Below are 265,159 nucleotides of genomic sequence, written 5' to 3'. Positions count from 1 at the left end.
TATTTTATCTCGGGAGTGTGAAACCTAAACATTTCCAACCTCTTAACGAAATATGTATGTTTCACATATGTGTGTTTAACTATTAACTTTCTTTTCAGTAGACATACCCAGAAATATGTGTTATATCTGAGTATGTGTTTATGTGATGTTGAATGCCACCTTATTATAGGAATAGTTGAAAGAAAATTGCAAAGTAAGGTTCATTTTCAAGCTCACAAAATATTCGCATTAATTACCCATAAATCGTTTGTCTCATATGATGCACTTTCGAAATGTAACGAAAATAACGTCATGGCTTTCAGCGACATGTGGCTTGTCCTATTAAGACGTATTACATTTATTTTCATTTGCAAGATATAATACTCAAAGAAGCATGAACAATTTCGGCATTGAAGTACAGGTTGTTATGAGATGACAATCCCGTCTTTCAGCTGTATGTTGTATTCAGTAAAATCAGCCTCCTGAAGTTTGGAAGTCACAGGCATACCACTGAGACAATATAAACGCAAACAATAAGAGAAAGTTGGGAATTATATATAAATACACGTATCAGTTTATTACATCATGTGTGGAGATCGTCTATACTTACAATCAGAATGTTGTACAAGTAGCCGGTTAGTTTCTCATCTGAGGCTTTATTATCACCATTCATAAGAGCCGTGTATGCTTCAGTCCAATCATTATCATATAGCTGGGAGTATTTCTCTCCCAGTTTTGTAGGTCTGTTTGGATCACTGAGATCTGCTATGGATGGATTTTCATGGACTAACATGGCCCCAGCTAATTGGCTCAGTCTAAGAATAAGAAGATAGTTTTGATACAAGGATAGATGTCAGGATCGATACGGAAATAATGTCAATTTGTGTATCAGTGGTCGAATGTCGTAATACTTTCAATGATTCATGCAAAATTATATTATTAGCTGTTAGGTGCGAAATTTTTGAAGTAAATTATTTCATAATTATTCTTTAATTTTATCAACTGTATATACTGAAAAGTACTAGCTGAATATTTTTATGTTAACGTTTTCTTGTCACTGATGTTTACCAACACACGACAAGGTATTTACGCATAGTCGACGAAAATAGTAAGCAACATTTTAAAGTTAACATAACATTAAGTGTAGTTAGACTATTTCTGATGATATTCAGGAGTTTTAGAATTTTGTTTTACTTCAGTCCATCACGGCGAAAGTAGTAGTCTTAGCAACAGTAGTGTTTGATTTCTCACAATTACCTAGTCAAAAAGCAGGAATTGTTTTGTTTTTAAATTTCTTAATCTTTTTATGTGTTGAACACTTAAATATATATCTGATCTTGATTAACACCTGATTGAAACTTTTAACATTTAATTTCTTCTATAATGTATACGCATTTTCCCCAGATGCATACCCATCAAATTCAAAGTAATTCAAAAATATCAGCCTTATAACATTCACAATATATTCAATATTATTCAATGCATCGACACTAAATGTAAGTTTTATATTTTCCATTTCTGATAAGAATTATCCTAACCGTTCACAAGCAAATGTTACTCATATTTATCCGCACTGTTGATATGGGAATTAATATTAAATCACATACTAGTTTTTATTCATATATTTGTTTTGTTCACAAGGGAAATACATATCCGGTAATGTGCCTAACAACCTTATGTTACATTCCTATTATTCCTTTATACTAGTGCAGTTATGACTTTGTCTTTTTTAGCAAGCAGGCCACATGCTTTAATATCAACGCCGTCAGAGATCCAGGAACTTCCTTACCAGGATTCACTTGTAACTATCGTGGCCATGTTAATGGTAGGCGTTTATAAGCAAGGCCATGTCGATAATATGCAGCATCAACGCCATTTACTTGTGTTTCACCATACTTTGGTTGGTTGTTAGAATCAAGTCGTATATCCAGCCCACAGTAATTGTATTGAAGTAAATTATTTTCATCAGTATATTAACTCTATGTTACTAGTAGTTTTACTAATTCAACCGAAATATCACATCTGACTTTTTCAAACCAATTAATGTGAACTTCTTTGATGCGTATCGAACACAAGTTCCAGTAATAAATCGTAGCTCGTGCATTATGTGTTCGAACTCGAGTTCGTTTTGCAGAACATCTTTTTGTGCGACATCGTATAATTGTACGGTATAGTTTATTATTCAATGGCATCACGAAAAAGAAAATTCACACTACATGTTCAGCTATTTGAGAACACCGTAAGGTTTCGAGAATTCAACCTCATTTTGCATTCCCCTATATCATCCAATATTCTGTTCGATCTGAAGATTAATATTGCTCATGGTATGGTTTGCTTTCCGGTGCATTCATTCTTAATATATTTTCTTCAAATTCATAATAAAACAACACATAAATTCTACCTGCAATCAATTCAAACCCTGAGAAAACGTTTTTATCCATACATCTCTAAATACGATTAATTCGTCTCCCAATTCAAACACGCATATTTCCAAAAAACGTCACACAAGCTGAGATGTCCGTAATATTATTTGTATCTAACAACACATCGGATTTTTCACTATAACAACACACAAACATAACCACGGTTTCGTCTCTATTTGTCACGCGCGTTTGGGCTTTATCAGATACAAACGGAGATGAAGTTGTTGCAATGAGTAACATTATAATTGTTATATATAAGTTTCATCGGTATATTGAGATCGTTTGACATGCGTATACAGAAACATGTTTAATGTGATATAAATATCGAATATATCATAATACCTTGTGCGCAGTGAATCAGCTTCTTTCTTCAGTGCACTGTTCTCTTCTTCTAAGAGTTGTAACTTATCTTGTCCTTTTTGTTTAGTCTCTGTTTTGATATCAGCTTTCAAACTGCAAAATATTAAATTAGTGACAACAAAATTAAAGAGTGTTGCCGTTTATAGTGAAGTCTACCACCGGGCATCAATCTTCAGACATGCAGCATTATCTCCCACCCAGTCACATTATCCTGATACCAGGCCTACTCGTCCTTGCACTAACCTCTTAATCTCTTAATGCTGAGTGCCAAGCAAGGCAGCTGTTAGTAGTAATTTGTAAAGTGTTTGGCTTGATTCGGCCGGAGTTCGAACACGAGACCTTCTTCATCCGTGGCGGAAGCTCTAACCACTAGGCAACCGGTGATATCCTGATTAATTTACATATTCGTCTGAATATATGTACGCGTGTACGATTTAAAAGTTAAAAATATTTCCTTTCAATTGTGGTACTAAATGCACTAGTAAATTTGAAACCATTGATGATTAAATAAATAATTAATTAATTTGTATTCGTATCAGATTCATATGCCAAATATTGTGTGAGAGCAGATAGATAGATAGTATATACGCTGTATCATTAATATAGAGGAAAATATATACATTTTTCATTAGAGGAAACGAGACTTGCCGAGTTTCTTTTCAATTTAAAATTTGTACAATCGGTGGTATATGAATAATACAGCATACATACTATACCTATATCTATTTACATCACATACAAATACACATACTAACTTTTCCAACGGAGCTAAAATTCATTACAGTCAACTGTGTATTGACGGAGTGAACTAACTCTTTGTCGGCTATGCACAATCTACTTTGCAAATTGGTTCCTATTTGAGCTGACATTTTTATACATATTGACTAAGTAAATATAGGACACACCTATGATTTAAATATTAAAGATGGTTACAGTTAAGAAACTAGAGCACTACAAATACTTACCGGCTAGTAGATTGAAATGAATGTGAAATATAAAATGAGCTAAATGATGAACCAATAAGCAGTAATTCAAACATTTAAATATATTTGCAGCTGATATAACTCGATATTGTTCTTTAATTTAAGTTGAAACATGCTAGTTGGCTTTATCTTCCGTCTAAATCTTTCCCTTTCCATTTGTCAATTTGATTGCATATTTAGCACCATTCATAGATCCAGAGACATCGTCGCATGACAAAAGCAAAACACCACTACGTTTGCTTTTTTATGTAATTTCGCCCATCTTTTGCTGCAATGGTTGAGACAGTGAAAGATACAGAGAAACAGGGGGAGAGAGGTGGTGGTAAATTCGCTACAAGCTCACATTTCATTGTCCATCCTTATGATCCTATGTTGGATGATCAGTCAACCATCTGACGAACAATCACGGTGAGTACACCAGTCAGACAAAGAGGTAAAACGGCCTTCTGACATTTTAATAGCTTAAAATAATCTGTTTTCAGAACTGTATTATAAGTTTTTACAGTATGTACATATAGGCTCGACAAGACATTGTAACTTTATTGATATTGCTAACTCTGTAAGTAAAGCCCACGGAGAATGTACACATACCATTTTATCTATCTATCTATCTATCTATCTACCTATATATATATATATATATATATATATATATATATATATATATATATATATATATATATATATTAAAGTAAGAAAACTGTCACGAATCAAGATGACTATATGAAATAATGTTTGATTTCATTGTTTTCAAGTATACTGACAAATGGTGTTTATCGCAATTTAATTTTTAAAACCCAAACAGGGGTCCCGAGTGGCCGAGTGGTCTAAAGCGCTCTCCGTTACGGATCACTGCCATCTCAAATCTGTCTTCTTGGGTCTGAGTCTCGGATTCGGCTAATGTGGGTATGTGAGAAAGCTTGCCAGTAGCTTCTCGTGGGTTTCGCGGGTTCTTTCTCCACCATTAATACTGGCCGCCATGTATAGCCTATCGTGTGCTGAAATATGGCGTGAAACTCTACAACAACAACAACAATAAAACCCAAACACAGAAATAGCAGAAACACTGTTTTCTTACTTTTGTATGGTTTAACAAAGACGTACTAATAATTTATGATTGTATACTCGTTTCATTAATTTACAGAAAGTATTACTCCTTCAACTCTTGATAGGAAGAACAAATGTTTCAACCGGTATGCTATACAATTTCATTTCACACTAAACAGATTTAACAATAACTGTGGCAGAGAAAGTAATGAAGTGTAAGTTGATATTTGTATCCTTTTAGAATATTGATTTGTTCATAAGACAACATTCCATCATGCTGGGATAATAATAGGAACATTGAGAGTGACGTTAACGTGCAAAATAAATATGTAATTAGACCGCACTCATCTAATCCTGGAATTAGTATGCAGTTTAGCTTCAGACTGCATTGATGAGACATTAAATTATCTATGGTTTGAGAATGGTGTAGTTACCACAGCTGTAAGTTTTTTTATATATGCTTCCGCTCGAAATTTGATGGTATATGTAATAATGTAGGATAAAAGAGTCCGGATCATACTTCTCTGAGAAAAATATACGTTTTATTTTTTCAAACTCAGAAGAGATGAGATCAAATTAATTCTGAAATAGAAAGTGCATCAAAAAACCAAAGTTTGCAAAAGCAGCGCTGATAACAGACAGTCGATACAATTATTAAACATAACAGCCTAATGCACGGGAAAACCAGGTCACGATGTAGGTCATACGCTTGGGATACTTCCCTGGATACGAAACGATGAAAACATTTATTTGTCATACAGTTGATCAAAAGGATAATCAGTATACGTCAACAGGTCACCTTCACTGTACTTTTGCTCTTTTGATCACTTCTGTGAAGAGCACACTGCAAGCTAGTTTGCTTCATTTTATAAGTACATTTATCAAATTTATTTTCCTAAAAAGACAGTATATAGAATGTGCATTATCCTTCCTGGATGTATGAGAAGCGCTTTTGGCGCCATTAGCAGAAACTGATGAGTATGTCGACGTCCTACACTACATATGAACGCTACTTGACTTGCCTACACACTTTTGCGATAGCATAATGCCAATGCATTGTGTATTTCTCTTCAAAAAAGTATGACTCTTTACAAAAAGAGTTTCACTATTCGTCATACTCGTGTTCGTCGTACGTTTGAAGCAAGGTTTCATTTGTCATTTATGCCTTGTTTCATTTTTGCGATTTACTTGGCTCTCTTTTATGAGACCTGGATATTCTCTACAGGATTAATCAGCGCATAGAAAACATTTTTTCATTCATTTTTGTCAGCAGATCGATTTGACTTTGTTATGCAACCAAAGTGTACTTTTCGGTGTAGAGTCACTTGCAAATTAGTACAATATTAGTACTCATCCGTTCCTTCGTCGGCGAAGCTATAATTTGATCATATTTCTAACAGTCGATCAGTCGGGTGTGATTTACATGTGTTTTTCTTTTCAATACATGCTTTCATGTTCGTAACAATGCATGTGTTCTGTTTAAATAGCCTTAGTTCATTCTAGCTAAAACCTAAATATAGGATCTTACCACAAATGACTCTAAGTATCCTCTAAACCATTGAAGCATAATATCTTAAAGACTACCCCGTCATTCTGAATACAGTACCTGATTAGAAATTCAGTTTAATATATACGCTAATCGTTTGTAAGAAAATACACAAACTGATTGATAACTTGAACTGTAACTTCACTGCTCCATTAACAAACACATGATCACTTTGTAGGCTAGACCTATCCGAATATCAGTTTTGCAAGTAAGAATTACGGTTGCGCGATCATGATCAAATAACAATCCAAGATTAAGGTTATTTATATATGCCAGATGTTTACTCGCCCTTCTCACATGAAGTACAGAATGATACTCACCCTCCTCACACACATATATATATATATATAAATACCCAGCCATAATCATTTAATCCTATAACACAAAATACCACCTATGATGTTATACGTATACTTCTTCCTGCCCATTTATGATACATTTTATATGAAACCTCTGTAAGTTCTGTGTGTGCCAGTTTTTTAACGTAGCTTTAAAACAGTTTTAGTCCTATCGCTACGAAGTCTTCAGCGTGACAGACTGTAGCAATGGCTAACACTGGGGCCTCATGCCCCAGACATGTAACACCATGTCCCACCCAGTCACATCATCCGGGCAACAGACCGACCAGCAGTAAGTAACATTTTTATTAGTGTTCGGTATGACTCGGCCGGAGTTCGAACCAGCTACCTCCCACATCCGAGGCGGGCACTTGAACCACTAAGCCACCGACGGTGTTCTCTGTAAGTTGAAATTTGCTACATGAGAACCAAAAATATATCTCTGCCTGCTGTAATCAGTTTCACTGTTGTTAGCCTCTATTATGATGATTCAATTTCATTACAGATAGCAAATAGGTAGCCTTACAAATAATAATAATAATAATAATAATAAGGGATATTTATATTTTTATTTCATATTTTCAAGCAAGGAGGGACTGTAGAAAGTATTTAGAGGCAAGCAGAGAGGCCAAGGGGACTGTATCACGTTTCAGACTTACCAGAACTAGTGGAAGAGGCACAGCATACTATCACTTTTCATCTAGAACGACTCAGAACCAACGCAGCACATCAAATGGCGTATCAAATTGTTCCACGGAAAAGCTCATAAATGCTCAGGAAACTTTTTGTAATACGCCATATCCCTTTCCCATGATCGTGTGGTATTTTCTCTCTTCCCCAAGATAAACAACAGTTAATGATGGAAAAGATCCCAATGCAGCAGTGATTTCTTCTTCTAGTACTTACGATGAAGTTGACATTGTATCAGAGACCGGAAAAAAGTACATGCATGGCTTGACATGATATCGGTTCTGTATTTCTTGTTCACCCAGACAATTGCCAAATTCACGTGCTTCTTGGCATCGAAAATACTATTTTGATTAATTTATATGACATGGTTTGTAGATCCACTTGTCACTTAGTTGACGAATATTAGTAAAGAAATTGCATGGATGTCCGTAAGTAGATTCAAGTGTGGTTCAGTGCCACACATTCTGGATGATATTCTGCTACTATAAATGATAATAGAAGAATGTAAACTTTCACTAGGCCGCTTTGTCTGGATATGTCACATGATGCGGCGAATCGATTCACTTAAGTTCGAAAGCATTGTTAATTTGAGGTTGCAATACACATATCTTCATTAAGGGTTTGGTTTGTAACTCGAGACGATACATACTCTATACAACTTGTCTGTAATTTTAAATGGCCATGAATATTTACTAATCATGTATCGCTTTGCTCTTACGTAAATCCATGTATGTCGTGTCGTGGATTGTGTTGTGATACGTGTGGGTCAATGAGTCACCTTTATGGGATGTACCTATGACCTAAGAAATAACTTTCTTTCCAGATAGAGTCATCTGATTTGTGGTAATGCCTTTGATTCCATCTTGATGAGACAGGTCTTCCGCCTGATAATCTGCAATACTTTTGACGCACTTTCAACACAATTTGTGTCTTTGTGACCGCTGGAACAACGCTATCAGAAATTGTGCCTCTATTGAGCTAATGATCCTGCCTTCTTGAGAAGATGGAAACATTGAATTATTGGCATTAATAATCCTTATATTTATCTTGAAATGAAACTGGCCTTACTCATTTAGATTTGCTTGAGTACCTCAGCTTGTACCACGGAAACAGTTCAGACTACCCGAACTTTCCTGCCAGGACAATAATAGTAGTTATTACCAGTTAATTGCTATCAATCAACATTTTGCGGACATCACTATCTCTTTTTGAGTGCAATACTGGCACCAACTCATACTGACACGTGCAAGCAGACGTGCATGTACAGCCTTTGATGCCTCCATTTGACAACCGCTTTGAAATCATATTTCCCTCCATGTGTGGTATGCTGCTTTTTGTGTTTGTTTCTCACTTGTTTCAGATTCAGTATTTGGCAAAAACAATATATAGATAAGTATCTGCCGTTTCATGCATTCGAAAGATAGCACTTATCCAAATCAGTCATCCGGTTTCTAAAAGACGAAACGAATGAGTCATTTAATAGATGACTATTATAATTTGTGTGCTAGATTCACTCATATATGGTATTCCTTTTGCAATCCTGTATAGGTACTACTCTTTCATATCATGTTCAGCTTACCGTTTGCTTTTAATGCATTTTGATAGAATATGTGAAGTACTTGGTGGTGATTCGATAAAGCTATTTCAGTTTACAACATAAATGATCTCTCACTGCGAATAGTTATAGTTAATGAAATAGCATATATATGCATTTTTAATTGCAAATTAAATGACTTGAAATATGAAATTTAAATGCTTTCATTAAATGCTTTGACCTTTGATACTTTAGTAGCTTTGCCATGTCCAGTTGCATCTACTTCGATATAGTTACAATACCATTTTATGACTTTGAATCGTTTGTGTTGATGATGGTTCACTTCAATTGGAATTGACTGTACGTGCGTTGCTAATCCACAGTATTAACCGTATGACCACATTGCATATGTAACTCTCAATGGTACTGCGCCCGCTTATTATTTTCGAAGGATTGTTTGAACGTGGAGGTACATTCTGCGTATTGTGGTATCAAGACCGGGGCATCTGCTTTCTGTTGCTGACCTTGTGTATATAAGTATATTGCATGGTCTAGGTTCCTTATCATATTTCAGTCCCACGTTATTCTGTCCAATCTATTTTTAAGATTAAACGTTGTTTTCATTCCTGACCATCTTTCAGTTCTGTGATTCACTGAGCAGTTTAATGTGTTTGGAAAATGGACTTAAATGGTGTGCAATATGTTTGTAATGTCAAAAAAACATTTGTGCGTTTTCTGTCAAAGGCTACACATTTGCTTTACGATTTTGCATTTGTTTCATAATCGATATGAACAGCACGGGACAGTACACTGTCGAGATTGGTGATCTTGTCCACTGGCATGCGGGGTTGTCCAATTACTGAGGGCTCAGTGTATGGCTATATCATCATTTATGATTGTTACCTTTATTGGCAAAAAGCATTTGGTGTTGTAATCATTTTCCGACCATAAATCAAACGTATTTGTCATTACACTGCTGTGGAGTATGGGGGGTTAAATGGTATGCTTCCTAATCCGATTAATAATTATATAGCCTACAACAGTTTCATAATGTTTGATGGCTGGCGATATTTTATAACACTAAATACTCACACCTACACACACACACACACACACACATATATATATATATCTTAAGCAAGCAACGACCAGTTTATAAAGCATCGTACTTTAGATGGTATAGTTTTACCTTACTCAATATACAAGGCCTATTAATGAATCTTACGCTCAACGTTTCTCTAAAAATCCCTTTTATCTGACAAATACCTATCGCTTGTTGCGTTAATGTTCTTCTGTCCATCCTTTTGATGTTTTACATTCAATTCTTCTTCTTCCACTCTTGGCAATCTTAAATTCAAACGAAAACCAAAAATAACATCAAAGCCAGCAACACGTACCTTTTTAAATGGATTCATTTGACAAATGCCTGCATAGAAAATTAAACAGCTTAACGTAACCTAAGTCTTTACAAGCACTGACACCAATATGAATTCAGTGTACAAGTGAGATTTAACTGTCGCTCAAGTTTGTAAACAATATTATGTTATGAAGGATAATTGTAGTTATATATAATCAATAATAAAAAACAGTGATCCTGTCAATTACCAGTTAATTTTTTGGCCAATATCCTAAGGAAGCAAGATATGTATTATATTTGTAGCTATATAAAATAGCTTTTCATTCCATCAATACTTTTTCACCTTCACTATTTCATGTGACATTTTGATATAAGGGCATATTATTGACATTACCAGCAAGGTGTATTATGTCAATTAAAGTTGCAAAACTACTTATCTTGCTTTTGTTGACTATATACATATTTTGATAATAGAGAACACTATATATAAATCACCCCACATCAATCACTGAAAGTAGTGAAATAACATGCTTTGACACCGTCTGACCATAACTATTTTGCTGTTAGAAGATTGTAATCTGTTATATACAATGCTATTAGAAGCCATATAATTTTCTACATATGGTATTGTGAAAGAATTCACGTCTGTGGCCCTAGGTGCGTTTCTAATGTTCTTCTGTATCATACCGATTCATTAATGTGGCCAAACGGTGCTGTATAATATTGCCAAGGAAGTATCTTGAGCTTCTTGATAAATTAACCAGGTTAGGGATCATGTTGGAGAAAGCAAACATGGCGAAGAATGCAACAAAAATCCAGAAAGTCGGTGTGACCATTGACACTCTTAAAGACAGCGACACACCAAGCGAAGGGAGCGAACGATTCAACGAAGACAACGAAGACTGCGGAGACGACGTAGAAGGCGAAGACAGCGAAGATCTTCATGATCACCGACAACAACAAATTAAATAGAGATATTCACTGAGGATATAATATATGGAAACATCAGAGGCACCTACATGAGAGCATAATAAATAAGTACAAACTGCAGAAACCAAGCGGGCAAACACAGTGCCAGGAGTTTTATAAAGATTCACATAAAAAGACATATATATTATGGAGCCAATATACAAGCCGTGCAAGACTTTTTGAAATGTTACAACGAATCATTTACGAGCTCGTATAATACTATGTACTCGCAAAATACCTATTTGCGCCATTAGATTTAGTTCGTACATTTTGGTAAATGAATGTAATTCTGTACATAATTGTAACTAATGTGTTTACGAGAGACTTTTCAAACTTTTGAAAAGGTCGTATTCAGCAAAATAGTACAAAAGCAACCTGAACCAATTGATTGTAAACCCGGTGTTCTAGTTTCTGACGTTATTTGACGGTGGACACATTGCCATCTACAGTATAATAAATATAACCTAATTCTACCATAACCAATATATGCTACAATGACTCAATCTATGTTACAACGACTCAATCAGGCCGCGACAATGACACCTAAAGGATTCTGTACACATATGATGACTGTTCTTAATACATAGTTTCACCAATAATCTCTACGGGGAAACGGACATCGCCCGTAAAGAAATTTGACATTTGCAAGTACCCTAAAAGCCATACACCTTTAGCAATGATACAAGAAAGTCGAGGTGAAAATCAAGGACCAATACGCGGGTAAGCCTATTGACTATTACGTGGGACTCACACCTAAAACATACCGATTTTGGTAGGAACGGCTAAAAATATTAAGAAGGTCAAATCTGCACCCCGGGTTGGAATGTCAAAATATCTCAAGAACAACTTGTATGCAGAATGTCTTCCGCTGCGACGTACAATTCCCTATGCAGCATATATTACTTGGTCAATTAAACATCGCATGGGTGTATAATTTTGCACCAAGGTAAATTTATTCGCTCTGGATATCAGGAGATGGATTTCCCAGATGGATTTAAACCAATTGTAACATCGGTCTGAGACCCTAAATGTGCTTCGGGTTGCAATATCAATTCTTGCTTAAACCGAGGCCAGAATAATCAATCCGCAGGTGTTGAATCGTTCCACGATAGCGGGATAGCGATATACGCCGTCAGTAGTGAAGTGGGGCACCCTAGCGTCAATGGAAATTAGCATTACAGAGACCCCTGGGCAACTCTAGCGTCAAGGGAAATTTAACATGGAGAAAAATCGTGGGCAACTCTAGCGTCAAGGGGAATTGAACATGGGGGAATAAAGTGTGGGTCTGTCTAGGGACAAGGGGAATTGAACATGGGATTTTTTTTTTTTTAATTTTTTTTTTTAAAAAAAGGGGTAGGCAATTGAAAGTCATTCTCTTTTCGAGAAATATGGGTGGCCCTGAAAAGGGCCTTTCGCTTTCTTCTGCTTCTTCTTCTATTTCCTCCATTTCCTCATCCAGCCCCTAATCTTTCCCCAAATTCCTTTGTTCTTCCTCTTTTCTTTTTCAGGTAACCAGTCTGGGTGACCCATAGCCCTGAACTTTTCTTGTATCTTGATCCAATTTTGATTGACTTTGTCAAAGGCCTCTTTCTTCTTTATTGTTTCCTTATCCTGTTTTTCTTGACTCCATTTTTCTTTTATCTTTTTCACCTCTTCAGTCATCACTTGTTTCATTATTTCTTCTCCTTTTTTCAACCTGTTCAGTCCCCTCTTCATATATGACAACTCCGTCCAATACACTATATGTTCTAGGAAGCACCGGAGTTGGATGACATAATCCAGTGCTTCCTTCAAACTCCCCACTCTGACATAAGGTGGGTCAATAAATCCTCTTGATTTGTTGACTTCATCTTCTATCATTCCTTCTATTATATGTCTGGCGGTTTTTATACGTTCGACTTGACTGGTTACCAAGTGTTCTTTATCTTCATACTCCCATTCCTTTTGTATCCTTTCTATAGCATATTCTGCATCTTTTATCCAGAAATAGATATGCCTCAATTGATTAAATAAATCAGTCACTTGCGTCATCTTGTCTAGATTATTCTTTGTAGAATGGTTTGAACGACGAATAATGTGGGTTCTTATACGAAAAGCGCGGACGTGAAGGAAAACATCCCCCTAAAACATAAAATTGATCTTACCTAGATCATGACCAAACAACGCGCGAACGTGAAGGAAAACATCCCCCACTTTTCTCATTTCATATAATAAAACCCAAACTATACTCTCCACATACGCTAAGAAACAATAAAGAAACCCATAATCTACTATTCACACAAACTTACGTGAGCAGTTACAAACACAAACACAAACACATACACTCGCACTATTAAAATAAGAGTTAGTGTTTATATTCACACTACTCTACCTACACACATTGGCAAATTGATGGTTATTTCTTTTCTTGAGTATTGGGTAGCCCTGAAAAAGGCTGGGTTTTTTGGAACTTCATGGACACCTGGTTAATGGTGGCACCTTCCAGGCCTGGCGTCACATACACATCTTGTTCCCCAGTTGCTTTTTACTTTTTTTGGGGAGAGAGCAGAGGCAGGATAAATAGCTTAAGAATCCCAATTTTCGGTCTCTGGGATTCTGAAATTTCTTCTTCTTCTCTCCTTTTCCTCCTCTTCTTTGTTTCTTCTCTCCTCCTCTTCTTTGTATCTTCTCTCCGCCTCTTCTTTGTATCCTCTCTCCTCCTCTTCTTTGTTTCTTCTCTCCTCCTCCTCTCTCATCCTTCCCTCTTCGACAATGGCCTCCGCGGCCAGTTCGTTCAACAGGCGCCTGGCATATTCCAGATGCACATGAAGTTCCAACAGTTTCGCTAGTCTGGTGTTCATTCTGGTGTTGATCAATCAACAAGGGTAGCTGGACTGCCGAACGAGTTTCAATTTATACTAAAAGTGCGGACGTGAAGGAAAACATCCGCCTAAAAACATAAAATTGATCTTTCCTAGATCATGACCAAAAACAACGCGCGGACCTAAAAGAAACACTCACTCACTCTTTTTTTTATACTTCCCATTCCTATTCTAAAAAATTTTTCAATAATCACTTCAATAGACTATTCACATACGCAAAGCAATCCAATCGAACCCCAAATCTACTCTCCCCACACCTCAAACACCAGAAAAACATGATCTTAATCTGCTATCCATACCAAAGTACGTGAGCACTTGCAAACACACAATCTTATACAAAAACACATACACTCGCACTATTAAAAAAAAGAGTTAGTGTTTATATTCACACTACTCTACCTACACATTGGCAAATTGATGGTTATTTCTTTTCTTGAGTATTGGGTAGCCCTGAAAAGGGCTGTTGTTTTTTTGTTTGCTATGGCAATCTTTTAGTTTCTAAGAATGCGATGTCCTCTGAGGATAGACTTTCTGGCGATAGGTCTGCTTCTTCGGAAAGAGAAGAAGAACTCTTTGGTGTCGATACGACAATCGACAAAGCCTCTGTCAGGTTCAGGTTGCTGCTGCTGCTGCTGCTGATGTTGTTGTTGTTGCTGTTGCTGCTGTCTCTGAACTCTGTACTTCTCTGTCCATTCTTCTTTCTCCCTGTTCACTTCTTCTCTGAAGAGCTCTTCTATCAGGTCTTCAGTGACTTTTAACATTCTCACATTCTCTATCTCTTCTGGCTTCGGTATCAGACTGTGTCTGACCCTATGCAAATTCACGTAGGCTTCGTTTAGCTTAGCTAGTTTGGAGCACATCTTCGTAGGAGGATGAGTCGACAATGGATGGTTAGACTGGAAACAACCCGGTTCTTAAAGTCAATGCGCGGACGTGAAGGAAAACATCCCGAGTCGCAACGTTCAATGAGTGTCATGAGAGGGATAGAGAGAAGTCAAAGAGCATGAATCAAACATTCTTATAGCCAAACAAACCACAAAGGCATTTTTTTTTCAAAACACAACATTTTTTATTCAAAAATCACTTAACACTAAACAACAACAACTCTAACATTTTTTTTAACAATAATCCAACCATATAACATCAAACATTTTTTTCAAATCACAAACATTTTTTTTCAATTTACAGTCTACTTTAAACAGGGCTGACAACGTTGTGAATGAAATTGTGATTTCCACTGTTGGAAGTCATTAGGCCATTGATGGACACTACGTTTCCTAGCTTGAGACAAAAGATAAGCATAATGGTCACAAAACCATCGATCTACTTTCACATCGTTTCTAGAAGAAGAACGAGGATCAAAATGAGTCACTAAATGTTCTAAGGGATAGCCCAGGCTGCGATGATGCAAAAAATACACACAATATTGTCCACACACCAAGGAATCTGTGCCTTGTAATTTCACATTATTGAATCGGGTGGTCTGAGCATTTCTTCTCATAAAGTCGATGATATCGTCTTCCAAAGGGGGCAATCCGTACGAATCGAAATATTCCACACATCCTTCTTGAGGAAAGTAAACGGCTACCCAGTGGGTTCCTGGGAGATGACTGTCGTCCGTGTTGATCACGTAAGCTAGATGGTCTTGAGGTTTGCGATGAGGGAGTTCATCTTTAGCACAGACGACGGGATTCCAAGAAGCCGTGTACGAACTGTGGTTCAAAAGGTAATAAAGTTCCCAGGTATCCATTGATTTGTGTGCGTTTTTTTTTTTTCTTCTTCACAGGTAATAGTAAGTCATCAATTCGATCCTGACTTTTTGCTTGAAAATGTCTGACAAATAACCGTTTCTTCGTTTCGTCTCCTCACTCTGATTCAGGAGAGCTTCGATACGATCGATCTCTTGAGTGGTTAATGGTGGACAAGAATGTTCACGCAAGTCTTTATACCACTGGTGTAACACGTCTTCGTCCGAGATGAGACTCCAAGCTTCGTCCAGATACTCGTCCAATTTTTCTTCTTAACTCAGCATCAGGCATTTATCGTGTTGAATTTGACTGGGATGATCGTTTTGACATCCATAGCAATCTTTCTTGATCAATTCCGTCATTTTTTCGACCAAGTGTTTGGCAAAACAGGAGATTAAATGGGCTTCTTGTTCTGGCCATCTCGACTTCATCATGACAACTTCTTCGTCTTTGTCTTGGGATTCTCCTTCCACGGTCTCCTCACATTCCATGTCTAAAGTTTCTCCACTAGGTAAAGAGGGATAACAGTCTTCCATGGCTTCTAATAATCTAGAATGACTTCTCTCAAACTGTTGATTTCTATGGTATTATCAAATTCAGCATACAGGATGACGTTCACTGTCTCTTTCACTTCTTCTTTAAACTGAAGTTCCACACGAATCTGGCCAGATTTTATAGGGTGGAAATGTCCCTCGTCGCTGCCTTGATCTGGAGAGAAATCAAAAGCCCACAAAGCGTAGCCTCCGTCATAATCGTCGTACGTAATACCGTGACTGGTGTTGGTCCCTAACTGACCAGTGGCTTCGTACAGGGACAAGTACGATCTCAAGTAATTCTTCTTCTCAAAGTTGGGTTCGAAAGGTCGGGTACACAAGGTTTTGCCATCGCGACTGACTTCGATTTTCTTCACGTTGAAGTGTTGAAAGTTAAAAGGATTTTTTTTGAAGGCTCCGTTAAAGGCTTCATTCTCGACCATACCAAGGATTAAACGTTTGGGTAACTGTCCTTGAAACAGATGATCTTCGATCATGGAATGATGTTGAGCGGGAATGGTGAACGTTTTCACTTCCACGCGTCGTATGGGATACTTGGTGGTCGTTCTGCTCAACGTCTGACTGATGTCGTTTCCCACTTTAGGTAACACTTCCACGCGTCGTACGTAGAGTTTGGCCTCCTCGATTTTGCTTTTAGGATTGCCACCAGTAGTAGCATCATCATCAGCCAACAAATGGAAAGCGGCACTGCTGCGATTCAGTCTCAAGCGGACATTGACACCGTTCAGCAAATATTTCTCTTGCAACCACATGTCCAAATGCAAACGATCCATCAGTTCTAAACTCTGTCTATCTTTGATTTTGTTTCTTCGTTCTACAAATTCCTCATTGGTGTCTGCTTTTTTGGGGGGTCTTCACTAATACCTGTTTTATCAAAATCGTCCGCTTCGTCAGGTTCCCATAGCATGCAAGCATTGAGATGGGTGTTCTTGGTATCTATTCCATACGTCAAGAGATTTTCCAGGTAGGCACGGTAAGGGTAAGTATCCATGCTGCTACTGACCAGTTTGTTATTCAAGTACAAGTCCACTGAGCTGAACAAGGAATGCATGAAATTGTTGACGGGAGTTACTTTCTCTTCGCAGCTTATAGAATCTCCTCCCTTATCTAGAACCTTGACTTTCAAGTACAAGTAACTACTATTCAGATCGATGTAATCTTCGGGCTGTCCCTTGATTTCAAACTCGATGGGAGCGGAATCCGTCAATGAGGAGACGGGATGAAATTCCACCCACTGGGATTCTTGCATCGTCATCATGGTGGGGGGCATGGCAAACAGATCCAGTTCCGACTTGGAACAGGCGCAAGACTCTCGGTGCAGCATTTTTTTTTTTTGTTGCTGTGTCTCAATAATCGAAAACGTCTAAGTCTCGAACGGTTCTTCTTTTCTTGATCTTTCTCGCTTTAGACGTGTGAAGTCTGGTGAAAGGATGTTTTCTTCGTCGTCTCTTTCTGCCTTGTCCTTGCTGAATGCCTGACTCGGTAGCGTGCAGGGCATTTATAGGTGTGTCTCGTCGGCCCAAAAGGTCTTTACCCGTTTGCAGCAAGACATTTTTGCCTGCCCTCATGAAGGCTTCTTTGGGGTTTTGTTTGTCGATGATGACATTTTGGAGAAATTCTTTGCCTTGTGTCAGTGCCGCATCTTTCAAGGCGTGCAATCCGCGTGTCACCATCGGTTTCAACACCGGAGCCACGGAACGAAAGGCGGATTTTAACATATCTCCTAAACCGTGTCCTCGCTGTCGAGCAACCCCTCGGTACACTGGATACATGACTTACGAGTCGTGAGAGAACCGTTTTCGAAAATGGAGTTTCACCGTGACTTTTCCTTTGGTGAATGGAATATTTTGTCCCAGATCTCCTTTTATAGCAATGTTGACCGTGTCCAAATACGACTTGCTGACAGGCAAATAGTGAGGATGTACAAGTTCGCGGTGAACGTGATAAGTGTTTCCACCTTCCTCGTCAGTGACCGTGGCAGAATTTACTTTGAAAGGAATGACACGTAGTAACGGCACAGAGGTGTGTCCCACCACGTTGTACTCCACCACATCGGAGTACACGAAGATCAAATTCAGTCTCTGGTTCAGTTCTACCGGGAAACGAAAATACCTTGCAAAATGCCCGTTGTTGTCAATCTCTGCGATGTGAATCTTTTTGGTCTGCTTATCCGTGACCAAACTGAGGTCTCCACCCAAAATGTCATACAATTCTGGGCAAAATTTAATACGTATACTTTTTTCCTCACTTTCAAATTTGATGAGTAGACGGTGAGACTGTTTGTTGTACTCCATGGTGACACGTTTATTTAGTTTGGTCAGAACTTTGTCAAATGTTGCATAGAATTTGTCAGCGATGGCCTCCACCAGATGTTAACCACTAAAATAATGTCCTGAGTTAATTTTAAAGTGATAAACGTAAAAAGGAGGAGAAGGGTCACCGCTGCTGCGGGGTATTGGGTCCTTCGCAAGAAATGATCTATGTAGAGGACTGCTCGTCATGTTTTGCTGCACTGTTGGGTCCAGAATATCGACGTCAAAAGTGTTTTGAGTTTCAGTGATGTTTTTGATTTGTGTTGGGTGAATCATTTCTACCAAAGCCACTTCCCAATAGGCTTCGTGATCTAAGGTCATGGCCTGAGGTAATTTGGCCGTGTAACAGCACAACGTGTTCTTGGGAAACACCTCCATGGAACTGTCACTGGGTAAGGTGAAGTAGGTTAAGTAAAATTGGTTTTGATGACTCATAATTCCAGAGTTCTGTGGCTGTCCGAGGGGTTACTGGACGTCAGAGGCGTGTCTCCGCCCAAAATGGGGTTGTTGTTGTGGTTGTTGTTGTTGGAGTGGTGACTGGCACTGGCACTGGACACAAGGTTCCCGTGGTTCCCGTTCGAGGAGAATTTCAGGGAGGGATTGGGAAGCAGGTAACCGATGCAACTGCTCAATAAAATGGTCCACAATTGCTTGTCTCCTTGTTGCAAACTCAAATTGGCAATGGCTGCCCCGATGACACAATACACCACGAAGATTTGGCAGAAAAAGCGATTTGCGTTTTAGGCACACGTTCTCCACACCACACCCACAAGGGTTGTTTTTGTAAATCTTGCACAGAAGAACTAGGTGAAGGAGGAGTGGTTGACGTAGCTGCGTCTGTGTGAAAGGGCATGATGGTCACTTCTTTTTATAGTCGATGACATGCGAAGCGTCGATCCAAGAATCAAAACTGGTGGATATCCATTCCAACGTACTTTGACTTCTCTGACACGTCCTTTGCCCACTTTACGGGTTCTGCGTTCGAGAATGCTTTCGATGTCGTACACGTCGTCTTCTTTTTTGGTGACACGTTGTAACTCAGGCAAATAAAACGTTCCTTTGAGCACTTCTCCGTTCATGTCTTCCAATTTATAGACGGCAGGATGACGGCCATGCACTCGTCCAGTGACGCGAAACAATTCGGTCGTTCAGTTAGGTAAGTAACCTTTGTCGAAAGTGCGTTTGGTTTTGCCGATGCGCACCAAAATCTCCTACGGCCAATTTTCCACTTTTCTTAGGGACAGCCCTCGTCGGGGACGTACCAAACAGGCGCTCAAACACCAACACTTCGTTGTCGGGAGTCACGTCTTGCGGGATGCTTCGATGGTAAGATTGGTTGTACGCTTGCACCAGGTGCGGTAAGATGTCGATGTACTTCAGAGTGTGGTGATGCGTAAAATATTTCCACATGCGTTCTTTCAAAGTGCGTTGAAAACGTTCCACGATGCTGGCTTTGGTTTCGGGATTCTCGGTGGTAAAAAAATGAATGTCACGTTTCTTTAATTCTTTTTGGAAAGCTTGGTTCAGAAATTCGGTACCTTTGTCCGTTTGCCATCGAAGAGGATGACGACCGCTTTGTTTCAACACCCGTTGCAGGGCTCGCACTAACTCGCTGCTCGATTTGGAAGTCAAGGGCACGACCCAGGCAAATTTGGAAAAGACGTCGATGACACAAAACAAATATTTGTAGCCACGATTGTAGCTGGCCAAATGAGAGACATCGGCTAAATCGGCTTGCCATTGATGATCGATGCCTTCCACTCGGGTGCGACTTCTGGCAAACTTGCGTCGAATGGGTTTGTGTAAAGTGTAGGTAGCTTGTTCTTGTAACCATAGTTGCACTTGAGGAAAACGAAGACTTTTCAGTCGAGTTTTGGCAGCACGATACAATTTTTGAACTCCTGCGTAACCTGCAGGATGCGAGGGATCGTAGTAAATGCTGGCTAAGACTTTTTCCATTTTTTATTTTTTGTGTTGCTTGGTGTGTTAATAAGGCACCCACTCTTGCAAGATACTACTCTTTTTCTCTTGGGGTATTTTCTTGGATTGTAATGCTTTGCGTGTGCGACCGGCAATAGGTGTTGAAGAGGAGGATGTCTGAGCGGGGGATATCAGTTCTTGTTTCACTTCTGTCTTCACTTCTGTCTTCACTTTCTTTTTCTCTTCTGATGAAGAAGGGGTTGCCATCATCTTTTTAATCCATCCAATTCTGGAGGTAGGTGCTGTTGTTAACTTGCGTACTTTTTCTGGTGGAGTTTGAAAAACTTCTTCTTCTTCTTCTTCTTTTCCTTTTCCTGTCTTGGTCACTGGTACTGGTACTGGTACTGGTGATGGTGCTGGACTTTTCATCAAGGTCTTAAAATCTTTCAGAGTGGGTAGAGTTGTTTCGTCTAAAGCTTTCTGGTGAAAGAGTTGCAGTCGTTGCAAAAGTTGACCGTACTTTTGCGATTTTTCTGTTTCGGACAAATCTTGGCGATCCATCAAGGACTGCAATTCGTGTTGTAACTGGGACATCTCGCTCAAATTGGGATTGGGAGGTAAATGCGGGGTGCGTTGTTCTTGCCACCGATGGTATTCCATCCATCGTTTGTAAGGTACTAAAGCTAGTTTTCGTCCTTCCATTGGGTTGTCAGGGGTCGATTCTGAGATCTTGGGACTTCCGAAGGCCTTTTTATCTTGCTCCCACCAATCCTCCAAACATGATTCCCAAGACTCCTTTCAGTAAGGGGCCTAACAAGAGAGGCAAAATGCCTCCACGTTGGACCAACATCTTCTTCTTTTGACGAATGGGAATTTTCTTTTGAACCATTTGGCGAAGAACGTGACGATGTTTGCTTAAGCATTGTTTCTGGTGTTTGGACAAAGGGATCGTGCCTTTCAAGACGTTCAAACAACATTCGCACACGGTATCGATGACCTCTTTGGAGGCCGATTGAATGAGTTTTTTTCGTAGAGGTGGAGAAGCTTTGGACAGGACAGATAACATGTCCCCATGTTTGACTAAACGTGGTGGTAGTCCTTTTCTTTTCTTTCCTTGGGGTTTTCTGGAGGGTGACATCTTTGAGTCTTCAGGAGCACCAAAAAGCACTGATACCCCCGACTTGGTCACAGGTCTTTTTTATACTGGAACGCGTCGCCACTGATTGTCTTTACGTCGTATCAACTTCAGGACAGGCGTGATACGTCGTGGAGGGGTACGCAACGGACTAAATCGAGCCAGTTCTTGCTTGGACAAATCCAGTAAACTTTGTAACATGCCCGATCTTTCTTGGACTTTGATTTTGGGAGAAGGTACTTTGTGAGCAGCAGGTCGTGGTTTGCGAGTGTAAAGTTGCGTCCTGGCCGAAGTGCCTCTCTTGCAACTAGATTTCTTCTGTGGGCTTTTCTTTTTCTGGGGACTTTTTCTCTGTTTCTTTTTCCGGGGTGGTGTCTGGTCAGAGGAGGGTCCAGCCACTGGAGAAGTTCTTCTTCTTGGGGACCTGGTCTTTTTCTTTTTCTTCTTGGGGCTTCGTTGGACTTTTTTCTTGGGGATAACTTTGGGGGCATTAGGATCCCATCTTAAGAGAGAGCGAATGATGACCCCTCCTAGAGTACCGCTCCCTCCAGGTTTCAAAATGATTTGTTTTTTGGTTTGAGTGTCGATGCGGGGATCGGCCAGTTGGACCAAAGCGACTTTGTTTCGATCAAAAAGCGTTTGGTTTGATGAGGAATCTGAATGATTCCTTGGAGTATTTGACGTGCCGTCACCGTGAACCATCGTAAGACTTCTTTGAGACTAGCTTCTAAGACACGAGCTCGTATTTGTGGATTTTTTTCTCGACTGATGCCATACAAGGCACGAATCAATTTGACGGGAAGATGCGACTGAAGGGACGTTATGTTCACACTGTGTGAGACAGACTAAAAGGGTCTGAGGTTTTTATAGATTTTTTTTATGTGGAGTGAAATTAAGTCGAGGACGGAGACGTGTACAGGACAGGCCCTCCGTCTTGGCACCAGTGGTGAAACAAGTGGGTACGAAATCGCAAATCCTCGGGGGTTGTAGGTTTCAAATCGAAGAGTAAATAGGCATGTGGCGTTTGAGTGGCATCGTCGTACGCCTGAGTCAGCCAAGGTGTTCCTAACTGTTTGGCTAAGACTTGCACTTGCGATTTATCTCGAGGGCTTTTAAACAAGACCACGTAATGCGCATTGAGACTGATGGTGCGATGGGCTTTACTTTGTTGAAACAAATTTTAGGTGATGTAAACGACACTGGCATTACGGTGATGCCCTTTGCGCGTGAACCACAGTTTAATTTCTTCTTCGTCTTCTCCTAACATGTCGTCAAAAATGACCAAATGGGTTTGACGGGAGTCAGAGACGATGCCGTCGTCTTCTTTAGGAATGCCTTCCACAAACACGATGGAATCACCTTGACTTTCTCGCAAGAGGCTGTACGCCGATTGCCACTCTTTCTAACAAAACACGATCCGTTGAGGTGCCCGATCGATCAAATGATGCTTATGTTCGATCAAACGTTTGACGAATTCGGTTTTGCCTGAACCGCTAGGTCCAGCAATGAGCATGTTAAAGGGATGGCGAAGATACAAAGCCTCCCAACTGGCACGATCTAAGTGTTCGTCGATGACTTTGACAGTAGAGGAAGAGGGAGCAGAGACAGCAGAGGTAGCCATAGTGTGAGAAATGTCACTTGTGACACGAAAACAAACAAGACAAGAGTTTATATACTTTTTCAGAACACGTTTATTGAATGTTTCAAACATGAATACGAAAGACAAAAATACATAAAAGCCAAAGGCTTAAGTACAAGAATAAAAGGCACATGATAACCATTAACGTGGAATAAAAACAAGTGTCTGTACAACAACATGTTTTGGGTAATGTTCTAACCAGTTCTATAGTAGGGGGTAAGGTCACACAAGTGTCCTCCCGAAAGGGTCTTTCAGGCCTGTCCACGACAGTCCTGTTCTGGGTGACGGGTTCTTCTGGCACCGTCACTAACACGGGTTGAAAAGTAACTTTTTTCCTTGAACAACTCTCGAGGATACTGGACCACTTCTTGGGTCCAAGCCTCAAAATCCCATTCTTTCCAGGCACGGACATCTGTCCAATGGGGATGTAAGTCACAAGCTACACACACACATCGTCATGCACGTCTTGGGTAGCTAAAATCGAATCTTTTTTTCCCGTAGAGGTCGAGAAGTATCCAGATGAAAACGCAAGGCTTTGAGCAAAAGGAGTTTTTCATGACCATTTAAGGCCATGGGGGTATGGTAAGTACTGATCGTAAAGAGTCCACAAAGAATCGGCTGGTAAACGAAATCCCAGAAAACAAGTCACTAAGACACACACCACTTGTCGACCCCAATTGAATGGATACAGTTCTTGTAATAATCGATGGTAATGATCCACGGTTTGAATATGGTCATTGAGTTCCTTCCACGGAATCTGTTCAATCACTTGTGACATAAGCCGTGGCATGGATTCCTGTTTTTGTACTCTCTTTTTTTCGGAAGCAATACACGTACATTCTACCCAGACATCTTCGTTCTCCAGAAGGAAATCTAGAATACTGTAACCTACAGTTCAAACTTCGATTAGAAGTTTTCTCTTCCACTAGGTAGATTCCATGTAACATATGTTGCTAATCCTTTAACTCGTCTTCCTCAATGCGTTGCTCTAGGTGAATCTCGAAGTAACCAAAATGATGAACATTTCGTTAATTCACTAACTCACTAACAAGGTCTGACCACTGAAACAATTTCTGACGAATCAGTTCTTTTATACCATTCAGGTACCAGTGGTTAAAAATCTGGTGACGTAACGGATGCAACTGTTCTTTACGTTTGACTTGTATTTTGACCAGCTCTCGGTAAATGCGTTCTCTCAACTCCTCAGGCAAGCCCAAAATGTTCTCTTGTAAAGTATCCATAAGTATATACACTGTTTTTGGAATCCTTGGGTGGTGGCCAATAGCCTCGTTTACCTTTGTGCCTGATGTAATATCCACTCATAATCAGTCTTCTTATACTTTGGAACAGAGCATAATTTAAAAAAGGTTGAATAACTTTACGTTTGCGTTTCACTTGTATTTTGATCAGTTCTCGGTAAATGCGTTCTCTCAACTCCACAGGCAAGGCACGAATGTTCTCTAGCAAAGTATCCATGAATAGGTCATACTAAATCCTCTTTGGTCTGACACAAGAAATGTACTGTTTGCACAGACATGGTTTTAATTCATTGTCGAATCTAAATCGTTTCATCACTAATCTACACATTAAAATTCGTTCAGAAGTTTCCTCTTTCACTAAGTTGACATTGCGTAAAAGATGTTGGTAATTCGTTAACTCTTCCTCTGCAATTGAATACAGTACGTTTACAATGTAGTAAATAGAATCATCCATACCAAACCAATTCTTTTTATAACCAGGAGGTCGTTGATCAATGTCTGTCCAATGGAACAGTTTCAACTGAATCAGTCCTTGTATAGCATTCAGGTACCAGTCGTTCAAACACCGGTGACGTAACGGATGCAATTGTTCTTTACGTTTCACTTGTATTTTGACCAGCTCTCGGTAAATGCATTCTCTCAACTCCACAGGCAAAGCACGAATGTTCTCGTGTAAAGTATCCATGAACAGATTATGGTAAGTTACTTCAATGTCTCGGTCCCACTAAGGGTAAGTAATGACAATTCGGTGACCATCGAGCATGTTCTACGTAGGCTGAATCTTGCGGTTCCCAGTAATGAAGTGACACACCGCAACTGAAGCACTTGACTTTATCTCCTTCGCCCAAGTAGAAAAATACGGTTCTGGCTAATTCTTCGGGGGTCGGTCCTCCCAGATACTTAGGCCATTTTCCTTTGAACGATTGAAGACGATTTTCAAAGTCGCAGTATTCCGACAAATGCACAGGAAACGAATATTCGTCTTTCACAGGTTCGTTTCGATGAGGGTTGGGTGACATGAACAGGAGTTTGCTCAGGGCTGGATGACATCCGTAGGGGGGTAGACGTGCAGGTGAACATTCCGCTTTAAAACGAAACCCAGTAAAATGTCCAAGAGGACGAGCGGCATCACTTTCGCATCCCTCAGGTTTGACACGCATAGCATCCCTTTCCATAATAGGGGTAGTGACACTAAAGTTCCCATGACGCTTTACGGAATCGCTAAGGTCACAACGTACAGCATCGTACCCATCGCAAGGCTCACAATCGCATTCCACTTCAGAAGCCTCACACTTGAATTGTGCCTTTCTAAACAACTTTTTTTGTGTTTCTCTGAAAGTATTCATCTTGTTCGCTTGGTCTTGGTAGTCCCAAGGAACGATCGATCTTGCCTAGGGTTCCTTTTTATATACAGATCAATACCGACGTGTCCATATGGTAAGGTGAAATGATTGGGAAGTCGAACTCGCTTCTGGTACACGATTTGATAGACTTTTTCCAAGGGCCGACTGACGATGTGATGAGTGGGTAAACGTACAATCTTGTTCGGTTGATAGGTGGTCATTTTAAAGTTTCCATCCTCTCCGGATTGCAAGGCTTCTTTCAATACCCCAAAGTTGACCACACGACTGGTACGATAATTCAGAGTCAGTCCTTTCACTTTGCACGTCGTGTCCACTTCTCCTTGTTTGTCCCGGTATTCGTAGCCGTAATTTTTGGGACCGCCACTGACGAAACTTAGAATCTTGTCGTCGGGATGCTCGTCTGTCCAGGCTCCTAAACGGTCTCCTTCGATGTCAGGGTGCTGTTGACTCGGGTGATGGATGTAAATGCAACTGTCCGTGTCAAAGTACAGGACGCGTTCCCCTAACAGTTCTAAAGCTTCGTACAATTTTAAACGAGCATGAGCTGTCACGTAAACCGCAATGATGACATTTCCAAAAGGGTCATCTTGTACAAAGTCCAGATCTTCTTCGTAATTGACCAAGATCAAATCCTCGCGAACGACGTCCACGTGTTTCATGTATTTGGTTTTGTCGTGAATCATCTGGAAGTAGCGGGAAGGTTCTGTCAAATATTCCGTCTTGGGTAAACACGGTCATTGTGCCATTTTATCCCACAAGCAATTTAACATCACTTTGGCAAACGATCGCCTGCCTTCGTTTTTCTCGATGTGGTCTAAAGAGATGCCTTCTTGTTCATAGTATTTCTCTTTGAATTGTATTTGGTCTTCGGGAGTGTGACACCAGGAAGGATAGCCGCTGGCTTCTTGTTTCAGTTTCAAAAAGGCATCCACGTAGTCGGCGAAAATGCCTTTCTGACTGGGATCACCCTTGTGGTATTGTTGTGTCTTGGGAAAGTGGCAAATTTCGTACACTTCTAACAGTTGGAATCCCATGTCAAGAGCTTTGAACAATTCTACGCTGACCCAGGTTCCCGTCAAGGCACGTTCTTCCTGCGTGTGCTGGCAAGGCTGGTTTGGTTGCACGTTTCGGCACAGGTACGGCACAATGGAAGCATCAGTTTGCCTTCACAATGGTGAGGTAAGACGGGATGGTACAAGTCCTTGGGAGGCAAAACTTTACACTTGATCAAGCCTTCGTATTGTCGAATGTTTTTCAGGTCGATATGTTCCGTTAACAATTGCGGGTGCCCTACAGGAAAGCGACAATATTTGCACACGTAGGGATACAACGAACACACGTCCAAGTATTTGATTTCTTCTCCTTTTTCTTCGTCGGCTTGGTACAGCAAACAGGTGGCATTGGTCCTTCCTCCGTACAAGCTATCCCTCGGGTTCAGCGGGTCCATGAACTGGTAACTTTCCACGAGGCGTTTAAACTCGGGATCAGTTTTCATACGGTGATCGTACTCGTGTTCCCACATTTCCACCACTTGGTATCCTTCCTGTTCTAACTTTAGGCGCCGCTGACAAGTGTCCTGGTACAAGTGTTCCATGGTTCGTTGTAAAAACTGATTTTTAGTGCTACGATCAGGGTAACAGACGGGACATCCGTGAAATAAGCAACCGTTAAACTCGTACACGATCTTGGGGTTTTCTAAGTCCCAGCCATCGACCGAATACGTTCCGATGGTCTTTTCGCCCCATCCGTTGCGGGCATGCTGAATCCACTTGTCTTCCTTGTCGCACAAGTAATGTAACCAACGTAGGGCTTTGACCGAGTATTGACGTTTGACAAAGTTGGTCGTTTGAGGACTAATGACAGCCACGGTGTTTTCAGGCATGAATCGTTGTCGATACACTAAGGAACACGCTTTGGCAATGGTGCAAGCTTCTTTCAAAGGATCGACCCCTCCGTGTTCCATGAACAGTTCTCGAAATTTTCCACAGCAACGCCGTAAAATGTCCACGTCGGAACGACAATACTTTAGCATTTCTTCCTGAAAGTCGAAAGGGTCCGAGGCGTGAGCCTGGTACCAAGCGTAGAAAGCTTCTCATTGTTCGGTACGCATGTTGTCGGGGTCGTAATAGTGAGCCTCGGATAAATGGGGTAGAACGGTGTGTTGATTGGCTTCCGTATTGAAAAAGTGTGGAAAGTACCCTTTAGCCATTTCTGTCATTCCAAACGTTTTAGGCATTCGACTCAAAGGCATGGCCAAGTAGCTCATCGAATCTTTAAACTGTACTTGTCCCACTTGCATGAAAATGATTTTGGCTCCGTTCAAAGTCACTTTAGGACGCTCGGTGCCTTGTTCCGTATAGTATCTGAGAAGAAACTGTCCATCGTATCCGGAGAAATTGTGAGCCATCACTGTGGCATGACGATGACAATCTCCGTAACGTTCGATGTCCTCTTGGCTCCACGTCTTGTCGATGGGGTCTAAGACCCATTGGGCAAAATCGGCTAATGTGTTCGGTCCCCGAAAGATTTTTTCACGCCCTCCGGGAATCTTGCTGCAATGAGGACAATGACTGTAGATAGGTTCTTGAATGCACTTCTCGCACGCTCGATGAGCCACGCAGAAATTAGGAATGTGAATGCCAGTCTCTTGCATGCATTCGAAATCGAAAAAGATGAAATTGCCTTTCTTCTTGTGACCGTCCTCTTTCTCTGGTGGGGGTTGGTATTTTTGCACGTAGCATTGGTGTTCCAAGTCCACGATGTGGTGACGAATGTGACATTTTTTCTTTCCTCGACATACGTGTGCCTTGGCATTGTTGGTAAGTATGCCTTGTCCACAGGTAGGGCACAATCTCAGCAGTTGACAAGCACATTTCTTCTGTGAACCTTGTGTTTTCAAATGTTGTTGGTAACAGGTAGGGCTGACAAACGTGCGCAGACAAGTTGAACAAGGCACTGGTCCTTCGCTCAGACAGGGTGGAGAGGCCAAACATCCTGGGCATTTCGATCCACAATGCTTGTGTTGCTCTCGATTATTATGGCCATAGTCACATTTCTCACAGTAATAACTGTATCCCAGGAATCCAGTGATACTGGTAATGGTATCGAAATGGTCATCGTAATAATAGACATGAATGTATTTTCCGTCCTTAAAATCTTGGCCTCGAAACAACAGAGGCCCGCGCATTTCTTGAGGGTGCACTTTCAAGGTGTATCGTGGAGCTAGGGCATCTTGCAATTTTTGCATTTCAGGAATGCCACAGGGTGTGTCTTTGGACAGGCCAGCTTGTTGTAACAGGAGTTCTGCTTCGTTTCGTTGTTTGGCTCGGTCCGATTGTTGAATAGTTTTCCAGGCTCTTTTCCATTCTGCCGTGTCGTTCTTGTTGGCATAGGTTCGTCCCACCACGATGGCTCGGGCTAAAAACATCTGGTCATGAGGGTTGTTAATTCGGACGAGACTTGTTTTGGTGTTGCGAAGATCGTCCACCAATAAGACCTTTTTGCGTCCAGTCCCTTGAGGAGGAGAGACGTGGGTCATGTCCAGTGTGGCTTTTCCATCGGTGATGTCAAACTGGTCATTAGATTGTTGCACGTGTTGAATCTTGTCCATGACTTTAGAAGCAGTCAATTATGCAAGGGTGCTGAACTCGATCCAAACAGGGGATTTCAAGCTGTCGTGTTGTATGGAAAGTCTCAAGCGATCGTCTTCTTTGGGTTGACATTGTCGCTTGAGTGCGGTGAGCAAAGAATCCCACACTCCAGTGATGAACCCTTCTGCTTTCTCTAACGGTACTTCAGCCTTGAAATCTTTAAACTTCAGCGTGTATTTGTAAGCCGTGGTTCTAAATTTTCTAGAGGAGCGCTTTTCGGTCTCTCGAATGGAATAGTATTTTTCAGGGTTGACTAAGGGTGACGAACTTGGTTTAGAGGGTTCGAATTCTGGTTCACTCATGTCCTCTTCAAAATCACTGGCATGAATTTGTGCCAAGACTTCAGCCCTGGTACGAGGCGATAGATCACGTTTCTGCCTCTTACTTTCTTCTTCTTTCTTCTCGAATGAATGGGATCGTTTCATCTTGAGTGCAAAACGTACAATGACTCAAGTTTAAACACCATAGGCTAATTTATAGTCATGGCAGACCAACGTATATTAAAGGGTGTGTGTCTTGTCCTTTCACTATTCATTTCACTCTCTAACCGAGCACAACGATGGAAGACACTAGTCAAATCGAACGTTTCGTCAGAGCTTTGCGAGGGGTCATTAGAAAATTCTCTTCAGACCAGCCCACGGACTACTCTCCTTCCTTTCGAGATAAAAGTCAAGATACTTGCTATATCTGTCAGAAGAAAAGGCATTGGTCTTCAGAGTGTCCAGACCGTCAAAAAAGAAAAAAAGGGCTAAAAAAGACAAAAGTCAAGATACCTGTTATTATTGTCAAGAAAAAGGACATTGGTCTCCAGATTGCCCAAAAAAGAAACAAGAGGAGTCAGAAGAAAAGAGGAATTCTTCAAAAGAAGAGAGGGATTCTTCAGAGGAAGAGAGGGATTCTTCAGAGGAAGAAGAGGAAGAAAGAAGACAATTCTATTTACAAGAGACAAAGAAACAGAAGAAGAAAAGAAGAAGGGAAGAAAATGAGGAGAAAGAAGAGGAAAAGACGGTGAAGAAATTCAAAAAACAGAGAGACTAAACAAGGAGAAAGAAGAAGTAAATGAACTTTTTTTTTTAAGTGTTCTGTTGTGAATTGTGAATTGGATTGTAACAATGGATAAAAGAATAAATTAATTATATAAGGTAAGTGTCTTTGAGTTATGATCTTAAAATAAGAACGTACACTCACGCACTCATACAAAGACACGTACTATAGGGGTAAAATGGGGGTTTTTTTTGAGTTATTGGCAAATTGAAAGGCTATCTCTTTTCGAGAAATGTGGGTGGCCCTGAAAAGGGCCTTTATTTGGTGTAGGGGTGAGTTTAAGCAATCAACTTTAGCTGGCTTAAGCCTTTGCCACGGCCAAGGCGTACTTCTGGACTGCGTACTGTTGATGATGATGACGATTTGGTTGAAATCACTAAGGGTGGTACGACAGGCTTAGTCACAGGGTTGACGTGTTTAGCTCGGGAAGGTCGTATTCTCTTCGGTCGTAATAAAGAAGTCTGATACATTTGTTTCAGACTTCTTAACTCCGCTAAAATGTCCAACAGTACCGTGGCCGTTTGATTTTCACCCTCTTGTTTCTTTGCTGCTACTTCTTGTTGTTGTTGTTTTTTTCTTACCTCTTCTTCTTGCTGCTGTTGCTGTAGGAGAAAAGCTTGTTCCGCTTCCTTTTGTCGTTGTATAAATTTCTCCAATTCTTCTTTCTGTCTCTGTCTAAAATTCTCCACTTGCGGTAATGAAAAAGGTAACGAAGGTTCCGGAACAAATTCTTGCGAGGTAAGAAAATCCACAAAAGCCCAATTTAGCTCTTCTGAAAGTAAGTCCAGGTTCCCTTGGGTGGTCTCCACATCTGGTGCACCCCAATGAATCGTTTTCTGAGTTTCCGTCATGTTGAATCACTGTGGCATAGATTGACTGCACACAGGCGCTAGCGAATCTATATAGACCACGTGACGTCACAAACTGCTCTCTTCGGATTGGATGCGGGCTGACTGAATTTTGTAACGCGTGTTCGGATTGGTGAATGAACTCAATCCGTTTCAATCCTTCCTTTACCTATAAATAAGCGCAGTTCACTGCATTGATTCACCTGTTATCGTCGCTTCAAGATGTGGACCACAGTCGAATCATCCACCCTTGTATCTTCAATGATGTTTAGGACGGACATGCTCATGTATGTCCGGTCCAAGTGGACCGTTGTCGACAAGTCAGACACCAGTCTGTGGATACGAATAGTGTACGTAGAAAGACAAGGTTGCCTCAAGAAGACACTGATTTATGGCCCTCGAGTAAGACGCAGCTTGAGGACAAGAAGATGCCGTAGATGCCCTTTATGTTAATGGATACATTAACATAAACCCAAAGGCCCTTTTCAGGGCCACCCATATTTCTCAATTTCAATTGCCTACCCCTTTTTTTTAAAAAAAAAATTTAAAAAAAAAACAATCCCATGTTCAATTCCCCTTGTCCTTAGATAGACCCACACTTTATTCCCCTATGTTCAATTCCCCTTGACGCTAGAGTGGCCCACAATTTTTTCTCCATGTTAAATTCCCCTTGACGCTAGAGTTGTCCACGATTTTTCTCCATGTTAAATTTCCCTTGACGCTAGAGTTGCCCAGGGGTCTCTGTAATGCTAATTTCCATTGACGCTAGGGTGCCCCACTTCACTACTGCCGTCATGTCCGAGACTCTCCAGAACGTTTTGGTCATCAAGAGTACTAAAGCTCCAAAACATTACTTGGCTGAAGCCAAAGCCATGCTAGCGGTACACGTTTGAATCTGTATGGGACATTTGTTGATTCTTTGGATATCATCGGCTCCACTTCATTATATCTGCTGCCAAAATTTAGTAGGGATAGTGCATATGTGTAAATAAACACGCGTGCTCGATGACGCGGAAAAAACAAACGGCAGCCGTATGAACCTCTTAAGGGGTCGTCACATCAAACCACCCACATAAAATGTGTTAATTGCTTAAGAAAATAAATCTTCTACAGTGTTTTACTGGTAGGGCACGTTTGAGTGACCCCGTGGGTAACTTCGCCTGTCCACTGCTCACGCTAAATATTTCTTATATATGTTTACACAGACAGTTTCTCATAACAAGATTCCCGGTGAAGTACCCAATCCAAAATTACTTAAATTACCTCATGTTCACTCAAACATTGCATAAGGATATGAGCCTCAGACACATCATAAGTGAATGGCACGGATATTTATTCTGCAATGATATCATTTACGTGATGTTCTCCACGAACTGTTCGCATTCGCGCCAAATGTTGTTCCTACCCTGACCAAGGCCTCACACATTTTACCAATTGTTAAACACGTTGCAATGCAAGTCGTATAGAGCATCAAAATGCGCCTCTTATAACCAGTTAAAGACCATATAGCACAGGTGTTTTAATCAGATCGAGATTGACTACGATGATTAGTCAAGTGGGCGACACCAAAGGCATTTGCGTTCCCGTCCGAGACAATAATACCAGTTCCAGTCAAAATCGTTTGGCCGAGTCGATGCCAGCATCGATTCATAGATTGCAGATTTAAAGTGAGTTACTGCTACGGACAGGTTATAAAGCTTATAGAACGAAACGATTACGATATAAAGTTTTACCGAGGCGTAGTTCAAAGATGTATCCGATCCCGCGTTTGATACTGACACGCCTATGATGGTAGATCAAGCCTCTGAAATTTTCAATAGCATTCGGAGAGTACAAGGTTTCCCTCAAAGATCGCCTATTGGATCTACGACATCGTGCTTGGGGATGATATCAATGGAAGCTCGCATAGATAAGCAAAAACTCGTAATCCTTGGTCGCATGTGTAGAACATCAGCAAATTTAACGGCTAAAAAGGTTTTCCTCTGGGCTGTTGGAAATTTTATTTTTGACACCCAACATAGCTGCAACTCTTTTGTATATGATGTAAATACTGTACTAAAAAAGTATGATTTAGAAGACTATCTCAACGACTTTATTTTCACTGGAAAATTTCCAGACAAAATAACATGGAAAAACTTAATTGGGACAAGAATACAGATATTAGAGGAGAGAAAACATGAAATGAGTATCAGAAATCCATCAGAGGGATTTGGTAGATTTTTAAAAATTAATCCAGGATTAAAAATGCATCATCTAAGGAAAATAGCTTACACTGACTCAAGCAGAAAAATGGAATATGGGACATTAATTCGTATTGGAGGAATGCAAGCAAGACCTGGAGTGTGTCCCCTATGTGGCAAAATGAGTCATGGCCGTATTTTGCACATTTCGATGAATTGTGCCTTAACCTCAGACGACAGAAACCACTTGATGGAAAGTCTATTTTCGTATATGCTTCCAGTGATTTACCGTGATTTCTGTGATCAGATCGATGATGTTATACTGATTATACTACTTGGTGGTTTAAATGATATATCAGAACGTTTAGAATTTGAGGCATGGATAAATATGATCAGACTATCTACCAAGTATTTCATTAAGATAAAGGATATTATATATTCGATTCAATAGAGAACTCACTCAAAATATAAGGAAAGAAATACTTGTACTGGATTGCAAACTATTTTTGTTGTGAGGATACATTTTCAAATGTTTTATCGTATATATATCTCTATCTAGATTAGTAATGATTTTAATTTATTTATTCGTTTGCTATTGGAAATAATTCAATAAGTAACGAATCTACTATTTTTGTGATTCTATGTATTTAAATGCATTTCTTTTTTGTCTTAAAATCTTCAGAAAATGGAGGAATAAAAGAATATCATCATCATCATCATCATCATCATCATCTCTCTCTCTCTCTCTCTCTCTCTCTCTCTCTCTCTCTCTCTCTCTCTCTCTCTCTCTCTCTCTCTCTCTTGTAACATAAAAGAAATATTTAAATGAGCCCTATATCTGTTTATTTATATGGTACACTAGCATATTCAACTGAAATTTACAATTTTGATGTCAATATGTGAAGCTTTAAAGGAGTTGTATTAAGAATATTTAAAACAGATGGATCCACTAACATAGATGAACAAACTGAATAATAATAATAATAATAATAAGAAGAAGAAGAAGAAGAAGAAGAAGAAGAAGAAGAATAATTAAGGATTCAGCATGCCTTTGTTATTATTTACCTTAAATTGGTATTCGGTAGGTCATTAGTTGTTTCCTGAAAACCATCAGTGTCATTGAATAAAAGTGAATAAATAAGCTTAATAATAGTAATAAATCGTTGAAATTACAATTAAATGAACATAGTTTTATATAAGGCTGAAAGGGAAGTCGTGGTAGGGTATTTGATAGAGTGTAATCCAAAGGATGCAGATTCGATACCTGCCTAAGCAAGCCCCAGTATACTGGAACGGTTTATTCTTGGGACAGAACTTAACTCTCATTTTCTAAGCAAGAGACAGGAACATTGTGTTGAAAATGGGGTTCACACCAAATAGAAGATATTAGGCTAAAGAAGCAAAATCATTTATATTTCTTTGCTTTCATGTAAACGATGAAATAAGCTACACCGTATTCAGAGCATTATTAACCATTTAACAAGTAAGGATAGAGAAGACACACAGAAAACAAAAATGATCACAATTACTGTGCGGTCTTGCACGTCAATAACATTGATAATACTGGAATAGTTAAATATTCATCTGATATATCTCCATTTCTTATTTATGATTATATATATATTTCTTATTTAATGCGCGTTGGTACTCATTTTAATCTACCAGCATTACTAACATAGAAGAAACATGTTTGGTATCATTGTTTTGCTTCTACTGGCAAACTAGTTTTATTAATAATGTTAGACGAAATATATTCTGAGTAATCAAGATAACATTTGTAATTCCAGTGCAGGCGAAGTTTTGTACAAACCAGTGCAATACTGGAAAACATGAATACAGGAGATTATAGTATCAACAAATTGTTTACAGAAGAAAAGGATGGATATTTCGATAATTCTGGTAAACTAGAATTATTACAAATGTGTGCAAATTAATGTTCTCGAACATGATATATAATATTATTATTTTTACTAGCTTTTAGTAACACTAATGCAAGTAACTAACGAACACTCAAATAACAGCAGTTTTTTTCACAAATCCGTGCAATATTACAGTGTCTGCTCTTTTGCATTTAGAGCAAAGGCGAAGCGGCCTTCCCTTGCAACAAATCTATTATACACTGACATTCGTCCACCTTAGAAATTTTATATATGAATGTCCTACCAGTTTTAGTTCTGAGGAAATTATTAAACTCTAGACATGAACAGTTTTGATTACACAAAATGTCATGACTTGTGAAAATGGTATCCGTCTTTGCCTTATAAGTTCCATATTTAACAGTTGCACTGTTCATGCAATACTTTCGATTTCTGGTCGTGTCTATAACAAAATGTTAAATAGAATGGGCATTAGACCGATCATGATAATCAATAACAGCTTGTTGTAGTTAGAAATAGATAATGAGATCACGTGCTCTACATTTTGTTTTGTTAACCCTTGGGTTCAGTATGGTTGGGCAATTTGCGGTTGCAAAATATCAAGTCCCTATAATAATACTCTAGTCTAAATATTTACATTATATTTGCATCTTTCTTCCTTGCTAAATTCTTAAAACTGTGTCATGCAATTGCTTGGATTGACCTTACTGCGACCTGTATAGTTTCAAGGCAAAACAATATCGATAAAACAGCAAAACCTTGCTTACATCTGTTTATCCAAGACATCCGATGCAGTTTCGAAGCGCTTTCTTAGTTGCAAGAAATGTCTTGAAGCCTGCTTTTCAGCTGCGTGCTTTAACCTGTTCTCATTTGAGGCTTGGTTTTGCTTGCAATCGTCGCTTGACGCAAAGATATCAGGCTCAGTTAGGATATATTTATTGTCAGACTCATTATCATTCATTTTATATTTGTTCAGCTCATCGAGTAGCAGAGCTGCATACATTGCTTCCCTATAAAAAAAATTACTGTGTAATCTCCACTATCTTATATTTTAACTAAACATTGCAGAATTGTTATATATATATATATTGCAGAATTGTTATATATATATAAATATATATATATATATATATATATATATATATATATATATATATATATATATATATATATATATATATATATGGTACTTGCGAAAAAGCGCCGTAACTTAAGTTGAATAATCCAACAAGAAATAAGAAAAGATAATCAGGCATAAATCACTTCAAGTCAGTAATATTATTTAATTTTATAATTGGATATTTGATTTCTCGTCCAAGCTATACAAATTTAATCTATCAGAGATAGCATTGGCATCATAACCCATTACTGAAAAAGACATTCTTTCTCGGTTTATGTTCCATTCTTATTGTAGCATCTGCGACCATTACCATCGTCGTCCTTCACATCATCATCTGAGGAGATTGAAATAATAAAAGCGAATAGCAATGATTGATATTGGGCAGATACATAAGGAACGAATAAAAATACTACTGCTTCTACTACTAATACTACTACTACTACTACTACTACTACTAATACTACTACTAATGACAATAATAATAACAATACTAATAATAATAATAATTGTGTCATTAATTCAAAGCATGTAAATTCTTGTATTAGCACAAATATTTCAAACTGAAAGCATGATATACCTTTTTAATTCAGTTTGAAGATCGTAAATTCTCTTGGCCTGTTCCAGTTTCTGATATATCGACTTTTCCTTTTCTTTGTCAATGGCTGTTTTTCTTTGATCCAATGCAGATTGGGTTCCCTCACTTGCCTTGTCCTCAATCAGATCTTGAACATCCTCATTTAAATCATCCAGTATACATTCTAGGATGTGTATCTGCTTGCTCTGATTTCGGACATTTCTAATGAAAGACATGAATATGCTATTCGAGTATAAGTTTCTTGGAAAGACTTTTGTGGTGTTACATATTTGCAGGGATAGAAGTTATTGTTTGTTACGGCTTTAAAGTGTTCTTATGAAGTTATTAAGATTCTAGCCAAATTAATAACTTTGCTTTGATTTTTCTCGTTTTGAGTTTCTCAGCTATGCATACTCGTTGATGCAAATGCCACCTTCTTATGCACATCATTATATGAAATTAACATGTATAAATTTTGCGTAAAATTGTAATACAAAGAAGATATATTTATCTTTATTACAGTCCACCAACATTTATTGCATAATCAGAGCCTACTTACTGAAATGTATTTCAAACATTATACCCCGTCTTTAGAAGATCAAAATTTTGTCTCTGAGACCAAAGAAAGAGAAGCTTACGTTTACGTTTACGTTTTCGTTTACGTTTTCCTTTCCCATAGCAAACCGATCTCTACATAATAATGTCACATTAAAGTATAATACTAAATACGTTAAAAATGAATGTCTTAGCGTTCATTCGGGTGGCACCTTCTTCTGAAAGAAAATGCGTCAGTCAATTGTTTTGTACCCATCTTTTTGGTTTTCCTACAAGATATTGTATATAGTCTCTGAGTCAATAGAAGAAAAATTGACATCTATTATTTTTTAATGGCTTAGCATTCACAATAATTGTTTTTCATTACTAAACCTTTGCTCCGAGGTTATAAATATTCTTGTGCTAATAACTGTTTGCATGGTTTCTCAAAGACATCTTTACATTAAAGGTATTAAAATACTCGAGATACATACTTGTAACTGTGCAGGAAGACACGTCTACCGTGGGAACAAACTGAGTCACTATTTATTGACTAGAGATCAAATGATTGGCTACTACATTAACGTGGAATTTATTTATTTATTTCTCCTATACAAATATCTGTTATTCCAACTTCAGTATAGTTTCTGTCTATACAATTTCAAAACTTTTCTTCGGCCTAGAAATAATGCACCCCGTGTTCATTATTTAGAAAGTTTGCACACACTTTAGTCTTGAAACCCATGCAGGATGTATCACACAATAAAGTATGCATTGCTTACAATATTTCAAACAGGGAGAGTATAGCATTAGGTTGATAAGTTTTAAGTTAATCATGCACATGTATTTATTTTTTTGTGCTTTGGTCAAGTTTCAAACTTGCTGTAAAGTAAATGGTATTTTCAAACTAAAAACATTCTCTACCAAGCATTTTTGTTCAATATCAAATGCGATCTTGAGGCATGCTTAAAATATTTCTCAACATTTTGCTCCACTTCTGATATAAAAAGTATAGACAGGGATAGAATCAGATTTTTTTTTTTTTTTGGGGGGGGGTATTGTCAGCAACCTGGCAGTGATGTGTCTGGTGATCACCTGCATATGTACATTTCAGATTGAGACCTTGCACTAATAACAGTTCGTTTTAATTAATAATTGATAAATTCATCCGACTTTAGGTCGAACATGGTGAAATACGTTCATTACATCTGAACATTGAACGGTAACCATGTAAAGACTTTGTAAAACCTGATACCCTTTCGAGATCGACCATGTACTGAAAATAATCATCCGTTACTTGCATGTAAATATATATGTCCCTCAATGCGATGGCCATCAAGATCCTCTAGTTCTGTGGTGTAAATTGACTTCATTAGTATAGCCACAAAATGTATTGTGGCATTGTCTTGATTTACCTTACTTTGAAGAATACAGCTGGAGGACGTGAGTAAATATTTATATCTGTATGATACAAAATCCTTACTTACATCTGTTTCTTCAACACACTCAACGCCGTATCAAAACATTTCTTTTTCTGCATAAAATGTCTTGATGGTTCATTTCTTCCACCCTCGTTGTTATTCTGATTATTTTTCTTCCCTTTCACTATTTGGTTTTCATTCCCTACATCTTTTGGTGTAGGAGATCCAGGATTTGACAGGACATTTGTATCCACCTCTGAATTATCATTGGGTATACAATTGTCCAGCTCCTCGAGTAACTGAGCTGCATAATCTGCCTCCCTGTGGAACGAACATATATTTCTGTAGCATACACTGTTATTGTGTTCATTTTAAGTAAATATAACAAAATGTCGTTCATATACATGGTTAGCTTGATGGATATGTCCTGCTTTGAATATCTTAACCACCTCTATAAAATGTTCGTGTACGAATGCTAAAGGTGTCATTGGACCCAGTTACGTTCTGTTTGTTGTAAATTTGTTTCAATATGAAACTAAGTTTGTCTTTACCTTGCAATTATTAGCTGTAAATACATGGAATTTATTCATATAGCCAAGTGCTTTAAATTGCTACCTGACAAATGTCCTCTTGATCATTGACCTTTTTTATCTTAGTTTTAGTGTAGGAGAGGCGGAGACAGACATATCTGGGTAAACGTGTAGCCTAGTTGCCAGGTTGGACATTGTGCTGTTACAAAGTATCTAAATGATATTTCTGATTGTGTGGGTGTCATTCATTGTAGCTACCTAACTATAATTTTGGAATCTTATATACAATATAGAATTCAAGCATCAGCTGTCATGAATACGCTCGACGATGAGACAGAGACAGAGAAATCAGGAGTTGTAAACATGCAAAATTGAAGTATTCTCAGCCTTTTCAGTAAGCAAAATGTGGATGTGTCGCAGAGTCCATTAAAAATATGGTATTTAAGTATCCAGATCACAATATTTACTTAAACAGAATATATTCAATTTAAATGTTATATAACCCACAACGTTAAGAAAATCCGTAGTTGCGCAAGAATCATGTGCTGTTTTCGTTTTATGTGTAGTTTCTAGATGGGAAACATTAATCAATATCAGAAGTCCGATTATGGTTCTGGCCTGACAAAAATACCAAGGCTGCTCCAATTGTCTGTATTTAATAGCAAAAATGAACATTATTTACTCATATTACAAAAGATACAAAAATGTAACTGACAAGAGCGGGTAAAAGTTAAAGGATGAACATTCATTTACATGAAGAAATAGTTTAAAGGCGCAAATACCCGCATACTTTTTTAGCTCAAATTGAAGTTCATAAATTTTCTTCGCTTGTATCAACCTCTGGAATTTTGAACTGTCTTTGCCTCTGTCAATGGATGCTGTTCTTTGATGCAAGGCAGATTGCGTCTCTATTTGTATCTTGCCCTCTACCAGATCTTGTACATCTTTGCTTAGATCATCCATTGTGGACTCAACGAATTGCTTTTGTTCGAACTGACTTCGAACATCCCTAATTAAAAATAAAAATATATATTTAATAGGAACATCAAAAGAGTTCAGTAGTGTTCCACATTGACTAGTGTGCCCCAGTTCTAAAGTGCTTTAACAGAGTTTAAGGGTTTCAGTTAATTTGATACCCTTATATATTATCGTAACATAGTTTATCTTCTGCTCATGATGCTTTTCAAGAAACCTCTTGGTGTAGAGGATCTATTGTTATGTATATGTTTATATGACATGTGCATGTATAATTGTAAATGTGAATATAATACAATATTGTGATAGCAAGAGAGGTTCATTCTTTATTAAATTATATCAACGTTTTTGGATAATTCCTTGCTTATTACTGGGCTTTTCCTTTCAAATAATCTGCACATATTGTTTAAAATTTAAGATCATGTTTTAAAAACAAAGATGTTCCTTGTATTTACATATTCGCACAGAAACAACAAAGTCACGTTAATACGAAGAAAATAAAAATGCTACGCTCTGAAATGATCGCTCATTGGCTAATGCGCCTTGAAAGACATACGTGCTGCCTGAACATTCCCGAACAATAGTACTTTTTCAGTACCCTTTATTTTTCTTCTAAACCGTCTTTTCGCATGGTGTCGAAGTAATCAAAAAATAGATAGAAATCAATTTTTGTTGACATAGATGCACTTTTGTTGACTTCATTGACGTTTATGAATTAATAAAATTTATCTTCAGATGTAGTGGATGAAAATATTTTTAAAGTTACAAATTTTATAGAACACTCGATCTCTGTCCACTTAGATTTAGTAGAAAATGATGCCTGGTTTATAGTTGAAGGGTTATTTGATGACATGCTTTATGATCGGACCATTAGTATAACGTTAACGTGGGATTTTAATTTTCAGAAACTTTGGCATACTTTTTACATTTTCATAAATTCAACTGACTTTGGTTTCTTTTTTTTTTTTTTTTCTCTTGTTATTTTGTTCTGCAGCGACACAGCAATATATAATGTGTTCTCACCCAATATGATCATCCTTTTTAGGACAACTTTTCAATTATTTCGCTTTGATCGGAAAATTCTTAATAAAACAAAACATATTTCTATTCTTCACAAAGTGTATGCATTTAATTCAGTCGGTAGCCAGGATGTTTTGATTAAAATTGTTTATCAAGCATGAATATTCTCCTCGGACTTCACTTGGTGTAAGTCTGCGTCATCGCCAGAAACGAAATTATAGATGTTTCACCAGACATCATGCAAAGTGTCAAACGTGCGTTTATGGACACGGGTGGATTCATTGATTGCATCCAAGGTTTGAATTTAGATGTCTCAATTTTAGCAGATTTGAATTATCCCGCAAACTTGAGTCATTGGCTTTACTCTTACAGTTTAACACGACTGTGTGTTTGGACCCGAAAAATACTTTACCAAGACTCTACAAATATGTGTGAAAGTATAATCGAGCAAGAATATTCTCCGTGCGTACTTAGATGTGTAAATCGGTTGTAGAATTTTGGACTGTCTCCAGTTACAGTACTTCATTTAAGGTTTAGTTGATATGATCAGGATGTTCGAGCGTGTCTTTATGAACATCATCAATGGGTCAGCTAACTATGCGCAATTGTCTCTCTAACGGTTGAGTACCAGAAGTATTGTATCATCCATCGATGACGCTGTCAAGAATTACTTTGATTACCTTTCCACTGAAGACACCATGTGTGTTGTTGAACAACATTATGACGTTTTTGACGCCGTCAATCGTGTCTTTGGCACGTTCGTTGTATTGTACTTTTATAAAATCTTTCCTTGGACTTCCAGTAATGCTTCACATGGAAGAAAATATAAAGATGTGTCATAAACCTGACATTCTACTGGTCCTTTCTTGTTTGGATCCCTAGCCTTGTCGCATAATGTTGATAATTTTGCTTGTTTCGATCTCGCAGCACAGATGCATCCATATCAAACGTGGGATCTGATACATTTTCACATGAGTCATTTTGTATACATGATATATTTGTTTTATACCTTTTACGAGACAACCGTAATCTTCTTCCTCTAGCCAGGTTTGCAATCACCGAATTTGACAGCAGTTCTTCAGCGGCTTGATTAATAATTTTACTAACCGGACCTGACATCATTGCTGATAATGGTTATGTAACTGGAACCGTCTTTGGTTGTCGAGTCACTAATCGCCGTCATCAATCTCGAATCTATTTTTCAACGACAACATTTGTGATGATATTGACGACTCGCCAAGCAAATTGTTTATCAACTGGTACAATTTGTTGCCCTGTGAACATACCTTGGGTATTATCACCAAGGCCATCTCCACCATATGTCGCGTAAATAGGTTTCCTCGTGCTAACAACGCGCATCGAGTTTATACGTCAACGCACAATTTTCATTATATTGTAATATCAGGTTGATATTCAAGGTACGATTGCATAGTCAATGTTTCAGCACTCAAGTCTAATAGAGGTCAAACTTGGTGAACAAAAGTAAAATGAAAGTTTTTCAACCATGGATTGTTACACGAAATATACACGGGCGTGAGAGTATTCGATATTATATCAGATGGGGACACAGTAGAGGCGAACTCAAACAATATATAACTGTTGAAGAGTCGTAACTATCACTAATGGGGTCACAGGTCAGATTAACCTTAGTTGTAGCAGTAATCATGACACTATTGTAATTGGTGCCTTTGGGTCCTGCATTCAGATATCCTTGGTTATAATAATATCTTCAGGAAAACCGAGAATTGTTCTCAACGATGATTGCGCAATATCAACCGCGTACGTTGGAGATTCGATTGTATGGTGATCCACGAGTATGCTAATTGTACAATCGCGATTGGTCACCAATAGTATTCTTCATCGGACCTCTTCATTACTTGTATCAATTTTATATGCTCCAGTGGAACGTCCAGGTTATGCCACTGTCTGATCAAACACGAACGAATTTTTTGCGGGCAATCCCCTAAACGGCAGCGATCGAATAGTATACCAACTCCAATAAATGCGCAATGACGTCATTGCATTTCCGGTATTAGCGACTTTTCAGTAATAACAGGTGAGTAGAAAGTCATAAAAGTCGGCTTAATAGACGAGATCTAATCAATGAGATAACGATATGAATTGTGTTTCCATCAATGCAGCCATTGTAGCATTAATATCACGCAACCCATTAAGTTTCTCAGAATTCATCATCAGTTTTGTAATATACGTCACTGATGCCTTAAGCACTCTCCTACATTAATGTGATATGTTATTTGGTCCATGATATCGTTGGTGAGCACTTGCTGAAATTCGACGTGGTTTCATAAATGCCTTCTGTTGCGTCCTTGCCCATACCAATTGACCCACTCAGTTTTACCAGTCGATTCACAAATGAATCCACTGGAACACTTTTGAACTCTTTGGCTGTTATGACATTATTGGCAGTTTTTAGTAGTTTTTGGTTGTTTCACGTTTACTTCTGAGCTTGCCTTCACGACCAATGAGACTGTATCAATGTTTATGTGGTTTCTCTTCTAATTGGAAAAATAATCTTCTTCTGAATAAAGTATTGCTCGTCGTTGTTCTCATTCAGACCCATAGATTCTTTGAAATAATGATCTGTATGTTTTACTAAAAGTATCCCAATAAGCGTTGTCGCCTCGCTCGCCATACTCTGCTATGGTGTCTGACATTTGATATGATTAATATGATTATTACATTGTCGTGACAAATCAATAGTGAGAAAAATATATGGGTTTTTGGTGTCCTTCGCAAACACATCCCACGAGTACCTGTAAGCACATCAAGACCATTTCATGCATGAGACCATGCGCATCAATGCCACCAATCGAACATTTTGAGAACATTATGATGTGGTTGATCATCAGCCGAAGGTGCAAACATATACAACCGATTCCATATCAGCTTTCCTGAAATCATATTCAGCAACAGTTAAGGTTTTCCTGGTCCAGCAAACAATTAGCAAGCGAACTGACTTAGAAAAACAGGAATTGATCCCGTCACCATCCTCGACTGGTATGGGCTTTGCTTGTGACGAGAAATCAATCAGGTCAACATTCTTTGGTAGAACTAAAGGTTCCGGTTTTTAAAAAACAAAATAGTCGACCACGGTGATGTCCCTGCTGAATTAACAAAATTACCAGGAATACCACTTATTAAATATCGGGGGGGGGGGGGGGGGTAAAACGTATAACTGGATACAATTGATGTGGGCTCGAGAAACGGCTTGATATACAACCAACCAAAGCCTGTTGATGACCTGTTAATCGTCTTGATGATGTATGTTACCGACATGTACGTCAGCCTGCTGACGTGGATCTCATCAAAACATTCAGCAAGTGTGGCTGCTGCACTTGAACGCATTTATGCACGTTCACTATTAACATAGCCACGAACATTATAAGTTAATTCTGGAAACGAATTTCTTGGATGGGTTGCTTCCCTGATTGTGAAACATATGTTCAAGATACCTGGGAGCAATTAAATCGCAGACTTGCAGAACATTTATTCGGGCATCAATGCACGCAGGAATTATTAATGATCTCTGATATGAGATACTAGCCCCTCGAATGCTGGCACTTGGATTGCATACAAATATCGGATCTCAAAGCGATTTCACGAATGAGTAACGCGACGTCCATTAGTCATACAAGCACTAAAAACGAAATCACGAATTAAGTCAATGCGATTCGACAAAAGATTATTAAGGTTAACCAGAAAATCACCACCGTTAGAACCACTCGGAAACAATTTAAAGCACCGGGAGAGTTAGACGTCAGCAACCTTCGTGCTACTAGCCCAGTATGTTCCAACGATATGTTTACTAGTTCGGAACGGATTGATACTTCAAGACAACCAACACATTACCGTTTGGTTCTTGAACACCTCTCAGAAGTTTAACCATGGAAGGCATAGACTACTAGCCGGGCATTTGTGGGAGAGGAATTACATGCCGTTCCAAAGAACATGGAACTGTCAACAAGATCTATTTTAAAGTACTATCAGAAGTTCTTGGACGTCAATCAATCATAAGTTGATCCACACTAGCATGATGCCTCAAAATGTCTTGGCTCTGCTAAACAAAATATGTTCTTTCAAATATTTGCTGTTGTCAAATTCGTTCGTGAGTACGCTTCGATATCTGAATCAACGTCATTTTTGCTGATATGCATCAGCAGCGAGTCTCTGTATCTGACATGACCCTGGAGAAATGATTTGATCTTGTTATAATAGAACCAGATATGAGCCACTTCGACAAGTCCAACACGAACGAATCAGGATTAATTGATTTTGTCATCTTCTGCTTCACTTTTGTATTATGCACAGTAACAAGTCCACCATCAAATATCTTCCAGGACTCAAATGCTTGGTTCGCGAAAAGCCATCGAAGTTTGTCTTGCCCCATATCACGAAGAAGGTCGACTCGAACTCGTTTTCGTATATTTTCCATTGTTTACCCGAGTACAGAATTGTTCATTAATTTAAAGAAATCTTTTTCAAAGTCATTCCTGGAGGCTGTTGGCGAATCCGTATACATTCTATGTACGGTGCCATCCATGCGCGCTGTCGAAATCCAAACACTCGAAGGACTTTACTTACACGCAATTACAATCGCTGGTACAACTAAAGATTTTGCACAATAAATATAGAATTGCGATTGATCCGGAGACGTGGGACATGCTTAGTACATTCAGTAAATTTACGACCGTATTCATTCATGATTGCACACGGATAACGTGATAGCCGCCCACCGGGCACGAACAAGGCTTCTTGTGCCTGTTAATAATGGTTATGAGTATGGTGTAGTTGTTCAGGACATTGTGAATCAACTTTCAAAGAAGTATCAGTGGTCATCATTGCTGTTGTAATTGCGTACATATTCTGTATGTCAGCATCTCTGTGGTCAATCCACTGAAATTCATCGACAGGTAACGGCTCCATCATTCCCCAGCCATAAAGGTTATTGATGTAATTTACATTATTTTACTGATTGAGAAAGATGGGTCATACTCGTTTATGATTAGGTTGTTTACGCACCCATATCGATGACTTGCCATTGATATTCCGCCACTAAGGGCGCGCTCAATAAATAAGTTTTGGACAACATCGGTCAGCATTTCAATTTCGATTTTAGTTTATCACAGTAATGTATCCGAAGCTATTCCAGGTGATGAAAAAGTAATGTGCAGGTTCGAGGTTATATACGTGCATGGCAGTGTCACGAAATTTTTCAGCTCATAAGAAAACAACAATACATCGATACGCAGATACAGATAATGATATTCACCGATGATTTGGCATTCAAATACCGACCAAATTGTTTTGCGCGAGCGTTGGCGTTTGCGAATATACCTTCACGTGACATCAACAACAAAAAATCTGCAATCGGTGGCGATTGAATTTTATAATATGTTCCGTAATTGCTTATGTACTCACATGGGAACGCACCTGTTTTAGATAAGTAGTGAGTTTGATTTTCTCCACCGGTAAGTTACTTATTAACATGTCGAGGAACGAATTCGGAGACTGTAACGAATTGATGAACTCTCATTGACCCAAAGGGAACCTGGAGCATTTTCCACGTTGCTTCGAATAACCCTTCTTGGTGCTATTGACGCTGATCCTACTGCTTCCATTATTAGATGACCATTATATCCACACAGGTTATGAAGCACTACATGGATGGGGCAGATTCGTAAGTATAAATTGCATGCACATTGCGAAGCTCCTCTATGCGCGCCAGTGATGTCAAACTGATCACGAACTTTGAAGCAGCTTCCATCCATTGAATTAAAAACTCTTTCACAGATCCACCATTAAATTGCTTTTGAAAAGCTCACTAGTTATAAACATGTCTTACGGTGAGTAGAACTGTGACCGGATCCATTTCGCCTTAAGTTCAAGCGATTGAAGAAAAACCTCAACTGAGTGCCGGCCACGATACAACATTGGTGACTCATTTTTTCCATTACACCTACCTAATGTATAACAAACCTCGCAAGGAATATTGGTCAGCAACTTGTGTTGTATTTGTTCTATCGCTATTGGGTGCGAACAAATCTTCCACTGGAACGTTGAGACATTCAGATTTTCGGACACTTTCATCTTCCTTGCACAACTGTAAACTTCAAAACCTTTTGTATGGTGCTAGCACTATTGTCTGCTGTGGTTTTCACTTATCCCACAGCAAAAAGAGTATGGTTAGTGAACAAATTGTTCGGTGACAAATATATGTATGCAACGACTTCATGAATATTTCTTACTGTCGTGCTTGTTGTGTCGGTATAGAAACCTGCCAAACCTTTTTTTCTATACATAATAAAATAGCAATTCTGAGCCAATCATATCACTCAGGAATAATGAATCAGTATTGGTTCGTTCGCTTTGTATATGTGGGGACAGTGTAAGCGGGTTGGTCTTAATCCAAAGTAAACACATTAACAGCGATACCTCGCTTAAAGGTTTCAAATTTGTTCAGTTTACCCTTAGTAACCTGTACGGGGATTTCTATATTGCTAAAACTAAGTTGACTAAGGTGATGTTAGTATTTCAAGGTTCGTCTTCATTATAGAAGGATTGTACACGAACAAAATCGCCCATTCGAAACATCGATAGTCAACTTTCTTAACATATATCACTGACCGTGAGAGAATACTAGTTGGCTTTGGAAAATAAAGCGATCCACAAAACAGCTGATATCGAGAAATACGTCCTTTGGCTCGTGTTTGTCTCGAAGGTTCATCCTGATCAAGAGTTGGTGTATGTTTCCAAAATCTCCATAACTGCAGTTACAATGACAGTTTTGTTCATTTCAATGATTGTTTTCTTCATCTCAAATGCACCTAATAACATAAGCATATCAGCTTCTCATTCGTCTCTTTGTATTCATACATTATGCTCAAGTGCAAATTGTGTTAGTTTTTATACTGCTGATGTTACATAAGGATCCATTGCTATATTAGCATCGAGCGGAATGAGTTGGTTCAGTGCATCTCTTGGTCCCAATAATTCAAGTATGTCGGATTGTGCATATTCGGTATTCGTATTCCAAGTTCTTGTGAAATCAATTCTGCCTGACACACAGTCGGCATGCTTATTTAGTAAAGCTTTATCTAACTGAAAAGTCCGAAAATTATTTGTTGAAAAGCATTTGTAATCTACCAAGATCACATACTTCAATGAATTAAACCTATATATAATCTTTTTTATTTATATCACTGGGTTCGAGTCTCGGATTCAGCCAATGTGGGTATGTGAGAAAGCTTGCCAGTAGCTCAGTAGCTTCTCGTGGTCAGTGGTTCTATCTGGGTTTTTTTTGGGTTCTTCCTCCACCATTAATACTGGCCGCCATGTATAGCCTATCGTGTGCTAAAAAATGGCGTTAAACCCTACAACAACAACATTTATATCACTGTTTCGGGCGTTTGTTCTGTCACAGGTCTTGGTGCATATGTCTCAGGTGTTTGTTCTTTTGTAATAACTTGTTCAACCTATTTCTAATCTTGGCCGAAGCGCACGACAATCTTCATGAGCAGATTTACAGATCCAACAAAGTTGATTACGTGATTTGACTTCAACGCCACATTTAAGGCATCCTAGAGCAACTGTGCCAACAAAATATGCGGGAAAATGTGATTTACGGTATTTCTAACGGCATGTTCCGCCACGCATAGTTCTTATTTTTTCATGAATACATATTTACAGTTATTGCGTGGCAAAGCTATGGACCTACTATATTTGTAGAATTTTAAGTCTATAATTGCATCGATCTCTTGTTTCTTTATTATTATATATTTGATAGGTTGTTGTACGGAAGTAAACGTTTCAAAGTCTAAAGGATAGTACAGATAACTGATGTATAACAATAAACTATACGACACTTTTTCATTCATACATTGTACATACTATACATATATTTTAAATTTATCACATACACATACACATATTTGCACTTTAAATGGAGTTACGATATGATCCGGGAAACTGTGTATTGACCGAGTGAATGGAATCCTCACATCCCTCTAAGTGTGTCCGCTACAAAATGTTGTTCTACGATTTTTCTTGTTCACATATGCAAAATGACAAGTTGATTGTTTTCTTTTTTAGTTTCCTTTTTTTAATTCACATTTTTTAAATCAAAGACACACTAAGATTTAAACATAAACAATGGTTGTTATGCACTACTAACACGGTTAGCTTCTTATGCAGTGAACCGAAACTGTCAGACATTCACGTACTGACGTATGGAAATTGGCGTGGAAAAAGGGCAAAGCGAAATGACGAACCAACAAGAGGTAATTAAAAGCGTTTTAATATATTGCCAGTGCATCTAAGTCATTATTCTGCTTTAATTAACATTTCCAAAGACTCTAGAATTCTCTCTCTCTCTCTCTCTCTCTCTCTCTCTCTCTCTCTCTCTCTCTCTCTCCCCTTTGGACGGTTTGATTAAACTTTTCATCAATCATAGGTCCAGAGACATCGTCGTATGACAGAAGCAAACAGGAACTATTAATACTTTGTATCCTTATGTTCATATGTCCATCTATCATCTATAATTAATGAACAAGTAAAAATTAATCATTGATTTATAGGCCTGCAGTTGCAAGAATATTTATAGCTTATACGAATAGTATTTGCTTTATAACAACACTTTAAATGACAAGCTATATTAATGCATATGGTATAAATAAATAAAAAGATTAAAAATTATCTCTCTCTCTCTCTCTCTCTCTCTCTCTATATATATATATATATATATATATATATATATATATATATATATATATATATATATATATATATATATATATATATATATATATATTATAAAATATCATCAGCCCGTATAAAAATATATCTGCCATAGTATATGGTAAAAAAAACATGGTTTCTTTATCATTCAGGAAAATATTGTATAGTTTCAGTCAATAATAGAGGCCTGACTGAAAACTTTACCATGCAGATCATTATCATAATAAAATTCGTGTCTACCGTAGTTGTCTCATAGACGCTTTTGCAGGCTACTGGTCGCTTTTTACACAGACCACTGCAACTATCTGATGTAACTCCGGCCACTATTTGGCAACTTGTTTGGCCACTCAACTTTCATTGATTATTAATCTACGGTTTGCACATAGTATGTGGGTTTTATGTAAGAATGAGCAAACATTCATAGCGATAGACCACTGTGACCTAAGTAAAACTAAAAGAATAAAAGCAGTCATTATTATTCTAATACATATTTTAAGACGTAGAGTTGTAACAGAATGTAATTTACAGATGCGTGATGAACATTTACTATTTTATCGCTTTTGTTACATACTAATCCTTGTTTCTTGATAACTATGCCCTGGATATTTCCCATGCCACTTTGTATGTTATTATGTTTGCCTTACCGAGGGGACGGGTCATCTTTTTGGAATTCGTGCGACAAAATATAGCTGTCTGATTAATGCTCAATCAGATACCACGGTTCTTTCATGTAAATTTATTGCGCCAGAATTGCCCCGAAATCTGTCTTGTCCTTAGATCTTAAAGTAGTTTTGTATCTTTGTGATATAAAATGCTTACTTACGTATGTTTATGCAAAATACTCGTCGCAGTTTCAAAATGCTTTTGTATTTTCGTAGCATATCTTGATTGCTGGTTTCTTTCAGGAGCGTTGTTACTCTGATTCTTCGTCTTTCCTTTCGCTGGTTGGATTTCCTTCCCTTCGTTGATTGATACAGGAGTATCGGGTTTAGTCAGGATATTTGAACCCTCTACGGATTTGTCATTCTGGATGAATTTGTTTAGATCCTCGAGTAGCTGAGCTGCATAATCTGCTTCTCTGTGTAAAAATGTATTTCTGGACAATTTGTGTTTTCATCTTACGTAAAAATGGACAAATTTCTTTCATATCCATTATTTCCATTGCATATTATCTCGATCAATCATCCAGTTTACTTTCATACAATCATGCATCTTTATACCTTTATTGTATCTTGAAACCAAGCATAAACGCTCTAACCTCTGTTTGTGTATTAGATTAGTTGCAATACAAAATTATTTACTTGCATTTTTTATACGGAAATCCAGTAAATTTATGCATTATGCTGCGTTTGAAGTTCAGCGTACCTAGGGGGTGAGCTTTTGTCCACTTTCCAAATATGCTAAAGATCTTATTTAATCTTTATTTCAGGGTGGGAGAGCCTGAGAAATAGAAGAGTGCTTCAAAATGATAACCAAGCGATATTTCCGATTTTATAGGTGCAAATCTACTTAAATTTAAGAATTCGACCTTACATATATTGTAAAATTCAGGTTTATGAGCTTACCTCTGCGTTTGGAATTTAGGTAACTATACAAGGAATGTATTGACTAAAAAAGAAATAGAAGGTTGTGTACGTATATAAGATTGGAGCATCCCTAGCCTTTTCCGTGACAATTCGTTTGAAGTATCCCGGTGACATTCATTTTGAATGCTATATATGCAACCATTCCGGTGGACTAGTGGTTAGAGCGTCTGCCTCGGATGCGGGAGGTCGTGGGTTCGATCCCCGGCCGAGTCATACCAAAGACTTACAAAAATGGTATTAAAAGCTGCCTCGCTTGGCGCTCAGCATTAAGATGTTAGTGTTAGGACTGGTCGGCCTGGTGTCAGGATAATGTGACTAGGTGGGACATCATGCTACATGTCTGCGGCATGATGCTCCAGTCCTAGACATCACTATAAACTGCCACACTGCAGACATCGTAGCGATATGACTGAAAAATTGTTAAAGCTACATTAAAAATCCAAATCAAACACACACACACACAGAGACACTCACTCTCTCTCTCTCTCTCTCTTTAAATATATATATATATATATATATATATATATATATATATATATATATATATATATATATATATATACGTTACGTTACGTTAGAAATCACATCACAACACATCTATGCTAATTGACCTAACGCGTAGCAAACTACTATTTCAATATATCACAAAAGCAAACCACTGATTCATCAAAAGGGTCAAATGCTATATTCGATTCAACTCTATATTCCCGAGCTCAAATATGTTTAATTGACCAATTAGATTTATATATACAGAGGGAGAGAGAGAGAGAGAGAGAGAGAGAGAGAGAGAGACTGCGCATAACTTTGCAGAGGAAGCATTTTGTGCTGTTTCTCTACGGAAGATGGAGCTTAGCAAGATTTTTTTATCTTTTGTTTTTAGTTTTGTTTTTGCTTTCTTTTTTTCCTTACGTTTAGGGAAATCAATCTGCCCTATAAACCAAAACGTGTATTACTTTCCTGTTAGAAGAGGCTGAGGTCCCTCCCATTGCCTATTGTTTGCATCTAGCTACGTGTTGATTTTCGCTTTGAGAGTCAATGACCTTTCCAACAATTACAGCAATTCGAAATTGCTTCAATTTGTTGCATTCTCCTAGACGAATGGAGAGAAGGATTTGGATCGATGACCCATTTTTTATGGGCGGTAATGCATGATGTCTATGCGACAGTTTTCGAACCATAAGCAACGAATTAGATTCCTTCTTACAACCAATTTACATAATATGATGTGTTTGATTGTATTGGTTAACATTATATGCCTCAATATGACAAGATGAACAACATAAATATGTTAACATTTAACTCTTGGTATTTATTTGCTAACAGCGTGGTATAGATGCCAAATATGAATATTTGTTGTAACAAGTATACAATTTGATGTTTGCAATATACTTTAATAACTTTGCAGAACATTACTTTATCTTACCTGCTGCAGTGGACAGTGAATACGTTGCACATGAAGTTTGTGATGAAAACCAGCTTTTCACAACGTATTAAGGGGACGACAAAATAATTTCTTTAAAAAAATATTGTTGGCAGCCTGGAAATTTGCTCTGAAGTCGTTTGTGAATTAGTTAAAATAAATTTTAAAAAATCAATTTAAAGCAGGGGTCTGAACTATGCAGTCCGCCAAGCGGTATCCTGTGGCCGCAAAATGATTGTCGTCATAAGATGTCAATATAGATATTTAATGTAGCATGGCCCTTGGACCAATGAAAATGACCACATATGGCCCTCAGGGTGGTTTGAGTTTGAGACCCTGGTCTAAAGCCATTTTCAGAAAAAGATGAAAGCCTGTAAGTGCATAAATTGAACCATTTATATCATACATATGTTAAATATGAATGAAAAATGAAACTAAATACTCAGAATGAAGGAAAATCTCGGGCTGTCACATCACAACACAATTTTGTGAAAAACACAATTATCACTTTTATTAAAACTATGAGCGATTTGTTGCAACTTAAGAAAAGGAAATAGAACTGTCTGGCAAGAAATTATGTTATACACTACTATCATTCATGATACACAATGTATGTAGTTAATGCTTTACATTGTGACATATATAGACCAATCTACACCTAAGTCTTTGTTCACAGATGGTACAGTGCTATATACAAAACGTAGATTTACTGCGGGCTACCACACAACAATGTCCAAATTTGTAAATATGCCAGATAGATCACAGGAATGTGCCATGATTTTCTTCCTCACAACCTTCTAGGTATGCACTGGATTCATTTGTTTCATGTTGTGACACGCCTCGCCAATGCCGGAACAGTTCCAAATATTAGTACAACTGCACTTTGCGTTCAAACAGTTGGACCCTACCTTTTTGCATCTTGTTTAGGTGTCTGCTCATTTCACCAAGATGGGTACAGACTTTGGTACTGGTATTTGGCTGGTCATTACCAACACCTACTCTTCCCATCAAATTTTCAGCCATAGTTTTGTGTTGACGGGATAGCAGAGTTTGATGACGTGGCATTGTTTAATATAATGGTTGTGAGCCGGCAGAATTACTTAAATTAACCCATCATCTTGTGTAGGTGGTAGCCTTTCCGATTGTGCGATTCATTGTGAAGTGTCAACACCTCATATTCTCTATCTTTATGATCTGAGTTTAAAGTATGTACCCTTCACGGATGAACTGGTCAATAGCAGCAAATGTAGGCAAAATATGTGTCCTAGCTTGCAGTTGCAGTCATTTGGCCATCACTGACATACTGGAAATCGATCAAGAAAGATAGTTTTCCCTTTCCGGGAAATGTCTTTAAAAACTTACGGTATAAATGATTGCATGGACTCCGGGCAAGGCGACTGCCTTGTTATGTATAATTGCTTCTTACAGTGCAAATACGTCGGTATCTAATGAGTGATTTCTGTAGTATCAGCGGAGCGCAGCAGGAGCTTGCTATCGGCTTCTTTTTATCACTTTGTCGATAGCTCATATCCATTTGAGTTGCGCTGTACTAAGTGCCCCATGCCATCACGATGTGCTTCTCATTTACGTATGCATCTACCAGCATCTTTTCAGCCTTTAGCAAGTTAGTTCCATCTTTCGTCTTCATACCTAATACGAATCGGTACAAGGGTACGTTTGCTATGATTGTTGTATTCCTTATCTTTTATGATATTACTGAACCTCTTTCTTCCCTGGTATCAGGCGTGGCCGTCTTCAGTGACATAGGCACATGGTAGGTGTCTAATATGAAGCGCATTTTATACACAAATCTGTATCTCTCTAGTATATGGTTGGTGAATAATCAACTTGTTGGCTACATTTCTTGACACTGTCTTACTTATTAAGTGACTGGACTACTTCTACTGAATTCACAAGTACCACTTTCACTTCAGTAGGCATTGGTGTTTTGGACTTGTTCTTGTTGTGTCTGGTACATGTTTCCATTTTGGGCAGCTTCTCATGTATGGATATCCAATTACTATTCATTTGGTAGTGTAGAATTGCTCCATCAGCTGCAAACATCGATAGCTCATGCGTCCCTACAGTTTCTTCTCAGTTGATTTCTTGCCTTGAAATAACACCAGCAGCATGAGAGAAAAAAGGTTTCTGTCTTCGTTTTGGTCAACAATTGTGTTTTCAGTGTACACTCTTATTTGCGTCCGTGTGTTTCTCCAGTTCTGTAGTTGACGTTTGTTCACTTAGGGTCCATATGTTGGTCGTCTATGATTTGATGCAGTTCAAGGCTTATACAGCTGCTAGCAGTTGTAGCGATTCAGGTGATGATATCAGGATCTGTGATTTCTTGTTTCTGACTTGCTGCCAGAACAGCAAAAATGTCCTGCAATTTGTGTTATGTTCATGGCATCCTTGTTCACTTGTGAAGACTTCGTGCAGTATATCGTGTTATGCTAGATCCCCGAAGGACCCACTGTTTGACTCTGTAACATCTGTACGTGAACAAACAAAAATCTCCATTTTGTAACTTTTCTGATTGCTTTTCTCAGCATTGAAGCCGCATTGTTCATAGCTTCCATGTCCAGATTGCTCTATTTAACCAACTTAATATCGGCATCGCTTGTGCTCTTTCGGTACGCTTTACTTCATATACATGTTTTGGCTTGTAGAGTTCTCCATATGGTATTTATGTTGGTACGATCAGTTTCACTCTTCTGCGACTGCATTGAGGCTAAAGTGCATTGTTATTGAATGATGCACGGTTTTCACAAAGAGCATGTATCTCTTTTGTTAGGGATGACTTTCACCTATTGAAGGTTAAGGAAAGGTTCCACTATTGGGCGAGTGACTGGAAGATGATTCTCGACCGGTACCCTTGAAAGCTGTTAGCATTGCATATCATTATTTTGCTATATGGCACTTCACCGTATGGAATGTGTCTTGATAGCACTATCATAGTGTGTATCTATTCACCAGGGCGCCTGCCTATCTCAGAATAATCTTCATCACCATAGTGAGCACGATACTTGAAGTTCAATTATACGGTATACATACTAGTAAAAGATAAATACATTGAGAAACTATGCATGCTGCAAACATAATGTTTGTTTAAGCAGAAGCATCCGCAACACCACACAAATACTTCGTATGTGAAGATCATGTTTATACTGTTCTATACTTCTCACGCTGTTGGTGTTAATTATAGATGTGCTCTCATCACGAACATGCAATATTCATGAGTTACAATACATAATTTACATAGATGTAGAGCTAACGCATCAATTCATTGAGTTAAGCGGGCATACAATACCAGGCAAAATGCACAAATCAGATGTTTCTTGCACTGACTCGCCATAACCAGATCCGATTCCCAGACTGCAAACAACCTTTTTATTGTTCGTTGGGGTTTACGTAAGAAATCTAGACTAGTAGCTTGCTTACATAGCAAATTTCCGATTTAAACAAATCCGAAAACGATAACTAAATAAGAGTTTAAAACACAAAATATGACCTTAATCTCCTGAATAGAGAGCAAACAAAACAATTAAGCAGTAAGTCCAATAAAAATATGTATTTTTTCTCTATCATAGTATATATATATATATATATATATATATATATATATATATATATATATATATATATATATATATATATATATATACATTGTCTACTAACATTTCTCTATTTGCATGCTTCAGCTAATGTTGTTTAAAACACCTCTGTCGTCATAATCAAAACTTGAAGAGACAATTATATTTTGAGACTTGCCTCCTCACACCTCGGTGCAAAATAAGTAAGTAATTTGTGCAGCTGATATCATTATCTGCAACATGATAATGGTAATTATCTTCGGAATAGGAACAATATTGCAATAATTAATGACAAAAACTAAACACAAACTTCAAAATATAGCTAAAAGTCAAACAATAAAACATCTTTTATTTAAAGACGTGTTAAATAGCAGATACTTCTATACCTTTTCATTTCGATTTGACGTTTGTAAATTGTATTGGCCTGTTCGAGCCTCTGATATGTCGAGCTTTCTTTCTCTCTGTCAATAGATGTTTTTCTTTGATCCAAAGCAGACTGCGTCGTAACCTCTGTCTTGCCCTCTACCAGACCTTGTACATCCTTACTTAGATCATCCATTATAGATTCTAACAGGCGTTTTTGTTCGAGTTGACTTTGAGCATCCCTATTAAAAATAGAAAACAATTATGGAAATTAAAGGTAAAATTCAAATCGTAGGTTTCGCATTTGTTGGTGTTGAGGACTGATTTGTGCGTCACTGTACTAAATTTGCAAATGATTGTGTGTGTTTTTTTATTTTATTCTAATTTCAGAGACATTTTCCGGTGATTTCAACTTCGGTATAGGTTTTCTCAATATTAACGAATTCGATTTGTATGAGTTTGGCAAAGATATACTATGCTACGCGATGCATGAATGTATATTACGATAATTTTAACCGGTACAAACAAATATAAAAACCTTGCTACAAGGAACAATATTTTGATTCTAAGAGAAAAAAATGGTGTTTTGCATACAAGGCCATGTAGTGCACAACATCTATTTTTGCAGATGTTGATAATGATGTTGACGGTAATGAAGTAACTCTTTCAAAATAGTTTATTATGTGGAATACAAATAGTATGCCCTATTTTTCGCATTATTCATATTATTATTAGTAGTAGTAGTAGTAGTAGTAGTATTACATACATGTTTTGCTGTATACTTCACTACGTTCAGAAAACTCGTGTTTTTGTAATGAATCAAGTAGTGTATAATATAATTGTATTTTCTTCAAAGTTCACATTACTGTTTACTCAAATGAATTAGTGTTGTAAACCATAAACTAATTTGTTGCGAAACATATTATTTTTCATTTGTATTAAATCCGGGAATGTTTTCTATATTTGTTCAACCTTGATGGCTCATAATAAGTATACTTTGCCAGTATTTACGTTCATAATGAAAACCTATTTTGGAGTATACGAATTTATGTTAAACATTCCGATATTATTTACCTTTGATTTGAAAATGTAATAACTAATAAAGACAACCTGATTTTCTAGAAATGATACAGTCATTTTGCATTCAGTGGTAGAAATGAGGCAGACATGATTATTTATCAGCTGGAAACGTCGACGATAAAAGGTTAATTTAATTTTGTTTTGTAAATGAGTGTCACGTCTGTATCCAAGTGTGTATTAAGACTCATTTGATTTAATGCCAACCATTATCATAAAAAAGGGCAATGAATAAAAAATATATCGCGGAAAATGAAATAATTAGTACATCATAAATTTTATATAAGATGTTACAAAAAGGGTATTTTGTTGAGTATATTTCAGCTGCATTGTTTGAATGCTTTATAAAAAAAAATTATTTCATTATATACTATCAAAAGTATAATATTGTATTTTTTTATTTGACCATATCCAAAATGAAGTTTACTTTCTATATGATCTGAATAATTGATTTTGATTTCGAAAACAACGTGTTTATCTCAACCTGAGTATATAACATCGGGACTTCTCCATGAATTGCCAGATCTACCTGCTGTTTGCTATATTTTATCTTTTATTTTAGTAATAGACTTATTATAGCTATCATTTTATTTTGTAAACATTTTTAACTTTCCAGAAGGAAACGTTCCATTAGGTAATTGTGTTTATTAGAAAATGTAAATTGAGACCTGAGTTCAGGTAATGAACTACATAATCTTTAAGATCTTAGCAGAATCAGTTGTATATTGTTCTGACCAGAAATTTATTATGGCTGGAATTTTCTTTTCATTTAATGTAAGTGATTCTTCTCGGGAAATACAGAGTACTCATTAAAACTAACATTTTGGGAAATAGAGATGTGAATTTATAGTGAAATTTCAAATAAGGATTTAAATATTAGATTGTATTATTGTGATCCAACAAACTACTGTTGGCACATCAGCATTATACGGGTCACCACAGGTACATCAACACTTCCGGCGTTGGCTTTTATTTGGATTTCCACTTAGTTTATTCAAAACTTTAATTATTAGGACTTGTGTCTGCAGTTCTAGGATTATTTCGGATTTCATTCGCAATACCGTAAGTTCCTTTTCTTACATTATCGCTTTGTACTCTATGGATATAAATTATTTGTTAAATTTTACAAAACGTTTCCCCGCTCACTCTTTTTTATCACTTGTTTCAAGACCATAAAGTCATTCTAATATACTGAAAACAATAAGTAGCTAAAAAGTGGCAAAAGCAGTGATACCACTATGAATTTAGTGAATTGTGATAGATTTCATTAAAGCGCATTACTTGATAATTGCAACAAATACAAATCAATGTATCAACAGTATATGCTTTACTGTATTGGTTTTTCTTTAGCTTTTAATTCCGACTGAATCTGGCAAAACTCTTTGTCAAGCTTCTTTGTTTGATCAAGGATAGGCGGCGTCATGGAAGGGTTTTTATCCTGCTTATTTCGTCCTTTCGCCTGTTCATTTTGAACATTCTTTGTTGGTCCAGGTTCCTGTTTCCCTTGTCCTTTTACTGCAGACAAAAGTTCAGACATCCTCCCGCATGCAAAGTTTAAATCTCTGGAAAAAAATATAAACATTTTTTATCTTGCTTTGATAATTCTTAGCAACCGTTAATACATTTTTCTAAAAAGACAGGTAGATCAGCACGACGTAAATATAACAAATAAGTATAAATACAACTTGAACAAAACATTTGATATTTGCTTTTTAAAATGTTGGAAAAACAACGAAATATAAGCCCTGTAAATTGTATTAATCAAAGGAGAACAGCTCAAACCAAATTAATGAAGGCAAACATATTTAAGTATCGAACGATAGAAAGAGAAACAATTAGGGACTAAGATGTACACTATTTAGGTCTCTTTTGCTCTAGTAGACATTTATATGGAGACTATTTTATTATAATGCACACAAAAAACAAACGCTAGAAATATTTCAGATCTTCGAAAAGTAGATTCAAAGAAATACCTAAGAACAAGAAAATATTTACAAAGGTTTTTAAGGTTGTACAATTTCTTTAATATATCTTACTCCTGGAATTCGTTATTTATAAGGATGTATTTGAAGCTAATCGTGGTATCAATTGCTACAAAAACTCTGGGACACACCTACATAATAATAGATCTGAATTTCATTATTATTCATTATCTAAAACTATTAACCTCCTATCATGCGTTTGCGAATCAAGGAGCAGAAAATCAACACCTTTACAGAAAGTCCACATCTTAGACGATGAGAATACTGAAATACTATGCATAAATTGTATCCATTATACAAAATATATTTCCTAACTTTAGTATATTTCGAAGTTAAACACAAATAGAAATGATGCTGTGATTTTGTCAACTTAAACTACATCAGCCAACAAAACCGGTAAGAAATTGTACAAACTTCTGACTAAACTAATATAAAACAAGGTATATTTTAGCACCTTTGGCGGCTTGCCTGAAGTGGTTATTTTCCAAATGTATGTATTCAGCTTCTTTTGCTTGCACACAGTATGTGCTATTGAGAATAAATTGAAAGAGTTACAAAGCAAATGATCTAAGGTAGGTGCAGCCAGAAATTAATATATTTGTAAATGTTACATTACAAATTATTTTCTTTATGACGTGTTATTCCGGGATTACGTTTCCATTCTGAATTAATGGTATTAACTTTGATAGTTTACAGTCATTTAACGTTAGAAATGAAGAAAACAAAAAAAAAACTGATGAATGGAATAATTATCTGCGAAACAAAGATGCAACTATTAAAACAGTGTAATGATATGGTTTCAGCTAGATCAAGGTGAGATACCTAAACATGTTGAGCACTGAAGATTATAAAATAGGTCAAATAGCTAAAAAGTGTCTAAAATAGCAATTGACTTTAATGTTTGTGGTATCTCAAGTTGATTCGATCATCTACAATAAACATACATTTTTATTAGTGTAACATGATCCATTTCCAAGGATGCATTATCATTAAATTAGTTATATAGCATATTATGAAGAGCGAAATAAATACTCCATATGTGACTAACTGCGATATTGTTTCCCTCTTCATGAAATGCATAAATGTAAAATAATATATCTATTCAAGAAAATAATTATAAACAATTTTGCATGTTGCTCTTTCTTACAGTAGAATGTGTTTTTATATTCCTTTTTTGGCTGTTGTCATGGTAATTATTTTACATCTCTGCATGATTATATTTTGTCCCCTTTTACACGTGTATCTAATTTGTATTCCTATGTTTTTTTAATATAATTTTAATATTGGTTACTTTTATAAATTAAATCAAAATTGATGTTGAACTAGAAGATTCATACAAACTGTATAGAAATGGATGGATATATATCGCTATTATCATGTAGACATGTATGACGTTATTAACCGGACCAACGCTGAAAACCAGAAGAATACCATTATCTGAAGGGATATATATAATCCTTGTGCAAAAACAATGCTGTACTACAGCGGTATGATATCGTTTAAGAACTTAAGCAAATATTGTTAATAATTAAAAAACAACTATGTGTCTTCTTTCGACTTTTCTTTCATATTGTTCAATCATTTTTATTACACATTCTGAAGAGAAAACTATTTTACATCTTTGGGCACTTTTAATATTTTCCTAACAAAGTCTAAGATTCAATAATGTCGAAATTATGTAATAAAATGCAGCGAAGATACTGAACCTTAACATTCAGCTCAAGAGTCATTGTTAAGTTGTTTCCGGAAGCATTTTGGAACATTTGCTATTACTGGATAAAAGATAATAACAGCCTACTGTGAGCTTCAGAGTCAATTTGATTTTCATTTATGGTTGCAATGTAAAATGCAGAACAAAACAAGATTAGGAAAAAACAACTTTAAGTAAACTTACACGGACATCTACTGACGTAATGACTTTGTTTGCTAAAACATTATCTGATTCTCTTTCAAAACGTTCCTCAAAGATAGTTAACAGATATCACATTGTAATATTGGCTAGAATTTAATATTTTAAAAAGTAACATTTTAACGAGTTTGTTTATGTTTTTATTATAAGCAATGCCAAATATCCACTTTGATTAAATACACTATTTAACTCTAATATATGTAATGGACAAACATTTCAGTTATCAAAAGACATGTATTTTTGAGGAATTTAGAAATTGTAATCATCAAACGTGCGTGAATAGATAAGTCGATAAATGGTACATAAATTCATTGATAGAGAGACAACTTTCATACCCATTTAGCTCCTGAAATTTCTTTGATATCTCTGCAGCATTCTCGTATATTGCGACAATTTCTGGTAATTTTTCCACGCTTTTTGGTAGTTTAAAAGCATTTTCATCAACGTCGGTTGCATTTTCATTACTGACTATAACTTTACTGGATAGTGTCCTCAAAACGTTTTCCAAATGCTCCTTTTCATTTTTCATTCGTCTGATCTCCCTTAAAAATAAAACATTATGTTTCAGATAGCATGACCAATAAAGGCATAAAGTTTCAACGGGGAAATAAAAAACCAATAAACTATCACGTATGTTGAATGCAATACATATATTTAAAACAGAGGAACGGAAAATCAAATAGAAATTATATAGAAATTTTGCATTTTAAAACCCGTTTTAGTTCCCCATCTCCTTGGACATAAACTTCAGAATCCCGCAGTTACACTGATTGGCCTGATTCAATCTGATATCTCTCACCTGGCTCAATATATCTGAAATGCCAAAGTAACGGTGCTCTGATCATATAGATGTGATATATGATTCCTACCAAGTGTTAACGTACAATTATCGATGAAGGAGTTATCAAGAAAACGCGTAGTATTTTTTTTTTAGTGTAGTGATGTTGACCATATGTAATGAACATTATGTTCCCGATTGCAAAGTTACTGATCTGATGCTTGATAGCTGTCCTCAGTTTTGTTTAAAGTGGCCCCTTGAATTTTATATAAAAGGAGTCCCTGTAGATGTATCGCTGTTTGTATATGCAGTAGCTATGCTGGTAATCTGTTTGGCATCATTTGTACCATCCCTGACAAAATTATGCTTTTTTTATCTGTCAGAGAGAAAGAGCGTTATTTAAAAGAAATGTTGACGATTGCTTTTTATTTTATTGTTTTGCTATTTTAATTTGTTATGATTTTTAGCACATGTAGCAATATTTTGATGGCATATCAGCATTGTTTGTAATGTCTAAACACGTTTGAAAGATAGAAGCCTCTTTATTAAATTAAATTCAAGAAGTTTTGGAAAAATTAGTTATACGACAACAAATTATGTAGTACAAATGTTTTACCATACCATAATTCCAATAGGTCTTAATACCAAGTGTTATTATGAAGCAAACAAACCTTCGAAACAGAATTTTCGAAGGCATTTATGAGTATAATCGTCTCTTAAATGCAGATCAAATAAATATATCAGATAATAGATTATGGTCTGTGTCTGCTCTTCAGATAAATTCAAAATAAACATAGAAAACGTGGAGATTCCGGAAAAGCCTGTTTCTAATTGAATTATCACCAATTAAAGCAATTTTAAAATCTAAATATAAGATAAATAACTCCATAAAAAAAATCATTTCATTAATGGTTTTCGCACATGTAACCATATTTGCAGTTTGCAGTTCAACAAATACAAATACGGATTCAAGAATTTTTAGAAAGAAAAGATATGATGTATGTAGAAATACTTAATGGGATGTTTCATGCATTTAATTTGGTTTATCATCTCATTTTGTACGATGCAAACCCAATTTTAGAATATAAACTAAATGTCAAGAATATATCTTGTAACAATAGGCCTCATATCATATCGAGGGTTATTAAATATGTATCGGCATTTATGTTTAATTTTTGCACATATATTAGTCATACACTATTCCGTTTGATACTAACCCATATCAGCATATTTACGTACCATTTTAGAGCACATGCATGACGCAAGCAAGCAGCCATTCATCACTAGCCATTAGTCCCAACTAAATTGTACTTTTTGTACCTTCTACAATGTAATCCTCGTCAGACAATATTGCCCATTTATACTCCCTTCAACATGCCGAAACATTTTTGCGTGACCAACACTAAACATTTTCGACTTCTATTCACATGTCTTGCTTACTACGGAACATGCTTTCTTAAATACAATTCTACACTGCAGTTTTCAATCATGCCATTGCATTGGCAGGATTTGCTCTCAACGTACGTTAATAGACCAATTACTTTACCTATATATCCTTCTTGTGTTGCTGTGCCTTAAACTGCAAATTAAACCAATCAATTACCCCATGAAGAAATATGTATGTATTTTATACGCAAGTTTAATACTGTTCCCTGTAATAACTTCATGACCCAATAGCGTACATACTTATCAGACTCTCTGTTCCGACAGAAATTTTTCAACATTTTCGATAAAAAAGAACTAAAATCGCACATTATATATCACTTAATAAGACGCCGACGTCATTTATTGATAAGATAATTTCGGTTCGGCATAGGTTAAATATTAAACGCTATAGTTTATTTTAATCGCTCTGATTTAGAACTCGTTGTTTGTACACGTGACAAACCGCTATAGCTTTAAGACATATATACGTAGGATTCAATTTCCTAAGGTCATGCTATTTATTTTATACCTACTAAAAGAGAGTTAATGACGCGTAAAATTGCAATATTTTTATCACTTAAGATTATCTTGATAATTTTATGAAAGGTATTGTAGTCCATAGTAATCTAAAGGATCTCGACTTTAAGAGCAAATTGCGCAATTGTTTCGATTGATACAAGTATATAGATTATGACCATACACAATCAGTGATGTTTCCGACAGATATGACATTAAAGTACAAATTTTAAATTAAGAAAGAAATAATCGCTTATATCAGTATTACCAAATGTTCTACGCAGAACTCTGGAATACGAACCATCGGCGACACATATATTCACGCTTGCAGTGTTTGAAGACTCTCAACATCAGACAATACCTTCGCTCTTACAAATTATATTTTTGGAAGTAATCAGTTGCAAGTCTATATATTCTCTGGAACAAAATAAAGTAAAAGCTAATGTTGTATGACTCTAACATTTATGAAGTTAGATATCAAAACGTTGTGTGTCATCCACTTACTCTCCCACTCCAACTAACGTCTCGTGTCCATTTTTCACCTTTTGGTTTAATTGTTTATCTTTAGGCAACTGAAACATGTCTTTCAATGCACCCCCTTTATCCTTTTTAAATATTTCCAGGAGACAAGTTAGGTTCTGTTCAAAAAACATTATCTCGTTGGTCATGTCCTGATCTCTGAAAAAGTAATAGAGCACTCATGACTGTCATATATAGATATATATATATATATATATATATATATATATATATATATATAGAGAGAGAGAGAGAGACAGAGAGAGACAGAGAGAGACAGAGACAGAGACAGATATATATATATATATATATATATATATATATATATATATATAGGGAGAGACAGAGACAGATAGACAAAGACAGATACAGACAGACAGAGACAAAAATACAGAGAGATAGCTAGATAGAGACAAAATTTGACAAAGATGCAAGTACGAGAGTTTCACTACGTTTCTATGAATTAAAGCTCAACATCAGCGGAAGAAATATCCACAAAACAATCACTTAACACAAAAGTCAAGATACGTTCTTGAATCCTACATGCAGAAATATATAGACAAGAGGTAAAGAATAGAAGAAGGAATGAAGAGACCAAAATATTAAAAGACAGCTAACTACGCATTCTGTATCTGATAAAGCTGGAACTGATGGCAATGTAGCCCTAATGCATCCTTGATGTTATTTTTAAGCACATCATGTAGAGTCCACGCTAATTGTTCGAAGAAGTTGGTTACGTTGTCAACAGCGTCAATTCATAGCAAGACAAATAAGCATTAGACCTCCTTCTAATATCAATTAATTGCACGAAATGTATTATTCGGCATCATTTCGTTCTGAACTTTGATTTTTAAAATGGGTATAATTTTGATATGCTTTATTCAAAATCATATGCACTTAAAAATATCTTTATTGTAAAATTGTTATTCATGAATTAAATGGATAGTCATTTTTTCTGTTAGAATTGTTTGCACAACGTCTAACGTGCATGAGGAAGCAAATAATTATGTCTTGTTTAATTTGTCGACTCGCACTCCCTTTGTTAATTAAAGGAAGTGAATATAGTGAGCATATGAATTTAATCACGATACTTGAAAGACGAAAACCATAGAGTAAACAATAGTCTGTCCAACTAAGCTGCCTTGTTATATACAAAATAAAGCCCGCCTCTCAGAATTAATGGTCAAATCATTGAAATGAATATCCACCCCATCCGTTTCCACCCACTCGCAATTTTATGGCAAAGTATGGAAAGCCCTAGTCTTAAGAACTGCAGGTTAATTTGCATAGAATTACATACGTATGTTCCACTATTCCGACTCTAACAAAGTGATCTCAGTATTGAAAGTGTATAGTATATATTACCTGTTACCGGTCTCTTGAGTTTGAACCATAGCATTTCCGCTTATGCTCAGATCCGTATCTGACTGTGATGAGCTCGGCCTGTAACAGGTATCGATATTTGGATATGCTATTCATTTTATAATACTCAATGTCTCCAAAAGAAGTCAGACAATCTTACAGAATGGCCAAAGCTGATTTCATTATCAACTCAAGTAACCTCTGCTTTACCGCACATTTTACCTCACCTGTATTTTAACGATGTTACATATACAATTCTGTCAAACACATTCTTAGATATGCATTACTGATAATACCGGCATTTCGCGAGTCTGTTCACATATTACTATTCAGTTAGGGAATATTTTATTATTAGAACTAAATAGTTCATATATGTTCTCTACCCCTTATAATCTTTACTTATGTAGTGAATACTCAGTCACATTTCACAGTAAATTTAGCTCTTTGGTGTATTTCTGTCAGATGATAATAATAATAATAATAATAATAATACCATTATCATACTCTTCGGTACTAGTATTAGTTGTTCCTTTTGTTGTGATTTGGTTTGATACTGTTGTATTAAATCTGTCCGAGTCACGAGCGACATTTTTCTTGAGCTTTAAAGTTGAAAAGGGCTACTTCACTGCACATCTTACCTTACCGGTGTTGTCGCAACTAAAACAAAATTCTATTGAACTTCTGTTTTGGTGGCAAAACAAAAGTAAGTTTACATTTGTGTCTCACATTAATCCCCCAATTCATAGTTTCAAGTCACTTGGAAGAATAAATCAATTTTTCTGGCATAAGGTAAAATTTTGATTCATCGACGCATAAATCTCTCTCATATTGAAAGCTTTAAAAACAGATTTTCCGATAATGAAATTACGTGTTATTCGTCTAGCTTCTAAGTATCAATTATCCCACAAGCAGCTCAGATTCAAATTAAGAGTTATTGATAACACAAATACTTACTGTTTAGACTGTGGTTTCCCGTTTCCATGATCTTGTCTGAAAATTGGAGAATACAATCATTTACAAACGTGAAACATCCTTGAAACCGAAGAGGCCAGTAAATGTGGAGAACGCCAAGTGTATATATATATATATATATATATATATATATATATATATATATATATATATATATATATATATATATATATATATTATCCTTAGTTTCTTTCGGCCACATTTAGTTGATCACATGCCACAAGATTTGCTTATATATTACATTATAAATAGGTCTGTTTGTTGTATATATGTCATGTTTCCTCATCCTTGAAAACTTAAAAGGCCTATTATGTTAAAGTCTTCTTCTGTTGTTCCAGTACTAGTTAGTACAGCATTGAACTCGTTACCCAAGGTTTGCATGTTCGATAGCTAACCAGGCCAGCCCTTCTAGACTGGCTGGATTTTTTGGGGGGAAAAGCACTCATTTTCCATTTACTCGGTATAGCCATTTCCTTGATATAGCTAATAATAGCATCCTCCATATATATGTAGTTCATATGTACAACTGTTAAATTAAGTTCCTGACTGACATTTTGTTAGTCAGTCAGACACTTGCATGCATGCATGCATGCATGCATACATACATACATACATACATACATACATACATACACGCAAACACGCACGCATTCACGCACACACAAACATACATCACTACATACATATATGCATACATACATGTATTTATGTGTAAAGTGAGAAATAATTATTTTGTGAACGTAAAATGACGGACACAAAGACATATACATAAATAGTTTGAGGAATGGAAGTATCTATATAAATCTATGTGTTGTCGATGAAATGAAACACTTACTTTTTGGGATTATATTTTCCTTTCTCTGTCGCTCCCGTATCTTTGCCTTTGCTAACATCCTTCAAGCACCCGAAGAGCAAGTGTTATTTTTGACGGTTATAGAGCAATGAACATAGCGTTTTTATTTTTTCCAAGCATAACATTTTAACGAACTGAGCTAGAAATAAGAAGTTAATCACATTGAAAATTTCATCGAAGTTAAATACCACCATTGCCATGCAATGTTTGTGTTGCAATAATTTCTTTTAAACAAAGATGCTGAATTTGCGATATCTATGAATCTCTGATAACTCTAAAGCATTGCTAGCTCATAGACCATGTTTTGAGAGTTTCTGATTGATATTGGTTTGTTGGTTAGGTGAGCCAAATTTCGCTTTTATATACCATCATATTTACAGATTTAATGTTATCTAGATGATAAAGGCAAACAAATGTTGACTCCTCATAGCTGATAATCTCATGAAAGTAAAGAACGTATGAAATTATAACTTTAACATTGTGTAGCATGTTATTTCAAAAGGTTTATATTGGTTGCTTTCTAATATTATTTCTTCATTATATGTGGCAAAAATAAAATATAAACAAAATAGATTAACAATTAAACAATATTTCAGACAAAATCATGTCAAGAATATAAAAAGAGAGTTTTCGGTTATAAACTTGTGAAAATAATTTACACAATACCCAAAAACCACGGATATTCTTCTCACATGCCATAATTGCCGCACTGAATTCCTTTTTATCCTTTAGGGCCTTTACAGTCAAGTCTAGCTCAGTAAGTATAGTTCTGGCATCTTTCTTCTGGAAAGTGATATAAACATATTTAGACTTCAAGCAATGTGTGTATTTCTGATGTGAAATCATGGATGACTTGTAACAAGCTGCAGATGAATGATGATAAAACTGAGGCCATTCTGATCACAACATAAAGACTTTCTCATTCACATCCTTTACCTAAAACAATAAAAATCAGCAACGCCAACATTAAATTCACACAATCAGTACGAAACCTAGGTGTTACTCTGGACAGTACTCTCACATTGCACCAACATGTCATGAACATATGCAAGGCTGCATATCTTGAGCTGAGACGCATCAGCTCAATTCGCAAATATCTTTCAGTTGGTGCCACTAAAACACTTGTATGTTCATTAGTACTTTCAAGACTGGACTATTGTAACTTAATTCTGTCTGGTTCGTCTCAATATATACTCCAGAAACTTGAAAAAGTTCAAAACACAGCTGCTCGGATCGTACTTAGAGTACCACGATTAGAGCACACCTCCCCGTTGCTCTGTACCGTACACTGTCTATCCATTCGATCCAGAATCAAACACAAAATTTGTTCTCTGTGCTACATTTCACTGTCGGACTCTAGTCCAACATACCTATCTGACCTCGCTCATGTGTACACACCAGCAAGATACTTACGCTCCTCTTCTGACAATCGTATATTATTCCAAGAATGAAAACAAATTCTTATGGACAGCGTTCTTTTGCATACCAAGGCCCAGCAACGTGGAATGAATTGCCCACTGAACTTAGACACAAAGACACAGTCATCACATTCAAGAGGGCTCTCAAAACTCACTTATTTCGACAGCAAGAACAAACTTAAACACCTGATAATGTTTCCTACCAGAAATATCCTCAGCAAGATTTTTTTATTATAATTTTTTCTAATTTCATGTTGTTTGTTTTTGTAATAATATTATTATATTTCTTATCTTATAGGTGTTGTCTAAAGTTGTAAAGCGCTTACAGCTTCTAAAGATTAGGCGCTATACAAAGTCCTCGTTATTATTATTATTATTAATTATTAGTATTATTATTATATGTGTGTGTGTGTGTGTGTGTGTGTGTGTGTGTGTGTGTGAAAGAGAGTGGGAGAGAGAGATTTACTATGCTGCACCTGATATCATAGGCCTACAGTTGTACCAGGAGAAAGATGACAAAGCAAAAGGTAAGTAAATAAAGCAAAAGGTAAATAAAATAAATAAATAAGTTTGTCAAGAATGATTATCTGCCTTCGACATTATGATGTGTGCATATGTTCTCACTTTTCTTTTTCCCTCTCAAAAACGAAGGCTCTCGCAGATCATTGAAAATAAAGGGATTATGGAAATTCGATAGATCGATGGGTGGCTGGGTCCTATCGAAGAGCATATGATATTATGCTCATTTTTTAAATTAAGAAACTAGATTTTTTAAATGTTCAGAGGACATATTTCGCAATCCGCTGGATTCAACCATAAGCCCCTCGACTGGGGATAAATTGTTACTTTGTAACCTTATCAGCAGTCAGTAGCGGTCTAAGGGGGGGGGGGGGGGCTGACAAGGCACCAAAGCCTCGACCGCCAGAGGACTTGGGGCGCCAATACCCCTTTGGGCCTTCATCTTCACTCCGGGCGCCATTTACCCCTAGTACGTCACTGTCTGCAGTGCATTGTATACATATACAGACAGACATACAGACGGACGGACGGACAGCCATCCAGCCAGCAAGCCAGACAGAATGACAGACAGAAAGACAGAAAGATATACATACAGATAGACAGATAGATAGATAGATAGATAGATAATTTACCTTTTGGATAAGTTTCATGAAAATATCGAGTCGATTTTCGATATCACTATACTTAGACTTTATCTTCTTTTTTACAGCTGTACAAAACTCTTCACCTAATGTCTGAAGACCCTTCGTGTCACCCATAGTACTGTAAATATATGATTGTATAATTATCAGTTGAGCAAATGATTTTATATATTTTTTGCACATAAAGGAGATGACAAATTAAATGCCCGACCTCTTGATGGTACTCACAGCTTACATATAACAAACTATCAGATGCACGAAGGCGGTGGAGACGGGGGGGGGGGGGTCATAAAATTATTCGACTCAAGGTCATTGGTTGTTCATCAAAACTTAAAATAACGTGAGTACTTTCACACTTACCTTAGAAGACCAATACAATCAGTATGACAACTTTCGAACTAGTCCAGGACTGTTTGGTAGTCCGTTTGCACAATACCTTGTACATTAAAGGCTCAGTGAGACAACGAATTGTGAATACAATAAAGTATGTATCTCAGATGTGAAGATCTCAAGCCACAGGACTCAGACAATAATGGCGGTGGACGCGGTAACATGTAAACAAGGAAGTAAATTATGTTGCACCAAGACAACATGTAAGCGGTACTGAACAAAGACTTTTATCACTTTATTTAGATATTCTTTACTTTTGGCGCTTCAAAGTGTTTACTTTGGCGATTTACAAATACCCCCTTGCGATTAACTTTATTACCATTATAGTTGTTGAACCTTTTGAATGTACATAGGCAACTACTTTTCTTTCAGGTTTCACATCTATCACAAATCGATTTCGTTATAGATGTAGTTAAGAATAGGGGAAATAACTCGTGCATTCTAGTTGGAGTGCATGTACTAATGCATCCGCTGCGTCGACGAAGAGGCACCTTTGTCAAATTAATCAGCTGATACCAAATATGTAATGAACTGTATTAATACTTTAAAACGCAACAAACGTACTACTTCAGCACGAGTTGGGTAATTGATCTGCCTTTGGTTCTACTTTTGAAATGCGTTAATTACTATTTTTATGTACTTACTTCTTGTTGTTGTTTTTGTACGATTCCGTTTAGTTTTCAGTCCACAACTCATTCGTCGATATTGCTGTATTGTACCTTTTAAGCCAAATAGTTTAAAGCGGGCTATGGCCAACCAAACTATGTATGTGTTTGTGAGTTTCTGACACCAATAACTAAAAAGCGTTATTCAAGTTTGTGAGTCAAATTGCTAGGTTGTGCATTTAAATACTTTCAAATGTGCCATAAGCACTTCCAAAGCAGAAATTGTGTGTGCATTTCTGATGCACACATACAGTCAGAAAGCAAACTTGTATTGCCTATTAAATTAATAACTAATGTAAACAAATATGGTATTATAAGCCTCCATTTCTAAAAAACCTACACATTTTAAATTTCTCAAAGCTATAAATATATATCGTCACATAATTTATGACTGAATAAAGATATTGAAAAACCCAAGTCAATATCAAATACATCCAATTGAAAACATTGCATTTTGCACTTAATATTCATTGTGCATGTAATTTCTTCATATGAACACGACAGGAAAATGAAATATTATGAAACCGCTTACAACAGATCCAGGAGACCTATACAATTAATTCAAAACGAACTAAACCTTTCACATTAGGTTTTTATGTAAAGGAAATTGTTAAACCAGAAAATCATATGCTTATATGCTTACAATTAATAATTAGCTGCAAAATAATGTTTCGTTGTACCCACTACAAATTTCTTGATCTCTTTCATGTTTTCTAGTAAGTTATTTTAAGCCAGGATATAGCTCATAAAACATGATGCAATGTTTACATACATTATTTGTCATTTTGAAACAATGATATAAGATACCAATTTAGTGATGACTCCCCCTTTTGTACACATTATTTTAAAAAATATATATTTTGTAATTACGTAAATAAACAAGTACTTTACATTAAAGCAGTTCATTGCAAAGAGAGCGGAAGCTGTGATTCTTTTGGGCGTGCATCTATGGTATACCTCTCTCTCTCTCTCTCTCCTCTTAACTTTCTTCAGTATCTTCATTCTAATGCCAAAATCAATAGGTACTCCCAGCGACACGTCAGATGTGCATTAAGGCAGAAGGGTAAAATCTATCATATATTCTGTGTATTATTACTTCTGTGTTGAATTTTTATTTTCGAAACTTTGAACATAATTAAAAGTATCGAGGGGCCCATTGAATATGGTATTCAATAGTCATTAGAAAGCAAGATAAAATATTTGTTCCATTTCAAAATCTCCATTTGTTGAGCGCTATCATTCCAAAATTATGTCATTGATAAATATATTTCCCACCCTTCTTGCCTCAGTTTTAATATAATGTTTATGAATGTGATTTTTAAACTTTAGCTTTATAATAATTTATGTAGTTTATGGCATAACGTGTATTTGTGGTTTGTAGTAGCATTTAATGTTTTAATAAAATAAAGCAACTCTGTCTTCATTTTAAGATCAAACAGGACCGAAGAAGTATTCTTTTTAAACAAATGTTGATATGCCATTGAAACATATACTTTATGATATTATATGCTAGTTAGTAACAATACACTCATCTATCATACAGTGTAGTATTGATATACTATAATGCTTACTGTGGCAGTTAAACATATTGTCGTCTTTTTTGACAATACGTCTAGATACAAAGCATGTTTTGTTTCTATTAAGCAAACATTTCGTATTCAGCGTTTCCCTAATCCAATGTAATGTAATCCAATGCCGTCCGCATTTCACATACCTTCAATTTACGAAGTCTGAACAGGTTCAAGAGATAATACGATGAAGGGACTGGCAGCTAATCTTGCCTGCAAACGACATGAGTGATATGCCTCGATAGTTGACGCATTCAGTTTTGTTCCCTTTGTTTTCGTATAAGGTGACAATTATTGCGTCTTTGAACTTATGTGGCATAGACTGTGCAGTGCCTTAAGTACATTAGGACCAGCTGCTTTGAAGTGTTCAACTGGAATTCCTTGAGCGTCTGGTGCCTTGCCAGAGCTGATAAATGTGATGGCTCGCTCTATTTCTTCCGTGGTAGGGGCAAGTTCAGGTCCGCGACAGTTGGCTTCGGGACAAGTGCGTCTAACTCTGCAGAGTCTACGGTGGAGGGCATGTTCAATGGGTTGGAGAAGTGTTCCTTCCACCTTTCGGTGATACTCACTTTGTCCTTGAGCAGAGTGGTCCCGTCAGAAGAGATTATCGGGGTGCTAAAGGCTTTCGTCGATCCATAGAATATAATCAGAGTAACTGAAACTTAACATTTTAAAACTATAACCAATCCGTGTAAAGAAACACTCGACCAATTTAGAAAACGTTTTGGAAAAGCATCCTAGTGCCAGTGTCTTTACATACTTCTGTAATTATCGTAAATATTGTCGATTTAACACAGTAGAATTTTAATATCAAGTTTGGGACTTTTGAAAAAGGGGCCCATCACCTACCAGACTTTTTTCATAAGTATTCTGGTCTTATACTGCAAAATTGACACTTTCGCTCAGTCTTGCTCCTGATGAGATAACTTAAAATTTAGAGATAAAACTAGAACATTAGTAGCAGATACCGTTCATATACAAGACCATCCGATCTTTACTTCAGCAAAACAATGGACAATAGCAATGGATTCAATTTTAAACTAGACGTCTTCAGCAACGCTGTACGTTCCCAAGTTATAACTGCATGTCACGTTTTACACATATATGCAATAGTGCTGTCATCAGTCAACCTCTGTAAAATGGGATGAATCTAAATTTCAAAACCGATGTTAACCTGAACGGATCACAACTAACCATATCCCATGTAGAAATTTATATCTCAAACGATTTTAGTGGAGATGTACGAAATTAATCACGCATACATGCATGTCTTTCTCTGGAAACCGCTCCTGTGGTCTAGTGGTTAGATCGTGCACCTCGGATGCGGGATGTCGTGGGTTCGATCCCCGTCCGAGTCATACCAAAGACTTATACAAATTGTACTATCCGCTGCCTCGCTTGGGGCGCAGCATTAAGAGGATAGTGTTAGGACTGGTTGGACTGGTGTCAGTATAATGTAACTGGACAGGACATCATGCTACATGTCTACGGCATGATGTCTCAGTGCTAGCCATCACTATAAACTGCCACACTGCAGACATAGTAGCGATATGACTGAAAAATTGTTAAAGCTCTCTTAAAACTCCAAATCAGACACACACACACACACACACACACACACTTCTCTGGAAGGATAATATTATGTCCAACTCTTATCGAAAAGTCTGGGTATAAATACCATTTTTATTTTGAATAATTCTAATCTAAATAAATGTGTGATTTTTTTTAAATTAAAACAAATCTGAATTCAAGAACCTTGTCGTCATTCCTTTGGCATTTATGCATCGAGTGAAAATTGTAATCTAAGTTGTCCACTGTAATTTCTACTTGATTTAATTAACATTTTGCGATCTCAGATTCACTTGAGCTTATTTGTTTAGCTCTTACCTTTGTTCATGCTGTTGTCTTAGGGTGGTATTCCGATTAGTTATTAAATTTCTAAGAACTCAGAAATGTGAAGACAGTCAATCGAAAATGTACTTCTTATGTGTCACTGCACAAACTAAACTAGACTTTCACATTTTTGTTCTCAAAAAATTATTCCTTGGTGAGGTTTTGGCAGATAAAATACATTATACAAAGTCAAATTGGCTGATTATATCCCTGATTAGATGGTACACTTTCTTGTAATCTGACATTTGATCTAAAACTGAGCAAGCACCATGCTGTTTTGCTTTCTTTCTAAAATAGTATTATCAGAGAATGCAACGAAATGGGTAACATATACATTTTATTTGTGGCTTGCTCTTAAAAATGCATTCGATCTTAAACTACAACAACAGTTTCCTCTTAAAAATGCATTCGTTTCTAAACTACAACTACCACATTTGCCATCTGTCGTGATCCACGAGTTCTTGTATGTTCATTCCAGTTTTTCTGCACCGTACAATGTCAAATTAGTGAATTGTTGATGAATCAGGTACTGCATATTTTGGACCCGGTTTGGAGGGTACGTTCGCCTTGGTAAGCCCTTTGTGATATGTTTCATGCATATCTCGCCCACGCCAACTATATAATTTGTAATATAACAGTGATCAGTCTCGACGATTTTGTTGCTCAGAAAATGTGGAGCTTAATATCAAACTTCGTAACAGTCGCATACAGAGCAGTATCTACCCAACATATTATATTTTCATACATTTTTGAATCGTCATTCTCGACCGAAATAATATGCTAAGAATTAAACTTTACTATCAATCCACATATACTTTATGCATTATTTCGTATCTTCCAAAACTGTATTTTACCGCTCCGGTGGCTTAAATTGTTAGAGCGTCCTCCTTGGATGCGGGAGGTCGAGGGTTCTAACCCAGTCAGAGTCATTCCAAACTCTTATAAGAATGATAGCAGCAGCGTGGCGCTCAGCATTAAGAGGTAAGTGTTAGGATATATTCTGCTCAGATGTTACAGCACGAATCAATAATTTTTAGATAAAGAAGATTATATCGTCATCTACTTGTCCTCAGGTCACAATTAGCGTTTTATATAAACAAAAATATATTACCCAGTTAAAAAAAAATAATTCTGGAAGCTTCCAGATGTTTACAAAATAAAGTCATAAATATAATCAGGTCTGTTGCTAAACTTGTTTGTTTCGCTTCTCTCGGATGCTTTATTTACTTCCATAGAGTAATACAATCTAACTGGACAAATCAAAGACATTAATTTCAAGAAATGTATATATGTGTAGAAAATATATCCGATTCAATGAATATTTACAGAACTAATGCTTACTGCAACCCTTGCCGGAACAGCAATAGTAGAATACGGGAAAAGAAATGTTTCAATGGAGAAACAAAGAGTAAAAGTAAGCATTTACGAGAAAACAGCTGAAAGAAGGGCGCCATAATAACGAAACCTTCGGATATATCTGCATTACACGGAACAGAAGTTTACAAGCATTGTGACAAACAGCAGTGAGCACTTTGTTCACCCTAATCTCTATCCTTAAACAAAATTTATTGTAATTTTAATGTCAAATAAGTGCATCAATATTTTATGATTTTCAATACCCTTTACCATATATCATGTGCGTCACTTTGTAGTTTTGTACACCGTGTCTGTTTTTCATTTTGTTATAATTGTAGTTGCATAAGTTGAAAAATGAAGGGGATATTTATTTTGGTCAGCGCATAATCAAGTGATCAGATCCAATTGCGTTTATTTCTGTATAAACTGTACGGAAAATTACTTTATACTAATGTCTATAAATAGTGGCACGTGCAAAGTAATTAACGTAAACTCTGAAGTGGAAGGAAAACACATTCTACGTCTTTCCAACGAAATTACAACGGTGGGTTAATATTTTATTTAGAAAACTTAATACATTGATTTAACAGAATCAGATACAAAATAATTAAAAACTCCAACATTTGAACAAAAAAAGGATCTCTCTTTTAGTTATTTACTAGCGTATGTTAATGTGTTAAGAGCATGTATTCCTTTGTAAGACTTCCAATCATCTTTAAATTGTTAGGAAAGCAGTTGTTGTTTGTTTAAATGTTATTTAGTTTTCTCTAGTCTGCTAATATATGTCCTTTGCAGAGTAAATGTGTTTTATGTATACTGACCCTCTCTGAGAACCATGTTGACCTGATGCTGGTATCCGACTTGAAGTTCCCCAGCCTATAATATAAATACTGTCGTTAGTAAAGCGTGCGCATTTGACACGCTATTTCTTATCAATAAGCTCTCTAATACCAACACCATGTATTTCAAAGGGTGTCATCTATTCTGTAAGCTTAATCATCCTACAGTTTTTACAGATTTGAGATCACAATAAATGCGAGACTAAACATACATATATCACATTCATCTACTTGAAGGAGGAGTGTCAGACATTTTCTGCTGAGTGATTTTATTGTATTTATCTGAAGATTATTAATATTTTTGATAATATAATGGATATAATATGGTGTTAATTTTTTCAAATTGCCCCTCAGAAGCTTAAATTTTTGATATCGATAATTGAGATAGTTGTGGCAAGTATCGGAATATGTTCAGAACAACCGAGGTACATAATTTTGCTTGCTACCCAGCTCTAATAATCTAATAAAAATGGATATATATACACACCCAATAGTTAAAAATGAATTGGTTATTCGCTAGAAGCAGACCATTTTATTTGTTATTTTATGCTGATACGTATTGACTAGCAATATGTATGACAGATTGAGGTAGCACATTTCTTACTGGATCCTGCGCGATGTTAGCGATTTAGCGTTGATGTTCTGTTGTGATTGTGAATATCAGCAGAGAAAATATAATTCTCCTTCCAAATTAAAAATAATATAGCACAGTAAGAAATTAGATTTGTCATCATGTTAGATTTGAACTCGGTTAGATTTAATTGGGAATGGCCATACTTACCACTTAATCCTGAACGCGTCTAAGGATGACATCAAATTTCATAGTCATAATGTTACCAATCTCAAATGACTGGCAGTGAGGAAATTTGATATTATTTCACTCGAGTGAATTATTAACTTTATTTACCTCTTGAAACCAATGTACAATTCCGTGTCGTTAAAGCTAATTTCGAATTCGAGAAAAGGAATAACAGGAAAAGTATATACAGATGGAAACACTTCAAATACCAATAAAGTATGTCATTCAGCGGGATAACATGTATTGATGATGACCTGGTGCTAGTCAGCCTGAAATACAATGAAAAACTTAGCCAGCTTTATAAAACGTATATTCAATAGTTTGCAGCTATCCAGATGGTTGTGTATGAATTTTACTACAAGTACGGTGCTTGTATGATGCAATTAGCTACCGGTACAGTTTCGTTATACGGGCAGGGATTCACGCGGCCAAATAAACGTTTGACTGTACTCAATCTTAACTCCATTCCAAGGGAAATATTTAAATATGTGAACTTGTATGTGATATAAATAAAATATGTGTATAGTTTATGCTGTATCGTTCATCTACCACTCGTTGTACAAATTGTTCATTAAAAGGAAACTCATTTTCGTAGTACATTGTTGATACTGTTACATGCATCTGTGAACAAAGATACAGGCTGTCCATGTGTCACGTCATGTTATAACAAACGAAGGTGGTCTCATTTCATATATTGCTTGATTTTGTTTGCTTATTTGTTGTTGTTGTTGTTGTTGTTGTTTTTGTTTGTTTGCTTGTGTCTTTCTTTTGTAGTTTTTTATTTTTGCTTTGTTTAATTTTTTTATTGAGGTTTTTGTTGAGTCTTTTTTATTTGTTTGCATCATCCAAAAGTGTCTTGTATCTTAATAATCAATACTGTGGATGCACTGCCAGTTTTTGCATGTGGTATTCAACGCCGATGTTATTGGTTTAAGTGGTTCCTACAAAACATGAATGAAATATTGAATCATAAATTGGCTTACGCACAAATTAACTCTCTAATACTATGACATTAAGCAACATTCACGAAAATTAAACATGGCAAAGTATGCAAAATTGATCGAGGAAGGTACGCAATGTTTTCTAGGAATAGGTGTGTGTGTGTGTGTGTGTATGTGTGTGTGTGTGTGTGTGTGATTTAGATTTTTAACGTAGCTTTAACAATGTTTCAGTCATATCGCTATGATGTCTGCAGTGTGGCAGTTTATAGTGATATCTAGCACTGGGGCATTATGACGCAGACATGTAGCATGATATCCCACCCAGTCACATTGTACTGACACCAGGCCGACCAGTCCTAACACTAACCTCTTAATGATGAGCGCCTAGCGAGGCAGCTGTTAATACCATGTTTGTAAGTCTTAGGTATGATTCGGCCGGGGTTTGAACCCACGACCTCCCACTTCCGAGTTTAACGACTTCTTTTTTTTCATCGGTATAACTGCATGTACTAAAAAGGATCATGTATATATTTGTATTTGCATGTGCTCTGTCCACGTTTAAGTCAGAAGACAAATTTTGATTGTTAAAACGCCGTTGCAATGAGGAGAGACTGAATTCCAGCACATTGCATTGTTTCAAATTATATATTATATTCTCGAATACATTTTGTTCAACATAAAATACATAATCCTAATTAACTGACAACACGGAATCGACTCAACAAACCTGAAGTGAGAGAAATAAATAAAAGGGCAGGTGGAATATATTAGCTGCCTATTTTACAAATTCAGGAAAAAAAAAGTATCACTTTTAAAAGGCAGATTTCATTAAATTGCAATGTCTATGAAAGGATCTACGATACAGAAACTTTTTACATTTCAGTATGAATTTTGAATTTTGGTGTGCCCTCATTTTCCTTGTGCAACTTCCTTCATGAGCAACGGACCATTTTCATGAAGTAAACGAGCCGGCCAAACGACGAATGCAATTTTCCCCCGATGATGTGTATCCTTTAAAAAAGTATGTCCCTCTTTAGTTCCCAGGTCTATGCATACTGGTGGGGCTAGGACTTGCATCAGCCAACACAGCCTCACACAATATTCTATGTATCCACCGCACAAATTCATCAACTTTCCATACTTGTTATTCATCTTGTTATTGCTTAAAAAGGCCAAAAGAAAATGATAAAGAATATTATATATGTTCTTTTAATTGTATAGGTCCAAAATGCAATTGTTCTCAAGTAAACTGACATTCATACATTGGAGAATATTTTAGGAATGTAGAGATGCTATGATAATTCTTTAGTCACCATAATATGCAAAATATCGAGCTTTGAATCGAAACCTCAACCATCTGCAATAATTTATCTTTAAACAAAATCTTCCAAGTTTTCCTAAGACTTCAGAATATGGCGTTGATACCTTTAGATTTAAAATTCATTGCAAACGTTAAAGTACCAGACTCGACATTTCCTGAATGTTTGTAACCCCAAATTTGCGAACATTATTAAAAACAGGCGATCTATGGAATTATTGTGAATTCATTCATTTACAATTTAGATTATATCATTGTGATACATCAAGACTGTTAGCACATCAACACTAGCCCAAGCTATAGGTACATCAGTTCATTCAAGATTTGACATTTTTCGGAACACCACAGGAATTCATTGGGTATGCTCTCAACTTCTGGACTTGTATCAGAACTTTTAGACCTATTTGGGATTTAATTCATAATAGTGTATGTTCTTTATAAATATTTACTTTGTATTTACTGGAAATAAATTATTAGTTGAAGTTTACTAAAATCGTTTGTTTTCGCTTATTTCTGTTCTTAGTTTAAGACCATAGAACAGTAACAATATATATATATATATATATATATATATATATATATATATATATATATATATATATATATATATATATATATATGTGTGTGTGTGTGTGTGTGTGTGTGTGTGTGTATGCGGTTTAACATCACTTCAGCAAAAGGTGCTTTATGGTGCCAACTAAAATTAAAGTTCAAAAATGTATTTAACTAATAATTGCACAACCACTTCGGGAAGACATGCCGTTAGAAATATTTGTAAAGCGAGGTTAAATATAAATGGTATAGATGCTAAAATTAGGAAGAAGATAGGTAAAATAAAATACAGATAACGTGTAGAACAAAATTGAGTTCTTTTTAATCAATTATCAAATTAATAATGACAGATCTTCCAATTTCACCATAGTACCAGATCTATCAATTAATTGTTTCAAACGTAATTACACATGATACGGTTTGTTTCAGCATGTATGTGTTCATGTACAGTAATGTTAATGACACGAATATACAAAAATAGTAATATTGTTAAAGTTATATTGTTACTGCTTAGCTCTAATGGTATTTGTGCCAAATTCGCGATCTTCTAAGCAACAAAAATGTATTAACAAATTGCTACATGGGTAATTTGGCTAAATTTTGGTTACCAACGGTTATCGATTTGATATTCCACAAAACCTAATGTTAAGATTATTTAATTCAATTCTTGAATATATAAAAAAAAAATGATACGTGCTTACACTCCAAATTATGTCATTAGCTAGGATATTTTCCATGTCATGTTCACTGTATTTACTATTCTAAACCTGCATTCATCATCCACTAAACAATGACTTAAAGTATCCAATCTATACATTTTACTCTACTATTGTATACTACGCAAAAACGTTAAGGCCCATTTAGAACCTTTGAGTTTATGAGTGTTTATTCTCCTGTTGCCTAGAATTAAAGTATTGCACAAACTGCAAAAGACACTACTGAGGCATTTGGACAATATGTGAGCCATGACTAGCAATCACAATAAGATTTTACAAATTGCAAGGTCTTCATGGCTATCCCACGATTAATGTAATGCTACAGAATGTGTGACCTTGTCCCTAAGGCCAGAAGGTTGAGAAAGAAAATTGCAGAAAGAAGTTTCTTACCTTCATAATGAAAAAATGTTATCAAAGGGTTTAAGAAATATGCGCAGAAACAAAACTTAACCCCAAACATTAATTCAAATTCTCTAAGACTATGAATTTCAGTGCGAGGTCAAAGGAACAAGCTCGCATTATGTCAATTGAGTTGTCTTAGTTTCTAATTATAGATACCATGTGCATGTATAATGAGAATCTATCAAGGACTTTAATAAACATAATGAAGCAAATAGAGAGAAAACTGAAACTTTTGACGAGGCAAATAGCCAAAATGTGGCTGTTATTCCCACTGTTGTTGACCCGACAAACAACACCTTCTGTATTTGCTGACCAAACGGCGCAACACGAGGCCTTTTCTTTCCTGCGTATTAGATATTGTTTGTTTTGAATCTTTCGTGAAACTCACATAGAAATAATTGTTAAAGAATTAAGATATGGACGAACACAAGGGTATGGAGAGCGAATTTAAGCAATTTTCGCATCGCAATAATTGCATAAAATTCGTGAATTAAATCACAAAGAACCTACCCTATATAAATACAGCCAATTTAACGTTTTTAACAAACAAAGCCGTCATTTACGTTGTCATCTTAATTGTTAGCTTAAATTTAACAAAACATAAGTGTCCTTCGTATTTTTATCTTGAAAACTAAATCTATAACCTACTGAATGTGTTGTTTCTTTTCTTCTCAAAGGGAGTTATTCACAAAATATAAATGGTTAGTTTTGAAAAAGATAAAGCTTATGAAACTAAAACCTAGATAATGATTTGTTTTGTTTTTATGTTTACATGTTTCGGCAAAAACTAAGCCATCAGGCACATTAATATTCGAAATTACAGGTATATGCGTTTCTATTTTCAAAAACTTGTGAACCCGAAATCTCGATATAAGAAAAATCTTTCGTTACCAACAATAATACGCGATAAAGCCAGTCAAACTATCCGAAACGCACGCGATTACAGATTATATTTAGCTTTGTATCAATAAATATTTATTTTCCAATTGAACCAACTACATTTTAATCAACGAAAATGTGTAATCGCAATCAAATCCCAAAGCTTCCAAACTAAATCTAAGTCATGTAAAACATGAAGTCCAGTTCCTAAGTGAGCTTGAATCTGAATTTGACTTTACACTTACTTTCACCCAATCAGAAACGAGCTTTCAAGCGTAACGTTATTTGTGATTGGTCTAAACAAAATACCAATGACAACTTCAAGCTCAAAGGTTTTATGATTTCCATGTCAGGAGTTTTCCAGTAAGAGAGAGTTGCTAAAATAATATGTGTCACCAGAAGGCTTCACGGCTATGTTCTTCAAACATTTATCAGCATACGGATGGCATGACTAGATACTTATTTGCACTTAATCAGTTAAACAGAGTGGTGAGTATACTTTATATACTCTGCCAGCTGCATTTTGGATTGGCATACCCATAATTATTATGGTGGGTGATCACAGTTACAACGCTGTAAATTAGGTAGTAAAATTCCATCAGGAGATAACGATACGCTTTGATAATGCATCACACATAATTTAGGTTACAGTTTGTTCTGTAATTTCTCTACAGTTGCTTTAATACAAAGTCGGAAGATTTTGCCAAACACATTGGAGAAAGGAATTCTTTGGAGAACATGGAGTTCTTTGACGGTACGCGCTATATATTGACGACTTTATCCTAAAACAAATTCTTGATCTGATCAATCCTGGAATGCATAAAGATACTGTATAGTCGTGGACCTAACATCGAACGTCAAAAGTCAAGATGTAACAGACGAGTTTAAAACATGGATATACTTGCCAGAGAACATAACTGATTTCAATTTCAGCCTCCTTAATGTAAACCTCACGTAAACATCCAAAACGTCACCAGTAATGTGGGCTGTTAGAACGTGTCATCAAATTAATTCAAGTTCATAATGTTTAAACATTGCAAAGAAATAAAGTCATCTTTGCATTCTACGTGTCCTTCATAATTATAGTTCAAATCTGAATGCCGAATCAATCATGAAATATTATTTGCAACAAACGTGTGCGAAAAGACGTGCTTATGATAACTTACCAGAACCTCTCTCTCTCAGTTTGAAAATAAACTCTATCACGACAGTGTGGATTGATTTTTATTTGAACTTGTTTTCCAGATGATCGGCTGTAATAACATGTGCTCTTTTGAATGCAAAAGAGAAAGAAATAAACTGTTGTCACAAAATTACCACCAATTAATACACGTCCACATGCGAAGTCATATAATTTTATTAGTTGATATCATTTGAGTGAAAAGATGTTGGTACCTAAATTAGAATGGCAGCTGACAATAGTGTAAATCGGAGTTTTTAAATGTCTACTCTGAAAGGTACGGTACCAAATTCAAATGTAACGAAATCTTACTTTCATTTTTCCAGAAAGTGAATTTAAACAAGCTAAAAGAAAACCTTCATTTCAAACAGACATTTGCTTTAAGAGATATTCTTATAAAGCTCTAGTCAAATGAAAAGCTCACAATTCATGGAACGTAAAGTAAGTTAATAGACAAATAAAGTAGATCGGTAGGCTTTCAAATGTGCATGACTTTAAGCTGCACCTACACTGTAAACACGTCACACTTAAACTTGTATATATGTAAACTTAAATTACGTTTTTAAATAGTTTTCTTCAAAGATTCGCATGATAAAATATGCTTGCAAATTTGTGCATGTACGTCTGCATTACTCGAAGTGTAAGCTAGTTATGAAGAAAAAAAAATCTTTATTATTAATATTTGTACTCCTAGAATAACATAATATGTTTCAAGCTTGACCAAAGTGCAGTGTGAAGGTAATTATAAATAGCATCTTATATATCGTTCCAAAACACAAAAATACAATAAATAAGTAACATGAATTCCAAATAATTTATTTTCATTGAATGAATCATAATCTGAAAACTGTCGATCATACATTGAGACATTTGTTGGGGTTTTTTTAAGTTGAACAAGATGATTGTTGTATATGTAGGTAGGTAGATAGATAGGTAGGTAGGTAGGTAGGTAGATAGATATACATGCATGCACGAGGGTTGAAGTTTAGGTTGTTTGGCTAGATTCGTATATCATATAGCTAGACAGTAGAACTCATACTTTTCGGACTGAGTGTATTTGCTAATTCGAGTAGCGGTGTTAATACTGCTCGCAACTCACTGCCCTTCCCATCATATGAGAGAGAATGGTTTTATCTGATTTATATTGCGCATTAATCTATTTTCAGTTTTGATTTCGTTTTGAAATTTAAATTGCTCAAAAGCTACCTGCCTGACTTCAAGAAAGTAATGACGTAGTTTATAGATTTGTATTTGCATCCTATGCCTCAAACTCTAGGCTTTAGAATAGAGCTGCAACCTGTGTATTGGAGAACAAGAGAGAGAGAAAGAGAATATCTAGACAGTTATTCAATGAACTCTTCCTGTCAAAACATATTTTTTACCATAATGAAGTAGCATATTTATATTTTAAATTACACCAAAAAAAGGTTTCTTTCTTACAATATATAATGAATATACTTTAAAGGTATTAAATAATTACAGGCGAGAAATATTTTTTGTAATCATTGATATCATGGAAGTAAATGGGGACCTCCAACTTGTTCATAAAAAGATTCAAATCTGAGTTAACAAGGCTTAAGACATACATACATACATACATACATACATACATACATACATACATACATACATACATATCTTGGAAGTAAATGAGGACCTCCAACTTGTTCATACCAAGATTAAAATCTGAGTTAACAAGACTTAAATTACTCACAGTTATCTCCTTGGCATAAAAGGAATACTTTACACTGACAATATTATGCGATCAAACTCGAAAATTGAGTTAGCAGTTTTATAAAAGCAGAACGAAATAATTCTAATATTAAAGGTAAAATGGGTCATTTTCGTATCAAAATAGATGCTGTCAATGGAAACCTGAATATGCACATGTGTTAAACATCAGTTGTATTGCAAGACTCTAAACCATAACATACTTAAAAATATATAAATATACTTAAAATACAGTAAGCTATATGAAAAGAAACATAGAGATAATACTAGTTTGCTAACAAGAAATACAAGCTGAAGAGTGTATGTTTATAAAAAATAAAGGAAAACATAACTCAAGCGGACAAATTAAAAATGTACGGATCTTGTTTGGAAATTTCTTTCTTTTCGCGATTACAGATATCTTTGCTGCCTAGGGTGAGCGAAAAGACTTAAACACTTTTCTCTCTGTCTCTGAACAACTATTAGCAGTTATCTCAATAGTCGAAGTTCGAAGTTTTGACTTTGCCACATTTCTCTTTTTTTAGTCCTCCAATACTGTATTGAATACAATTATCACTCATGTCATGACCACTATCCATGCAAAACAAAATCTTGGCTTCGTTCCCTGGAAACAGTAATCCTCTCAACTTTTGGACGATATGTTGTTTTGCTTTTCTTTTGGATGTTTTGGAGTACTGTTGCCAAGCTGCTGTTCTATGGTGAGAAGTTCATTCTGAAGTTCTTTGAGGTGTTCATGAATCCTGGGAACAATAACACAAATGCATGTAACGAACACGATTTTGGTGATCTCTGTGTGATATATTTTACCAAGCCATCGCTCAGTTTTTAGCATAATCGATAATAACAAGAACCTGATTTCACATTAATTTTATTTAAATAACTCCTACAAGCGGTGGAATATTTTCTGACCTAAACAAGCTCTTGTGAATCATTTGAGTAACAAAATGTAATATGTACATGGATCAGATACGGGGAAAACTGATAGCACTTTGAATGTGACTGGTGTTTTGTTTTATTTGTAAAATCTATTACACTATGCTAAACGATGTATGAATTCAAGTTGCTTCTGGTTGCGGTTCGAATGACTTCTGTGGATAGCTTATACCATTAAAGTTTGTTACGAGTTGAAAGAAGCAAGGAATGAACGTTACAAAGCAAGACTTATGAAGAGACTTTCCCATAGATAGAAAAATAGTTATGGCACTATCAGCTTGAGTTCAGTGCATAATAACGGCCAGATTGTTTTGTCATCATTGCAAATTCATTTGTAAATGTCATGTTTGCATCCACATTTTTTGAGAATAACACAAGAGAGACTGAGTCCTTTATATTTAAATTCACTATCAACTATAACATCATAATGAAAGAAACAAACACAATTTGTAAACCTCATTTTTAGGATAGACTGAGGATATGAAATTCTAATCGTATAGCCAAAGTTGCAGTGGGCATATTGAGATACCAAATGATATTTGCAGTAGAACAAGTGAAGAAAAGGTGGAAACTCAACACCGCTGTACAGTTGAATCATTAACATCTCTAATATTACAGATGTATGATAGTCGATATAACATTACATTGACCGTAATTATTTGTTAAAACTCTCAGTTCAGATCAACCGTTTGTATCGGCATGAGTATCTACTGACATATCCGATGACTATGTATACAATATATGTAAGATATCGAGTTAGATTTTCTAATATTGTAGAAAACTTCAAAAGGAGCTAGTCAAAAAAGAGACAAAATTCAGGAAATAAAGGTTAGGTAATCTGAACTTAGTTTGCTTATATTGTAATTATTTAATTTTTCCTCCCTCGGTTCGATCAACATTAACGTACATTTCATATTTCAATGAAGATAACCCACCTTCACTCTTGGTAACAAAATAACAAGGAAAGAACAATAAACAAGCAACAATAATGATGTATGTCCTGATAATACTTTTAAAACAGTTTTTTTATATAAAAAAATAGAAGTATTCGGAAATAATAATCTATTTTCATAGCTGCCGACAAGTATTATATATCAATTCAATCAACTGAATAGTACATGACGCGTACCAAGAAGAGATACCAGATATCAAACAGCAAGAGTACAGAAATACACTGATACATGCTTTTGTCTGGCTGGATAAATATTTTTTAAGAGCAGACATGGCCACTTGGGAAATAAGAAAATATGAGACTAACATTAACGAAAGACTGGAAAATATTGAAATGTATGGGCAAACTTGTAGATAAACATTTACTCTCATGCCAGCCACACCAACAGGTTGTAGTTGTATCATTGACGTTATTGGTCGTAAGCGAACACCTGATTTACAAATCGTGCGCTAAAAGAGCGTATACACCAAAACATCTTTTGTTCTCTTTTCTATTCTTTATATCTAAGATTTGCATGATAATCTTTTATATCTGTTTCCGTATAGGCCGTTGTTCGTATAAACAAATATTATTACATTTATGCATGGCCTAGAATTTAAAATATATGCTCTTGCATCTCAGCTTATATGTATTACCTGGCATGTCTGTGGCTGCACAACCGACATAGTATCAAGGCTCTTGTGCCTATTCGATCTACAATGTTTTCCTCTTTACCTTTATGATGCATGTCAAGAATGCATTGTTTCACCTTGTTGCTTTCTCACTTATTATGCTTCTTTGCTCTACCATGTTTCCCATATAATACAGAACATATGTTCTTTGTTTTCTTGTCAATTGAATGCTATTCTTCAGCACATATTATTAATATACGGGTGCCCTGATACGTACAAAGCTACGGATGACCTCTGGTTCTTTTCAATGATTCATAATGTCGACAATCTATGACTTCAGTAACTTTAGTTTCCTTAATGCTCTTACTGTAGCACGACATATTCATTCTGTATACAGATCATATACGTGCATTTATTGTAAGGACACAATCTGTTCAAAAATAAGAACTATATGAAATTTATTCTAACAGATACATTTATTATTTTAATCTTCATCTTCCATTGTTGGGATGATGACGATATAAAAATCATTTATATTTCTTTTCAGAAGAGTAAAAACTTTCGATAAAGACAATAAGTGAGCCTGTTCAAAATATATCTAAACAATGGTCAGTACAAGTGTAATTGTGGATTAATTTTCAAGTTGTGTCTCAATCGAAAGCAATGTACCATGACATATATAATGCATCAATTGGAATAAAAGTTTCACCGAGGACCCAGTGTGTGCCTATAAGGTGTGCAGTGGTGTATTATGTTTAGTTATTGTCTGCACTTTTAATTAATAGTTAGTTAAATCGGATAAGGATATTGTATATTTCGTTTTGTCAAACTACAGTTTATTTTCATAAGTGGGTGACAAATACAATGAGTTTTAAAAGGTGATGCCGCTATGACATAATTTGAGTGTAAGCATATGTTAAAAAGTTCATCCTTATCACCTAACGCTATGCAGAATGTCGTATCATGTAAAGGTGATGAATATAGTTGGTACCTTAGTAAATTAATGGAAGTTGCTATCCTTAAGGTGTTGACACGAAGGAAATCGGTATCGATTTTTTTACACTGCTTTGCCACAAACATTTTTTAGTAAAAATAAAGGTTATGTGTACTGTTCCCTGTTAAATGAAGTCTTCTTCTGTTGTTCCAGTACTAGTTAGCTTAATGTCGAACTCCTTCTCCAAGGTTTGCACGTTCCCTAGCCACCCATGTCAGCCCATGTCGGTTGCCTGGGTTCTGCCTTCGGAAATTCACTAATTATCCATTTTCTCAGTATAACCAATTCCTTGATATAACTATTAATAGCATCTATTATTTTTTCTTTACAACTATTAGATTAGTTTCCTGACTGACCTTATGATTGTAACACTCACACGCACTCATTCATACATACATGCATACATACCTACATACATACTTGCATACATGCCTACATACATACATACATACATACATACATACATACATACATATATAAATACATACATACATACATACATACATACATACATACATACATACATACATACATACATACATACATACATACATACATACATGTATTTGTGTGTTAAGTGTGAAATTTATTAATTTGTGAATGCAATTGGTCGGACAATAGATGGATAAATGGTTTGAGGAATGGACGGATGTATATAAACCGACATATTGTCAATGCAAATGAAACACTTGTTTGGCTCAATTGTCTCGTTATATGCCGTTCCTGTCTTTTGGCCTTTGTTAACGTCCTTCAAGCACTCGAAGAACAAGTATTATTTGGCGGTTAGAGAAACGTATCATCTTTACATGCAAAAGTTTCCAAAGCATAAACTTTAACAAATTTAGCTAGAAGTAACAAGAAACCAATATCAAAATATCATCGAAGTTAAATACTTTCATCGTCATTCAATGTTTGTGTTGCAAAATATTATTTTCAACACTACAGTAGAACTAGTGATGCTTGTGAAACCCTGGTAACTCTAAAGAATTATGATTTAAAGCACGGAGATTATGTTCTGATTGATATTTCTTTCTTGGTTAAGTGAGCCAAAGTGTTAAAATAGTAATCGAATGTGCTAATTCAGAAATATTATAAAATGCTAACAATAATTACTTTGTCCAATTGTCTATTGTTGTAGAATTTCAAATTTACGAATCAAATGTTCCCCAGATGATAAAGAAGGAAACGTGTTGATATATATATAAGTCAGCCATGATTCCTAACTGTTGGACTTTCACTTGCCCTTATGAAATATACCAAGTCATTACCACCACAAGAGGTATATATATATATATATATATATATATATATAGAGAGAGAGAGAGAGAGAGAGAGAGAGAGAGAGAGAGAGAGAACGAACTTGGTTAAATTTGGTTAAATCATTTCTGAATCAGCAGTCGAGATGAAACGATCGCACGGTTTCAGTGAGTGAGAAGAATTAGGTAATGGGCAGCGACTTGAAATATCGCCTCACACACGAAAATAAGTGTTCGCTCGAATCGAAGAAATGAGCGACAATGAACAACATCTTCCACGTTTTTGAGCAAACAAAGAGGGCCTATTACAAACAAAAGTCTACCACCACCACTAAACCCTAAAAAGTACTACGACATTCGAGAGACGGAAAAGCGCTCCTCTAGAAAATTTAGAACGACGGCTACACGTACTCTTTGAAGTTTAAAGATTTCAAATCCGACGTAACGGTGGAGAAAACAGTGGGGTTCATCACCGATGTGTGGGATTCTTTGTTAACCCCGCTGAAACAGCAATGTGAAGCCTAAGAAGACGCTCGCTTGAGACTTTCCATTCATCACGACAGTTTGATGTCCCCCGTTTGGATCGGGTTTAGCAACCCAGCAGAATTGGCACCTTCCAAAGTCATCGACAAGATTCAAAACGTGCAACGACAAGTTTCACATCACCGATGGAAAAGCAACACTGTTCATGACCCATGTTTCTCTATCCCAAAAAGGTATTATTGGTAGACGAACTTCGCAGCACCAAAAAGAGTCTCGTTCAAATTGCCATCACTCAAGACCAAAGACCAGATGTGTTTAGACCGTGCAATCGTGGTGAGTCGAAGGTGTGCCGACAAGAACGAAATGGCAGAATTGAAAAGAGCCTGGGAGAACATTCGACAATCGGTGCGAGCCAAACATTGAGGTGAAGCATGACTCCAGTTACTGCAAGCGGGGCTATCCAATGACACACCTTGTGGCATTCAAGAAATGCAAAAATTACAAGATGTCTTGACTCCACGCTACAACTTGAAAGTGCACACTCAAGAAGTGCGCGGACCTCTGTTGTTTCGAGACAAAGATTTCAAAGACGGAAAATACATTCACGTATATCATCACGATGAACATTTCGATGCCATTACCAGTATCGACCCATTTATGGAACACGGTTATTTTTGTGAGAAATATGACTATGGCTATAATAATAGATAGCAACACAAGCAATGTGGATCGAAATGTGAGGGATGTTTGGCCTCTCAAAATTGTCTGGATAAAGGACAAGAACGAGTGCATTGCACAGCTTGTCAGCGCACTTTTGTCAGTCCAACTTGTTACTAACAACATCTGAGGACGCAAGGTTCACAGCAGAAAAGTGCTTGCCAATTCCTGAGATTGTACCCTACTTGGCAACAATGCATATGTACCAACAGTGCCAAATTAAAGTTTGTCTGGACAAGATACGATGTCACGTTTGTTGCCAAATCGTGGACTTGGAACACATGCAAAAATACTATACTTAACAAGAGGAAGAAGAAGACCACCAGAAGAAAAGGGATTAAATCTTTTTCGATTTCGAATGCATGCAACAGACTGGCATTCACATTCCTAATTTCTGTGTGGCTCATCGAGTGTGAGATAAGTACATCCAAGAGCCTATCTTCAGTCATTACTCTCATTACAGCTTGATTCCTGAAGGACGTGAAAAAATCTTTCGGGGTCCGAACGCGCTAGCTAATTTCTCCCAAGGCATCTTAGACGCCATCAACGAGACGTGGAGCCAAGAGGACATCAAACGTTACGGAGATTGTGATGGCCATGAAACGGTAATGGCTCACAATTTCTCGGAAACGAGACAGTTTCTTTTGAGATACTATACGGAACCAAGTTACGAACGTCCAAAAGTCACTTTGAATGGAGTCAAAATCATTTCTATGCAAGTGCAGTTTACATATTCAATGAGTTACTTGGTCATGCCTTTGAGTCGAATGTCTAAAACGTTTTAAATGACAGAAATAGCCAAAGGCTATTTCCGCACTTTTTCAATACAAAAGTCAATCAACACGCCGTTCTACCGCATTAGCCAGAGGCTCACTACTACGATAAGGACAACATGCACGCCAAGCAACGAGAAGCTTTCTACGCTTGGTACCAGACTTAGGCCTCGGACCCATTCGACATTCAGGAAGAAATGTTAAAGTATTGTCGTTCCAACGTGGAACCTTTGCGGCGTAGCTGTGAAAATTGTCGAGAAATGTTCATTGAATACGCAAGGATCAATCCTTTGGAATAACCCAGCACAATTGCCAAAGAATGTTCCTTAGTGTACCGCAAATGATTCTTGCCCGAAAATACTCTGGCTGTCATAAACCCTCAAATGACGAACTTGTCAATCGTCAATGCCCGGTCAAAACCGTACTCTGACTACATGAATTGTCGACAAGGAACACAAATGGATTCAACAATCCCGAAACAAAGGAGGCGTAAAGTTCATAGAAACGTATTCGGTGGACGGTTGGGACTTAAGAAAGCCCGAGTTCATGTACAAGTTTAACGGATGCTTATTTCACGGATATCTCATTTGCAGCCCTCAGCGTGACCAAATAATACTTGTACGAGGCTACCTGTCAGCCGCGCTTGAAGTTAAACAGCAATGATACCAAGTGATGAAAATGTATGAACACGAGTACGATCTCCGTTTGAAAACCGATCCCGAGTTTAAACGCTCGTGGAAAGTTACAAAATGGTGGACCCACTGAACCAGAAGGACAGTTTGTACGGAAGGCTGACAAATTCCACCTGTTTCCACCAAGCCTACGAGGAGAAAGGAGAAAAAATCAAATACTTGGACGTGTGTTTGCTGCATCCTTACGTGTGCAAATATCGTCACTTTCCAGCAGGGCACCTGCAATTGCTGACGGAACACATCCACTCGGACACCATTTGACAATACGAAGGCTTGATCAAGTGCAAAGTCTTGCCTCCTCCGGCCGTGTACCATCCAATTTTACTTCAAAATTGCCAAGGAAAATTGATGCAACCAATACCGACCGTGTCAGCACACCCAGGAATTGCACACCTTGACATGAACGTGGGTCAGGTTGGAATTGTTTAAAGACCTGCACCTGGGATACCATCAGTTAGAAGTGTACGAAACTTACCATGTACCCATGACAAAACAGTTCTACAAGGGCGACGAGACTCAGAAGGGTATTTTCGCAGACTACGTGGATGATTTATTGAAACTGAAATAAGAAGCCAGCGGCTATCCTTCCTGGTGCCACAATCCCTAAGACCAAAAGAAATTAAAATAAAAATACTGGAAGCAGGAAATCATCACTTTAGAGCACGTTGAGAAAAACGAAGGAAGGCGGTCGTTTGACATAGTGATGTTAAGTTGCTTGTAGAGCATAATGGCACAACGATCGTGTTTACCTAAGACGGAGTACTTGACTGAACCTTGCCGCTACATACAGATGATTCACGACAAAAGCAAATTCATGAAACAGGTTGACGTCGTTCTTGGGGACTTGATCTTAGTCAGTTACGAAGAAGAACTGGATTTGTAGAAGTCGACAAATTTGGAAATGTCATCATTGCGGCTTACGTGACAGCTTATGCTAGCTTCAAATTATATGAAGCTTTAGAAGTGTTAGGAGATCGCGTCCTGAACTTGGACACATACAGTTGCATCTATATCAATCGCCTGGGTAAACGTCGCCCTCAAATCGAAGGAGGCTGTTTAGGAGACTGGACGGACGAGCACTCCGACGACAAGATTCTAAGATTTGCTAGTGGTGGTCCTACAAATTACGGCTACGAATACCGGGACCCACAAGGAAAAGTGCACACGTAGAGTAAACTAGAAAAATTTACCCTCAATTATCGCAACAGTCGGCTGGTGAACTTTGGCGCATTGAATGAAGCCTTGCAGTCTGAACAGGATGAAAACTTTAAAGTGACCACCCGTGAACAGGACAAGATTGTACATTTACGCACACACCAAATCGTATGTCGACCCTTGGAAAATTCTATCCAAATGGGTACCAGAAGAGACTTCGTGTTCCCAACCAATTAACTTTACTGTGTGGTCATGTAGATATTGGTCACCATATAAAAAGTGACTATCAATCGAGAAAGATAAATCCTTTCAAACATCAAGTTTCGAGTATATAACTCAAGTCCAACGAGAAACGCAGATGTGATCCTATGCTTCACAATCACATAACCTTATGCAGTACCACATATTCATTGTTTATGTACTAACGCCATGACTAACTACGTGCAACCAGTGCAACTTCGAGACCACAAGACTTTACCTTATGGACATGCTGATTTCACCCAGTATAAAAGGACAACATATAAAAAACGTTTATATATTGTTCTTACTTCACTGCATTGACAAGCGACGAGAAAGATCGATCACTCTACGCAGATGAAGAAAGAGAAGGAACAAACAACGTTAACCTCTCTAACCACTATGCAGTCACAGCAATGTGCGTCCATGAAGGGACATAATTCAGTAGACCTAAAGGAGATTTTTAGCATCCAAATGACTCAGCGACTTCGAAAAAATTTAGGACGACACGGTCATTTTCAAAGGCTTCGCCTCTGACATTCCACCCGAGAAATCTGCAAGTTTCATTACGGACCTACTTGACTCACTGTCAGAGGAACTCAAACGTCAATACCAAATCAAAGATCGACATAGTTTGAGCCTATCTACACATTGATTTCGCCTGTATGTCTCGGGTCTAGCGTTCCTGCCCAATTAACTTCTTCCAAACTTTTGAGGGCTTGTGAAGACATGCAGTAGATGAGAGAAAAGTTTGAGATCACCGATGGAAAAGTGACCATTTATATGGCATATGTTGTACCTCCATTGGAAGAAGACGATGATTGCACTTGATCTGCTTACCGATAAGTGTACCTAGCAAGATGGACATAACGGCAGATTTAAAAATGAAAGCAAGTGCGTGATGTGAAACATCAACGCTAAGACACAATTGGCTGCTGACCAGATTTTAAGAAAAGTGTGCGACGGATATAGTGAGAAACATGAACTTTGCACTATTTGATTGTTCTTTACTTGTTTTGTTGTAGCTTTTTCTTATAAAGGAACATTTAATGTAAATACGTTGTCAATGAAGTGATTTTTAGGAAGACGTGAATTTTAATCTAAAAAGCAGTTTACTAGAACCACGAACTAAATAACTCGTAAATATTTTTGTTTTATATCCAAATGTTTATGTATTAAATGGATACTGCTTAGACCAAAGCTCAGGCCAGAGAGTCCATGTATATACTTGAATGCATATTTTGTACTCATATAATAGAGTTTTATTTTTCGAGTCTCTATTCTATATGTGCGTCTTTCTTTAGGACATTTCTGTCCTCTTTTCTGTATGTTTCCATCTTCGTTGTTTGAATATGTATTTTTTTGTTTCTCCATGTCTATGTTTGTCACTATCAACCTTTGTTCCTTTAAATGCATTTCACCCTATAAATAGTTTTGACCCTATAAACACCGTGATGTCACCAATGTTCAATTCACCAGGTGCCATTCTCATGTTAAATTCCAATTGTGCCTATACATACCCACCCTTGTTAAATTCCCATTGTCCTCATGGTCCCGGGACACCTTTTTAACTGGGACTTCCATTGACCCTATACAACCCCAATGTTTTGCCCCATGTTAAATTTCCCATTGATGCTAAATAGTCCCACGACCTTTCTGACTGCGATTTCCAATAGACCCTATAGTATCCCTTATAACTACTTACGTTTGATGGTTTTGTATATTTTCAGCACATGGGTCATATAAGTGACAGATTAAATGTCCGTTTTATTGGATGTCGTTCAAAGCTTACATATAACAGACTATAAGATGCACGAAACCGGTTGAGACTGGGAGGTGGTGGAGTAATAATATTCGACTCGAAACCGTTGGTTGTTCATAAAAACTTAAATAACAGGTACACTTTCAGACCGCCGTAGAAGATCAATGCGATAGGCAATGACAACTTCTAACTAGTCCAGGACAATTTGTCAGTTCCTGTACACAATACCTTGTTCAACAACGACACGGTAATACAACGAATTGTGAATACAATAAATTATGTATGCCAATTCATAAGATCTCACGCAGCCGAACTCAGTCAATAATGACAGTAAACGTGGTAACATGTAAACATGTAAACGAGGAAGTAAATTGTGTTGCACCAGAACAACATGTACGCGGTTCTTAACAAAGGCTTTTATCACTTTATGTTGATTTAGTGACGTACCTGCCACATAGCTAAAGTATGCAAATCATAGGGTCCCTCGAATTATTTTTTGCACTATATATTAGGCAATGGCCGACCAGTAAGGTTTGGATAAGGGCCCAGATAAAGGCCCAAAAGTCCTAGCTGCGCCACTGTTTAGATTGTGTTCAAAGTGGCAGTTCAAAAATACCTCCTTTCCATTAACTTTGATATGATTAAACTTGCTGAGACTTTTGAACGTAAATAGGCAACCAGTGCATTCTTATTAGAGTGACATTGCGCGTACATGCACTGTGTCAACGATGTGTGTGTGTGTGTGTGTGTGTGTGTGTGTGTGAGTGTGTGTCTGTGTGTGTGTGTGTGTGTGTGTGTGTGTGTGTGTGTGTGTGTGTGATGTCTAGCACTGGGGCATCATGCCGCAGACATGTAGCATGACTGCCGACCCAGTCACATTATCCTGACACCAGACCGACCAGTCCTAACACTAACCTCTTAATGCTGAGCACCAAGCGAGGCAGCTGTTAGCACCATTTCTGTAAGTTTTTGGTATGACTTGGCCGGGGATCGAACCCACGACCTCCTGCATCCAAGGCGGACGCTCTAACCGCTAGGCCACCGGAGCGGTCACGATTAAAAGAAACACTACTCTTTTATTCATATTACTATATACCACTTTTTCAACCAAATACTTTCAAGCGAGTTCATTCAGCCAAGCCATATATTTGTTTGTACATTTCTGACACCAGTAAGTAGAAGACAGTATTCTATTTCTGATTACAAACTGCACAGTCTTGTAAACTGGCAGTTTTTATTAAACAAACTGAGCAAGCACAATACCGCTATTTTTATAAATTATGATTAAGGGAGCGTGAAATGTCATTTTAGGCATAGTTTGTCTCGTAAACGTGCATGCGATTTTAAATTACACTGAATGCAATTATTCATTTCCACTTTTCCCTCGGTCATAATGCACGATTTCTTTTAATGTTCATTCCAGCTTTTAGGTGCAGTTTACAATGCTAAACCAGGACAAATGTTGGTGAATTACGTATTGCCATTTGCGGGGGGGGGGGGGTACGGGGGGTAAGTTTCTCATTATGTGTTTCATGCATATTCATCTTCTTCGCGTACTGTATGCGCCATTTTTCCCAGTTGACCTGTAGCGTTTGTAATAAAATATGTAAAAAGTCTCTTCACAGCACAATTTGAGTCCTAATATCAAAGTTATTAACAGTTTTATGCAGAACAACATCTATCTAATAATATAAACGTTATCCAGAATTTTAGAATCATTTTTCTGTCTTCCATTTTATGGTCATATTTATACTATAATATTAATTCCAATATAATTTATACATTATTCCGAGAAAAGGAAAATTCTCAAATTCACGATAAAGATTTATATCGTTTTAAAATTTATAATGATATTCCTGCAAGTGAATTATATTGTACCACCCATAACAAAGAGAAATCGACCTGCTTTGCTAACCTTTTCTTAACTTAGTCTGTTTAACTCAGAACTGTCGTTTCAGTCATGGTGTCCACGCACTACATCTTAAAAGAAACCGTTAATGTATTCTGCTGTGCCTGTCGGCGTTATTATAATATCCAACAACAACAACAAATAAAACGAAACTCATGCATAAAGCAACTTAAGGTCTCTCAAACTTTGATAACACCCTGCACAGGCAATACACATCAGTAGCCACACAAAACCAACCCCTCTCAAATGCTTATGCAAAAGCCGGCAAAAACCAGAAATGTGTTATGTCAAGCTGGTTTCTTCTAACTTTGTTGAACACCGACAATCCACCCCTGCTGAGCCTCGTAGAGACACACATGTAACCCCCTGACTGGGATTTTCTTGTCTCGGTCCAAACCCAAACACAGATTATATCATTACCTGATGGTAATCTTTACATTGACCCTTAGTCATTACCTGTAATAAACTAGTCATGCATGGTAAAATGGATCATGCCATTATATTGTAATAAAAGATTTGTCCAAATTGATATCACAACAAATAAACTTTAATGACATACAGATATATATCTGCAAAAATACTTGATATATCCTTTATTAAAAGGTGTAACAAAAATGTTTACGTTACAGTGCATCCGAATCAATAGATCTAATACCTGAGGAGGAATGAGTTGTGAAGCAAATTATGAATGAAGATTGGACTCAGTTTGGACAGTTAAAATATACATTGCAATTCTTATATGCAGTCGGTCGAGTGGTTATTGTATTTGGACTTTGTTTCTAATGATCCTTTGGATTATAAATATGACGAGCATTTGTTTATTTGTATGAAGTTCATGGCATTGGTATATGATTATCTTATATGACATTGTCGTATACCATGTGTGTTATCATTCTCAATCACTTTGCAAAACACCTGAAAGCATCCAGTTACTCTGTAACGGCTGGTCTGAATTGGCATGAGTTACATACAAACTCTTGACTGAATGTGCAAAAATATTGTTTGTATTGTACAGTTGTGCTGATGTTGCTGGGGATTCAGCATTTTGGCAATAGATGTTTGATGCATAACACTGTTATAGTGTTGTTGTATGCAGGACAGTCACTTTGTAGGCAGCACGATTGACAATCACAAGAATCAAAACATGGAGCTTTAAACAGATACTGATAAATTTTTAAATATGCAATTAATGTGGTCATTAGATATATTTCAACCACTGAGACTTGAACATACCTGTTCATCAATGAGCTGACAAAACAAAATTGAAGAAACGATGCAGATATTACACCGAATAAAAACGGGAACTATATTTCATTTAGCAAGGAGTTTGTATTTGATTGTACATAAAAGCTGGTAAGAAAGTTCATAAGGAAAGAAATATTAGATCTGCATACAGCTATCGGTTCTTGGTCCGATTTCTCGGGCAGTTGTCACGAATTCAAACGATGGCATATTCGTTGAGACAATAAAGCTTCCTAGTTGCGTAACTATGTAACTGAGGAAAGATATATATCCATCTGAGTTTTCCCATGGTTTCAACAGATACCACATATAGAAAAATTATGTTCATGTCTGAGTGACTCAAATATATACCTAACTATAACTAGTATGTGCATGATGTAAATGTCATATTTAAAACTTCAAACATGGTTTGGATATCAACACGACACTTACGTGAAATATATATTTTAATGATATGAGAGATTATGGAGGTAATTCGTAATGAAACATTACAAAATTAACCCAACACAATTACAGTTCATCCGGTTCACAAATACCTGGAGTAGAATTAGAACTTTCGACAGATTATAGTATGTTGTAATTATAAAAAGTATGATATTACAAAGATAAAAACAAAATCTGCTAAAACTTCCCGATGATAGTGATACTGGCTACACAGTAGATATATACATAGAGACCATTTCTAGCACTACCCGCTAGCACTTTAATTGTGTACCAAAACAAAAGCATTTATTTGCATTGCAAAAGAATTGGAAAATAGTATAATACAGGCACAAAATTAATTGTACTACACTATTGTGCAGATTGACAAGAGAAATATGTCATTCGCTACAGAAATTGAAAGCTTCAATGTAGTTGGGTTTTAACTGAAATTGATAACCAGAGGTACTTTCTGTGAACAACAGTCTAAGCTGATCATCGAATTAAGTGCCGGTTTGAGACAGAAAGTTAGCAATGATTTTGTTTTTAAAAAATCTTCAAACTGAAGTACAATCTAGCTTTTTTAACGGAAATTGTAAATTTGATAAAAATAACAGCAGTAAAAATATGTACTGATTAGAAAATTAAAATGGCAATAAAATATGTCATTAAATGGGACAGAATTATCAACAATTACTTTGCGCTAGTCAGTTTAATCAATAAAAAATCATATTAACGAAACATAATCAGTTGTGGATTGATTACTTAGGAACTTTTCAGATAGTTGATTATGAATTTTGCTACAATAAGCTGAAATATAAAAAAATGGTGATTGAAGTAGGCCATTGACAACAGATACATATTTTTTATGCATTTCTAAACAGAAATGTTTATAACGACATAAAAATGATATGAGCTCTACGACACCAATAATTATTCCAAGAGCAATGTGTTTATCAGACCAGTTGCAAACAAAATAGTTCATGAACGTTTCAAACATGAGATTTTAAATTTGGAATGTAACGAATTTTCTTTAAGAAATTAAAGACAATTATCTAGCATTGAATTTACCCAGGTCATAAAACTGGAAGATGTATTGCATCAAAATGAATAAAGTAGTACTGAGCTCTTGCGATCACACGAAGGAGTTGACAACGTAAATACAGTAACAAGAAAAAAAGTGAAGACAACTAGCTTTGTAAAATTTAACAAATAATTTATTTCCAAAGAATAACAAGATAAAAATGAGGAAAAGATCTAACGGATTTTAGAATCAAATAAAATAAAATCCAGGAATTATCCAAGATTTAAAAATTAGAAGTCCTAGTTATAAAATGTTCTAATGAATTTGAGTTCGAGTCCCGATGAAAATCCGAAATGGAAGGCGATGACATATACTGTAACCAGTATAGTATTGACGTGTCAACAGTTCTTTGTTTAACCACATATAATAACATTCCGGTGTTTGAATTCCGAAATTTGTTTTCAATAAATGTCTTTGTCCTAGAATTCTGTATGAACACTTAAATATTCTTAGGGGAAAAAATTAATAATTCCATAAAATAAAATTTCAACTCAAACTTGTCACAACAAAATAACTTTCAGTGTCAAAAGTAGAAAGCCCAACTGGCTGATTCATTTCAAGAAAGCGATTATACAGTCTAAGTAAGACGCAAAATAGATTCCCGTATGAACATCACGTGATCACTTTCTAGAAGCTATTTACATGTCTAAGGTCACGTACTCCAGTACAGCCTCGATTTCACTCTATAAAAAAATAAATTTTAACAAAATGTACTCCAACTCTTACTAATTTTGTATCAAGGTCAGGAACTATGTCAGCAATAAGATACAAAGTTCTAATATTAGGTGTTTACGAAAAACAGTCAGGTCAAACTAATTTCTGGAAAATGTCTCATTCCAGAAAACAAAAATTACATAACTATAAAATGAAATGGATTTTAAAAAAATAAAAATAATAAACAAACAATTAAATTAAATCAAATATAAATTAAATCAAATATACATCTTAGTAGGTTGAATACTTTGTGAATAAGCTGTATCGTTTGACCAAACGACCAAATCTCCAAAATAGCTGCAAAAATTCCTATTGAAAATGCACTTAAAGTTTCTTATATTTCCTGAACGAAGTATGATTTGCCCGAGTCTACATTCAACATTTTGTGAACTCCTTTGCAATGTTTTTCACATCATGGCTATTGCTATTACTTGTTCATTCTTTAATCGTTTGACATTTGCTTTTTTACATTTTCAGGTTCAATGCCATAACTAGATTATTTTGCGGTTTGTCATGTTCACATTTCATCTATTTGTCAAGGAAATTGTAAAACTAGAAGATCATAACTCTGAATCTCAGAAAATATTAGTTGTACCACATTTCGTAATCTTACAAGCAGTTAAAACAATTAGAAATCTAACTGGATAAATTAAAGATATGGACTTCAAGGCATGATCTGTGTGTCGAGAAGTTAAAAACAAACTTTACAGAACTGGTGCGCACTGCAAACCGTGCCGAACCAATAAAAGAAACATATAGAAAAGAAAATGTTGCAATCAAACTAGAGATTGTTACAAAGAGTGCACGGGAAATGCACAAGCCAAAGGTGGCACAATAATGAACTCTTCCGACCAATTTGCATTACATGAAGCAGACGTTTACACGTAATGAGGCAAACGTATGTGAGTATTTGTTTCAATCGCATCTCTATTTTAGAACGATATCTGAAATAATTTTCAATGTTTCAATGATTGGACAAACGTCGATGTAAATTCTCTCCTGTTTAAAACTTTGTAGTCTTGTACACCACACTTGCTATTGAAATGTTTGTTTTTAAATGTGATTATAAACAACTTCATGTTTTTCAACCTTGTCTCTTCTCATCTGTCATATGTTATATATTTTATTACACAGCTAAGATGCTGTGAATATTGTTGTGACGTTTTCAGATGTTTATTTATGTTGCTGAAATGCATTGTCTCTGGAAGTATTTTCTTATTTAACACACTTTGTGTCGTCAACACTAAATCGCATCATATAAATGTTTTATCTCCTTGATACTCCAGTATATGATTTGTGCTTCCCACGTTATTTATTGTCAAAGAATAGTGTTTTCAGTTGATTACTAACTCTTAAACTACTTTTACTAAACTCTCCAATTCACAAATACGAAAGTTTTACATTTAATACCTGTCTTTTCAATCTTTTCAAAATCGTATACGCCAGCTTGTTTTTTCGTATAGTCATTACCCTGGCTTGTGACATATTCTTTTTATAACCTCAGTCTTCAGCAGGGTTAGAAAGGTAGACTCTTGTAAAACAATGCTTTTGCATTTTAAAATACATACTCTTTGACATTTTTTGCATTCCAATCAAACGTATTGTCAACTAAATGAATAACAGCTGTAGTTATTTCTATTGTTGTGTGACGACGGTTTTTTTATCCATAAATAGTGTTAATTAAACATTCAACGCATTTTCGAGTTTCATTTTGAATTATTTATGTCCACAGCCTAGTCTTTAGAGTATTTAGAGTAGCGCTAAACATTTCCACTACAGATGCTTTATTGTGTGTAGGTTGAAACATTCGAAATGTTTGCCGTTCCCAATGAATCTTGCATTTTTCTACTCTTTTCTTTCAACAATTTGTGTCTTTACAGTCATGTGCTTTTTGAAGATATCCCTGAAAGCTTCTTTATCGAACTCTTATTCTTAAATTTTACTTTGCAAATTATCAGCGCAAGGATATTTTGAGAAAACTTATTTCACTCATAAGATGCATTTCTATTCACCGATGTATGTTTATGTTTGAATGACAATAATGTTGCTCCTCACTGATCATCCATGTGACCGTTGAATAAAATTATGTTAGATTATCCTGTATAATATATAAGCAGATTTTTGACCGTTGTTTCAAGTCGGCAGAAATTGGTATTTGTACTTTTTTATTTATTTCTCCTGTTCTTTGTAGTGCTCTGCAATGTCTGCGATATTAGTCATTTAAAGCAGAACAGAAACTCCAGAAAAAATTATCTTTATACGTTATCAAAAGCGAAATTAAAGACTCCAAACAGTAATGCAACAAAATTGGTGGAAAAAAGAAACAAATAAATCAAACATTGTGTTCACTGGACATTGGAAATGTATGGTATTATTCAAAAACTGTCAATGTAATTGCAGTATTTATATATTTATGTATCAGTGGTCAAAACCTATTCTTCACAGATGGCTGTCATAAACAATTGAGGAACATAGTTTATTGCAAACGAACAAACGGACAGAGGGTATCGTGGGGACAATAAGCACTCTGTTATGCTTTGCTGATGGCGAAAGGAGTTGTGAGGTGATCGTAATCAGAATAATCAGAGAATGCAAGGACATTAGATCGGTGATATATTGAAGGATAGGAAAATGAAATAATCCGTGTTATAAATAGAGTACGATGAACTAAATAATTCTTTGATCGACTGTTAATTATTGCCTTATACTATTTTTGAATATTATTTTATAACTTTTTGCTTTATTGAGTCTGTAAATACATTTCATCTCCATCTAAGGCAAAATAAAGGTCTGAAACTTATATGTGGCTTAACGTGCAGAACGCCAGAGTCTTGCAGATGACAGTGACAAAAAATGTTGAAGAAACATATGCTCTCCTACTGTAGAGGAAACAGCATACTGCATAATCCGGGACTCAGAGTACTAACAGATTGACATTAAGGCCAACTTGGACTAAGTCTAAGGATCTAATTCTTCGTCAAATCCTACAATTATGATGTGGTTTCATCGTTCTGAAGACGATTGATTATAAACAGACTCAGGAAAACATCGCTATTAGTTAAATATGAATGGAGTGCCAGAGACGTTAGAATGAGATTTTAAAACAGGGGGTGAATCAAGATTTATGCTTTTAAAGCGTCTGAAGAGAAATTACTTAAATAGAATTTGGATCAGAGAAAACCAGCAGAGACCGACAATAGCTTGATAATTTGATTTTATATTCATTTTGTCCATGCAAAAGACAGTGTTGTCAGGTTTATATTCCTTGTTTTGGTGGTAGAAATGGCAATCTTTCTCCCAAGGAAAATGCTTGCTACAAATTTTCAAACTTATCCATCTACTCCAAAATAAAACACAGTCGCATACATACACCGTCTTTACTGACATCCTGAAGGAGCACATAATCGAAACATTTCCACATCCTCATAACGGCCCTGATTTAGCTATAAGTTAGTAAAGGCTTAATCCCGTTACCTAGCGCCATTACCAAAGACTGGCTGAGGGATAAACGGTCTGAACCACCATGCGGTTAGAAAATGTTATGTATAAACATATAAACGAGTGAATACAAAATTGATAAGAGGTGCATGAACATTCTTTGACGAGATTCACATACGCACTGTTCACTAATAAATAATGTTGTTATACAACGCAATAATATTCAGAACATTTTATATACCCCTCGTACATGAATCCAAATCAATATTTTGCAAAGGCACACAACCACAGCCACAAATAAAGGCAAGGCGAAACAGGCAAAGCAATTTAGTCACTGTTTTATTCTGAATATACGAAACAAAATACGGTTATACGACGATGTATTTGATCTACAAATGCTTTGACCATCAGTCAAAAATCTAACATGCAGACTTTGTGTATGAAAAACATTAGAGAGATTTGAGACCAGTACGATCTCCGATAATTCCATTATATAGGTGAGGGAAAAACGGGCTTATTAAAGTATTTCTTTGAAACAAAAACGTTTTCTAAACAATATATATTATCTTAATTTTCATTGTTTTTGTGATAGTTCCAAGAAACTAAAAGTCTAAGAGTGATCTTGCATTGCACTTAAAACGAAAAGCGGAACTCTATGAATTCCAGCACCAAGCAGTACAAGATATATATGTTCATTAAAATATCAAGGTAGTAACGTAGAAAAGAAACGATCCTGGGTCTATTGCAGTGGTAACTCCATATATAAAAGTGATGCAATGAACACATAATACATGCTTAAGCTGACATTCTTTTTAAACAATATTGATACGTATGTTGCATGTTAGGTAGAGCTAGTGCAGAATGCAACGTCTTCCTAACACTTTTTGTCTTTATTTGCCTTGGGCGACTCCTTTTGCAAGCAGAGGACCACCATCAAAAAGACGAAGAGGTGGCCAAACAATAAAATCAATCTTTGTGCCTTTCTTTGTGTACTCCAAGAATTTATTCTTGTCAAACTGGTCACCAGGTTTAAATGATAAGTCGATACAGACTGGAGGGGTCTGAACTTGCATTAGCCAACACATTTGTACGCATTTTTGAGCATAGAGGGCATCCTTGTCATTGTCTTTTCGGAGCATCTTTTTCGTCTCTTTTCTCTCCATGAACACCTTTGTCAATAAACGTATGTAACAATGAAAATGATTTGAGATTTTGAAAATCCTTTATTGAGTATTTAATTCATTGTTTGTTATGAGTTTCCTACTTAGATTTGCTTCATACCCTTAAGTAACGAGAGCTCTGGAGACTTGTATAAGTATATGGCAAAGCCAAGAGCAACTCATATGGTGCAAAATACCAATTCCTTATTCTTTCACTTGAAAATAGTTTGTTCATATTAATCATCCATTTGACATACAAAGTAGGTTGATTTTGAACATTCACTATTTTAATATCAGATCACGCTATGAGTGTCGATCATAGCCACTAGAAGATATCACAAAATCTGACAAAACACAATAATTCTTATTCATCTTGGCTGCAAATGAAATTTATGTAATATCATTGACGCATATATAATTTTGATTTATTATTTTATTGGTGCGGGTTGGCTTCACCGGGATTTGTTAATCTTACAACGTTTTAAAATAACCTTTCTATAAACGATGTGTACAGTTATTATATTCAGGCAAATCAATCAGCCTGTATATTGAAAACAACGATGCCACATGTGACGTCAGTTTCTAAAGCAATCTATTGTTTTCATGTCGGTTTCAAATTATCTAGGGTAACACATGCTTATCTTGCTTATTACATTCAAAGCAGAATATAAGCATACCATTTGTTATCAAGTGTTAAAAGCACTTATATGAAACAATATCCTTACAAAATTACTTTACGTTGACACGTCTCTACTGAATGAAGAGTTCAACAAACAATTAGATTAACATATATTTGACATAATCATAACTTCTAAAATGGTGAAAACATCACCTTTTTCTGTGTCTAAGACTAAATGCATATTCATTAAGGTCCGTAAAATCAAATTACTTCAAATCTTATGAATTAAGATAAAAAAGCAATCTCTCCAGGAAAAACATAATGTTGCCTGGTAGTGATACTCTAAACAAATAATTATAAGACAGAAAACAGCCCGAAGCAGGAAATGGCAGCATGGACGGTGTTAAGTATGTATCTCATTTATGTTCTACAGTTAATGGTATACAGATAGTAATACGGTTTGAACTGTATTTGCAACGTACCTGAAAATTACAAACTATGCTTAAAAAAACTCATGACATCGAATTTTCAAAGGGTTTTTAAATATAAAAATAATAGCTTGCGTCCAATATCAATGAGTAATGTTGGTGAATGCACTCAACCTGCTCTGCTGTCAAATATTTGAGAACAAAACTTGATTTCAGTGAATCAAATACATGACTGGCTTTTGAAATAGGCAAAGAAAGACACAAAGAATGTTAGTCTGGACGACATGATACAACAAAACGTAACCTATCATAGTTTTGCACTGAGATCAAATCTGATCATTACGATTTTACATTAAAACTATTTTAAACAAAAACTTACTTTAAACGAAAATGAAAAACTCGAGGGAAATGTGAATATTAAAAACAACCAACATACCTCCTTATGTGCGGACTTAATTAGTTATGGGCAAGAGCAACATTAAAACACAGTCACAAAAAAAACACAATAAATACCTGAAAAATATACATTTTCCTTTTTACTGGTGTTCATTGTTTTCCGACAGATACGAGACAATTCAACACGTGTTAAGTATGACCGGGGTGTATTTGCAGATATTAGAAACCAGTTACAAAATCGTTTTTATAAGATGAGCAATAATGCCGGTGAAAATGCACTTATGTGTTTGTGTACGTGAGCGTGAACGCAGTTCGTGATACGAAGATTTAAATTGTCTTTCAGTAAGTACCTTCTAGACTTTGTTTATACGAAGAACAAGTGAAATGATAGTACAAGATTTGCTATTTCTAGTCTTATGTATATTTTTTAACTAAATACGACGAAATTCATTCAGGATTCATAAAGTGATACTTCGAGCAAAACATAACCGTTCCGATACTTGATACACCCTTGAAATAATTACCCTGTCTCTGATATTTCTATAATTCTGCCTTGATATTTGACACTGTCTACCTCTTATCTCTACCAGTGAAACACTTATGCAATGATCACTAGTTTTGAATATTTTCCAATAAAATCCAATATCAAGCCCTTAGACTATATAATATGACAATGCTCAAGGCCACCAATCCCAAGGGAAAGTAGACTAATATAGCGCTTACCTATGGTCAAACGTACCACTCATATATTCCTTCTAAATAAAGATGAAGAACGTAACAATTGAGCGAAAGTAGATGTCACTGATATGTATGCACGGTGCATCAACATGCATCTAGTTTACTTATCTGTAATTGTGATTACGGTTCAGACTAGATGGTGATTATAATAGTGACAATGTAGGAAATATATCTGAATATGAATATTAGTGCAAACGTTGACTAATATTAGAATGTATTCAGTCCTATCCACTTGTTAGATTGTCAGATTAATGGTTTCTCAATGTTTATTGTCCATTCCATGCCGCTTTTCCCTCTGTAAAAAAGAACCCATTCAGATGTCTGATAATACATGGCAGGACGGATATTAGCTATTATAATGTAACAAAATCGAAGGTTTCATTTTCTAAAGAATTTTGTAGAATACAACATTAATTTCCAAAATATTACCTTTGCAATATGTTTTCCTGTCATTTCACCACATAGCTTAACCGCATCAGTTAAGTGTCTTGCAAATACTTCGTTCATTGTGTCGCTTTCCGCCTCTACCTAGACGTATCAAAACATTCTACTAATACCATTATTATCTCAAAAAAATTTAGACTCTCTTTAAAATATGTGCATACTTGTTGTATCTATGCTAGCTAAATCAGTAACATGTTTGCGCATCTTAAATTGGCGATATACAAAGCATGCTACCGGTACTGACTTCGGAAGGTACAACTTCATTTAACTTCATTTTAGCAGGAAACGTTGCACCACACTTACATTTAGCCACAATACCTGCTTGCGAAATAAGACTAGAAATTGAACTTAAATAACATGCTCTCCATCACATACGATTTTTAGGAATTTGTTTACATTTAAATCTACTGTCATGCAAGCGAAATGTAAAATAAGAAAATTAGGTAGTGCATGTATATTTCTTTATGCATACTTAGACATTTGTTTAGAATGAGATATTTACCTGGAATTGTGCCTCTTTATCTCTCGCGGGAAAGAAAAGTATTTCGCGAAGACCCTCATGTTGGATATCCTTGATACTTTTGCAGTATTTGAATCCTTCCTGAAAAATGTGAAAATGACAATACGGATGCTTACATTCAAACAAAATGGGAAATTAAAGGTGTGATGTCAATTTTCATAATTTGTACTTCTAATAGGATAACATTCTGCGACAGATATTTGCATATGTGCCTAAGTGTCCAAATACAACGGAACCAACGTTGTCCATAACAAAATTATAGTTCATATTGGTAATGAAAACATAAATCAAAAGAATCTTGAAAAAGCCTATTTGTTTGCAATATTCGAGATTTCCTTCTCAGAACTAATTTGAAACATCCTCGAGGTTGAAATTATCTTCCAAAATTCGAAAATATTTTAAGAGTAACTGTTAAAACAAAAACTACAGCTACTTCATGCCTAATGTGACCAAAGCTAAGCATATAAGTAATAGTATTTATTTCAGTGTGTATGTAACATAACTTTATAAGTTTACATCTTTTCTTGTTGCATACAAAACAAAGTAGTAACGTTTCGCCCTTGTAAGCTAAAGAAACATGTCAGATATTCAAGATTTCTTGTCTTCCGAACATATGACTACCGCATTATATCACTCCGACATTCATAAAATAGTCATCATGAGCGAACACTAAAGAATGACACTTTCTGTCTGAGGAATAGATAAGATTAATAAATACGTGTTAAGAATGTTCTATAAGTTCCATGAAACATCCAAATATACTTATATTTGTATCATTACTGACGTGCAATGGAAGAGTGACATGTACATTCTCATGATAGCTTGACGATATTACTACAGAAATATTACACTTAAAATGGTGACCAAAACATAGAACTAAATATCTACTTACAAGTAGGATATCCAGCAAATATTTGATAACCTTTTCTTCAGAAAATGTGGATTTACTTTCAGACCGTTGCTGAAAAATATCTGTCCACTCGTTGCTATACAGCTCGGAGTACTGTTCTGCCAGTTTCGTTGGGCGGTTTGGGTCACTGAGATCAGTGACGTCTGGATTAGCTATGGAGAATTTTGCTCCTGCCAGCTCACTCAATCTAAATACGATATTTACTTCAGAATCCATGGCATCAATTGATCAGGCACTTGTATTCTTGATGTATTATAATTATAATTGTATTTATGTGCTTCAGTTCTGATAATTAATGAAAACAAACAACTCTAAACTGAGGCACAAATTTTACGTCTTTAAATCAAACTTTACCTTTATCTATTTTGGTCCTAAAAGTATATTTTCAAGAATGGCACTAGATGCAATTAATATAATATAGAAATTATTACTTCGTCCGATCTATTTAATCATGTGAGTCGATTTCAACTTAAACTGTATAAAACATGGCAAACATATTTGTACCATGCAGTATTATGTTATCATTCGTATGCGTTCTGAAAAATATTTGTGAAAAGAAAATTTAAATAAAAGCTTCGGAATAGCCTCTAGAATTAAAATGGAAGCAAATGTAAGAGTCATTCAAACACGAACACAACATATTCTAACAGCAAAATTGTAACGTTTAAATTACGAAAAGTGAATTTCCAATCAATTTAATCATTATTTACATATCCATCAAAGAAGGTCACAAATATTAAAAGGAATGACCTCGTCAGAAGAGACTTCACTTCTTCCTCCAGCTTCGTTCTTTCTGCGAACTGAGATTGTCGTGACTTTTCCTCCGCTTCTTTCAAATCGGATTTCAACCTTTAGAAAACAGATATACAATTGACGTACATATTATTTCGGAATCACGTTTTGTCACCCTTAGATCCTCATTTTAATGTAATAGTGCATTTAATGGAGATTCAAATAATAATTCCGCCCGTTTAACATACGAACATACAATATCGTCTTTATTTAGGCCCAGCTCCTCTTGTACATGCCATTAAAAAAATCTATGTTTTGTCCTATCGATAGAAATGATACTGTTTGAAAAGAAAGTTTTTCTAGAAGAAATTGATAATGAATAACCATTATTCGTAATGTTTTACTGCCTATGAATTTAAATGTTAAAGTTCCTAACCACGAAATGTAGACACATTTACATTTAAGATTATGCTACTTATAGGCTTTCGGGCCATTCTAGGAACATATTAAGTTCCTCTGCCATGAACATTTATAATGATGAAACGTTAGGACACATGTCAATCGAACGAGAATTAATAAGGAAATATAAACAGAAAACATTGATGAACAAGCAGGACAATAGTACGTCCTTATAACTAACGATTTTAGTGCTTGCTTTTAATCAGAACATCAAGGATCTAACAGCATAAATGTAAATGTATTTGAAGTTACCATCGTTACAATACTAATCATCATCATCATCATCATACTCGTGAGGTTTAAAAGAATTTAATGTATATGTGTGTACGATGTGTACTCCTGTAATAATTCTCTTGAATCTTAAAACAGTTTCCTCTTTTCTGAGGGGAACACTATTAAGCAAAGTAGAAGGGTTCGTCAATGGAAAACGTATAACATTACTCGATCTACACTATGACTGCAAATTGCTAGGGGCAAAATTTATTACATGATGATTATTCTTTTGAGTTTAAATTAAGTAACTTAGTCGCATAAAATATGTCACCATGCCTTCGACTATTCCCCTACGGTTAAATCCTTTTAAACTCAATTGTAATAATGACTATTAATAAATTTTATCATCTACAAAAATGTAAAATAGTATTGTCATCCTTTATTCCTCTTTTGTTGTTGTGTACTTGATAATATATATCAAGCAATTGTATCAGAATGGTTGTGAGTTTGAGTTCAATAGACTCCAATTAACTATATATCCAGGTTATCCCCTTCACTTTATGTTTTAAAAAAATAAAAAGGAAGGCATTCGTGTTTAATTTGAAATAATTACTTCTCAATCTCTTCCTCTTGTCTTCTGATCATTTTTTGAACTTCGTTTACACTTTGACCAGCATCGAATTTCTTCTCACTTGGATGGGTCTTACTCTCCCTCACGCCTTTTCTAGCAGAAGTTTTGTCTGAGGAGTCTGAAAACTTGTGATCGGAATTTTCATCCAATCCTTCCATATGTTGTGGCAAAGGACTCCGTTCCTCCAAATGGTAGGATAAATCTTCCCTATTGCTGCAAGTATGAATTACTCTTCTTCATTATGTCTTGATGTAAGCGGCAACAACACCATCTAAGTGAAACCAGAACTGTTACTCTTATGACAATGTTATACTTTAGTTAGCGGTAAACTTCGACCAGGGTGAGAAAACAAATCTTCATTTAACCATGGAAAATCGACTGGTGAAAATTAAAATGTTAATATTTCATAGACAAAGTTACAGCGGATTGATTACTGGACTTTTGTCACTGTGATTTCAATCACGACTGTCACTGAATGTCAACGCGTTATCTCCATATCAAGAAATCATATAAGACGCGTGGTATTATATATGCTATGATACCCATACAATTTACATACAGATTTTAAAACTCAAATTAATATTAGCATAATGATTGCATTTACTTACTGTATGCCTATTACACGTGGATGAATCTTATTTCTAATTCTTATTGACAAAGGGGAACGCGTATCCAGTACATTTCACGAATCTGACCAGACAATATAAACAATGTGGCATGACGAGAATGAAATCAATGCAACAGATAAAATGACTCATTCAGACAGAAACATAATCATTGGCAGAATTATGAAATGAAAGCTAAACTGTGGGTTTATTTTCATAGTATTTAAAGGAGATAACAAAGTAAATAAATGAGCATCGTCATTCAACTTAAATTCTTTTGCATATATATATATATATATATATATATATATATATATATATATATATATATATATATATATATATATATAAACGGAGAGGTCAGATTAGATGGGATGATTTGTGCAGGATATTTTTTAGGTATATATAGCATATGCGAGGATAACATGTTTGAAAATAGTCTGAACTATTTCATTTGCGTGAACTATGGTTATGGGAACCTACGGTATGTATGTGTATTAAAATTGTTCCCCGATATCTTTACACTACAGAACGGTATGCGCATCCAGGGAGCTAACAAGCTCTGGAGAAATAATATTGTCATAAATCTTATTACGTACATTTTACAGTTGCTAATGCAGTAGTTGGTACATGGTGATTCGAAAAATTAGTGCGTTAATCTCTATGAACGTACACAATTTTTCAGTCTAACACCGACACTTTTACAGTATTCATTGGAAAGTTGTAGCGGCAGTAGAGCGAAAATGGCAACTCAGCGTCATTAATTACACTTTTAAGCATCAACGCACATCATTGTTGTCTGCAATCCTTAGCCAAAATGTTTAAAGTAATTTCGAAATATGCATCACGTTTTTCCGTTTTCTGGTTTATAGTTACAACTAAATTTGAAGCAGAGCTTTAATATCGGTGTGTTACTCTTAACCTTTGGACTGATACTGGAAGTCCTTTGAGCATTAATCTACTCTGATGTGTGGCTGAGCTTAATTTACACAAACTTAAAGCCTATTTTGAGGCAAAGCTATTTATCGTCATATTTGGTCAGAGCGGTCTAACAGAATCAGAAGGTACTTGGAGAAAAATTTTCTTAATCCTTACACGTTTCCAAATCACTTTTATCTCGTAAACCACGTTATCTACACAATGAATATCAACCACTTAGATCATAAAGTAAAATGCGATTCAAGATATGTGACCCAACGTTTACAGTATGTACAACGTAACATACATTAATATATAAACAATATACAAACGTTCAAGCTGTGAAAGTCAGACAGACATAAACACTCATATACACACAAATGTGAGGAGATAAAGTGATAGATATTGTGCATAACACAAAATATGAAACACTGCGCTTCTGTTTATTTTGTTTCATGTCTTTGTTTCTCAAAAGCATGAATAAAGAGATAGAGTCATCCAATAGGTTTTTATATAGTGTCACGATATGTATGTTTTAGAAACAAAGTTAAGCAATTGTAGCCTGATATACTTAAATTTCTTAACTTTATTCGTGACAATAAATGTATAGCTTCAAGTCGGTGAACAAATGACTCTACTAAATAAGACCTTAAATCCTCCTTATTCGTTACCACATTCATTTTTATCTGCTAACCTATAATAAATAAATTGTCAGGTAACATAATTATGATAATTTTTATCTATGAAATGCATAATATTGAGTCTCTTTTGTTTTTAATTACTTATTTTCAAAGTTACTGTACAAATCAACTAATGATCAATTTGACCGTCTCCGCCAATGGCAAGATAATATGTTCGGCCTTAACCATATTCATTTGTTTGCCCCGCTTAAAACAAAGCAATAATATTTCAAGAACAAACGCTAATCAGCTCTCAATGCAGCAAGTGATCAATATTGTTCTCGGACGCATCCATGATCTATCACTTCATACGCGGTCAAACTATCAGTTTGCCTGTCATTGTATATGCTTCTTATTCATCATCAAACTAAATTAGTATACGAATAAATATCGGAGCTACATATCTGAGAACCGAAATGCATTAATAACCAACGGTCTATTCAGCTACATAGTTTTGGTTTTCTCTAACATTTACCTGAGGAATTGATTAAATCTATTGCCCTGCAGTTATAACATAAAAAAACATTTACCTGAGTAAACTAAATTGGGGGCAGTTTTAGCGCTATTGGGGACAATACGAACGTTTCGTAAGTGTTATGTATATTTAATTTAATTGTTTGTCTGTTAGTTTTAATTGTTTATTCCATTACATGCTATTGTAGTGTAACATTGTTGACTGGATTTGACATTGTCCAGAATTGCTTTTTTTTAATTTCATTGATGTAAACAGCTAATAAATGAAGCATGTTTTATGCTGTGTTCACTCTGTGACTGAATTTTATTTTCTTCAAATTATTTAATTTCAAGTCATTGTTTTCCCATACAAAAGTGCTCTGATAATTCTTGTACAAAGATATTTACTGGTCTTTTTACATAATTCAAAACCCGGAATATTATTTTCTGTGATTCAACAAGAGATTGTTGACACATCTGCACTTCGTAGGTTATTGCAGACGTCATTGCCTTCCATCTTGAAATTTCAGTGGGTTTGAACAGTGATTCACTTAGAACTTTTTATTGATAGGACTTGTATTTTACTTCTTGCATCGCAATTTGGATTTAATTCTCAACACCGTATGTTCTTGTCTCTTTTTTTTGTAGTCTAGGGATATAAATGTTTTGTTACATTTTTACAAAGCTTGTTGTCTTCTCTGTTTCATGTTAGTTATTTCAAGAGCATAGACTCGTAACATAAGGATACAGCTTTTATCGACACAAAACATTTGCTTAAGGGCCGACCGTTCATTTGTATATCTTCAGTGAAGAAAACCCTGTTAGAACTGTATAGTCTTTGAAGTTTCCACAGCTTTCTTTCTTTCGTTTTTGTTTGTGTCTTTTGTTTCTTGGGGGAGATGATTAACAGCTGTTCATGCTTAGTTTACTTAAATAAACTCTCCTCTTGCACAATTAAATTGTAGATATTCAATCGTCTGAATAAATTAACATCTGTCAAAACATGCATTATAAAATACAGACAAACATTATATTTTTGTCTACCGTATTCTATTCTTCACCGCGCAAATACATACATTCATCAATACAGTTAAAATAATTAATATCTGCTTTCGAACCTACGTGTATTTCATGAAAATAATTGATATAATTCTAGTGCACTAATGCCAACACTGATACATGTGCTTAAACACATGTTATACATGTAATGGAGTCAGTAAAATTGATATGATTGTTTCTCGTTTAATTTCAGTTGCAACAAAAGTTGACTTTAACCTCAATAATTCAACCAACAACAATTTCACAGGATCTGGATTTGTTGCCTCTATCCTTTTTGGTTGCATGTGTACCTAACTTTTTTGTCATAGTAATGTGCACTGTTCCTGTGTTGTTATATTTCCGTTATTTTCGTGCGAATCTGTGTGCTATGTATTGACATAAAGATTATCATAAACACCTGGTCAAAGTTATATAGAACCACTTATTAGCGGACAATCTAAAGGCACACGTTACGATACTGTAAACATAGATCAAGGCAATTATATAATATGTTGCAAATTCCACCACGTCATGTGAGATGACACATGAATGACAACAGAAATGCGTAAGTGATTAAGGACCTAACGAACATAAAAAGGATCATCTTGGTTTGAAAGAGTTTGCATGTGCTGATGTTTAAACAAAAGGATTACGACACAGAAGAATATTAGTGCAAATTATCGGCTAATGCAGTTATTTCAGTGTTATAAAGCTATGAAAAATACAACTGACATATTTCATTTAAAATATAGCACTGATCTATCAAACGAAAGAAATTCGAGATTAAATCAAACCATCAGCAGTTATGTAATATGTAGTATGGGTTCACATGTTGAAAACAGAATTTCTGTTAAAAAGTACAAAACTTCAAGACACCAGAAACGTTGTTTTAATTATGATATGGCACTGAATCAGGTACTCTTGTGCGACATAATGACCACTATAAAACATCGTCAGTTATCTTTAAATTTGCCATGAGCACTGCCATAAGCATGAACACGGTAAAGAATATAATTTCAGCAGCTAATATGTACTCTACAGCAATTCGTCAATAGAAAAATAAAACGAATAGAAGAAAAATGTGTGAATGTAGAAGAAAGAAAAAACTGGTGACATTATTATAGCCGCACCTGCACGTGAGTTAAAAGACAACGGTCGTGAAATAAACAATAATTCATAATCAATATAATGGCAACAAGAGCTGGTGTAATGTATAGTTTTAAACGTGTTATCATCTTTATATTTTCCTCTATGCACGTCTAATACATTTGCGAGAGGTTTCCATATTATTGCTGCATTTACATCTTTTATCAAAACAGACATAATCAGCTTAAAAAGAAATTATTTGTACAACTAATTCAAAACGCCTGCTTAGCAAAGTGCCAGTGATGCCAGAAAATGATTTTGCTACGTTTGTAAGTTGTCAGCAATATTGTTATACCTCTTTCCACATTTGTAGATGATTGTCTTTATCACCTTTATCACTACCACTAGTTCCTCCAACACTTGTATATCCTCGTGCAAACGTTTTGCAACATCTACCAGCGACAGTATAAGAGATCACACTATCATACAAACCATAGCGCATCAACTGTAACAACTATTTATTTCAAAGGCTGCTTTACTATTTCACCTAATGAAAATATTTGAATCTTCGCGTTTGTTCCTAGAGATTTTAAGTGAACCTAATAAATGTTCAAATATATTTTCTAGTCTACTTAAAGTATTTACCAATCGTTCTCTCGTCACCTTTGTAACTGACTCTGTCCTTTACTGATGTTTGTTTGTATTTTCTTTATTATTTCATCATATGTTAGAACGTCTGACTTGATATGTTCCTTTCATTATTTAACAAGTTCCACACTTGCATAATTCCTTTAATCTTGCTGAGAAAATATTAAATGATTACTGGGTTTTCATTCGGCGTTTTAGTATTTCAGTGTCTCTGCTTCTCTTACTAAGTATACAAAATAATTAAATTGTGTCGAATGTTTACATCTATTTGATATGGAAGTCGCTATTTTTGTTGCAAAGAGGATTAAAGACTGAAACGGAATGTCAGTAGGTTCAAGAATGATTTTTATCCATTAATGTTCTTCTCACAAACCTAAAGGTTCGAAAGGTGCAATTATGTATTTTGGCGCTATCAATGTATGGCTAACATTATTTGTATACTACCCTTTTAAGAAACGTGAATTGGTTATTTGCCTACATCTACATAATACAATATGTATTCATACTGTGTTTCATCTATGTTAAAATGCAGGATGTCCAGTTACTGAATCTAATTTGTTCCGCCTAATCAACTACATGGTAAACAGTACTTTATGATTAAATTCATGAGCAAATTCTTCTTCTGCCAATTTTATTCAATTGAACTGGATTAAAAATAACCTAGTCAAGAACTGGGTTTCACAGATGATAAATTAGCACTAGCTTTATTTCCCCTGATCTTGAGCGAACAAGACATAACTGGTATACCTTTAGCTAAAAATAAAGTGATGAAAGTGGACAACAACAAAAGAAACACATATTGATCTCTGAACTCGACTAGCATATTAAAGTCAAATACCATCATATAAAATTATGTCATGTCCTGTACTGGATTGTTATAATTTTAGTTGGAATTTTTTTATCGCCACTGAGTGCCAGTATGACCCCATTTAAACATATTCACAATTTAAATTGTCACAACCGGAAAAGCAGGACAATAGCAATAGCAACAAAACATGTACTCTGCATAATATTAATGTGTTTTGCATTCACGCACAGCTGCAACAATTGTTGCAGTGTTAGGGGTGTATGAATAGATTAGACTAAAGGGTCCAGATCTTACCATCTCCGCCCATCCCAGGCATACTAGACGCTGATTTGACACTGTATTCGCTTTAATGGATTGTCACCGGCTGATAACATTTTATGCCACCGAAATCAGCCAACACCACAAAACTATGTTTGCAATGACTATCGCAATTTGGCAGGAATGATTGTTGATAATATCCCAATTCCAAGCCCACCAGTGCCCAGAGATATTGCCGACAGCGTAGTATCAACACATCCACCGCGTTTACTGCGATATTATACTGTTTCTACAGGGTGATCTGTTAAGGCTTGCAGATCTTTTTCAAGACAATAACTTGCGTGTCTTTCATTCTTGACTATTTCAATTCTTCTGTAAGCGGTGTTTCGTCAAGGCATCATTGTCCTGGATGGGTGGAAGGTTAACTATCCAGTGGTCAAGCACATATGTATTGTCGTTGTGATTTACTGACAGTTTGCCTGATATAACTGGAAATAACTCGGACATCATCAACCCACCAATACACTCACCAAGAGTTTCAAATACCAAGCCCTCTGTTCGCACATTTACCGACTCTTTGGGGTTTTTTTCTGGCTGATGAGTGTGATGCCACAGAGTATGTCTTTTTATTATATAGCTTTCTTGTATCTATCAGTGAGATGCGTGATAAATAGTTTTACATATTGCGAAGGAAAGTTGCCACCAGTAGTGATCGTGATACTGACCGCCAGTGTTCATAAATTTAACTCTTTGTCAAACACACAAATCAGAATAAACCCAAGTTTCTGAGGAGTCGGACTATGATACTCTCAAGTAAGCCCCGTACTCGCTGTCTACTTGCTTTGATCTTCATTCCAACCGTATATGAATTGAATATGAATCAATGCCTAGGAGGAAGAGATACCATAGCAAGAAATACAAGTCACTGCATGATTCTAGAGCCTGAAACAAAGGCCCTTGTTAATTATGTCTTTATGCACCATCATTGCTGCGCAGCGCAGCATTAAAGATGACCAATTCGAACACGTCATCTGCTAGCCTTCGTTCCAGTAAAGATTTTGACAACTTACAGTCACACTGCACAATATCGTCGGTTCCTGAAGCTACAGCGTGATCGTGTATGCCTTCAAACTGTTCTAATCGACATTTCAGGGACAAATTTGTGTATCCTCATTATCTGCTCAACTATAAGCATGAACAAGATATACAATATATCGCAGATCAACGACGAAATAACATCTGTATATCTGGTCAACCTTGAGGTCTGATCTGGATAGTCTGTTTGTACACTCGCTAAGATATTTGTTTGTTCCATAAAGGCATACAAAATAATGCGAATGAAAGTATGATCAGGACTATGATAATGACGTATAATTTGCTTGTCGTAGACTTCAGTTATACAAACAAAATGATAAATTATCACTCTTAACGGACTCCCAAAATGACTTTACTGCTGGAATGAAAAAACGGGTACCAAACCATATCTTTACCGAGATTAAGCGAACAATATCGATATGGAATAATGTCGTGCCTGTAAGTGCCTGTAAGTTAAACGAAAGTATAAAACAAATCAGAAAAGAATCTATTTGGTTTAAGACAAACGTTTAGAGCAGCTGAAGAAGATCGAACGACTGTAAGAAGGCTTCACACTTCTTTAGCTGGTAATACGAATGTCCAAACATATACTTAGAGTTTTAAATCCTGAATTTTCTCAAAATGTAAATTCTTAGTTCTGCAGTTCCAAATTACATGAGCCATTTCATGAGTAATCAAGCTTCATTAAACATTTCGAAATTGTACTGTAATTTCGACTATACTTCAATTGCAATTACATCCTCCCTCCTTACCGCACTCAAATTGAAATAAATATTAAATTCAGTAGCGTCTTTTTGATAATTGCAATAGAAAGACTCATATTTTTCACACATTATGAGTTCAAATAGCCAATAAGAGAACAAACACACTTGCAGAGGTCGACACGCTTCTCATTCGCTACTTCAATCCGATGTATTTCACGTACAATTTGCAAAGATGAATCCAGTCCATAATCATTAGATTTTGTAGAATCGGCAAAAATACCAAGTTCTATTCATTCAAGATCAAATGGAAGACTTGCTGCAATGCACATTCATTCACAATATGACTCCAAAATTCAATTTTCAGTAGACCAAAACGACATTTTCATTCGTAACGTATGTCTAGCGCGCGACAAGTTCAAATTTATCTGGGCGGAGTTATGAGCGCATTAATAATGTTGTTGTTGTGTAATGATTAAACTGTGCTTGTGTATTTAGTTTGGAATACGGCATATATTCATTTACTATGTTTCTTTTTGTGTATTATGTTTATATAATTAAGCCTTAAGTAGAATAAGAAAATGAGCATATAATAAAATGATTACTGCATTTGTATGGGAAAATATGAGCTCGTTTTGTCCAATATTTCATACGAAAAACTCGTTTATATTTTCCCATGAACAAGCAGTAACTTATAAATAGTCAAACAACGGTTCAAGTTATTAGATCGTAATGACGCTGATGATGAGTAAATCGGCACTAAAGTGCAAAAGTGCATAAGATAACTTCAGTGCAGAACGCGGATAAAGCAAAGACACACTGATATCTGAATTAACTATTAAGACAACGATATATGGTTAATCAGATATTGAATCGTTTGGATAATGAACTATGACTTAATTCTAACACTGCAAGTCCACTAGAAATGGGTTTATAAATGGTTATATCCTTGTTCTTTAACCTCACTAATGCCCAATCTTTATCTATTATATTTCTCTTTGCAACTGATGAGGCATTCCGATCTCTGAAATATTTATTTTCATTAGTATATATTTATCCATTCATTTCCATTGTAGATTTTCGATTCGTTAGCAAAACAGAGAATTATTCATCACCTTGAATAAAACGTCTTTAAGGTCGTAGCTTTGTTTCGGAATTTTTCGCTTGAATGATAGATTTCTTGTTTTGTAATATTCGCATTTACTCCGTTTTTTTTTTTTTCTTTTTTTTCAATTTTATTTTTACTTTGTTTTGTTTCATACATTTGTTTTACTTATTTCTTAGAAAATTATTTAATTTAATATTTGGTTTGAACCATTCTTCTTGATCGAATAATACGAGTCTAGGAATGTTTGTTAGCGTTAAACATGAGTGTAGACATTGAGATTGTGATTGTATTTCTCCTTATTCTTCAATGTGTTCAACAATTTATGTAATACAAAGTTACTAAAGCCTGTTTATATTCTACCACTTTCTTACGCAGGGATTATAAAAGCATGTTGGTGGAACTAGATTTTAGGTGATAATGGGTAATCTTCAAAGTAGATTTATTTCTGCTTCTCGATTAGCTTCAAAATTACCACCAATACTGTCCTCACCTTTCAAAGACTTTCGATAGTCTTTGATTATTATGAACAGATGTTTGATTATTTATTTATAATGTATGACAAGGATTGCTTGGCAACGACCATGTCTTGAAGAAGAGGCACAAAACTATAATATGCAATCTAGAATTCTTAGTGCATCCGGAAACGTTATAATATTGCCATTGGTTTATGCAGGCGACAAAGAATTGTTCAATGATTTTGTGATGCTCTTTAAAATATTTCTCAATTACATCCATTTCTTGCCTGTTTCTGAAACTATCCCATGTCGACGTTTGCATCAAGCTTCAAGAATCATATAAACAAAGGTCCTTAAAGAAATGCATTTTACTGGACGCAATTCAAGTAACTTTGTTGGGAAAACATATACTTGTCATCTACATATGACTATTTTCTTTCATGCTTGTCGACTATCTTTGCGCAATTATTAAAACGAATTCGTTAAATATGCATATGTGGATGCACTGATATATGTCTTGCAATAGAGCAATGTGGCTATATTCATATCGCACTAGGATGTGGTGAAGGGCCTAGAGATATAAAACAAACGGAGACAATTCATAAAAATTAATTATACCTTTCTTTTTCATTCCGTTCCTTCGGCGCTAGTGAGACAGAATTTAACTTGTGTTTGGATGGCACCGGTGTTGAGGCAGGACCTTTTTCCGGGCTACCTTCACCATCATCACCCCGAGCAATCGTAACCGAAGACTGCGACATACGTCTATATAAAAAATCCATTCCCCTTAAACATTTAAACTATCGTTTGTTAAAGTTGATTTATTTTCCACCGTTAGTAAGATTTCTAAGTAAACTAGGATTAGTATTTTAATCAACGCATACGAATTAAGATACTGTAGTACATACTACGTAGGTATTGGCTATTGATAAATGAAATTCCTGTTATAATACTGATGTCAGTGAGTAAAACACGATTCAAGATAACAGAAAGTGACAAATTGTATTAAGATATTGGATAAAGAATATTGTGATTGTGCAGTGTCTATTTTAAAATGTCATTGCAGATAAATAATATTTTATATTCATTTATCGTATAAATGGATACAATCAATTTTTAATTCAATTTCAGAACTCTGGGTTAATATTAAAAGTTTGAATACTATGATCAAGCTGTCTTCAACCGATCTGCTAATCTGTTTTAGAAAATAATTGATTAATTTGAACCTCCAAACATACCTTTCTAAATCGTGGAATCTTTGGGCAAGTTTCTGGGCATTAATATACAATTCTAATATTGACCGGTTATCCTGTACGTCTTCGGGTGGTTTTAATTCTTGTTCCGGTGTTGTTTCTCCAAGAAATAGATTTCTGTGTAAGTGATCCAGAATCGATTTCAAGCACCGGTTCTCATTCTTTAATCGTTTTACTTCCCTATAAAAAACAACGTATTACAGTTAAAATAGATTTCAAAACTGTGGTGCTTTTTGTTATGAAAATATGTACTCTATATTTTCAAATACGCGCAGCTGAGCATATTAGTTAGAGTTCAGCTAGTACATGATTAGCTATCTGAAATTAAAGTTCAAGGTAATGCAAATGGCTTTTCCATCATGCAAAAATCATTAACGCTTGTTTTGTCTCTATGGATGTATATTTTATTTACAGCCTTGTTGTAGGTAACAAAATCCTTTTAAAATCGTTCTATGAAGATTGAAAAATTGATGTATGTGCATTAAACTCAAAAATGAATTTACTGTATTACACCTTGTAGATAGAGATCATTGTTGGAATTTGTTTATTCATTTCCTTCCTTGGCGATTGGTATGACATAAATATAGGTATTGCTCCAAAATAGCATTATTCTGTAACACAGTCTTTTTTAAATGCACAAATATAACTGTGCGGTTGTAAGCCTCTTATTATTAACACAATTTAACAGACGGTGTGTATTATTCTAAATAGTTTCTCTATCTATCTATCTATCCATCTATCTCTCTCTCTCTCTATCTATTTATCTATCTATCTATCTATCTTTCTATCTATCTAACTATCTATCTATCTCTTCTTAATCTTTAATACTGACTCTTTTTCTAAGATGTATGTCTATTGATACGTGTAATGATAATGATTCTAAATAGGTAAACACCATGAATGAAACACAGTCCTAAAACCTTTATGTTTTGCAGTTGGAACCAGGCAAGACCGCTAAGGTGAGGGCTGCTTATCGATAATTGTGTATTAACAAATCGATGACGACAACACTTACTTTTTCGATATATATTCTTCATGGATAATTGCATTGTCATACATAAATCATTACTACCGACAACTGATGATGTTATTTAATTGATGCCTTCTAAAGGTTTTGGTGTCGTTTTGGAAAACTTCTGTCCATTTGTAAGGCAAATATTGTTCACATTACTCTTTCTCTCTCTCATCTACTGTCATCTACTTGAGTAGATGAAATAATAGGTGTAAAATTAATCGTTTAACGCTAGTTCCCTTTCCCCTCACATACATACATGCACAAACACAATCTTCATAACTCTTAGGAGGTATTAAAAATAATTATTTTAGGACTATTCCCACCCTATAGGCTGATCCCAAACGAAATTTGGCCAGCCAACCAATTTATCCATTGCCGGGCTTAAACTGGGCGTTTATATTGAATTTTGGCCACTCAACCACTTAGAAATTTTCTATTTCGTAGTATTTAGCCCTTCAAAACATTTTATACAGTAAGCGTAACATTACAACAAAATATATAATTCATGGTATAATGTAAAATGATTATATCACCTGGACATTTATTCACTTAGATATTATTAGAATTTTATAACACTGTGAACACAATATACTAATGCTTGTCAATTAGACGGAAGTTTAGTTACATAGAATTTGGTGTGATTAACTTACCTTTAAATGTATTCTCTTACTGAATATTCAGTCAATTGGCTGCAACATTCAAGGTCAATGCTATCTTTTTGGGGTCTAATTTAAATTGTAAACCTTCGTATTGTAGGCAAGATAAGACTGTTGAGCTTTATTTTTTTTATCTTTTATTAGAGATAATAATATCTAGTTTTAAAAAATTTAATGTATGTTAAGTGCACTTATTAATTACAGCGAAATATATTTACGGTAACTAATATAAAATATTAAAGAACAATAATAAATTCTAGAGTTTCTGGATAATTAGTTTGTACGCAATTGCAATTTAGAGTTACTGTAGTATTCCCATGAGCTAAAATATTCATCCGCTGTTTTCTTCCTGATTTCACTGCGTGTTTGGCAACTCTGGTTGTGGCTGAGTTGCATTTGTGTACAATAAAGCTGGTCTGTCCGATACAAATGCTAATAGTAGTACTGGCAGTTGAAGACATTCTACTAAATTCATGCATGCGATATGGAATAGTGGCAATAGCGCCTGGTCCAGCTACAGTTCTTTTGAAAAGTGCTGATAAAGCAAGCAAAAGCACAGAAATAGTCCACTTTATAACAGCAGTTGTGTCGTTCTCCCCTTATTAAGAAACAACGTTGTATGGTGGAAGCTTGATGAGGGTTCAAAAGGATATAATTCTAATATATTTTTTTTCTTTCGTCATTCCCTTTGCTTTGACGGTCAAACTACAACTTATCATAAATTTCCAAAGAGATCTTTAATTGTCTGGCGAGTTTCTGATCTTCCGTGGTTAATTAATTTGTGTCTTGCCTCTTCCGCATTTAATACTGATGTGTATGGCTTGAGCGCATTAGACCATATTTTGTTCTTCGTGGTCATATATTGTTCAGCTTCATCGAGGATAACCTTCAACATTTCTCACATAGCACCATAGATATATAGTCACAGATTGTACTCATTTTTTACATCGCCCAATACTTGTTTTTATGTGTATGTTTGCTTTTCAAGGAGAGTCGTCTTTGTTGTTTGAACTTTTTCTTTTTATCTTTGTGAAAGTTTGTTCTACTTTTACCGAAGGAGAAAATAGTGATAAACGATCCTGTATGCCCTGACGAAAATGTCATCTACAAGAATTCTGTTTTGTTCAGTAAATGTTATTATTGTAACAGCAGTCTCGCCGGAGAAGCTCAGTGGAGGTACTTTGTGCTATTGATTATGTTGCATCGAAAGGTTATTTACACCTAGCTGACTATCGATTGGCTTAGGATGTCAGTCCCATTATTCATGTCTATCTGCGTTGTCTTTTCATTCCATCGTAACGTGAACCTGTGCATGTCACCCCAACCTGGTACAGATATTCTTTCACTAGTGGTTTGTATTCTTTATCGATGTCAATTCCATTTGCAAGCTTCGCCAAAACTCCGTCGATCTCAGGCTTGGCATGCGATATCAGTGATTCGTGTTCCTTGCCTATGTCACTTTGCCCATTTATAGCATTTGCTTTAAGATACGTGAAAGTGAAATAACAAAGACAAAGAAGATTGGAGTGGTTGAGAATCTTCACCATAAGGCAAACAATTGCGCAAAGTTAATTATCATGCATTAGTATGAGGGGTTAGCATGAATTGCATTACTGTCATTGTGTGTAATTAAGAGTCAATGTATATGGATTGAAAGCGATGCCAACGTTAAGAGTCACATGGAGGTAACTAAAGTGAAAGCTGAATTGTGTTAGTGTCATTGTCGCTGATTGGTGTAAAACGGTCACTTCTTTAAAAAGCTTGCAAAGAATCTCAGCAATATAAGTCAGACTCATTTATTACTATAACCCCACCAACTGACCTAATTCGGTCGTATGTCATGTGCACGACCTATACGTCAGCACTGGTCTTCGCTGACTGTTCTAACAACGACAATCTCGCGGCAAAGGATTCCAGCCTTTCACACAATTTATAAAATGCGATCTCATTCTGGACACTAAAAAGGCTAGACCAAGTAGATTTGTAAGCAGTCAAGCGAACACTAACTCCCATGGCAAGTGTGATATTGCACTACAGTATTTTAAATAGTGTTTGTTATTCATCTAAAATACAGCTCGAAAGCTCTTGGATGCAGCCCTCTCGTGGTCTGTAACAATGTGGCTTTTCACAGGAGAAAGAATGCGTTTCCTCATCGGACTCACCACCACAAGAATAATTTGTAGCATTGTGCTCTTTTTCCATTTAAGAATAGTCACATTTGTATTTATCTGATTGATATGGACATAAAGCAGCGTGACGTTGATACACGCTAAGGACTGGGTTCACGTGGTGCGTATCGACGTTGAATATCATATCTGGAGAATACCTAAGTATGGGGGAGAGCTGCCCTTCGAGATATATCGCATTGTCTGAGTCAGTGAGTGCGATACTGACCTGTGTTGTAAATACATCGGGGATGGTGACGATAATCCAGACCACAAGGATTTCAAATACATTGTTCCCAAGCGCAGTCTAAATGTTGAACCATCCTGGTTTGTACAAAATGTCACAGAGCGTAACATGCGTACCCGAATATGTGCAAAACCACCGTATATAAGTCGCTGGATTTAAAAACACTGAGGACGCTTTATTTCGTGCTGCTGATACAATGAAGTATTTGTAACAACAATACAATTACCACACAGTAAAGCTGGCACTAATGATGCATGGTGTATGGATTAATTGACTAAAACTATAATTGTTTTCCGTGTGCCTCTTCATTGGAATGAACACCCAGTTTGAACTGGCCTCGTGGAGGGATCTTTGAGATCGGCAAATAGTGTTTCGGGGGATGTTATTCTAAACAAACCATATGTTTTAGGACTCCCTGAGGGACTTAGACATTCAGTGGGGGGAAGGAGGGGTGAGGCTAACCTTTTATCGAAGAAATATACTTCATTCTTCATGTCATTTTCATGTTTTTAATGAGGTTTGACTATTAAGCGATGTGGCAAGAGAATTTGAATGTATTCATTTTTGATAAAACTATGTATTTGCACCAGTGGTAAAATAGGCAGTGTAAATAACCTTCCATAAGCAGGGCTTCTGACAACATGTATTAGATAGTAAATATTACCGTACAGTGTAACTGATTCTGACAATTGAAGATGAAAGCAAAACGTACGTACTCTGCATGTTTAATTGCTGTTCCCGAAACATCCAAGCTCGTATCTGACTGTTTGGTTTCAGACCTGATCAAAAGTTAAATAAGTAACGGCAAAGAAGGCAAACAAACATATGATATTGTTTACCATTTATCCTGCTCTATCCGCAATTGGTGAGCCACTAATCGATCTGTCACCTCCATTGTCGTCCATAAATAACACCTTTTCTGTTTGAGCAGAATTGCCGGGGAGTCTGAAACATTCAAGAAAATTGATATTTAGGAGTTTTTATATATATCAATAAACACCAGACATATAATTCATAAATATTTAAAAGTGTGGCTCAAAATATACTCAGAACTTAAATGTTAAACATCACCAAATATATTAAGGACAAAAGCATGAAGTTAATAATAATAAACGATCCGGTTCGTGTAAAGTGTGAATCCATTCCTTGAAAATGTTATATGAATTACATGCATAGCCACTATATATTACATATTTGTTAATTCCAATATGATCAATTGAGAGGAAAGTGTTTAAGAGACACACTTTTCTATACATATTAATCTCAAACGTGAATTTGTTTCATATATAAAGGTAAATGCGCTTTGGTCGTGCATACTTGAAATAATGCATTTACGTCTAACAAGGACCTTCAATCTGAAACCAAGGATTTAGACGGTACAAACATAATCAATAAAATCATATCAAAAACATATACTTTGTTTGATACATCAACATTTCGTGCATAACGACTTCTTACCGCATGATACTGTATTAGACTATGGCAGTAATTATAGGTTACTGCATTTATATTAGAAAATATGAATGAGTTTTTCGGACGGACATACTGCACGACCTTGGGAGTGCAGTATATCCATCCGAAAAAATGAGTTCATATTTTCCCATACAAATGCAGTAACGCTTTTTATTATATGCTTATTTTCTTATTCTACCTAAGGCTTGATTATATAAACAAAAATACACTGCAAGAAACAAAGTAAACGAATTTATGCTGTATTCCAAACTAAATACACAAGCACATATTCATCGGTACACAACAACATTATTAAAGCGCACATAACTCCTCCCAGGACATTGTTTAACTTAGTCGCGCACTAGATATCACTTTCGAAAGAAATATGACGTTTTTGTCTATTTAAAATCGAAATTTAGAGTCTTATTATCAATGAATGTGCATTGTGACTACTTTTCCATTTAGTCTGGAATGAATAGATTTTGGTATTTTTGTCGATTCTGACAAAGTTTGTGATAATGACTGGATTTATCTGTGTCATTTCTACATGAAGAACATCTGATTTCAGCAGCAAGGGAGCAGCGTGTTGACGTCTGATAGTGTTTCTGTTCTGTCTTTGATTGTTTGGAATCTTAATGTGGGAAACATATGAAGTCTTTCAATTGTAATTATCAAAAAGACGCCAACGAATATAATGTTTATTTCATTCTGATTGCAGTGAGGAGGACGTAATTGCACTTGGAATGCAGTCGAAATCACAGTATAATTTCTAAATGTGTAATGAAGCGTTAGAACCCATGACATGAATCATGTTATTCGGATTTGCAGAACTAAGAAAGCACATTTTGAGGAACTTAAGTATGTAAAACTGTAAGTATATTATTTGCCATTCTTATTACCAGATAAAGAAGACACGTTTATGCCTTGTCATGTGCATGTTATTTGTAGGGACCCAGACCTGTCTGGCATCTATCTCTAGCCTAAATCCGAAACATTGTATCAAACAATTGAACGCGGAATGTGGAAAAGCAACTAGTATGTGGCAGTCCACGAAACATCTGCTTTAGTTCATTCAGAAACAAATTTAATCAACCAAAACGTAAAGCGCCTACTACGTGAGTGTACATAATTTGTTTACAAAGTAGTGCCTAACACACTATTCAGCACACGTGAGTGTAATATGAAGTGAACATGAGTGCAATATAGTAAAATACTGCACGATTCTAACAATGTAAAGTTAACGGAGAAAACAATAAGCATATAATAAAATCGAATAATTGGGGGTAAATCAAGTTCTGATTTGCTCCTATAACTCTACTTATAACTTGATTTCCAGTATTGGAGACCAGGCTTTAGTACATAAGAATTATTATTTTTTCAAATTAAAAGTTTCTTTTCATCCTAGTTCATGTTTGAAGATGGGATATAATAATAATAATAATAATAATAATAATAATAATAATAATAATAATAATATGGATTTAATACAGCGCCTGATCTTTAGAAGCTCTAAGCTCCTTATACTATCAGATAACGTTTAAAAACATATACAGAGACAATATTATAAAAGCAAACATCATGAAAGTATAAAACCAACAGATGCTGACAATATTTAAGGACGTTGGAATATGGTGATTCGTTTCAATGTTAATATACAGAAAAACATTGCATGTTTGGGTCCATATCAGCTTTAGCTTTATTTTGATAATCAATTCTAGTTGTCATGTTTTGACACAACATGAGAAGCAACATAAATTCTCTCTATTCAAAATAGCAAATCGTGTGTACATGTTCTTATTTTAAGCACTTACAAGATAATATTTTGAAATCTTTAAGAATCTCTTCAACGCGTATATCTCTAAAGCAGAAATTGTTTATATAAACGTGCATTATATTGCTTAATAGTTACGCCTTATATAATATTTAAATATCTAATTGGGTATATTTAGGGTTTTATATTTTACGGAACTTTTCAAAAGGAAAAAATTCCACAAAATAAGCAAGCAACTTATATTAGTTAGTTTGCAAGCCTAGTGACGCTTAAAAGCGTAATCAGGTGCCCAGAATTTACGTAATCGAGCTTTTAACAATATTCGATAAGCATTTTATTCGTTGAAAACACAGATTTTGAACATAATATTATATCTTGATTTTTTCAAAACCATACACATAGGATACACGTTCTACCTTTTACTTTACCGGGTGCCATCCTTGACGAACATTGACTTTTACAAGTGCAATAACAAAACACCTTTCAATTACTTATTTTTAAAAAACTTTAACAAGACATTAGGAAGTTCTAACCGCAATTCTAAAGACATATTTCAAGTGTTTCATGATGCTATTGGTTGTGAATAATCCCTCTAGGAAAATGATTGTGAAGAGGATACATAGATTTTTATAGTTATTCTCAATTAAATGTCCTGTTTTCAAACAGTTCGTGGATGTCATACAAAAATCGAGACACTCGGAAAAAGTCTCAATATCATCCTTTTTCTTATATTCTAATGCAGCCTCAGCTTTTAACCATATATACAAGTTTCAACTGTCATGCATAAATTATTAAACTATACTGTACGAAGGCCACTATATTAGTTTATGATACAAGTCGCTTTCGGTCTGATGTGATTGTTGTTCAAGACACTCTGATTTCGATAGTTTCATAGTATCATCAGTTTACCTAATGCTTAGAAAAAATCTTGTTGTCAGACAGCTCGTCTTGTTATGCCATATTGTATGAACAGATACAATAAACAAGTTCTTAGATTTACTTAAAAAGATTACTTAGAATCTTGCCTGTTCCCTCTATGACCGTGCGCAGATGTTACATTTTTCGCTGGAGCAGGGCTGCCTTGGTGTCTGAAACATTTAAGAGATATGATGATTGTGGTTTTAGACATTTTCATTTGTACGTGTGTTTCATTATGATACAATTTCAGTATTAGCACATTACTTTCTACAAGTAAAGATTGTTTTTGTTTGTAAGTTCTAATTCCTACAATGATGATTCCTATACTCCGTGCATGCAGTTATTTTCAGCTCTAGGTGACTCAAGTTAGAAATGTATTGAACTTGAAAATTTTATCTGTTTAAGACAAAATAAATAAATAGTGTGTGTGTTCAAGGATGTCATAGAAATAGCGACACTCCAAAATAGTCGCAATATGTGTATTTTTCTGATATTTTAATATATCTTTAAATTTGAATGGAGCAAACATACATATAAACTTCAGCTACCACGCATAACTTTTGTTAACATTTAGAAACATTTTTGTCATAAGAATAAATTAGACTGAACATCAGTGAAAGCTGAATGTTATGAAAAGACAAAAACGAACTGCATTTAATTTCTTTAAAATTATTACTTAGCGTGTTGCTTGTCAGTTTCGTGACCTTGCAAAGGGGTTCCTTTTGGTATTAAAGTAGTGCTGCCTATCGTTCTGAAACATTGGAAAGAGGATGGTTGTGAAACTAGATACAGATTTCTGAGCGTGCATATTTTATTATGATATAATTTCAGTATTATTTCTTTACTTTCTACTAAAATGTGTCTTTTGTTTGTAAGTTGTTCTTCAGGCACTGGTGATTGCTATAGTCCTTTCATTCGCTTGTGTTCAGCTCGAAGTAGCTCGAGTTTGAAGTGAATTCAAAATGAAATTAATATATATTTAAGAATTGCATGTCTTTGGATTGTAATATGTTATCAAATCTGTAAATCAACGACTTTAATATTGTCTTTAATCCACTTCACCCAACCTGTGTAACCTAATACAGACTATATTTTGCATGCATTATGTGCCAGCTCCGGCAACATATTTGGTACACGCGCCCGTAAACACATGGACTCAACAGTAGGGATCACATTGCTTTATACTTCTCATTCGCTGTATTCAGATCCATGTTTAACTTGATTTATACAAATTAAACGTGTGCCTATTTTGTCTGTCAACAGAATGGAAAGAAAAGGTAAGTGCATAACCTGAGGAGCAAATGGTCCCTACAGAAAACGGTATTTGATCCCAAAAATACATTCGAAACTAAGATTCCAAATATATTAAAGAGAATCATATGAAGATAATTATTTCCAATGATTGGGTTTAAGCTAATGTCTGAATCGTTTACATGAAACTATTATATGAATTACAGGCATAGTTCCCAAATAACAAATATTTTATAAAATATCAAAAATTTAATTAGGATTGAGTACATTGCAAAGACATGTCCACTACGATCAGTTCAGCATAAAGTGTTTACGAGTGAGCAAACATGCTGAATCCATTAATACGTTAATTTCAAATATAAATTTAATTCATTGAAACTGGTAGGTGTACATAGTCCATATCTGGAACAGTGTAAATTCCTCTACCAATTGACTTCAGACTGAAGATCATCAATCGAGTTCATGCAAAATGACACTTTGAAATGTTACAGAATCTCCTCAGGTGTGAGTAACTCTACATCAGCAGTCGTTTAACTGAAAGTGCATTATATTGCCTGACAGATAAGCTTGTTTCAAAGTGAAGTTTCCAATTGGATATAATTACATGGCCTACATTTCGCTCTAAAAAAGTAATTGTACAGTTTAAGTAAGCAAGTAATGGTAGTTAGTTTGTAAGTCTCAAATGTTTGAAAAGGTGGCACACAATTACGTACTTGAGCTCTCAACAAAATGATATATTCGTTAGTGAACAGATCTTGAAAAAATATAACAACTTGATTTTTTAGCACCTGACACATGGGCTACGTGCTCCTGGGTTTTTTTAATAAACAAGATTTGCAAATGTAATCGGCTTACATTCGGATATCAGGTGTGTACTCTTTGATGACTGGCTGATTTGATAAATACAATAAGAAAACATCTTTAAATTACTTATACCTAAGATATATTTACGAGGGATTAGGAAGTTCTAATCGTAAATACAAATATGTACCAAAGCTGTTTCAGGCAATTATAAATTGTAAATAATCCCTCTAGGACGATACTAGCGAAGAATACATACAGAATTAATCAGTTTGTTCGATTGAATAATGTGTGTTTAAAAGGCCACTGGATGTAACAGAAAAAAGAGACACTCCGACAAAGTCTCAATATGTGTCTTTTTCTGATAATTTAATATAGGATTAAATGATCATGGTTGGGTATTTATGAATGTGTAAATCGTACCTAATCACTCACAAAGTAAATAATGTCCAAAGGATTTTGTGTTAACTTTGTGAGTTATTAGGTAACAATTACACACCGAGAAATGCCCAACCATTATTGTTTAATCCTTATATTTCCAATTTACTTTCTTTCTGTCATCATATCAGCAGACTTCATTAACAAAGCATTCACATGTAGGGAGGTAGCTCGAATTTTTCTTTCATTAGCCGCTTCACTACGACAGAATACACGGCATAATATTCGAAAGCCACTGGTCAATGATTATGTAGCAATATAGATAGAGTGTCAGAGCATGTCATGTCAGTTATCTAAGGATCTTGATAGGATCAATTTTTAATTTAGCACAATGGTTGTTGCTGTTTAAACCAAGCTATTCCTGTTTTTGTACTTACGCTTGCGTATGACACGTGTTGTTATATCAATCATTGTTGTTGCTTTCTGCGCATTTCGATCTTTCAAAAGCAGAATCGAGCTCATTTTAGTGAGATCCCTTTCTCATCACATAACCCTGACCAAAATGTAATACATTCTGAAGATTTGCTTGTAAAGCCTTCTTTGGCAAAAGAGGTGAGTGTCGAAATGCAGAATGACTGTGCAATTACAATGTTACAAGTTACAATGGGCGATTTTTATCAGGGTGTTACACAGTTAGGTAGGAAATCACATAGACTAGAAAAGACCCTCCTAAAACAATATTTGACATTGAACTCTACATTTTTGTACTAAAATAACTCAACCGCTAAGGAAGCAATAAATAGATACAGTATAAGATCAGTACTGACCATGACCACACTGACAACAATAAATTCCCTTCTGCACAAAATTTTCAGTTGCTTTTCTAAACTTTTCTAAAATTCTTCACCACAAAGACTTAATCGCCTTCTATACAATTGAACACCAGAGCTAGAATTTATAAACTGTTAAGAGTAAGACTAAAACTGTAATCAAAGTTATATTTCCAAAGAATACCAAATATATTAAGGACACTCGCATGAAGTTAAACCTTTCTAATAATTGTGTTCGAGTCAAAGTCTGAATACTTTCCTTGTAACTGTTGTACAAAATACATGCATAGTCCAAAGATAAGAAATATTTGATAGAATATCACTTTATTTCAGATTTAAAACATTAAAAAGACATTTCTGCTGGGGCCAATACAGAAATATGTGTGAAAGAGCAAACGTTTCGTTTATACACAGAAATGGGCAAATTTCAAACATGAATTTGTTTCAAGTAAGGCAGTGGATCCACTTTGTATTTGCATAACTCGAACAATTTGTTTAACTCGATTAAATACGAAATCACGTGTGATGAGTGCATGAATCTCTCCAGGAAAATACTTGCAAAGAAAAGGTAATGATTTAATTTGGTCTACCTAGTGTATGTTTAACATGTCAGTTGATGTCATGGATCATATGAACACTCTGAAATGTCTTAATAGGTTTCTTTTATTTGAATGTATGTTTAAATATTCGGAGACAAAGAGAGTACCCTAGACTTTATTGGTTAATGATAGAGTTTTTGATCTAATGTGATTGCAGTTCAAGATATTTATGTTACGATGTGTCTCATATTATCATCAGTTTCCCTCATTCTTAGAAAATCTCTTGTCGTCAAAATAAATTAGACTGAAAAAGCTAGACTTTTTCTTCAGTTTCTAACAAACAGCATACAACGATATTAACAGTATTACCTAGAAGGATGTGTGTCCCCTCGTTGGCCTTGCACAGGAGTTATATTTCTCGTTTGAGCAGAACTGATATGGTCCTCTGAAACATTGACAACAATTTATGGTTGGGATATTTAGATAAATGTTTATGTGTGAAAGTGTGTTTGTGTGTGTGCATCTGTTTCACTATGTTACTATCTCACTATTAATACTTTGTTTTCTACAATGAAGTTATCATTAAATAGGTGTCTTATTAGTCAGTTATCATTAAATAGGCGTCTTATTAGTAAGTTGCCACTCCGGAAATGATGATTAGCTTATTCATTTCATGCAGTTTGTTTTACTTCGCGATGATTCGAACTAGAAATGGATGAAAAAGTGAAACTGATATATATTTAAGAATTTCAGTTGACTTTGGACAGTACTCTCTACACTCAATGACAAAAGGTATAGAATCAAAAGATCTTAATAATGTTTTATGATATCTGGCCATCAAGCCCCCCTCCTCTATCAACATGCTGAGATCAGTTTGTATATATTATGGGCCAACTGAATGGAAATTCACGTTTCATTCACCCATTAAGTACATGGTCCTAACAGCAAGAATCACCTATCGCTTTATGCTTTTTCTTCGCTGTTTTTGAACAATTTTAACTTCATTCAAACCTATGTTTCTTCTATCTATTTCTCAGACGTATAGAAAGAAACTTTTACAACATAGCCTTATGAGGAGATAGTCTCTCCTAAAATACAAAATAGCATTAGCAATTATACACTAAAATGCCTCAGGCGTAAGGAGTTACAACTTTAAATCGGTATTGATACTCGACAATACTTTTACAAAGGAACTGCATTCTACCTCAAGTATTAATTTGCTTTCCAACACTATAAACAGAGACATTGGAAAAGACATCGAACCTAGAGTTCACAGAAGTTATGAGGTTCCACTCACTCACATCAAAACTAAGATTCCAAATATCACGAAAGGTAATAAAGACAATTGCATGAAGGTTTTAACACTGGCATATTTGCTCCAATAAATTACAATTACCCAATCGGAGAGAATCCATTGTGCGGAACATTCATTTCTAAAGACTGGTTTCGAGTAACTTCAAAATCGTTTACTTGAAAATATTTTTATGAAGTAGAGGCACAGTTCCCATATAATAAATATTTGATAGAGTACCTAGTATTTCATTAAAATTGAGTACATTATAAGAATATTTCCACTAGGATCAATATTGAAAAAAATCTAACCCAATTCAAACATGAATGCGTGTCCATTAAGCAAGTAGATATTATATTTGTAAATATTTTGAATTGTACTTCTATCAAGGAACTTTATACTCAATCCGTACATGAACATCATCGGTTAAATCTTTTTGAGAAACACATTATTTGTGTAACACATCAACTTCACTTGCATTAAGACTACTTACTAAGAGATACGCTATTCCATCATGAGAGTGAAATCGAATATCCGGGTATGTAATTCAGTTGTGATTCGTTCATGGAGCCAACAAGTTTATTTCCACAATTAGAAATTAATTTTAACAAAAAGAATCCGTATATCGTGGTAGATAATCCATATAACTTGACTGAACATGGCGACATGCCTTCTTTGGACGAACTAATTATGAAAGTTAAGCATGTATGGATACTGAAAATCGTTTTGAAGTTAATTAAGTAAACCAAATAACATGAGTTTTAATTAAAAGTTGTATTTTTTTGCATGTATTTATTTCCCTCAGCATACAATGCACTTACAGTAACTGTAAATAAATTGAGTAAACTTTATTTGACAGCCTTGATTAAGATAGTGATAGTGTTTGTACATCTACGGCTCCGTAAAAGGTATGGTCAGGTACCAACGGTTGATGTAGTTGAGCTTTCAAAAATATTGAATTAGTTTTTATTTTCTAATTTATGGCCAAAATATAGGATACACGTTCTAAATTTGTTTTATTCAATATATGATATTCAAAATCTTCCAGAATGCATTTTAGTTTCAAGGGGCATACTTTTTGACAGCGTGTGTATGTGCCAAGTATGACAAAATAATGAATGCATTTAATGCCAACTAAGTCAAAATGCAAGGTCTAGTCACGAATAACGACCTTGACATGACGACTAGAATTGCAATGCTTTACATCCTTTTGCTAGAAACATGTTAAAATTTCCTGACACAAATTAAGTATTAACCTGTGTACATCTCAAACATCTACTTCACAAGGTTGTATGAATTGCAAGTATGGTCCTGAAATCACAAATACTTGTAAAGGATATTTCATATTTTATTCAAAATCTACTAACCTACAAACATTTTTCAACACGATTTATCGAGAATGATTGACATAAAATGCTACTTATTTACGCACAGTAATAAGCCAATTACAAAAAATAATGTGCCTCATAAACATAGATAGGTCTTTTGCTTTCTTGCATATTTGGAATAATGCATTTTTCTTTAAGAAGTTCGTTCGACCTAGAACCGTACTTAAACATAATGAGAATACAATCAATCAAAACATTTTGCTAATAAAGTATAAAATTTGAGGTCACATCAACTTCAACTAAATTTCGACTATTTGCCAAGAGTTACTTTCTTCAGTCACGGATATATAAAGGAATAGTATGTAATTCAAGAGTTAATTTCTTAGAAGCAATAATTTCATTAATTCTTTGAGTCACGTTTTAACCGGCACGAATAAGTATTTCAATTCAGATTAGCTTGACCTAAACTGCCTACCGGCATTATTTGTTCAAATTAATTACGGATGTTAATAGTCTCTTCCGTCTAGTTGATACTAAACACTTCAATATGATAACTCGATTTAATGTTTTTGTACAAAAAACCATAACATTATTTTGGGCCAAACGGATGTAGTTTTTTTTTCGATATCGTTCTGAACTTTTACTGCTTCTACAGCACTTTAGAAATCAAGTAAATTAAACCTAATTATGATGACAGTAAAATTAAGCAAGTGAAAGTATGTCTGTAGATCAATCAATTCTGAAAATAATTATGCTCAGAAAGCAAGGGTTAGCGTACATTAGCTTTCCAACGCGTCGCACAAGCCTTTAATTTCATCGAAACATATATTCATTTCTGGAATTTCACCGTCTTACTCACATTTTTATTTGCTCCTAATAAAAAACAGATCTTCGACATTCCTGAATTTGTTATACTCAAGGTATAATTTCCAATTCTTCAAATCTACCTTAAGTTTATGAGATGTTATTTTAAAGTAAGAAGACAATATCAAATTACAGTTCTAACCGTACTTAACCGTATGAAACTCAACTGTTTGAAATTGTTATCAGTAGCGAATAATCCAATAGCAATAAAAAAATTTACAAAATGTGTGGATTTGTTCAATTATGTTCTACATGTATTATAAATATTAAAAGTTGATATTTGAGAAAAACTGTTCCACATAACGCATATTGTAAGGCCTTCAAAAATATAGAAATAGTACAACTATCATACTTCACCCGCTTAAACATATTGCATGAAAGATTCAACAAATTTCTGCTAGAGGTTTTTGTCACTTTGATTGCTACTCATTACATTATTACCATGTATTATCGGAAGTATACGGTGACATATGTTTAGAGAACTTGCTGCCTCATGAATAATTTAGATCAAATTAAAATCCAAAGGATTTATCATTTTTTTATATATAGCATTCACTTGTAGGGAAAGAAAATCTTGGAATCAACCTCGTATCTTTTCCTGTAACGGTCTTGCATTTCTTTTACTCTGAAACACACATAAAATAGTTCATTTAAACATATTATAATCCTAAAGAACACTGACCTAAATCTTAAGTTCTATCGCGTCTATATGTATGTACAGTATATAGACAACCGTGTTATCCAGCTTCGGCGTTATCTTGATCTACACAAATTTGTTTTCAAAGACCTAAATCTTGAAGAGATAACATGCACACAAATGCATCATAATCACTCATAAACGGAATTGAGTATCGTACGATACAATTAAATGGTATGAATATGTAGATAACTTGAATTGGTCAACTTGAAAGAAGAAACAAGTGGTTTTCCTCTAAAGCTCATTGTGAAATCACTGTAACCGCATTCAGATTTGTACTACTAAATATCAACTTGTCGTTTAAATATCGGTGCTCAATTATTATTTAGAGTGTTAATTTGTTCCTGTTGGTGACCTTTGTATCTATAATTGTTATTCCAGAAAGAAAATATGTAGATCCGCACATATTAGAATAGGCTACAGATGTTGAGCATATCATCGACGAAATGTTTCAAACGGAATACACAGAACTAAAGACACACGATAATTGTTGTTGTTGTTGTTGTAGGGTTTAACGCCATTTTTCAGCACACGATAGGCTATACATGGCGGCCAGTATTAATGGTGGAGGAAGAACCCACACACACGATAATAATTATATTTTCATCCTGCAATAAGCAAATAAGGATACCCAGTTCAGTATATCATTCCCGTTAAAGGTCGACAAATTCGGCATATTGAGACTATTTTGTAAGGTCTCACATACTATATTCTACCTTCCTACTTTAGGACACAACTATCTAGTTAAACGTATAGCCAGTGCACCGTTACCGCCCAATACAATGTTTGTTTCACCAGACGTACTATTCATTAACACCGATATACCACCTGATGAAGAAACAAAGACATATAAAAAGTATTGGAAAAAGAATTGTGAAGACGTCACCCACATCATTCTTGGACGAATTTCTGGAGTTTCTCCCACAGCTCAGTAACTTTGAAGTCAACGTAATGAGCTACCTCCGGAACAGAATTGTGAACTAACATGGATCTCTCACAGATATATTTATGAGTTAGATCGAATGCATCTTCTAGTTTCCGTAATCTATAACTCAAACCAATGGGTACGTTTGCCAACATGAGAGGGATTGTATAACAAAAATGAATAATTTCCATCAATTGATCCAATTCACTGCCAAATTTCGAACACCAAAAATCAACATTGGCGCAATCACGATGCGTGCAGAGATTTACTCCAAGCCGCCTGGCAGACATCAATACTCTCTTCCATCCAGCTGCTACTCAACGCACAGTATCCAAAACATCCCCTACGTCCAAAAGGTTAAAATCAGAAGAATATGTCCGTATGACGTAACTTGTGTGAAAGGTACAGAAGTCTAACCCAACACATAAAATATGATAAATTTCATTACATGTGCAAGGTGCGCAGAATCCAATTTGTTGCACGAAAAAGAAAGAATCTCCATATAACAAAATGCCAAACACAAACAAATGACATAAACCAATGGCGACATATTTCTCTGCCCCAAACTACAGAGCCAAAGATGTAATCCTCAGTGTAAATGAGCACAAAAGATTGGTTATCCAAAGACACAAATCAGATTCGTCTTCTGCGAACTACCATACCCAGTTGCCTACATCAAGACGAATTTATACAGGAATTGTATAGATAAATATAACTTTCCTACAAAAGTTACTGAAATCGAACTTTCCTGGCAATTATTTATTAATGTTTTCAAGTTCCATTCTTATATTCATCTTTTTATCAAATGAGACAACTGTTTTCTGTTCTTGTATCGTTTGTTTAAGCGCCTTATAAAGCATTGACTCCTCGAAGATGGAATCGCTTTTTCAATTTCAAATAAAAGGCCGATATTGGTTTTAATCAGGACAAATCAGACACCAAAACATATACAGTAATTCATTCATAAGTCACGTTCTGCTTGCGTCTTGGCAATGTTTAATTTTTTTTATCAAAGTTCATATAAATGTTAATCAACAATTCCTTACCATTGCTGTTTTATTCTTGTCCACTTTCTTTCACTAGCTGGTTTTTCTTTTCTCTTTTCTGAATTATCACCTGATCAAGCTGTTGTATCTTCCGTTTCCAAGATACTTTATTGCCTTTGAATCCTGTAGATTGAGTAATTGGTATACAGTATATGTTATATATCATTTAATCAAGTAAATTATTTACCTCCATTACACACGTGGCAGATTTCGGATGAGTAAAGCCCTACTTGTATAATTTTATTACCCCTTGTCCCCCATTTTATTTCAACGGTTATAATTATTTTATTTGTAATCCCTAAAGAATATTCTACTGTCTCATCAATGGGTTTACTATGAAACAGTAACTATGTGCAAAATGATTTAGTTCATTTCAACTCAGAAACGTTTGATAAGCTCCTGGAGTTTAATCAATGCTGTAAGTAACAAATAATATACAGAAATGTTCCTAAAATAATGCATAAATCATTTCACGTGATTATTGTACGAGTATTTTCCACAGCAAACTCTGAATGAGTACCAAAAGCTTATATTTGTTACAGATCTCGGTATAAACGAACTGCAACATAAACTTAATCGGGAAATATTTATGTAGAATCACTTCAGTGCATTTCGAAGTGCACTTGCAGCACAGCAGAATAAATAACCATGGTAAAGTGATCTTTAGAATTTCAACATCTATAAATCCTAAACAATCCTGGTTGCAAGCAGAACAAAATATACTTATGGAATTTGCAAGGATCATCACTTATGCATAATGGTCAAAAATTGTTGAACACAGGATGGGAAGGTAAACAATTATAAGGAACAACGACCCGTTCATATGGAGTAAAACGTTTAGGAGCATTATTAAAATGATATTCTCAAAAAGGCAATGGTAACTTCACAAAAGCATAATAATCGTAGATCAGATACATTTTACAGAACACCCTAACGCTAGTTTCCAACCATGGGCTTTAAGTTCTGAGTTTCCAAACTGGTGGATTCCGTGCGTGTTTCAAGGAAATATTACAAACAAAGATTCATAAACAGACACAAAATTATTGCATATCAGCAAGCGTTCAACATCCTCAGGTCTTAATGGCCTCAGTTATACAAACACTTGCTACAAGGATAGGAACGTTTATCTATTCCAAAAATAAATAAATAAATAAATAAATAGATAATAATAATAATAATAATAATAATAATAATAATAATAATAATGAGGACTTTGTATAGCGCTTAATCTTTAGAAGGTCTGAACGCTTTACAACATTAGACAACACCAATAAGATAAAAAAACATATATAATGATGTGATTACAAAAACAAACACCATGAAATTATAAAACATAAAAACACATGCTGAGAATATTTAAGGTCGAAAATATTATTAAGTCTTTAAGTTTGTTATGGCAGTCCAAATAAGTGAGTTTTGAGAGCACTCTTGAATGCGATCACTGTGTCTTTATAACTAAGTTCCGTGGGCAATTCAATCCACGTTGCTGGGCCCTGGTATGCAAAAGAACGCTGTCCATATGACTTTGTTTTCATAGTGGGAATAATGCGTATACGATTGTCAGAAGAGGAGCGTAAGTATCTTGCTGGTGTGTACACATGGGTGAGGTCGGATAGGTATGTTGGACTAAAGTTCGTCAGTGAAACGTAGCACAGAGAACAAACTTTGTGTTTGATTCTGGATCGAATCGATAGCCAGTGTAAGGTACAGAGCAGCGATAAGGTGTGCTCTGATCGTGGTACTCTAAGTATGATCCGAGCAGCTGTGTTTTGAACTTTTTGAACTTTCTCGAGTAGATATTGAGATGAACCAGACATAATTGAGTTACAATAGTCCAGTCTTGAAAGTACTAATGAACACACAACAGTATATTCCCATCATCGTCATCATCATGATTGTGTATATAATGTATATATGTATTTATGTAAGTATGTATGCATGTATCTATGTATTTATGTATGTATGTATATATGTATGTATGTATGTTTGTATGTGTGTGTGTCTGTGTGCATGTATGTATGTATGTATGTATGTATGTATGTATGTATGTATGCAGGCAGGCAGGCAGGCAGGAAGGTAGGTCGGTATGAATAGGGTTTAACGGTGCTTCCGCGTGTTTCTGGCTATCTAATGCATATCAAAGTTTAATTCGAAAATTATAAAAGGAACATTGCCAACAAAATTTTTTATGGATATAAACCCTTCCAAGTAGACGTAAATATGTATTCATTGAAGATAATAGTTATATGAGTAGCATCTTTACCATTTTCATTATATACCCATCAGCCATGATACTATTTTTGGACGTTAGGTTTGCTTTCTAGGCATCAGCCGACATTTTGACGCAAAGTCTTTTGTTTCTCTCACAAATAGTTTTGGCTCAAGACAGAAAATGTTTTCTGTCATTTTATTTTGGCTTTTATCAAACAATCGTGTGGCTTATCTGTGATTCTGAGACTCTGCAGGAACGACTTTGTACACCACTGACTCTATTCGCTTTAATAGTAAATGTCTTGTAGAAATTGTAAAAACTTACCTGATGATAATACCATGTCATATTCGTACCATAAGTAGTCAGTCTAGTTTTTAACGTTCAAAATTATTTTTGAATACAGTAAATAACATTTTAGTAATATCGAATTTTAGCCCAAGAGGAGAGGACTCAATGAGTTTCTTTTCGACTCCTACCTTCTCCATTTAAAAAATCTACATGCAAGGAAATTAACCCAGCTTTACGTAATCAATGAAAAGTGATTTGAAGTCCTATTTTGTGAACTACTTTAATTATTACATCTATACAATGGGACGTTTAGACAAATGTCGTGTAATGTGGATTTTAGATAGATTATATCATTCATTGGAAATGGCGTGATGGTTTTCAAACGGAAAACCTTTCTTAATCGAATCAATCGAATATACCTCGTTAAAGGTGGTTTTACCTACAAACAGTTATTTAACATGTATGATCAGTTTCAAACATTATTAATTGCCCATTGCATCAATATCTTAGCAGAGACATCATCACAATGAATCCTTTTTGTCAACTATACATTGCGACATTATCAAAACAACATTTATGTACATTCCCTATCTTTTCATCAATAATAAAATGAAAAGAATATTTTCCTTGTTTGAGAAATATTTAACAGCAACTCCAGTGAGGCTTCGAATCAGGTGATTCATTGAACTCAAAATAATTCGTTATGATGAAATTCTTGAAAATATAAATCATTTTATAAAGACAAATATTATGTAAAAACCATGTGTTTCATCTAAAAACTTAAAATTTATTAGTTATCGTGACTCTGATACCATGCGCTGGAAGAATTATGTTTTCACTTTCTTCTTAATTAAGGTATTTACCCACCTACCGTCCCCTTCTAAACAAAACTACAATCTTACTTCCACCCTTATAGTCCCTACATCCTTAGCAATAATATTCCACATGGAGTGAGAAAAGAGAAAAGAGTAGAAGTGTTTACATGCATACACTGTAAGGTGCGCATATAAAAATACATTTCTGTTCATGCCCTACAAATTATAGAAAGAAAATGAAAACAATGTAACAGCGAGAAAGACAAAATTGTATAAAATGACAACTGGTAACTATCATGTATTCATGATAATTATTTTACGTTAATGATAACTTATATATATCAATGTTAAAAATCTCAGTCAATCTTATTGTAAGCTGGTACACGCGCCTCAAACAAGCACTGATGTTCGCTTTGATCTGTTAAAACATTAGCAGTACCTATCAGAGTCATAAATGCTGTAATGCAACTTCATGCAAAACCTTAAATCAAAAGGTTGACATTTGATTGCGGAAAATGGAATGTACAGAATAAAATAGAACAGAAGAAAATTGTATTTATATCAATAGGCTCTTTGTTACAATCGTGTGTCATCTGATAAGTGTCGATGGCTTAGGACAAACTTTTATACGGATTTATTGGAAACAAACACGCTGGGCATCCTCCGTGCTCAATTAAAAATCAATATAAAGTTAATATATTGGGTACACATGGCAACCGTTCATGGGAACGATAGCTGCTTAGATATATATATTTCAGATTTCTTTTCTTAATAGGAAAAGTGGGAAAATATATATTCATTTCTTTCAGAAACAGGTTTTATTTTCCGAAATTTCCATCAACATACTGTTTTGTCTTTTTAAATCTAGGTTTGTTTAACAAACGTTTACTGTTGTCTGTAAATTTACCAAACATGACAACATCAACTGGCTTAAGAATGGTAAGAAATGTCTGTTCGAAATGTTCAGTTATTATAACTAGGGTCATGACACAGCCCTAATTATAATTCTCTTTACTGTGTTATGTTGAGCTTGCACGTTAGAAGTCCAACGTTATATAAATAGCTAACGCACAAGAACGAGGCTGATAATGTAATATGATCACGCGGGGGGGAGGCTTCAGATAGAAAATCGAATATGCATGTTTCAATTATTTTCCATACATAATAAGAAGTAAGCACATGTTCTTTCTTCGACTCATAATTACTTGTCGATACTAGAATATCCATATGATGAAAAAATAATTTCAATATCACCAAAACAAAATTTACATACATATTTCCCCACACGACAGCGTTTCACGAAACAACTCCTTTCCGTTCCCTGATATACTAAATCTTTTCTTTTCAGTAATCATACACATTAAATATTAATACGCATGACTCTACACATTAATAATAAAGCTCAAATAACGTGACATTAGTTCCAAGTACTACTGTTAACGCTATATATAATGACTGGCGGTATCACCATTAGAAGCGGGCCGGTTGGTGGAGGCATCAAAGCCCAATGGCGTGGTTTCATGAGGAAATAAAATTGTACACACACACACACACACACACACACACACACACACATATATATATATATATATATATATATATATATATATATATATATATATATATATATATATATATATATATATATATATAAGGAAGTAAATTACGTTCGAAAGTGGGAGATAGATATCTCTCATTTATATAAAACTAAAACTGTATACCTTTTTGATTAATAGCTATTGAAAGTGATCTCAAGTTCGGTTTTTGGTTATATTCGTTACTTTAATGCATTGCGAGAAATATGAGTTACTGAAATGAGAAAGTATTGAGGCTATACCAATCAAAATAATTAGGATCGGTTTGACTTTACAAGTTGGGCAAGATTTTTGTGGCAACTCAGTTAATTCTGTTTGTAGTAACAGTGGTACAGTTATTATCTGAGGTAGTAGTAGTAGTAGTAGCAGTTCTTGCTGTTGTTATTGTTGTAATACTGTAATTTCATTATGAAAGCAATACGCATATTAAATACAATAATTACACGTTTTAAAAGTCGTGGTAGTGTTGATGCTGTAGTTGTTCATGCAGTAGTAGTTGTAACATGTGTTAAGTGTATAATAGCGGTCACATATACATGCATAAAATATACTATTAGTATTTTACCAAGGCGCTAAGAACTTGTAAATCCTGCGGGCGCTTGTTTCTTTGTGTGTGAGCGTGTGTGCGTGTATGTCTGTCTCTGTCTGTGTGTGTGTGTGTAGAGTGGTTTTGAAAATAAATGACTCCTTCTGAATAGAGACAGAACTGTAATGTGTACCGATTTGCAAACTTACTGCATATTTGTCTTCCATTCTCTAAAAACAAGACATGAATTTTGAAGCCGTAAAAGAAAAGGCTGCGAAACTGTAGTGTTGAAATCTGCGATTTTGCCCAAGAATGAAGTCAATTACCGTAAAAGAACCATTGAACATGAGCTATACTTTGGGTTAAGACTTAGAGGATTATGCGTGTAAATACTAAAATAACTGATTCATAATTTGGAATGTGTCTCCTCGCGACTGCTGTCATGGAAAGACAACACAAAGACTTTTCCTATATTTGACATGATCGAAACATGTTATATAAAAACTAAATTCTCAGCTGGTGATATTTGACAGCGTGTGTGAAAAATGATATGGGCACTCTCAGTGGTGAACAGGTTTGTGATTCATATTTTGTGGTAGACGTAGATGAAAACTAGCAATTAGTAGGGTACATACCTGTGATACCAATTAGCATTCTCTGCGACTACTGTGTTGTCTTAAACTATATAACAGAAAAGATCGAAAACCAGCAAGTTTTGTCAAATTCAACAAGGAATTGATTTCCCTTGAATATAAGGTGAACATTTAAAAAGTACAATATTGTGAATTAAATCCCAAAATAACCCTTAAAGTTCTATTATAAGTCCAAATGTATGAAGTTTTAATTGAATTCCAGTGCTATTCCAAATACATTTCGATTTTGAATGTGTTGATTTGTCTGGAGTCTCAAATATGCTAATGTGCCAATGTCCTGGATTGTGGCGATGTGCTAACAGCCTTTTGATGTACCACAATAATATAATTTGAAATGTCCATGTCGGACCTCACTATAAAGCCAAATTAATCGTTCTGTCCAATAATATTATTGAGCACTTTGTAATTCCAGGGAATAATATTTTCAATAAATAAATCTACCCAAATGAACACTGAAGACAATAGCAGACTGATTCTGCTTAAAAGTTTTACGTTAAGAATGTGCAATTTCTCAAGTAAACAATATTATATTCAAAACTGAAAACATAATAATAGAAACGCCCCTCTAAAACAACATTCAAAGTTGTAAAACAAAGGTTTAAAGAATTTCGAAGTGAAAGTCTGATGTCCTAGACCCAGACCCAACTAAACATGTTTATCTCAATTGATAATGATCTGAATATTGAATCTACACTCATAGACAAATATTAGCTATGTATTATATCGTTTATAATTTAAATGTTCCTGGTCAAGTACACAATGACGTTGGTTTTCGACAGGATCAAGTACAAAATACAACTATACATAACCTAAATCATTCCGAAAAGCGAACAAAGCATATACATTACTTATACATAATATATAGCAAGAAAAAGATGTTTTCAGCGAAACTGCATTTACTTACGCTTCTATTAGGGATTGCTGCATCGTGAGACTGGCCGTGATTATAGAAACACATAGTTCTTTCTCGATAGCATTGTACTATGCTGGGCTTTTGGATCAAGGTCATTGAACCCCCCAGTGTGCTTGTCTTCGACCCACGAATTCTAACTAAGAGACTGTATACATGTATTCCTGTGCATTTATATTGTAAACGCTTGTAGTTGAACCGCTATCTCAAGCAGAATACAGATAATGCAAATAGATACAATGTCATCTGACCCATGTTATCTGTAAGCATGTCAGATACTGAGTATTCGTTCGCGGTTCTTACCTGGAAAAATACTTGCCGAAAATGGAATTACCGTGTAACCTATATCTAGCAACAAGGACCTAAGTAAGCCAGCTCGAGTTATACATTCAACGAATATCACTTAGTTGCTCTAGCTTCACGTAATTTGTAATAATACAAACAGTTCAGCTACTTCAGCTGTAGGCAGTTATGGACGGATCTAATTTTGCGCTCTGTAATTTTTCCCCTGTAAAAGACTTTTTGAATTCATTCAAACCTGTGAAGAAAAACATAAGAATGTTTTCGTATTTACAAAATCATGATAATAATAAGTCTTGTCAGAAAGGATTTGTCAGGTTATATTATTACTAAGAAACCAAAAGGAATAATGAATATAAAGAAGCCTTATTATTGCGAGATATAGATACAGTGTACGTCACAACATCCGTTTTGTAAACATAATGAGTTAAAATATGTCATTGTGCTGATTTCACACTACTATAAGCATTTTGTGAGGTGTATGTGGTTTCATGGACCAATAACATTGATATTGATCATCAGTTTGCTTCCTTAATGGCATGTACATTTTATCTAGGATGCTCCTGCAACAAAAGACACAGTATGGTTCTAGCTGTTTAATATGATCAAATGCATCAAATTACATAACTTCTTGACGGCCAGTGAAGAAAAGTCATTCACAAGAATACTAACTTATTGCTCAAAACAGGGCCAATACATGTTATAGTGATATTGAAGAAATTTCAATTGCCTGAGCCAAAAACATGGCATGGGCCCTATTGTCAGAGTCTTTTTAGAACAAATGCAACCAGAGTAAGTTGCATATCAAAGAAATTGAAAGATGGACGGTAGCAGAGTACAAATGGCCATTCCGCACAACATTGCAAATATCCGCATCTGGTTTTCGTGGAAATTTCACGCCAGGGTCTCAAGATTTAGCTAAATTACCGAATTCATTTCGTGAACGAAAATGATTTAAACACATTTCATTCCAACATACAGCGCTACATTATTCATTAAACAGATGCTAAAAAGGCTGGTCTGCATGCATGAAATCCGTTCTCTCTTTATAGACTTTTAACATGGACCCTTCTTTTACATTTTATCTCTGGGGTATATAGGCCAACCACGGGAGGATATCCTGACGAATTCCCTCGAGAGGAAACAGCGAAATAAAGGGATCCTATGGGTAACAGGAATATAAAGAAAGCACTATGTGCGTGCTTGTGTCAATATTTTGTGCTAATTGAACCCCTACTTAGAGCAATTTGACTACTTTGTAATGTTATGTGTTTTTGATTTAATTATATATAATTTAATATATATTTATTTAATTGTTTGTTTGTCAGTTTTAAATTGTATTTATTTTTCATTACATGCTATTGTAATGTAAATGTATTCACTGGAGTTAATACGTTTTCCAGAAAATAGTTTGACCATGACTGTTCGTTTTGTAAACACCAGGTGTTGACCTACCTTCTGACCTTGATTCAAAATTAGTAGCAACCACGTAAATAAGTTCTATTTTTTTTTAAAAATGATTGGTTGTTGTCGAGGTCATGATGGGTGTATTCATTCAGGGCCACACTGGGTACACGTAATCCTTAACAAGTACATAATTTCGACGAGGTTCTGGAACATGATCACGTGACCCCCTTTTTGCGTTTTAGAATACGATATATTCTTTGTATTGGAGAGATATTATCCTGGAAAATACATGTGCTCATATGAAATTGTTGAACTATGTCAGCTTTTATAAACATTTATTCATATTTCCAAAACAGACAAAAAGACAAAAGAAAATGCGTTTAGCCGATTTCGAGAAATTCGCTGCTAACTAAAGGAAGTTTTGTACAAAACATACCGTAAGATTATATCTTACGTATACAGTTGGGCCATTATGTCCCATATTTAAAGAGATTTGACATGTATCCTTTTTTGACACTTTATCTCTGGTTAATAGAGTGCACCCACGAAGGGAGTCATGACCAATATCGTCGAGAGAGACCAACAATTTAAGGGACGTCCTGTGGGTACCGAGTATGAAAAAGGCACAATGTTAATAGATTGTACAAAACATATCGAAACAAAATAATCTTTACTGATACAATTGCGCATCTTTTTAAAGTTTTGACATAGATCCATCTTGGACATTTTATGTCATGTGGATATAACGAATCCACGTAGGAAGTCCTGACCAATATCGTCTATACGAATCAGCGAGATAAGGTACTCCGTATGGGTATCGGGGATACAAAGTAACTAATCGATCATCTACTTAGAGGCTTGTGATTTCAACACGTTTTTGACTGTATCTAGACAGGGATCTCTTCCAACAGTGGGAAATGTTTAAAGGAAATTAGTCAATATACGGTAGGTATAACACAGCCCACAAGGAGATTACCTGTTCAGTCCATTAACGGGTCCTACAGTTCAGGCCGAACATGATTTTAACATGGATTGTTCTTTGTTACCTTCTACGTAGGATATGTTTAACTCCCAAAAGCATTATTGACGGCGTTCGTCTAAAACAAGCGGTAAAATAGGAAGGTTTTTGCAGATACCGTCAGTATTAAAAACCGTTTCAGTCTAATTATATAATTTTGAGTTTAACCTCTGTTTCTCAGTTCCTAGTTAGTGATCCGTTCTAATAATAGTTAAAGCTTTAAAAAAATCGTAGAGCGGATTTTGAGAAACTAAAGGCTACTTAGTTGGTTGTAGGATCACAAAGTTCATAAGTTTATTAAATCTTCGGAAATTATATTTGGTCCCTAATATACCCTGTTTACTTGGTTTGACATGGACAGTTATTTGGTAATTTTGTCTCTAGTGATATGTTTGACCTACAAAGTCGTATGATGAATCAGCGCAATACAGGGGAGCACGATGTAGATCTATTCTATCAATATTTTGTACTAACTGAAGTCCTACCTAGAGGATTTGTTATCAACGCCTTTTCGACAGCTTATAGGTATAGATCTGTTTCAACTGGAGGAAAGGATTAAAGAAAATGTTGTCGTGTTGATTTCTAGAAATAGATTAATCAAATCCTTAAGAAGATTACCTCTTCAGTCCATATGTGGACCCTTACGGATCAAAAGTTCAATGATTTTTACACGGATCGTTCATTGATTGTTAATACGAAGAGATATATTTGTCTCCCAAAGGAAATAATGATAATGTTCCTCGAAAGCAATCAGGGAAATAAGGTGGTATTTATCAATATCAGCAGTATAAAAAATGCTAGAGTCTTTGGAAAATGGTAGCCAAGTATTGCTACGCGAAACCTTTTTTAGAGACTTTTGATTTAAATCCCCGTTTTACAATTCGTAGTTAGTGATCTATTCCTACATCAGACAAAATTAATAAAAACATTCATCTAGCCGGTCCCGAGATATAGAATAATACATATAAGGGGGTGGGGTGGGATTGCAAAGGCCATAAATGAGATCAGGTCACAATTTACGATGATTGGACCCTATTACAGAGTTTTGATTTTTTTAGAGCCTGGTTCCAACAAACCTTAACTGAAAAAATTCCTCACGCGCAATTTCGAGACATTGGGGCTACATAAATAGGGTTGTATGATTCAATCTTTCATGTGTGTGTGTGTGTCTGTGTATTTGGTGTAAACCGATGACATCGATGAGAAAAATGTTGAAATCTTGCTACTCCCAACTATTTTAGCTTAGAATAACGTACAATCATGATTTGTAGGATTGTCCCCGTTTACACGCTTAGCACTTGTTCGCGCTTTTGAAGTGTATCTTTCTTCCACATTTGGCGATACACACGCCCTAAACCATGTCCTCAATTACCCGGTGGAAAACTACTCGTCGATAAAACGTATTATCTTCCTTCAGATCCAAGCATTAGATACCAGATACAAGCATTAGATACCAGCTACGTAGGTGAACTATAAGAAGATAAGCTGGTGCATATAACAGTCCTTGGTATTTTTTATTAATATTTCATGCATGTGAGACAATAGTTTGGGAAACTCACGATAAATTTATACCATACACGTCCTATACAGACAAATAAATCTACGACATGTACGAACGAAGTACATCAAAATGCTATTGGAAATACGCATGAATTCATTGTAGAGTTGTAACGAAATTGCTGATTATCTGACCCATCTGTAATGTTAAAACGTACTGTTTGCGGCAAGATTTTACACACTTAACGATATTGAAAAGACATCCTTGATATGTAAAATTTATTTTATGATTATTAAATGAGCTATATCCGCCCTATTTCATCTTTTGCCTACTTAGTATTCAAACAGGAGAGAACATATGTGAATCAAGTAAAAATTCATGTTACGGTGAGATCGAATTATCACTAACCGAATTTGGAAGTTACATGCACAAAACGTAAGTAAATATATAGAAAGATAAATATATTATACGGAGGTCAAACATTTATCATCAAGATGACCAGTCCCAAAACGAAACATTTAATTACAGCAATATGTTTTTAATTATCACGTTCTTAAGACCTGCGACGAAACGTGCCAGCAATCATATAATATTGAATGTGTTCAATTTCTTTTAAATGTATATAATTGCTTCATTTGGTGATTTGATGACTTTGCTTAATTATCATGAATTATATTTGTATCGATAGTTGTGTTGTAAACGAAGTCTAGTGGAATCCTCAAATTAAAGGGCAGCTTAAGGGCATCATCTATAAAGCTATGAAAAACAGGTGTAATACGGGCTTATTCTGGGAATGTTTGTACTGATTTAACCTCTACTGAGAAGATTTTGATTTGAGAGAGTTTCTATAGATTGCCCTAACGTACCATTTTAAGGAGATCTTACCATGGACCCTTCTTTTGATAATTGTATCACTAGTTGAATTGTTGACCCACAGTTGAATTATTGGCGAAGTTTTTAATAATAATCTGCTGAGACCTGGTATGATGTACACACTGAATCGAGATCACATATAATGATATTTTGTGACAAATGAACTTATATTTAAAGAATTTTGATTTCAACCTCTGTTTCACGGTTCTTAGGTAGGGATTTATTTCTATAGTTGCCAAAGCTAAGATTTGTCGAGCCGATTTGGAGTGATATGTGGCGAAATATGAAGCTGAATGCCTTCCAACACATGCCGCAAAATGGAATAAATCTTACTTATACACATAGAACCAAACATCCCCTTGTCAGTTTGTTTGGACATGGACCCTTCTTTGTCATTTTATTTGTTGAGATACTCTCGACCCCCAAACGAAGGAATTCTTTAAATTAGCAGCGCCGACTTCGGTAAAATGGAGAAAATCCTAAGCAAATTCTTGTGGTCCTTGTTTGGCTCTAGTACGAGGTGGACAGACTCTGTCGCTTGGTAGCCGATCCCGTGCTCCTGACCCTGTTAATCTTTAACGGCAACGTTGATGCTCTCCATTCAACGAAGTTCCACATCAAGATAAATCACGTGATCCACACAGCGCATGCTGTTATCGAACTCTCCAAGCTGTATGTGTATGACTTATATTACAACCAGATAGATAAATAATCATTAATTGTATAAGGACGGACCATTGTACAACTACACCGACAAGAAGTCGATATCCTTGAGATTGGTGGACCCATACCGGAATATAACAACTAACCAGCCGGAACTACACCCACCCTTGCAGATACGTTAATAAGAAGTTATTTTCATTGTTAAATAATGAATGAAGCTGCACACAAATTGTGCCGTTATCATTTATATCAAGAAGGCCATTGGCGTGGAGCTGGCGACCAACACGGCATATTTGCAGAGTGTATCTTCAGAAGAAAAGAGCTCCGGCATGCCATTGCAGCCATACGTAGTGACCATCACAGGGTAGGGGTGTTTAGCCCAGCAAGTTGAGCCTTATTGTACTGCGCCTGATGGACATTACTAGACAACTCATGAGCTATACTGGAAGCATGACGAGTACCGAGCCAGAACAACGATAGTTTCAGACGGTATAACGAATAGCTCCTCCTGTAAAATGGCGCATAGAGAGCTGAAATAAAATACTGGTCGGCCAGGCCATATGTTTCAACAGGCAGGGTCAGTAGCAGAGCGCGTTGAGCGTCAATCTCCCCAGGCACGTGAAAAACCGTATCATGTCCAATGCAGTGAGGTTTGAAATCAGTGACTTCCATTGGAGCTCTGCATGCGCCACAGGCGATTCACCAATGGTACCGACCGGCCATTTCTTTGCAAGCCTGGACAGCTATCCTTTCAGGAAGCCACCAGCATGTGCCGGACCTAATCGACGCTAAGTCCAGCAAACCGTTCTCGGGAGGCATGACAGCAGCAGTTTTTGCGAGTACAGGTGCACAAACTGTCACTCAGTCATGATGTTATTGAACCGTTCCCTTATACCCTGTGACCGATGGACGCAGGTCTCACCCTGAGGTACACGAACACCGCGCCTAACCAGAAGCTGCTATAAAACCCTTATAAAATCACGTTCGTACTCAACCTGCGGCAGATTTGGTCCCATGGCTTCCACTTAGAGATTCGCGATAAGTCAATCATTAGAAGAATGTGACTGATACTTTCCCTTCATGATTCCTTTGATGAATCATCTTCATAAAACCAAAAAACAACTGTGGCGTGGACTCCACCCATACCCCAATAATTAGCTTAGTTTTATACTAAAAACCAATATTTCTAGATAGAATAAATTATCCATGCATTTAGTTTTTACAGGATTAAATGTGTTATTGGTTATTGGTTACGATATTCTTTAAAAAATATGGTTGGACATTATTAAGAAAGGCCACATTCTGTTCAAAAATATGATCCTGCAGAATGTGAAAATTTATATTTCAATCCAATATATGTTCATACACGTTTAGTATGTCAATAAGGAGACCTTACCCAAATGATCTATGCAAAAATATTTTTGTTGCAATTTGTTTGACCTTGAAAAATAGTATTCCTTGACTCATACACTCACATAAAGAAGGTTTTTCACGACAACGTCTATATAGTCGTACTCTTTTGCAGGACCGAAGCTCATGGTCTGCTGAACGTTCCATCGCCTTTTCCACGATACCGTGACCCCAACACCACTCCGTGTTGTCATTGTGAACGATACGTTAGTAAAATAGACTGCACCGGAGTCTGCCATCTTGCTGCATCTTGCTGAGATGTCTTTAACAAAACAAAACATACAAATGTGAGGAGAAGATATGCCTTCTGGATGGGCAAGCTCAACTCTCAGCACTCGCACGGGCCTTCAAATCAGCCGGAAAATCTTCACCGGCCTTTGCCTGATCTACTACTTGATTCTAGAGTACCTCGACCTAGTTAAAAAGTCTATCGTAGACATGTTCTTCAAGATTTGCATCACGCTCAGCCAAATTCTTCCTACGAAAAGCTGATTATCTTTGGATGGAGAACTAATGAAGGTTGTCTAATGCCCCGCCACAAGCAACATTCGATCTCTCTCCATAGCACATGCATGCGTGCGATGCCCTACAAAACGACACCTTTAAGTCCTCACCCTCGCACAACTGGAGAAACTCCTCGTAGCCCAATGATGCTCAGGGCCATCCTAGACATGTGAAACCTGGTTGCCCGCAAGACAATAATCAATGCATAATACGTCATCTTTCCCGTTTCCCTTATTTGCATGTCTCACATCCGTGGCTATTGCTGCTAGAGTGGCCGTGACCGTGGTACATTTAGCCACAGGGAACTAGGCGCCATAGTTTGGCTGACCCGAGAGTACATCGTCCACATCACTGGCGGCAAGGACCAGTCAAGAAAAGTCAAAGAAGGGCTCGCCCAACACGAAACACTTCTCTGGTGTCTACATGATCGACGAGCTGGCGCGCCTGCTATGACGAGATTTACAAGAGGTCGACAATGTCGGCAAAGCTGCATGAGGCATTGATTGGCTACGCAAGCGACGCCTTTCCGCTGTCGTCGCTTCGACTTGGGGATGGTCGCGTGCGGCCCCTATGCCTATGGAGTCGACTCCTACTCCCAGTGCTGATAATGGCTAGGCGGCGACCCGACGCCTGGTGCTCGTTTTTAGACAGCTTTAAATTGAAACAGGTCGGAACAAGGCATTGAGGCCATACTATGCAGGTGGACAGCTTCAGACGCTCGCAGAGTGACAGACGACACCCACGGAGCCATAGACCTGAGTGATCTTATTGTTTTCACCGACACCGCCAGGACCCTCAAATTCTCTGGCGTAGACTTTTTCACTACTAATCAAGCTTGGCGTCGTATAGGCACCAGTACCCTCACGGTTTTAAGAGAAGACAGTATGCTGTGCGACAGCAGCAAGTTGGTGGATGCCATGGTATTCCACAAAACGCAGCGGCGGAAGATAAGTTGATTGCCAAGACATTGCTGCAAAGACATACGTCGACGACCAAGACACGATAAGAAAACTTTGAAGTTATTAAACCGGAGATATCACCTATATTGACTGAAATATGACGTTTAAAATGACCAGAAGGATCACGATACAGCTACAAAGTTATACATCTACTCCAGATTTATGACCATAGAATACTATGTCAACCGCCAATACGCGCGGAAGATTATCAAAGGCCGGCGAAAGTCATTGCCGACTCCTGGATACGGCCACAAGCAAAATCGTAAATTTAGTTGCTTCTTTCAGCCCGCAAAACACGGAATGTTAAGCGACCCCGCTAACATCGCAGTCTTGTTTGTTACGGATAATATGCTTACGCGGTGGAAAATATTCAACTTTCGTTGATCTCATCCAGGGTGAACCCTCGTTCAGCGAAAGCAGAGAGCCTTACATATATTTACTAGCTGCAAGGAAGGGGGTTGACCATGCGGTTTTACCGTTGCTTATTCAATGCATGCCGTATCAGCCATTCTGTGACTGTCAACAAATTTAGCATTTCAGTTATTAGTCATGACAGCGTAATTGACATTGGCAGCACCATGCTGCTCGACTAAAACATATATATGAACTGGTTAAGATAAATGACAAAGGTTTCATGAAAAAACTAGTTTTGCATAAAATATGACTGTATGTGTATAACCTTTATAGATATTTTTTAAACAAATTTTTGCATGCAAAGATGGCGTTTTACAATAGACAATAGGCATTTTAAACAAAATATTTGCATGCACAAAATGCGTTTAACCATAGAGAAAAAGCATCCACATCAATTAACTATCAACGACAATTTCTGTCAGTTCCAAGTCGGAGTATAATCACAAAATAATAATCTTCTGTAACTAATAGTATGTTACAAGTACAGGGTTTTCTGTACGGAAGATCATCGGGTTAAAATTCAGCTACGTGCTGTCAATTGGATAGGTTTGAAATTCACCAGTACCTGAAGATTTTGTCTCAAAAGGTGTCTTCGTATACTATTCAATATATGACACCTAAATAAAATCTAAAAGGCTTTAGTGTATATTAAGGTCGTTGACTTCTGTGATATGTAACTGAATATATTTTCATCATCAGTAAGAATATATTCTCCTAAGTGATATGTTTCAAAATATATCTTTACAATATAGAAACAGTATAAAATAACAATATCAACGTAAACAACTGTTCAACAATGAATCGGCTATTACTTTCACTTCTTCTTTGAAGATTTTCTGAGAAATGCTCACGTTTTTGAAGAAAACAGTAAGTTCCGTGAAGAATTTATCTAAACAAACACCTGTCTTAAACAATATATTTTATTCATTCATTCTTTTCGTGATTCGCACAAGAAATTAGACGTAAAATAATGCAGATAGGCTAACATAAAGTGGGGATCTAAATATAATGCAATTAATCTCTGAAAGTTTTGTAACACAGACTCCCGTGTAAATTATACAGCGGAATCAAACAAGTACAAGACATTGTTAAGATGCCTATTATTTAAATTTACCAATTATCTGCACTAAAACAGAATTAATTCTTTTCAGCGTAATACTTGTACGTTAATAAGCTAATTGTACTGGCATTTCAATAAGCTAATTCTAAGAAAGATGGCTGAATGGAAAGAATGATAATAATATTAAACATCAAGTGTGGTAATTAAAAGAAGATTCATGAATAAAATACAGTTTTTAAACACCATATAGATACAAACAGTTCAGCAATAAACTCACAAATGTTCCCTAAACCACTGCGGTTGATTAACAATTTACACAGTGTATGCATGACTGATGCAGTTTAAGGTAGTCTCTTCTAACACGTCACACAAACAGTCAACATCCTAGGTCAAAACATTTTTGTCTTTATTTCCCTTGAGCGACTCCTTTTACAAGTAGAGGACCATCTTTATGGAGACGTAGAGGTGGCCAAACAATAAAATCAATCTTATTTCCTTTCTTTGTGTACTCTCTGTATGTTTCCCTGTCAAACTGGTCATCGCGTTTAGCTGATAGCTCAATGAAGACCGGTGGAGTTTGAATTAGCATCAGCCAACACAGTTTCACACATTTTATGACATAGTTTTCATCCCGTTCAACGATACTGAATCTCTTTCGTAAGTCTTTCTTCTTAATGAATGCCTATGTAAAACAAAAATGAATGCACAAATAAGTTGAAATATCAAAGACCTTTCTCAATTACATAATTCAGCTTTGTATATGCTTTACCGTTTAAGACATTTGCTTCATAGTGAATTTGCTGACTCAGGTAAATACATATCAAAACATAATCATCACTCTGCCTTTTTAATTGTTACCATTATGTTCATAAGAATCATCCATTTGACATACAGCATGGGTGACATTTAAAACTACAATATTCCCATGCCCTGCCTTGATTATATTAATGTGATGTAGTAAATCTCAAAAGCTGTTTTATGTTATTCCTCCTAAGTTAAAGTTTATGAAATATTGCGTTTTGCGAAACTATGACATTATTGCTTTCTATATACATGTTGGTTTCAGTAACATTTGTAATGATGCAAACTGTTCGGAGCAACGCGCCTGTTTCATAGTTTAAGCACAGCTTCATCAACCTATAGAAAGATGAGATATTTTTAAACATAAAACGAAAAGAAAACATAATGGTACATCAATGATGTATTTGTTTTCAATCTAGTTTTAAATCAAGTGAGCATAGTATCGTAACATCCTGACGATTAGCATATTAGAATTCAGGTAGAACTTGATCTATATTATGTTACACTAAAATGTATTCCCGTAAAATGATTACGTAGGATTCGAAAGTGCGAATGAAAAGCACATGAGTAGTAAAGGGGGACACCCTACGTACAATGGGAATTAGCATTACAGGGACCCCTGGGACACTCTACGTACAATGGAAATTTAACATGGAGAAAAATCGTGGGACACTCTACGTACAAGGGGAATTTAACATGGGAATAAATCGTGGGTCACTCTACGTACAAGTGGAATTTAACATGAGAATAAATCGTGGGTCACTCTACGTACAAGGGAATTTAACATGGGGAATAGAGTTTGGGCTTGTTTAGGGACAAGGGGAATGGAACATGGGATTTTTTTTTTTTTAAAATTTTTTTAAAAAGGGGTAGGCAATGGAAAGGCTATCTCTTTTCGAGAAATATGGCTGGCCCTGAAAAGGGCCTTTGGGTTTTCTTCTTCTTCTTCTTCTAATTTCTTCTTTTTCTCCACCAAGTTCTTATTTTATCTCCTACACTCTTCTTCCCTTTCTTTTTTTTCTTCTCCTCTTCTTTCTTCTTCTCTTCCTCCTCTTCTTTCTTACTCTTTTCATTTTCTTCTTCTTTTTCAATTTTTTCGTTCCATTTGCGTATTCTTATTCTTTCCTCTTCATCCTCCTTCTCCTCCTTTATCTCTTTCATGACACCACTAATCTTGTCCTTTGCTTTTCTTAAGTTATTAATTTCCATCTTTACACGATGGGGACTATAGGAATAATGGTCTTCAACGAGTCTTATTGGCATCTGTTCCATTATTCCTAAGTTGTCTAAAACGTCTTGCAAGGTTTGTATTTTGTCCATTTGGTTAGAAGCCATCTTCTTTGTAGAATGGTTCCAACGACGAACGTGGTGGGTTCTTATACTGAAAGCGCGTACGTGAAGGAAAACATCCTCTAAAACATAAAATTGATCTTACCTAGATCATGACCGAACAACGCGCGGACGTGAAGGAAAACATCCCCCTACTTTTCATTTCATATAATAAAACCCTAACTATACTCTCCACATACGCTAAGAAACCCATAATCTACTATTCACACCAACTTACGTGAGCACTTACAAACACACAAACATATTCACATACCCTTTTAAAAAGAGTTAGTGTTTATATTCACACTACTCTACCTACACACATTGGCAAATTGATTGTTATTTCTTTTCTAGAGTATTGGGTAGCCCTTAAAAGGGCTGTTTTTTTTTTTAACTCCAGATGCACCTATCTAATGGTTGCACCTTCCAGGCCTGGCGCCACACACACATCTTTGACTCCAGTCTCTTTTTACTTTTTGTCTTGAGAGTGCAGAGGCGGGATGATTCGCTTCATCACCCCAATCCTCTGTCTCGGGAATATTGAACGACATCCTCTCTTCTCTTTTTTTTTCCTCCTCTTCCCTCTGTATTCTCTCCTCCTCTTCCTTCTTTATTCTTTCTTCTTCTATTATAGCCTCCGCAGCCAGTTCATTTACCAGGCGCCTTACATATTCCAGATGTATCTGGAGTTCAAGAAGTTTGCTTATTCTGCTACTATTCATTCTTGTGTTGATCAATCAACAAGGGTAGCTAGACTGCCGAACGAGTTTCAATTTATAGTGAAAGCGCGGACGTGAAGGAAAACATCCCCCTAAAAACATAAAATTGATGTTACCTACATCATGACCAAAAAAACAACAACAACGCGCGGACCTAAAAGAAACACTCACTCACTTTTTATAAATCACTTCAATTGACTATCCACATACGCAAATCAATCCAATCTAACCCCAAATATACACCTCTAACAGCCAAAACAAACAAACATCATTTTAATCTACTATCCATACCAACGTACGTGAGCACTTACAAACACCAACACACAAACACATACCCTCACTTTTTTAAAAAAGAATTATTGTTTATTTTCACACTACTCTACCTACACACATTGGGCAAATCGATCGTTATTTCTTTTCTAGAGTATTGGGTATCCCTGAAAAGGGCTGTTTTTTTGTTTGCTATGGCATTCTTTTTTAGTTTCTAAGAATGCGATGTCCTCTGAGGATAGACTTTCTGGCGATAGGTCTGCTTCTTCGGAAAGAGAAGAAGAACTCTTTGGTGTCGATACGACAATCGACAAAGCCTCTGTCAGCTTCAGGTTGCTGCTGCTGCTGCTGTTGTTGTTGTTGCTGCTGTTGCTGCTGTCTCTGAAGTCTGTACTTCTCTGTCCATTCTTCTTTTTCCCTGTTCATTTCTTCTCTGAAGAGTTCTTCTATCAGGTCTTCAGTGATTTTTAACATTCTCACATTCTCTATTTCTTCTGGCTTCGGTATCAGACTGTGTCTGACCCTATGCAAATTCACGTAGGCTTCGTTGAGCTTAGCTAGTTTGGAGCATATCTTCTTAGGAGGATGAGTCAACAATGGATGGTTAGACTGGAAACAACCCCCGGTTCTTAAAGTCAAAGCGCGGACGTGAAGGAAAACATCCCCCACACGGTTTTCGAGTCGCAACGTTCAGTGAGTGTCATGAGAGGGATAGTAAGAAATGAAAGAGCATGAATCCAACATTCTTATAGCTAAACAAAAGACAAAGGCATTTTTTTCAAAACACAACATTTTTTATTCAAAAATCACTTAACACTAAACAACAACTCTAACATTTTTTAACAATAATCCAACACTATAACATCAAACAATTTTTTCAAAACATCAAACATTTTTCTTCAAATACAATCTACTTCAAACAGGGCTGACAACGCTGTGAATGAAATTGTGATTTCCACTGTTGGAAATCATTAGGCCATTGATGGACACTACGTTTCCTAGCTTGAGACAAAAGATAAGCATAATGGTCGCAAAACCATCGATCTACTTTCACATCGTTTCTAGCAGAAGAACGAGGATCAAAATGAGTCACTAAATGTTCTAAGGAATAGCCTAGGCTGCGATGATGCAGAAAATACACACAGTATTGTCCACACACCAAGGAATCTGTGCCTTGTAATTTCACATTATTGAATCGGGTGGTTTGAGCATTTCTTCTCATAAAGTCAATGATATCGTCTTCCAAAGGGGGCAATCCGTACGAATCGAAATATTCCACACATCCTTCTTGAGGAAAGTAGACGGCTACCCAGTGGGTTCCTGGGAGATGACTGTCGTCCGTGTTGATCACGTAAGCTAGATGGTCTTTAGGTTTGCGATGAGGGAGTTCATCTTTAGCACAGACGACAGGATTCCAAGAAGCCGTATACGAACTGTGGTTCAAAAGGTAATAAAGTTCCCAGGTATCCATTGTTTTGTGTTTTTTTCTTCTTCACAGGTAATAATAAGTCGTCAATTCGATCCTGACTTTTTGCTTGAAAATGTCTGACGAATAAACGGTTATTCGTTCTGTTTCCTCACTCTGATTCAGGAGAGCTTCGATACGATGGATCTCTTGAGTGGTTAATGGTGGACAAGAATGTTCACGCAAGTCTTTATACCACTGATGCAACACGTCTTTGTTCGAGATGAGACTCCAAGCTTCGTCCAGATACTCGTCCAATTTTTCTTCTTGACTTAACATCAGGCATTTATCGTGTTGAATTTGACTGGGATGATCGTTTTGACATCCATAGCAATTTTTCTTGATCAATTCCGTCATTTTGTCGACCAAGTGTTTGGCAAAACAGGAGACTAAATGGGCTTCTTGTTCTAGCCATCTTGACTTCATCATGATCACTTCTTCTTTTTCCACGGTCTCCTCACATTCCATCTTTAAAGTTTCTCCACTAGGTAAAGAGGGATAACACTCTTCCATGGCTTCTAATAATCTAGAATGACTTCTCTCAAACTGCTGATTTCTATGGTATTATCGAATTCTGCATACAGGATAACGTTCAACGTTACATCATCATCACCGATTCGGTTTCCAAATTGAATTTCCACACGAATCTGGCCGGATTTTATAGGGTGGAAATGTCCCTCGTCGCTGCCTTGGTCTGGAGTGAAATCAAAAGCCCACAAAGCGTAGCCTCCTGCGTAATCGTCGTACGTAATGCCGTTACTGGTGTTGGTTCCTAACTGTCCGGTGGCTTCGTACAGAGACAAGTACGATCTCAAGTAATTCTTCTTGTCACTAAAGTCAGGTTCGAAAGGTCGGGTACACAAGGTCTTGCCATCGCGACTGACTTCGATTTTGGACACGTTGAAGTGATGAAAGTTGAAAGGATTTTTACCCAAAACTCCGTTGAAGGCTTCATTCGAGACCATACCAAGGATCAAACGTTTGGGTAGCTGTCCTTGGAACAGATGATCTTCGATCATGGATCTCTGTCCCCTAGGAATAGTGAAAGTTTTCACTTCCACGCGTCGTATGGGATACTTGGCGGTCGTTCTGCTCAATGTTTGACTGATGTCGTTTCCCACTTTAGGTAACACTTCCACACGACGCACGTAGAGCCTGGCTTCCTCGATGACAGTTTTGCAAGCGTCAGTACCTATCAAATGGAAAGCGGCACTGCTACGATTCAGTCTCAGGCGGACATTCACCCCGTTTAGCAAATATTTCTCTTGTAACCACATGTCCAAATGCAAACGATCCATTAGTTCTAAACTCTGTCCATCTTTAATTCTGTTTCTTCGTTCTACAAATCCGTCATTGTTTGGTGTTTTGGTTCCATCTTTTTCGAATGTTTCAAACTGGCCTGCTTCGTCAGCTTCCCATAGCACACAGGCATTGAGGTGAGTGTTCTTGGCGTCTATTCCGTACGTCAAGAGATTTTCCAGGTACGCTCGATAAGGGTAAGTATCCATGCTGCTACTGACTAGTTTGTTGTTCAAGTACAAGTCCACTCCACTAAACAAGGAATGCATGAAATTGTTGACGGGAGCTATTTTCTCATCGCCATCTAGGGGCGAATTATCGTCATCGACAAGTTTGACTTTCAGGTACAAGTAACTGCTATTAAGATCGATGTAATCTTCGGGCTGTCCTTTGATTTCAAACTCGATGGGAGCTGAGGCTGTCAATGAGGAGACGGGGTGAAATTCCACCCATTGGGATTCTTGCATCGTCATCATGGTGGGTGGCATGGCAAACAGATCCAGTTCCGTCTTGGAACAGGCGCAAGACTCTCGGTGCATCATTTTTTTCTGTATTTCAATAATCGAAAACGTCTAAGTCTCGAACGGTTCTTCTTTTCTTGGCCTTTCTAGCTTGAAGTCTGGTGAAAGGGTGTTTTCTTCGTCGTCGTCTCTTTCTGCCTTGTCCTTGCTGAATGCTTGACTCGGTAGCGTGCAGGGCATTTATAGGTGTGTCTCGTCGGCCCAAAAGGTCTTTGCCCGTTTGCAGCAAGACATTTTTGCCTGCCCTCATGAAGGCTTCTTTAGGGTTTTGTTTGTCGATGATGACATTTTGGAGAAATTCTTTGCCTTGCGTCAGTGCCGCATCTTTCAAGGCGTGCAATCCGCGTGTCACCATCGGTTTCAACACCGGGGCCACCGAACGAAAGGCCGATTTTAACATGTCTCCTAAACCGTGTCCTCGCTGTCGTGCGACCCCTCGGTACACTGGATACATGACTTACTTACGAGTCGTGAGAGAACCGTTTTCGAAAATGGAGTTTCACCGTGACTTTTCCTTTGGTGAATGGAATATTTTGTCCCAAATCTCCTTTCATAGTAATGTTGACCGTGTCCAAATACGACTTGCTGACCGGCAAATAGTGAGGATGGACAAATTCGCGGTGGACGTGGTAAGTGTTTCCACCTTCCTCGTCAGCGTTTGCGGCAGAATCCACTTTGAAAGGAATGACACGCAGTAACGGCACGGAGGTGTGTCCCACCACGTTGTACTCCACCACATCGGAATACACGAAGATCAAATTCAGTCCTTGGTTCAGTTCTACCGGGGCACGAAAAAACTTGGCAAAAGAATCGTTGTCGAAAATGGCTGATGATTCGGGTGATGTTTTTTGTTCTACTTTCTTCCTCAGCTCCATGTCTCCGCCCAACATGTCAAACAATTCAAGACAAAATATGAAACCCATGATTTTACCCCCCTCAGGAAATTTCATCAGGAAGCGACGAGCTGTTTTGTGGTATTCCAGGGTGACACTTTCTTTGGCATACTCCAAAGCTTTCAGAAACACACCATTAAACCTGGTGGCTATGGTGTTGACCAAATGTTGACCACTAAAATAATAACCTGGGGAAATGAACAACTGATAGGTGGTCCACTTTTGAGTTTTTGTGGGAGGGATTTTCTTGTCATATTTGCTATGGGTATCCATCCACTGTTGCACTTGCTCGTCATAAACTTCCACATCAAATTTATTTTGATTGGGAAGGACATTGAGGACTTGGGTCGGGTGAATCATTCCACTAAAGCCACTTCCCAATGGGCTTCGTGATCTAATGGGATGACCTGAGGTAATTTGGCCGTGTAACAGCACAACGTGTTGTTGGGAAACACCTCCATGGAACTGTCACTGGGTAAAGTTAAGTAAAATTGGTTTTGGTGACTCATAATTCCAGAGTTCTGTGGCTGTCCGAGGGGATATTACTGGACGTCAGAGGCGTGTCTCCGCTCAAAATGGGGTTCTGGTTGTTGGAGTGGTGACTGACACTGGCACTGGATACAAGGTTCCCGTGGTTTCCGTTCGAGGAGAATTTCAGGGAGGGATTGGGAAGCAGGTAACCGATGCAACTGCTCAATAAAATGGTCCACAATTGTTTGTCTCCTTGTTGCAAACTCAAATTGGCGATGGCTGCCCCGATAACGCAATACACCACGAAGATTTGGCAGAAAAAGACGATTTGCGTTTTAGGCACACGTTCTCCACACCACACCCACAAGGGTTGTTTTTGTAAATCTTGCACAGAAGAACTGGGTGAAGAAGGAGTGGTCGACGTAGCTGCGTCTGATGTGTGAAAGGGCATGATGGTCACTTCTTTTTATAGTCGATGACTTGCGAAGCGTCGATCCAAGAATCAAAACTGGGTGGATATCCTTTCCAACGTACTTTGACTTCTTTGATAGGTCGTTTGCCCACTTTACGGGTTCTGCGTTCGAGAATGCTTTCGATGTCGTACACGTCGTCTTCTTTTATGGTGACACGTTGTAACTCGGGTAAATAAAACGTTCCTTTGAGTACTTCTCCGTTCATGTCTTCCAATTTATAGACGGCAGGATGACGGCCATGCACTCGTCCAGTGACGCGAAACAATTCGGTCGTCCAGTTAGGTAAGTAACCTTTGTCGAAAGTGCGTTTGGTTTTGCCAATGCGCACCCAATCTCCTACGGCCAACACTCCACTTTTCTCGGGGACAGCCCTCGTCGGGGACGTACCAAACAGGCGCTCAAACACCAGCACTTCGTTGTCGGGAGTCACGTCTTGCGGGGCACGTCCGATGCTTCGATGGTAAGATTGGTTGTACGCTTGTACCAGGTGCGGTAAGATGTCGATGTACTTCAGAGTGTGGTGATACGTAAAATATTTCCACATGCGTTCTTTCAAAGTGCGTTGAAAACGTTCCACGATGCTGGCTTTGGTTTCGGGATTCTCGGTGGTAAACAAATGAATGTCACGTTTCTTTAATTCTTTTTGGAAAGCTTGGTTCAGAAATTCGGTGCCTTTGTCCGTTTGCCATCGAAGAGGGTGACGACCGCTTTGTTTCAACACCCGTTGCAGGGCTCGCACTAACTCGCTGCTGGATTTGGAAGTCAAGGGCACGACCCAGGCAAATTTGGAAAAGACGTCGATGACACAAAACAAATATTTGTAGCCACGATTGTAGCTGGCCAAATGAGAGACATCGGCTAAATCGGCTTGCCATTGATGATCGATGCCTTCCACTCGGGTGCGACTTCTGGCAAACTTGCGTCGAATGGGTTTGTGCAAAGTGTAGGTAGCTTGTTCTTGTAACCATCGTTGCGAGGGATCGTAGTAAATGCTGGCTAAGACTTTTTCCATTTTTTTGTGTATGTGTGTTAATAAGACACCCACTCTTGGAAGAGGCTACTCTTTTTCTCTTGGGGTATTTTCTTGGATTGCAAGGCTTTGCGTGTGCGACCGGCAATAGGTGTTGAAGAGGAGGATGTCTGAGCGGGGGATATCGGTTCTTGTTTCACTTCTGTCTTCACTTCTGTCTTCACTTTCTTTTTCTCTTGTGATGAAGAAGGGGTGGCCATCATCTTTTTAATCCATCCAATTCTGGAGGTAGGTGGTGTTGTTAACTTGCGTACTTTTTCTGGTGGATTTTGAAACCCTTCTTCTTCTTCTCCTTCTTTTCCTTTTTCTGTCTTGGTCACTGGTACTGGTGGTACTGGTACTGGTACTGGTGATGGTGCTGGACTTTTCATCAAGGTCTTAAAATCTTTTAGAGTGGGTAGAGCTGTTTCGTCTAAAGCTTTCTGGTGAAAGAGTTGCAGTCGTTGCAAGAGTTGACCGTACTTTTGCGATTTTTCTGTTTCGGACAAATCTTGGCGATCCATCAAGGACTGCAATTCGTGTTGTAACTGGGACATCTCGCTCAAATTGGGATTGGGAGGTAAATGCGGGGTGCGTTGTTCTTGCCACCGATGGTATTCCATCCATCGTTTGTAAGGCACTAAAGCTAGTTTTCGTCCTTCCATGGGGTTGTCAGGGGTCGATTCTGAGATCTTGGGACTTCCGAAGGCCTTTTTATCTTGCTCCCACCAGTCCTCCCAACATGGTTCCCAAGACTCCTTTCAGTATGGGGCCTAACAAGAGAGGCAAAATGCCTCCACGTTGGACTAACATCTTCTTTTTTTGACGAATGGGATTTTTCTTTCGAACCATTTGGCGAAGAACGTGACGATGTTTGCTTAAACATTGTTTCTGGTGTTTGGACAAAGGGATCGTGCCTTTCAAAACGTTCAAACAACATTCGCACACGGTATCGATGACCTCTTTGGAGGCCGTTTTTTTTCGTAGGGGTGGAGACGCTTTGGACAGGACAGATAACAGGTCCCCATGTTTGACTAAACGTGGAGGCAATCCTTTCCTTTTCTTTCCTTGGGGTTTTCTGGAGGGTGACATCTTTGCTTGTGGGTGCCGGGACATTCACCAAACAGACACTAACGTCGATGACTTAACACACACCCTTTTATCTTTTTTTCTTTGGGACTATCGCTTTGTCAGAAAGGTGACAATGTTTTTCCCAAAATCGCCAAGGAATCCTCCCCTTTGTTGACGCCTCTTTTTCTTGGAACGACTGTGTCTTTTCTTAGGGTAACGTCGATGCTTGGCTAAGCGCTTTGTCGGATGACGCGTCTGCCTTTGTCTCTTTCTTTTTTGGCTTCTTGGAGGTGACATCTTTTACAAGTTCACTGATACTCCTACTTGGTCACAGGCCTTTTTTATACTGGAACGCGTCGCCACTGATTGTCTTTACGTCGTATTAGTTTGAGGACAGGCATGACACGTCGTGCAGGGGTACGCAACGGACTAAATCGAGCCAGTTCTTGCTTGGACAAATCCAGTAAACTTTGTAACATGCCCGATCTTTCATGGACTTTGATTTTGGGAGAAGGTACTTTGTGAGCAGCAGCCACTGCCACTAAATTGGAGGGTCCTGCCACTGGGGAAGTTCTTTTGGGGGTCATCAACGGAGAAGTTCTTGGTGTGATCAACGTCTCCAAGTACTCTTCAGTTCCTGGTGTCATCAACGGAGAAGTGGACATACGTGAGGATGCCGGAGACGCAGTCACTGCCGTGGCAGATCGTGGTTTGCGAGTGTAAGGTTGCGTCCTGGCCGAAGTGCCTCTCTTGCGACTAGTTTTCTTCTGTGGACTTTTCTTTTTCTGGGGACTTTTTCTCTGTTTCTTTTTCTGGGGACTTCTTTTCTTTTTCCGGGGTGGTGTCTGGTAAGAGGAGGGTCCTGCCACTGGAGAAGTTATTCTTCTTGGGGACCTGGTCTTTTTCTTTTTCTTCTTCTTGGGGCTTCGTTGGACTTTTCTCTTGGGGATAACTTTGGGGGCATTAGGATCCCATCTTAAGAGTGAGCGAATGATGACCCCTCCTAGAGTACCGCTCCCTCCAGGTTTCAAAATGATTTGTTTTTTGGTTTGAGTGTCGATGCGGGGATCGGCCAGTTGGACCAAAGCGACTTTGTTTCGATCGAAAAAGCGTTTGGTTTGATGAGGAATCTGAATAATTCCTTGGAGTAATTGACGTGCCGTCACCGTGAACCATCGTAAGACTTCTTTGAGACTAGCTTCTAAGACACGAGCTCGTGTTTGTGGATTTTTTTCTCGACTGATGCCATACAAGGCACGAATCAATTTGACGGGAAGATGCGACTGAAGGGACATCATGTTCACACTGTGTGAGACAGACGAAAAAGGGTCTGAGGTTTTTATAGATTTTTTTATGGGGAGTGAAATGAAGTCGAGGACGGAGACGTGTACAAGACAGGCCCTCCGTCTTGGCACCAGTGGTGAAACAAGTGGGTACGAAATCGCAAATCCTCGGGAGTCGTAGGTTTCAAATCGACGAGTAAATAGGCGTGTGGCGTTTGAGTGGCATCGTCGTACGCCTGAGTCAGCCAAGGCGTTCCTAACTGTTTGGCTAAGACTTGCACTTGCGATTTATCTCGAGGGCTTTTAAACAAGACCACGTAATGCGCATTGAGACTGATGGTGCGATGGGCTTTACTTTGTTGAAACAAATTTTGGATGATGTAAACGACACTGGCATTACGGTGATGCCCTTTGCGCGTGAACCACAATTTAATTTCTTCTTCGTCTTCTCCTAACATGTCGTCGAAAATGACCAAATGGGTTTGACGAGAGTCAGAGACGATGCCATCGTCTTCTTTAGGAATGCCTTCCACAAACACGATGGAGTCGCCTTGACTTTCTCGCAAGAAGTTGTACGCCGATTGCCACTCTTTGTAACACCACACGATCCGTTGAGGGGGTCGATCGATCAAATGATATTTATGTTCGATCAAACGTTTGACGAATTCGGTTTTGCCTGAACCGCTAGGTCCGGCAATGAGCATGTTAAAGGGATGGCGAAGATACAAAGCTTCCCAACTGGCACGATCTAAGTGTTCGTCGATGACTTTGACAGTAGAGGAAGAGGGAGCAGAGACAGTAGAGGTAGCCATGGTGTGAGAAATGTCACTTGTGACACGAAAACAAACAAGACAAGAGTTTATATACTTTTTCAGAACACGTTTATTAAATGTTTTTTTCAAACATGAATACGAAAGACAAATATACATAAAAGCCAAAGGCTTAAGTACAAGGATAAAAGGCACATGATAACTATGAACGTGGAATAAACACAAGTGTCTTTACAACATGTTTTGGGTAATGTTCTAACCAGTTCTATAGTAGGGGGTAAGGTCACAGAAGTGTCCTCCCGAAAGGGTCTTTCAGGTCTGTCCACGACAGTCCTGTCCTGGGTGACGGGTTCTTCTGGCACCGTCACTAACACGGGTTGAAAAGTAACTTTTTTCCTTGAACAACTCTCGTGCATACTGGGCCACTTCTTGGGTCCAAGCCTCAAAACCCCATTCTTTCCAGGCACGGACATCTGTCCAATGGGAATGTAAGTCACAAGCTACACACACATCGTCATACACGTCTTGGGTAGCTAAAAGTTGACGAATCTTTTTTTCCTGTTGAGGTCGAGAAGTATCCAGATGAAAACGCAAGGCTTTGAGCAAAAGGAGTTTTTCGTGACCATTTAAGGCCATTGAGGTGGTAAATACTGATCGTAAAGAGTCCACAAAGAATCGGCTGGTAAACGAAATCCCAGAAAACAAGTCACTAAGACACACACCACTTGTCGTCCCAAATTGAATGGATACAGTTCTTGTAATAATTGATGGTATTGATCCACGGTTTGAATATGGTCATTGAGTACCTTCCACGGAATCTGTTGGATGACATGTGACATAAACCGTGGCATGGCAGCCTGTTTTTATATTCTCTTTTTTTCGGATGCAATACACGTACTTTCTAGCCAGAGATCTTCGTTCTCCAGTAGGGAATCTAAATCTTGCATACTGTAACCGAAACGTCAGAGTTCGTTTAGAAGTTTCCTCTTCCTCTAAGTAGATTCCACGTAAAATATGTTGGTAATCCTTTAACTTGTCTTCCTCAATGTGTTGCACTAGGTGAATGTCGAAGTAACCATAATTATGAACATGTCGATCATTGGCGACCTCAAAGTGTTGAACAATGTCTGACCATTGAAACAATTTCTGACGAATCAGTCCTCTTATACCATTCAGGTACCAGTGGTTAAAGATCTGGTGACGTAACGGATGCAATTGTTCTTTACGTTTGACTTGTATTTTGACCAGCTCTCGGTAAATCCTTTCTCTCAACTCCACAGGCAAAGCACGAATGTTCTCTTGTAAAGTATTCATGAATAGGTCAGTCCGTACAATTCACAAAAGTAATCCACATAGTGAGTAATATCTGACCACTGCCATTCAGGGTAACGTCCAAGAATGTCACTGAACTCTTTTGATGTAAACGGTCTAAAGCGATACAATAGGAGGAATGCACCCTTGACCCAAAGAAATCTAACACACTGGTTGACTTTTTTCACTTTCCTCTTATGAATTTCTCGACACAAAAGTTCTACAGTGACCCATTGAGATTTCACTCTGGCAAACCCCTGCCAAACTTCCTTGTAAATCTTCTCTTGTAGTTCTTTAGGTAATGATTCAATATCGTTTTTGAAATGAAGTTTAAATACTGGTCTCGGTGATGTCCAACATTTGACTCCTAACCAATCTGGTTTCTTCTTCGTCAACGACATGGTAAGTTACTTCAATGTCTCGGTCCCACTAACGGTAAGTAATGACAATTCGGTGACCATCGAGCATGTTCTACGTAGGCTGAATCTTGCGGTTCCCAGTGGTGAAGTGACACACCGCAACTGAAGCACTTGACTTTATCTCCTTCGCCCAAATAGAAAAATCCGGCTCTGGCTAATTCTTCGGGGGTCGGTCCTCCCAGATACTTAGGCCATTTTCCTTTGAACGATTGAAGACGATTTTCAAAGGCGCAGTATTCCGACAAACGCACTGGAAACGAATATTCGTCTTTCACAGGTTCGTTTCGATGAGGGTTGAGTGACATGGGTAGGAGTTTGCTCAGGGCTGGATGACATCCGTAGGGGGGTAGACGTGAAGGTGAACATTCCCCTTTAAAACGAAACCCAGTAAAATGTCCAAGAGGACGAGCGGCATCACTTTCGCATCCCACAGGTTTGACACGCACAGCATCACTTTCCATGATAGGGGTAGGGACACTAAAGTTCCCATGATGCTTTACGGCATCGCTCAGGTCACAAGGTACAGCATCGTACCCATCGCAAGGCTCACAATCGCACTCGTCTGCAAACTCCGTTACGCAATTACAATGGTAACCACATGGACAATCGCAGTTTCCTTCCAGACATTTTCCGTCGCAATGCCTGGGTCTTATCCATCCAGTATTAGTCACATTAGAGGAAGATACAACTTTTTTACAATCCCCAAACTGGAACGATGTCTCTTTCAAAGTATTCATCTTGTTTGCTCGGTCTTGGTAGTACCAATGAACTATCGATCTTGCCTAGGGTTCCTTTTTATATACAGACCAATACCGACGTGTCCATACGGTAAGGTGAAATGATTGGGAAGTCGCACTCGCTTCTGGTACACGATTTGATAGACTTTTTCCAAGGGTCGACTGACGATGTGGTGAGTGGGTAAACGTACAATCTTGTTCGGTTGATAGGTGGTCACTTTAAAGTTTCCATCCTCTCCCGATTGCAAGGCTTCTTTCAATACCCCAAAGTTGACCACTCAACTGGTACGATGATTCAGAGTCAGTCCTTTCACTTTGCACGTCGTGTGCACTTCTCCTTGTTTGTCCCGGTATTCGTAGCCGTAATTTTTGGGACCACCACTGACGAAACTTAGAATCTTGTCGTCGGGATGCTCGTCTGTCCAGGCTCCTAAACGGTCTCCTTCGATGTCAGGGTGATGTTGAATCGGGTGATGAATGTAAATGCAACTGTCCGTGTCAAAGTACAGGACGCGTTCTTCTAACAGTTCTAAAGCTTCGTACAATTTTAAGCGAGCATGGGCTGTCACGTAAGCCGCAATGATGACATTTCCAAAAGGGTCGTCTTGTACAAAGTCCAGATCTTCTTCGTAATTGACCAAGATCAAATCCTCTCGAACGACGTCCACGTGTTTGATGTATTTGGTTTTGTCGTGAATCATCTGGAAGTAGCGGGAAGGTTCTGTCAAATATTCCGTCTTGGGTAAACACGGTCGTTGTGCCATTTTACCCCACAAGCAATTTAACATCACTTTGGCAAACGATCGCCTGCCTTCGTTTTTCTCGATGTGGTCTAAAGTGATGCCTTCTTGTTCGTAGCATTCCTCTTTGAATTTTATTTGGTCTTCGGGAGTGTGACACCAGGAAGGATAGCCGCTGGCTTCTTGCTTCAGTTTCAAAAAGGCATCCACGTAGTCGGCGAAAATGCCTTTCTGAGTAGGGTCACCTTTGTGGTATTGTTGTGTCTTGGGAAAGTGGCAAATTTCGTACACTTCTTACAGTTGGTATCCCATGTCCAGAGCTTTGAACAATTCTACGCTGACCCAGGTTCCCGTCAAGGCCCGTTCTTCCTGGCTGTGCTGACAAGGTTGGTCTTGGTTGCACGTTTCGGCACAAGTACGGCACAAGGGAAACATCAGTTTGCCTTGACAATGGTGAGGTAAGACGGGATGGTATAGGTTCGTGGGAGGCAAAACTTTACACTTGATCAAGCCTTCGTATTGTCGAATGTTTTTCAGGTCGATGTGCTCCGTTAACAATTGCGGGTGCCCTACAGGAAAGCGACAATATTTGCACACGTAGGGATACAGCGAACACACGTCCAAGTATTTGATTTCTTCTCCTTTCTCTTCGTCGGCTTGGTACAGCAAACAGGTGGCATTGGTCCTTCCTCCGTACAAACTATCCCTCGGGTTCAGCGGGTCCATGAACTGGTAACTTTCCACGAGACGTTTAAACTCGGGATCGGTTTTCATACGGTGATCGTACTCGTGTTCCCACATTTTCACCACTTGGTATCCTTGCTGTTCTAACTTCAAGCGTCGCTGACAAGTGTCCTGGTACAGGTCTTCCATGGTCCGTTGTAAAAACTGATTTTTAGTGTCACGGTCAGGGTAACAGACGGGACATCCGTGAAATAAGCAGCCGCTAAACTCGTACACGATCTTGGGGTTTTCTAAGTCCCAGCCATCGACCGAATACGTTCCGATGGTCTTTTCGCCTCCTCCGTTGCGGGCATGCTGAATACATTTATCTTCCTTGTCGCACAAGTAATGTAACCAACGTAGGGCTTTGACCGAGTATTGACGCTTGACATAGTGGGTCGTTTGAGGACTGATGACAGCCACGGTGTTTTCAGGCATAAATCGTTGGCGGTACACTAAGGAACACGCTTTGGCAATGGTGCAAGCTTCTTTCAAAGGATCGACCCCTCCGTGTTCCATGAACAGTTCTCGAAATTTTCCACAGCAACGTCGTAAAATGTCCACGTCGGAACGACAATACTTTAACATTTCTTCCTGAAAGTCGAAAGGGTCCGAGGCGTGAGCCTGGTACCAAGCGTAGAAAGCTTCTCGTTGTTCGGTACGCATGTTGTCGGGGTCGTAATAGTGAGCCTCAGGCAAATGGGGTAGAACGGCGTGTTGATTGGCTTCCGTATTGAAAAAGTGTGGAAAGTACCCTTTAGCCATTTCTGTCATTCCAAACGTTTTAGGCATTCGACTCAAAGGCATGGCCAAGTAACTCATCGAATCTTTAAACTGCACTTGTCCCACTTGCATGAAAATGATTTTGGCTCCGTTCAAAGTGACTTTAGGACGTTCGGTGCCTTGTTCCGTATAGTATCTCAAAAGAAACTGTCCATCGTATCCGGAGAAATTGTGAGCCATCACCGTGGCATGACGATGACAATCTCCGTAACGTTCGATGTCCTCTTGGCTCCACGTCTTGTCGACGGGGTCTAAAACCCATTGGGCAAAATCGGCTAACGTGTTTGGTCCCCGAAAGATTTTTTCACGCCCTCCAGGAATCTTGCTGCAGTGAGGGCAATGACTGAAGATAGGTTCTTGAATGCACTTCTCGCACGCTCGATGAGCCACGCAAAAATTAGGAATGTGAATGCCGGTCTCTTGCATGCATTCGAAATCGAAAAAGATGAAATTGCCTTTCTTCTTGTGACCGTCCTCTTTCTTTGGTGGGGGTTGGTATTTTTGCACGTAGCATTGGTGTTCCAAGTCCACGATGTGGTGACAAATGTGACATCTTTTCTTTCCTCGACATACGTGTGTCTTGGCCTTACTGGTACGTATGACTTGTTCACACGTAGGGCACAATCTCAGCAGTTGACAAGCACATTTCTTCTGTGAACCTTGTGTTTTCAGATGTTGTTGGTAACAGGTAGGACTGACAAACGTGCGCTGACAAGTTGAACAAGGCACTGGGTCTTCGCTCAGACAGGGTGGAGAGGCCAAACATCCTGGGCATTTCCATCCGCAATGTTTGTGTTGCTCTCGATTGTTATAACCATAGTCACATTTCTCACAATAATAACCGTATCGCAGGAATGCAGTGATACTGGTAATGGTATCGAAATGGTCATCGTGATGATAAAGGTGAATGTATTTTCCGTCCTTAAAGTCTTGGCCTCGAAACAACAGAGACCCACGCACTTCTTGAGGGTGCACTTTCAAGGTGTATCGTGGAGCTAGGGCATCTTGCAATTTTTGCATCTCAGGAATGCCACAGGGTGTGTCTTTGGACAGTCCGGCTTGTTGTAACAGGAGTTCTGCTTCGTTTCGTTGTTTGGCTCGATAGGAACGTTGAATAGTGTTCCAGGTTCTTTTCCATTCTACCGTGTCGTTCTTGTTGGCATAGGTTCGCCCCACCACGATGGCTCGAGCTAAACACATCTGGTCATGAGGGTTGTTAATTCGGACGAGACTTGTTTTGGTGTTGCAAAGGTCGTCCACCAATAACATCTTTTTGCGTCCTGTCCCTTGAGGAAGAGAGACGTGAGCCATTTTCAGTGTGGCTTTACCATCGGTGATGTCAAACTGGTCATTAGATTGTTGTACGTGTTGAATCTTGTCCATGATTTTGGAAGGGGTCAGTTCTGCGGGTCTGCTAAACTCGATCCAAACAGGGGATTTCAAACCGTCGTGATCTATGGATAGTGTCAAGCGATCGTCTTCTTTGGCTTGACATTGTCGCTTGAGTGAGGTGAGCAAAGAATCCCACATCTCGGTGATGAACCCTTCTGCTTTCTCCAAGGGTACGTCGGCCTTGAAATCTTTAAACTTCACCGTGTAGGTGTAAGCCGTGGTTCTAAATTTTCTAGAGGAGCGCTTTTCCGTCTCTCGAATGGAATAGTATTTTTCAGGGTTGACTAAGGGTGACGAACTTGGTTTAGAGGTTTCAAATTCTGGTTCACTCATGTCCTCTTCAAAATCACTGGCATGAATTTGTGCCAAGATTTCAGCTCTGGTACGAGGCGATAGATCACGTTTCTGCCTCTTACTTTCTTCTTCTTCTTCTTTCTTCTCGAATGAATGGGATCGTTTCATCTTGAGTGCAAAACGTCAAATGACTCAAGTGTAAACACCATAAACTAATTTATAGTCATGGCAGACCAGCGTATATAAAAGGGTGCGTGTCTTGTCCTTTCACTATTCATTTCACTCTCAAGCCGAGCACAACGATGGAAGAGACTAACCAGATGGAACGTTTCGTCAGAGCTTTGCGAGGGGTCATTAGAAAATTCTCTTCAGACCAGCCGACGGACTACTCTCCTTCCTTTCGAGATAAAAGTCAACATACTTGCTATATCTGTCAGAAGAAAGGGCATTGGTCTTCAGAATGTCCAGACCGTCAAAAAAGAAAAAAAACAGGGGCTAAAAAGGACAAAAGTAAAGATACCTGTTATTATTGTAAAGAAAAAGGACATTGGTCTCCAGATTGCCCAAAAAAGAAACAAGAGGAATCAGAAAAAAAGAGGAATTCTTCAGAAGAAGAGAGGGATTCTTCAGAGGAAGAGAGGGATTCTTCAGAGGAAGAAGAGGAAGAAAGAAGACAATTCTATTTAAATGAAGCAAAGAAACAGGAGAAGAAAAGAAGAAGGGAAGAAAATGAGGAGAAAGAAGAGGAAAAGACAGTGAAGAAATTCAAAAAACAGAGAGACTAAACAAGGAGAAAGAAGAAGTCAATGAACTTTTAATTAAAGTGTTCTGTTGTGAATTGAGAATTGGATTGTAAAAAATGGAGAAAAGAATAAATGAATGATACAAGGTAAGTGTCTTTGAGTTGTGATTTTAAAATAAGAAGCTACACTCACGCACTCATACACAGAAACGTACTATAAGGGTAAAATGGGTGGGGTTTTTTTTGAGTTATTGGTAAATTGAAATTGTATTTCTTTTCGAGAAATGTGGGTGGCCCTGAAAAGGGCCTTTTTTCTTCATGGTGCAGGGGTGAGTTTAAGCAATCAACTTTAACTGCCTTAAGCCTTTGCCACGGCCAAGGCCTACTTCTGGACTGCGTAATGTTGATGATGATGATTGGGTTGAAATCACTAAGGGTGGTACCGTAGGCTTAGTCACAGGGTTGACGTGTTTAGCTCGGGAAGGTCGTATTCTCTTCGGTCGTGATAAAGAAGTCTGATACATTTGTTTCAGACTTCTTAACTCCGCTAAAATGTCCAACAGTACCGTGACCGTTTGATTTTCACCCTCTTGTTTCTTTGCTGCTGCTACTTCTTCTTGCTGTTGTTGCTGTTGTTTTTTTCTTACCTCTTCTTTTTGCTGCTGTTGCTGTAGGAGAAAAGCTTGTTCCGCTTCCTTTTGTCGTTGTATAAATTTCTCCAATTCTTCTTTCTGTCTCTGTCTAAAATTCTCCACTTGCGGTAATGAAGAAGGTAACGAAGGTTCCGGAACAAATTCTTGCGAGGAGAGAAAATCCACAAAATCCCAATTCACCTCTTCTGAAAGTAAGTCCGGGTTCCCTTGGACAGTCTCCCCTGTTGGTGCACCCCAATGGATCGTTTTCTGAATTTCCGTCATGTTGAATCACTGTTGCATAGATTGACTGCACACAAGCACTAGCGAATCTATATAGACTACGTGACGTCACAGACTGCTCTCTTCGGATTGGATGCGGGCTGACTGAATTTTGTAACGCGTGTTCGGATTGGTGAATGAACTCAATCCGTTTCAATCCTTCCTGTACCTATAAATAAGCGCAGTTCACTTCATTGATTCACCTGTTCTCGGCGCCTCAACATGTGGACCGATGTGCACTCTTCAACGCTTGTGTCAACGATGATGTTCAGGACGGACATGCTCATGTATGTCCGATCGAAGTGGACCATTGTCCACAGGACAAACACCAGCCTGTGGATACGTAGGATCTACGTTGAAAGACAAGGATGCCTGAAAAGAGTGCTAATTTACGGGCCAACAGTGAGACGCAGCCTAAGGACAAGAAGAAGACCAATGCGGTGCCATTTATGTTAATGAATACATTAACATAAACCCAAAGGCCCTTTTCAGGGCCAGCCATATTTCTCGAAAAGAGATAGCCTTTCCATTGCCTACCCCTTTTTTAAAAAAATTTAAAAAAAAAAAAAAATCCCATGTTCCATTCCCCTTGTCCCTAAACAGGCCCAAACTCTATTCCCCATGTTAAATTCCCTTGTACGTAGAGTGACCCACGATTTATTCCCATGTTAAATTCCCCTTGTACGTAGAGTGACCCACGATTTATTCCCATGTTAAATTCCCCTTGTACGTAGAGTGTCCCACGATTTTTCTCCATGTTAAATTTCCATTGTACGTAGAGTGTCCCAGGGGTCCCTGTAATGCTAATTCCCATTGTACGTAGGGTGTCCCCCTTTACTACTCACATGGACCTAAAGACAAACTCTCAAGTTACATTTGTGTGCACGCATATAAGAATGAATAGCAAGGGTCACAGTATACGTATCCCCATAGAACGACATGAAGGCAACAAATTAGCATATCCAATTTTCCCTTGCTGTTCTTGCTTATGATCACCTACCCTCGCCCAGATACCCTCCATGAGCCTCTAACTAGAAAATGTGCTGTTATCGATCATCTGCAACTGCATTGTCATGTTATACAGAAACATCGAATTTAAAAATATTTAAACATACATGCTTATAATTCTGAAAGAAATAGCAAAACTTTTTTCAGATCGAAGTCCTCAACACCTATACTGAGCCACCCGAATGCAAAATTGACTTATATTATTGCTGGTGGATGTGTAAATTTAATATCTTTGCCTTGACTATGAGTGCACGCTTGTGCCCATGCACACGATCTAGATAATTATTCCAAAGAATCATTGAACAAGAAATAATTATTAAACTCGAAAACAACAGACCACAATTAACAATTCTAAGAGAGATTTATTTTAACATAAGCAATAACCGAGGGTACATTTCGTGTTTATTGCCATGCGTTATTAAGATTTTTGCAGTTTTTTCACATGTTATGTGTCTGAGGGACTAATGAGCTAGCGAGTCATACCCTTGATTTAGATATTCCAGACTCGACTCATGCTCTCTGATATTATGTTTATTAACTGAACAAACGCTGATTACATGTTGATCACATGTTGAGTTGCACGTAAAAATAGAAGTCAAAAATGATGATGAATAGTGAAGTCAGTTTTTCAAAGAGGTTCTAAATTGATAAACAATTTTAAATACGTATCCGGAGCTTCATTATAAATTTTGTATTCGAATTATAAATTGCTTTGGAAATAACGCGGCAGAAACTCGGTGAAGAACACCTGAACAACAAAGAGTGGAAAAAGTTATTATATCAAATCGTGCTAGAAAAGTTTAAGTTGCTGAAAATAATTGGTGCGCGCGCTGGTAGATAAAGACAGTGACAATGCCACAAAAATACCACCAAGAGAAAATTGATATGATAATGCCTTTGGCAATAAAATATAGCAGAGGCATCCAGACCAGCCGAACAGGAAGAATACGCTCTGATGAACCGAAACAGAGCAGTCAGTAAGAGAACTTTTCGGAGGCCATTTCCAAAACCCATAGTTGAGATATACAAGTACCGCAGGACTTTTGACATTGTCGGTTATAAACATGCAAATTCTTACGTATTCACGTTGGTAATCATTTAGGCGGAGACCTATTTGATGGAACCTTTATAGACATTTGCAAGCAAACTTTACAATGATTATGTGAATAACAAGCCTGTTTATTTACAAAAGCCCGATCTACAAATTCAGATTTACATAACACCAAACTAGTGTACGTCGCATTACGGACTCCATACAATCTAACATCTGCATTATTTCCTCTTTTGTTAGATATCACCGCGAGCATGTGAGGTAATAAAATGGAGGCGGCTGCAAAATGAATAGAAATATGAATAAATAAACTAATATATTTGCTCATAGGTTTAATCTTGCCTTACAAGCGGCATTGGATTGAAATGGCGTAGTCAACTTTAGTGAAATTTGGCACAAACCATGCCATTGCGACTACTGTAAATCTCACTTGCTTTCGTTTCGTGTTGACTCGAGCATGCCTTAAATGCGGCATCGGAGCTTGATTCCAGTCGCGTAATCAGATATTTCAGCCATGCGGATCCATAGCAGAGATCCCGTCGATGCTTTGCAGAAAAAAATGAACGATGTCGTCCGTTCTGTTGAGTAAAAAGCGAACGATGTCGAAAAGAGAATGGCACACTTGTCTATAAAATAATATCCAGCATCAAAGAGACTGCGGTTTTTATCCTAGTCTATTATAAATGATGCTATAAGAATTTATTGTAAACTATTATGCTTTAGTTATAAGTTATCTTACCGTTAATCAGCTTGACCTTTCAAACACAACCGAGGAATAAGGATCACAAGAGGTCCAAAAAGGTAGATATACTTTTAGAACTTCCCCTAACGAACCACTGTTAACGTTGAAGCAGTTTTGTGGCTGCATATTGAAGTCTCCTCACGGGTAGCCGAGTTGATATTGCACGTCAGCAATCTACTTCAACTAGACTCTCCAACGAGTTTAAGTCCCTGAGTTCACGTTACAGAAGCGCGTTAGTGATTTCAAAACATTACTAGGCAATCGTTGCATGACGTAGAAGCCAAGTAGAGACACTTTCAAGCGTCTCTCCAACATGAGTACGAGAATTATATCAGCTTCGCAGCGCCCAGGGACATACATCCAGGTTCAAAGTGAATATTGTCGGTGCGATATTTTAATATACAGTGCACGTAAGAGGATATCTCCACTTCCGCAAACAACAAATGGGTCAATTTCGCACACGTTTTGTCTCCTTATGGTGCCCATATAATTTTGAACCTCCAGGACGTTGATGTCATCAAGGACGAAATCGACATCCAGAACCACACTTGACATAATTTAAAGAGTTTGGCATGGATAAGATTTCATTCGGTGGCATGTGTTGTCACAGGATAATTCTTATGACAAATAAGTATTGAACAAGGTATCAGCTTACCACGTCACTTGTTTTGGAATATTTCAAATGTGAACAGCCTGCTGGAGAATCCGATTATATTTTCATAATAGACACTAATTGAGGTTGAATGTCACCAAGAACCCACCCAAAGTATTTTGCTCGCATTCGAAAACAATCATGTCGAGCGTGTGATTCATCGCCTGTTGAAAAACATGGACTGATACCAAATCACACTGGCATGTTTACAGACTTTTCCGAAAGACATCACTAAGTTGTAATGTTATTTATATCGATAATTTCTACTTAACTTTTGTCAAATATTGTAGATCGTACTTTAAGATAGTAGCCATTTTTGGACATACTGAAATAGTTTATTGAATTCAAAATATTCTAGAAATAAAATTGGTTTCTATTTTATGGAATGTTTAGATTACAATTGGTTCATGTCTAGGAACTTCCTTTGACAAATGTATAAATAAGGTTTGGTAAAGAATTATTCATTCTTGCTTCATATCAGTGTTTGGGAATCTATGCTATAGTTTATATCTGTGTTTATTTAAATCATTCGTTAGAATTCTAACGTTCTCATTGACCGGATTAATGCAGTATTTGGGGATGGTTAATACATTATTTAAAGACATTATGGATTACATCATCGTGATACAACATGACATTCAAGTCCATTTGAATTCATTCGGAATATGCTATACTTTTGGACTTGTGATAAGACATTTAGGATTATGTGCGATTTAATTCACAATACCGTACATGTTTCTTTTAATTTTCATTCTTTGACTCAAAGAAATATGTTGTTTGATCACTTTCTTTCTGCTGATAATTTTACGACTTAAAGTCTAAAAAGTACCCGACTTAATATTCATTACTCATCGGAAGCTATTTTCAGTTTGAAGGAAGAATCTATTCAAGAAGGTCCTTAGCTGTATTTGACGTTTCTGTTTAAGATTTAACATACATATACGTGATGAATCCTGAACATCCACGCGTTGACACTTTTACAGATATTGACGGTGACTGGGTATTGAATCAGTTGGGAGGATATGCCAGTATTGATGATAATTGTATTCCACAGGCTAACACATATCAGAGTGTGAATACGGTTAACACACCTTCATATACCATAAAATAAAATTAACAAAGCGTCAAACAGAAATCGATGGATGAGATTGATTTGATGTACCAATACCACCTTGATACAGCTTGGAATCATTGCATACAACGGAAAAATGCCAGGTCGCTATGTAATATGTTGAACGTAACAAAAAACCAGTGATTACTTTCACAAGTGGAATTCACTTAAAAAATTCACTGCGATAACAAAACATCAATGAATTATATCGAAATAGCAATCAACTCGACCCGCAAAATAAAAACATAGATCGATATTCACTAAAGAAGCTCATGTTGGTGTAGGAGTTCTTGGACAAAAGAAAACAGATTGGCATTCGTCCAAACAGGACAGAATCCATTAAAGTTCCAGATAAACCTACAAGATTCCAAATAATGCCGGAAATATAATTTTGCAAGAGATGACATTTCCTATGATTGCGTGGCAGTTGCGAGGTAAAAAGAGACTCAGTGGTTGAAGATTCCCCCTCCTTTTCGCAAACTTTAGTTCCCTACCAGTGGTGATTACCATTTCGGACCCCAGTTTCTCGCCACTGGAGATGTACTCGCGCTGCATTTGTGTGAGAAACAGGTAAAAATATGGGGAAACAAAAGGATGTACCAAATATAGTAAGTGCAGTCTAAATCTCTAACCACTACAAGTGTGCAAATGATTGTTATTTCAAGTCTTAAGTGTATCTTAAACTGAAGACAAGAATACGTATATAACAGAAAATTATTTTGCTGTCGATTTAATGTTTTTGGGGAAACACGCATGATCTTCAGCTTTGCGTTGTATAGTACGGCTTTGAAGAACTATAATTCATGAAAAACATCCTGTCCTGACACATCACAGTGATATTTTGAGTTTCTTTTCTTAAAATTTGGTCGCAAGTGCCACTTCTTTACTGTTTCTCAACAAAGGTGATATACTGAATAAGCAAACATGGTTAATCTTAATATATACGAATAGTTTGTATTTCAGTATTAATTTATGCTAAGACTAGTCAATAGTTGTTATAATGAGAGCCTAGACTTATATCTGAATATATAGCCCCATAATTGAAACCAAGCAAAACTACGACGAGATTATGCATTATATTCAACTGCTAGAAAGAGAAGCGTTCCTATTTAAATTACTTGGAAGCGTTCAGTTTCTGCTGTGTTTTCTATATTAGTGATAAAGCTGAAAACATTGACTATTATTCATCGACTATCATTGGAAGATCAAACGTTTCTCATTGTCTGAAATGTGTTTGTACGAGGTTCAATGCATTTGAAACATCCATATTCCCGCTGTAAACACCACTAATTCCTCGTTCTTATGACAAATGATATTAAATGTGTTGTCTAGAAGAATATATTACAAAGTTTTGATTCATCATGAGATTTGTGAAAAATGGAAAATACTACCTTTGCGACATCTTCGCTTGTTATATCGCCGCTGAGCTTAATTGCCTCCGTCAAATGTCTTGCAAATATTTCATTCATGTTGACAGTATCTTCCTTTACCTAGATGATTGAATTACTTAAAATTAAGACCCTGTTAATCAGTACGAAATTAAGCTTTCTAGCATAACAATGTAAATGCCTTTGTTTTCATGTAAATAAATGGAGATGAAACAATAGATATAATGCCCTAATATTTCATTTACATTTGTCGGCATCGGTTTTCATAAAATAATACCAGAATTCAATGTTACGGGACATATCTCTAACCCATCAAATGTTGAAACCTTAAAGAACGTGTGGGAAAATGGTTTTGTTTCACAATCCATGGCAACAAATAATTACGAAAACTAAAAACGTAACAAGTGCGTGAATGCATATTTCTTCATGCATCCTAAGTTTAGATGAGACATTTACCTGTCTTTGTGCATGATCTCTTGCAGGAAAGAAAATTATTTTTCGAAGAGCAGAAGTTTGGAGATCTTTGATTGTTTGGCAGTATTTAAACCCTTCCTGGAAAATGTGAAATTCAGAATATGGAGATCAGATATCTGAATTTCACATTACCTTCCAGGAAGGGTTTAAATACTGCCAAACAATCAAAGATCTACAATATTTGATACTAATAGAAAAAATAATTTTCTTCCTACAAGAGATCATGACAAAGACAGGTAAATGTCTCATCTAAACTTAGGATGCATGAAGAAATATTGCTGAAAATGCAAAAGATAAGATATCAATATGTACGGAAAATATTAGAAACTCAAACATTTGAGCATGCATTCATCGGTAATCTCATTCACAATGATACATACATACATACATACATACATACATACATACATACATACATACATACATACATACATACATATAAAGATATGTGCATATGTAAACCAGTACAAATGTTTCCAAAACATAGTCTATAGAGGCTAATTGGTTTTACAGTAGCCATCTATTGTAAATATTGTCCAGTTTCAGTGCCTTGAACGCTATATTGTGCTACATTACCATTAGAAGAAGAAAAAAAATAAACTGAGACAAACTTGGATTCTCACTATTAAATCTACCTTTATACATGTATTGTATATCATACAAATAATAAAAGACAAAGTTTTGTCTTTAATTCCAAAGAAAATATTTGTGCTTGTGAATTCCAAATTATTTGTAAAACTTACATTTACATCTTGGTTATTGTAAAATACAGTTTATTAAAAGCTATGTAATGTGACAATCCAAAAAGACATGCGAAATTGTATCTACATGTAACATACAAAAATAACAGATCTCATTTGAGAACATTCTAATTCTTTGAGAAATGCATTCGCAGGCAAAATTAAATTAATATTTCCAGCTGCAATCATCTAAGATTTGAACATTTTGAAGTTTAATATGGTAACAAGAACAATGTCAGCCAGTCGTCAGCTTCTAAATTGCCTAATTTAAAATTACCTTTTCTTCATTACTTCGAATTAGTTTTTCATAACTACTTCTCTGTCCTTTTCATTTCTTGTAATGGTATGCACGGCAAAAATTATAAAAGGTTGTGGCAGATCTGAGTTCTAACTGATAGTTTATTTTTAATGACTTTATATCCTCAAGTATACCTTGAAAATCTATGAAATTAATGTTAATCGAAAATCTACTTCTAAGACTGTCAAAACCTATCTAGGAACCATGATCATTAATAAAACCAAACACATATCTAATGATTTTCCAAAAACATATACTTTGTAAAATACTTTTACCATATATTGTAATTTAAGGTTTAAACAATATTTGTGTTTCTATAAAATGTTCGGCTATGACTACTTTTAATGATTTTGTTAGCAATAAATATGCATAAAAGACTTTTAGCCAAAACGGATTAAAATTCGTTTTCACAGAGATAAGAAAATTATTACAAATGAAAGGAAATTATTAATATTTGACACTGAAAGTTGTAATAAACTTTTCCGTTTTGATTTATCAGACAGTATTTATCTAAGCCGTGTAATTTCCAACGCGTATACAAACGCAAATGTATTAGTCATATTTAATCCATCTCATAATAATCTTTCACAGCAACATTTTTTCTTTTGTCGTTTGCTCCACGCCATACAACCCGTAAAGGAGTGTATTTAGCTTACTAAGAACCTGCTTGGATGGATTTGGTAATGATGTTTAATTTTATATTTAAACTCATAATCGCAGTTAAACTTCCAAATGCAGTCCCTACCTACCTGTTTTAAGTCCTATCCAAACAACATTAGTTTCTTCAATATTTATGATTAGACTAGAAACTTGGCATATTGATATAAAAGATGTAAAGCAGATATTAGAGATTCATTTGACCCATCAAGAATAACTGTTGCATCGTCAGCTTACTGAGAAAGAATACAGTTATATCACCTTTGTTAATTCTCTAAATATTGTTATGTTTTTTATCATATGAACAACAATCTCAGCTACCTGACAAACATGCATGGAGAGAGTGCATCCGCATGTATAAATCGTCTTTCCATATGAAACCAATCGGACAATCGACCAATAATATCTACAGATGATTATTATGTTTCAATAACAAAACTTAATCCAATTCATAAGAATTGAAAAACTACTAACTTTACTAATAAATGAACAAACAACTGAGTCAAATGTTTTTTTCAAAATCAGTCAAACAAACAACCCAGTTATATTTGCACTTTTGGTGTAAAACATTAAATCGTTTAAATTTCTAATATTCCCTCCAAGTGTCATCCGTTTTGGAAACTCTGCTTTACCTTTATGTATAATTGTTTTTAACATAGCTTTAACCCTACTTGCAGAAGCAGCTTTGTATGATACATTTACAAGTGAAATAGGTCTCCCATTTAAAATGTATTGCTTAGGTTTACGAAATTTTGGTATACAAACAATAAGTCCTTCTTTCTGCAAGGAAGCTAATTCACCAAGTTCATGCCCTAAGTTAATGGCTTTCACTAGAAGCTGTCATATCTTTCCAGGCAAATTTATTAAATTCGAAAGTGAATAGATCAGATCAAGGGATATTTTCATTAGGCATTGTTGTAGAATATCTTTATCATTCATTACCTATTTAAAATTTGATAAATTATTGTCTCAAAAGTATCTAATTGTTCAGCACATACAAACTGGTGTTGAAATTTTAAGATGACTTCTTTACTCTTGTAATAGTATGTCTTTTCGTATCTACTGGCATGAAATGATTTTGTGAGTATGATATTCACAATTCTACTAAAGACAATATTAATAAGGACAATGGATAACCTAAACCGTATAGCTAAATATCTACTTACAATAAGGATGTCCAGCAAATTCTTGATAATGTCATTTTCAGGTATCTTTTTATTTACAGACCTTCTTTCAAAAACGTCTGTCCACTCGTTGCTATAAAGCTCAGAAAAATGTTCTCCCAATTTCGTTGGTCTGTTTGGGTCACTCAGATCAGTGATACCTGGATTATCGTTGATGAGTTTAGCTCCTGCCAGTTTGCTCAATCTACGTAAAGATTTGCTTTAGAATGATGTAAACAAATGATCAGGCACTCGAATTGTATGTCATATCTAATGTGATCGACTTGTTTATTTTCAGATCGTTCTACAATGAACAAATTATTCACGTTATGACCTCACATTTGTATGTTTTAGTCCTAATAAGTATATTATTAACAGTAACACTGTTACCCTAAAATAACACCAAAAGATGGTATAATGTAGAAATCTTTATTTACCTTACTTTCAAATACCAGCCCTAATAGCATAGTAAAAATTAAATTTTTATTTAAAATATTAACACATGCTCAGCTAGGTCATTGAAGAATAAGAACTAGTAAAGATTCAGCTCATTTTATATGTGCCTAATTCTTCAAGAATATACATGACAAATATTACAAGAAAGTACCTCGTTCGAAGAGACTCCACTTCTTCCTCAAGCTTTGTTCTTTCAACGGATTGTACTTTTTGCTGCATTTTCTCTACTTCTATCAAATCTGATTTCAACCTATAAGAACCAAAAGAATATATTTGAATTATGACGTGTGTCTGTTGCCTCAATATGTTTTATTGTTTCAAGAGTAATTTAAACTGTTATATATAAACCATTGTTCTGTTGTTTTCCAGTCACGTTTTTGATAGTCACCAATTATGCCCGGCTTGACCACGGATAGATAAATATTTATACTGTATCCGTGTTTCATCTTATCTATAGATATCATAACGAAAGATCAGAAAGCATTAACAAGCAAGATGATGTGAACCCAACATTCTGCATAATGTCTTACTACCACAGATTCCAAATATGTAATCACCGACCACATATATAAAAACAATTAAATTTTAAAATGATAGTCAAAAAAAAACTGTAACAACATAATTATAGAACTTAATTTTCATTACAATCAGCATCATCTTCATCATCAGCAACAGCAGCATCATCGATAGCAATATTACTTGATCTGCTCTTTTGACAAAAATAACCTTAAACAAAGAGAAAGGGACTTAACTACGGAAAACAACAGCTGTAACTCAGTGATAGGTCAACATGGTGAATTGAAAATAATAAGCGCAAAACTGATAATTATGATGTGTTTACATTTAATCACTACCTAATCTAACCAAACAAGTCACATTTTACTTTTTCCATTGCACCTATTTCTAACTCATATGATTAAACTCAGTTGCAATATTAAGAAACATCACTATTAGAAAACTATCTGCCGTATATTAAAAGTAGCATATCACTTCAAGTTGCATGTCCCCTATTTTACAGCTATTTTACAGTTTTTATTAATAATATTTATCTTATTTGTCCTACCATATTTTTCGTGGAGTTAATATTATATATATATATATATATATATATATATATATATATATATATATATATATATATATATATATATATATATGGGAATTCGAGCTAAAAGAGCACAATTAATTACTATTCAGATCGTCCTACATATTACCGCTTTAACAATAAAGCCTTAAGTAAAATTTAAAATTTAAAATAATTACTTCTCTATCTCGTCCGCTTGTCTTCTGACTATTATTTCTACTTCGTTTATTATTTCCCCAACATTGACTTTCTTCTGTTTTGGATGCGTCTTGTCCTCACTCGCCACACCTTTTCTAGCAAATGTTTTGTCTGAGGAGTTTGTAATCTTCCTACGATCGCAGTTCTCGTCCCCTCCTTCCATATTTTGTGACAAATGGCCCAATTCTCCCAAGCGACTATGGAAGTCTTCTATATTGCTGCAATTAAATAACAACTTTTATTTATTGTCTCTGTATGAAACGGGGAATAACAACTGACGTGTTCAAAACTAATATATGTACTGAACGCAAATGCATAGTATATTTTCAACTTTTTTTAAAACTAAGTCATAGTTAATTTGTATAAGTTAACTTTTCCTTATGTCGAAAGTTGCATTTAAAATATGCATCAAAAACGTTTTGTTTGGTCATTTACAATACTCTACCTCATCTAGTCTACAATAATTCCCCTACTCAAACAAGTCCTGAAACAAAATGTTAAATAGTGACCTAATAAAACTTGGGATTGGAGTAGGTTTTCTTTGTTGTTGGCTTTGGTGTTTGGCTTTTGCTTGGGGAGATTGTTGTGTTTTTAAAGGGGTTGTGGGTCTTTATTTTTTTATTGAAACAGCGACGAAAAGCAGCGCTTTTATTCACACATATTCCGTTATTTCTCTGAGAATACGTTGATCTAATGTACAATATGCAAACGATTTCCAATTAATATAAATCATTAGCGATGAACTATTTTCACATTCACATTGCTCATTGCTATATCACATGCAGGCCAATGTCTAACACTGTTGACAGGTAAACACTGCCCAGTGTGTCTCTGCTATAACATATCAAGAGTCGAATATAGTTAACATGTCATTGTCAGATATAAACCAAATGAATATTAACCGATTGGGACACCAAAAGAAATTCTCATTGCATCAACTTACTTTGAAATGTTGTTACATGCATTACTTTTGCACTCAAAAAATATTGAAAGCATTATTTACTGCTGATCAGCTTTCAACTGTGCCAGAGTCTTTTTAACCACTTCAAAATTCCGTTGAAGGTTCTGAGACACTTCTGAAGACGACGTAGTTGTGGCACCATCATTTACTCTGTCTGGATTTATGGAAATCCCTCCCTTAGTGGATTGCTCATTAGTCTGTGTTTCTTCTCTGTGATTTGCATTGGGTGAAGACGACAAACTATACAATTCTGCAAACAACTTTGATGCCAGCTCAACATCTCTGTAACGTTAGAAAGAAATGAGTATATTTTAACCATTTTATCCATATATGATAAATGGGAAATGTGTTGCATTACACATGCCATGATACGCACACCTTTACATACGGATTTTGTAAGTCCATATTGATTTTAACAATTAGTATATTGCTCAATTTAATACCTTTTAATAAACAGGAACTTTGTATTTTCATGGGAAGATGAGAGATAGTACAGTCGTCACAGCGTAGCAATGGCAATGAATGTTGTTTCTCAGCAACTTGATCAAACAATCCGCGTTTAGCTCCACTGCGCAAGTACTTCCAGTACTTTCAACTTTTCTTCAACACTGCGATGTTAAGTAGTTTATATCTTCTCTGGTAGATGGCACTGTTGTTGTCTTTTTTGGACGTCACATATTTCAAACCCGCTCCACTCTAATCATCACACATCGTCACACATGTCTCTTTCAGTGCGTGGCATCATATATGGACTTCTCTAAACAATTACATTTCAGTGTACGTGAAGACCGTCGTTCGAAACTCTCAATAAGTAGCTTTTTGTGTAGCTCAAAAATGAATATAATCTTCAGGATTCACCGAACTATTATTTTGTTTCCTTTATCTTGACTCTACCGTGGCAGCAGATGGTATTTTGGATAGGAGCCGGTGGTTTCATCCTCAAAATCATGGGCATGAATTTCTGGTAATATTTCTCTTACAGTATGCCGCGACTTTGATAGCCATTTATACGAACACTATTTTATAGGAATGCACAAAATAAATAAGTTGTAGAAAACTTTCACACAATGAAATGTAGACTGACGGAAGATAAATAATAATGGCGGTTAATCAAGGTAGTATATATTTTAATGAATTAGAATTGTTTAGCTACCTTATTTTACAAGAGCGTTTCCTAAACCAACTGTCATAATATTTGTCAAACAGGCCCTTTTTGCAGAGAATCACACGGAATAGACCTCCATAATAACAAACCTCCAATGCGTCATAAATGGTTATCCAAGAACATCATCTTCGTCTGATATATTTGCAAATCAAGCAGTAGAAAGGTCATCATAATCTCAGAATAAGACCTAAAGTATAATCAAAGCAGACGACAATATCAAATGACATGCAACTATCTTATCCATACTACAAACATTGAAATATACACTCATATTGAAATGAACCAGACAGTTTGTCTGCTTAAATTACGTAAACAAACAACACCAAAAACCAATTGTACAATTTCATATTAAGTAAAGTTTCAATACAGATATTGTATGATATACTTCATAATCAGATACGGAAATATATCAGTGGGGGGAAAATGACATGGCCACAGCGTGGGTACTATTTTTTTTTAATTTTCTTTTCCAACTGAGGAAACGTATCTCGCATTATAAATGTTACTCCGTATTTAAGCTTAGTTCAATTTATCTTCATATGCTACTCTCTCTCTCTCTCTCTCTCTCTCTCTCTCCATGACGTTGGACAGATCATAAAATGTTTTAAGGTTTCAGAGCCATCTAATATACAGTTATGTAATCAAAAAGGAGGCGCAAAAAATCTAAACAACAAGTATGTTTTAAGTATTAACCTCTTATAGTTAGTTTTCAACATGCACTGTGCAAATTATTAATGATTGATCTCATACCACCTGTTACTTTTCGATATTCTTAAACCCGTAAAACATCATATATACTTGGCACTCATAGTTATTTGTAAGAAAACACTTGACTTTAAATACGCACGCATCATAATAATCATGTTTGCAAATGATGCAAATGATGGAGAAATCCTGGACTGATGCATGCTGATTGCAAATCGATTTCGAGTGACATTCCAAATGTTAGTGCAACGACTATTACTGAACAAGATTGCATCTTTGCTGATGCCACAAATTTCCCTTAAAATACAGAAATAAACAAAATAAAGATCCAAAATACATACGAATCGACTAACAATCAATATAATATTTTGTTTAAAGATGGTACACTCTGAAATCTACCAGAAGCAACCGCTCTATAATGCATCTAAAGTACTACCCCGCCACCACCGTGCACACTGTATCAATCTGCGTAAGAAATGTGTTATCAAAATTAAAGTCTTTTCATTTTCGTTTGAAAACAGTCATTGATTTAATAAACTTACATATGCATTACATATAGACCTAAATTCGTAACAGGTCGTTGCCTAAAGGTATTGTAAAATGTCATCAGTTCATCTATGTAGTAATGCTAATGTCCAATGCAGTGGAACAAAATGGAAATAAAATTCATGTAAATTGATGTTTTTGCCGTTCAAAATATACCTTTAAGGAAACTTTACCTTTCTGAGTAGATATAGTTGTGTAATTTAATTTATGCTAAATGCTTAACTTTTGTCCATGATATTAAGTTGTAAACAGAATGCTTACATAGCTAACCTTAGTCCATTAGTCTTGTTTACAGTTAGACTCTGGTTTTCGGTTGGAAATCTTCACGTTCAAAAACGATGTAGGTCAAGTGAAAATGTGTATAAAGAGGCAGGCAGATTACAGGATTTGTGCGCCCTAGAAAACGTTATTCAGAAGGCCAATATTAATTACAATATGTAATGGCGTTTGTACCCTCTGATCATGGTGGACACCCCCAATGTTTCCTGTTTGTCCTACCCTGTCCGATGCCCTGTAGATTTGATTAACAAATACTTCATTCGTGCTTTAAATCACGCTGTCAGTTGTAAAAGGAATTATTTATTTAAAATATTCATTGGAATTACTAAAACATTGAAAGACCTTAACATTTCTATACACTACTTTGGATTATCTTGAACTCATTCAAATCCATCTTGTGTTAGGACATTCAAGACCACTGAAACTCATTCACATCATTCTATATGTTCGAATTAGGAGAGGGCATTTAGGATTATTTGGATTATAATAAACACTAATGCTAAATTCCTTTGAATTTTCATTTTGTGCTGTAAACAAAAATAGATTGTTGACTTAACTAAAAGTGTTGGTTTGACTTCTATCTGTTACATGTTTTAAGACCTACAGTCGTAACAATATATGAAATATTTCATTCAAAAACCAAATACTTTCTGTGTTTCACTTTTAGCTATACATTGCTTCCCACTTAACTCTTAAAATATTTCTTTGTATATTCTCATCCTCTTTTAGTACCTGTATCAGCTTGTCTGAAGTGATATGATCATGTGCAGGACTCGCAATCCAATTGCAAGAAAAAAATATTTTGCCTACCCAAAAATATGTGATTGAGACAAAAATTGTAAGATTTATAAACAAAAATACTATTCAGTACTTTCTGTCACAAATTAATCCCTTCATAAATCTTACAATGCACGCGATTTTCATGGTGAATCGTATTTTCTTGTTATTCATGGATCATCGTTTATTCAGTGCTAAGAGCCTTATCTTTAAAGTTTCTTGACCAAAAGGTACAAAAAAAACAACGAATTACAATTGTAATATTCAATTTTACATTCAAAATGGCTTTAGTTTTTAAGCTTTTCGTGATATTAACACAACAAATGTGTAACTATCTCGTTGGAGATAAAACTATTAAAGTTGAGTGCTTTAACATTTTGGAAAAAATATTCAAACATGTAAAGTTAGAAAGTATGTACTAAAATGCGGCGAAGATGGTGAACCTTAACCTTTGGTTCGAGAGTCAATAAAACGACAGCTTTAAGTACATTTTATACGAAACTACTCTGATATAGCATATATCTTTGGGCCCAAAAATTGACTGAGAAAATGAACAATTGTAAACCTAGAATTAGAATTTGACATTTTAAAGGTATAACTTTGACAAATGATAATTTTTATTATCTGACGTTCCAAATAGAGTCTTTGATGAAAGATGCCATGTTTCCTATAATCTGTATGATAGATATTACATATTTGAGAACGTATACTTTTAGTAGTTAAAAGCTCGTACATTAATAGATCGATAAATAACTCCCCTACCCATTCAGCTCCTGAAATTTATTCGACATCTCCTCAGCATGTTGGTAAAATGTAGCAACGTTCGATTCATTATCCATTTCTCTGTGGAGTTTAAAGACATTTTGGCCTTTCTCGGGTACGTTTTCTTTGTTGTCTATCACTTTTGTGTAGAGAATCCGCAAAACCTTTTCCAAATGATCCTTTTCTTTTTTGATACGTCTGATTTCCCTTCAAAATAAAAAATTTAACTTCCATATAACATGATCACTCCAGTCTACCGACTTTAAGACAAAGAAAACATGAAGACATTATGTACTACGTAATATATATAGTTGAATCAAAGAAACAAGAGAACGAACACAATATAAAAACCTTGTTTTTTATGCCGATTTCATAAAGTCTTTGCGAAGATATTGTTGTAATATTATGCGTATAAAAACATTTAACTTGTAGTCATACGTTTTATATTAGCGTTTTATATTGATTAACTTCTACACTGTAGCATTAATTCAATATTGTAGCAAAAGAACACTTGTTGTCTTCAGTAACTGATGAATAAAAATCTGTCTAGCGTGATATTCAATATGTTTTAAATGTTAATAGCTACTAACAACATACATATCAATAAATATTAAATTTAGGATCCTATAATTTCAATCTAAAAGGACAGCTTGAACTTAATATAGAAGTTAAAAGTGATAAACTCTTATCACTGAGTCCACATAAATTGTAACCTAATGTTAGTTTCCATATGTATTCCAAACGCCTGAAAAGAGTACATAACAATGGTGGCCAATTTCGTCCCTTCTTTCCTTCCATTGGTAAAAGTATATGGACTATAAAGATTGTAGTTTGTTAGTTTTGTTTGAACAAGTGACGGTACGGGAAAGCAGGGAATGGAAATTGTATATAGGAGCTGAGGTTTTACATTATTTATCATATGGGGATAGGGTAGATATTTTCTATATTTATACCATTTCTTTTACTTCTTACCCTATGTGGTCAATAAATGAGTGAACGTTTTTCTTTCCAAAAGGCACGTTAAAACGTAGGTGTACTCTTAACACAACACTTATTGTTGCTGGCCACAATAACCAACCATGTTGATCCTACGGCAGAATATTCGTTCTAGCTAGAAAGCCAAATAGCTACAGCTACCACCTGAAACGCCCAACATGTTACAATGGTATATTTCTCACAACAAAGACTCGTCATGTGAAAACCACGAACAAAGTTATCACTATTCTTTTCAACAATGCGGCGTATTGATAAATTCCCTTTTATAATAAACTTTAAACCTTTATATAATAAGATATCCTTTTGACAAAGGTCACCACACTACACTACTGAGGACGAATGATTCTCGGTAAAACCATAATCTTACTAAGTCAATAGATGATATGAGCGTATAGTTAAACATGCAAAATCAAATGGATATTATTTGTATTTTGCTATTCAAGGAAATTCAAATAAAGTAGAATTTGATTCTGAAAAAATATGTTTCTTTCTTAATGACATACCCATGACTTACTTTTGAAATCCAAACGTAAGATAAATAATTTGATAAAATAAATCAAATTTCATAGCAGTTAAATCCACAGCTTAAAAGATAACTATTGATAAAATAATTTCTGGAAATAAAATATTATCTCATTTTTCCATAAATAATCAATTGAAATGCATATAATGAATCAACATTATAAATAACGATAGACTTGCTTGTCACTTTTAAACTGAGGTTACTTCTCATTTGTGCAAGTCTTTGTATGAAACTACTGGCAAAATATTTCATAACAAGTTTCTCATGTAGTAGTAATTCATCACTAGCCAAAACGTTAATAAGCGTGTTTGTTGATTGAATTGAAACAAATATGATACAAATTATACGATTGTATTGTTACAATGGAAACAACATTATATTAATATTTTACGAAACAACCCAGATGGTTAAATAATTTGAGAAAATAGCTGTTAGACCTATTCTTACCTTGAACTTTTTGTAGTAGTTATATTAAAATCCATAATTCATCTCATGTGAAGGGCTTGTTTATATTTCCACCCAATCCAAGCCATGCGCAAATTAAGTGTCAGAAACTTCAAAATTACTCTTTATGATTCTCGTAAAGGAATTTAAGAGATCTAGAAATAGCAAAGATCTATTTGCACCGTATAAGATTTGACTCAGTTATTTGCCACTCTACAAAACCACGCGTAGCTCTCAGTCTCAAGTATTAAGCCTACACCAAACTTAATAAAACTCTTAACTTCTGTGTGATTTTGACTGTTTGGTGTCAGTATATTGATGGGCTTGATAAGTGTGAATCCCTAATCTATGAATAGTGTGAAATACGTCTTTGAGAGCATGTTTTGGAATTTTTGGTACTTATGTATGTCACAACTTTTTATAACCCTAGGATTTCTCCCAGTGATGGATTTTTATACAAGCATGTGCAAGGGCGCCTCGTGGTAACTTTTCTTGACGGGCTCCTGTGCGATGTCAGGATAAAGTCATGAGGACTACTTTAAACTGCATTATCATACTACTTTTACGAAACCATACGAACGGAGCCCCATAAGTAAAGTTTTCCGTGGAGTGGCAAAGATGCAAACATTTTCTAATTTTTCACTTCCTCTAAATCAGATTCGTGTTCCTTGTATGTGCTCGAAGTCGCCGGTGGTTCTCTGATTTCGTCAATACAGTGCCACCGCGAGACGTTCCGAACAAACACGTATATGTGAATGCAACCGTAGTGATATTATTTTACCAGGACCGCATGCTACACAACTTGCTATCAATATACCTCCGACCACAGAAAAATGGATGTTCCTATGCAGCTTTGGTCACCAAACGCAGTCCTCTTTAATTGTTTTATCAAGTCAGTAAATTTGAGGATACATCATAGTTCTTTTATTGATAATATGTTCCCGAAGTATGATTTTTCTACTAGTTGGCTTTTGTCAGATGTAACACGCAGACACTTCTAACCATGTATTCCTTCATGCTGTAACAACTGTCATACAATCATTTAAAAAAAATATAATTTAAGTGAATATTTAAATTTCAGGTGATTACGGATATGGCATTACGTTCATATAAAGCCATACTGATTACCCTATTGCATAGTTTCTGAAACGATCACCCTCGTCTTCTCCAAAGCATTTTACAAGTGCATCATTGTTAGATAATAGTCGAGATTTTTGTCTTCGTGGTTACCTTAACGATGGGCAACATAATCCAAGGGCTAGATTTGTCAGTGAACTCCACTTCATCAAAGTAGAATTAATCCCATATTGTTTTCATACCTGACAGCATTCTGCGACTGAGCGTTTTGTCGTGCTAAAACAATGATTTCCTGCCGGCTTCGAGTTGTTTTTTGCACATTAGTGTTCAAAACTGTTGATTTTTAATTGACTCTAAACAAAATAATATTTCAGTGAATACGAGTGTTCAAGCAGCTATGCATCAAGAAGTCTAAGCGAACATTTAGTCGTAATGTAAAATCAACAAGTACATTTGGTGTTGGTTACCGGTCAAATGCACGCAACGCGTTAACAACAAGTTAGACACATATCGGTCCATCCAGCCGTGTTGACAACGGGAGAATAGACAAACACCGGTTGTCGTCCAACGTCTCTGGTAAAATAATCAACAACTTCACTGGTGGCGAAATCACATACACATCAAAATATAACAGTATGGATCTGTCCCTAATGCACCTGAATTAAGTGCAATGATACTTTGTTGGGTAGTTGATTTGACGTGAACAATTCTGAGCGTCAGCTCCTATCGAATCTGTGGTGGGCGTGTAGAGCGATATAATAGATGTGTCTCCAGAAAACACATACACGGTAAGAAACCCATTTCACCAGCAAGTGCTGGGATTATCACTGACATTTACATTGTTAATTCGGACAATATACCTTACCATCACGAATACCGTCAGCATGTTAGTCATCGAATGATCAGAATCATCAGCAGTTGGGTTTTTCCTCATTCGGCTTGGCCAACGATTAACACGCGAATAGAGTTTGTAAATATCTCACCGTGCTTTAGTTGCATGCACTTTGTTTGCACATAGAAATCAATGACGGTGAAATTGGAATTCTTGTTTCGTGATGCCATGTTGAAAATGTTTTATCAGTCACAAATGCTCTAAATAATGAACCATGTGCACAGTTGAGATAAAAGCTGCTGAGGCTATTCAAAAGCAGTCTGTCGCCCTTACCAACAAAATAATTTCACAACCTCTTCCGTTAGACCCACTAGGAAACAATTTGTTTTGATATCTGTATATATTTCACGTCCGCTGTCGTGAAATCGTATGGGTACTCTCCTTTTGTATTTATCAACTTCAACCTATCAGGGTTATCAATACCAAATAAATTGGTCATTTTGAATAAATCATTACCATTTGCTGCTAGGTTCCTTACTAGTCTGTACTGGGGAGTGTCATAACTACCGTCGTAGCAAGTACAGCCGTGCTGTGGGACCCGATTTTCTTGGGTGCCCGGCCCAACCTTGTCAGGTCCAAAGTGACAGTAAGCGCAGGGGGGGGGCGTACAAAACGTTTGGTGTAGGGTCCATGGTGAAATAGTTACGCCACTAGTTCAGCGGGGTAGTTTAGAACTTCCAACGACTAAATGCAATGTAGCAGCTTCAGCCGAACTCCTTGTATTTTTCCATCTTGTAGGAGACTGTGCTTACTGGTGCCATTGATCCTGCGCCGACTCTTTGCATTCTCAGGTTAATAAATTTTCAAGTGTATATTACAGGCGTTGTGTGCAACTCCTCTATAGAGGCCAATGACATGACAGAAATCGCATACCTTTTTCATTGTGGAACTCAAAGAGCCATCACAGATGCAGCAATAAGTGGCAGCGTAAAACTCGCGTGTGTTTGCAATGGTTATAATTCTGTCTGCGCACGATGACAGTTGTTGTAGAATCCATCACGCAGTAAGAGGCGATAACAGCCGTCAATCCCCTGTGTTCTTTCAGCACGTTCTGCGCGTGTATGAATCTTGATATGATATTGCGCTTCTATGTAGCGAAATTGTTTCAACGTTATGTCACAAATAAAAGTACTTCTATAATTGATTTCCTCATTGCTATATTCAATATCACCGTTGATGTATTCTTTACCCATTTGAAAAGGCTTAATTGCTAGATTCGTTGACTTACGATTTCGCTAACTTCAGCGCCTTTTCGCCTTTTCGCACAATATCATACAATGATTTCTCATGCTTTTTGTCATGAGCTCAACCAAGTCAACTTCGTTGTGTTTCCCAAATAACCTCTAATCTGCTGGATTTATTAACAGTCTCCAAATACGTACTTGAAAATTCATCAAACTTCTTTTGAACCTCATGTGTGTGTGTGTGTGTGTGTGTGTGTGTGTGTGTGTGTGTAATATAGATATAGATATATATATACTATACTATAGATATATATATACATATATATACATATGTATATATATATATATATATATATATATATATATATATATATATATATATATATATATATATATATATATATATATATAGTGAGAGAAAGAGAGAGATATAAATGAATAAGAAAATATTGTCACTAGCATTTTTAATCTCACACAAAAGGGATCTCCACATGCGTAGCATAGTAACAGTCAATGCTATTGAAAGAGATATCCATAAATCTATTTATCTTCATGATTTGGATGACGCAAGTTTAAGATACAGAGGTTTTTGTAAACAAAATGGCAGAATTGTATTCTAATAGTGCGTTTGAATACAATAAGAACATTGAAAGCAACTTGTTAAATATCTTACACTTGTCCCTTTATTAGGCATTCCTTTGACCAAATGGTGTTCAATAATCTTGAAGTCTATCTATGTATAAGTCTTAGTGGCTTGTATATTTGTACTGATATCCACGACTATATATTACAAATCATTAGCACCATTTATATTTTCGTTGCAATTTTTCAGTGCGAATATCAGAATGACAATACCTTAATATTATACCCATTAACACCTTAAATCTGACACCGTATTTTTTGAAATTCTTGCAACACATATGCATAATTCATTGGGGCATTCCTATATCAGAAGACAACTTTAACGTCCAGAAAATATCAAGTAACAACAAAACTCATAACAAGGATTTCAAAATATGTATTAGTGTATCTTGCCTTCTACCACACATACTGTTCTAAGATTGCACCATATGACAGTAGCTGACATTATCAAATTGACATTTGCTTCTTGAGAGAGAATATGGCTGACATAGGCACAACCATTCGTCATTTGCCTGCAAAATTGCTAAAGGACATATTAACATAGATTATATGTGGCACAAAAGTTAGGTCAATTTGGCCTTCATCAATTTTACACTCATAAGACAATATTAACTTTTTCGATACCACCACCACATACCAACACAGTTTTTCATGTAACCCATTGTACGCATTTTTAAAATGTATGCACTAATTGCAAACAAATGGTTCTATAAAGACAACTCTTAACTCTGAGTTTGTATACAGGTTCATCCGCGCCTTCCCTGACTGGCGACCGCTTATGTGCGGGTTCGAATCTTACCATTGAATCAACCTGGTTTAGATTATGTGGTGCGTCCTTAGGCTAGGCACCATAGCCAATTTGACTGGCCCTAAATAATCTGCCAGCTTTGAATTAAAACACCAAATTACTCATCTGGGTATTTATCAATTATGAAAGAATATGCTTTAACAGTGTAATCTTGTTTTGTTGTAACCTTACATGACAGTAACTTTCGTACATATCAAATTATTTTTTCTGATCTTAGTTTGAATGTTTTCCGCATTTTATCTCTCCCGATAACGTTGCAAACCAAATCATACCTCTGTATTCCCAAACCTCTTGCATTTAGATATTGATTTCGCTCTATTGTATAACTTTATACAATACGAGTTATAATGACCGTCGTGCAATTTTCCACCTTTCCATAACCGATATTTTACAGTAATCTTGGAAACCTATGTATAAAAATACGAACAATATGCATTACATAACACCATGCCGACATATCTTATGAACAAGAAAATTTTAGTATGACGCTGGCTGAATGTACAATATAATATAAAAGTCAATAATATCTACACGATCTCATTTTGGAAAGCAAAATACACAATCGGTTGTACTTATAAAGAAAACAAATACAGATTAGTGATTTTTTCAGCAAGATTAGACAACTATCATTGTTGTATTTTACTACGAAACAGAACGATCACTTTATTTCCGTATACTTAATGACCCCTGCAACAATTAATACTTTTAGCACTTGCAGTATTCCGATAGTTTAAAGAGAGAAAATTAATTAGGTTGTATTATGCGAGCCCAGGAACTTTGAAAATGTTGCTTTTAACATAAAATATTTTCTCTGATAAAATAAATAGCACAAATAAATGTAGTTCTCTCACCTTCAGTATAATGTACAACACTATGCTATTTGCAGTAGGGAAGAAATCGAAATGTTGCGCATCAATCACTTACTCTCCCACTCCAACTAAGTCGTCGTATCCATTTAATTTCACTTCTTTTGGCAGCGAAAACATTTCTTTTAAAGGAACTCCTTTATCATCTTCAAATATTTCTCGAAGACACTTTAGGCCATTTTCAAAAATCTGTATCTTACTTGTCATGTCGTCTTGATCTCTGAAAAAAGTAAACATACAGCTATCGTAGAACATACATTTTTGTGTGTATCGAGAAATGATATACAGATTTTGTTTAAATTATCAATAACTCCGTACTGAACCTGAATCTGCGGGGTACTGCACTCATCGCCTTGCCTTCATGCACTAACTTCCATCCACAATAAAAGACGGAATTTGATCATGCGTTTAGATTTGCGCGTACATGATTTAAACAAATTGTTACCTTGCTTACCTAGCTTGGTGAACCAGTAATTAAGTTTTCTCTAAGAACCCCTAGTGTGCTAATAATAGCTATCCGGCCAATACGATGATATTCTTTCCCTAGCAAGATTTATTTCTTATTATTACGCTTCATTTTGTAGAATCATGGAATAACACTTTCTCTTTTGTTTGAAGTATATCTGTCAGTAATAACTACTGCCTACCTTAATTTAGGCCAGGGGAACCCAGAGTGACTGTATATTTAGAGTAATATGTTAACTGTGGCCGCCTGGACTCATGACTATGTTATCTATTTTATTAAGACTGCGCGATTAGCCGAAAGGTATATGTGTTATACGCTGGTAGGCCGTCGGATGCAAATATACATTATCAGTCGCCAAATAAAAAGAAAGTTTATGGTTACTTGTAGTTTTCTTCCTTAGTGTATTTTTTTTATTGGTTTCAGAGCCTCACAGGAAGGACATGAAAGCGCACAATGGAACAAAACATCCGAATTTTGAAACAATCATAATAATGTGGAACTCTTCATGATTGTATACAGTATCCATCTTGCGATTGAAACTGCATATTATTTAACGAATATTTGGCTGGTCGAACTGGCAACATGGATAAATAATTTTAATCTGACCAAAGGGCAATCAACTGCAGCCATAGATTCTGAAGTGTGTCTAAAGATATGATGGACACTGGAGGGCCACTTCTGAGCAAAATGTGCATTAAGAACTGTTTTGTTTTCTAGTTATTGTCATTACTAATGTTTATATTACTATTGGTTCACAAAAAGGCGGCTTTGTCACAGCTATTATTATTTTACAATGATACAATAATGTCCCTTTATTGCAATGAATTAAGTTTAAAATGTTCTACATTCTATATGTTAGACTCATTTTCAGAGTGTGAGTGCGATGATTCACTACTATCAGTTTTATGATCACAATTTTGGAAATTGTCAAAAGACGCAAGAAGCCTTTGAGCTGTATGTTTACCTTTGGCAACTGAATTCATGTATTTGTGTATGACAAAAATAGTTTTCTAAACGAGACTATAATGACCTTTAATGTTTTACCTCGCCTTGGGATATAAAAACGCATGATAGACAACAATCTATATTTGTATGTTCTGCAATTTGTTCTTATTAGTTTAAGCTACTACATATTAAATTTTCTTTCATTTTTATTTCCTCCATTTTTTGGCAAACACATATCTAGAAATATGACGAAATATACAGTTATAAAATGGTAAGAGTATATGCTAATTTATATTACACACACGCTCACGCACATAAATGCAACGTTATCTCCTTTTATTATGTTTCGCCACGACGACGTTTCACTAATAAAAATAATTATGTGTATGTTCCGTCTCCACTGAGGTTTTGTGGGCATATTGAGTGTATTTATGAAGTAAATTTGATATTCAATTAAAATGTATTTACATCATACCTGATCTATAAATTGGACATATCCTAGCTGCATAGTGTTTCTTCCTCATAAAACATCGAGAGCAGTCTCAACGATGACCAAAATGACAACGATATCTTACCGTCATAAAACCAAACAACAGCAACAACAAATAATATAAGTAGTAGTATCTGTATTAGTAGTTGTATTGAAATGTTGTTGTTGTTGTTGTGCTGGTGATTGTTCTTGTCCTTGTTGTTGATGGTGATTTTGCCTGAAGAGGACTCGTATGGTTTTCTTATTCTGGCTATTCCAGGCATAACTGATACCGATGTGTGACAGTAAAATGAACAGTCATTGTGTATGTTTGTGTTTGTATGTGTGTGATGCAATTTATTTTGTGAATTAATTCAACTACGTAAAATTATAACATCATTATTCCTTATATAATCGTGGGAGCATTATCGTCCTAAATCCTTTCGCAATACTTTATTTAAGACAGTCTTACAGTTTAAATAGAAGGCGATCCGGTTGCACCTCGCCTTTAGTTATGAATTATTTTAGCGACACCATCTGAACATTCTTACCATAATGGTTGATTTACTCATAAATCCGTTACATTAGAGAAATTAATAACTGTATAACTTTAAATCAAAATATGTATTTTCCAACGAGTTTATTTGTTACCAAAAGTCAATACATACCATAAAAGAATGTATTCTCAAAAATGGTGTACGCTACAGTTTTCCCTTATAAAAATGATTTTTTCTAAAAGCTAGAAACACAATTATTAGAGCAAATTAAATTATTTTACTTTTTAGAATCAGTGGATAGGAAGAGATGTATTGACTTCAGTATGTATTTGGACGAATTTTTTCTACGAATGAGCAAGATTTAAGGACATTGTGATATGAAAATATATAAATATCAAAAGGAAATACAAACACAAATAATGGCATGCTGATAATTGTCAAAAAGGAAAGAAATTATCTATTTAGAAAAACATGCCTTAGAGAATCGTATCATCCTGAAAGAAAGCAGATGTTTAGACAATGGAAATTATTTAGTCAGGATAAAATCACGAGGGAGTAAACTTCGAGGGAGAACAAGAGAAAACACTCCCGAAAGAATATACCTAAGAAAGGTAATAAAATAATGAAATCATGTTTAGAAATTTTGTGAAAAGTAACTCGTTGTTAGAGTAAATTTGTCATTTGTGGAAACGTACAGAGAGCTTAATAATCATGAATAAGGCTATTAGAAATAATCAAAGAAACAGCGTATACATGTCAAAACGTCAATATTATAATAAAATTTAAAATCGACTATAAGAATAGTAAATGTGTATTTTTGTCCCTTGTTCAACACCAAATGGTATCAATATAAAGCCTTGCCCCAAGCAAAATATGTACCACAAATATAGTTTGTCTAGAAAAAGTTGTAATCGCTCAATTCTATAGCTTCTGAACAAGATGGTGATGTCATTTCCATGCATTGTGTAAACATTGTTTAAACGTTATTTACCACCGAGTTATTAACATCTCCTTTTGCCCTCGTATTAAATGACATAAAGAAATAATCCGGTATAATCAATATGTTTGGACTTAAGGTTGGTAAGTAAACTTGTAAACGTTTGTTCCTGTTTAATGTTGTTTGGTTTGTGTGTGATATTATAAATTGTTGGATTAGGATATGTGACTCCTAAAAAATATTTTCCTGCTTTTGAGCAAATATGCATTTACTGTACTTTGCTATTTGCGTTACATACAAGTTGTCATAAACCAATACCTTTTAAAATCCTACAACTAACAGGCAACCTTTAAAACAATAATTCAGTTTATTTTAGTTGTGTGTAACATACTTGAATCCAGAGCGTGTAATACCTAGAGCCAATGTGTAACAGACGAAAAGTACCTCTCAGCATTATCTTATTTCCTCTCCCATATAAACAAACCCATTTCCAATGGATTTTGTAAATCCTAAGACTTTTCTCCTAACTTTTACGAGCCGCCGTTTAATAATATTGGCTGACACAGATTGTCTTTATCAGTTTATAAAAACCTAACAATTTATTTGTCTTCAATGTACCCAATTTATAAATGTCATTTTAAATAAGCGTCATAGCCTCAGATATACTTGCAACGTGTTTCATTGTTGCTCCTATGCCTGTCGAAAAATTAAATCTTGTATTTTATCGACATACCATCCTCTCCTTTTCCTCTGACATGCTGCCTTTACTTAACTTTCAACTGGCGATTTGTCTTCTTGCGGATTTTGAAATAGGCAGAATCACCATACAGATTTCAAAGGAAATTATTATTGCCCTGCATTCCAATCGCACTGAAAGTTCCTTCATTGTATGTTCTTTTTTACACCAAATGACATTATATAAAACAGATGAGTTACAAACCTCCACCGCAGCGTTCAACTGGAAAGATATAATAAGGGGTAGAGTGTTCAGACAGGCCTTACGGTACAAAACAAAACCACATAATTCTCAAACTGAGAATCCTCTTCTGAAAAGGATTAGCCTTCATAGATTTGATTGGACGACAAAGAAGCTGTACAGACGCCCGGTCGCAGAACACTTATCCTCCCCTGTCCACACTTTCGGTGATATAACACTTATAGCAATTTTTCACAACCCCAACTGGAGTCCCCAAACAGAAAGAAAGAAAATGAATCTTACTGGATACGCCGCCTGATAACATTGAAACCAAGCGGTTTAAACCAAGAAGACTAGAAAACGACAACCATGCACAAATAAAATTATCTTTTGCAGCAAACACATTTTCTTTTAAATAATTCTCTAAATTTGCTTAATAGCTAATGACTACTATAACAATGAAATATCCGGAATACAATCTGCATTTACATACCTTTACATAAAATAACAGATGTCGTTATGGCTCTTCAATTTCTAGGTCAATAGAAATATTTCCCAGTATCAGCAACAAGCTTAAATAAACTAGTTGAAACATAATAAAGTTAAAAGGTTGAATTCCTGTAGACACAGCCATGTAAAGTTTCGCAAACATAACCGTTTTTCTGTTTTATTTGTTTGTCTTGTCTATGTTTTATATTTGCCTTTGAAAAAGACTCATTAAAAAGGCGAAAGCGCTCAGGCTATCTAGATACTACCTTCGCACTGTTCGTTGTCAGTTTATTATATTTATATATATATACTTCGCTGACAAGCTACACCAAGGATTCAATGTATTGTTTTTTTCTTGATGTTCCAAAGAACATGTTCTAAGCTAAGATAAAGGGCGCTACAATTGCATCTATTAATTTCGCAGTTATTAGAATGCTTTCCACTGGAATGCCTGCAGATCACTCATACCGGACGAGTGAAGATTTGCGAGTTATCCATAATAAGCGAATGTTATGCATCAGTTACTGAGCACCACTTTTTGTATGTTGGGAATATAAAATTTCTTTACAATGCGTAAGAAATGTGCGATATAATGTGTTTACAGTTACATTCAATTTGGTTTGGTAGTTGAAGATTACGAGACCGTATATTAAAGAATTTAGACGGTATATGTGAAAGTGTTACGCAGAATGGGCTACCTTTCATAGGTCACACTGTTAAACGAATTTTTGCACCAAAAGTAGCGAAGATGTTAGCTGCTTGTGAGATTTTAACGGTTCTTTCAACACTCAATTTGCTATACGGAAAAAAACCTAGAGGCATCCAAAGCGAACAAGATCCCTAATGCGGGAAATAAGCAAAAGACCGTCATTATTTGATTCCTGTTTCGTGTACACCATAGTCCCCCAGCATCCCTACAAAATAAACAGAGATTGATAGGATAAACAATGTTAACATATAAAGTCCGCATCAGTTATGATTTTCATTGAAAACCTCTTGATTTGTGCACTATATTTCAATATTTTATGTCTTAGTTTTTAACGTATCATCTATTTTTTAGAAAGCTAGATATGAAATGTCTTCCACAAAATCAAATTATTATACAATAATGATTAGGGCAGTATCTTAACTTTGTCGACGGCTCCTGGACATTCTTCATCATCAAAAATTCAAGACATTTTGTGAAATAACAATCTTAACCTTATTTCCTCTTGCGCGAGTTTTCTCATAATTACTAAATTCACATACTTTTGTATGGTTTCTATCATAAAATTTCTGAACAAAGTAAACAAGGATATCAGAACATGTAAGTGATTTAAGACGATTATGCAATTTTAAAGAAATGATGGTCATGATCTTGTAACAGTTATAAAATTATTTCGATCTAAGAATAATTTGCATTCAACCATCATTAGGTTTAGTTTAGTTGTTATAGTTTGACATTAAATATTTTGCCGACAACATTTCGCGTATAATGAAACTTTTGATACAAACTAAATATTTTCCAGGTCACATATATCAAGTTGATAGAAAGAAAGACAGCTTCCAATCCATTCGATATTATATTAGAATTAATCCGATGTTCTCTTTACAGAAATACAAAAATAAGGCATCGAAGTATTGTAGAGATATACATGATCAAAAGGGTCTGTATCGTTTCTTTTGTCCAAGTTAAGCATGATTTCAGTACTTATTTTAATGATTGAAAAATTAATAATTTCTGACAATTTTATATCTAACAACTGAGCTAGTGCTACTGAGAAAAGTGCATTGCAAATGTTCCAGTCCACTATAATGTGCTCAGTACGGCCTTAATAAGAGTAAATTGCGTTGGGCAATCAGGTAGGAGAATGGCTATTGAAGGGTCATGTCACCTCCAGATGAGATGGAATGTTAGAAACCCAATTGATGCAAGGTCTCAGAAGCTAAAACAGCGTGATACATTGTGTTGAATTCCATCATTCCTTAATAATGTTAAGGTGAGAAAACCAAAGTCAAGGCTGACGGCAATCAGTTACTATAACGTTTCTAAATGAATACGGCTGATGTAAGATATTAGACCCCATTAGCTTGTAGCTTCAAGCCAATCACAGGGTGAAATTTAACAATCCTTGGTAAAGTAGTACTGCAGACAATACTTGAGCATTTATATTACACATCAAATCGCAATGACATTTTGGAATGCTGAAATTAAACGCCATTAAAGGCCTCATGAACATAAGGAACCTACATTACAAGTTTAGTGGAAATACGATTGCTCAATAAGACATACAATACGGGACCAAAACGTAATGTAGATAATGCTGTGAAAGGCTGTTAACTACTTCATTGTAGTAGTGATATGAAGATGCATACTAGATGTCATTGAATCAAAGAATCGAAAGTAAAGTTATGCCGCAAAAACCAAAGTTAGGAGGATGGGAATAGATCTTAAGTGCTATAGTAATATACGTATGAAACTTCAGAAGATCATAGTCTTTTCTGGTCACCTAGAATTAACTGTTCGTTTCAGGTACAGTATGGCTTACTACACACGTTAATAGTCCCGTACATATTTCCTTTCACTCATATAAGAGAAATCGTGCTATCGACCTAACAACATTTGATGTGCAGCTTTTTCGTAAAGAAATATCCCGTTAACACAAAATCTTTATCAAATGTGGTTAACTCAGACAAGATGAATTTAAAACAGCATCCTCTAAATCACTTCAACTGATATACCTGAAAATTGAAAATAATAGATATATTTACCCTGAAGTGCGACTTTCCTTTTGCAAACCTGCATCAGCCGTAGTACTGCCATCCTTACCATTTGGAATTCTGCAAAATTGCAGCAAACGATTGCTAAAAATATTAGAATGTTTCCAGTGCGTGTTTAGAAAACAATTTAAATGAAGAATACAGTATGCACAAACTTCAGTCACTATATTTAACACCGTACATCCAAAAGTGTATAATTACAGTCAATACCCGCCTGACCAAGTTAAAACCCAATGCCTCCGTGGAGGACGTAAGAAACAGATAGTACTTTTTTTGTTGAGTTTCTATCTTAAAACAGCGCAAAATCATTCACTGTGTTTGCAGAGTTCTCAGCCAGACCTCCTTACTTCAAAATGGTGCCCCTCAATGACTAAGCTTCTGATTTTGTTTAGGAGAACTGATGTAAAACTATATCATAACTTCGATTCACCTTTATAAAAATCACTGTGATCGAACGATCTCTCCTTTGTACAAAGGTAACATAATACTTTCAGAGATCATTTCAACTTTTGTTTCTTCCAATCATACCTTTAATGCACCTATGATTAGCTCATGGATGAGCGCTATATTGTAGTAAAACATTTTATAAAGTGGCAATTGTACAGTTGGACCATGTTTAAACGCACTTGTACATACGATTCTGCTTTACATTTTTATAGTTGATTATAAATGAATATCGTTCTGAAAGCTGGATGCTTAGCCAAAATGTGATTCCATGTTTTTATAATAGAGATTAAATCTATAAAATACTCATATCCGGTTCACCGCGTCTTCAGAGGACACTATCGATGTAGGCCGTATTAAATGAATATTCATCCAAATAATAATCAGTCGGTAATCTGTGAGATTTTACTTAAGTCAGATGATTGTAGTTTAGCCATTAAATACTCGCTAGGTGTCAATTCAAAATCAATCTGAACCGCAATCATCACTTAATCCTGTTTCCTATATTGTCCATCAAAATTACAAAGAGAACCGTCTAGCTCTTTGTAGAGTATCGATGTGTGGTCATGTGTTCGTAAACATAGTTCATGTCAAAAATCTCTCTGTCAGCCACTTTACTGAAAAGCGGACAAAATTTTAATGAGAATATTAATGGTTCACCCATGAAAATTTAGTCTTGTTGAATTCAGACAAACATCAATCATTACTTTAAAGTTTCATTATTATTACAATGAGATAATCTTTTTCAGCATGACAAATGATATGAAACGCCGAAAATGAACATGAAACCAGATTCCAAGTTTATGATCGAATTTCAATCCTTATGTCGACAAATATAATTTGATTAGTAACACATATTTCCATCCTGTTGGATTTTACAATTAGTTTAATTAATAAACTTTCTCAACTATTAAAAGAGAATAGAGTAATAGACCAAAAACATCCAAGAGAAGAGCATTCTGTGTCGGTAGAGACCGAATTCCCAGATAAACTAGCACGTGACTTTATAGCGAAGTAACTAATAGTACTGATGTGGTACACTTCATATATTGTATCAACCTGCACCAATCAATATTTTATTGTGTTTCCATATTTGTATACGGAATGCAAAGTACAAAAACGTGACACACCTTTTCTGCCAGACAAATGGAGGGAAAAGAAGAACATGATTTACAAATCAAATTCATAGACTACCTTAAAATGACAAAGATATCCTAGTCAGGGCGAAGCTAACGCCAATCATTAATCAAGACCACCCTAGTCAATCTGGCCCCTGTGGCGATAAAAGGTGCAAAACCTGTCAACATATGATAGAGGCCAGGACATTTTCTAGCACAGTGACTAGAGCAATAATTAAACATATATGTGTCCAAACAAAACGTGCAAAGCAGAGAATGTCACTTCTCTCATCACAAGAAAGATATATTGCCTTCCGTATGTCGGGGAAACTGAAAAGCTACACAAAAGGATCAACCTTCATAGATCTGATTGGATGACATACATACATACATACATACATACATACATACATACATACATACATACATACATACATACATACATTTGTCCATCCATTATATAGTAATATGGAAAGTAATGTCAAAGCGAGTCATGCAAGTGATACATTGTTATAATCATTATTTTAATATAAAACATTGTTGGTGCGGATAAACCAGAGTTTCCTTTTTTCGAAAATTACGCTGGCGTATGGCACGTGTTGTTATAGCAACATGGCCTTTAATTTCTACGCATTTCTATCTTTCCAAAGCAAATTCATGTTCATTTTCTGTAAGATCCTTTGTTTGACATATGACACTGATCTTTAATAACCGCTGCTGTAACATGTTCTTACGGTGAAATGCAATAATTTTCGAAGATTGGATCGTAAGGTCTACCACAAGCCTTCCTCGTACTGGAGTGCAGGAAGATTTGTGAAACTCCATAGTTTTAACTTATAATGGTCCATTTATATTTGTGGTTTGATCAGAAATCACGGGAGTGGATGGGTGTGTTTTTGTTCTTGTAAATATTTGGGTGTAATTTGTTGACATTGGTCAAACTTCACATCAGATCACATGGAAACAAGGAACCAAAAGTAATGCAATAATTTATAGATGTGTAAAAAATTTGAGTTTGATATCAGGTGACCATTTACATCTAATCAAATTGCAGTAAACATGTTCAGTTCATAACAAATAGAATATATAGAGATTCACCATATCTAGTACATTTTAATTATCTGTATTGTTGATATGGTCGTAATTTAAATGTAAATAAGTCTTATTGACATTGATCATTGCGCTTCTATTCTACACGAAAGCGCAACAATATATATCATAGAATTACATGAATGAATAGCTGATCTTTCCGTTCGAAAGACATTGCATGGAGGTATTTGGCTACTTAAAGATCTTAGTTGAATCTTATTTTGAAAACGTAAATCTTTGTATATGCTGCTTAAGAATCTGGAATTACATTTTTTATCATTTTAACTTACCCACCAGTGGCTTGCTTCACATTCTTATCGGTCCTATAATGAAAGTTATAAATCTTCAAAACAAGGTGTACAGTGATTCTTTAAAAGCATGAAAGTATGGTATATGTTATATTGGTGCCAAAGGTGTAAGCAGTATTATGTATTGCATGATGTAGATTGCCTATTCTTCCAAATGATACAACTTACCACATACCTTCGTCGGAAAAAGGGATGAATAGTGGAGTGAAGGAAGGTCTGTGCAATTACATTGTTTTAACTTGTAATGGTCTATTTTTATCTGTGGTTGGTCAGCTTTGATCGAAAATCATAGAATTGGGTGGGTGTGTTTTTGTTCTTGTAAATGTTAGGGAGTAATGAGTTGATATAGATAAAATGGCACATCAAATACATGGAAGCAAGGTATCAAAAGTAGTCCACAGAGTTTATCGATGTATAAAAAATTTCAGCTCAGTATCACTTGACCGTTTACGTCCAATCAAATTGCAGTAAAACGAGAGAGAGCGATTCACAAAATCTAGTACATTTTCTGTAATTTCACATCAGTTCATATCAGTTTGATCAGCCATGCTAGTAAGGTAATGTTGAAGATCATCTTGAACAGACTGAAACCACAAGCAGAAGAAATAATCGCTGAAGAACAGGCCGGGTTCCAGAGTGGAAGAAGCACAACAGAACAAATATTCAATCTCAGGGTTCTGTGTGAAAAGTACTCGCAACACCAACAAGACATCTATCATGTGTTCATAGATTTCAAAAAGGCCCTTGACCGAATGTGGTATGAGACATTGTGGGCCACAATGAAGAAGTATAACATGGGTCAAAATTTAACCAATACCATCAAGCAGCTGTACGCCAACGCTACCAGTGCAGTAATTGCCCAAGGTGATGTGGGGGACGGGTTACAGACAACAGTGGGAGGGCGTCAAGGCTGTATCCTGTCACCCACGCTTTTCAACATCTACATAGAGCGTACCATGACCGAAGCCATGGAAAACTACTGTGGGACAGTCAGCATTGGAGGGCGTAACATCACCAACCTCCGCTTTGCAGACGACATTGATGGGCTGACAGGCAGTGAAGATGAGCTAGCCACCTTAGTGAAGAACCTGGATGAAACATCTTCCAGATTTGATATGGAGATAAGCGCTGAGAAGACAAAACTGATGAAAATAGTGGCAAACAAATCTCAGCCAAGATTAAAGTCAGAGGACATGAACTGGAAACAGTGAGCCAGTTCAAATATCTTGGTTCCATAATCACTGAAGAGGGATCAAAAGCAGAAATTTTGTCAAGAGCGGCACAAACAATGGCAGCTATGTCAAAGCTAAGACCCATCTGGAGAGACCAGAATATCTGTCTGAAAACTAAAATCAGATTATTGCGAGCTCTAGTCATCTCAGTCTTTTTGTACTCATGTGAGCATGGACCCTGACAGCAGAATTACAACAAAGAATCCATTCACTTGAAATGAGATGCTACATAACTATCCTTGGCATCTCTTACATGGACCACATCACAAATGAAGAAGTGCGTAACACCATCAGGCGCGAAGTAGGCCAATATGAGGACCTCCTCACCACCGCCAAAAAGAGAAAGCTGAAATGGTATGGTCATGTCACTAGAGCCAACAGTCTATCCACAACAGTCCTGCGGGGCAGCGTCCAGGGTGGCAGAAAGAGGCAGACAGAGAAAAAAGTGGACTCACAACATCACAGAATGGACAATGAAAGGTTTTGGGGAGATACATGCATTGGCACATGATCGAGACAAGTGGAGGGAACTGGTCAGATCTTCAGCAGCACGGTGCCTCAACGACCACACTAGGTCATGAGACTGATGATGATGATGATGATGATGATGACGAGTACATTTTCATGTTGCAGTATAGCGGGAGAGAGAATTAGAGAGAGATTCGCAAAATCTAGTACATTTTCATTATCTGTATTGCTGATATGGCCGTAATTTAATGTAAATAAGTCTTATTGACATTGATCGTTGCGTTTCTATTCTACACGAAATTGCAACAATTTATGTCATAGAATTACATGTGTGAATGACTGATATTTCGATCATATCTAAATGAGTTTCCGTACGAAAAGCATTGCATGGGTACGCTTGGCTATTTAAAGATCTTAGTTGAATTGTTCTTTTGAAAACGTAAATGCACTGTATATGCTGCTTACGTCACCCTATCTAAAATTACATTTTTATCGTTTTAACTTACCCACCAATGGCTTGCCTCGCATTCTTCACGTTCCTATAATGAAAATGTTGAATCATCAAAACAAGGTGTACAGTGATTCTTTAAAAGCATGAAAATATAGCCTATGTTATATCGAAGCACACGGTGAATGTCATTTTATATGCATTGCATGTTGCAGATGAAAAGAGAGGCGCTATTAGAAAAGTTTAAATATGCCCTTGAGCGTTATTTTTTAATATACTCGTTGTTTGGAAGATATTCTATATCTACGTTTCTATGGAATTAATAGGTTCAAATCTGAAATATAAATTACTGAAATATAGCCTAAAAGTATGCAAGAGAACAACATTCTGTATCGGTAGAGACCGAATGTCCAGATAAAATAGCACATGACTTTATAGCAAAGTAATTAATAGTACTAATATGGTACACTTCATATCATGTATGCGTACGTTACCCGATCTGGAATTACAATTTTTATCATTTTAACTTACCCACCAGTGGCTTGCTTCACATTCTTATCGTTCCTATAATGAAAGTGAAAAAGCTTCAAAACAAGGTGTACAGTGATTCTTTAAAAGCATTAAAATATGGTATATGGTATATTGACGCCAAAGGTTAAAGCAATATTATGTGTATTGCATGTTGTAGATTACCAATTCGTCCAAATAATACATGTTATTTTATTTTAGATTTAAAATGTAATCTGAATTACATCCACAATATTCAACAGATTGTATATTTGATGAAATGAGAGGAGCTATAAGTTTACATATCGCAACTGATCGTTATTCTTGTAATATACTGGGTTGATTGGAAGATATTCTACCTCTACGTTTTTATTAAAGATAATATGTTCACATCTAAAACATAAATTGCTGAAATATAGGCTAAACCTATGCAGGAGAACAGTATTCTGTATCGGTAGAGACCGAATTTCCAGATAAAAAGCACGTGAATTTATAGCAAAGTAATTAATAGTACAAGTGTGGTACACTTCATATCATGTCTAAACCTTCACCTATTCATATTTTACTTTATTTCAATCAAAATATACGGAATGTAAAATACAAAAATGTGCCCAACCTTTTCTGCCTAACATATGGAGGAAAAAGAAGAACATGATTTACAAAATAACATAATAGCCAATATATATATATATATATATATATATATATATATATATATATATATATATATATATATATATATATATATATATATACATATATATATATATATATATATATATATATATATATATATATATATATATATATATATATATATATATATAACGATTAAATGATCATTGTTAGGTATTTATCGATGTGTACGTTTTATCTAATCAGTTACAAAGTAAATAAAGTCCGAAGGATTTTATGTTAATTTTGTGAGTGATTCGGTAAAATTTACACATAGATCACTACCCAACCATGATCATTTAATCCTTATAATTCCAATTTACTTCTTTTCTAAAATCAGATCAGCATATTTAATCAACATAACATTCACTTTTATGTAGATCAAAGTTATTTTCTTTAGCCTCTTAACTGCAATAGAATACATAACCCGACGATCTTCGCCAAAATTCGTCGATCCTTTTATACAGTAATATGGAGTAGAATGTCATAGCGGGTCATGCCAGTGATAAATTGTTATAATCATTATTGTAATATATGAACAATGGTTGTTGCGGTTAAACCAGGATATTCCTTGTTTTCGAAAATTACTTTTTTGTGTGGCTCGTATTGTTATAGCAACGTTTCTCTTACCTTCTACGCATTTCGATCTTTCAAAAGCAAAATCGTTTCCATTTTTAGTGAGATCCCTTGTTTGACATTTGACACTGAACTTTAATAATCGCTGCAGTAACATGTTCTCGAGGTGAAATGCAATAATTTCAGAAGATTGGCTGGTAAAGCCTAGCACATACCTTCGATGACAAAATGGATGAATAGTGGAGTGCAGGAAGGCCTGTGCAATTACATTGTTTTAACTTATAATGGTCCATTTTTATCTGTGGTTGGTCAACTTTGATCGAAAATCACAGGAGTGGGTGGGTGTTTTTTTTTTTTCTTTCTTGTAAATGTTTGGGAGTAATGAGTTAATATAGATAAAATGTCACATCAAATCACATGGAAACAAGATACCAAAAGTAGTCCACAGAGTTTGTCGATGCAAACAAAATTCCAGCTCAGTATCACGTGACCGTTTACGTCCAATCAAACTGCAGTAAAACGAGAGAGAGAGATTCACAAAATCTAGTACATTTTCAAGTTGCAGTATAGCGAGAGAGAGAAATAGAGATTCACAAAATCTAATACATTTTCATTCTCTGCATTGTTGGTTTGGTCGTAACTTAATGTAAATAAGTCTTATTGACATTGATCGTTGCGTTTCTGTTCTACACGAAATTGCAACAATGTAGAATTACATGTGTGAATTACTGATCTTTCGACCCTATCGTAACTCAGTTTCCGTTCGAAAAGCCTTGCATGGGTATGTTTGGCTATTTAAAAGATCTTAGCTGAATCGTTTTTTTTTTTTTTGAAAATATAAATGCACTGTATATGCTGCTTACGTCACCTGATCTGGAATTACATTTTTTTTTTCGTTTTAACTTACCCACCAGGGGCTTCCCTCGCATTCTTCACGTTCCTATAACGAAAATGTTGAATCATCAAAACAAGGTGTACAGTGATTCTTTGAAAGCATCAAAACATGATCCATGTTATATCGAAGGACACGGTGAATGCTATATTACATGCATTGCATGTTGCACATTGACTATTCCTACATGTTTATTTTATTTTAGATTTAAAAGGTAATCTGATTGTAAATCCAGTTTTGTATATTTTGATAAAAAGTGAGGCGTTATTAGAAAAGTTAAAATATGCCCTTGAGCGTTATTTTTTAATATACTCGTTGTTTGGAAGATATTCTATATCTACGTTTCTATTGAAGATAATATGTTCAAATCTGAAATATAAATTACTGAAATATAGGATAAAAGTATGCAAGAGAACAGCATTCTGTATCGGTAGAGACCGAATGTCCAGATAAAATAGGGTATGACTTTAGGGCGAAGTAATTAATAGTACTAATTTGGTACACTTCATATCATGTATATACCTTCACCTATTAATATTTTAGATTATGGCAATTATTATATACGGAATGTAAAGTACAAAAGTCTGCTGAACCTTTCCTGCTAGATATATCGAATGAAACGAAGAACATAATGATTTAAAATACAAAATAGTAACCTACCTTAAAATAAAAATTACTTCTTTAATTTCCAAACGGTATAAATCATATATATGCGATTCACAAACAATAGAACACTTTCATCAGAATTAAATTGCTACCCGTATGATGGCAAAATTGATATCACAATTTCTAAAGAGGAAACAGATTGTGACATATTAAATAAAACTTGTCTCACACCAGCACCAGCCCAGTTTTGTGAACTGAGACCGTGTCCATGGCAATCAAAGAGTGAAAATTGAAACTTAACAAAAGTTCTCTCGACCACAGCCTGAGATTCTTTCATATGTCGAAAGATCAATATATGTACTGTTGATCTGGTGGTAATTTAAACGTAAATAAGTCTTACTGACATTGCCTTTTAGGTATATATTGTACGCAACAATATATGTCGTAAGGTTAACTGTATCAATAAATGTTCTTTTGATCATATCGTATCAGAGCAACTGTTCGAATTATGTTACACGGGTGTGTTTTGGATATTTCAAGATTTTAGCTGAATCGTCATTTTGAAAACGTAAATACATTGTATATGCTGCTTAAGTAACATTACATGGAATTAGGTTTTTCATCATTTCAACTTACCTTCCAGCCGATTGCTTACCACCCTTTTGTTCCCTATAAAGAGAACGTTAGCCCTTCAAAATAGTGTCAAGTGATTATTTCGAAACATGACATTATGGTCCGTGTTATATTATACACCCCAATGGTGGAACATAAATGTATTGAATGTTGTAGATTGTCAATTCTTCCAAACGATACATATATATTTCATTTTAGATATAAAAAATAGTATTTACATCAATAATCTTCGACGGATATTAAATTTAAAAAAATTATATTTCGATGAAGAGAGATCGACCTTTAACAAATTTTAAATATAGCTCTTGATCATTATTTGTGTAATAAAGTGGTCGTTTCGAAGATGCTCTGTAGCCAGTTTTATATTATATATAACAGGTTTAAATCTAACAAACATATTTATGAAACAAAGCGTAGAACAATGTTCAGGTTCCACTACGAAAGATTTCTTTCCCATGGAAAGCATATTTAATCGGTCATTACATGTTCATATTTCTGATCCTGAAATCACTGCTCTGAGACCATCTGGACATTGCAAAGGGGGTTATTAAAGTTTTGTACGAATGCAGTATGAAGAGAAACTATTGAAAGCTCAGTGACGACTATTCAGCTGGAAATGTTCCCTCTGAATAATGTGTATATTTTTCTACAAAATGAAAATCGGAACAACGTTAACAACAAAGAATGACTAGTCTCATCTTTGGTAATTGCGCACCGTGACGGCGATCATCCCACCTAAAGTATGATTTCACAGACACATACACTTGCAAAATATACTTATCCAATTTTAATTTTAAAAATTAAGAATTCACACATGTTCTTGAACGCCATTACTTTAACTACTTCAGTGTCTTACCAATATGAAAGATGCATACTAATTTTGGTTGAAATCAAAGAATCAGGATTATTTTCATGCCACAGAAGGAGGGTGGGAATATATCTTAAGTGCTATAGTAATAAGCTTAACAGAATTTGGAAGATCGTTTTCTGTTCTTGCGGTCTAGAATTAACTGATACTTTCTGTATTGTACAGTTTATTTGGTACAAACCTTAACGGTTCTGCACATGTTTCCTGTCTACTCTTATTAGAGAAATCATGTTATCGACCTAAATACATTTCATATGCAGTATGCTCCTAAAACATCTGGAGTTAACACAAACCCGTTACAACGGTGCTCCACTCAGCAACGATGCTTTCCAAAGAGCATCCTCTTAGGAAAATCACTTAAAATAACTTCATGGAAAATTGAGAACTGATGTCATATTTACCTTGGAGTACTACGTTCCTTCTGCAAACCTGCATCAGCAGCAGTACTGCCGACCCAACCATTTCGAATTTTGTAACATTGCAGCAAACAAATACTATATGAATTTGTTTGTTACGAGTGTACGTTTAGAAAAAAATATTTTAACAGAGTAAACAGTATATCAGTGTTTGCAGAGTACTCAGCCAGTCCTCCTTATTTCAGAATGATGTCCTTCAGTGATCAAACGTAGGAATTTATGGCAGAATTTGATGTAAAAGTGTGTCTGCACTTCGATTCAACTTTACAAAAAGCCACCAGCCCTGTGCTACAATGATCTCTCTTATGCACATAGACACAATAAATAGTTTCAAAGATAATTGCAAGTTTTTGTTTCTTCCAATCACCCCTTTAACGAACCTAGAATTAGCTTACAGATGAGGAACATGTAGTAAAACAGATGCTAAGATGACAAGTGTACAGTTGGATCGAGTTCGAAACACGTGTACATATGATTCTCTCTTAACTGTTTAAATCTGGTTATAGATGGAAATCATTCTAAAAGCTGGATGCGTGTGATTGTGTTGTTTTGAATAGAGATTAAATCTATGAAATACTTATCTCTGTTATTTATGAAATCGCAACAACATATGTTCCAGTGTTAGCCGTAAGCATATCTGACCTTTCGATCACGTCGTATCAGTCAGCGTAAGAAATGCGCTGTATGGAAGTGTTTCAATATTCAAAGTTCATAATGAAATAGTTATTTCATCAATCAAAATGCATTGCATATGATTTTAAATTGCCTTATCTGGAATTACATTTTTTATCGTTCCAACGTTCGATTGGTTCTCACACTTCTATTTGCTATAAAAAGAATGTTAGCCCTTAAAAGGAGTGTAGACTGATTCTTTTAAAACATGAAACGATGATCCACGTTATATTGAAGCCCAAACGTGGAACCTATATTATATTCATCGTATGTTGTAGATTGCCAATTTCTCCAAAAGATAAAGGTTTATATTCATTTCAGATATGAAAAAGAATCTGATTTACATGCACAATTTTCAACAGGTAGTAAATCATTTTTGATCAAGATACAGGCACCTTTAAAATGTAAATATCGCTACTGATCAGTATTTTTGTAATAATGTGGTTGCTTGGAAGACGGTCTATCGCTAGCTTTCCATTATAGATAATAGGTTGAAATCTGAAAACTAAATTGCTGAAATATAAATAATCTGATTCTATTAAACCAGATTTCTTTCCCATGGAACGCGTAATTGTTAGGTCATTATATGTACAGATATATGATCAGTTCACAGAATATCGGTTTGTTTAGAAGGAAAATTACCGACTATCACTAAACAACAAATTAGAATATAGATTCCGAAAAACGATAATGGTCTGCGCTCAACGTTTGCGCATATAGATAACATTTTGCGCAAGAGAAAATTCTCAAAATTTTTATTTGCTCTTACTAATTTGCTTCGCTAAATAAAATGTATCTTTTGATCTCAGCTACTTGCAAGTAGGCGTATGAAGGCTGGATATGATCATGTGTTACCATAATCTCAATGTCTCAATAAATTTGCTGATAGGTGCAATTGAGACATCCCCTTAAGAAACATGACATAAAATTTATACAGTCAGTTCGGCCACAGATTTATGTGCAAATGGAAGATGGGATTAGTTCTTTATATGATTAGCTAAACTATTACCTAATTTGATCAGTTGTAATAAAATGGCCTTTTAATGGCGAGAGATAAAGGATTATTAAAAACAATTGTAATTCTTGGGACCTTATGGCTCATTTCCAGTTTCTTATCAGATTAGAATTAACGTAATGATGCCCTGGAAAAAAGTTTTGAATTTCACCATCATGCCATACCTTTATTAAAGAAATAAATATGTTGTGTACTGAGCCATGTAGTGCACAGTAAAGAGCATGATTCAGTCCAACATTAACTATGAAGAAATGAAATTACTAATCTGAGACAATCGAGATAACGCAACGAGCTTTATTAAAGCTTGGAGAGACAACTGCATCATTTCTTGATGTGCCATCATAGACCACGTACAAATTATATTCATTGGTGGTCATAGTGAAGAAGTTACATAGACATTGCCATTGTTTCGTTCTATCTACCCTGTTTAGGATGACTAACCGATTAATAAACTACCCTTAGTTCCCTGCATTATTTTATATTTGTTAAATATCGTCCATCTTTTGAAACCAAATATAATATTTTGCCTTACACACTTAATGAAAACTTGATCTTTTCACTAACTATATGGTGCTATAAAGTACTAAAATTTAAAAATAGCAAAGACGTTTAATAATGATAATTGTTCCCATATCATTAAACTTCTTCTCTGATTAGAAGATGCTGATGACAATCTGTAAATACAAATTATGCTTTAATCTAGAGCTCAATGTTGGCTCGCATAATGAATTCTACCCTTCCGTTCGTCCTGGTAAAGTATTCACGAGGAGTGAGTGACGGACAGAGGGACATAATATTTGTAAACCTTTTATCTCCCCTTGAAGCTGTGCTCTTTTGGTCTGATCCATGTGATACCTGAAAAGTAAATAAAATAGTGTACACGTTGTTATGTATAACTATAATATGTGTTTAACTTTTGACCGCGATTGTATACAATATTTTAATATAATGACCATTTTTAAGCAAATGTTTACTTGGAACTGAGTTCAGGACATTGTTTTGATCCATGGCAAATTTCATGTTCTACCTGATATGTCAAATCGGTTGCTAAACTTTCAGTAAACAGACCTGACCTTGGTTATATTTTGGGATAATTTTATATTAATATGACAGAGTTTGTTTTAGAAAAAGCTTATTATGACTTAGATCCAGTGCGTATGTATATAAGGTTTGAGATCAATAAGATTTTTTTATATCTTTGTGGAATCGATTTTAGCTATTCAGTTATCGTTTGAGAGACTATGTTTATTTTAATAATTCATTGGAACTACAAAATGTTTAATAATTTTTGGACTAAAACACTTTTTGGGGATTATTGTGAACTCATTCAAAAACATTCTGGATTATATCGTGTCACATCGACACAGTCAAGGCTACTGATACATCAGCACTTTCAAGCCCAAGAATTCATTCGGAACACCCTATTACTTTTTACTTGTGATAGAACTTTAAGAATTATTTAGGATTTAACTCACAATACTGTCAGTCTGTTTTGAATTTTCACTTTGGTTTCCATTTGTTGACTTTTGCTAAACTTTTTTGTTTCGCTTCTCTCTCTCTCTCTCTCTCTCTCTCTCTCTCTCTCTCTCTATATATATATATATATATATATATATATATATATATATATATATATATATATATATATATATATATATGCGTGTGTATTCCTCTATAATAACCTATATATACCTTGATTTCAGTCGTGATAATCGGGAGTGAAGTTTACTTAGATGTAAATTCATTTGTGGGATTATATGTGGCTGTGGCTGCTGCGTAAGAATGCCTCAACCAGCGATCTTGTCATATCATTTTGGATGATGTGTGCATGGATGAGATGTTATTGTGTGTGTGTGTGTGTGTGTGTGTGATTAGGATTTTTAACGTAGCTTAATTTCTTAGCCATATCGCTACAATGTCTGCAGTGTGGCAGTTTATAGTGATGTCTTGCACTGTGGCATCATGCCGCAGACATGTAGCATGATGTCCCACCCAGTCACATTATTCTGACACCAGGCCGACCAGTCATAACACTAACCTTTTGACGCTGAACGCCTATTGGGGTTGGGGCGTGTAAGCAAGCGAATGGGTGCCGCAATTAAATATTCTCTAACCTATATATATATATATATATATATATATATATATATATATATATATATATATATATATATATATATATATATATATATATATATATATATATATATATATATATATATATATATATATATATTTATATATATATATATATGATCAAGTGAAAGCACTTTCCTCTCTCTCTCTCTCTCTCTCATTATCTGGGAATCGTTTAATGCTAATTTCACTGGAACATTGTGGGAAACCTATAATGACTCTTCATCCAACAGTAAGAATAATTTTATAATGAAAATTGCATTGATAGCATGAAAGAACGAAAGAAATGGTCTTCGACATCGACTTACCTTTTGTGTTTTCTTGTCCTTGTCCCGGTTCATTTCGTTCGTTTTTAAAAGAACCGTCAGTGTCTTTTATATCTAGGCTTGATTATGTTGCAGTCAAATCCTAAAATTCTCAATGTATAAAACATATAAGTATCAAATAAAGAGATCGGGCGGGGGAACATATTAAAATATAACCTATTATTTGCAAATTCATGTATGTTCTCTTTTCATATATTTAAAATATTCTTCTCTTTTCGATTCAAAGGAGATTTCGTTACAGGGCCTCGATTGGCGATCCACATTCATCCGTCCATTCTTGTTATAGTCATACCGGTTCACTGGAATTCTTATTGGTGAAACTTTCCTCTAAATCTGCCATCATGTCGAATACAGAAGAACAATTTATCTGGCACTGTGTTCATGTACATTAGTTACATATAAAATTTATACATTTTTCGAAGGAAGAACTTTGACAAAGAACTGTCATTCAAATATTTTAAACTTAGAATTGTCACTTGGAACAGAAAATTAGTATGCAACAGATGCAACAAATTGTACCATTACCGTGCAACACGTGTTACTTTCGAATCTCGGTTATCTATGTTACTGTAAGTGAATTGATTTACAAGAAACACACATATTTTATAAGTATCGAAACCTTAACGATAAAACGATATTTATAATATTGAGGAAATAGCTCACTATTCACCAGTTTTTCATATGATGTAAATATTTTTCCTATTCTTTACTTCCAGATAATCAGCTTTCCTATTTTTACGAATAAATAAAGTGCATTCAACAGTTTCAGCTTAAACCAGGCAAGATCAAAAATTCAAATCATGACCTGAAGTATACTGAACGTTTTGCATTTTCTAAACGGCTAATCGTGACTCTTTTCTCCTTACAAAAGAGTACATCAATCGGTAGCGTATATGCCAGCCATCTCTTCTGGCCATCACCTTGTCATCACATAATAGCCCAGTTTCTTTGTCTCATCAGGAGGCAATGAGTTTAGAATTTTGGTAAAGATGTAATCATTAAAGTCAAGTTATATGCAAAGGTTTTCCCATCGTTGATTGCTGTGACTTTGACCTTTGACATCTATACTCAAGTTATGTCATCATTGTGTCTTCTCTAATGATAGGGATCTTGACCATTGAGATTGAACACGAACTTATAGATTCTTTCTTATGGCAGCCCATTCACAAAGCCTTAGAAAGATATGTAAATCAAAATACATGTTACTGCACCGACACATTTTCTGGTGTCGGCAACAATGCCCGTTGATCTATTGACCATTATATCAATAATCCTCTCTCTCTCTCTCTCTCTCTCTCTCTCTCTCTCTCTCTCCTTTGCTGGAACATTAAATTTATACGTGGGGAATATTTGAGCTGACCGGAAAATAATCCAAAATAGTAAATCAACTCAAGTAAAATTATTATGTAAAATAAAATATGGGATTTTTAACTGAAATTGCGTTATACTTTTTTGCCAACAAAGAACTTTTGTCTTCTATTATCTTTCATTGCACCTTAAAACTATCTGCCACTAATTAAAATTCTCAAATAAAATGAGAGTAGAAAGTGCAGATAGATAGATATGCACATGAAAAGAGAAGGAAGGATATATATATATATATATATATATATATATATATATATATATATATATATATATATATATATATATCTTGAATGTGTGACCAGCTTCGCTTTATTACTTCGTCAGAATATATATATATATATATATATATATATATATATATATATATATATATATATATATATATATATATATATATATATAAGGTCATATGCATTTTAAACATAAGCGAATCAATGGACAGATAGAAAAGGGTTTTGGAAATATTTATAGTTTTAACAAATAAATGTGTTTAGGACAGACAAACCTAAACTGAAAATATAAATTATTTTTCTTTCAAACAGATTTGTTAGATCTGCTGATGGAAATTTAGTTAAGTTTCCTTTTATTTTAACCGGATACGCTAGGAGACTTAGCTCCCCAACTATAATGAATGCATGACTTTATGTACTGATTTATTTATACTCACAACTAAGTGATCCGTAGACATTTATTTGACCAAATCACTTAACAATTTTCACCTAATCACCTAGAAAGCGACAACATTCATTTGAATTATCTTTGACAATTTAGTGTAGGCAGGCTCGGCATATATCGCTGCCAACGCAATGCCCGTGGCTAGCTTAGGATTTATGCGAATATTACGACTAAAACGTAACTGATCAGTTAAAATACAAATATTGGTTTCTATTTGGTCAAAAATGGTTGAATATGAAAATGATAGATTATGACAGTATTTCGTTTGAAGGAAACTTGCAGACATAACGCATCACGAACGTCTCTCTCTCTCTCTCTCTCTCTCTCTCTCTCTCTCTCTCTCGTGAACTATATCTCGCAAACGTGCATTTCCCTGAGGTCGCCAGGGCGTCGGGCATGGTGTTTTCACTCACAGCCAAATTTCAAAACTCATCCTTCCTACATTCCGAAATCAATATTTTCACCAGTCTTTCTGCAAAATTATAATTATTTATTCATCCGACGCATCGATTTAAGTCAGAGTGATGTTAATTCTTCACAAGACGTAAACCTTCCTGGTTTTCTAACCCACCTCTCAGTTCAAAAAGTAAAAGCATTAATGATACTAAAAAGGCACGAAACTTGATCATGTCATTCATCAATTAATCATTTTTCAACCTGAGTTTTGATACTGGTCACTAATACTGAGAAGTTATTGACGCTTCAAATCAAACGGAAGCTCTTAATGTAAACAAGCAGACATGCTGCTCACTGTCCTTTAATTGTTTCTAAAACAGTCTATTTCAGTAAAATATGTGCCGTCTGCGTCCAATATTTGCAACGTCTATTTTTTATGTTTCTGAAACAAATTAAACAAATAAAAATGAACTCTTGTATGCTTGTGTTCAAAGAGGTGTAACTCCAAAATTTGCGAAATGATCAATATTATCAAAGACAGTGAATTATTATATGCTCATTTCTTTCCGTTAAGTTTACATTGTCAGAAAGGTGTAATATTTGTCGATACTGATCACATTTATACTGCACGACACTTGTCTAAAAATAGTATCGCGTAATAGGAACTACTTTGTAAACAAACCGTTTGCACTAATGTCGTAGATGCTTTTGGATGATTAAATGAATGAACTAAATAAGCTGTTTCGTCTATTTGAAAATAAAGGTGACCAAGTTAATGATGTGAACTAGTTCACTGAGTCTCAAAAAAAACTTTGAAACATGCAAATGAATGAACGTGATATGTCAACAGCAAACGTGAGAGACGCAGTACTTGAAAATAAAATTCTGATCATTTAAACAGATATGTAGGAGAACTATTCGTAACTTTTCGCAAATATAATGGTTCAGACTATGACGAGGGTCTATAAAAATAGCAAAGAAAAGCATACTGATGCCAAGGGCTCTCATATGTCTATCAGATACGTACCATTTAACAAGTCAGTCAAAACACTAAATTCAAGAAAGAAAAAATGCAAATGAGGGTTTTGGTAGGAAACTATGAGCCAATAAGCCAAGACGACGCGAAAAGGTGTTATTTTCACTGGCTAAATGGACTGTCACACAACAGTTGCTTTACAGTTTCCTCCGTTTAACTAACTGATACAATGTTAGGCTAGCGATACAAACATGCACTGTATCATACAGGTCCAACTGTGAGCATTCAAGTTACACGGCATAAACATGACTTCTTTATCTGGTAACAAGAACTGTAATAAATATACTTACATTTATGATCTTGAAATTTCTCAATATGTGTTTTCTTACTTAGTTCTGCAAATCCGAATTACATTAACCATGTCATGGAAAACCTGATACACACCAAAATTGTACTGCAATTTCGACTACATTTTTATCTTAAATCGCATTCTCCTTACTACACTGAATTGACATAATAAATCTAGTCCATCATAAGCAGAAAAGCAGAATTGAATTGGATCAACAGAAAAACAAAGTACGTCCATTTCACACCGACTGTTAAAGTTTGTTCAATGCGCATTCATTCAAATTATGACTCTAAATTTCAAATTTAAGTCGAATAAATCAAGAAACTCTTTTAAATTATGTCGAGCGCGCGATGAAATGTTAAAGGTCGCTGGGCCGCAACATGTGCGCATTAATAGTGGTACTGTGTATTGATGAATCTACTGTTGTGTACTTTGGAATATAGTATAAATTTAATTACTTTGTTTCAAGTAGTATATTCCTTTGTTAGTAAGCCTTGGGTAGGAATACGAAATGAGTAAATAATAAAAAGGTTAATGCATTTGTATGGGAAAATATAAACTCTGGTTTTAAACTTGCACTCTTATAGTTGTGCAATCTTATTCAGAAAAACACTCGTTTTTTATTTTCCCATACAAATGCAGTAACCTCTACCTACTTCACATCTGTAACTTAAAAACATACTCTCACCCATGCAATTATGACGATTATTTATGGCGACCGCGTCACTAAAGAAATTCCCGTATGATTCGAAAGTTGACAGTGTTTGGGACACCCTAGCGGCAATCCGGTTTGAACGTATAAACTGGTAAATGAAATTATTTAATATTTGTGCATTTGTTGTATATCCTTGTTACACTTTTCATTTAGAATCAGTTGGGGGTTAAAACATCTGGAGGCTGTTCGAAAACTACAGTTGTGTCAGAATCAGGCCCTTTTCATTGAATCAGCTGGCTAGCTAGCAGATCCAGTACGTCCATTACGTATTTATGTAAAGGTTGTACCAATTGGATGCATGGAAAACGAGTTTCAATTTGTGACTTCATAATGTTTACCTATATTTCAACTCAGCTTGAAATAGATAGCAAAAAGGCTAGTCACAGATAAAAGCAATGAAACAGTGGCAGATACTAAATTAATTTTAAAGGAAAATTTAAATCATTATCTTTAAATTTCACAATAATTAGAAAAAGCTATCATTTCACAATAATAAAACAATATTGTGGCCAAATATCATTTCACAACAATAAAACAATATTGTGGCCAATGTCTGTTATTATTTTTTATTTATTTATCTTTATTTATTTATTTTATATTATTTTTATTCTGTTACTCGCTTTTTTATCTTTTGTTGTTGGTTTTGTTGCTATTGTTCTTTTTGTTGCTTGTTTGTATTGTTTGGTTTGGATTGGGAACTCAAATGTCGCTAGGATGAATTTATATGGAATTCCTTATAAACTACAAATATGGCGGAAAATTGTTCCGTCTATAAGATATATGTAAAGGGAAGACCTGGGCTATGATATGGTGCAAGGTATTATTTTAAGAACGAATTGATTGGCTGGTTGGTTGTTTGGTTGGTTGGTCGGTTAACATTTAGCTCAACACTTTTATGGCCAGATGACGCTGTGGAAAAGGGATTTATCTAAGTAGCTTCAAAGTGACCAGCTGGGTTGTTAGAATTCATGTAACATATTTATGATATCCTTCCATCGCGCCCATGTCGCCAACCCCGACCACATTGCCAACCATTTCCGTGGTGGTAACTAGAATTTAACTCACACACTTTGTTACAAACGCATCGTATAACTCACCTTTTTGTAACGTGAACCAATATGGCAATCGGGTGATCCGCCTTGTTGACGGGAACAAATGCTTTTAGAAAGCGTTATCTTTCATCAAGGTATGAGCAACACATTTCCAAGAATCAAACAAAACGACCTGCAATGTATTACTGTCGTTTGAACCTATACAAACACAGTTAGCGGTGTACAAGGAAGTAAATTATGCCCTTTAGAGGGAAATAACTCATACACTAACATACGACATGGGTTACAAACCTTACTTCCCAGATGGTCATTTTGTAATTTAACTGTTTGTTTGTGGGGGGGGGGGGTTGGGGGGGAGGCGAAGGCGTTGTTCCAGCAAGAGCAACAGTCCAGTAATACTAGTAGTAGTATTAGCAGTAGTACTTTTTTTCCTTTCTTTCTTGTTCTTGTTGTTGTTGTTGTTGTAGCGCACCATCTTTGTCCTAATTTAGTATTATCTCACAATTTAAAAAGAAAATGAGCTAACACGATCGGATCAGATTATCGGTGAATCATCATGTAATACAATATGCCCAATAAAGAATGCCCCTCCTAAATATTACCTATTGTCAAATCAACATAACGTTTACCGGAGATAAACGTACTTGTATTTCCTTTTGTGCTTTCTTGTGTTGATTGTTGATTAAGGCTTAGATTGACTGATTTGTGTTTTATGACATATCAACACATGACAAGTTATGTCGTGCCCATGGCAATTGGAGAAAAAGTATTTTTCCAAACACACATCTCGGCAACTGGCCCGGCTTGGTCCGTTGGGATTCGAAGATGCGTTCAGCGGGTCTCTAGCCTTGCGCGCTAACTACTTACACACCTTGGTTCAAACAAATGCATTTTAGAAACATACTGTAAATGCCACTATAATTAAGAACATCCTTTGTTCATGTTGTTAAGCCACAGATACTAGTATCCATCCCTAATATCAAAGAAAATAAGTATTCATATGTAGAACTATACAAACAGCACATGCATGATATGTAAACTGTAACGCATATATCACTTACCGACGTCAGACGGAAAATCAGGAAGCAACTGGCTATAGACACTTTATTATATATTTCATTGTGAGATATTGAAATACATCAGTGAGAGACAAGTGATGTCACCATAGTGGCGATGTCATGTTTGATACTACTTTTTTCCAATTTAGGAAAATATCTGCCCTTATGTATTTCATTCAAACGTGTATTTCCATATTATAGCCCAATGATTTCTTTCTTCTTCTTCTCTCTCCCTCCCTTCCTCTCTTCTACTCCACATCACGTAGACCTCAAGTATTAACATTTTCAATTGGCCTTAAACATGAATCATGCAAACTGTCAGTGACTGAACTTGGATTATTGTTATGTGTCGCGAATAAAGTATTGTTTACGAGTAAAATATTCTATGACAAGTGGTACATAATTTCAAAAGAAAAAAATTAAAGACAGTAATAAAATTCTTCAAAGTAGCAATTTTAACAAGCTTCACAATGGAAAAGGAAGGATAATTCTGGTTATCATTAGTATTGATTACAAACGGAAAAGTGACGATCGGAAATTTGATACGGCGTCTGCTACCGAGCTAGTCTGCAAGCTTGCCAAAGCCACTCAAAAAATGTACTTGTAAATGAAGAAATAAAACGATAAAGAATGAAAATACGCTCAAGTAAACTCACAATGATACAATTTTGTGCTTAAAGAGGTTACGCTCTGAAACCTATCACACACAACCGCTCTGGTGTATCTTAGTTACCCCACCCCAATAGTAGCAATCCGCGAATGACATGGGTTAACAAAAATATAAATGTCTTCATTACTCTAATACTGCAGTCATGATTTGGACAAAATACACAATTTGAAGTATGATATGTTCAAACTACATTTTTAAAACTTCGCTGTTACTAAATTACTGTGAGATATATGTACGCACACACGCACACACGTACGTACGATCTTACATACGTACGTACGTACGATCGAATGGATGGATGAATGGAAGGATGGATGGATGTATGTATGTATGTATGTATGTATGTATGTGGTTTAGGACACGTGACCACATTCCTGGATGTGCAGTGCCATGAAAGCTGGGTACCAGTATAGATAATGGGGAAAACTTGCCAAAATCAATAGGAAGGTAATCTCCTTCAGCCAAAACCGCAACATACATCATGAGACAAATATTATTAGGTATTAATAGATGTTGCAAAACCTACAAATAAAACACATGCAAAGGAAAGAAAACATATGGAAAAACATTTAAATAATTCCTGAGAATTGTTTCATTTAAACCGCGTTACCTTAAGAGGTCCAAGGCCTCAGTTGGAAAACAATCACTAAACCCATCCAGTGGCAAATCAGTTGCCTCTATTTGTCGCCTCGTCTTACATAGAGAAAGGAACGTCGAACTTATTGCTTAAAGAACTCTCATTATCATGCTGCCTCGGAGTTGTAAAAGTGACTAATGGACGCAACCTAGTTACTTTAGAATTGCTTGCATTGTTGGTGGAGTGAACGCTCCTAATACTTGCGCGAAACAGAAGCAGTACCACGGCCACTCGAATGCAACACACTAATCCAACTTCAATTTCAGCTTGTCTGGTGGTCAATGTGTCCCGTTTTCATAAATCTGCTGAGTTTTTGAGGTTATATTAATTACAAATTTTGTTTTAATGATATACAGAGTACGCAAAGTCACAAGAGTGATTAAGCAAACTTATGTCGTTCCATTGGGAAACCTTAGGAAGGAAGTGTCCAGTGGTAATTTAACCAGTGATTTGTTACAGGAAACTGATAATTACATCGGTTTCTCAAAGCTGAATTAACTGAAAAGAATCAGAACATACAACTGCACCACCGCTGGTGATAGCAAAGACCCTTCTGGTCTTGACTGGAGAAGCAAATCGAGTAAAGAAACTCAGTTCCAGCCAATTAATTGTAGGGTGCAGATGCGGATTTTACTTTTATATCCAGCTTCCCTCATAGAGGTATGTGGAAAGGTATCACGACATCTCCACACAAATCTCTCATCTTGTGAAGAGGTATCTTACAATATTGTGATTTTTATGGCTGCAGTGAAATACAGATACTTGAAACTTTCGGTATTGAGAACATCTAACAAATGATACGAATCAGCATTGACCGTAACGTTATGGTTATTTACAGCAATACTCCTGTCCTTTACGCGCAAGATCAATGCTGGATTCCTCAACATCACAATTGATTATTTCATCCAAAATCGATTTTGGTGTTTCAATTCAACTGCCAGAGGTAGGATCGCTACAAAAATGGCTGCATACAAATAACCTGTAAACCCCATTTGTGGTTCAGAGGGCTACGTTGGCTTGCCATGCAAGGAGAAACCCTCCTTTGCTAATTGCCAGGGAGATCACTTCTCGAACTGTACAGACTAAGAACGAGGTTCAACGCGTCAAACGAGAGAAAGGCATAACTTTTAATGCCTTTAAAATTTTCTGCAAGCCACATTTTCATTTTTCGGTCCAAAGGAATTTGTTTTTCTTATTCAATAAATTTGTCAGGGCTTAAGCAATTATAGAAAAATTGGACATAAATGTCCGATAGTATCCAGACATACTTAAAAATCGCATCAGTTGGTTTTTATTAACATGCACAAGGAATTCAGAGATAACCTTGACCTTAGCATATATAGGTTTAACTTGCTCATATGCAATAGCACGGCAGAACTCATTTTTGGATAAATTAATTGTCAAACTTGTACGTGTGAGTCTGTCAAAGAATTTCCAAATTGTTGCTAAATGTTTTTTCCATGTGTCGTTGTAGAGGATCACATCATCGATGTAAGCATCACAAAAGTCTAGACCAGATTTAATCATATTTATGAGACGTTGAACTGTACTTGGCGAACCTTTCATCCCAAGCGGTATTACTTTATATTGATAAAGTCAATCTGGAGTCACGAATGCCGAAATTTCCTTTGCTCTTTCTCTTTTTGGAATTTCCCAAAATCCTTTCAGAAGGTTAAATGTGGTGACATAATTGGCATTTCCAATCTTATCAATACCGTCATCGATTCTTGGTAATGGTAATGAATCTGTTTTGTCACACTATTAACCTTCCTATAATCAGTGCACATACGAAAAGTTTTGTCTGGTTTTGGAACAAGTAGGCATGGTGAACTCCAGTCACTTTTACTAGGCTCTATAAAATCTTTCTCCAGCAAATGCTGAATTTCTTTTTTCAAGAATTCCTGTTTGATAGGGTTTGTCCTGTACGGGTGTTGTTTCACAAATTTGGAATTTACAACTTCAACGTCATGGAAAATTTAGTTCTTTCGTTCTTGTAGGAACATCTGGAAATAAGTGCTCGTATTCAAGTAATAACTTTAAGTTCATTTCTTTCTTGCACATGCAAATGTGAACGTTTCAAGTTCTGACCTTTCATAATTTCTGAATTTCGAAGATTTTTCACTCCAATATCAGTAGAATCCGATGATATTCCTTCACTTAAATCTACACTGAGTGGGACAAGTACAACTAAATCAAATGCATGTTTAACCTGGCTATCTCTTTCAATATACTGGTACTCCTATAATTTACTTAGATCACAGGAGGAATAATATTATAATTTAACTCATTCATTTCCTTCATAACTTTGCAAGGGCCGTAATATTTAATCGAATGAAAATTTTGAAGAATGAGCAAGAGAGACAGAACTTTATTACCAGATTCAAAAGTTCTCACCACTGTAGTTCTGTCAAACCATAATTCCACTTTTAACTTGAATTGATGAATGCCAAATTCAAGCATAATAGGCTGGAATGTTCCAGACCTAAAATTTGACCCTTGGTCCGATTGGACAGACTTGGGAAGGCCACATTAAGTAAAGCTTTTGCTCTTGTTTTAGATTTAATATTCCTCAAAGGAATTGTCTCTGGAAACCTTGTTGACACACACATAATGGTCAACAGGTATTGGTTACCTGACTTTGTCTTAGGTACAGGACAAACAAAATCTGTCATAATTCTGCTAAATGGTTTGTCAAAGGCAAGAATAGGTGGTAGATGAGCCTTACGTATCTTCTGATTGATTTTTTCCTACCATTTGACAAGTATGACAAGATCTACATTATTTGTCAACATCACTTTTGATTTTTCTCCAATAGGAGTAAGTCAAGATATCGTGATAAGACTTATTAATCCCTACATGACCAGCCAGAGGAGTTTCATGGGCCAGACTAAGTATGTCCTGTCTGTAAGAGTTGGAACTACAATTTGATAGTTCACTGACCACCCATCACCAGAGGTACCTCAGAAGGCCTCCTTTTTCTCATACAAATTCCATTTTAATAAAATAATAGACAGGTACTTCAGTTGCTTCAGTTTCACTAATGGTCCTTCGAAACAAACAGTAGATATCAGGATAATTTTCCTGTTCGACGAAAATTGATTGTCGTTTGTCACCCTGATTAGAATAAAGAGAATGCGTAGTTAAAAGACGATCACTGTGATCAATACCTTTTGCCTTATCCAAACAAGGAGTGAAAGTGACCTCATCAAAAGCTTGACCAATACATTTATCAGCTAAAGGAATATTTCCTTATCAACATCACTAGTAAACAAAATTACATTATTTTGACATATAATGAAATTAAAAAATTAAAAATAAAATAAAATTATATATATAGATATATATATATATATATATAGAGAGAGAGAGAGAGAGAGAGAGAGAGAGAGAGAGAGAGATTTTCCAGTTTTAGAGACTTGTTAAATTTATACGTATCACCATTATGCATCGCTATTGTATTATGTAACCGTTTCTCAGATACATATGCTATGATTACGTACATATGTACACCTAATCAGCTAAATATGTTGGGGAGTATAGCTTTATTTATTCCTCTTTTTTTATTCGCATACTCACAATCCTCACAATATGATATTCCACTGGATAGGATAAATTAGGTAGTAAACGTTCTCCAGAACAAAAACGTACAATGATAACTGCATCACACTCAAATTTAGACTGCATTTGGTTCGATAACTTCACAACAGTAGTGTCAGTACAGAGTGGGACGATTTGAAATATGTGTTGGGGGAAAAGATCAGGAAATCTTTATTTTCTGTGATGGAACACATAGCTGGCCATGTTACAAGGTAGCACGCAGCCTACAATATACCTACGATGTCACCGTCAAGCGTCTCTGAGCTTCCGCAGTTTGGTATATATGATACGATCGATACAGCTTGTTTGGCTGGAATCGTCTGATTCCAAGCGCTGTAACGGTTACTTTTCGAACTGAGATAGCATGGGTTTGAATTCGAGTAGCGGTGCTAACACTGGTCGCGAATCACTACCCGATCCTTCCCAACATATGACAGAATTGTTTAGTTGATTTATTTTGCGCATTAATCCATCTTCAGTTCTGATCTCGTTTTGAAATTTCAGTAGCTAAACGGATGACATTCTGTCTTCGAGAAAATACTGCCGTAGTTTATTGACCTGTATTGCATTACATTCCTCAGATTATGATCGTCAGAATCGAGCTGGTACTCTGTATCATGGTGCAACAGACAAACAGATAGAATGAGAGGGAGATGATCGATAGTCTGATATTCGACGAATATTTCCCTTGTCAAAATGTATTAACTACAATAAGCCAACATGTTTATATCTTTATAGAATACAAAATATTCCTTTGCTTCAAACTGCAATACATATTATTTAAAGGGATTAAATAATGCAGATATGAATTAATTTGGTTCAGTTTTTAATTTACCTGTAACCATATCTTGGAAGTAAATGAGGATCGACCGACTTGTCCCTAACAATCTTTAATTTACATAAAGTAATTTGCGTTAGCAACACTTTTTATTACTCATTCACTCACTTATTTCCTCCAACATAAAACAGAAAATGGCATACTTAACATTGATAATATTATCGAAGCAGAGTGAACAATTGTGTTTATCATTTTATACGAGCGGAATGAAAAGGCTCGAATATTCAAAACGAAGAAGGATGCGATTTTCTTTTCAACACACACACTGTAAAAGGAAACCTCCGTATATGCACATATATAATACATCAGTTGTTTTGTAAATATGTATCAAAATCAGTGAAATATTTAAAAATATATTTTAAAAAGCTAATACGCATACCGTGATCTAAATAAACAGAGCCATATGCACTACAAATATTGGACTTAAATCAGAAATCATGTACACTTTTCAAAGTATTGAAGACATACTGCAAATTAATGGATGTAAAAGTCCCTGTCGTAGATTACTGTCTTGTTCACTTGTTAATAACGCCTAAAGAAAATTTGCCAAACTCAAAGTATGTTCTGGATTATTTTTTATATACTGTTTTTTTTTACGATTGGCAAATATTTGACTTAAATCAGAAATCATGTACACTTTTGAAAGTATTGAAGAAATATTGCAAATTGATGAAAGTAAAAGTTCCTATTGTAGATGATTGTCCTGTTAATAACGCCTAAAGAAAATTTGCCAAGCTCAAAGTATGTTCTGGGTTGTTTTTATATACTATTTTTGCGATTGACAAAGAAGAATAATTAAGACGTCTTTATTACAATTCTTAAAGTATAGATGCTTACAAGGATAACACATAAAGATCTCCACCATAAAGTCAAACAAGGCTGGTGACAGCTTTTAACATTGTACACGTATCATTATATTGATTGTGTTACTTTTAAGTGAACGAATTTGGCAAACATATTTTTAATATTAGTTAATCCCATTACGATTATACAGTTTTTAAGTATCTCAATCGTATAAGAAACATAGAAGATTGCAATAATTCCCATCGAATTCGACATGAGAAACAGCAAAATAATATAATGATTTCATGCGTTTGATTCCTTTTTTAAAACTATTCATATATGGCTAATATCAAACACTTGCTAGAAAAACCTCTTGTTAGTATTTTTATTGGGTTTACTCCTAGGAACAATTTCCTGTTTGAGAAAATGTGACCCTGTTGTTCTGAATTGAAATCATCAAAGTTTTTTTCCGGTTCCTCTTAAAAGCAGATGTTACGTGGGAGATCACTTTGAAGATTCTCTTGCCAAAGGAACACAGTCCATGCATCATCCTTGCAACATCAATGATCAAAATTAACTTCTGAAGTAGTCCTGGAAAAGTTGAAAACTGTGGTTTAATTAGCCATTGCATCGAAATTTGGACTGTCTTTTCAAACTAAATCAGTACATCTACTCATACGACACATCCATATTCTATAAAGTCTTGACTGACCACATGGCATGTTCCGAAGATTCTGATTAGTAAAATTCTTTTTACAAACGATAGTAGAGAAACCACAATTAAATGCAGCTTTAAAGGTATATGAAAAATGTTTAATCCTCACTTTGGGTCGCTTGTATCCAATAAGGAACTATCATGCGAGCATGAACGCAGCAACAAAACAATATACAATATTTATACCAAACCGCTAATCCATATCACAATAGAAGTTTTTCCTGTACACTAATACAATAATTTTATGGAAACTTTATATTCGAATAACATATTATTTGAAAGGATTCTAAGAATGGATCTGCTTTATGGAATTTTAAAGAGAATATATATATATATATATATATATATATATATATATATATATATATATATATATATATATATATATATATATATATATATATATCTGTGTGTGTGTGTTTGTTTGTTTAAATGCTTCTCAAAAAGTTACATTATCAAAATACTCTATTCAGAAAATGAAAAGGCCTCTCTCTCTCTCTCTCTCTCTCTCTGCAATCATCTTACTTTCGTCAATGCCAACAATCTTGTATGTATTTCCTCGAACGTTGGTCTATGAGCTGCGTACTAAAAATTGGAACATAAAAACGTAAAATACGCATGTAAAAAGCATCATTCTGTTTCAAAGACCCTTAGGGATCCTTTGGAAAAATAATGAAGCACTTTGTTTAATTTTGTACATGTATCATTTAGTTGTCATCTTAGATTTCAAAGAAAATACATTTATTAAATTTTGAATACAGACTGCAATGCGAAATATGTTAAAAGACTAAAACAGAGTAATGGGACATTCGGAACTATGCATATAGAACGTGAACAATTGATATAACAAAAGAAAATATAATTAATTGAGAAAAAAAGAAAAAGACATATTCAAATCATATGTAAGAATAACTGATTTAACACGACCATAAAATAACTTTCCAACATATTGTTTCTTTAAATATTCACACTAGCGCTCGTTACTTTCGTTCACGATGAATGAACACCTTTGTCAGTATTTTAAGCGATTATATGTGTGTTGAATGGACGAATATGTATTACCTGTAACCAAGAAGCGCTCATCAGGTTAAATACTTTATCTGGACAAGTCCTTGGTTTTTTCAAGCGCTTATTTTCAATGCAGATATAAACTGCCACCTCGTTCGACTTCTTGTTTTTGTATGGTACTGTTCCTCCGCTGAATACTTCCCACATTACAACGCCTTCATGTACAGAAGAAATAATAAAAAGATAAAAGTATGACAGGTGTATGTTATATATTTTATTAGTAGAATTATTAATATGTAGTAAGACAACTAAACTAGCCGGCATTCGTTGTTATTCAGCTGTTTCATTCAAGACTTAAGTAGGCTAGTACCAGTAGACAATAAAATATTCAGGTCCGGAAAGTTGCATTTCTGACTCGGAGATGAGAAACGGGCAGGCAGAGGCAAAATGACAGCTATGCAGACAGACAGGTTGGTGGAAAGTAAAAGTCTACCCTGATGTCATAATTGCAGGTTATTTGTAAAGCAATAGAATAATAAAGTACTTATCAGCTAATTGAAAATGTTCTTAATATGAAATCCATACATGTATGATCAAGCACTAAAATACACTCTCCACGAATGCAATAGCTAATTGCTAGACACCTACAGTAAATCGCGCTGAAACAAAGGTAAAGTTTGTGTCTCATTTTAGCAGTATAACAAAACAAGCAATATAATCGATAGGATCACACATACACTTACCGAAGGCCCAGACATCCGATTTATTGCTGAACTGCGAGAAACTTAAAACTTCTGGCGAGGACCATCTGAGAGGTATTTCATTTTCCATGGAATGTATTTGTACATTGTCATCGATTATATATCTAAAGTGAATAAAATGTAATATAATCTTCAAATGTCAAACATATTAGATTCCACTAATCAAAATTAAATTCAACGCTGATGGTGAAAGTATACATGACAAAAGTAAAATAATATGGACACCCATCGTCCTAGCAAGAACTGATTAAATGAAACACGCTATACATATATGAGTGGAAGAAATAGAGGAAGAAAGGAAGAAAAGGTATGCCCTATGACAAGGTAATATTGTCAACATAGCATTATTTCCATTACTTTATGACTGTTTTACAAACTTGTGTGTGTGCTCGCGCGTGTGTGTGTGCGCGCGCGTGCGTGCGTGCGTGTGTGTGTGTGTGTGTGTGTGTGTGTGTTTGCGCAGTATATAGGATGAATTGCGGGCATTCATATGTAATACATACCTGGAAAGACCAGAATCACCCACTTTGACAGTCATATGTTCCCCAACAAAACAGTTCCGTGTTGCCAGATTCCGATGAACGATTTTTTTCTCCTCGAGAAAGACCATTCCTGAGCAAATCTGCTGACACATCTCAAGCATTGTGCTGACATTTCTAATGAGTGTTTGCTTGTGCTTCCTTATGTATATCAGAAGTGAACCTTAAACATATGCAAAGGTAGTGATTTGTCAAACAAGCAAAGATTAAAATCGTAACCAATCAATATTCACTAATCAATCATTTCGCTTTTAACGTTATCACTAAACAAGTTGACAAGTTAACCTAACACACGCACGTCATTTACAGAAAATCACCTTTTTCTTTTACATTACGTTTGACTGTGTGTTCCTTTTGTTTGATTGCACCAAAACAATGGAAAATTCACGGAAAAGTGTTCTCTTTGACTACTGCAAGGACCCCACTGATGAAATGGCAGATGCCAGGAATCCCTCGATTCTTTCATACGCATAATGTGGGGAAATACTATCATGTCAATATTGTATTTGTTCTCTCTCTCTCTCTCTCTCTCTCTCTCTCTCTCTCTCTCTCGTACATTTTCATCAGCTTAATAATTCAATTACTGTATCAATAAACAAGGTTTCACTAATAAAGTATATGATCCACCTTCCTATGGATATCCAAGACTCCGTACTCCAAGAGAAACACGCTGATAAAAAGTAATGTGGTACATTTATCGACAACAGACTCGCAACAAACTCGCTGATCTCTCAAAGTCATCCAAGGGTATATTTGAACTACGTGCCGCATCAACCTGCCCAATATAAATGTTCATAAACATACAAATTGAGATGCATAAAAAGACCACATATTTTAATAGAGAAAATAAAACACGGGACTATCCTTCACTTGACCTTACAAGTCAATGGAAGCTCATCAAAACCGTATGCTTCACAACCCAAAGTTCACGCGTGCATTTTTTGTGTCCGAAGGTCATTTTCGACATACAGTGATACTTACAGTGCACATGCAAGTCTTTTCCTTATGTGATAGTTTTAAACAACATTATGCACTCAAAGGCTTCAAGCATTTGAAAATCGTTTCTAATCAGATATATGATAATTGTTTAATAACATTATGCACTCAAAGGCTTCAAGCGTTTGAAAATCGTTTCTATCCAGATATATGATAATTGTTCAATAACATTATGCACTCAAAGGCTTCAAGCATTTGAAAATCGTTTCTATCCAGATATATGATAATTGCTCAGTAACATTATCCACTCAAAGGCTTCAGGCGTTTGAAAATCGTTTCTATCCAGATATATGATAATTGTTCAATAACATTATCCACTCAAAGGCTTCAAGCGTTTGAAAATCGTTTCTATCCAGATATGTGATAATTGTTTAATAACATTATCCACCCAAAGGCTTCAAGCATTTGAAACTCGTTTCTATCAAGATATGTGATAATTGTTTAATAACATTATCTACTCAAAGGCTTCAAGCATTTGAAACTCGTTTCTATCCAGGTATGTGATATTTGTTCAATAACATTATCCGCTCAGAAGCTCAAAGCATTTGAAACTCGTTTCTATCCAGATATTTGATAATTGTTTAATAACATTATCCACTCAAAGGCTTCAAGCGTTTTAAAAACGTTTCTATCCAGATATGTGATAATTCTTCAAAAGCATTATGTACTCAAAGGCTTCAAGCGTTTGAAAATCGTTTCTATACAAACCATTTTAAGACGGTCCACTTGCCTTGAACCCATCGTGTCTAATGCTATGGGTAGCTAGTTCTGTTTGATATTTCAGTGTGTGGTTATATATCTATACTATGAGAGGTACATGTGCCTCGTGTCATTTTCAATAACAGAAGTCCGAAACTCCTAATTTGAACAAATGTCCTTATAACTATAGTAGAAACCCATGCAATAGAGTTAAGTTATGAAGTATTGGGCTAGTGTGTCCCCGGTTTGCTTTAGACCCTAGTATGGCGAAAATCTCACAGAACCATGCGGGAGGTCAGGTAGGACGAGACTTGGGAAACCGAAGTTACATGGTTAGATAAACCAAGTAGAACATAATTCCCTACACACACTCTTGATCTATTGAAGTCCAGGTGCTTACTTGAATTCAGTCACCTAGCAAACAAGCTGTAACGTCATATAAAATAATAATCAATATGTAATAGAGTCCCGTGCTTCGGCAAGGAATAATGGAGGATATGGCACATTTCCTCTAGTAATAGCCTTCTGGTATAAAGTTTTATTTTTAAGAAAAGTTTCTTAGTTGTATATACAGAGGATCTCAAATGGGTAACGATTTCATGTTAAATTTATGAAACGAGTTGAATAATGTATAGCTGGGCATTATTCAACGAGTTTCATAAATTAAATATAAAATCATTATCCATTTGAGATTTTTTTATCACATAGTTGTTATTTCAGTGGAAATTATTTAGATAGAAAGAAGAACGAATAATTTCGTTCATTCTGACAGACGGTGCAGCTTTCATTTGTTGTGCATAAAATATAGTCCCAAACAAAGTTGAACTAGCAAAAGTAGATTGTACATTTTTGCAAACTATAAATCAAAGAAAAAGCTTCCATCAGAACAAACAGAACAATTTATAAAGACAAAATCATTTTTCAACACAGAATGATTAATGCGATGTGATGGCACATTGATAGTAGGCCTAGAGTACATGTTTACCCTACAATGTCACTTGAAGAATTAAACGTTACATTGTTGCGATTTTTATGTGAAATAGGATTACTGGATGCAGAAATTCAAACATCTACTGCAATTCATTTGTGACCGGATATTTACAGTATTTGACTGGAACAAAAGGCTGTACAGAAGACGTAAACAAATTGCTTTTGAGCCTGATTTGCACCCCATATATACTGCGTAAAGATGCTGTGGTTGGATAAAGTTCTGTCAGTTAGGAGACCCATATATGTCCAGATTCTTCTGTGAACAGAGGTGAGTTTATTTACTTATGTACGTTAACATTTAAACCACACTTGTATATACGGTGGATTCTATATCTATGTTACAGATATACCGCTTCCTCTCCCCACCCAGCCATCCAATAAGCAATACCCTTAGTTTTACTTCTTTTTGTTGTTCTTGTTTTGTAGTTTTACGCCATGTTTCTCAATATGATATTGTTATACATGACATAACAAACCCCTGTGGGGGTAACATATCCAAATTCAGACAGCGGAGGTAATTTTTCCTCAATTTCCTTTCGCGATTCTAGTTCAAAAATGGCCGCCTAAAATGTTCATTCAAAACCAAACATTCAAGAAGGCGGGGTTAAAAACGTTTCCCAATGATCCCAGCCAGTAAGTAAAGAGGATACTGCACAATAATGTCATGACCTTATTTGGACCAATCAGAATCACATAAAGTGATATTTTAACATGTGGCATAATAACAAATATTAAACTGCACATATTATAGGAAAACTATACCTACATTGTGATAAAAATCGAATAATGTTGCATTGGTATATATGACATGTAAAGTTTGTTAGTTTCATTCAAGTCACACAAAAAAATGATCTAATTGCATTATAACAGGTACGTGCCGTTGATGTTTCAGCTAACCTATGTCTACGAGTGTGTCCAGACAATGCATATTAAACTCCAGTAGTACTTGAGTTGCAGGAAAGAATCAAATACGAGAGAAGTACAGAATGAGAAAAGTAATTCTCATTATGACATGTGAAACTTCAGATGTTTCATTTCAAACCATGAATCTACTTCAAAGCAGCTGTCCAAAAATTCACTCAATAATCAATGTTCAACCACCCTCACCCACCTCGTATTATGTTCAGACTAATAAAGTGTATAATGTAAAATCGTTCTGCCCCAAATATGGATCGGAGGGATAGACATCAAGTAGATAGTAGAACGGACCACTCCCCTTCCTCCACATTATCCTGAATGTGTATCCAGTTTCTGCAACCATTTTGCATATAGGTAGAAACAATTTAAATTATATCCGAACATCTGGAACTGTCTAAACAGTTATGAAGATTTGCGCTTTATTACTTAGGCATCAACGAAGAAATAAACAAGAGATCATACGAGCACTATTGCACAACTCTCACCTTTATTTTAATAAGCCCAGAAGTAATGATACACAAAAACAAAACAAAATCCCTATACCTTTAACCATCAACTCCGTCACAACCATATTTTGCTTCTCGTCGGCAACCATTCCATACACTTGCACTATGTTCTTGTGTTTCTGATTTCTACAGAAAAAGTATAATATTGTCAATGTTTATGTGTATGTAGGCTGAACATGAATCATTAAAAACTCCATAAAAATACCCTGTCATGTTCCCTAGGATATATTTACAAATCATGCTGCGTTTGAATTCGCCCCTTCCTTCGAAGCAAGCAAACAGATTAGTGCTATAAACATTAAATCTACAGTTATTTCCTAAATTACTGAACGTTCCGAATCAATTCAAATAGTCTTGAATATCCTGATGAATCACAATGATGCAATCCAGAATGCCTTTAAATGAGTTCAGAATAATAAGAAAATAATATGTTAATCCAAAGTCATTGAGCACGTAGTTATTAGAATGAATAATTTCAACAAATAATTCATTTCAATTATATCTGGACACAACTGTAAAATCTGATTAAAACAATTGAATATTGATAATGACGACTTACTGCAACGCGTAATCTTTAAAAGCTCTAAGTGCTTTACTATATTAGATAACATATAAAAAGATATGCAACGACAAGATTACAAAAACAAATAGTATGAAATTACAAAACAAACAGATGTTGGCATCAATTAAGGAATTAACCATTATTAAGTCGTTAACTCTGTTCTTGGAGTCGAAATAGGCGAGATAAGAGCACACTTGAATGAGAGAACGGTATCCTTACGTCAAAGTTCAATGTGCGATTCGTTCCGCGTAGCTGGGTCCTGGTACGCAAAAGAGCGTTGTCCGTATGACTTTGATTTAACAGCGGGAACAATGAGAATACAGGTGTCGGAAGAGGAGCGTGAGTTTCTATATGGGGTATACACACTGGTGAACTCAAATAGGTGTGTTTAACTGCAGCCAGTCAACTTAATGTAGCATAGTGAACAGATTTTGTATTTGATTGTGGATCGGATAGCCATTGGAGGTTACAGAGCAATGGATATAGGCTCAATTCTTCGTACTCTAAGTCTAAAAAGATCATGCGTGTTTTTAGCTTTATGAAGTTTATGTAGTAGCTCCTTGGACGAACCAGATAGCAGTGAATTACAATAGTCCAGTCCTTAAAGTACTAAGGAACACACACATATTTTAGTAGCATCAGTAGAAACAAAAGAAAATAGAGTTGATGCGTCTAAGATTCAGATATGCAACCATGCATATATGTTCATGACATGATGGTGAAATGAGAGAGTACTATTGAGAGTATACTGAATGAAGAGAACGGGGCCTATAACATAGCCTTGTGGAACAACAAAATATAGATAAACTGAAGGGATTATTTTTTCATTTACGCACGCAATTTGTGTCCTGCTGACCAAGTAGGACCAAAAACAAAGTAAGGCTTTTAATTACTAAGTACCTGCTAGAGATGGTGAAGTAATATATCATGTTATGTTAAGTTAAATGCCGCAGATATGTCCAAGAGGTTGAGGACTGTATCTTTCCAAGCAGAGAGAAGGTTGATAACTACTCTCAGAACAGCAATTTAAGTGCAATGGCTAGGACATTGTGCGGACTGTACATTGCTTAAACGACAACTTGGATTGAGATGAGCTACAGGTTGGGATAAAGCAACTTTTTTATAGTTTTTTTACTTGAATGGGAGGTTCAAAACGGGGCCGTAGTTCTTTAAATCGTTATGTTTACGCGTCTATTTCTTCAAAAGAGGCTTTATAATGGCAGGTTTGAAACTGATGGGAATTACCCGGATGACAGAGAAGTATGGGTAACATCGCATCTGTTAGTGAAGCAATATTTAATTTAAGCACTCAAGCAACAGTGATGTAGGAATCGGATCTAGTTCACATAACTTTGGGGCACTCTTCATCACAATTGCGTGTACCAAATCCATAGAGAAAAGTTCAAATGCTATTATAGGTTGCTGTTGATATTCTGTATCAAACTGTGTGGTGACGATGCGCCAACTAAAATTGTCAATCATATCGCGAATGGATTTACTTTGTTTCGAAAGAAATTTACAAATTCATCTGTAAGGCAGACCAGAAAGAATTAATTTACTCATTGACATCAGATTGTTCGTAATGCCGAAAAGCCTGTGCAGCTGAAATTTTCAGTGATCTTAGTAGTGTAGTAGGTTGATTTTGCTGCATGAACTACGTTTGTGACATTCTTCTCAGCAGCTCCAGAGACTAAAGATAGGAATGAATTATTTGACCAACGAAAACACCTCGTTTAACGGCAAACAAGACTGACCTTAATCTCTTGCTATGTAAACACCTAACCTGCTGCCAACTGTATTTAGCGTTCACTTTCCATTGTAGTATACGATTTGCCTGGAATCTTTCCATGGCAATTTCTAAAGAATTTCGTTTACACTTTCCCAGTAGGTATCTCAAGATTCTATAAAGAGCTTAAGAAAGGTTATTATCTGTCAATCAGTGTATATTTATCCGACTGATGAAGATAGATTCTTAATCTTGTGATATGCCATGTTTTTTAATCTGTTTGATGTCTTTGAATGACTTGAAAATATTAAGGTATACTTACATGAGTGTTTTGATATCTTCTAGAAAACTATCATCTTGTACGGCATTTTTCAAAGATTTTATAGCAACAAAGTGTCCTTTTAGTTTGGCTCTGTATACCACCTGTCAGTTAAAAGGGAGTTTTATATATATATATATATATATATATATATATATATATATATATATATATATATATATATATATATATATATATAGATACATACATACATACATACATACATAGCAACTATCAAAGCTATTGCAATATAGATAAAATCTATTTGCATTAGAACGCGTATGCAGAAATGCTTCAAGACTGTTAACAAATGGTCTGTTGACAGAGATGTAGACTTTTCTTAATCTTGGTATCTGTTGTAAAGTTTTCGAACCCATCGGAAACGATCATGCTAATAAAGCAGACCATTACAAAACTTTGTTTAAAATCATAATCATAAAAACTACAAATAGTATCAAATGAAAAGCATACTGATAAAGTGCCGACAGTTATCAATCCATCTATAACTACTTGAGAATGAATACGTACATACATACATACATACATACATACATACATACATATATACATACATGCAAGCATACATACATACATACATACATACATACATGCAAGCATACATACATACATACATACATACATACATACATGCATACATACATACATACATGCATACATACATGCATACATACATACATATGAAAATGATGGCATGAACATGAATCTACGTCTCTCGAGTGGTAGCCTAGGTCTCTGTTATTATTTTCTAGCCACAAAAATACGCATAATTTGAATTTCCATCTGTATATGGCAAGTGATCTGGAATGCTGACTTTGATGCCATATCTCATACTCTTATTTGAGCCTTACCCCAAAATTTCCAGCTCCTAAACGATCTTGTATTTCTACTTCTTCCCGGCTGTATTCCCAGCGCTCAGGTTCTACAACAGTGGAAATAAAGAAATTATAATTGATCTACTTGGTTCGATCATTTGTAACGGCATGACCGAGAGTATTGGTCATCCGGCTCATATTTGTACCGGTGGTTTCTTCCTGGCTCTCCAGTTTCCCTATTATAATTACCATCATACACCGCCCTCTGAGTCTTAAAACTTATTAAACAATCGAGATAGAGTTTAACAATCGAGATAGAGTAAATATGAATTTTTCATTTAAGTATCTCAAAAAGACTTAACCTTTAAATTTGCACTAACTGAAGGAAACACAATATTACATAAGTCATACTTAACATGCCTGTCTCAAAGAGTTGCACTTAGAAAGATAATTGTGCCAAACGTTATTAACGTCCCAAGTGACGATCATTTTTGGCAGTAAAAGATGTAAGACGAAATGTGCGTTTTTTCTATGAAATATCTTGATATTAGAATATAACATTGTTGCATAATAAGAATTTCTTTCTTACATTCTTCTTTCGAACTGCATTGTGCTACTTAAAGCTTACTTATGAATTCGCGCTATTTTAATTCTGCAAGTTTGTATTCTCATCCCACCCCACCCCTTTTGAGCATTTACCTTCCGTTTTCTTCTCCTTAACGTGGACAAGTGGTGGTGGTGTCGGCGTCCGTTGGTGTTTGGCGGGAGGATGTTTAAGCCTGGTGGCTACAACACCAGCTTTCTCCTTGTGATAAGATACCAAGGCGGGAATGGAAGAAAACTTGAATCCCTTGGACAAATAAAATGCACCATCCTTCAGTCTTCTGATAGGGTAATGTTTTACTTTTTTCCTATTTAAAAAATAATGAAAACATCGTTACAACATAAGTAATTAGGTCATGTGTTTTATAATAAACATATACTTGTGTATTGAAATGTAATCAATTTCCTGACTTAAGAAGACTTTTGATGTTATTTTGTTGCTTTATAATTCGCGCTATAATTTCATTTTCATTTAGTCACGCCTATTTTATGACTTAATGTCACGTATTCTGCAATTATTCACTAATTCATATTACCCAAAAATATTAGAAACCTCAATTTTTTCCTGGGGCACAATAATTTAAATGACACATGTTCAAAATTTGTATGCACTATTACTTTACATGACGTTCACATTACACGATCCGCCATATGCCATATTGAAAACATTTGTTTTGAAGCATTTTAAATTTTATGGAACCTATTAATTCAGAGGCGTAATGAGGGAGGGACGATGGATCAATTCGAGAAGTGGATCCAAAATGCCAAATCCCAAAATGTTATTTTTATATTTTAATTTACCATTTCAATAATTATTTTCTACACTTTTTGTTTTAGTTATGCATGTGTACTCTCATTTACTCTTTATGTCGTCCAAATCATCGAACTCTTTCTTCGTTTCAATGTACAGTGATATTTTAAAACCAAAATGAGTGTGTATTAAAAGAGCATAAATGAATGCTTAGGATGACATAGTATTTAATAATTTTATGAAATGTGTGTGAATTATATTTAATAGTTATTATTAAACTGTTGTACAATGAAAATTAGCAGCGTAACTAGCAAAGTCCATAAAGGATATATAAACTGGGGGCAGCAGATAAAATGTTTCGAAAATATATTGTTTCCTATAGGACCACAGATAGTGTTCACCAAGGTCCTGCACAGAACGATACCGCAACAATGGCAAGTGCTAATAATCCTGGATTATCCACAGCTATTCGTTGTGCAACACCCACCCAGGACAACCAGAGTGAACCTGATGGTGAAATTAGTGAGCTAGTTTCTTGGCATAACAAACCCGTTCAGAATCCCTACATGCAAGTGCCTTCTTCTAACAATGACACCCTTTAGAGCTTTCTGCAAGACAAATACCCGACATAAAGAGGAAACCGTACTGTTGACTTATATAACAATCGAACATTGGCCATACAGGCCATCTGGACCTTGCCCAAAAAAGTGAGCAGAAGCAGCAAAAATTCAACATCTTTTTACATTATATCAAGTAAATCAGTACTGATCATCGCCATTACTTGGTTAAGCTTTTCTGCAAATTTGACTGAGTTTTGTTGGCTCCTTGCAGGCAACGGTAATCCAAAATAGAATCGACCATGGGCTAGCGGATTTCGTGATTGGCGTGGTCTGAGCCAAAAAGGTATGGACCGATTAATATCTAATGTGCACACTGCTTCCTGTATGACTTATCAAAAGTGAAAAAGACATGGTTCTCCGGATGAAAGTATTGAGTGCAGCATAAGAAAACCGAAGACTATCGGGGAAGTGTTAAAATGGTAATCAAGAATAGTGCCGAATATAGCGATTAACTCTCGGAAATTCAGGGGCCAATCTTGTAAAATTAAGCGATGTCTACAATGAAAACTTTCTTTCTCAGGTGGAGTTGTTGGTATAAATTGACCCTGTAATGAGAATGCTTCTAACAAAAAGACCAATCAAGTATTTCAGTCCTTCGACCTAGAATGAACCAAATTCTGTCTTCTGTGTTGGCTAAGCACTTGAAACATAGCATTCATGAGGATGTCAAGTCCTCTCCTTTTTATTCTGTCATTACAAACACAATTTGAGACATTTCCAAAACAGTCCAATTAAATCAAATATGCCCGTACGTCATAATTACTCAAGAAGAGAATGGTTGAACAGAGGACATCCAGATGGTGGAGACTTTGGGGGATTTCCATGAAGGCAAGAGTCAACGAACGGAAGGAATTTCTACTGAAGTTTGACACATCTTGCAGAAGAAAGGCGTATCCCTAAACAAGTACTGAGGTGCTTGTTCAATGTGTACAGAAACGAATCTTAGAAAAACAATCCAAAGCTACTTACATTTTCTGTGTTGCACATAGTATCGGCCTTGTTCTTAATGTTGTTATGAGTGTTGTAAAAGAAGCTGCTGCTACTGCATTTTTATGGTACTCCATGAACTATAATCTTCTATGGAAATATTATACAAATACGGGAGTCTCAACTCTCTTTCAACAAGCAGAATCATAAGCTCTGAGCTGGCCGCATCATGTCACTGATGGGAGCAGGCCGCATCATGTCACTGATGGGAGTTCAATTTTTTATCGCGATCTGATGAAATTTGTGTCGGATCACACTTAAGAGCAGAACAAAGATGAGCATGTGGAAAATTTGCGTAGGAAAAATGTACAGACTTTTGAGTTATTATTCATCCTGGTACTGATTTCAGATATATTTAATGACGTCAACGTCGCTTCGATGTGTCTTCAGGAAAAGGATGCAGAACTCATGAAAGCAACACAATACCCGCCATTGGAGTTGACTGCCTTGTCAGAATATTGTCAGGACTTCATGAAGCTCGAGACGAAGCTATGGCGGTATGCAAACAACTAATTTTCGTTGACACTAATTTTCGAGACAAAGGCATTCGCAGACATTTCGAGGAATTAAATGAAGATAACTAACCCAGAATATCACTTTTGAATTATTGTCTTTAATATCAAACTCGATATTATGACTTCTCAAATGAACAATAGATTGCAGACGATGAGATTTGTTACTAAGCATTTTTTCAATGCACAATCCAAAAATATTTATCACATATGATCAAGACCTAATGGAAGCAGCCAAGTCTCTGTAAGAAGAATACCCTGAAGATATGACCGATGCATCTCACATAGAAATGGTTACTTTCAATACAACAATGAAGCAAGAGATTTGCAAAACCAAGGTGTGAACAGTGAATGAACATGTCTATCTACTAACTGATCACTGCTCATTAATCGCTTCTGGCGTATCTGATGTTATCTTTGCTCCTCTGCCCTAATTTACACTATCCGTTACCGATGCTGGCGCAAAAATGTATTTTTCCAAACTGTAAATGGTCAAGAATTACCTAAGGAATACAATGGTGATGGGCCGCTTAAGAGGTCAGTCTTCTGAGAACATTGAAACAAAAAGGTCAAATTCAGCGGATGTCGAACAATTAATAAATAATGTTGCTGAAACGAAGGCAAGGAGAAAGAAGATGCAACCTGTTATATGATGCTGCACCGTTGCACTTGCTGGTAAATGACGATTGTAAATGAGGAATACTTGAAGATTTTATTACATTTTGGGTCGGGGACTCTCTCACTTATTTATTTTTGGGGGAAGCTAACATTTGAAGCTCAGCCGCTGTATTAATTATATCTTATCACATGTTCTTTTTACAATGGCTCAGTACTTTACTTACTGGTCTTTATTGTACACTGAAAGTATATAATTCCCTTGCCCACCAGGATTTCGGATCATGAAGACGCCGTCTTGGGCTTCCCTATACAGTTTCTGTTCACACATCTCATCCGACAAGTCGTGGTAATACCAGCTAATTAGAAAGAACGTCGCAATTATACTATATTTAATAACAAAATTCCCGTAGAATACACATTATTCATACTTCAAATTGTTAAAATGCAGATTTGAGAGCGGAAATACTAGCAACGCAGAACAATATATCGACTTAAGCAAGGGACTGTTAAGGAAAATAGAGATCAGTGTGTGTGTGTGTGTGTGTGTGTGATTTGGATTTTAACGTAGCTTTAACAATTATTCAGTCATATCGATACGATGTCTGCACTGTGGCAGTTTATCGCGATGCCAAGCACTGGGGCATCATGTCTCAGACATGTAGCATGATATCCCAGCCAGACACGTTATCCTGACACCAAGCCGACCAGTTTTAACACTAACCTCTTAATGCTGAGCGCCAAGCGAGGAAGCTGTTAGTACCATTTTTATAAGTCGAAAATAGAGTTCAGAACTTTAAGCTTACGTTTCACAACAAGTATTTGTTCTCAGTCAATGGAAAGTGTTTTAATTATATTCCATCAATGTTCCCTGTTGGATACAATATGATACAGACTCAGACCTTGCTTATATATATATATATATATATATATATATATATATATATATATATATATATATATATATATATATATATAGTATGAGTTAACTTTATCATAGCTGACAAATCTGAACCGATGAACATTTTAAACAACATTTGCTCCTTAGCTGTTATTGCCTGGATCGCTTACAAACGTTTCCAGCGTAGCCAGTATCGGGAAATAACCAGTGAATTATTGCACAGGTTATTATTTGCAACATACATACATACATACATACATACATACATACATACATACATACATACATACATGATCTTTTGTCGAATTTTGTGAGCTATAGTTATCATCTGAATTAGGTAATGAAAATTTTTAAACTATATACAGCAATGCCTGATTTTTTACATTTGCTTGCCATGTACAGGATCATGACTCGTCCATTTTAAGACCAATATGTACCCTAACTAATACTGTGAATGGATAACTAAATTTTCATTATTCCTGTGTTTTAAACAACACGCATAATCAATATTTAGCAAATTTGCAATACATGTGCAAACATAACTATTTGTCCATATTTGTTACATTTCTATCCTGAACTTTCTACATTTTTAGCGCATCTTGATTCTTAATGATATTCTATGACATAATATTCCTGAAAACAAAGAACAAAAACTGGTATCAAGTAATGTAAAGTATCTGTAAAAGATAAATAAATTCACAATAAAAATCTGATTTTTCTGAAGCATTTCATCTATTGTAATAGCTTTGTATAAATAATTAAATAGTCTATCGCAAAAGAATATTAATGTGAATAATTCCTTTTTAAATTGCAATACATAAATATTCAGAGGGAAAACAGCTTTGTGCGAACAATAATCTTATATACAATTGAAATGTAAAATGCTTACACAGTCACACACACATGCATGCACACACACACACACACACACACACACACACACACACACACATATATATATATATATATATATATATATATATATATATATATATATATATATATATATATATATATATATATATATATATATATATATATATATAACGTACTCGTATCTGCTAAGATCTACATCTTTACTCTCACCGGACTCAGAAGATACAGGATTGAAAATAGACCTGGAAGAAAAAGTGTCAATGTATTCAAGCCCTGCTACTATAATCATTGTCGTTGTAATGATTTTCTAAACGTTCGTTACCTAATTCCCTATGAATTTTCAACACAGTGACATAGTTGTGCAGTCATTATTCAGGACGGTATTGAAATAACGCAACATGCTCTGTTATCTTAATGTATTACTCTTTGTACATAGTTCATTCTTTATTTTCAAAACTAAGTGAACGTGCATCTTACCATTTCAGGTGCACAATTACATGTCTTTAATTCGGATAGTACAAAAATAGACTTCTAAAAAGAACTGAGGAATGATAATTGCACTCTGATGTTTTTGACCATGCGAACTTGACAATAAATCAACAAGCTAGCATAAACATAAATCTCTTTATCACATGAGAGTGATAGTGTTCGAACTCAAATTCATACTTAACACGTAGATCAGCCTCATACGCTAGACTTTCTTACCCCTGAAGTGCGCCTTCTGAAATTGCAGGTAAATGGTGGACTTTTCTGGGACGATAGGGTTCTGGGATGCTGCACCAACAATAAAAAATATCATTCCATTTGATTGATAGGGTAATAAAAACAGGATGATTTCAAACTGTTTTAATGTTTTACAAGATAACGTGCGTTGTTTAAACATACTTCAAAGTTTATTAAGTAAGGAGCCGAAAAATTCTCTCTACGAAAACAATATATTTTAATGAAAGCAGTCAATACAGAAAAACTAAATAATAAAAAATTATATTGCAAAAACTGCTGTTATTTTGTTAATTCTATCTTATACAGTAATGGCAAAAGACGGAGAAGCGCAATTTCCTATTCATTTTGTTTTAATGCATACACGTGAACGCCATACGATCCGTTTCTCCGTTGTGTTTCCAAACATTTAAATTCAGTTTGAAAATACAATATGGTGTGTATTTGATAGATTTAAGTGTGTATCGATCAAACCAGGATTTTTATTATTTTCCTATTCAACTTGATCTATTCACTTGTACACCGACGTGCTATCATAGATCTCATATAGATTACCAGGAACTACACGCACACCCAAATACAAACAGTAGACTTACATTTGGCCTTTAATCTCGCAACAGTCTTCTTACCCAGCGTGCAAAATTCAAGCATTTTACCATTACACGTTTCTCATTTTGACAGGCTTTAAATATTATCCTCATAAAAGATTTAATTACTTGGTCGTTATGATGTCTTTTGTGACGATATCTTCAAATGTGCATGTTCCAAGCCATAATTAATAAACAGACACATCGTCTTCTCCGCAAGTGAAAACGGTTAGGTAAGAACAAATATGGTCTCATGTCCGCCATATTGCTCTACGGCAAAACATGATGGACGTATGCATCCGCTAGCTTACACCCATCGAAAAGAGATATACCATCAGTTAATATATTTTATTTGAGATGATGGCATTAGTTCATAGCTAAGGTCTCCATGGTCAATGACAAAAGGTAAATCATGTTCTTATCTAAAGTTACCAAAAACATCTACGGTCGGTCTATTCAGCATTCTGTCACACGCTTCTGAGTGTGACACTTACTGTGTTGGGTGATGTCATTTATTCACACATTTTTTCAAACTTTAGTTACATTCATGTTAAAGACATATTTCAAGCAAATCCTTACCTAAAATTTCTCCCTTTGCCTTCAGTTCCTCTGCTACTCATATCCTGTAAAGCAATTCAAGGAGGCTATCAGATTATTTCGATATCTTCTGAATTTGATGGTTATATCATGAAATCAATAATAAATATATTCAATCTGCAGAAACTTTAAGTCCGAATACCTTTAAACTAGCTTATCAGCTAGCTTATCAACTGGAAACAAAGCACATTGCTCTGTACCGAAGTAGAAATAATTCTCTTTTTGTTGTTTATTTGGTAAAATGTTCTATCTTCACCCACCATGTAGACAGAAAATGAACTTCTTAAACAAAATTTGGCAATAAACTGTTTACCAAATACTCAAACGAACCATATATATGAATCCTTTTAAACGTATATGATTGTGTTAGAAACACATTTACAATTGGTTCGTGGTGTTAGTTTATGTACAAGTTTGGCATTTTAAAGAAACAAATGTAACTTCATCATTGATTATGGTTCCGTTATCTTCTCAATTATCACAAAGTAAGAAGAATGCGTATTAATGCTGTACTCATCTGAGTAGTTATAAATCACTTTTTAAGAAGCATTAACAACAACAGTCCCGTATCGCTTATGAACGCCGTTATGCTTAAGTAAATTAGACAAGAAACCCCGGCAGACCTGAGTAATACATTTTACAGCCAAATTTCAACTGAATACATCAAGTGATGGAGATACTAGGACTTTTCAAAACATTGAACACGAGATTTTAATGTTGACACAGCTAATACCGACGACTCCGGCTTGACAGTAAACCATTGCATATGATGATACAAACGTGATGAGTATGTATAAAAATGTCAGTTGAAGATGGCGACTGATGAAGTTGACGTCTGACTTACAAAATCTCAACGCCGACGCTATTGCCACCACCATCGTCGGTTTCGTCATCGCCAGAAAAGTGATACATATACGCCGTTCATGGGGCAGACAAAAATAGGCAAAGGAAAATACCGTTACATCAGGCTCTGGCTGATATAGAGTTTTGTAAATTTGAAGAGAAAATGGTATCTCTCACTGCAATGGACATACTGTAAAACCAGCTCGCAAGGCCATTTCGATTAAAATGGTGCATTTTGTGCTGTTATATTTAAATTATTATTCCGAATGATTAGTTCCAAGCAGTGTTGGATCAAACAGAATATACTGTGTATATCAATTTGCTAATAATATTCCAAACTTCTTACCAGAAACCTCTCCCTCTCAAGCCACTGAATAATCTCCATTGTATTTCGCCGGTTGAGATTTTTGGCATAAAGTGCGTGTTTCAGGGCCTCCAGATTGAAAATCACTGTTGACCAGCTCGTCCTATTGATGTCCAAATGGCAATACTGACCATGAAAAACAGAATTTGGTGTTACGTGTACTTTTTATATGTAAAACTTCCATTATAAAAAGTAAAGACGAGGAAAAATATAAATAAACTGTGATCTTGTATACGCTTTATCTGACGAGAGAATCTGGCACACCAAGCCACGATATGAAATATTTAACATACATCGGCAAATCATGCATTGAATAAAATAGAACTAAACTAATATGAATTATGTTACATTCGGTTAAATATTGTTTTGAGCAGTTTATTAATGAAACAAAATTGCATGATGAAAGAAGCATGCAAATAACCTAATGAACAAGCCGCGCCTGCCACATGGTATATCCCAGGGCAAGGTAGTTTACTCAAGCATCAATCTATAATATCACGTACAGATGTATGACGGGTAAAAGCAAAATTACTGGCTGTTAGTAACACATGTCATTCCGATTTGACTTTGAAAGAGCCGTAGTTCGTGTACATCTACAATAAAGATAAAGAAAATATTAGTTTCACCTAAGAAACCTAAATTCACAAACAAAAGACAAATCTAAATAAATATGATGCATGAAAAAGTCACAAGGGTAGAAATATTGAGACAATAAGACGAAATAATGCTTCTGACTCTGCAACATACAAAATAGACATGGAAATGAAGATGTTGGTCGCATAGTCATGGAAATATAGGTGTTGGTCTATATACGTGGAAATGAAGGTGTTGGCCTATAGACATGGAAATGAAGGTGTTGGCCTATAGACATGGAAATGAAGGTGTTGGTCTATAGACATGGAAATGAAGGTGTTGGCCGCATAGTCATGGAAATGTAGGTGTTGGTCTATATACATGGAAATGAAGGTGTTGGCTTATAGACATGGAAATGAAGGTGTTGGCCGCATAGTCATGAAAATATAGGTGTTGGTCTATATACATGGAAATGAAGGTGTTGGCCTATACACATGGAAATGAAGGTGTTGGTCTATAGACATGGAAATAAAGATGTTGGCCGCATAGTCATGGAAATTGAGGTGTTGGTCTATATACATGGAAATGGAGGTGTTGGTCTATAGACATGGAAATGAAGGTGTTGGCTTATAGACATGGAAATGAAGGTGTTGTCTTATAGACATGGAAATGAAGGTGTTGGCTTATAGACATGGAAATGAAGGTGTTGTCTTATAGACATGGAAATGAAGGTGTTGGCTTATAGACATGGAAATGAAGGTGTTGGCTTATAGACATAGAAATGAAGGTACTGGCTTATAGACATGAAAATGAAGGTGTTGGCTTATAGACATGGAAACTAGGGTGTTGGCTTATAGACATAGAAATGAAGGTGTTGGCCTATAGACATGAAAATGAAGGTGTTGGCCTATAGACATGAAAATGAAGGTGTTGGCCTATAGACATGAAAATGAAGGTGTTGGCTTATAGACATGAAAATGAAGGTGTTGGCTTATAGACATGAAAATGAAGGTGTTGGCTTATAGACATGGAAATGAAGGTGTTGGCATATTGACATGTAATTAAAGGTGTAGTCATGGAAATGAAGGTGTTTTTCTATAGGTATGCAAATGAAGGTGTTGACCGCATAGCCGTGGAAATGAAGGTGTTGAGCTATAGACATGGAAATGAAGGTGTCGGCCTATAGACATATAAATGAAGGTGTTTTCCTTTAGACATGGAAATAAAGGTGTTGGCCCATATGCATGAAAATTAAGGTGTTGGCGCAGTGATGTTGATTCTCTGTGTCTGCTTTAATTGAAACCTAATGACAAAATAATTGGCATAATAGTGAAGTGGTTTATGCCTCAAATTCAGCATTCTCGAGGCACGTGACACAAATTATTACAATAACAGAATCTATTTCCTGTGAACGGCGATTATAGGAGAGACTCTTTACCTCATAAACAGCGTTTGCCAACTTTCCGAAGTGATAGTAAACATCTCGATGTACAGGTGAGATTCTTCTAATCTCCTCTTGAAGGACAAACAAGGTCATGATAAGTGGATTATGTTCCTTGTCTACCCCCTTCTGACTCTCCTCCATTTCAAGTTACCTCTTTATGTGGGAATCCTGGAAATGACAAACGTACGTATGTATGTATGTATGTATGTATGTATGTATGTATGTATGTATGTATATATGTATGTATGTATGTATGTATATATGTGTGTGTGTGTGTGTACAGTTCAACATCAGTTCAGCTTTATAGTGCTATAAGGTGCCAACTAAACTTAAAATTCAAAAAATGTATTGAAGTACTAATCACACAAACACTTCGGCAAGACATACCGTTTCAAATATATATAAACACGAGATAAAATATAAATGGAATAGATGTTACAATTAGATAAAAGGAACGTAAACTAAAAAATTAAGATAATATGTAGAACAAAATGGAGTTAATTTGTAATCAATTATACAATTTCCAATAACAGATCCTCCGATTCCACCATGGCACCCGATATGTCAATTAATTGTTTCGCAAGTAATTTCACATCATACAGTCTGTTTCAGCCTATATGTGTTCATGTACAGTAATGTTAATGACACGAATATGTAAACATAGTTATATTGTTACTGCTTAGCTCTAATGGTATTTGTACCAAATTCGCGTTCTTCTCCTAAGCAACAAAAAGTATTAGCAAATTGCTACATAGGTAGTCTGTCTATATTTTGGTAACCAAATCTCTAGTTAAGCCTATTAAATTCAATTCATGTATAAAAAATGATGCGTACTTACACTCCAAATTATGTCATTAAATAGAATATTTTCGAGGTGATGTTCTCAATATGTGCTATTATAAAGCTGCAATCATCATCCACCAAACAACGAATTAAAGTATCCAATGTATGCATTTCACTCTGACTACTGTATACTACACAAAAAAGTTAAGGCCCATTTGAAACCTTTGAGTCATTAGTATTCTCCTGTTGCCTAGAATTAAAGTATAACACAAAATACAACAGACAATATTGAGATATTTGGACAGTGTGTGAACAATGACTGGCAATCATAAAAAGATTGAACAAAGGGCAAGGTCTGCATGGTGAACCCACGATTAATGTATTGCTGCAAAATGTGTGACCTTGACCCTAAGGTCAAAAGGTTCAGAAAGAAAATTGTAGAATGAATTTTCTTACCTCCATAATGAACAAAATCTATCAAAGGTTTTAGGAAATATAAGAAAAACAAAACTTAACCCCAAAAATTAACTCAGATTGTCTAAGGCTATGACTTTCAGTGTGAGGTCAAAGGAAAAAGCAAACATTTTTTCCTAATGAGTCGTCTTAGTTTCTAATTATACCAAGTACATGCATAATTAGAATATATCAAGGAGTATAAGAAATATAATGAAACAAATAGAGAGACAATCCTTAACAAACTGTTGACGGGGTCGACGCAACCGCCAAAAAGTGGCTGTTATTCTCTCGCTTTCCCAATGATGATGACCCGACAAACAATACCTTCCGTATTTGCTGGCCAATACGGAGCAACAAGTGGCCTTTTCTTTCCTGTGCAGTAGATATTGTTTGTTTTGAATTGTTCGTGCCACTCACATAAACATAATTGTTAAAGAATTAAGAAATGAACGAACAAAGGGGTATGGAGAGCGAATTCAAGCAATTTTGCATAGAAATATATCCATTAAATTCTTGAACTGAATCACAAAGAACCTACCCTATATAAATACAGTCAGTTTAAAGTCTTTAACAAACAAAGCCGTCATTTACGTTGTCATCTTAATTGTTAGCTTAAACTAAACAAAACATAAGTGTCCTTCGTATTGTTATCTTGAAAACTAAATTTCTATCCCACTGAATATGTTGTTTCTTTTACTTCTCAAATGGAGTTATTCACAAAATATAAATGGGTAGTTTTGAAAAAGGTAAAGCTTATGAAACTAAAACTTAGATAATAATTTGTTTAGTTTTTATGTTTACATGTTTCGGCAAACACTAAGCCATCAGACACTTTCATATGCATAATTACAGGTATATGCGCTTCTATTTTCAAATTCGTGTGAACCAGAAATCTCGATAGAAGTAAAATCTTTATATTCGTGTTCATTTAACACACAAAAATTCTTTCTTACCCTAATGGATCTATTACCACCCACATCAAAAGCTAATCCTTTTGTTAATATGATATAGCTAACATTCCTTCGCGTAGCAAATTACAGCAAATCGTCCCGAATGGTATTAGTATACTGAAGAAAGACACTTTGCCTTGTCCTATAAGGCTATGAATCAATGTACATTTTAAATTTAGTCGTACGCATCCTTTGCCTGTAAATCTACTGAGGCTTTAAAACTACCCAATCAAATCATTTCATACTGCCTCGGACTTCAAAATCATCGAATAAATCCTTGAAAATGTCCACAGGCTTCAAAACTATCCAATCAAATACTTGGAAAATGCAAGTTCACTGAATAACATAACAGCCAGCTAACATCAAAATGTTTATAATCGGATGCATCTGAGTATTGCTTGAATGGCGAGGAATGTCAGTTTACAAAAAAATATGGACGTATAGCCTACAACTCGGAGAATATTTAGACAAGAAATTGTATTGTTATTGGAAATGCATCGAAAAATATGAAAACAAAATAATTTAGGTTTCAAAACTTACTGTGTCTACATCCCAATCAGACAAGAAATATGTATAGGCGGTGACCTTTATCATGAACGATTGTGAAAACGATGTATCAGGCAATGGTTAATATAGATACGAGAAAAGGAGAACGTCTTGTTCACCCAATGCGCACGGTCTTCATAATAAAAAAGGAAATACTTATCTAAGATACATACCAGAGGTTTTACCTTTCAGCAACTTTGCACCGGAAATGATACTGAAAACTAGTTTTCCGGGTTACAAAATTGTTCTGCAACAAGCTGTTAGTGATGAAGCAATGTGCCACCTCAAGACAGAAACCATCCCTCTGCTTAATTTTCATTGATGTTCACATTATGTCTTTGCTTTGCTTTGCTTTGTTTTGTTTTGTTTTGTTTTCGGAAGATGTTACTGAATCATTCTATCAAATATATCTTGTCGCACACTTTCGTTGCCAACAATAATACGCGATAAAACCAGTCAAAACTATCCAAAATGCACGCGATTACAGACTATATTTAGCTTTGTATCAATAAATATTTATTTTCCAATTGAACCAACTAATTTTATTTTTTATAGTCAACGAAAATGTGTAATCGCAATCAAAGCCCAACGCTTCTAAACTAAATCAAAGTCATGTAAAATATGAAGTTCAATTCATAAGTGAGTTTGAATCTGAGATTGAGTTTACACTTTCACCAAATCAGAAACGAGCTTTCAAGCGTAACGTTATTTGTGAGTGGTCGAAACAAAATACCAATCGCAACCTCAAGCTCAAAAGTTTTGTGATTTCCATGCCATGAGTTTTCCAGTAAGAGAGAATCGCTAAAATAGTATGTGTCACCAGGAAGCTTCACGGTTATGTTCTTCAAACATTTATCAGCATACAGATGGCATGACTAGGTACTTATTTGCACTTAATCAGCTAAACACAGTGGTGAGTATACTTTATATACTCTGCCAGCTGCATTTTGGATTGGCATACCCATAATTATTATGGTGGGTGATCACAGTTACAACGCTGTAAATTAGGTGGTAAAATTCCATCAGGAGATAACGATACGCTTTGAAAACTGCATCACACATAATTTAGATTACACTTTGTTCTATATTTTCTCTACATTTGCTTTAATACAAAGTCGGAAGATTTTGCCAAACGCATCGGAGAAAAGAATTGTTTGGAGAACATGGAGTTTCTTGACCGTACGCGCTATATATTGACGACTTTATCCTGTATAAACTTCTTGATCTGAGCAATCCTGGAATCCTGTAAGATACTTTATCGTCGTGGACCTAAGCGCTAACATCGAACGTCAAAGTCAAGAAGTAACAGACGAGTTTAACACATAGATAAACTTGCAAGAGAACATAACTCATTTCGATTTCAGCCTCCTCAATGTAAACCTCACGTCAACATACAAACCGTCAACAGTAATGTGGGCTGTTAGAACATGTCATCAAATTAATTCAAGTTCATAATGTTTAAACATTTTAAACAGATCAATCCATCTTTGCATTCTACGTGTCCTTCATAATTATAGATCAAATCTGAATGCCGAATCAATCATGAAATATTATTTGCAACAGACGTGTACGAAAAGACGTGATTATGATAACTGACCAAAATCTCTCTCTCTCTCTCTCTCTCTCTCTCTCTCTGTTTGAGGAGACACTTTATGAGGACAGTGCTGGTGGATTTTTATTTGAACTTGTTCTCCAGATGATCGGCTCTAATAACCTGTGCTCTTTTGAATGCAAAAGAGAACGAAATAAACTGTTGTCACAAAATTACCACCAATTAATACACCTCCACAGGCGAAGTCTGTCGTCATATAATTTCATTAGTTGATATAATTTTAGTGAAAAGACGTTGGTACTTAAGCCATAATGGCAGCTGACAATAGTGTAAATCGAAGTTTTTAAATATTTACTCAAAAAGATACGGTACCAAATTCAAATATCATGAATACTTACTTTCATTTTTCCAGAGAGGGAGTTTAAAAAGCTAAAAGAAAACTTTCACTTTAAAAAGGCATTTGCTTTAAGAGATATTCTTATAACGCTCTAGTCAA

At 35.9% G+C, this 265,159-nt stretch overlaps 4 protein-coding genes across 13 annotated transcripts; all 4 read right to left on the bottom strand.

Annotated features, from left to right (window-relative positions):
• Positions 1–768: 768 nt before the first annotated feature.
• On the bottom strand, positions 769–71,997 carry LOC149797563 (uncharacterized). Its single transcript, XM_089962441.1, has 19 exons — positions 71,836–71,997; positions 71,467–71,596; positions 69,564–69,680; positions 68,880–68,938; positions 68,027–68,062; positions 67,076–67,153; positions 65,696–65,869; positions 62,808–63,014; positions 59,913–60,143; positions 57,528–57,746; positions 51,369–51,623; positions 40,587–40,805; positions 39,333–39,587; positions 37,315–37,533; positions 36,385–36,627; positions 34,806–34,840; positions 10,167–10,247; positions 2,745–2,855; positions 769–794 (listed from the first exon to the last, which is right to left on the bottom strand). Exons 2-16 carry the CDS (start codon positions 71,590–71,592, stop codon positions 34,807–34,809), a joined length of 2,472 nt encoding a protein of 823 aa, XP_089818567.1. The 5' UTR covers positions 71,593–71,596; positions 71,836–71,997; the 3' UTR covers positions 769–794; positions 2,745–2,855; positions 10,167–10,247; position 34,806.
• A 33,035-nt stretch (positions 71,998–105,032) lies between these two features.
• LOC149797562 (uncharacterized) lies at positions 105,033–149,769 on the bottom strand. Of its 5 annotated transcripts, none has more exons than XM_089962438.1 (15): positions 149,600–149,769; positions 142,607–142,729; positions 140,524–140,563; positions 136,825–136,900; positions 133,333–133,407; positions 132,764–132,826; positions 129,355–129,460; positions 124,418–124,612; positions 123,798–123,944; positions 113,309–113,539; positions 112,042–112,140; positions 111,274–111,478; positions 110,364–110,462; positions 109,847–109,945; positions 105,033–107,245 (listed from the first exon to the last, which is right to left on the bottom strand). In XM_089962438.1, exons 7-15 carry the CDS (start codon positions 129,408–129,410, stop codon positions 106,967–106,969), a joined length of 1,410 nt encoding a protein of 469 aa, XP_089818564.1. In that variant the 5' UTR covers positions 129,411–129,460; positions 132,764–132,826; positions 133,333–133,407; positions 136,825–136,900; positions 140,524–140,563; positions 142,607–142,729; positions 149,600–149,769; the 3' UTR covers positions 105,033–106,966. The 5 variants fall into 5 exon arrangements, with proteins under 5 accessions (XP_089818564.1, XP_089818566.1, XP_089818562.1 ...); XM_089962436.1 differs by having other exon boundaries at positions 105,034–107,245; positions 132,752–132,826; positions 149,600–149,768; XM_089962437.1 differs by lacking the exon at positions 149,600–149,769 and adding an exon at positions 148,678–148,714 and having other exon boundaries at positions 105,034–107,245; positions 132,752–132,826.
• A 9,788-nt stretch (positions 149,770–159,557) lies between these two features.
• On the bottom strand, positions 159,558–231,413 carry LOC149797561 (uncharacterized). 6 transcript variants are annotated; one of them, XM_089962434.1, is made up of 20 exons: positions 231,274–231,413; positions 225,680–225,779; positions 224,041–224,090; positions 220,268–220,300; positions 219,041–219,073; positions 216,907–216,939; positions 216,434–216,466; positions 214,210–214,242; positions 211,260–211,328; positions 209,321–209,422; positions 203,848–204,009; positions 196,358–196,564; positions 192,166–192,405; positions 191,144–191,380; positions 190,032–190,130; positions 189,428–189,644; positions 186,549–186,644; positions 186,096–186,194; positions 182,630–182,777; positions 160,251–160,393 (listed from the first exon to the last, which is right to left on the bottom strand). In XM_089962434.1, the coding sequence occupies exons 2-20, from the start codon at positions 225,710–225,712 to the stop codon at positions 160,383–160,385; spliced, it is 1,935 nt and encodes a 644-aa protein (XP_089818560.1). In that variant the 5' UTR covers positions 225,713–225,779; positions 231,274–231,413; the 3' UTR covers positions 160,251–160,382. The 6 variants fall into 6 exon arrangements, with proteins under 6 accessions (XP_089818556.1, XP_089818557.1, XP_089818559.1 ...); XM_089962430.1 differs by lacking the exon at positions 182,630–182,777 and having other exon boundaries at positions 159,558–160,393; XM_089962431.1 differs by lacking the exon at positions 182,630–182,777 and having other exon boundaries at positions 159,558–160,393; positions 189,428–189,629.
• A 7,405-nt stretch (positions 231,414–238,818) lies between these two features.
• On the bottom strand, positions 238,819–260,538 carry LOC149797560 (tyrosine-protein kinase Btk-like). Its single transcript, XM_089960432.1, has 15 exons — positions 260,371–260,538; positions 258,342–258,485; positions 257,135–257,178; positions 255,954–256,022; positions 255,425–255,490; positions 253,699–253,830; positions 250,083–250,294; positions 249,420–249,490; positions 248,554–248,654; positions 245,981–246,069; positions 241,799–241,997; positions 241,278–241,399; positions 240,589–240,749; positions 240,052–240,111; positions 238,819–239,402 (listed from the first exon to the last, which is right to left on the bottom strand). The coding sequence occupies exons 1-15, from the start codon at positions 260,515–260,517 to the stop codon at positions 239,385–239,387; spliced, it is 1,635 nt and encodes a 544-aa protein (XP_089816558.1). The 5' UTR covers positions 260,518–260,538; the 3' UTR covers positions 238,819–239,384.
• Between the last annotated feature and the right edge of the window lie 4,621 nt (positions 260,539–265,159).

The sequence above is a fragment of the Sinohyriopsis cumingii genome, chromosome 6 (genome assembly GCF_028554795.1).
Source record: "Sinohyriopsis cumingii isolate HCF-2022 chromosome 6, ASM2855479v2, whole genome shotgun sequence".
Classification (NCBI taxonomy): domain Eukaryota; kingdom Metazoa; phylum Mollusca; class Bivalvia; order Unionida; family Unionidae; genus Sinohyriopsis; species Sinohyriopsis cumingii.
Note: the sequence above shows the minus strand (reverse complement) of the source record. Positions and strands in the feature narration are given on the sequence as shown.

Coding starts and splice junctions, on each gene's coding strand:
- LOC149797563 (XM_089962441.1), bottom strand. CDS start 71,592: ATGGGTGACACGAAGGGTCTTCAGACATTAGGTGAAGAGTTTTGTACA. Junction 67,154..68,026: donor GGGAAACCACAGTCTAAACA/GTAAGTATTTGT, acceptor TACCTGTTACAG/GCCGAGCTCATCACAGTCAG. Junction 39,588..40,586: donor CTTCAATTTGAGCTAAAAAA/GTATGCGGGTAT, acceptor TTCGTTCCACAG/GGAGGCAGATTATGCAGCTC.
- LOC149797562 (XM_089962438.1), bottom strand. CDS start 129,410: ATGGAGGTGACAGATCGATTAGTGGCTCACCAATTGCGGATAGAGCAG. Junction 112,141..113,308: donor CAAGAGGAAGAGATTGAGAA/GTAATTATTTCA, acceptor TGTTTTCTAAAG/GTTGAAATCCGATTTGAAAG. Junction 107,246..109,846: donor CAGGAAAACATATTGCAAAG/GTAATATTTTGG, acceptor TTATTGACAAAG/GTGTTCATGGAGAGAAAAGA.
- LOC149797561 (XM_089962430.1), bottom strand. CDS start 225,712: ATGAACCGGGACAAGGACAAGAAAACACAAAAG. Junction 224,091..225,679: donor AGGACAAGAAAACACAAAAG/GTAAGTCGATGT, acceptor TTTACTTTTCAG/GTATCACATGGATCAGACCA. Junction 211,329..214,209: donor GTGAAGCAAGCCACTGGTGG/GTAAGTTAAAAT, acceptor GCAATTTTGCAG/AATTCCAAATGGTAAGGATG.
- LOC149797560 (XM_089960432.1), bottom strand. CDS start 260,517: ATGGAGGAGAGTCAGAAGGGGGTAGACAAGGAACATAATCCACTTATC. Junction 257,179..258,341: donor TTGAGAGGGAGAGGTTTCTG/GTAAGAAGTTTG, acceptor ATTGCTTTACAG/GATATGAGTAGCAGAGGAAC. Junction 241,400..241,798: donor GGTGATTCTGGTCTTTCCAG/GTATGTATTACA, acceptor TATTCACTTTAG/ATATATAATCGATGACAATG.